General features: G+C 38.4%; 5 protein-coding genes and 2 long non-coding RNA genes across 24 annotated transcripts; 3 read left to right on the top strand and 4 right to left on the bottom strand.

The window, feature by feature from the left end:
* Positions 1 to 69,041: 69,041 nt before the first annotated feature.
* On the bottom strand, positions 69,042 to 88,807 carry DEPDC1B (DEP domain containing 1B). Its single transcript, XM_086867126.1, has 11 exons — positions 88,678 to 88,807; positions 87,960 to 88,225; positions 84,001 to 84,136; positions 80,283 to 80,410; positions 77,412 to 77,542; positions 76,318 to 76,365; positions 75,709 to 75,849; positions 72,558 to 72,724; positions 70,930 to 71,106; positions 70,080 to 70,265; positions 69,042 to 69,777 (listed from the first exon to the last, which is right to left on the bottom strand). The coding sequence occupies exons 1-11, from the start codon at positions 88,723 to 88,725 to the stop codon at positions 69,616 to 69,618; spliced, it is 1,590 nt and encodes a 529-aa protein (XP_086723252.1). The 5' UTR covers positions 88,726 to 88,807; the 3' UTR covers positions 69,042 to 69,615.
* Positions 88,808 to 88,874: 67 nt separating this feature from the next.
* On the top strand, positions 88,875 to 98,666 carry LOC147648509 (uncharacterized). Its single transcript, XR_015280141.1, has 2 exons — positions 88,875 to 89,203; positions 97,106 to 98,666. It is a non-coding gene; the product is annotated as an uncharacterized LOC147648509 (long non-coding RNA).
* Positions 91,819 to 146,419, bottom strand: ELOVL7 (ELOVL fatty acid elongase 7). 7 transcript variants are annotated; one of them, XM_086867118.1, is made up of 9 exons: positions 112,529 to 112,635; positions 107,311 to 107,416; positions 103,869 to 103,957; positions 101,771 to 101,961; positions 99,679 to 99,759; positions 98,910 to 98,966; positions 97,161 to 97,266; positions 94,208 to 94,344; positions 91,819 to 92,953 (listed from the first exon to the last, which is right to left on the bottom strand). In XM_086867118.1, exons 3-9 carry the CDS (start codon positions 103,930 to 103,932, stop codon positions 92,750 to 92,752), a joined length of 840 nt encoding a protein of 279 aa, XP_086723244.1. In that variant the 5' UTR covers positions 103,933 to 103,957; positions 107,311 to 107,416; positions 112,529 to 112,635; the 3' UTR covers positions 91,819 to 92,749. The 7 variants fall into 7 exon arrangements, with proteins under 7 accessions (XP_086723244.1, XP_086723242.1, XP_086723243.1 ...); XM_086867116.1 differs by lacking the exon at positions 107,311 to 107,416 and adding an exon at positions 112,159 to 112,325 and having other exon boundaries at positions 112,529 to 112,634; XM_086867117.1 differs by lacking the exon at positions 107,311 to 107,416 and adding an exon at positions 112,159 to 112,325 and having other exon boundaries at positions 112,421 to 112,576.
* On the top strand, positions 99,145 to 107,316 carry LOC147648508 (uncharacterized). Its single transcript, XR_015280142.1, has 4 exons — positions 99,145 to 100,070; positions 103,245 to 103,316; positions 104,855 to 104,952; positions 105,778 to 107,316. It is a non-coding gene; the product is annotated as an uncharacterized LOC147648508 (long non-coding RNA).
* ERCC8 (ERCC excision repair 8, CSA ubiquitin ligase complex subunit) lies at positions 146,099 to 176,813 on the bottom strand. Of its 5 annotated transcripts, none has more exons than XR_015280138.1 (13): positions 176,590 to 176,813; positions 174,539 to 174,634; positions 174,272 to 174,373; positions 165,997 to 166,120; positions 164,262 to 164,343; positions 163,548 to 163,616; positions 160,826 to 160,892; positions 159,445 to 159,548; positions 158,286 to 158,410; positions 155,953 to 156,150; positions 150,181 to 150,230; positions 148,139 to 148,225; positions 146,099 to 146,452 (listed from the first exon to the last, which is right to left on the bottom strand). XR_015280138.1 is itself a non-coding variant. In XM_086867112.1 (13 exons), exons 4-13 carry the CDS (start codon positions 168,377 to 168,379, stop codon positions 146,384 to 146,386), a joined length of 957 nt encoding a protein of 318 aa, XP_086723238.1. In that variant the 5' UTR covers positions 168,380 to 168,472; positions 174,272 to 174,373; positions 174,539 to 174,634; positions 176,590 to 176,763; the 3' UTR covers positions 146,099 to 146,383. The 5 variants fall into 5 exon arrangements, 4 of the variants coding, with proteins under 4 accessions (XP_086723238.1, XP_086723239.1, XP_086723237.1 ...); XM_086867112.1 differs by lacking the exon at positions 150,181 to 150,230 and adding an exon at positions 168,348 to 168,472 and having other exon boundaries at positions 176,590 to 176,763; XM_086867113.1 differs by lacking the exons at positions 150,181 to 150,230; positions 176,590 to 176,813 and adding exons at positions 168,348 to 168,472; positions 176,243 to 176,578.
* NDUFAF2 (NADH:ubiquinone oxidoreductase complex assembly factor 2) lies at positions 176,789 to 234,082 on the top strand. 4 transcript variants are annotated; one of them, XM_086867121.1, is made up of 5 exons: positions 176,789 to 177,298; positions 182,371 to 182,548; positions 210,657 to 210,746; positions 219,900 to 219,940; positions 233,017 to 234,082. In XM_086867121.1, exons 2-5 carry the CDS (start codon positions 182,500 to 182,502, stop codon positions 233,272 to 233,274), a joined length of 438 nt encoding a protein of 145 aa, XP_086723247.1. In that variant the 5' UTR covers positions 176,789 to 177,298; positions 182,371 to 182,499; the 3' UTR covers positions 233,275 to 234,082. The 4 variants fall into 4 exon arrangements, with proteins under 4 accessions (XP_086723247.1, XP_086723248.1, XP_086723250.1 ...); XM_086867122.1 differs by having other exon boundaries at positions 176,796 to 177,038; XM_086867124.1 differs by lacking the exon at positions 182,371 to 182,548 and having other exon boundaries at positions 176,905 to 177,038.
* Positions 234,083 to 237,281, bottom strand: SMIM15 (small integral membrane protein 15). Of its 5 annotated transcripts, none has more exons than XR_015280140.1 (3): positions 236,801 to 236,931; positions 235,963 to 236,180; positions 234,083 to 235,883 (listed from the first exon to the last, which is right to left on the bottom strand). XR_015280140.1 is itself a non-coding variant. In XM_086867125.1 (3 exons), the coding sequence occupies exons 1-2, from the start codon at positions 237,264 to 237,266 to the stop codon at positions 235,992 to 235,994; spliced, it is 426 nt and encodes a 141-aa protein (XP_086723251.1). In that variant the 5' UTR covers positions 237,267 to 237,281; the 3' UTR covers positions 234,083 to 235,883; positions 235,963 to 235,991. The 5 variants fall into 5 exon arrangements, 3 of the variants coding, with proteins under 3 accessions (XP_086723251.1, XP_023800328.1, XP_023800327.1); XR_015280139.1 differs by lacking the exon at positions 236,801 to 236,931 and adding an exon at positions 236,624 to 236,763; XM_086867125.1 differs by lacking the exon at positions 236,801 to 236,931 and adding an exon at positions 237,030 to 237,281.
* Between the last annotated feature and the right edge of the window lie 51,077 nt (positions 237,282 to 288,358).

Here is a 288,358-nt window from a genome sequence, read left to right as displayed (position 1 = left end):
TCTAATTCTGCATCGTTTTTCACATCGCTTATACTTTTATCAAATAAAAGCTGTTTGGTGGCCTCTGGGAAATGCATGGAATACCTTAATCCAGTTCATCATCATCTGGTTTTATAGTTGACACAAATTAGCTAGCAGGCAAAAAGGCCAGCTTGTTTTCATTCAAGACCACTGAAGGCAAAGGACAGAACAGAATTATAAATCTCTTTAAAATCTGTTCTTTGTCAAAGTCTGGGGATGGAGGGCGGGGGTGAGGGAGACAGGGTGTATTTGAGTGTGTGTGGTGAGACTTAAAAGTGATATAAAAAAATAGAGAACTTGAAAACTAGTCCCTGAAGTTTACATTTCCTCATGAGTTTAGCCATCTGAATTCTTTGAGCTAAAGGTGATCATCAAAATCCCCAAAGCTTAGATATTCCATGCTATTTGTCCAGATAAACCTAGAGGCTACAAAGATAAAGAAGGTTATAAGAAAAATGAGAGCATACACAGGTTCATGCATGGAATTTGAAACCAATTTTTAAGCTAGCTACTAACAAATTCATAAGGGGAAAAAAAAAAAACCAACAACAAACCTGTAGGTATTCACTACAGGGACTTCTGCCCTTAGCAAGAATTTTATTGATTTTCAAATAAATATGCCCACAAAGCTGATATTATAGGAACTATTTTAGGACACATGGAAAACAATTACACAGTTTCACCAATGATATGCTGCAGGCATTCTGCTATGGCAGCACATCTCTGCGATTGCTGTTATCATACCTGTTTGCAACACAGATATTTTCTCCAAGCTGTTAACCCAAGCATTTCTGAGCTGTTTCCTTGCAAGTTTTGGGAAGAAACAGGTACAATAAGTTGCAATACTGTACATGATGAATTGTATTCCAAATTCACATGGAGAAAAAAGTAGCATGAGCATACATATTAGATAATAAGCAACATGAAATTATATATTTAATAAGCATAGTATAACAAATCACGTTACTTTCATCCATCAGAAATAAAGACCCTGTTGTTCATCCTGTATTCAAAATTCTTATTGTATGAAGCATTGGGAAGTTATCCTGTAACCCATAAAGTACTAAAACACATTTTACTCTTAAAAATATATGTATTTGTTGTTCGTTTTATTGGAAAACCCCCTATTCTCCTGAAGATAGTATCTTACTAAAACACATTAGGAGCTGAAAGGATATGCACAGCATGTTAAGGACTGGAATTAATAGTGCCTGCAAAGCAACAGTCCTTTATCCATCAAGACAGCTTTATATTTAGACTTGGAAAAATCTTCTCATTTATGATTTTCCTTGTTTGGGTTTTTCTGGAATGAACCCAAAACAAATCAGTTATTTGGAATACAAACTCCTAGCTTAATTTGCAATGCATATCTTTATATCAGAAGCTGGGAGGCAATGTCAGAGAAAACACTGTTCTGTACATGTCCTCTTGTGCTCCTCTGTAACTATCCGCTTCAGGCCACTGTCAATTATACAATACAGCAGTCAGCAGAGTTTTAGGGTGACTGAAACTTTTACGGTTAACAGCACCACTGAGACAGAAGAAAAGAGGGAAAGGACAAATGAGTAAAAAGTAATATAAGAAGGAAACAGTGGGGAAAAAATATTTTTTATTATTACTATTATTATTATTATTATTGTTGTTGTTGTTGTTGTTGTTGTTGTTGTTGTTGTTATAGTTCTTCATCATTTCCATAAAATTGCCTTTTATAATCAGTTGAACTACTCAAAACTGAACATACATTGCACAACTAAAACTGGACAACATCTAAGAACTCCTCCAGAAGTTGACATTATCATTACCTAGGTGAAACTTCATTAAATACTTCAAGTTTAAAATGGAAGTTTTTCCACTGTGTCACAAATAAATTCTATCATTTCAAACTAAGAGGATAAACAGAGAGTTTCAAAATAAAACTTCACTATCCTTATCTAGATTAGCTTGCCTTCTATTACATTCACTCAACAGCAAGCAGAGTACCTTATCTAGAATTGTATTTCCTTTTTGGCTCACTCTTTTGTAAGCCATGAAATTATGCTATCAAATGTAATTGCGCAAATAACAATTCTTCATCCAAAAGAAAAGTTATGAAAGAGAAGTCCAAAAAAATTCATGTTCAAGTGCAGATATATCTAGGAATAGTTGGATTTGCCTATATTACCCCAGAGTGCTTGTATCCATATATGCATATCTTGTGGCTTTTATATTTAACCCTTTGATCCTAAACAACCTTCCACATTAGAACATAAGTATTTGATGTAACCTTTAATGACTGAGAAGCACCTAATAGAGAATTTTCATGTGTCCTAGGTACTCATGGTCCACTGACCTTCAGGATCATGCCAGGAAGAATGGGAACCACAAGTGTATTGAGACAAGGCAGACGAACAGAAGAAAATCAAACACAGAAGAAAATCAGCAAGTAGTTCAGGAGCCATTCAGTGTTGCACCATGCTTATGTCACATCTGAAGTAATAAGAACACAGGAAGGTAGCCACCCCAACTGAGAAAGTCCTTGAGCTACTTGCTTTGTATTTAACCTAATTTTTGTTTCAACCTGATAGTGTTAATTGCTGGTTGATTAACAATTTTTAGCTTATTTCTTCTTTACTTCTTAAACAGAGTTCCCTGGACCTATTACCATTCTAATGTTACAAAGCAAAACAATATTTCTTAAAGAAGTATAAGTAACAAGAACAAACTGCTCCATGAAAACAGAATTACATGTATGAAAACAGAGTAGTAAAAAAACTACCTCCACAATTTCTTCAGTTGAGCTGAATTTAAAAAAAAAAGTGGTAATTCAGCATCCAAAAAAAGCTTTTCATGCTGATCTAGTAATCTTAAGAGTGATTATTCAAATCAGTTTCACCAAGAGTTTAGCATGAAAAGTAGCAGTCCTGTGCTGACAGGTGCTGGTTAGTAACTTCAGTGTAATATAGGCGTGACATCTGGAAACCCAGTACTAAAGCTAAAGAGTTGTTCTATGAAGAAATTTTATTTATTCATTCAAACTTTTTACTTTAATGACTCTGAATCTGTGTCTGATTCTGTCAAATTGAGCAGCTGAAAATAACTTGTGTGGGACAGACTTGCCCCAGACTATCTTCCGTGTTCTTCTCAAAATCCAATATACACCAGCATCTTAGAAGCTCAAATATTTAATGAAATCTGAGCTGAGACTTAAGGGAAATAAATAAGTTCATTCCTCTGGCAGTTCAATAGCTTTTATCTACTCTTACAGTAAACACATATGCCTTCCTACACACATGATCTAGTTAAGACATCCCTTGTGCCCCTACTTTTCAATGTGAGCTGATACTGACATCCATTTCTATGAAGAATGTAATGAAAGTAGTACAGATTAAAATCACCCACCCAACTGAAATATTTTTAATACAATAATTAGAGATCAATAATCTGTCTTTCCAGCAAAAAAAATCTGCATTTTTTTGCATTAAAAAGACAGCCCAATTTTAGAAGAGTATAAGAAGAGCTTTACTTTGTAAAAAAAATAAAATAATAAATAATCAATTAAATAAATATTTTTTTTAATTCCCAGAAATAGGCAATGGGATGTACTTGGAGTAGGAGTTTCTGTGCTCTGATTCAAAATAGCTGATTTACAGCCTTTATGACATTTTAAGTGATAAAAGTTCTCAGTGAAAGGCAGCATCAAAAGACTAGTCATGAAACACAGTAAAAACCCACCAAGGTACAGTTGACATATTTCATGGAGCATTTTAAACCTCACAGTGATTTAGCCTGGAAATACATGGTGGTCTACTGAATGAAAATAAATACCAGATATAAGGATAAAAGTCCTTACCAAGCTAAATTTAAAAGTAAACAGGATTCTGAACATTTTCTGAATATATATAGATATATATATGTAGAGAGAGAGAGAGAGAGAGAGAGAGAGAGAGAGAGAGAGAGAGATAGATAGATAGATAGATGATAGATAGATAGATAGATAGATAGATAGATAGATAGATAGATAGATGATAGATAGATAGATAGATAGATAGATAGATAGATAGATAGATAGATATCAAAGCTATGGCCATCACCCAGTGGAAATAAGTACAGTTATGCTTGCACTGTTCTATGTTTCAATGTTCTATGATTTCTTCTGTATTTTTAAAACAAATTAATCTGAACATTATTTGACCCTTCTAATTCATCATTCTTAATGGATGAAGTTTTCAGTTTATAAATTAAATTCTTTAAGTTTCAGATCTCTAATGAAGTTGCATTCCAACGTATCTTTCTGGCCTCACATTAAAAAGTTTTACCACAAGAGAGTATTACCTTAGAAAGAAATACCACAAATTTTATCCTTCCTGTACTTGCACTGATCTGAACAGTAATTTCTCCAAAAGCTTGTATTGTCATATCAAACTGCTGGTATTTCATATTCAAGTAATGAGCACAGGATTTTGATATTAAACCCAAATGGTACAGTGGGCAAAGATCTTAATCCTATCCAGTATGAACTGAACTTTAACTTCAGTTCAAGCAGTTGTGTCTAGCACATAGGATTCATGAATAATCTAGCAAATTTTTATTACTTTGTATTCTTGATGTGTTTTACAAATATTCTCTCCTCAGTGCTACAAAGTTGTCACAGTGCTATGTGATGGAGGTAGGAAGAAAAGAGATAGATGCAGGTTTCAAAATAACTTTTTTCTCTATAATTCCTTTGGAAAAACTCTTTTTTTTAAGATATTATTGATTGATTTTTGTCCACTTTCTCTTCCATCATCAGTGACAATTTTTACAATAGTTCCTTCTTTCACAAAGTTTTTAAAAAAAACAAACCAGCAGGTCTCTGTCTTTTCATGTTAATAATGTGAAGACAATAGTCATAAATGACACTGCAGTGAAAAATATAATTAGCTGAAAGCTAGCTAATACATCAATGGAGGTTGTGCAAGGCCATATGTCATGTATTAAGCAGTGGCAATGCTCAATATTCACTGCTGAATGCAAATTAGTGAATTTGAATAAGATGCCCTAGAAGAGATGCAAACAAGTGGAGACTGTGTCGTATTACCATATGTGTAACAATAAACAGTCTTAAATATTCACTGCCTCTGTAGTGCTAAACTCAGCTTCCAGCTTCCAGAGAGTCTCAGCTCACTGAGCCATTCAAAAGTGCCAAACAGCTTATGCATACAGCAGAAACTCTAGGTAAAAGAAACTGTAGGTAAAAAATTCATCTTTTTTGAAAAAATGATGTCCTATTCCAAGTCATGATGGTAATCAAACAAGGAAAGAGTAAAGCTACACCTAGAAGTGGTTGAGAAATGGGACTATTCCCAATGTTTCTAATGTAACAAAGTAATTTTTATTCAAATTAAATGTAACCCATTTTTCTCTTCCCCTGCAAAATAAAAGTGGATAATTATAAGAAAGAGCAAGAGAAGAGGGCCCTGTCATATAAGCATACAATATAAGGGTGTGGGGAGACATCTCATTTAGTATTAATTATACTCTCAACAGCAGGTCCAACTTTTTCCTTTTCAGTAGGCAAGTCTCAGCTCTAACCTTTGCTGCTGCCACTGTTGTACCAGTTTTATAAAGGATGAGAGGGAAGATTGATTGCTGTGCTATCCACAGGCAGGGTACATAGAGGTTAGATCAAAACCAGATTTAAGAAAGCAGCGCGGGTATCCAAGAAAATGGGTGAGGGGCTGAAGTGATAAACAAGTTTCTAACAGTTAAAAAAATAATTAAAAATTGCAGCTCAGATTTGAGAAATTTTTTCAAAGACATCCACAGTAAAGAGCCACAGATTTATGTCCAGGGAATCTCACTTGTAGCACTTCTAGCCCTGCATTATGGAAGATGCCATATTAACTTACTGTTCAACATGACCCCACACAGAGAAAAATACTTAGAAGCAAAAATAAGGAAGCATAAAATATTTAAGAGAAAATGGATATAATCATATATTCTAAGTATGGATATGAAATCCAGGGACTCTTACTTTAGAGTTTTTTGCACCTGCAGAATGATTGTGAAATTTGTCTTATAAAAGTCTATTAATTCTGGTTGATTTAAGGAAGTTATTGCAATACTGAATACCAATGTAAACAAGATGTAAACAATTTTTCTCTCTAGGATTAGCTAGCAAAGACTGCAAAATTTCTATGAGATGGAGACATGGGATACTCATTCCTAATAGTTCCTGTGATGGCCACAATACAGAAAAGCCAAAAACCTGTGAACTGTGAAACCAGGTTTGTTCTGTCTTGCCTGTAAAGACAGAGAGGGACAGAAGGAGGAGTGCAGTAGAATTTTCCTGAAGGGACTGAAGTCTATTCATAAAAAAATAGAAAATGGACCCAGGAAAATAGAGGTGGGGAGAAAAGGAAATTCCAGAGACCGAGGCGGTTGAAGAAGAATGTTGTTTTAGAAAGGTTCCACACACCATGAAAGACCTAAAAATTTGAAAGAATCCTGATTCAAAGTTCAAAGGGCACACAGAAATTTGAAACTAATAGCTGTAAGAAATGGCAGAGATATATGTCGTTGATTTAACCAGACTAAAATGAATCTAAAATATTTCAGATGAATCACTCTACTTCAGTGCGAAGGCTTTATTTCATTTAATAGTCTACTGTTCCTGAAAAACACAAACCAGAGCAATCTCAGTGGGATCACCTATCCTCATAGAGGCACATTTCAGGAACAGCACAATTCTCACTGCCACTGGTCTCACTTCAGGAAGGGATGTTACATACTCCACTTATGGAGGGTAAGTGGTAAGTGGCCACTGTGGATTTCATAGCTATGGGGCTGATCCAAAACCCAAGGTAGTTTAAAACTCCTGGCATGCAGCTTGCAGACCTATGTAAAAATACTTTTGTCACTGGGAGATTTTGAGCACAGCTGCAAGAGAGCACAAACACTGTTTTAATTTGAGCATGGTCTAACTGACAGCATACGGGCCAACCTGCCTCGCTGAAAAAATATCACTCAGCTCAGTCTTTTCTCTGATCAGTAAGGGAGAATGGATGCTCAGTGCATGTGTTACGACCAGCCACTTAGCCATTCCCAAACCTACACATGACTACCTGCTCAGAACCCAAACAGCCCAAAACAGATACAGAGTAGTGGAAGGAGAAAGTCAAAGATTCTCCATATCTCTGTGGCAGGCAGTATGTGGAAACTGGAGAGCAGAAAAACAGTGACTCCATTGTTTTCACTTGTCAGTCCTGCACAAGACACTGGAAGGTGAAATTAATCCTTATAAAATACTTTGGAAATGGGAAGGGACTTTTTTCCTTTGTTTTATATGGATGCTAGCTTTGGAACAGGCTACAGGGAGCTGCAGAAACTGCAGGCCCATGGCCTCTCAGTCCTGCCTGAGAAGCTAGCCTGGGAAATTCATAGGAGGATTTCAAAACAGTCCTCAGAGACAGAAAACAACTGCCAGGTGCTGTTTGTCTGTCCTCTTGTTTTCCTTGCAGGAGAAAGTCAGGGGGGTGGTGAGCCCCACTGACCAATGATGGTGATGTAGCACTTTGCTAACCAATAAGAGTTTCCTTTCTGTACTTTCCACGTATCTGTCTATAAGACAAAGCTAGAGTAATAAACTAGAGAGATTCTCCTGTTGTGACTCCCTTGAGAGTCCGTGTCATTCTTTATCGCCGTTCCCAATCAGAACGACAGTTTTACTTTTTAAATTACTCAGAAACAGAACCAGCACTGCCAAGTGTCACTTAACCATTTTTTGGAAAAAAAATCATTAAGTGGAAAATGAGAACAGATGAAATGCAAGGAAATCATGCTTATTTTGCTTTGACAAATTAGAGATGTGATGGCAAGGGCTTGACAAAATCAGCATTACTTATCAAGCTGATATCAGGTTTGCACTGGAAATTGCAGTATTTCTCCTACTGAAAGAAAACTTGGATGAGAACAGGTTTAATGCTTCCTGAGCTCAAAACAGACTTTTCTACTTCTGAAAGACCCCTGTAATGCCTGGGAAATAGACTCTTATTTGTCATACAGCCTGAGAACAAGCATATGGTAGTGAATAAATCGTGCTAACATTCCCTTTCTGCCCAAAATGCAATAGAAAATGACCTTGAGTCATAAAAAATAGCTATGAAGATCACACACGTAAACCTGTCTGGTTGAATTACCTGGATCTCTGCTAATGCTGTTGCATCTTACTGAGGGCTTATCATGTGCAAAACAGGTTTTGTATTAGATTTGGAACTTTCTGCAAGAAAGCTTCCATATAGAATGAAGTAGGCAAATAGGCATCTGAAAGCTCCCAAACTTGGTGGTGCTATTATCCACCCACCAAGTTAAATTACTAACAAAAGAAAAGAAAATATATAATACTTAGCAACATCTTAGACAGTTTCCATAATTTTACATATCACGGGATGAATCTGGCTTTGTAAATTACTGTTGTCATGGCAGCAGTGTCACAGTCCCAAAGGGAAATAAATCCTCCTAACAAGTTGTGACAAACCAGCATAACAAAGAACAAAATTACTTCAGTCTTGCTCAAGGATTATTGATTTATTATTTGAAACTCAGAATTGGTTACTGAAAAATCACTACTCTCTCTCTTTTTGGGAGTGTCTTCAAAAGAGGGATAGCAGATAACTAAGATTTTCTTTACTGGAGATTTTCTTTTCTATTTCCACAGAGCATCAAATTCAATCTTAAAGAAGAAGAAAAATAAAAAAGGCAAAAAATAGTCATTTATTTATTTAGCTCTGGTTGATTTGAAAAAACACAGCATATTCCAGAAGACCTGGAAAGAGGCAAAAAATTTATTTTAAAACAGTCCAATATTAAATTGAATTTCTCATTCATTGCCAGTGGAAGATCTGCTTACAGAAGGAGGTGGGTAAGACAGAGCTTGTAACAGATGTGTTTTTACATGAAAAAATTATCTGTATGATTCTGACCCAAACAGAAAACATATCTGATTCAGGAAATTCTACATCTATTTCAGCATAGGGACATCTTGCAGTGCATTGGAAGTTAGAAGAACGTTTTGGGGAAGTATTATCTGTGCTTGTTTTAGTTCTGCGTCCTTCTCAGACACTCTTCCACCAAAACTGAGATGGGAAGCTAAGATTCAGGTTTTGGGAATTTTTCTTTTCCTTATTCCAGCAATTACCTATTGTTGGTCCTCCATATGCACAGCCACAAAAATGCAAGACTCCAAAGGTGATCAAAAGAGGCTTCAAGGCACTGGGACAGTTTATAAGGGAATCAGAACTTCAGGTTATTCTTATTTCTGTTCTTCCATGTGCAGATGACAACATAGACAGAAAACAGGTAGCCTCCATCTACTAATAAATTACCTTGTGACCAGTGTAACCACCAAAACTCGATGTTCTTTGATAATGGGATGGCCCACATGGCACCAGATTTGCTGAGTTCAGAAAGAATTCACCTCTCTCAAAAGGGTAAAATTATCTTTGGCCAAGACTTGTTCCTAGGGTTTTAAGTGAGATGTGATGGGAGAGGGGAATATCATCAGGTTTAACAGTGATAAGGCATGGGATGACAGGCCATCCACTCATACCAGTAAGCCAGAGACAGCAAGAGATGCCTCTTGAGAGAGTCTGGAGAGGTTATGCAGGTCCAGAGGAAAACACCTGAAGCACGGCAGCAAGGAATTCCAGACACTCCAGACAGAAAGTAATAATGCACTCAGCTTGGAGAATAACCAGGAGGAACTAGAGATTTGCACATTCCTGCAGAGCTCTGATCTTACTGGTATCACAGAAACTCATGGAGTGTCAAAATGGAAAGATACGAGCTCTTTAGGAGGGACAGGCAGGGGACATGAGAAGGTGGTAATGCCTCTGTGATAACAGAGTGCATGGAACTTCAGCTGGTGATAGATGAGGAGCTGAATGAGAGTTTATGGGTCAGGATTAAAGGGAGAGCAGGGACAAGTGATTCAGTAGTAGGTCTCTGAGGCTGCCTGAAAAGAGAGATCAAGCTGATGAGGTCTTCCACACCTGGAGAGGAGTGGTCTCATATTCACATATCCTGGTTCTCATGGAGAACTTCAACCACCCCATAATCTGCTGGAGGGACAACACAGCACAGACAATCCAGGGGGTTCTTGGAACATGTTGATAACAACTTCCTCTGCCAAGTGATAGAGGAGACAATGAGGTGAGGTGTTAGACTGGACCTTTTTGTAACTGACCAGGAGGGGCTGGTGGGGAATGTGAAGCTCAAGCACAGGTTGGACTGCAAGGACCATGAAATGATGGAGTTTGAGATTTTTAGGGCAGTGAGAAGAGCACACAGTTAGCTCATTACCCTGGAGACTCGAGGAGAGCAGACTTTAGTCTCTTCAAGGGTGGAGTTCCATGGGATAGTATTCTGGAAGGAAGAGGAACCCAAGAGAGCTGGATGACAGTCAAGGATTTTTCTCCTCTAGACTCAGAAACAACATAACCCTACAAAGAAGAAATCAGGAAAGAAGTCCAGAAAGCCTGCATGGATGAAAAAAGAGCTCCTAGAAAACAAGAGGCTGAAAGAGGGAGCTGGTTTCCTGCAAAGAATACAGAAAAATAGCCCAAATATCAAGAAGATTGTTAGGAAAGCTAAAGCACTGGCAGAAGTAAACCTGGCCAAGGATAACAAGAGTAACAAAAAAGGCTTCTTTGGGTATATCTATGATAAAAGAAAGACTGGGGGAAATGTGTTCCTCTCGGGAAGGATACAGGAGACCCAGGTACACAGGGCATGGAGAATGCCAAGGTATTCCATGATTTTTTGCCTCACTGTTTTACTAGCAAGTGTTCCGGCCACACTGCTCAAGTTGCAAAAGTTGAAAGCAGGGACTGGGAGAATGAAGAACATCTAAGGAATCTGAAAGTAAGCAAGTGCAAGGAAATACATCTGTGGATCCTGAGGGAACTGGCCAAAGAAGTGGGTAAGCCAGTCTCTGTCACACTTTAGATGTCATGGCAGCTTGGTGAAGTTCCTCTTGACTGGAAAAGGGGAAACATAACCCCCATTTTTAAAAAGGAAGATAAGCCCAGGGAAATATAGGCCAGTCAGTCTCACCTCAGTGCCTGGCAGGATCTAGGAGTAGATCTTTCTGGAAACTACACTAAGGCATATGGGAAATAATGAGGTGATTGGTGACAACCAACATGGTTTAACTGAAGGCAAATCATGCCTTTCAATTTCACAAAATTGGCTTTCTATGATGGGGTTACAGCAGTAGTATGATGAGGGAAGTGCAACAAATGTCATCTACCTGGACTTGTGAAGGCTGTTTTGCATTACATCATTACCTTTAAACTAGAGAAACACAGATTTGATGGATGGATGGATGAAAAATTGTGTGGATGGAAGCTCGCTGTACAAGTGGAGACCAGACATGTATCATTCCCTGGGGATCAGTATTGGGACCAGCTCTTTTCAAAATCTTTGTCAGCAATTTGGACAGTGGGATTAAGCTCAACCTCAGCAAAAAAAAAGCAGTTCCAAGCACAAATACAGGCTGGGCAGAGAATGGTTTGAAGCTAAGCCTGGCAACACAGACTTGGTGTTTGAGGATGAAAATCTCAGTATGAGTTGACAATGTGCACTTGCATCCCAGGAAGCCAGTTGCATCCTGGGCTGCATCAAAAACAGCGTGGCCAGCAGGGCAAGGAAGGGGATTCTCCCCTCTATTCTGCTCTGGTGAGACCCCACCCAGAGTGCTGTGCCCAGCTCTGGGGTCCCCCACACAAGACAGATATGGACCTGTTGGAATGACTGAAGATGAGAGCCACTAAGTCGTCATAGGGCTGGAGTCTAAGACTGAGAGACTTGAGTTGTTCTGACTGAGGAAGAGAAGGCTTCAGGGAGAAATTTATAGCACCCTCCAATATTTAAACAGGGTTTACAAAAAGGTTGGAGAAGGGCATGTAAGGATAAGACACAGGAGAAGGAGAAGGAGGGTAAGATTGGATTAGATTAGATATCAAGAATAAATTCTTCCTTATAAGGGTGTTGAGGAATTGGAACAGGTTGTCCAGAAAGGCAGGGAACTCCCTGTCCCTGGAGGTGCTTAAAACTGGGCTGAATGGGACTCTAAGTAACCTAGTCTCATGAAAAGTTCCCAGCCCATGGCAGGGGTTTTGGAGCTAGATGGTCTCTTCCAACCCAAAACATTTTATGATCCTATGATAAAACGATGTGCCTTTGACCTTTGCCACATATTTCAACAAGATTTTAGTATCTGAATTGCTTGCTGAAGTTATACTTTATTTCTCTAGATTAGCCCATACGGGGTGAATCGGACTTCTCTTCTAAATGGCCTTCTGTGGTGCAACTTAATCATCTCTGACACTGACATGCTAAATTAAGGAACGGTCATCTCAAGGTAGAGGTCGTGTAAAGATGTAATCTAATAACTGGAAACACAATAACTCAAACATCCAGGAAAACCTGGTTTAATATGGAATTGATTTGACATTAAAGACTTAGATTATTCTGAAGCTGAAACAGAATATCCTCAGATAATAAACATGTTGCATATAGAAATTTTCTGTATGGTGAAAAGCCTTAATTTTCTCAATTGCATTCCAAATTTAATTTACTTTGATGACCTCTCATTCCCCTCAAAAGCCTTACTGACTACCAAAATTTTATTTCTTTTGGCAATCAAGAAAAGTTAATTTCATTATAGCTAAGGTTGAATATAATTATTTTAAATTAATTGCTTATTATTCCAAATTGAAAAAGTAATTAGCAGTGGTAAAATAATAATATTATGGTTGTAAAGATATCAAAACAATTATTTTTTTTCTAATTCATTGATTCACAACTATACAGGAGCCTTTTATTCACTGCCCTTGGCTAGTGCCTAATAATACTTCAGATAATTCTTGTAACATCATGCCACTAGTCTGGCAGGTCTTCTGGTTAAGGTTAAGGGAACTCTATCTACATCAGATAGAGATGTCCTGTGATGATCTCTTCCTGCTCAACCCCAGCTCTGCCACAGCTCCTTCCTCGGGTGATTCATTTGCCCTCAGGCTCTGAGTGCTGCTAGCTCAAAGATGAAATGGAGCCCCAGAAACAGTTCTGTGAGATATACCTGTCCCAGATTAACAGAATAGCTGTTTTGAAAGGCTAAAACAGAGATAAAACCTCAGCTGATGTTTTAGGCTTCTTTTCAATATTGCCAAAAAGGGAGACTCCTCATAGTTTAGCTAGTGGGGTCAGTAAATCATGTGCTCAGCTGACACTGAGTGAGACTCAGCTATGTCCCTTATTTAAAGCCTCCATTTCACTCATTTCCCTGTTCTGACAACACAGGATTGTTAACAGAGGAAGGGACTTCCTTCTTCCTTGCCCAGCCCCCCAGACTGTAACTGAACAGTCTCCCTCTGAGTCCCCCTAGGCTACAGCAGACAGAAATTCCCAATGCCTTTGCTTCCTAACTTCCTCATCGAGTCACTGGACTGCCCAAACCTCCAGAAGTTTACCATGACTTACCACACCCTTCAAGTGACATAGGTGTCACTTGAAAAAAAAGCAGACTTTTAAAAGCAATCATTTTGAGAGACATCTCAGCTTTCCTCCCATTCATCTATGGCAGATTTTTTTATTGATACATGAGTCAGAGAATCAAATGTGCAACAGAGAAAGGAAACAGCTGTTGAGCACATTTGGAGAAGGGAGAGAGCAGGGAGGAGAAAGGATGGCAGAGACAGGAACCATCTTAATTGCAGAATGAGCCAAAAAGCATGAAACCTATGAAATGAAGAAAATTGCCCACAGCAGAGTGATCATCATAGGGAAAAGGGACTGCCTCATGATGATAGCAATGGACTGAGAGATAAGACTGAACCAAAAGAAAAGGGTCTATTGTGTGCAAGAAAAGTTGCAGATGATAATTCTCAGCTAATAATTTATGTAAAATTTTACATTCCTCATTTAGGGATGAGCATGATTTTCGTTAACACAGGAACAAGGAAATTAACCCTGAGGAATTTTGTATGAGCTTCAGCCCTCAGCCAAATCAAAGCTTGCTTGTGCACTCCCACTCTTGTGGTTTTCTAAGTGCTCTAGGAGTTGTCATATATTTAAATGCAATATTTTATCCTGTTTCAGTCCAAAAGCAACAGATCCCAAGTCTCATAGGAAAGATCTGAGGGTGTGATGTGGCACACATTACTAAAAATTCAGGACGTTTGGGTAGAGATTTCCTCCCTGGAGAGCAGGATGGGACAGACTACAACAGAGAAAAAATTTAGAACTTAATGAAGTATAAATGTGTAAAGGAATTCAAGCTAACAAGAAAGAAAGAGCAGGAAGGGGAAGGATATTAAAATAACCAATCTGCACAAGTACAGCTGAAGTGTCAGTACTTTTCATTTGGTTTCCTACCTCTTTGTGACAAAGTTTAACTTTGAGCATCTTAAAATATGATAGTGGTGCCAGCCTAGACAACACATCAACCTGACATCTCTATGTTTGTTTTTATCTATATCATGTTTCGTTAACTCAGTCTCTGGGGTACTATTCCTGATTACCTCCAAATTGTTATAATCTGAAAAGGTTATTGAACCGTTCCCTGCATGTAACAGCAGAAGCTATACTTCACTGAGTATTCTGAGGCTTAATGAGTGTTCTTAATGAGCTTTCAAAGATCAAAACAAAGTAACTACCTCATCAGCAGACAGGAAAAGTGAAATTAAAGTAGGGAATCAGTATGAGTGTGGGTGATTGTTCATATGCATTAATTTCATCTGCAGTTTCTCTACATGTTCCTTACGGTTCTATAATGAAGCAATTTCAAACCAGACATTTAAGGTTACATCTGCAGCTACATTTTAAAACTATCAATTTAAAATTCTAAAGAGCCATGTCCATAATTTTGAATTTCAATTAAATATAAAAAATATTTATAGAGACGGTTATCGCTTCTACCATTACACTATGGCGAATTGAATAATCTGCTAGATATACTCCAGTTGATCAAAAGAATTAGAGCCAATCACTTGGAAATAAGGGAGTGAGAGACTTGTAGGCCTGGCAGTCTAACTTAACAATATTATGCTAATTTTGCATAATTTTCTTCTGGAAAGTAAGAGAGCTAATCTTCTGGAATTTTTTAATGTGACAACTACTATAAAACATCATGTCTAAAGCTTTTCTTTTTCTTTCAGAATCCTGTATTGAAGTAGATCTACTCTCAGTTCCATATTTACTTATTCATTGTTGATTTTTCCCCCTGCATTTCTTGTTGCATACTTCCACCAAGAGACTTCAATATCAAGAATCACGATACTTTTCCAAACTGGATACTGTCATGCCTCAGTTTCCTAGCTTCTTTAGAAGGCACCTCAAATCTTCAGCTGAAGATGGTGAATTTCACTACTAAACCCTCTTACCAACTACAAATTAACTCCACCTTTTCTTTTTTGCATGCAGCTAAGCCTTTTCCTGCTTGGGACCAGGCTTGGGACCAGGTTTAACAGCCATTCTTGACTTTCCTTTGCTCTTTGTCAAAATGCTCTAAGACTGCTGCCAACCTAGTTTCCAAACTTCTGTCTGTGTTTGCTGCTGTACAGGAAATTTCTTGGTTATCTGTGTGGCCGGTGGTTGTGTTTGTCTGACACAGATGCTTGGTTGTTTTGCACAGAGGACATCCCACCTGGGGTCTTTGTAAGTCTTAGTCCAGACTGGGTGAAACTGTTGGCAGCACACCACTCAACTGTATCAAAAAATGAACCTGAAGGAAAAAAATACATCCTCATTCTCATCACTGAAACAACCAGGAGTGCAAACCTGAGGAGAATATAGTTACAGATGAAAATGGCTTCCATCCAGAGGCCTAGGAAGTATGAGCTATTATTGGGACATTTCTCTAGGTACTAACTAAACTAGTTAAAATTTTTTCAAGGAGCTATTTCATCAAGGAAAGGTGACTATGTGGAAATTTATTCATTTCAAAGTAAGTTGCTTCAGAAAGGCATTTTCAGAGCTAAAATACATTTTGATATAGCTGAAAAATTGCTTTGACCTTTTTAGAAAAGGAACATTTTTATCTGCCATTCAACAAAACTCATATTGCTATAGTTTTAGAGAACATAGTATTATCATTAAAACAGAAACAAAACATCTCATGACACCTGAAAGGAGTTTCCAGAGTTTGTTTCACTGAGAACGGTGAAACATATTGTTTTCATTAGATCTGGTGACAGACATGACCTTTTTCTAACTGTGAATTTGCAGATAAAAACCAAGATCCCCTATAGTTCAAGTCCTTACTGTGCCAAAATAGACCGATGAGCTGCAAATATTATGCTCAATACCCGCACTCCAAGCATTAAGGATTCTCCCTTGCTTTCCAGAGGATGCAGAAAGAAACAGGTATCTAATGGTTTACCAAGCCATGGCATATATTAGAAGGAGGATCCCAAGTACTTGCTACTCACCTGCATTCATTGCCACAGAGGGGTGGCCACAGGTCAGTCTGGAGATGGTAAAGTAACTCTGGCTCAGAATTCATTGTATCATCACTCAGAATGATTGTAAAAACTATCATCCACATGAATTAATGAAGCAAAATGCCATACCATTTGCTTACCCATATGCAAGACTATTGTTTTACTTCAGCTTACATTTCTCTTACAAGACATCACTTTCGCGACATTCAAGGTTTCTGGGAAACAATGGTTAACTCGAATGTAACTCCTTCAGTATTAAAACATGCAAAAAGCATGGGAATATGTGAGCTGAGTCTATTAAAAAGTGTGATTTAATATAACAGTTCACAGTAATTTCTAGGTATTTGTTTTCAAGGCTTTGTTTTGCCAGAAACATTCCTGGAATGTAAGAGACAAGGATGCTAGCCTATGCATACCTACTCCAAGTAAGGAAAGTTAGTGACAGAGAGAGAAAGACTTTTAGTGCACAAAGAGCCTTGGTCTAAAATAAAATGTAAGTTAAATCTTGGTGAAATCCATTCTTCCCTATTTTGCTGGTAGGAAGAAAAGAGATAGGTCAAAGGAATGGAAAACTCCTAAACTTAAAATAAAGTAAAATAAAACAAAATAAAGTATCCAGCTAACAAAAATAGCTTTTAAAGGCGAAAACTGTAAGAAAATCAGGAAGGTAGAGATGCACATGATTCTTGGTAAGTAGGAGCTTTAATTCCCATCAAAGCCAAAAGCTTTTGGAAGGTAGTACTCAAGAAGGAGCCAAAGCAATAAGGAAAAACCAGGAAAAACCTTGGTGGAAAAAAGAGAACTTGCAAAAATCCCATGGAGACAATGAATCCCCCAGACTACTTGAACAACTGGAGGCAACTGTGACCAGAAATGGCCAGGAAATGATTCCTTGTATTGCTCACATCCTGTAGTCAAACTGAGCTCGCATACCTTGTTACAAAGCAATACTCCAAACAGACTCAATAATAACAGCAGCACAAAACAGAGCCATACTGGACTTCTTCACCTACACAAACTACTGCCTATTCGCCTTGTACTTTCTGAGGAAAAGAGCATTTGCTTTGCAAATACACCAGAAAATACCACTACTTGCTTCCTTTAATGTGTTCTCAAAAGGATAAAAAGAATACTAACGTAGAGTGGGAGATGGGAAACAAGGCCTATAAGTTTAAATCACTGGAAGGCTGGGGTGACATTCAATATTTACGGCCAAGCAGATTGCAGTATGGCACTACTTATTGCTTATGGACTCTCAAAAACACTTCTGTTTCTGTACACAGCCTTTGTTTCTGAATGCTTTTTCAACTCCTCGGCAGCTAGATGATTGCTTTTCTTCCTACATCAGGCTGGAAAAATGATGGGCATCTGAACACCACGAAGCAGTAAAAGATGCTCAGTGTTAAGTTGCCCTAAGATAGAGCTGTGCCAGCAGCTTTGACAACAGGTAGCTGCTGCACATGCTTGCAGAACAGAGCCTAAGTTAGTAAAATTGACTTAATGCTCACCAGATAGGAACATGTTAATGTGCTCCAGTGTTTCAGAGGCTCTCAAAAGGGTCAACTCCTCTCCTGCTAGGATGGAACACTTTGAGCACATTCCTGCAATGAGGCACATTAAGCATGTGATTAAACTTTGGAGAACTACAGGCTGCTTTCTGTGTCCATCATGGGTTTGCTCTCATCACAAAAAAAGAGAGGAAGCTGCCCTTCTTGTCTGTTCTGTTCAGCTGACATTTTTATCCAGAAAACAAATAAACAGTAAAAAACAATCCTTAGAAGAGAGGACTGCAGGTCAGGATGATACTGACCACTGAAGTGTGGGAATATAGCGATGGGAATTCTGTACTCCCCGAACTGCAGAGTGAAGGGGGAGGAGGAAGTTGAGCAGCTGCTTTGCTTTAAGACATATATTTATCTAGTTTGTCAAACTTCACAGCTCCTTACTACTGTGTAGACCCTGAGGGGGTGGATGGAAGAATGTCATGACCAGCTTCACGAAACTCATAACCTTTCTGAGAGACAGACAATGATGTTCTGAGAAATGGTCTGCATCTCTGCTGAACTCTGACTAATGGGACAAGAGCTAATATCAGCTCATGTAAAGGGGTCAAGCAACACAGATCCAGGCAAAATTTACCCAACAACTGGTAGAACAAAAAGTTCAGAAAGTGACTGTTACAAAATGAAACTATAATTCTGCATTGAGAAGGACAGCAAAAAGCCTTTATTTCAGCCCCTTCAGTTTAGTAAAAATTCAATATCTGCAGCTTTGACTGCAGAACTCTGCACTAGGGCCATTCCAGACCAAAAGAACTCTGGACCTGAAAACCAGAAACCCCTCAAAACCACAACCACATTAAAGCATTTCATTATTACATTCCTATACATCTAGGGAATGCTATTTCACAGATAATGTCCAAATTAAAACAGAATCTTGTTTTTATCCATCAAAATTGGGGGGTGTTATACCAATAACAAATGTGTTCACAGTGATATTTTCAAGTGTTATTACTAAGCATTAGCTTCTGAGAAGACACTGTTTAAGAAAAAAAAAAAAAAATTAAAAAGATGTTTTTGCAAGCTGTTAAATGGGCCATGTGAGAGACCACAATTTAAAATGATGCTTTGATATCTTTATGTACACATGTATATTATCAAGGTTGTGGTTTTTTTAAATGAGCTAATGTGCTTACTTTTACAAATCTTGTTCCAACTCAGCAACATTTTTAGGGCATTTTCTTTTACATACATTTCTAAATAAAGCAATCCTCTGCCCTGCATCTCCCTTGATTCTTATCAGGTGCCTGAAAATGCCATATACAGCCTGCACTGGATTTTCCAGGCAGGAAAGTACAAAATCCTTAATTATGACATGTCTTACATCATAAGAATCCAAACTACTTTTAGAAGAAGCAGAAAAAGTAAATAAGCATCAGATAATATCAGACTGACAAAACATCTAAAATCTGTTTCTGGCCCATTTTACAGTGAATAAAGGACTCTACTGACACAAGCAAAAATGATATGAGAGAATAAACTTCTTAGTATCTAAGATTAGAAATGCAGATTTCTTCTTTTCTGCATTTCTACATTGCACCAAAAGGTCATATTTGTTCTTGTTTCTTTCATTTAAACACTATGGTCCTCCTCTGAGCACCAAGTTTTTGTCAGAAATTTGTCAACATAGACAATCACCTTTTCTCCACCTTAACCATGTGACTCCCTTAGAGCAGTAGGGAACCCTTTGGGTGCAATACCAGTTTCATGCCCTACTATACCTGGGAAAAATTGAGGACCTTCACTCTTGGTGCAGAGTTTAGAGTCTGATCTCTAATGCCATATGGTGTTCTTGCTTATCTTCCCAAGTACTGGCCTCAGATGCCCATACAAAAATACAAAGGAACCCAAATACTTCCACTGGACAACCTCAAAAGGCTTGTAATATACAATCCATTATTATAACATAAATGAAAATTTGTTTTTCTTAATTCAGGCAAATAATTTAACTGTGATGTACCTCAATTTGGGTTGTTAACCTAGGACTATTAAAACATGTATGGGGACAGGACACCTAAAGATGACTAATTGCTTTCAAATCATGAAACAACCTTAAATGGAGCAAACCATATAAGTGAATAATCTCATTTTTGTTGATTATGTCATTTACTGCATAATTCTTAATAAATAGTGGTTTAATTTTTAATTTTCTACTGAAATATAGGATTATGCTTTGTTGGCTGGAAGATATGTTCCATCAATTTGTGAGACTTGTCATACTTGGCCAAAAAAAGCCTGAGCATATTCTCTGAAAATTACCAATTTCAAGTTACTTTGAGGAAAAACAGAAGATTAGGCATAATTTTGCCAGCCTCCTATTATTAAACATTTTTTATTGGTATTTGCACTCCATTTTAGCATATGCTAATAACTGTGAAGGGCAGCACATGAAAGTAAATAAATATTTTCAAATTTTCTCTGCTGAATGCCAAGTTTATTTGAACTATTCTTATTCATGTCTGATATATTAAAAAGTCAGTGAGCAAGGCTAGCTAGGCCAGACACACTTGAAGATGAATTATTAATAAATTTCAGGGATTTTCCTGTGAAAGATGTATAACAAAAACTTTGAACTGTCAGGAAGAGAAATATCTTCAATTTAAGGGCACTTTTCCTATTTAGCTTCTTGCATGTCTTTTCCCAACATATATAATGACTGTCATAATAAAAACACATTTAAAATTTAGCTAGGCACTTGCTTGTGTAAATACACAACTAATAAGTTTTTCAAAGGAAACAGGAGCATAAATTCCTTTTGTCGTTTTAATCTTCAGATACCTTGAAGTATAAAAAAGATGGCCTAAAATGTTCTTCTGTGGGTCCCCATGTTTAGACATTTGAAATCATCCTTCAGTACTTAGCTAAAGCCAAGTTTAGAAAACTTACCCCATTAAGAAAATAAATCAGCATGAAATGTTAGTGTACTTGAGCAGCTTTATATACCAGGCTCTCTTGTTTAACCCTAAATGGCACCATCTTGGCAGGCATGCCCTCTCATAATAAAATTTCCTGGATGAAGCATAACTAAACTAAGAAATGCAAAGTCAGGGAACACAGACTGTAAACAGCACATTGCAAGTTCCCACCACTCAAACATCCTTTTCCTCATTTTTGGTCAATAAAATCCATAGCTATGTTTTAGTGCAAATGTCACCCTTTCTTTGAAAGTGTTGAAACTGGCAACTGAGTCATCTTTACTAGCTTATGAGTCATATTTGATTTCTACCTTGCAATTAATTCGAGACAATTTTTGTTTTCATTCCTTGCTTCCTTTAATTTTCTCATACTGAAAGACAAAAAAAAAAAAAAAAAAAAGGGAAAAAAAAAAGTTTATTTTATTTTAGAGGCATATTTAAAGGAGTTATTGCCTCTCAGCTTCATTACAATTATGCATGCTGCTTGACGTCTCAATTGTTTTTGCAGAGCTCTTTTTGCATCTTGTAAAGACATACTTAGTTTCTTACTTATTGACTCTTTGTTTTCTGAAAGTTTTCTCCATGTAGTCAGCTACTGCTCACAGACTAAAAATCCCTGATTCTTTGTACTACATATTTAATCTTCTCAAATACTCCCACACAATCCAAATGTAGTTTTGGATATTCTCTACTACTACAAGTAGTAGAGAATTACTAAAACTTTTACATTGCTTTTACAAAATTAATTTGGGCCATTACTGATATATCCTCATGGATCTCTCTGCAGCACAACCTTGATATATCACTTTTAGCTATTTACCACAATTGCTTGTATATAGCCTTTAAGAACAGCATCAGAAGAAGCCCTGGACACATATCTATAACATGACTACAATATACATTAAACACGCAGTTCTGTATGTGGGTGTACACACACTATTCCACTCTCTTTTCAGAAAGAGCCTATTGCTCACTTTCCTGGACCTACTGTCATTTTCACTGCATTTTACAGAAGGCCAAAATCCCCATTCAGTTCTCAGCCAACAGAAGAATCACCTCAAAATCCTCATTTCTACCTGAAATATATTTGTTTCATTTTCCACATTGTAGCATTTGCTCTTCACCCACTGGTGCCCTTTGTCTAGCTTTCACCCCTCTCTTCAGGCTGTCATACAGGAGCTGCCCTCAAGGCAAGGTTGCAGGATGAAATAGGAAATTTACCAAGGAAGTATTTCAGACATGCTGTTTCTAAGAACATATTATCAAAGTGTAAGTTTAAATATATAGGCAGTTCTTGTAAAGAAGGAGAAAATAAGAAAGATCCTATCAAAAACATATTTGAGTGTTTTTCCTTCTCAGTGCATTTTAGTAGAAGGCAGTAGTGGAGAAAAAAAATTAATCTTGAGAGCACTTGAGTGACTTCGGAAGCTACTTCATAAGAAGTGAGGTGATCATGCATAGATGAATAAATGTCTAAAATTCCCAGAGTACCACAGTGCATGGCTTTAGCAGATGACCCCAGTCAACCCCAGTCAATGCATTTATCAGAGCCTGCAAGGCTTGGAACCCTCTATTTTCCCAGCAGCAAAATCTACATTTGACAATTTTGAGGACAAACTCTCAAAGGAGTAATCACCATCCCCTCTGTGCCTTAAATTTAGCTCATTTAAGTGCTATAAAATTTTCTTACAAATATTGTCACTTCTGTTGTAGTGATTAGCACCAAGTAATCTGAAAAACAGTAACAGTAATCTTCTCTAAAATGTTTCTCCCAAGCCAACAGTTTCTTCATTTTCCAGAAATATGCCACTAATAGAAAAAGGCAAATATGCTCTTCTTTCTCTCTGGAATATCTGTTTTACCCAAAGCATCAACCATAGGTGATTAGAAGGAATCTTATCTGGACCCTGGAGAGAAAGAGAAAATTCTGACTCACATTCTTTAATCAAAATGACAAGAATGAAATGGCAAAAACCTCCAATAGAGTACAGCCAGGATCAGCACCATTGCTGATTGCAAAATAATATTTAAGATACACTTATATATTTTTTTTAAAATATAATACTGAGAATCAGTTTACAAAAACACTTGGTACATAAAATTAATTTCTGCCTTGATGTAATCTGTCATCCAAAGGCAAACACTTTCTTAATTCTCAGTTCTGCTAGATCCTGGTTTCATTTCGACAGGTGCTTTTGTTGCTGAATAAATACCAGCTAAGATAGTTTCACACTTCAAGAGGAGTCACAGGAAGCTGTTAGAGTTGCGCTGCAGCACAATATTACAAAGCTCTTTATTGCATCCTGTAGGTTGTGACCCTTCAAAGAATTTAATAAATATAGTTTGAGACCTGCTGTTGGCACAGGTGAAAGAAACATACTTTCCCGAGTATTTAAAGCGGAGGGCTGGAAGGGGTTATGACAGAAGAGGAAGAACTAATGATTCAAATTATAATCACAGCCTGAAACATTACTGCTTGTTAATAGTGTTATCCTAGTCATATCGTTCAGCAAATTTACTTCATTACTCCAATCCTATCAAATATCTTATTAGGTCGTGAGGACTAAATTTGATTTCCTTTACTGTTATTTGAAACTTGAAAAAAACTTCAGATATCTTTGAAAAGTCAATTTGAAAACATTTGACAAAAATTATGCAAGGAAATACACAAGAGACTCCCCCAGAGAGTCAATAGATGGACTGGTTGAGCACCAGGGAATGGACTACCCACAAAGGAGGAAAAGCTGAGGGAATGGTCAGCCAGTGTTACCCAGTGACAAGAGAAGGGGCGAAGGATAAAAACTGGTGTACAGATGGCTGCCCCTGAATGTTAGGCAGGTGGCAGAACACAGACACAAATTTCCCAGAGAATCTGTGGAGTTTCACTCCTTGCACATACTGGGAAGGGTTCTGCCCATGTCCTGGGTAATTGGCTCTAGGAGGCCCTGCCTGAGCAGGTGGTTGCACAAAGTGACCTCCACAGAACCCTTTCAGACTTAATAATAATTATTTTGTTCTCTTGTTGTGTTCTATAGGACTTTTCCAGTGGACATTAGGTGAGGTCCTTCTCCCATGATAGCCCTCAAAGAAGCTGAGTCAAGGCTCTTCTTTGCACCAAATCAGAAGGATTCCCCACCTGCATGATCCCACCACCCCAATGACAGCCCCTTGTTTGCAGTCACTGGCCTTTCACTATGAAATCTGACCTGAAGTAAAACCATCCCCACCAGGCCACAAAAAGAAGACAAGGTCCTCTGAAGTAGGATCTTTCTGGCTTTATAGTGTCTTCTGTCCCTGCCTGAACCCTGTGACATCTCTGGTAATTTTCTGCCACAGCCTTCTCTGCTCTTACTGTGACTTCTAGTCCAGAGCCCTGGTGGGCACACAGGAGGCAAGGATGCAGTCCTAATCTAGGAGTGCTGCATTTGGGGAGAACACTGGCTGGGTAGGGCAGAGGTTCCTCACAATGGCTGTACCAAAACTGTGGGCAACAGTGGCACTCTGGCCTGTTTTTCTGCCCTCCCTAATCCCTCATGCAGGTACCCTGTGCTATCCCAAGTCATGCTGACTCTCCAGGGGAATGGAATGATAGAGGCAGTGGAGATAGCCCTCAGGGCTGGATGATGGCTTTTCAACCTTCAAGGATACCCTTGGGAGGCCCTTGCCTCCCATCTCTCCCTTCCTTCATAGGCTTTGCATTTTTGCTTCTGGTGCCAGAAAAGATGGGGCAGGCACTTTGCATCTTTTGGCAGGACATGGCAGGGGTGCCAAGGAGTCTCAGGGACAGAGCAGCTCTGTTGCCACAGCCAGTACCTGTAAGGGGCAGCAGGCAAACTGTAAGGGTGGCTGTTCACCAGCACTGACCGCCCAGAGGGATTGTGAATACTGTTCTACTGAGGGGAGCATCAACCCAAATACATCTAAGCACAGAAGTAATCTTATTATTGTGATAGCAGTACAGCAGGCTCTCTGAGACACTAACAGTAAGAGAAGTGGCCTAATATAATAGAAGAAAATCCTGCAAAACTTTCTGACAAAACACAGCTGGGTCGCAGTGCCAAATATTTATGGATTAACTCATAAACTTTAGAAGAGACTAGCTGATGATATGAGGCATCCTTGAAGGACATTGATTTCCTCCCAACTATTGAGTTCTTTTCGTGACAAAGACATCTGGAAAGATCATGGTGCTCAGTCTTTTCATTTGATTTTCTGTTTTACACTATAGCAGATTCCAAATGCCTGTAACATTTAATGTAAACACATGAAAAAAAATACTCTATTTACATTACCTGCTACTGTACAAGAGGTTTATCCCATGCATTTCTACCTCTGGATCCCCGTTCCATTGCATTGACAAAGAGTTATACAAGGGCACATTGAGATTAACCTGAAAGTTAGAAATGCCTACATCTGTGCAATACACAAACATTCAGTAAAGGAAGAAGAACGCAAGTAAAGAACAAACTAGGATAGGCAATGCTTACACTCCACCATAGGTAAATATCCAAGTATTTACTGCTCCATTCTTCTCAATTTGTCAATGTGTATTTTTACTATAGAAATACATACGAAGACCTGAAGGGTTTTTATCTTTTTGTCAACAAATAACAAGTCTGCACCTTCCACAAGTAAGTGCCTTAATGAAAATAACCTTTAATCTACAAACTCTTTGGGGACAAACTTGGATACAGGTTCTTTTTCTTTCTTGTTTTCTCCAGTTTTTGCTGCCTTAGTCAAGATTCCCTGTTATTTGTTGTAGATCACCTTGATTATTTTGTAGACATAGTTCTGTGCTTGTGATAACCCGGTGAGCCCCGAGGCAATTCTCACATTCCAATTTTTTTTTTTTTTTAAAAGAAAGAATTTTTAAACTTTCTGTTTCCATAGTCTGAGAGCATTTTTGTTCCTGGTGTGAAAGAAAGACATATTTTTTAGAGAAATAATTCTGAAAAAAGTTATTTTCCTACCAAAAGAAAGTCTGGTCTAGGCAAACAGACTATGACAGCCATTTTCACATGCTGAATTTAATTTGGAAAAATACCTTGATAATAAAAAAAAAACCCAAAACAAAAGAAACTAAAGTACTCAGAAATTTTAAAGGAGCTACCTGACTGGACATGGATCTGGCCAACCCAGTCTAGGTAACCAAAGGGATTGGGCAAAATAATCCCCACAGTAGCCATCCAGCCATGACTACTCTGTGATTCTCTCTATTGTAATTAAAATCAAACAGGAGATTGTTAGGCATAAAATACGATAAAAAGAATGTATAATTTTAGGTTTCATATGGAACTTAAAGCGTCAGAATCATTGTCAGTTGTTTAACAAAACATAAATTCTCTTAAGGAGCTGAAAGAACCACATGCATTCTATATCTTTCAGTAACTTTGACATTTATTTCAACAGGAAGATTCATTCCTGACTTTGCTTTGGAAAGGAGAAGTTTGATCTAGGGAACTGTCTTCATAAATCTGTCTTCATTTTGCCAAACTATTTACACAGTATCCTTTCATCATTCACCCAGTATTGAAGCAAGAAAAAGAAAATATTCTATTGTCTTTTTCTCAGTGGATTTTAAACATAACTAATTACAAGTATCATAATAGTGGTACTTAATATTTTCATCATTTATATAATGTAATCATTTACAAATAAAAGAATAACTGTGAGGAATTAAACCCATGAACTTCAATTTAAAACTTTCACTTCCTCTGAAAACTGTGCAAAACTTTAAAAATTATTTTCAATTCACAACCATGTTTTTATTTGAGTTCGTAAAAAAAATCTTTTAGAAAGTCTGCAAACATTTAAATTAAAAATTATCATTTTCTCTTTAAAACATGAAGGTGAACACTTCCTGCTGTACAGGATCTGTCCAGTATGTATCAGCAACATATTTCCCAAGAAACAGTATTAAAACCAGATGAATATGGAGCAGAGGGGAATGCTAATCCTGATTTGGAAAGAATCCTTTAGAGATTCAGGGTCCAGATGGTCAGCTGCATCTCAAGCCAGGCTAATGCTGGTACACAGATATGCTTTGTCAGACAACAACAAACACATGCCTGTCCTGGCTCAGGGGTGAGTGGGTGAAGCACCTCCCAGTACAGAAGGCAGCAAGACAGCAAATACTGCTACAGCCACAGCTGCAGTGGTTCCTCACTGTGAAGCTGCTGCCATCCTCCCCAGCCCCACTGTGGCTTTGGGCTGCACCAGAGGCTTCCCTTCCCCATGCTCTCTGAAGAGACTGATGCCTTGTTGTCCTTTTTGGTACAACCACACAAGGCTCATGTGATAAGGACTGCTAAGCGCCCTCCAGCTACACTTCTTAGATAAAAATTCCTTTACTCTTCTTCTCATACAAACATATTTTCTATTGCTGGTAAATTTTGCCAAGCTTCATTTGTTTGGAGAGAAACTTCCCTTAATAGATGTGTACTTCAAACTGAATTTTTGGGTTATAATTTAGCAGAATAATTCAGTTAATATAGAGAAAGCAATAAGATTTCCCATAAGTGAAGCATGTAGAAATGTGTTTTAACCACCTCTGCAAATATTCCTAAATATTAAAAGGTTCTCCCTGGAGTCTTTTCTAGGCTGAACAATAATACAGCAGAAAATCTGAAAATAAACCCAGAATTCCAGTGTCCATAGATGGGACCATCCCAAGGCAGCAAATGCAGATGAAACTGATTATCATATCTGCTTTCTTTTCCTTTGTGAATCATCTGTACAGGAGTAACTGACAGCAGGGGTCCTAAAATTTTGCTACATGTTTTGTCTCATGTTTTACCTGCATTTTGCTTTCCAAGATTTAAATTGAAATTAGTGTGGACTGGCTGCGCAACTTGTCACAATCAAACATTGGTTTACATTTCCTCAAATCGAGTTCCATGTAAAATCTTGTCATGTAACTGCTTCATTTAAACGTTTATAATTATCAAGTTAATTTCATGAATGGATTAATATTACAAAGTGATTTTAGCATTATGCTACTTTTAAAATAGACCATTTGCAATTTTATGATTTATATGGTTTTATATAAGCTCTTTCACTGAATTTTATTAGTGAAAATGTAATTGAATTTCAAAATTGCTGTTTGACAGTAGATGACTTAGAAATCTGAATGATGAGAAAATGAGTTTAAGTAGCAGCTAGGGAAAAAAAGAAGAAGAAAACCTATAAATTACTATAAATTGTCATTCTATCATAATTACATAGTATGCCTTCCAAATTGGTTGTCCTTCAATTCAGTCACCAGTGAATATCTGATCATCACAGCGTACAACTTACTTTGAAACATTTTCAGTGTGTGTCATCAAGAATTTGCACATAAATTGGTACCTGTAAGATTTTTTTTACTACTTCAATAGTAGGGTTCAAATTTGAGTTCAGACTTCTCTCACCCAGTGATATATTTGTGTGTTGTATGTTTGTGTGTGTGTGTGTGTGTGTGTTTATATTTTTAGAGCCTGTCTCTTTATGGGTTAACTCTCTCAAACAACATAATTTCAGATCTTCTAAGGAATCACCAATCCAAATTCTTAGCTTTTTATTTAATGCACATATCAAACTGAAGCAGAGTGATATTTTTTCCCACATGAGATGAAAACTTTATTCAATCTAAAGTACATATGTAATATTAAATTGTTAGACATATAATCAAATCAATAACAGACTAAGAAAATAAAAAAGCGCTTAAATTAGCATTAGGCATTAAATTGTCATGGGTTATCCCATGATGAACAGGAAAAACTACGGGCTTTAGTATAAATATACTGCAAGGTACAAAAGAAAAAGATGCATTCTTCAAACTTTTCACTGTGAGTATCCATAATGCATTACTTACCCAAAACAGCAAGGAACTACATTAGTACCTAATTCCAAGCAGTCAATTCTACCGAAAGTCATTAGCTTAACTTCTTGATTAAACTTTGGAATATTTTGTGCTGTTTCCTTTTTTACTAACTGTATGTTGTAAATATAAACAACATGTGAGTTCATATACAGCTTCCAATGCAAAGTCTCAATCCAGTGTTTAACTCACATTCTTAAGTCTTTTTACACAGAACTCCCAGAGCAAACTTGCAGCAAGGAAACAGAAGGAGATGGGATTGTTCTGGAGCCACACCTCAGGGGACTCTCAGGTTAGCTGCAGACTGTGCCCAAAGCCCTCACATACAAATTTTGCACGAAGCATGCAGCGGGTTCCCCTGGCAGTGTGCATCCTGCATGCTCCTGCTCTGGAGAGAGGAGCATTTCCTCTTACCTGTGAGGTTTTCTTCTCAGACATGCCCTTCGCTGGACAACTAGAGGGCTGTTGGCTGGGGAGAACCTGCCTTTCCAAGCAAGCAGCTGACCAGGAAGCTGGTCAGCTGGTGTAGCAAGCAGGCTGAGAAGTTACCCAGACAAAAGGCAACACAGCAGCTCGATGAGTAAACACGCTGGGCAGACCTGAACTCCCCAAAGCTAAACAAAGTGTTGCTGGGGCACAAGTCTAACCCTGGACCACTGATCCACCACAGGAACTACAAACATGGTTCCTGGCATTCTACTAGCTCTGACAGCTAGCATAGTCTGGAAGGTAGGACATGGTGGGACCTGTTCCCAGCAGGAAGAACAGACAAATTTTTACTTGGTCTGTGGTCTCCCAGCTCTTACTGTCCTAGGCTGTTTTTTGACCTTTAAGTACCCTCATCACCAGACTCCAGAGCATACTGGATGTATCAGATTTCATACTACTCTAATTCCACATGCAAGAAATTTTCTAATGATGCACAGAAGCATCATTTTAGATACTTTTCAAGAGGGAGGTGGGTATGAGGAGTGGCAAGGGAGATAAACAAAGAAATGAAGCCTGAACTGGTTTAGGACAACAAGACACAGAGCTGCATAACATGGGTTATTGCACTGTCCTAAGTTCATAGGGAAATTCATACTTATATTATTAAGGAGTCTAACCTGGCAGTCCTGCAAACAGATCTCAGTTTTAAAAAGAAAACAAAAAAGTCACAAGAGCAAAATATACTTAGCTTTCTATCAGCAAAGTACAGTTATAACTCTCAGTGCTCTTAGTGGTCCACTTGCAGCAAACCATGACCCTGAAAGAGCAAATTCCAGGGAGAATGAGTATGGTTTTTTTTTCCCAGAACAGGCTGTCCTAACAGTAATACAACTGACATGCTATATTGCTTAGTATCTCTGAAAGCAGAAACTTCAATGAGCCACGAAAACTTACTCAGTTTGAAAAGTATCCTCAATGAAGAGAAAAATTTTTAAAGCAATGTTCAACTTAGTTTAGATAGATCAAGTGAATCTAAACCCAGGGATTATATTAAAAATCTTAGAATTTTAGCCAGGACTGGGAAGTACTTAGAATGATTTTATCACATGTTAATAACAGAATTTGAAGATGATACTTTGCTCTTAGCTGCAATAAGACTGACTAAGAGACAAAAGTTAGAATCAGTACCTGAAGCTAGAGGAAATAATATCCAAAAGTAAGCAATTATTCCTTCATTGTAATGGCACATTCAGAAAGAAGATAATGTAAGAAAAGTCAGGCCTTTCATCCACAAACATCACCTTCAAATTTCTCCATCTAACACATTTCAGAAGTAGAAATTTCCTGGATTCTTTTCTACTTTTTTTTACCTTATTCATTTCCTCCCCTACCAAGTATGCCAATGGATGTTGCTAAACAACCCACAGCAACCTTTTTTTCCTTTCTACTCTTGCTGAATTCCCTATTGCACTCCACACCTGGACATAGGAGGTTATATTCATCCCATTGCAGTGACATAACTCTTTTCTAGTGCTACATTTTAAAAGTTGCCTTTCATTATTTCTCTTATACAGAAAAATTCCTAGACTGCTGATCATTCTGTACTGCATTTTTTGGGAGCACCAGTAATTATGACTACCTCTTCCCATGGGTTATCCTATACATTAGTATTCCCAAAGCTATGCACATGAAAAAGCAGTGCAATCTGTTTGAATAAAGGACCTTAGTGTTTTTCCTGTGAGAAGACTTCAGGAAATTACTGAAATGATCACAATTTATATTTTCAGACCTTGTTTTGTCATTGGGAGTAGTTGTCTTCATTCAAAATAAACTCAAAGAGATTATTCAGAGGAACAGATGCTTTTTCAAAGGACAGATTTATGTTTAAATAAAAATACTCCACAATGTCAATTGACAGGGCATTAGGTTCATGTTCCTATAATTTTTAATTTTCATTAAATTCAAAGCATATTGATAACCGGTGTTTTCAGGTCTCAGCTAATTGTTTCGCTTACTGTATACACACATGCTTTGCTATATCCACTAACTGGGAATCTATTATAAAAAAATGTTAGTGATTAACAACGTTTCTCTTCGTAATTAAATATCTTGATAGGAAGTATCCATATGGAGATAACAGGCAAATAACAGACTGGATATTCCTGAAGATCAAGGGCTGCACACCTCTAGAAATTTCATATACAAAAAGGCTGGAGCAAGGCCAGTCATTTCAGTGGTCAAAAATAGGTGGACGTACAAATATGTTTCTGCTAGACACCACGTTTCACCATGAGTGCCTGGGACATCATAGATCTCACCATCTGTTTACATGGAAGAGCCACAGATGTTCAAACCTCCACATGAGCTGAGTCCACAAGCTGCATACAATATTCAGATTCTGAAAAGTGCAAATATTAAAAAACTCAGTGCTTGATTTAATTTTTAAGACGTTATTCAAGTATAATTTGCATTTTATAGATTTTCCTTGGGTAAATGATGGTTTGTGCACATAAATATCTATTTACCACACAAATTTTATATCAACATATGTGTGTACTGAGTGCAAAGAAAGTAGAAAACAGATTCTCATTCAAATATATCTTCTCTATATCAATTTACTCATGAAGCCAGAAAGAAAAGACAGAAGGATAAGAATCAGTGCAGACTCCTTGGCTATGAGTTAATGAAACCACAAACTTTGACATCAATCCCAGAGCTCTAAGAGTTTAGGGAGAAGATCTCTAGATAATAAGGGATAGACAGACTACATCTGAACATCTGAACTGTAAGATATTAATTTTAAATACAAAAATTAAAATTTTTTGATGCAGATTGAATAAAATTTTATATTCAAGGTTTAAAAAATATCAGCATCAAAAAATTCAGCTCTGATTTGAGGGGTAAATCATCATAAATCATCACATGCAGTACTTTAAATGGAGTAAAAATAAGTATATTGAGGTACTTGGTGTTTAAAAAAGGGCCTATGTGTTCGAATTTCTAAAATAAAATGAACAAAACACTGTTCATAATTGCATTTGCAAAATCTGGTACCTTAGGGGAAATATAGTTATCCTTGAATACAGATTGAGTCACATATTGAAATTCTTCATAGCAAGATCAGCTGTATTGTTTTCCCCTACTGCGTCAGACATTTATGTACTGTAGTTAAATGCAATTTTTCTTAACTAACGAGAAAAGGTTTGGGAGAACTGTTCAGGAAAACTACAACTGCAGACAAACATAGATTCGATTAATCACACTTCACAGCATGCACATCCCTTATGTTCTCAAAATTCTGGTTTACCAGTGAAATGGAGTATAAAACAGCTCTCAAGCTTTGTCAGCTCTATTTATACAGCGGAGTCCCTTTATTCCACCTATATCCTTTTCTGTCACAGGCCATTAAACCACCTTCCACCTTCTTCCACTTCAGTTCCTCTCTTACCCTCAGACCACATCCAAAAACACATCAAATAAATTTTTTGTCTTCCACACTTTAATAAAAATTTTATACACAGCTAATTTCATACATAAAATACATGTAATGCACAAAAAGCTGCTTTTCTCCCTTTTGTTTTTAAAATCCATTACTGAACTAAAATAATGTAATCTTTCAATTTGATTAAACTACAAAATATATACTTGGAGTCCTTACTCAAGAGCCTATGACCATGAAAACTCAAAAAGATTTTGGTCTGCTTTGTCAGAACTGGAGATATAAATGAGATTGTATTTAGAATATGATGCATCAGAAAAGCTAACAGACTGTCTAACAGGCTGAAATTCAGATTCCAGACTACAGTAAGATTGAGCTTTGCTAGCTCTCCCAATCATCACGATAGGTAAAACTTGCTAGCAAATTATTTAATGCAAAAGACACCATCATTTCTCATGCAGAGAACAGCAAGTTCCAGCGAGCCCTGAGTGAACAGCATGTTCTCTGCACACAAGCCAGGAGCTATGCTACTTGGGCAGAATGTTTGTGTTACTGCCTGAAAATGTAAATACATCTGTATTCTACTTTGGGTAACAATACTTTCATTCAAGCAGAGCAAGTAGGGACACAGGAACAGAGAATTACTTTTTCAGATGCACAGAACTCAAATCTTGACACAACAAAACCAAAGCAAATCTGTCCTTGATCCTGAGGATGCAAATACCTGCAAATAATAAGGCTTTTCCACATCTATACAAATGCAAATTCTCACCTACTATGAACATCCACATATTCATCTTTGAGGTATATTTTATTATCAGTAACTTCACTGCATAACTATCATAGAAAAGTGACTAAAAAGACAAAATTACAGAAGCAAGCCAAGAGCTGGTTCATTAATATGACTTAGAGACTTTTTCTTTTCCCCTCTGGGCCAAATTGTATCACATATTTTATTTAATACTATAAATCGACATTCTTAAAATGCTTTTAAGATACTGGTTGGAACAGCTAATTTTCATTTCAGTACTCCCTGTTATTCCCTTTGGTTTTTTCCAAATGTAATAGGAGCTCACTTGTTTTTCCTTCTTGTCCTTTCTTTCCTCTCTCTCTCTCCCCTCCTCATTCCATGTTTTTCAATCTGCTGGATGATCTACCAGAGCATACAGACATCAAAGATGTATGTTTACACTGTGTAAGAGGATACAAGGCATTATTGTACTGACATGATTATACTTTTTTGCTTGTTTCCAAAACCATTCAAATGCTTAATGATCATCCAGGAAGAGGGAAAAATATTTTCTAGTAAAAAAGAAAAGAGATAAAAAAATTTTATTTTTTTTAATCTTATTTTTTTATTTTTCAAATTCTGGAATAATCTTTATAGAGTGCATAGTTAATTTAGAAATTCTTAGAGACCACTGTAAATGAGAGAAGAAAAAGTCCAGTATACAATTCTTTATCTTTTCTTGAGAATGCAAATTTTTTAGTTATAAATTCTGTAATGTTTTGTGTGACAAATTACAACATAGAACCATGACAATACAGTTACATAAATACATTCTTCTTTAAACAAAAAGTATTTTATATCTGTAAAATTGAGCTATGCAGAAATATTTGTTTCAAAGACAAACAGTGCCACACACGAAGTCACTTAATATTTTCAAACAAAACTACATAGCTATAGCAATTGCAACAGAAGGCCCTGTCTGATCCTCTACTAACTTTGACCAGTGCTGAATTCCCCAGGCTGCCATAAATTATTGAATATGGGCTAACTGTTGCTGACATGGGCACCTGCACTCACACTGAAAACACTGGATCTTCAAGGTTAAAGGGGAGTTTATTTTTATGAGTTCTTTCAAATTATGTAAAGCATATCTTCATATCAACCTTAAATTTAAGAAGACTAACACACATGAATTGTAGTTGCTTCAGTCAAACACCAATTCAAACAACAAAGACAAAAGGACACAAGGTAGGTACTATGTAAAAGCTGTAACTTCTGCTATCTTCCTTTTGAAGCTAAGCTCCCTTGCATTTACAAAGAGCCTCTGGCATGTTTTAAACAAGGCTGCAAATCTGAGACTCTCTTCTAAACAACTGAGAAAACCTTTCCAAAGAGTTCTAAAAGTCTAGATATCTAGCCTTCCTAAAGTAGATGTAAAACATTGCAAGAATTATTTAACTTAAGAGAGGACAAAAAGTTTCTTTTTAGTAGCATCAGAGGCCCTGAGCTGAGAATTATGGGAGCCCCTAGACAAGAAGCAGTAAAATGTTCAGTGCAAGCTAGTTCTGGCCTAATTAGCTTTGGCACAATTCATCTATACTGCTTCCTGGATCAAACAGGTGTCCTAATGTGGACCTTCACTGCCTCAGGCTTTTGCTACAGATATATATAAAATACAACATCATATTGCAAATATATTCTAGAATCTCATTCCTTCCTTAGCTGTCGACCTGTTCTGACTTGCCCAAGGTTATGTTTAAGCTGTGCACATACCCATCCTGTGCCTACCACCCTGTTAAGCTTATAATCTCACAAGGGCAAGGACTTCCTTTCACTACTTGTTTGAACAGCATCCAGCACAAAAGGACTTTGATCCAGCCTGAAGGCACTGCTTGTGATATGTTAGATTCCAAATATCACATATAGAATTCTGTCTCAGTGCAGTTTCAGCTGGAAACAAGGTATTAACAGAATTCTTAGCAGTCCATATGCTTGGCTACAGCACATTGCTCACCTTAGGATCACAGCAAACACAGCACCATAAGAAACTCAATTAAACTTGCAAGTTTTTTCCACAGTCTCTCTTTTTTGTTGAGCGCAGAAGTAAAGTAGCAATGTTCAGTTCTACATAACCTGACTATGTGAAAAAAAATACTTCTGCTTCTCTGGAAGCAGAAGTAGCTTCCATTCAGATAAGACATGACAAGTCAACTGGCTGTTCAGACCACAATACCACAGTCTCCAAGTTTAATGTCTCACCAACTTAATTCTTTGTGCTTCACATATGTCAGAGGAACTCTGCTGAAGCCAGGTTACATGGCTAAGAGAACTTTGGATTCTTATTTCTTATTCCATAAATATCATAGGAATTTATAATTTATAATATAGTTCATTATCTCATTTAATACATATCGTTTCAGTCAAACTGATTTCACTGTGCTTTAGGTTTAGTATTACCAAAGGGAATAGCATATCTGCTTGCAGTTTCAGACCTATTATAGTAAAGTTGGCAAAAGTTGCCTCAAATATTATCTGTGCAAGCAAACTTCTTAAAACTTGTTAAACTTCATAAAGCCATTTAGAGGAGCTAAGCTATTCACTTTGCTGATCCCCATCTAACAAAAATATTTGAGACAGAATCACTTTAGTATTCACTTTCAGTTTGTGATGGTTGCTTTAATCTTGCAAGCATCTGGGCATTACAATGCAAGACATGTAAGCAGCAATATTTTTAAAATTATATTTCTGTTTTCTGTTTCAGGGTCAAAAAATAACTCCTTTGCTAGCAAAAGAAGATATCTTGAGAATTTTTACAGGGGCATTTTATATAACCAGGAGCAATAGTATATATTAGAAAGAGCAAGGCAGCTGTCTGAAGAATATTACTATTTAAAATTATTTAGTCATACAACTCCATCTGAAAAGCTAAGATGTCAAAAATGAAAACTAATAAGAAAGAGCATAAGCTTACATCCTGCTAGCAGAATGTCTGTGCTTCTTGGTATAACCCAAGCTATTTACCACCAAACACTAGCTTTATTACACCACTCAGCAAAGTGATATTTCCAGTGGAAAAAAAAGCCACCTAGAAAGTTCATTGCATGGACACTGTGTTTATAGCAATGAATATGATCTTACAGCATTTATGAGAGAAGTGTAGAGTGTTACCTTATTAGCTTTCTAATTTCTGATTTCAATCTGTTGCTCTATTGTTTTAAACCTGAATTGTGCAGTGGTAACATTTGACAATCTCAGGAAACCAACAAGGGAGTCACTGTGATAACTCCATCTGATTAAACCACAGATCCTGTACAACATTTCCCACAGGTTTCTAGTTCACTGTGGGTAGAATTTGCTTTTAAAAGTCTGAACTCCAACATGCTGTCATTATGCTTGCCATTAAAAATATCTCTACAAATTAAGGAAAACATCACAGCACTTAATAATAGTGGGGGGCAGACAGGACAGTGGAGGGTGTTAACCCTTGCAGTTGTTTGACAAACTAGTTGTTAATGCTATCCTGTCTTTTACTGATGTCTATTCTTATTTAGAAGATGCAAGGGAGGCGTATGAAAGGAGTGGGGATTCTTTATCTTATTACAAGCTCAGAATTGTGTGCATTTCTTCATTAGTTCTACCACAGTTGCGAGTGCGCAGTATATTTGAAAATGTGAGACATGCCACATGTCTCAATTAGGCACAAAGAAGGTGTAATGCAACAGCACTATATTTTGTTATAGAAGAACAAAAGCTGTGGGATCAAACAGTCTATTTCAGACATGCATGAACCCCAAATGCACTGACCACATGTAACACCATGAAGCTGTTTTAAACCTAGCAAGAGAAGACCTAAAGTTTACTTACCAGATCTTAAACAGCACAGAATCTCAAATGTTAGCTTCCAGTGAACTACTTCCTAAACACAAGCATTCTTGTTTACAGTATGTAATTAACAGAGTAGAAAAAGTCAAAATTACTCACAGAGTCCTGGCGACGCAATAGCAAACTATCTAAGACAGGAAATTCCAGTGCAATATTATAAAACAAGCAGAAATAAACATGCATAAAGTCAGGAACTGACAGGCCTCTGGATTACTGCAACTGTAGTAATCATGCTCATGCATGCTGGGCTGTAATTTATGAAACGGAGCCCAGGAAACAACCAATCGCTCAGCTTCTCCTAACAAGTCCAACTGGCTATGAAAAGCTGGAAGTGCTGCACAGAACAATGAAGAGGAGCTATCCCACATATTAATCTGCTTTTCTAGGATTGCCTTCTGTGTCGAGAGAGGGAAGCATGTAAAAGGGAGAGGAAAAAAAAAAAAAGAAAAATCAGAGCTTCACTGTTAAAAGAACAGAATAAATTCCACTCAACATGAAAATCCTCCATTGCAGTCTGATGACTACTACTGTAGTCAAGCATTTGCAGCATCTGCTAAAACATTTCAGAAGACCACCATCTTTTCACAATACTGACAGAAAGCTACAAAAACTGGACTTATATTTCTTAGGCTATTGTTTCTCTGTTCTGCTGCTGTTAATTTGATGTTACATCTAAATGTGAATCCTTCCATAAAATCTGATTAGAGTAAGATTATTCTTTTTACAGATGGCAGGTGGCTTCAGTGCATTAACAAGTCATCCTTCCTGGAAAGCCATCTGCATGGTCATAGGATTTAAGATTTAAAATACAATCATTTACAAGAAAGAGGGACAATAGAATGTGTCTTCAACTAATAAGAAAAAAAAAGTTTAAACAATATGAACAGACCAGAAATTGCATATTAGACATATGGAGCCAAAGTAGCTCTTCCTGGGAAATGTCATGGTTTCAAAATCTGGGTTTGACCAATTTGAAACTAACGTTACTTTGATTTTTTTCTGGTAAATAACTTAAATGAACTGCTTTAGAGTAAGAGAAAGTAATTTATTTTTTAAATTAATATTAAATAAGCATTTAAATATTTATTATAGTTTACTTTATAAAAAAGGGTAAAATAAAATGCATACTTTCTAATGAAAAATACAGAGGAATCTGTCAAGATAAAAATTTGAACCTTACTGAATTATCTTTCTATGAACAAATCCACTCAATTTTCTGTGCTGATAAAATTTCTACTACTAAAAAAAGTAGGAAATTATCCTTAATACATAAAAAAGTGCAAGTGCAGTTTCTGAAATGAGCTGTTGGCCTGTTAATACAGAAATCCTAGTGATACTGAATGAAAACACAGATAACCTGGTCTGAGCTAACATGAATCTGACAAGAAAGAAAATCATGTAAGTTTGGTTTGACCATCCTCAAATCCTTTTTAGACAGTTATTCTTCAAATTCCTTTATTTTTCTTCTTCCTCTTGCAATCCACTCCAAAATAATTTCTGAATTCTCCTGGGCAAAATGCTTTTCCTAAAACAGACTTCTCTATTTGCTGTCATGGTACCATATTTGACAGATTCTACAGATATTTTGCAGTTTTAGATTCTTTCCCAGAAGACAGCTGGTAGCTGCAGATGACCATCTGAACCACTTTGTCCTGCTGGGCACCATAACTTTAGTTAAAGAGACAAAAGCCTTTAATCTCATGAATCACATCTATTTGCATACCTAGGCAGGCTTCTCCACCGGTTTGAAGTCTACTGTAGTAATCCTGAAGATTTTCAGCATTGCATCCTTTTAAATATGTCTTGAAAATATGAAAACTTACAATGCAAGGAGAAAAAAATGCCAGTATGCTGAAAGTGAACAACATGTAACAGACACTGAAAGTGCTATTCAGTTGTGATGTTTCTATTAATTAGAAAAAATTCTCAATGTTCCACAGATTCTTGAGCAACATGTAAAAAGAATAACTTTGTTCCAAAATTCTGCAATTCCACCAGCACTAAAGAACAGCCAGCTCCAAAGAGCAGCATTTGCAAACCAAAGGGCAGAGCTGAACTGATATAAAAATAATAACAAATAAAAATATTTTTTTAAGGGATAACGTTATACAATTTAATCTATCCATTTGAAAATATTCTAGCCACACCTATGGGATGCATACAAAATCTTCAGTTATCTATATTCATTGGCTACCTTGCCACCAGCCTATATTCTATTTGACAAACAAAGTGGTTTCACAGATTTAAAACTTGAGTTAGTTACCTTTGCAAGTCATCTCTGATCTGAAAAAGAAAACCCTATAATTTTTAATTTCAGCTTCCTGCTTTCCAAACATAAGGAAAATAAACATCTACCAACTGTTTTCTTTCCATGATGACTGAGGAATAACCTCCTCCAAAGGAAAGCATTTGTTAATGAAAGAGGTAAGTGAATATATATATATATATATATATACACACCTTCTAAAGTGCTTTTTCTCAGATTAATTCAAGTAGTGGTTTACCATTCCCCTCAAGACAGGTTTCAGAATTGTCCCTTCTATCCCACCATATACTGACTTTATGAAAGGCCTTGATTAGGATGGGGAATGCCTCCCCCATGTCCTTTTTGCACCTTTTGCTTCATTTAATAACTTTCCCAAATAAAATGCAAATATGCTAGCTCTAAGTCTTTCAATAAAGAAACCTACCACAACTCTCAGATATATTTTCAAAGAGTGGCAGTCTCTAGTTTTGTTTCTCAAGATCATAGAGTGTTAACAATTATTGCCACCAGCGCAGGACTTTACATGTAACCTGACACTCACATTCAGTGTTTTGAAAACAAAATCCACTGAGTACCACAAGAAATTGGTACCATTCCCTTATTTGCTGTATAACTGTGGACTGTATCACATTGCCAGCTTACTCTAGTTCAATTTAAAATCAAATAGCTTAACTGAAATATCTGCACTTGAGAAAAGTCTTCACTGAATAACAGGATTGTCTGAGGTAAAGTAATACAGTTAATCCTTCAGTACTTAAGATAACATATCCTTTTTTTTCTATCTTGTTAAATAATTCATCTCCATAATAGGAGTTTTCTGCATGTAATTCATTCTTTCTGTACTTGGCTGCCTTTCAGAACTCCCTGATTTATTGTGTTTCTGAGTCTGCCACACTGATATCAACTTCACATCAACCAATAAAGTCAGTACCTTTAAAAGTAATGCATTCCTCTGCCAGTTATAGTTTTTTTTAAATGGTTCATCCACAGATGACTTTTCTTTGCCAATGTTTGAAATTATTTTTTTAGGTGAAAACTTTTTTGTATGCTATAACATAGAGCTTAAAAGGAAAACATCAAGCAGAAACTTCAGCACTTATCTGCCTGAAGGTTAATCTTTCTGGCAAACTGAAGGGGAATCCCATTTTAATACATTGAAGTGTCTGGGCAAAGTAGACTGATCTAGACAGAAGAGGCAAGCACAGCCTACATATGAGTGAGGCAGCCTGGTAGCTACAGCTGTCTTTATGGAAAAATGCTAATGGGAGGCACTTCATTCCTCGTCTCTCCTTAGCTAGCTAGGGACCTGTGAAAAAAGGGCTACTTTTGTCAGTGGACATCAGGCCGTGCAAAAGAAGAACATACAATGAAGTTAACATGCTAGTTTTGACTGGGTTTAATTTTCTCTGTAATATCTGGCATGTGTTTATATGTGGGATTTTTGCTGGAAACAGTGTTGATAACACAGACATACATCAGCTATTGCTGAGCAGGGTCCTCACAGCATCAAAAATATTTCTACTACTCACCCACCTCACCAGCCAAGAGGCTGGGGACACAAGGAGTTACAGGAGACACAGCTGGGAAGGCTGACCTCCACTGACCTATGGGATATCCCATTCCATGTGGCATTGTGCCCAGCATATAAATCTGGGGGAAGAAGGAGGAAAGGGGAGGATGATTGGAGTGATGGTATTTGTTTTCCCAAATCACTGTTACATTTAATGGGGACCCACTCTTCTGGAGGTGTCTGAATGCCTGTCTGCCCTTTGGAATTACACTGCCTTCATATGTCAATTCACAAGTTTTGTCACTTTTGCTCTTCTGATTTTCTTCCCCATCCTAGGTGGGGGGTGAGTGACCAAGATTAGTTGCCAGCTATTGTTAAACCATTACAATTGTATTCCCATATATATGAATTTTCTCAACCTACTTTTGACCCCATTGTGGATTTTCCACTCATCCCTTAGGTTTCACACTCCCTTTTCCTGCAGTTCCAAAAGTGTTTTGTTGATGACAAGCTTAAACATCTGCAGATTTACCTGCTCTTGTAAAATACATTTGTGCTTGGCTTTCCTAGGGTTACCTGCAATCCATGAAGTTTATGCGAAATTGTTACCAGTTTCTCTCTGTGTGGGCTACAAAAGTTTCTCTCTGTATAAGCTACAAAAATCACTCCTTGCAATGCACACATAAAATATATGGACAAATATTGCAGTCACACCCTGCTCTAAAAACAGCAGCAAAATTCTACATACTAGGGCATACTAATAATCGCAGATATGAACAATGGAAGAAGAGATCTACAGGCAGGCTACAAGAGAAATTGTGACTGTCTATTCATCTGATTAATCAGCAGGTATAATCTGCTAGTGAATATTACATTAAAAATAAGGCTGCTCTGACACTCTTTGGGAGCAAGCACTGCATTCTGAATGAGTTCAGGTATAAGCAAGCATACAGTTGTTTCATAAACAAGTTGTTCATGTCTCCAGATGCTGATTTTATTTGATACAGCAGAAATGCCAACAAACACCAGATCATAAAATAATTCTGTATTCTTGATGGTAGTTTTGTGAAGGAAATAATTTGAACTGCACACAAAGAAACATGGAAAATATGCAAGGAATGGAACATATGATCCATGAATACACATCCTACGTCAGAAGCAGAAGGACTTCATCCAACATGTAACTCTACAACAATTTAGTAAGACACTATACAAAAGAATGTGAAACTCCTGCTTACAGTAAACAAGAACGACCTTTAGTTCAGGTTACATTATGTGTCTACAGAAAACAAGCTGAAGAAACACTGCACACATAGCAAATTTTCTGGAAAAATAAATAAAAAATGAAAATATACATAAAATAGGAACCCAGGTATCCATCTGTCCTACTGGTTCACATGCATATGAAAAAGCTCAGCTAAAGTTCAGCTCAGTGCTAAAGTTGCTACTAGATGACGGTTAACTGGCAAATTCAATATGCAAATAATATAAGCAATTTTGAGTTCTGCAAAAAGGGAGAAGAGAGTTGTACAGTTTGGCTGTATTACTAGCACATCTTAATCCTGCATAAAATATGTTGTATTTCATGCATGTGCTAGTGTTTTCTCAGAATGGAGATACTTTAAGACCTGAAAGAACTTCTAAACCAACTTGGTGTTTAGTAAATACTGTTATTTCAGTAGCTCGACCAACAAGTTACTACAGATTTTGTTAATAGAACAGTAGCACTAAGTGAGATTGACTAATTCAGCCGTGTCCCAGATTTGAAAGTAAGCTATATTCTATATATATATTTTATATATATTATATAATATATAATATATAATATATCATATATCATATATCATATATCATATATCATATATCATATATAATATATAATATATATGTATTTTATTTATATCTATTTTATATATTATTTTTATCATATATATATAATATAATTTATATATATATATAAAATATTCCATCTAAGGCTATAAGCCTTAGTGGAAGGCATGGCTGTCATCTCCAAGAAATAGAAGAAAAAGAACAGATACAAAAGAATAAAAATTAAACCAAATCAGTTTTATTATAAACTTTCTTTTTCTTTTAATAAAGCCTAGATATAGAACTCATTCCATGTAGAAAGAATAGAAACACACACACTCTATATCACACCTATTAAAAATATAGAAGCATAGAATTCCTCTCAGTTAAACATAGGTCGAGGGAGACACAATATTAAGCAACTTCCCGTGATCACTGACTCTAGAATTGAATTCCATCTTCTGACTCTTACGCCAGAATTTAAGCCACAAGATACCATCTGCATCCCTACATACTTCAGCAAGTTACAGCTTAAAAACTAGCTATGAGGCCATGAGATTGTATAAACTGCTTCTGTAGGACTGAGCATCCCGCATGTGTAGGATCGGCTTTATGCTTTCAAAGTTGTATTACCTATATCCCAGAGCAGCAATGATGAAAGACTGTTAAATCTCATTAGTCACATTAAGACTAATGAAAGGCTGGAGGCAAGGGAAAGCAGTTCACCCACAAAGGCTGGTACATGAAGGGAGAAAAGTAATAAAATTATTCCAGAAAGAGAAGAAAGTATGGGGACAACATTAGAAGTCTCATTAGCTACAGACATACAGACTTGTACAGATCCACGGGAAGCTTGATCCAAGGGACAGGCTCACAGAAGACAGATATGTGTTAAAAAAAAATGTTTTCACTTATTCTCCCACAAAGGCAAGAAATAAAGATAAAGAGATGGAAGAGAAACACCATAATCTAGAGAACTAATTTTCTCCATCGTAACTAGTAACATCTGGTCAGGAATGAAGAAACTGTCTCCAAGAGACTAAGGGCATGTCTTCAAAAGAATGATAAACCTTATGCTCAGACATATGCCAGATAAGCTAAGAAAGCAGCTCGCTGAAGTTCAGAACATAGTAGACCCAATCTGTTTGTCACCCTGTTGACAAACCTTGTAAATATCCAGCTGGGGAAGCCTACAAAGATTCTATTTTCTTACTGCCAGAAAAATCTGATTGTACTAGAACTTGTTTGCATTGACAACCAACCTAGGCACTAGGAAATTTAAAAATTACAGCTGTACAGTTACGCACAAAATTGATGCATTCAAGTCCCAGAAGGAAGGAAGTTTGGAATCCCTTGAGGAGGGATTGCAATGACAATAGAAATTAGCTATGAAACTATAAAAACTGGCCTTTCCAACTTCTAAGACTAGATTTCAAGTACTGTAGTATTTTGAACAGGATTTTCAGAGGAGGTTTTTCTTGGTAGGGGGAAAGTGTGTGACTTCCTAAGTTTATAACTAGGAAAAACCACTGTGCATTACATCTGCCACTCTAAAACTTCCATTTGGTTAGGGAGATATGATAGTTGCTGGTCTACACAACAGAATAAACACAGAAGCACAGTTACTATTTAAATATATTACTGACAAGACCAGAAGCTTGGTAGCCTGCTGGCATGGATGGATCACTGTGGCCCAGCACCGGCACTCAAGGAGTGAAAATGAATACTGAAGAATGAAAGCTGCCATTATCTACTTTGTTGTATGTTGATCTCCTATAAATAGAACCAGGTATAAAAGACTGGGGAAGATTAAACCAGCATGTTTTCTGCCTAGTGCAATTCCCAGAGGTCGCATGAGTCAGGAGATGCATGCAGAGTGATATTAGCAGCAGAGCAAAAAGAAATGCTTTTTGAGGCCCCCACCAAATCACTAGGAGAGAGAAGGGAGAAGTGCAAGGCTGTTAGGAAGAAAGCAAAGTTACAAGTCAAGGGAGAAGAGGAGGGGAATAAAAAACTTTACCTTTTTTGGGAACCCCACAAAGTCAATGGTAGCGATAAATTTGTAAGGGACTGAACTATTGTCCCAGTCCTTCTTTTCGCCCCCTCTGGCAGTCTCAAATATTCTCAGTGAAGCAGCATCTGTCACTGGCAGCAGCAGTGTGAACCCAGCTCACTGAGTTCATATGTGCAGTTATTTTAGCACATTGCCTTTTTATTTCTTCTCAAAAAAAAATACCCTGGCAATTAAATACTTTGGATAGCTCAGCGAGATCTGGATAAGATTTGAGTAAGTAGAGGAAAAAAGCCTAGACAAAATAGTTCTCTCAGTCCTGGTATTCTTTTTCTCAAACAATGCTGTGAACAAGGATGCAAGAGATTTAAGAGGAAGAGTTTTCTCTCTGGTGAGAAGAAGTTAGGCAATCAAGTTGTAAGCAGAGCAGGTCATATCGTTGGTTGCAAAACACCAACTGAAAGTAATTGTCTTAAGAGCATGAAATAGTTTTTAAGAACTACTACTGTCATCTTTAAACCACAATCAAATTTTATAAGCTTGTGACAGGCAAAATAATGCTGGCTCTTCCTTTCAACCTTTCTTCTCTCTTGCTCTGCTCATAAAAAGCAATAGCCTGCAAGCTGAGTTATGGTTTAAAGCACATTCTGCTCAATTCATCCTTCTTTAAAGTCATTACAGTATATTCCCTGTCTAGACATAGATCATACACAGCCTTTTCTGGAGGTTTTCAACTCGTATAGAGTTGAAAAGTTCGGAGAGAACACTTGAACATCCTGTGTCCTCTTACCCTTACAAAGAGAGGCAATGTCTTTCTGTCTTTTATGAGTAAGTTTTAATAGATTTATAAATATCATCACCTTGATTGCTGTGTGTGGTTCTGGTATCCGCAATTTAAGGATATTAAAGTACTCAAATGCATCCAGAGGAGACCAAGAAGACCAGTGAGAGGGGTACAAAGAATGTCTTACAAGGAGAAGCTGGGGACTTTGGGCATGTCTAGTTTAGATTCAAGGAGATTGAGGGATGACCTCATTGCTGTCTACTCTTCCTGAGAAGAGTAGAACCTAAGACACAGGCACTGATCTCTTTTCCCTGGTGTCCAGGAATACTGTGAAGTCTCCTTCTTTGGGGATACTCAAAAACATCTGAATACACTCCTGAGTAGTGTGCCCTAGGGGATCCTGATTGAGAAGAGAAGGTATGCCAGTTGACCTCCAGTGTTCCCTAATGATTGTTCACAGAATGACAGAATCATTTATATTAAAGAAGACTACTGCAATCATCAAGTCCCACTGAACACCACCACATTGTCAACTAGACCATGGCACTGAGTGCCAAATCCAGTCTTTCCTTAAACACCTCCAGTGACTCCACCACCTACCTGGGCAGCCCATTCCAATGCTTAATCACCCTTTCTGTGAGGAAATTCTTCCTCATGTCCAACCTGAACATCCTCTGGCACAGCTTAAGGCTATGTCCTCTCTTCCTGTAACTGGTGGCATGGGAGAAGAGACCAACCCCCACCTGGCTACAACCTCCTTTCAGGCACTTGTAGAGAGTGATAAGGTCTCCCCTGAGCTCCCTTTTCTCCAGGATAAAAGAACCCCAGCTCACTCAGCCGCTCCTCACAGGACTTGTGCTCCAGACCCTTCCACAGCTCTGTTGCCCTTCTCTGGACTCACTCCAGTATCTCATTGTCCATCCTGAACTGAGGGGCCCAGAACAGGGCTCAAAGTGTGGCTTGACCAGTGTCAAGTACAGCAGGAAAATTTCTTCCCTAGTCCTGCTTGCCACACTATTGCTGATCCAGGCCAGGATGCCATTGGCCTTCTTGGCCATCTGGGCACACCCTGGCTCATGGTCAGTCACTGTCAGCAACAACAGCAATGACCTCCAGGTCATTTTCTGCTGGGCAGCTTTCCTGCCACACTTCCTCCTGCCTATAGTGCTGCCTGACATTGTTGTGGCCAGAATGGACTTTCACTGGGCCTTGTTGAACCTCACACTATATATCTTGCCTTATCTATCTCACTTCTCCAACCACTGTTTGCAGAGCCCTCCTACTCTTCAGCAAATGGGCACTCCTGCCATACTTGGTGCTGTCCATGAAGCTACTAATTCAATCAATCCTTTCACCATCCAGATTATAAATCCTGTTCAAAGACATTGAACAGGACTGAGCACAACACTAAGCCCTAGGGGACAATATTGGACACACTAGAGTTGTAGGTTCCTTCCAGCTGAAACAGTCTACTATATTATACAGAAGATAAAGGCTTTGTAATTGTATTAGATTGAAACTTCATTCGTTTCCAAAGCAGAGGAGAGCTACGTGGTAAGATTAGCCACACATGCCAAACTTAAGTTTCAAAGAATTTTGGATCTTCTCCCACATGGGCAATTAGAAAGTACCAATAAAATAGTGAACAAGTGAAAAAAATCTCCCCAGAATGTATTTGAGCAATTTGTCAATGGCAAGTGGTGGATCAGCAAGGCACCAAGACAAAGCATCATGGATTATAATAATTCCCAATTAATTTTTTTCTTCCATTATTTTATTGCCATAATTTAAATCCACATAAGCCTTCAGCATTTACTGGAACTTGCTAGAAAGAAGTCCACAGCTTAACTGGATCCTATTAAAACTAACATCTTTTAGTTCCAAATGCAATACCTCACCCAAAGGGCAGTTGATGATTCCAATTTTTTCTGTTTGAAGATGTAACTAATAATTGTTCCTTATTCTCTCTCAATTCTATTCCTCCACCATCTATTCTCCTGACAATTGTTGGTCTCTTTATTAATTTCTCATGTGGAAGCCCTCCCAGTATTCTCTATATGGCTGCACTACCAACTTCTATATTGACATGGCAATATTCTTTTGATAGTAAATTTTTATCTTACACTGAAAAAAACATCATATCCATCAAACAATTCTTTACTTGTACTCTTTGTAGAACTGAAAGAGGTTCTCATCCATCCTCACTCTCTTCCCCCTTATATCAGAGCAAAAGGCCAAAACTAGGACATATCTTCTTCTATAATAATAAAACAATAGATAAACCTCTTGCCACACTCATCTGTCAGAATTTTTGATTTACACTAAAGGACCATGAATTTGAATCACAGATAGAAGAACTTTTATTTCTAACTGAAGATCACTTCGAGAAATTCCATGTATTTCTTATTTTAAGGTTGAAATAAGTAATTTACAGGCTACATCATTACTGTTAACATTGCTGAGTCTGATCTTTTTGGTAGATCTTATTCAGCACTTTATTATTTTTCCCTATTACTATAAGTTGCTTTGGCAGGCAAGGCAGTAGTCCTAATAGTTGTCTTCCTTGTGCTGTCAGCTGCTCAACCATCCTTGTGATAATCTTCTTTTGCAGACATTGTTAAATTCATCAAAAGTTGTTAAGTTCCTGGATTCAGTGTTGTTCATTTTTAGTGTACTAGCTCAAGTCCTGAAAAACTTACATTCTCTGAGATTCTCTCCATCACTGTTGGAACTGAAATCTGTTCATCCCACTTGAGAGACAGAATAATGACTAGTTTTGTTTTATTGACACACACAATGAAAATTTGACCTTTGCATTTGAGCACAGGTTGAGTGGGAGAAATTAGTCTTTAGGGCATCTGTGCAATCAGGCCCTAAATGAAATCTAAAGTTTTAGCAGTAAGGAAGACCATTGTTTCAGTCTAGTACTAAACCTTTCACCCTGTTTCACATAGCACGATAAGCTATTTGACAGTAGAAACCGAAAGTGCAGGCACCAGTATAACCTTTATGGAGTTGGGTAAGTGCAAGAATTACTAGTTCAGACTGTTACTTGAAGAGAAAACAAGTTGGGGGATGTGATGAAAACCCTTTCAATTCCACATAACAAAGCATTCAACTCAATTTAAGAACATAAATTCATACATATTAATTAAAAAATTCTAAGCTGCTTTTTAAGAATCAACTACCACTTAAAGTAGTTCTTTGGCCTTTGAGACCATATATCTGGCTGACCTGTATGGACATCTCTCTATTGCAAGTTCTCTTTCCTTGGTAAATATATGTAAATAATTTCTCTTCCTTAAAAAGCTTGTGACACATTTGGAATAGAAACCATTTTCTTTTGTACATCTTTTAACTTCATGTGATAAAAGTGCTTAACAAAAATTCTCGTGACATTGTTGCTCATTATGGTCTGTCAGATCTCTGAGGCAACAACCAAACATCCTAGAAGGTGAAGTGTACATTCCAATTTAATATTTCCCTGCAGTGGTTAGCTGGAGCTGGAGAATAGGAAGAAATCTCAATTTTCATAAGTTATCACAATACCAGTAATATTCTGAACTTTTTTAAATTTTGCATTCTGAAACAATTCCTCTCAACACAAAACTCATCTAAAGACTTGATAACAATGTAACAGATAAATTTATGTTAGCACAGTAAAATCAGTTGACTTCCAGGCTAAAATATATTTCAGGGCCAAATCAAGTGCCCAGAATTTAAAAGCAATTCATCAGTGTCCTACAGCTGCCGTTCACATACAGATATTTAGTCAGTGAACTGGGAAGAACAGATTACAAATTAAACTCTGTGTAAAGCTGCAAACAAGACAAAGATTTAAAGTTGTCCTTTAGGAGATCTGAAGTTTCTGGATGTACTGCTTTGCAGGGACGGGTTGTAGCAAGGAAGGACTACAGGGGTGGCATCCATAATAAAATGCCAGAAACTTCCCCTGTGTCCCAGAAATCAAATGCCCACCAGCTCCAAGACAGAATTGCTGCTGGCCAAGGCTCAGTACATGAGCAATGGTGGTAGTGTCTCTGGGATAACATAATTAAGAAGGGGGAAAGATCTGCACAACAGCACCTGGGAGAGAGGAGCAAATATGAGGGAGAAAGAGCCCTGCAGACATAAAGGTCAGTGGAGAAGGAAGGGGGAAGAGGTGCTCCAGGTGCCAGAGAAGGCAGTCCCCCACAGCCTATGTGGATTCATGGTGGAGCTGAGATCCCCCCTGCAGCCCAGGGAGGGCTCCTACACACCAGAGCAGGTGGATGCCAAAAGGAGGCAGTGACTCCATGGAAAACCCCTTCTGGAACAGGGTCCTGGCAGCACCTGTGACCCTGTGGAGGGAGGAGCCCACACTGCAGCAGGTTTGCTGTCAGGACTTGTGACTCTGCAGGGAAGCCAGTCTGGAGCAGACTGTTAATGATGGACTGCACCTCTCTGGAGGAACACAGGCTGGAACTGTTCATGAAGAACTGCAGCCCTGTAGGAGGGACACACATGGGAGCAGGAGGAGATCAAGGAGCTGCAGAGCTCCTGATCATAATTCCTATTGCCCATTCCTGGTGCATCGCTGCAAGGGAGGAAGTAGAGAATTCTGGAGTGAAGGCAAACCCAGGAAGAAGAGGGGGGTGGTGAAGGTATTTTGAAGTTTGGGGTTTTTTCTCATTACACTACTTTGGTAATAAATTAAATTCATTTACTTGAGCCCAGTCTCTTTTCTCTTGCAGGGCAATTGCTGAGTTATCTTTCCGTGATCTTATCTCAACCCATGAAACTTTAGTTGTATTTCCTCTCCCTCATACAGCTGAGGAGGGGTGTGACAGAGAGGCCTTGATGGGCACCTGGCATCCAACCAGGGTCAACCCACTACACTGGAGAACTATATAAAGCAACAGAAAGTAACTTATTCTGAAGATTATGTACATAAGATGAGCAGAAGCCATATGGTCTTCACTGAATCCTTATCTTTCCTCCTAACAGAGGAAACATTTTACTACTTGCACGCCAACACAGAAAAAATATAAGATACTGTAATTTCTAGTCATTATGAGGAGAAATTTTCATACTAGTCCACGAATGCTAATTATCTTATACTACAAAACACCAATTTCTGTAATCACTGAAAATTTCAACCATCTTTCTGTGGCCTGTTAGTAGCAAGAGAAAAGAGAAGACTGCTGCTAAAGACTCCTTAAAAATAAATTGATACAGTATGCAGAATGCTGCTCAATTACCCTTAGGCTGTGTCTTAAGCACCTCAGTTACAACAGCCAAGGTCAGGAGGAAGGGTCAGAATATTAAAAAAAACCACAAAAACAAAACAACCACACACAAAACCAGAAATCTCTAGAAAAGAAATCTATAGATATCACACAGAAAAACTGTATGACCTTGACTTTTAAACAGATTAATATAGATTTGTCTGACAAGGCAAGAAGCAGCAAGTGGGTAGTCTTATACAGCCACTGTCCATCCTCTTGAGCCAACAGGAAAAAAGTCATCTTTTTAAAAACCAAAACAATATGGTGACTTTTAAAATATACACATATTAAAAAAAAAAAATTGCTGTCCTGTGTTTCTTAGAAAGACATATTTATAGAGAAACTCTGATAAATACTGTTGAACCAGATTAAGTTTTATGACAATTTGAGAGAAGTATACAAGTTTATAACAATGATGAATTTTGTATTAGAGTTCAAAGTGGTTGGTGGTTCACTGGAGATCACATTGCCCATAAAGTATATTGCAAGCCACAAGTAAGGGCTTGAAAAGCATCCACAAAAACCTCTTTGCATATTCACCCAGCAACAAAAGAAAGCAAACCATCTTACTCAAATGGAGTGCAGTATGTTGTGCCACCTGCATTCTATAGGCTCAGCCAGTCATGAGTCAAAACCCATTTGTGGTCACGTCTGTGTATCCTACAAAGCTAGCAATGTGACAACATAATGAAACAATTGGCACAAGATGTGCAAGCTGCCAAATGTCAGAAAGAACGTTAAATTGCTTTTGGGAAGGAGCAGAGTAAGAACTGAGAGTTACAGTGCCACTTTATTTTCTCATCTCTTTAGCTCTGACCACTCAGTAATCAAGAAGCTACATCACAAATGGGAAATAGGAGAGGGTTACCGTAGAATTTAGAGGTGCTGAGAACCTTATATATAAAAAGTGATTTAGGAAAACCACAATATAAGCTATATTTGGATAACAGAAAACATATTTTCCCCAAAAAAAACACCCCAGAACCAGAGGACATGTACTAAAATCAAAAGGCAACAAACTCAAAAACTTGGTTTATGGTTTGTTACTACATGTTCTAAGTGCTGAGAATCACAGAAGCTGGTGAGGACTCATTGGGATTTGGAAGGGGCACAGAATCATCAAGTCCAAATCCTGGTCCTGCATGGGACACCCCAAGAGTTATATCATAGGCCTGAGAGGATTGTCCAAACCTTCTTGAACTCTGTCAGGCTTGGTGCTGTGACCACTTCACTGGGGAGTTGTTTCAGTGTCTAGCAACCCTCTGGGGGAAGAACATTCTCCTGATATCCAACCTAAACCTCCCCTAACACAGCTTCAGGCCATTCCCTCGGATTCTCTCACTGCTCACCACAGAAGAGATTGGTGCCTGGCCTTCTTTGGATGCTCTCTAATGATATAATGTCTTTCCTATACTGTGGCACCCAAAACTGCCCTCAGCACTCAAGGTGAGGCTGCCCCAGAGAAGAGCAGAGCAGAGCAGGACAATCCCCTCCCTTGCCCAGCTGGTGATGCTGTCCCTGATGCCCCCAGGACACACTTGGCCCTCCTGGCTGCCAGGGCTCTGCTGGCTCATTTTCAGACACCGGGTCCCTTTCCACAGTTATTCTTTCTAGCTACTTGTTCCCAAATCTAAACATACTTAAAGATGTATAAATATCAATAATGATATTTTAGGTCCAATGTAAAAGTTTAAATAACTTTCCATTTTTCATATTCAAGAAAATGGCTCTTCAGGAAATATTCCAGGGAGGAAAAGAATTTTTATTTATTTTTTTTACAGATAAATATAATTAATAGGATAGAAATATCTTTCATTTTGTACAGAATACAAGTTTTTTTCATTGTTATTACTTGTTCTGTAAAAAAATGAGGCAAAATTATCAATGATGAAATGTGTCTGGATATTTATATGTAATTTATACTATAACCTTTTTAGGTGTCACAATGGAAGAACACTGTATCTTTTCCTCTTTAAAAAGTATTGTTCAAGTTACTTGGCAATAAAAATGTTAGACAGTGTATCTAGCCAACTGACCTTTAGAGCATATTTACTTGGCTATCAGGCACTTTTCAATATGTATGGATTTGGCACTAGACACATTCTTGCATAATTCCTGTTTCTATAATACATATGATGAAGCCCAGGAGCTACTGAAGACAAAAAGAAAAAAAACAACAACCCACCACAATGCCAAACCACAGCCTTACGAAAGCAGCCTTCGTCAATGGCCGAACCACAGCTTTCCATTTACTGAGTTTCCTGAGTCTCACCTTTATGCCAGCAAACATCAGCACAAAGGAGTTCTTCATTCTCCTAGGCTAACAGTGTACCAACTTTTTTGAATCTACTGCCTTTTTCTTCAAAATAACTTATCAGTCAGAACTTGTCTTGCCCTGATAAGCCTGTAAGCATGAATTTGAGATAGGGTTCTTAGATCAATAAATTATGCATCATTAATATTGTAGGAGGTCTAAATAGATACTTATTAACACTTAATTTTATTTATAAATAAATAAATTGTTCTATGAAAATTTTCTAGAAACTTTAGGGACAAATTCTTAAATGTTTTTAGTGAGTTTATTTGTCAATATCTTAATTGCTGAAGGATTTATCCAATTTGAGAGACATCTGAAACTGAATCTTACTAATGAGCCATGCAATAGGAGGAGAAAGGCTTATGTTTAGTTAAAATAAGGGACCTAGGAAGTCCAGTAGAACACAACACATAACCTAGGTAAAGCAATTCTTGTTTTAATTAAGAGTAATGGCTGGCTGACTCAGGACAGGAAAAAGCTGAGCTTTAGGAAAAAAAAACCTAAAACTTTATAAATTTTCAAGTACTACTTTATACTGATTTTAATATTCTGACAAGGAGTCCACTACAACACTTTTGTAGGCATTTTTCTGACATAAAAAATAATAAAAAATAATTGGATAAAAAAGTATAAAAATAATTGGATCCTAAACTCTAATCCAGATTTTTCTGGGTTGGATTTCTAATTGACTTAGTTTGCTATGCTTCATCTCTTAGACAATGAGATCTTGTTATTAAAATTTCTCTCTTCATAATGATGCAGTTGTCTCTTTAAATACTCTGAATGCTATGCAGATTTTTTGTCAGGAAGACCATTACAAACTACACAACAAATTAAAAAGGCACATCCAGAAGGAAATAATGACATTTAGGCATACTAGATGAAAATTCTCAACTTTTATATAGTACTGGAGACAAGCCTATTTTTTGAAACTTCAGCTCAAAGAACACACACTTAAATCTTTAGGTCAAGCTACCCAGATTGAAGTCAAAGGCTTTGTAACTGTGTAAACATGGCAGCTGTATAATATAATATATATATATTGTTATCCAGGACAGTTTGTTAGGATTTCTAAACCTGCTTGTGAAGAAAGGAGTTAACCAAGACAGCAGTTAGGAAACAGTTATAAAGAAATACAGTCACTAAAGACAGAATGAGGAAGAGTGAAGTATTCAAGAGGTTGTATGTAGTCAGAGAAGCAAAGTCAGTTTGGGTTTTTAAGATGGGGGAGGCAAATAATCCATAGGGCTGCAGGGGAGTAAAAGACTTGTTGCAAGGGGAGAGATGTAACACATCAGGGTTAATGCTGAACAGCTGTACCTGATGTAAGTTTTGATGCTTGGACATAAGCCTCGAAGGGGTAAGAATCTCACTGGTTTGAGGCTGTGGATAAAAGCTTACCTATTAACTGAAATAAATGCAGTTGGAAACAGAACTTGGAAATATGTTCTTCTGCTTTTCAAAGGCGTGGCACAAGCTTGGCACATACTGGAGGGCTGGCAGCCCTGCAAAGGCAGTCGCATGGTGCCAGTTCAGTGAGATTCACAGGCAACTGCTTCAAGCAAAGGAAAACCCATGTCTCAGTAAAAATCCAAGGGATGATTAATGTAAGGCATTTCAAACACTACTAGCAGTGTGTGTAAGATTTAAAAAAAAAAAAAAGAAAGCAATGTTTTGCTTCTTTACCATCTATGGCAATGCCTCAGAGTTTCCTGTAAAATCAAGACAGCCTGCAGCAAAATTATTGTTTTCCCAGAACAATAGTGCCATTGCCAGGCCCCCAAAAGATACAGTGACCCTCCAGAAGAGGCACAGTATCTTCAAAACTCCCCTGAAAAAAGAAGATGAAACAGAACAGAATTCCAAACAACAAAGATGTTTCAGCAACATTGAAAAGACTAGAATTGCACAAAATATCAGAAGCTTTCTAAGACCATTCTGAAGTGCAGGCAGTGACATAGGCTCATTGAAAGAAGCATCAATGAGGTCTGAGAAAGAGAAGGTGGAATAGCATGCATAAAAAGGAAAGGAAAATCCACAATACTAAAAGATTGCATGAGCTACAGTAATAATGCAGTATATTTGAAAGAAAAAAAACATATGAACAAATTCTGTGCAGTTTGCTATTCATATACAGATCATCCTAGTGATACTTCTTTGATAAAAAATGGAACAAAAATTGCTGACATTGTCATATAGTTTGAACTTCTACCTGTAATAAAACATCATTCTCATACATTCTCTGCAAAAGAATGGCAGGTTTTGGACTGATTTTTTGTTTTTTACAAGAATTTGTAATCATTAGTTATAATTATGAGAGATTTTATATATATATATACAGAATCCTTATAGCTGTATCCTGCATATATATATATATACAGAATCCTTATACCTTTTAGGCAAAGACAATGCCCTGATCAGGGCTCCAGGAGCACAAAACCTGCTACGCATCACCTACATGATAGCATACCTATTCTCCACACATTTGTTAGGCAGCTATAGAGTAACAGCAAAATGTTCCCGATAGATACCAATAGGTGACTATAAAATACAAGTGCTGAAAAAGTTCCTAATTTAACCCACCAGTTTGTATCTTCCAAAAAAGATTTCACAACAACAAGATAACAATTAGCACCTGTTAAGCTTTTAAGACAATCTGCTATGAAGAGTTCTAAAATGGTATCCAAGATAGAAAGATATCTCTGCTCATGGAGGCAATGCAGATGCAGACTACCCATAAATCTCTTTCTTGAAACCCACAGCAATCAAACACAATTTAAATTGCAGCACAGTATTGCAGAGCAAGCATTCTTACGGAAAGCATTTTCTGCAATATATAGGAAGGTAAGTACTTAAATGACTAAAAGCACTCATGATGGCATACTATTTCAACTTCCCTCATATTCTTTAGATAGGAAAATGCATGCGATACTGGAAAGGTTGAAACAGTGGAGATACGCCTTTAATCCTAACAGGTAACACAGAACCATTCATAGCTTCAGTTTTGTTCCTGAAAATGCTTGATAGTTTTTCTGTATCTCTCTTCAAGTAAACTTGCAGGGGTAACAGAACACCCACATGGTTCTATTATTGTTTATTGCAAATTAGCAGTCCTTTAAAAAGTTACATGAAAGATGCCTCCTGAGCACATGTTAGCTTTCAGCAGTTCTTCACAAAGAACTGTTGGATACCTTTTTCCTCCCACAGTTTTATATTTCATTTTGGCAAAGACAGAAATATGTTCCCAGTAGAAAACAACCCAGCCAACTGCTGGCCTTCAAAGAGACCTATGAAAAGAAGTAAAAGATAATAGGCTTTCCTCTTCCCTGATAAATCCCTAGCTACCCACGGGTATACATCTCTGCTTTGCAGGTTTTCTCTTAGTTTAATATTCATTAAGAGAATATCAAACTCAGCTAGTCTCATTACTGAATTTTTTGATTACTCTCTTGTGTATTATTTTAATTTCTGTTGTTCATATGTTCATGTATAAAGCTGAATGAAACCATATTAAATACTAACAGTGACAGAGAATTCACACATAACAGACATCTTGACAGCTAGAAAAGGCTCAGCTCCTTCCAATTTGACTCCACTGATTTGGTCCAAATAATACATACTCTCATGCCTCACTTTTCTACAAGCACTTGTTTTCCTCCCATCCTCTCTTTGCATAAATCTCAACAGTTTCACTTATTCTTCCAAACTGCATAGCCACAGAAAAAATAATGATGGAAAAGATCTCCAAAACCATTGAGTGCAACCTCTGGCCAAACACCACACTGTCAGCTACAACACAACCCCAAAACACCACATTCTCAGCTAGAACACAGCACTGAATGCCATGTCCAGTCACTTCTTGAACACTTTCAGCCATGGTGGCTCCATCACCTTCCTAGGCAGCTTATTCCAATGCTTGGCAGTCCTTCCAAGGAAGAAGTTCTTCCTTATGTCCATTCTTAACAACTCCCGACCCAGCTTGAGGCTGTGCCCTCCCATTCTGGCAATTGTTGCCTGGGAAGAGCCTGACCTTCACCTGGCCACAACCCCCTTTCAGGCAGCTATAGAGAGCCATAAGGTCTCCCCAGTTCTCCTTTTCTCTGGGATAAAAGTCCCCAGCTCTCTCAGCTGCTTCTCACAGGACTCACTTTCTAAGCCCTTCTCCAGCTGTTGACCTATGGTCTTGAGCAAAGTTTCAAGTTAACACTCACAAGGTCCTGTTTTGATTGCCTACTCCTGTAGGCAATCAAAATCACAGAATCATATTTACAGGATTTGATTAATGAGAAGCAAGTTAGGAGCTGGAATTGTAGAGGTCATACACAGAGTCTGGTCCTTATTCTGATAACAGAACATATCTAAGTGTCTGATATATTATCATCAGAAAAAAATGTGAATGCCATGCAATTAAATTCTGCAATACTATGGTTAGCATTGTTTGGGTTTGGTGTTTTTTTAACTTTCCCTCAGTTATTTAGTGGCTGGGTGCCCCTCTTATGTTTTCCGTGTCAGGTTGGTTTTTCCCTAAATGGAACAAAATATTTTTCTACACATCTGTCACAGCACTTCTTGAATAAATAAATACTGAGAATCAGAAAGAATTTCAGAATACAAAATTTATTTTCAGATCTTTCATTTTTATTCTAGTTATATTTCTAAGTTTGCAACTCATTGTAATACTCTTTCAGAGATGGCAGAATTTTATTTATAAGTCATGTACAACTATCATTTTCTTTACTTAAATAACTGTCATTTTTGCTAAGCTTTTTGCAAGCTAAATATACAAGTAAGCTCATCTAAATTATACCAAAGGCAATTATCTATAAATTTATATTCTAATTAATGTGTTCAACAAAAATTTCTGGTCAGATACCCTCTGAAATTTCCTTTTTCCTAAACATGTATTTCATATATTTATGATGAGGAGACAGTTCCATGCTTGCATATTGTGATTCCCATCTTCAATAAGAATAATTAGCCTGCCAAGCTTTCTCAGTAATTCCAACTCATACATTTCATTTTAATGGTTTCAGACAATAATTTTCCCATTAACAGGAATCTGAAAAATATTAACAAAGTCAGGTGAAAAGTACAAAAGAGGATTGCAGTATTTTGCCCTGAGAGTGTAAGCTTGACTTCCAATTGAATTTAAGGTAGCAAGGGAAAAAACAATATTTTATGCCAATATTGCAAAACTGATATTATATATAAGAATATTTTAATCCAGCACAGAATCAAGAGTCTAAACAAAGATATTTTCTTAATGGAAGACAGGTAACACCAGTTTTTCAATATTGCAAAGTTGTTTTTTTTTTTAAAAATTGAATAGATTTGAATTTTATTAAATAAAGCTCTATAGAAAGAAAATGTCTTCTGATATTACAAACCAAATCTATTTTTGTCTTTCCTTGCACATTTGACATTGAAATGCACTAAAAGTCTTTTTTTCCTTTGGTTCAATTTCCCGACATGAAAGGAGGTAAAACCTGCCAAAATTTTTATTTATGCTCTTAAATATTTGTAAAATAAGCATACAGGTAATCTACAATGAATCATAAATTGTTTTATATCAGTTAATATTTTGCAAATACTATGACTATAATCAAGCACAAGCAAGTATGCCGAAGAGTTGGAGAAATCAGGCAGTGAAACAGGATGTCTAGCTCAAACCTTAACTCCTTCATTTTCCTTTCCTAAGGAAGTGAAAACACTGTAAGAAAGTGAGCAGCATGATAAGCAGCTGCACATCATCACAAATTAGCTGGCTGCAGAAAAAACACAACCCAATATGAACCTGCAGCTCCTGGAGGACCCCACTCCAGAGCAGGTGGATGCTGAAAGAAGGCTGTGAATGGGAGTAGGATCCTGGCAGGACCTGTGGCATCACAGAGAGAGGAGCCCACTCTGCAACAGGTCTGCTGGCAGGATTTGTGGAGGAGCCATGGTGAAGCAGGCTTTTCCTACAGAACTGGACCTTGTGGCAGGGACACACACCAGAGCAGCTAGTGGAATACTATTTCCCCACAGGAGAAACCCACACTAGAGAAGTTCATGGAGGACTGTTTCCCAAGTGTCGAGCCCCATGAAGAAGCAGGGAAAGAGTGAGGAGAAGAAGGAGTACCACAGGTAACATGATAAACTAAGTGCAACCCCTATTGCCTATCCCCTTGCACCAAAATTCGGATTTTAGGGTAGAAAATTTAGGAGTAAAGTTGAGTATAGAAAAAAGGGAGGGATGGGGGCAAGGTGTTTTCAGATTTGGGTTTTCTTTTTCTCATTCTCCTACTTTTATTTGATTGGTAATAAATTAATTTTTTGGGGTCAAGACTCTTTTGCCCATGGCAGTAATTTGTGCGTTATCTGTCCCTAGCCTTATCTTGATCCATGAGCCTTTTGTTATATGTTCTCTGTCCTGCCCAGTAGGGAAAATAGAGAAACAGAGCAGCTGTGGTGGGCACCTGCCAACCAGGCAGGGTCAATCAACCACACCCTCTTCTTGCCCCAAAGTATGAAAAAAGAAACTGAATTTTGCCAGAAAAATCGCCATTTTGTTTATCTGTCTCACAATCTACCATGCTCTGATGCTAAGAAGAGAAATGGGTTCATGTTTTCTCTGTTTAATTCTATGTGCAGAAATTCAGAAACACATACTGGGTAAAGGCATTAGAATCCTTTGAAGGTTTAGGATATGCTTGGTTGACAGCATCCCAAAAGAACCTAAGAATAACTGTGTATTTCCATTCACACAAATTTCTTGTTTGAAGTAAGTGTATGGATGAGGTAAGTTTGTACAGCCTTTCTGGATGCAGATTGAAGAGGTTGCTAGCTGAGGCTTACACACTGGTGTGACATCTTGAGAAGCAGGCCTCTCACTCCAAAACATACCAGGCATTTCTGCAAAGGTGAGGAGGGCAGCATGGTGCAAATGTCTCAGTGCTTTTCTGCTTAGACAATCCAAGTTTAATTGTGTTAATTTTAGTTCACCTGGACCCAAGCTAAGTCAGTTCTGAGCACCTGCTCCTGTACCTACTTCCATTTCTTTTTGCTAAAGGAAGGCTTATTAAGTTGAAGAATATCTCTATATAACAACAAAAATACTGGGCAACAGTCATTCTGCTAGGGACAAAATACAATATATTAAACTACTAGGAAGCACATAAAATGATAGTTATTCATGCAAAATTATTTCACAATATCCTTTCTTTTGCATGCTCATTAGGGTAGGACTTAATTTCAAAAGCACATACTGTAAAGTGCACAGGCTACTGTGGAATTCAAAATTGAATGCTGTAGTATTCAACACTATTTTCATTTCAATAGAGTGGACAGGCACAAGAACAACATCACTATTGCTGATTAACATTAAACAGGATTCTTTCTCTTAATACTTTGGTTTTCTAACCTCCAGCAAATAGCACATTCAAAAAAGAATGTATTCCAGAATTCTCGTTAGAGCAGACTCATGAAGTCTTTCATTTGAAAATTCTTACTTTCTCTCCTAATTGGAGAAGATTTTTGTAAGATAATACTCTGATTGACAGTTTTTGGGTAGCTTGTAACCAGCTTTTGCAGAAGATAAACATAGTAGCTGCTCTTGCTCCAAGCTGACCTTGACTCCCTCATGGCAAATTAAAAAAAACAAAAAAACAAAAAAACCAAAAAAACCCCCAAAAAAACCCCAGAAGAATAGAAGAGCTTTTTAAAGAAAAGCAACCACTAAAAAGCAGAGTGTTTTTCACGCAACTGATTTTCACATACCAGCTAGCTGCTGCAAAATTCACAGGATATGTTATCAGCCACTCCAATGCCAAGATATTGTTCTCATCGCAGGGTTTTTAATGTCTGAAAACCAACTTCAGAGTAGACAAAGAATGTAGTAACAATAAAGGAGTAAAAAGTCATTGAGCAGTTCAGAAAGTGAACTGGCTAAACAAAAGGCAACATGTTTTCCCAGTTCCCAATGTTGTGCTCAAGTTATTTAATCATCTTCTGTTTCAGAAGACTCAGCTCCAGCCTTGACAATGGTGTTATAGCATGATCACTTCTACTGTCTACCTGGATAAAACTACTTAGGTGTTAGTTTGAGGTACAGAGATTATGCTGAAGCAGAACAAAGAACAATTAAATCAGGCACTCCTGAGATTGCCAATTGAAACTGAATTTACAAGCCAGTAATCCAATTTTAGACAAGACAGCCACTGTACTTGAGGAGGATTATGATCTGAGTCATCAAGTTTATAAAAAATTAGACCCTTATTAGTATTAAGGAAACCATCACTGATCATTGAGATACAAAATGGGAATAGCATTTTACAATGTAAACAAATCATTGGTGTTTTTGAGCTGGAGTAGGGTACGAACACTGTCTTCCCTCAATTCCTTAACTTTCAGTTTTTTAAGCATCACAAAAGAAAAATGCTGTGAATACCAAAAAGACTAACATTTGAAACTATTTGTAACAATTTTATAGAACTATTAACATCCCTACTACCTAAATAGAAGTTTGACTGAGATCCTTAAGTCACACATCTAGCTACAATACAGGAATATCACATGAGCTCTAATTAAAAGGAATGTATTTTATAAAACAAAATCCCAAGGACTTATAGTAAGAACTTTAGCTCTACTTCATTTCTTTGAACGTAAGTTTTGGAAAATGCCACAAGGCTGACCTCTGCTGGGTCATAAATTATCAAGCATCTGAAGTGGCACACGAATATTCAAAACTTATTAAACATAAGAAATAACAGGAATTTTTTAGTATCCCAAAATATTTTTCATAGATCTCAATATAAAAAGGATAAATTATTATTCACAGACTCTCACAGGAAATCAAAATGCTGCAATTCATTATAAAAAACAAACTAATGATCCCACTACTTATTTCCTCACTAGTAATTGAATATAAAATCAGCTAAAGGACTCAGAAGTACTGCTTTTTATGAAATTAACTTTAAAAGTTAGCACTGCAAATATCTTTTGAAATCACTCAACAAGTGTTAGTCACTCACAAGGCCAGATCCTCACATGAATAAGTGCTCAGGTAAAAAAAAGGGGGGAAAAAAAAGGGTTTGCAGACATATAAATACATTACATTGTGCCTTTTATTCACCTTTGGAGTCTGCCTAGAATTATCAAGGTCAGTTCTTCCTCTGTTCAGCAAGAAAGCTCACGAATGATTGCCAGAAGCTTCTCTCTCAGTCACCACTAGTTTCAGAGAACCTTGAAGTGATTTCAAATCAGCTATAAAGTGTAAAAAGTTCACAGAAAGCAGGAGTACACAGCTTTAGACTGCCTTAAATTAGCATCTGTATTACTATAATTCATATAAGCCACCAGATCATGCTTCTATGTGTCCTACTCTCTGCCTCAACCCCAGGCAAAGCAACTAACTGCAGCATACCAGAGATATACCTTACCCTCCTTCACCAGACTACTAGGCAGAACAGAGATGATTTCCATTATCCGCAGAAGTAGTCATGCCATGGCAACTCAAAATGTGACCCCTGTTTGCCATTAACACTGGGATTTGACTGAAGAACAAAAAGTAACTAATGTTGTTTTCTTTAGTTGCCTCAAAAATTAAGAGAGGAATGAAAAAGCAACTGCTTCCCATCACCCCTTAAATATCAAGGCACAGACTGAAGCTAATGAACTTAAATAGATGTGTGACTCAGATATGAAAATCCATAGCATGCAGACTGAGGAGCCGTCAGATTTTGTCCAGTCTTCTACAGATGATGAGTCATTACACTTACCCTTTTCTCACTATGCCTTGAGCTCAGTGACTTGGGTTTCAGTAAATATCTACCAAAAATGTCTTCTGAAGACAAAAGGAAGAGTTCAAACTCACCATATTCCATCATTCAGTAGCCTGAACATAAAAAAATTCCAAAACACATCCAGCTCCATATTCTACCCAAAGCATATTATACTCCCTTCTCAACTCAAATCTGCTGCTTATCAAGTACTGCTCTGTTGTTGTAGTGTACCCCACAAGATAATCAACTGAACTCCTGAACAAGCTTGACAGAGCTCAAGAAATGTTCTGTGATTCTGGTTTTTTTTCTGGTAAATGGGAAAGACTGATGTAAAGTAAATTCTCAGTTGAAGGAATTAATTCCAAATATTCACCCTTCATAATCTACAGTTTCATAAAAGATGCAAAAAATGTAATTCTCTAATGTCAGACAGTACTGAGTGTAGAGGTCACATGAGATGAATCATCCGATTTTATGTAACTATCTCCAATTACTCTGTCAAAAACCACATTAGCCCCTTTGCCTCAGCATTATGTCAGGAAGGCTTGTTGACTATAAAAGAAACTCTGATTTTCCAGAACAAATCTTTCCTTCCTTTTATTTTCTTTCTTAGATGACCTATGTATCTTTTTGTCAGATATTTAAATTAGAAGTCACCATGTCAGAATTTATTTTCAACCTGCTCTGTTCCATATTAATGCCTCTGTTGTTACTGAATAGTCTGAAAACACTAAGATTAGCTAATGATGCCAACAGATTTTTATCTTCACATCCTCAGAGAGAACCAACTGATAGGAAAATATATTAATTTGATGAAAAACCCATAGGGCATCTCTCCAACATGATCCCTTATCTGTACATTTGGTCAGGTCTTAATCATTAAACACTTACTGATACTACGCAGGAATAATTTTATCAGATGCTACTAAATGAAATGCTATAACAAGCTTATTGTATCCACAATATTTGGCCATATCCTTGGCCCCATTATTTCTTCCAAGGAATCCATAAAAAACAGATAAGAGCTAAGTATATTGTTAATTCACCTAAATCTTCTATATAAATAACCTACCTTCATTAAATCTTCAGAAAAAAATAAAAATTATTACATAAAATAAATATGTAAGCTCCCTCACTAAGGAAATTAAGTTTGTCATGCAAGAGTATGTTCTCTATAAAGAACTAAAACAATGCATTTAATAATCTTTAGTTCTACTACTGTGCTTTGGGTTTTCCCACTGAAATTCTGAATCAGTTTTTTCCATTTTTCCCAGCTTTGCCATCAGAGCCATTTACTGTTGGCTATCTGGATCATTCTCAATTACTCTCTTGAAAATGGTGTATTTGACGCTATTCTGCTATTAATCTGCCTTTGTCACAATGTTCAAGAGATTTTTTTCAGCTTTAGATACCAAAAGTTAAAAAAAAGCAATGAAATTGAAAATTGCTGTCTGGAACTAACAAGGTTTAAATATCCTGTCTCTTTTGAGACATCCTACCTCTTTTTTTCCTTTTTTTTTTTTTTTTCTTTTAAAAAGTATTTCACAAATACATACCAGCTTCCTTCTTTTTAAACACATACTGAATCTTCTTTTTGTTATGTAATTAGCTTGGCAATATTAAATGCAAGTTAAACACACAAACAAGAACTTATGAAAATGAAGTTATGTCACATAATTTTATATAATTATCTTTAGTAAATCAGTCAATTCCTTTTAGTCAATTGAATGCAGCTCTCACTTCTAAAACATAATTTATATAGAAAGAGAAGATGTTCTAGATGCACAACTATTCTATAATCTGAGATTCTGCAGAAAAAAAAAATCAAACCCCAAAACCGTCATCTGATACAGGAGGAGATGTTGATTAAAAATATCATATTGCAAATCTTTGGAAATAGATTCGCAGTAAAACCCATTTTTTAGGCTTTCTTTTGCTGAAAAGCTTCTCTCCTCCCACTTGTGCTTCAAGACTAATGAATTTATGAAAATCATAATGTTAATCCATGACAGCTATTATAAAGTACACCAAATGTTCCAAAGTAAACACCTAAAGTGGTATCTGTGTGGTTATGGATTTTAAATCTTAGATATATGAAGTTATCTAGAGCTATTCTAGGCTCTCAGGCAATAGGTAACTTTAAAAATTGTGATCAAGAAATAAAGCTTGTTATTTGAGTTAGCACAGTTGCTGTGAAAGAAAGAGATACTCTTACAATGTAAAACATCTTCTTAGAAAAGAGGGCATAAAAAGCTATGACATATCATCACAATAAATTAAAAAGTGTGTTACATTAACATACTATCTTCATTTTAGTCCCTAGTTCAATTTAGTGGAATACAAAGGCAAGATCACAGAGACTTTGCCTAAGCTTCCTCTGTTATGAAGTAACATCTGAAAATAATTTCAGAAAATAACATAAGTCATCAATCATTCTCTGTAGTCATGAGTGTAAACAGCTGATATCACAATCCTGGCAAATCAATCAGGAGTTAAAGAAACCTCTGACAAAATATGAGCAATTAAATAATCCTTATGTATTAGCAAACAAGAATGGCAGCTATTACTCAATTAAAAGCACAGGACTAGACTAAAGGGTTTTGCAGATAGCTGATTGTTAATTTAGGAGCTGGAACAAGCTGTGTCTGTGTAATGAAAAAGAGCAACATTAAACAAAGGCTCAACACTCCTCTCAAGAAAGGAAGATAATACCATTATTTCCTCTTGGAGGAAGCACTGGATCAAAACTGCCACAGATGTGTCACTAATAACCAGTAGGTCAGGAGAGATATGCTCAAGGTGGAGAAGAGGGTGAGGGAAAATAGATTGCTCTGCAGGGGGCAAAGAACACAGGAAAACAAAAAGAAAAAAAATCAAAACAAAACAAACCAACCAAAAGAAAAACCCAAAACCCAAAACAAAACAAATGATACAAAAAACAGAACAAAACCACACACAAAAAACCCCTCCCACATAATCTTCCTGCTCAAAGATCTTTTTCGAAAAGTCTAATACTACCTTGACAACTAATGGTGTTACACAAGAAATTTCAGCACTACTAATATTATCCAAATTTAACAAGAATTAGCTCCTACTTACATGCAAGATTACACCAGATGTTCCACATAGATGACAAACATAGGTTTAATAACCAGACCAGCAAATCTTCAGCCTTTATTGAGTCTTCCTCCTGATGTGCTTTAAAAGAATGTCAGCTAGTCTTCAATCGAGTGAGGGTCTTTAGAACAGTCACTAGGATAAGCAAAACAAAGTTTGGGTTATGGGCCTCATGGTTCAAGGGAAATAAACCCAGGAGAGGCCATGATGGTCAGTCTTGGCAGTATCAAGACATTGCAGGGCTTTAACACAGAATGTTAAATTAAATGTAAATGTTAAATTCCCAACAAAATTTAAATCAAAAGTCAAGTGTCTATTGCCTACAGTTTAGGGTTAGAGAATCTCTGTTTTTTTCTGAGATATTTTATCAGGTTTACAGTCTTCTCTGAATTAGCTTTCAAGCTTGCCTTTTCTAACCTGCACCCTGAAAGGAAAACCCTAGCTAACCCTACTTTTGTGTGCCTATCCTATTCATCTTGCATATTTGCACTTGGTTCAGCTGTAAGAAGGAGCCCTACTCACATAACTTCTGTTAAATAAGATTTTCTAAAGTGTCTCCCAAGACAGGAGCACAGTTAAAATTCAGTCTGAGATTACAATCTCAAGTAAAATTCCCTTCCTACATTTCCTTCAAATTTTTCAGATATTTTGTATTTTTCACAGCCTTGGGAACTGTGAGAAAATGGACTTTTTTGGTGTTTTTTCAACAGTCATGGACTTAGGTCTCTGAAACAAAAGGACAATCAATTCGTATGGCTTATCTTCAACTTCTCATCATGAAAATGAATCAGTAAACTTTAACTGCTGTTTAAAGTCTACATACATTTTAAAGTAACAATAGGGAAAAATTCAGCAGTACAGCAGAAGGCTTATTGGCAGGCAGTAAGATTATTTCAAAGGGCAGACAGATTGGCTTCAACTTCTAGTCTGCAATTTAGGAAGTGATGCCAGAGATCACATAGGATGGGCTTCCACTTTTATGAAAGAACTTGCTTCCAACTAGACTTAATCATTATTATTCTTCATGGATTAGTGAAGTAACAAAATATATGCTAGTCTAGTTATAATCGAAGTTTAACAGCATGTAAACATACACAGAACACAATGACACATCTAAGATTTTCTCATGCTTGAAGACCTAGCACAAAAGGTTAGAAATGGCCTCAGACCATTTTTAAGAGTAATTTTTATATTTTCTTAGTATTTGACAAGTGTTTCTTTCTGTATCAAATTTTCTTAAGAAAAAATTATTGATATGAAGTCCAAGTATCTCTGTGAGAACAGATCTTGAAAACATGTACTGTTCAGTATCACACTGACAAATAACCCCATCTATTCAAGCAACTACCTTGTAATGTACATAATGAAACTTATTGACTGGTTAGGAAGTTAGCAAGTTACAGTTGCTGTCAATATTGCATTACATTTTCTTCTAAAATGTCAGAAATTTGTTGAGATGTCAGTTGTCTTCTCTCTGGCATAGACTACCTTGACATTCAATATGCTGTGAAATGCTGTTCTTCAAACCTCTAATGGATAGCATGAAATCAGAACTCTAGGTATATACAGGAAGAGGGTAACGTTTTAATAGATAAAAAAGGTGCTCCCAGAATTAGCTATGTAATATGTACAATCAGGGTATAGGTACACTAGATTTCATCATGGAAAACTAATTAAATCTATAAATGCATGTACGCTACAATGTCACTTCAATATTTGAGTTCCATTTTTAGAGGAACCTCAAGGCTTTAAAATTTTCTGATAAAGAATATTCTATTGTCAAGCACCCAGCTAGGTACAACAATATGCAGTAAGAAACTAGGGTGAAAGGGCTGCATTGCCTATCAGAACAGGTCAGCATTACATAAAGTTAATAGAATTTCAAAGAGAGTTCACTCAAGCTGTGAACTCAATGCACCACATGAATCAGAAAATTGAGAATTAGTTTTCAAAAACAAATCTGCCATGTTAGGGTCAGCAATGTTACAACCTGTCCCTGAGGCAGGTTAAGTGAGGTTCTTGTTAATAGATCCATCAGGGCAGACTACAGTGACACAACACTGAATGAATGGTGGGGGTTTTACAAATAAAAATGTAGGTAGGTAGGTAGGTAGGTAGGTAACAGGTTGATCTTGGAATTGGTTAAAATGGAAAGGAAGTATGTAGCAGATTTGGTTATTATCTATAGAAATATAGCAATATGAAAGTATAATGATTACACTTGAGAAAATATACAAGGAAAATAAAAAGAAGGGATAAGAGCAGATAGCGAAGATGAAAGATACCACCACCCTATGAGATGTGATTGTTGCAGTTTACATGTCCAGTGATGGTTGAAATGACGGTAACAGTTTTGATCCATCAGGGGGTACAAGAAATCCCTGAAACTAAAATTCAATGGGTTCAACACATTCAAGTGGGAATGCCCAGGTGCTTCTCCTCAGACAGGAGTAACATTGTGGACCATGTGCAGTCCTCTGATGGCAGGCCCAAGAAATGAGTCTGGAGGCAAAGACAGGACCGCTATTTGTCATGCCAGCAGGGTTGAGCCAGTTCTGCCTTAACAGAAGGGATGAATACTCAGGCATAAGTGATGTCCCTGTGTCTCTCTCAGGATGGGAGAGAATTTTCTACCTGAGCCACTTATGTAAGGCAGGAAATTGGCATGATGAAAACCATTATCCCACATTGCAGGATCTGCTTTCTTGGAGGTGTTTTCCCTTATGTGTCTCAAACCCCAGCTTGCTGCTACACAAAACAAGGGTTTGTTATAGTCATCCTCTGGTGATGGGTGCTCATCCTTTCTGCACCTGTGTTGTTCTTATGCAGGTTACAAATTTCATAACCACAAACCCAAAAATACTCCCCATCCCCTGTGGTTGAGAGGTGCAAACAAAGAACCTACTGCCTTTGCAAACAGCCAATTGGCTGAATCATTGACTTTTAATATTACAGTCTCTCACAAAAAGCAAAGCAAAATCCAGTGTTTTATACTTATTCAAGCATGTACAGTAGGTTCATTCCTCACACTATATGTGCAGAAATACAGCCTGGTTTATGCAAGACACTCATTTTCAGGGAGGAAAAAAGCTGTTGACTAGTTACAAAGAATACATTACATACAAACACATATAGACCTTAAAATGATAGTCAAACCAAACCACAGCAATTGTACAGTATCACCCATATACAGAATAATCCCCTTGAGTTTGTGGTGGGTTTGTTTAGGGTTTTTTTGTTACTGTTTTTTGTTGCATGTTTTAAAGTAACAGACATTTAAAAAAATAATGCTTTACAAAAATACTGATAATGGTTCACATTACTACAACCTCAATACTCTCCTCCTCTTTCAACATTTTCTATGCTGTTAGCAGTATCCCCAGTAGTTTTGCTTTAGTAACCATATGCTGCTCAGGCTCCGTTTGCACAAAATCCATTGACAATATACTGTCTCTGTTTGTTTGCTGATATATTTCAAACCATTTACATCCGAAAGCTTCTGGTTCTGTGAAATGGTTGCAAAGGCTTTTTTAAGGCCCACATCAGTATTGGTGGTTTCTGCTTAGTTTTTTCAGGAAATAGCATCGCTTCGGTTTCAGGGGTAGGAAATCGTACTCTGTACACTTCAGGGTAAGATTTCTGAAACTAGAAAAGTACATTAATTCAAATGAAGAATTTGTTCAAACACATACAATAACCTATTAAAGTGAAGCTTGCATTTCTGGAGCAGAGAAATTATTTCTCTAATGGACTTTCCACACCTCTATATAGAAAATTAGGTAATATATTGATTTGTGTTGATTCATCACAGCATACTTGTTCTAAGTTATTATAAATCTTGAAATCCCCAATTTTCAATTTCAATATTTCTCTAGAAGAATATATGTCTAAGACTTGATAAATCTTTTTGAGTTGAAGTTAGAAACTGCGAAGAAATTTTTATTTACTTGCTTGAGCTTCTTCTTTTTATCTTTCACAGATATTTCCTTATTCATCACAATTTCTTCCAACAAAGCTGCCAATGGTTCTTGAGAGCCAGCTGCCCTTTGGCATTCAAATTCACCTGTACTGATTTGGTGACAAAATGATGGAGGAGGAAGTGCTGCATCACTATCAGCCCCAGCATATTTTATCTGAAGATACAGTAGAAAAAAAAGAGTAGTTATGTTTTCTGCAAAATACTTCCATAAACTGGATTGATTCAATTGAACACACCAAGACATTAAGTAGAGGAAATACTGAATAGAGACTCTAAACTGTAATTTTTATCTCCAGCCCTAACTGAGTGAGTTCCAGTAAGTCAAAAAATATGACAGAAAGGAAGACTGTTCAGCTCTTGAAGTAAGTTTAAAGTTACTTTTCCAGTAGAAAATAGACAAAAGAACTAAAAATCATCTTTGAAAAAAACCCAAAATATGGTATCAGGAAACAGAAATATGAGAAAATTGAGCAAGGATGGTTCTAAAGAAAAAAAATCTAGAACATTACAGGAAACACATTATAATGATTCCATTTTCTTCACTACCACAAACATAGCTTGCCCATTCCATGGGAAAGTAGTGCTGAAAAACAGGTAAACATATTTGAGAGTTCTTGTCTCTAAACAAATTCAAGATTAATTTAGTTTCATTTAAACACATAGTTAGAGTTCAACATCAGTAGTCAAAAATAACTAGCTCTTCAAAAGCTAACAGAGATGGAACAAAGTCTTTTAAGAACTGTTGATCTTCAGAGAACAAAAGATTAATTCAATCTACAAACAGAAAGACATAAGAGGTTTTTTCACTAGATACTTACTTGGACTCTCTGGAGATGTACAACATGATCCTCTATGGAAGACTTTAAAGCAGAAGGAACACTTAAGATCTCTTGATAATTATCCATGAGAAAAGATACTAGTTTAGCAGCAAGAAGTTCATCCAGGTCTATTTCATCCTTTGAGCAGAGAATACAACGGGAAAACACCTGAACCATCTGAGGAAAAAGACCCACATCATTATAATGTATTTTTCTGTTTAGGAGTGAGTAGTAGAGAATCAGGTTGCATTTAAAAAGTGATCTTTTAGAACAAATATTTTACCATCACAATATTTACTGTACTTCAAACATATCAGTAATTTTAAAAAATGTATTATGTTCAGTGACATTATATGAGTGCACTGAAGATTGCTCCTGCCTTATACAGATACCTATCATACAGATAATCCCATCCTGACTTTAGATATAGGGATGAATTCCATTTTATTCTCAAGACTTTGCTGAACATAGACTTCACATGGATATTGAAAGAGGGCATATGTATTTTGAGATTTTTTAAAATAACATGGTAATTTAAAATAAATTAGGCACCACAGGGAAAACTTAATACTGCTATTCTGAAATCATCAAATCAAGTTTCAGGTACAGTTAACTTCATGTAGTCTTGTGCTCAAGCACACAGTAAAAAGACTTTTGTTTGTGCATTTGTGACATTAGAATCACAGAAGTCAATAAAAATTTCTGTCATGTACTGCAACCTGCATTGCTGAATTAAAACTTAGTACAAAATGCTCAGACTGTAAGGATTCACTTCTAAAAACAACATTTAAATTATAACAATTTTAATGAAAGACCACTTACAGTTAATTAAATTATAACCTTGGCAGTAAAAAAATTAATTATTTTAGTCAAATACTATTCAGAGTTCACAAAAAACTTAATTGCTGTGGAGTGCATTTAGATTTGTGCATATATATAGGATTCTGAGAGAATGGCTCTGCAGCTTATTTTTCCATTGCACTTAATTTTCAAAGATTTTTAAATTAACCAAAATAAAACCATGTTGTTAAGTTACATCTAATAACTTTGTAAGATGTGTTGCAAATATCAGCGTAGTGATATCACTACATATGGTCCTACGGAAGAAGCATTAGCAAAAACTGGAGCTTACTTCAAGAGTGGTGAAAAAAAACAGCTACTGAAATAAATGGTTCATATTTGAAGTTTTTTGAATGGATGAAAACAGGTCAATCAGAACATCCAGCTCCATATTTCTAGCTATGACTGAAACAGGAATTCTTTTTCATTAACACTGTCTGCAGTGATTAAGAGCACCAGAGACTTCATCTGCTTTTTTTTGGGTTGATTTGCTTGTTTGTTTTTGGAGGTTGCTTGTGCTTCTTTCCTACTTAGTAGTGAATTCAGTGGTGATTTAACTTTGAAAGGTAAGCAAACCTCTAAATTCTGAGGCAAGTTATTTGTGTGCTCATAAATTAAAATGAAATCCACTTTATTCAAATTCAGATTTGCTTTCCACATAGCTGGGATAGACAAACCTGTTCCTTAAACAAGCTAATGGTACTTTGTTTGTACTTTCCAGTAAGAATCTTTAACCTGTGCTGTTCTAAAAGCCTGTCCAGACCCTTTCCCCTTGCACATATACGTACCAAAGTTCTGGTCCTCACTGATTCAGAAAGAGGTGGCAAATCCTGGTTTAGACTAATTTTTGCCATCATTCTCACCAGCAGCTGTAGTCTTTTTCTATTTTCTGGGGGCAGTAGGAGACAAGATATCTGAAGAGCTTCTACAGCCTTGCTGGGTTTTTGCAGTAGTCCTGGTTTATATGAGATCAGAAGGTTGGGGAACATTTCTCAGTTATATATTTCCACAACATTTAAAATAATATTTTTAAATCTGCACTCACAAAATTCCTTTCTTACTCATTCAAGATTGCCTTAGAACTCCACTCCCCAAGGAGACTAGAAAGATATCCCTGGAATTGGACTACTAGGACTCACTTAAGGTTTTGGAAGATTTTCTTCTGATGGAAGACACTGATAGCCATAACCAACAACTTTAGATATTAGAATACATGAAAAATTACAATGTTTTGTTTCATCCTTCACGCTTTTATTACCTCAGCACTAAACACAACTGAATGGTATGCTATGACAATACCAACATGCACCTCACACCTATAGACATTGCATCTTTGCCTACCTCTGCTTACTGACTCTTGAGAAAACACTTAGTTAACATGGCAGAGATATTTGAAGACTGTACAGGCACAGCAAAAGGTAATAGTAACTTAGACACCTACAGAAAACCACCAAAGTATCATCTTATTTTAGGTTAAGGCTCAGCCAAGGAAGCATCTATTATTATTTTGCCTAAATAGCACTAGTATCAGAACAAAAGTCAGGAAACAAAATCTAGCAGTAATTTCTGTTAGAAAAGGAACAAAGTAGAAAACTAAGCCCTTTTTTTTTTTTTTTCATCTGACTATAGAAGTTGGAAGAGATCTGTGGAGATTATATAGACCTCTCACATGCTCAAATCAGGTTCATCTACAGGAAGGAGCCCAGGACTATGTCCTCTCAGGTTTCGGATAGCTCCAAAGACAGACATTCCACAGTCTCTCTGGTCAACTACTTCCACTGTTTGATCACCTTTCAATTAAAATGTTATTCTTTATAAAAATGAGGTTTCCTGTACTTCTGTTCCCGCCCATTGACTCTTGTCCTGTCATTGGGTATCACCAATAGAAGTCTGGCTCCTTCTTCTTTACTCCTCCTGTATCAATCTTTTATACAGACTACTTAGATTCTCCCTGAGCCTTCTCCTCTCCAGACTAAACAGTCCTGCTATCAGTCTCATCCTTAATGACACACATTTCAAGACTTCAGTAATTTTTGATTTGTTTCACTGGACTTGCTGACTAGTGCTGAGAAAACATCTCTGTCGACCTGCCAGCAATGCGCTTTATGCAGTTATGGATGCTGCTGATATTCTTTGCCTCAAGGACACACTGCTGGCTTATCATCACATTAGTGCCCACAAGGACTTGCAAGTCCTTCTCAGCAAAGCTGCTTTCAAACCAGTTACCCCCCAGCATTTACTGGTGCATGGGATTATTCCTCCCCAGGAGCAGATTTGACATTTCCCCTTTTCTGAACTTTTTAAGATTCCTGTTTACCCATTTCTGTAGCCAGTCAAGGTCACCCTGCATGGTACTACAGCCCTCTGCTGCATAAGCTATACTTTCCCATTTTAGTTATCTGTGTGCTTGTTTAGAGCACAGTGCCCTTGTTTAGGACAGAATGTGCCACCATCTTGGTCAATAGCAAAGTGCTAACCATTACTAGCCACACTACTAGCCCTGGGGTGCTCCTCATTGACTGATATCTAGCCAGACTTTGTGCCATCCCTCTGAGCCCCCCGCAAATGCACTGATTTCTGAGTTTACTTCACTACCCACCCATCCAGCCTGTACTTCCTCAGTTTGCCTTCAAGGATGCAAACAAGGACAGTGCTGAAAGCTTTACTACTCTCAACATAAACAGTATCCACTGCTACCCCCCATCCACTATTTTGGGCAACTCCATGGTGTCAAAGAAGGAAACTGTTTCTTACTGAAAAAGAAGTATGGAGTAGGTTCCATTCCAAGGAGAGGGGTAAAGCTTAATTTCCATAGTAATGTTTTTTCCCAATTTCAAAGGAAGATTTGGCAAGCATATTAATGCATATGTTTAGAAGAGCAAGGAATGATTAGATATCAACACTTAACTTTTTTTTTTTTTAAAGAGACCACAAAATTAATGTTTGACTTCTTGAAAGATTGCACAATTTTCATTGATTTTCACATACACATTGGCATGAAATCCCTCTTCTAATTTTACATTTATGAAACATTGTGAAATAAAATTTGTAAAACCTGAAGGATGTGAAAAACAACGGAAAAACAAACAGAAACAGAGTATGAAAGCAGAGGAATAAGTTTTACAGGTATTAACAAGACTTGTCTAAAAAAAGAAGTCAAAAATTGAACTAAATTCAGTATGGAGCAAGATCTACAACTCATGAAGTATAAAAATACTAAATTCCAGAAAAAAAGTGTTATTCTACATTCCCTTCTCATCTCAATAGTTTACTACAAACAGTATTGTTCACCCACAAAGAAGCTCAAAAAATGAACATGCTACAAAGCGGGCTTACTTGAATCAACTCAATTGTTCTTTCTGATATTTGATTACATAAAATATAATCAAATATTTTCCTATTTACTGCCTTTCAGGATGCCATCTATACAATCAGAATTGTCAATTTTAATATTGTGTGAACCCCTGGAAAGTTCTAGTTAATAACTAAACCACTGCTTCTTTAAAGCACTTCATTAGTTAATGTAATTTCTAAATTCCAGCAACAAAGTATTTGAATTCCCTTTAAAGCCCTAATCCTTTCTAATCTAGACTAGAGTCAAGCAATTTCTAAGAGCTTATGAGAGTTTTTAAGATGTTTAAGCATTTGTAAAAAAAAAGAAAAATCTGTTAAAATCCATCTGTTGGATGCTGAGCAACGAACAGAGGTCTTTAATATTATAAAGACAATCAATGAAAGACTTTTGAACTAATGTGGGCAAAAAGATACAAAAATAAAACCATGTGTAATATGAAATAAATTTAAATATTAAACTGTTCTCTATGTAGAATGGAAAGGACGGGTCCTAAAGAATTCATCCGTGATAATATTTAAGTAAGGGAAAAGTCCAGGAAATTAAGCCTAAAAAACACCTTTTTCATTACATCCCAAACTACTTACCTAGCACACTAACAAAAATATCAAAAAAATGATATGTGAGAAGAGGTTCTTTCATCTGGCCAAAGTAGTCCACTATAGTTTTGAAGACATCTCTTTCAAAGCCTGAGTACGTAGGCTGCTTCAGATCTGAACAGCTGGGCCCTACAAGGTACAAAAAAAACCAAAACAAAATGGATCAAAAAGGAGAGAGAGAGAGAGCATTGACTTTCAGCCACCAAGCAGATCAGTGTTTTCTAATCCAGCCTGTTAAAATGGATCATTAGAGAAAAATAATAATAATAAAAAAGATTCATTCTTCAAAATAAGTGGAATTTTATTAATCTACTGCTGGACTGATCTATTCCCAGCAGGTATAGTGAAGAAACATAGTAGAGGAAAAACATGAACAGAATAGTTAAACCTTCATATATTTCGTTTAAATAAGCTACACTGGAAGGAGAATACATGCTGACAAGTTTTTTTCTACTTTCTTTTATAAAATCATCATAAAAAAGACTAAAAGTAAATATAAACAGGATTTAATAAAGTGGTGAAGACAAAGCCAGTTCGATTTATTTTTTTGGGTCTGGGTTCTTTGTAGGATCTTTTTCCCCTTCTGAACTTACTTACAATTTGCTAAACATTTCATTGCAGATAATATCCAATGAGGTAGTTCCTCTGCATGGGGAAGAAACAGAAATTAAAAGGAGAAAAAAGAAAAAAAAAATTCAACTGTTAGACAGAAGCAAAGCTCAAAACACTTTAATATGTTCCTCCTGTGTATTAAATAAGTGACTCCAGAGGCAAGCTATACCCTAACGTAGGATCTAGCTTGAATTACATCTATACTTCAGTACCTCCACTATTATCAAGCAGTTATACATTCTGCCCTTGCAGCTCAATCAGCAAAATAGGTCATATCAGAAATCTTTAACCTACTCTAAAAAAAAAAGTAAAAATCAGACTAAACTAGTTCTAGATACAGCCTTCCCCAGTGCTATACAGTGAAGTGTTTACTTTGTACAAAAGATGATGAAAAGCATTCATATATTCAGTTTTGCCACTTCTGCAAGGAGGAAGTTAATATTTTGAGATGGTCCAACTGCCTTTGAAATGAACACAGATATGATTTGAAGGCAGTTTTATTCACAAACAAGCCAGGTCTCAATATTGTACTTAGTTTGTCTGCAAATCTTATGAAAAACATGGTGATAATAATATTGTGATATATCAGAGCAGAAAAGATGCTTTTTTTTCCCTGATGTGCAAAACAGTTTTAAACAGGGTACTATCTTCAAAACACATTGAGTGAAAATTCAAAACTCTCTTAATGTACATTTTGGCTCCCTCACAATTTTTAATGTATTTCTTCTTCAGATAGAGACTCCAGGTGGTTGAAGGAGTAGGACCAAGAAAGTTACCTTGAAGTGATTAGTATCCCTATATTTACAAATGGTAAAAAGTAGCTGCTGTTTCATACTTATTTTCAACCCTACTAAAGACAGAATATGTTTAAGAGAGTCAATATGGATTAAACACTAACTCTTGCTGTTGGGATATCAGAGAATAGCCTTTTACTTTGCAAAAAACTCTAGTTTTCACAGATATGGTCACACAAGTATAAAGGTGCAACAGGTTACTGTAGATTAGAACTAGCTATTAGAACTTCAATCACAGTAGATTACAACATAAAAAAATTAAATTAAAATTTCTAGAATACTCACTTGATTTGTCCTCTAAAGTGACAATGCCTTGCTTATTGGCATTATATACATTTTGAACTATATGTTTTGACTTCACAAGTTTTATGTCTAACACTTCATCCAGAGAATCCAAACCCAAGACCTTTTGCAATCTGCAAAAATACATAAACATACAGTTCATATCTGGAACACACATCTAATCTGGAAAAGGCGAACAGGAAGTATTAGGATACAATTTGAAAAAAAAGAGACCTTAATTTCATAGAGAATATCTCTAGCTGGATGACAGCCTTCAGGATCATTTCCTGCAATTCTTGCTCCTCACAGAACTGCCTAGACTTACAGAATATTCTAAGATGCAAGGGATCCACAAAGTTCAACTCCCGGCTCTGCACAAAAAATTACACCACATGCCTGAGAGCATTGTCCAAACACCTGTTGAACTCTATCAGGCTTAGGTGCTGTGACCACTTCCCTGGGGAGCCTGTTCCAGAGCCCAACCACTGTCTGGATGAGGACTCTTTTCCTAAACCAACCTAAAGCTCCCATGACAATTTCAGACCATTCCCTCAGTCCTGTCACTGGCCACCACAGAGAAGACACCAGTGTATTCTTCTTTGGCTCTCATCACAGACTGCACTGCAATATCCCCTCAGCCTCCTCTTTTCTAGGTTAAAGAAGCCAGGAGACCTCAACTACTTCTCATGTCTTCCCCACTAGACCCTTCATGATCTTCATAGCCCTAAAAGAGTTTCATTTTATTACCTAGAAAAGGTTTAGTACTTTTAGTACCTAAAGAACTATACCATATAACTAAAAGTGTTGCCAACATGCTCGTTGAACTCTGTCAGGCTTTGTGCTGTGACCATTCCCCAGGGAGGCAGTTCCAGTGGTCACACTGTCACACGCTGAGTGAAAAGCCTTTTCCTAATGTGGAGTCTGAAGTTCCCCAGACACCACTTGAATCCATCTCCTTGTGCCCTGTCGCTGGTCACCAGAGATCTTCCACATCTCCCCTCACTGCCTCTGTGGAAGTTGTAGGCTGCAGTGAGGTCATCTCTCAGCTTTTTCAAAGCTTTTGCTGACTGTACAGCTCTTCGCTCTATCCAGACCTTACTGGAGGCCCTGTCTACCCTTGAATGAATCCAAAGTTCCTTCTAACCTAGTACCATGGACAAACTTAATGTACATTCAATTCCTGCATCCATATCATTTATAAAAACATGAAAGAGCACTGGTCCTAGAATAGAGCCCTGCAGAACCACACTGTTGACTGCTGACCAGAGACCACCACATTTACTACAATCCTTTGTGCCTGACCCATGAGCCAGCTGCTCACCAAATGATATTAGTTGACTCATCAAGTTGCATGCTGGACACTTTAAGCAGAAGGATACTGTGAAGTATCAAAAGGTTTGCTTAAATGCAAAACAACCGCAAACACAACTGGCTTCCCTTGGTCAACTAAATGGGTGACCTTGTCATAAAATAAATTTTAATTTGTTAAGCAGTATTTTCCCCTTCTGAAACTGTCCTGGCTATGACCAATGACTGTGTGTCTCTCAAATATTTTTTTTATTAACTCCCAGAATAACCTTTTCCATAATTTTACGGACACTGAAGTGATACTGACAGGCCTGTAATTACCGGTGTCTTTGTTCTTTGCTTTCTTAAAATTGAGAAAATATTTGCCAGCTTCCAGACAACAGGGACCTCTCCAGACTCCCAAGCGAAATGAAAAAAAAAATGGAGAGAGATACTGTAATAACATCATACACCTCTTTCAGTACCTTGGGATGAATCCCATTGGGGTTCATAGATTTCAGCACATCCAGCTGAAGCAGAAAGTTTCAAAGTCAGGGGCAGCTGTGAGTCTCCCGATTCCCACAATCATACTCTTCCAACACAGATTTGTGGGAGTCTCAGTGTCAATTATCAAACTTAAAGAGGCCATGACTTTCTGTCAGGTGAATGCTATTGTTCCCTGATCAAGCTGTCACGGTTTCAGCATCCTTCCACACAATCTGCTGTGCCAACCCTGTTTGTCCACCCTGGTCTTTTGGTTGCTAGAGCTCTATAGAGGCCTTTATGTAAAGGAGGGGCTTGGCCACCACTGCCCCTGGTCTCACTTGCTCAGGTCCTGTCAGCTGCTACCATGTGAGCTTCAGGCTTCCTGAGAGCCTCTCCGTTTCCCCAAAGTTTCCTTGGTTCAGGAAACCCAGGAGTACACATGCACTAAAGCCCTCTGCTGCCCATCATGCTTTCACAAATCATGCTGTCACCAGTGATCACCTCACCGCTGAGTGCACTACATGCAGATAATGCGCTAGATTTACACTAAAGTGATCATTAGTAAGACCTCAACTATGTTGCAATATCAGCCAATGCATATTAATATTTCTCCTCTGCAGAAATAGTCCAAAGCAATCACTTTAACTTTGCATAGCATATCCCTTTTGAATATAGTAAAGAATATCTGAATTTCAAAGCTTCAGCACTCAATTAGCTACTCCATTTATCTCATACGAAGTATTGTACTTGCCACTGAAAGGTTTCATAGCACTTCTACATAAGTGCTTTTATTTCCTAGCAACAAGAAAAAGAGACAGAGAAAGTGATTAAACAAGACAAAGCCCACACAACAAAGACTTGTATAACACAACATGCAAAAGGCAGAAGGTAGTAAGCACAGTAAAGTTTTTTTTGCAGATTTTATTTGCTGAATTTGTTGGCCAAATAACAAGTGGTAGAGTTAGTCTAGACACTATGACTTTGAAGGCACTGATGAAAAATGAGTGGGTGAAATTACAAGTGTTACCAGAGAAAACAGACAAGACTATTACCTACTACACTGTTTTACTATAACAGCAAATGACTCATAAGTATACTCACTGTGACAAAGTCATGGATTTCCATATCTCTTCTATATTTGTTTGTGTTAGCTCTCTGCAGAACACAAGTTTGCATGCCGGTACTTCCCCGATAGCTATGCTGTGTCGCTTGTACCACATCTCAGAGTTCTGAAATCAGAAAAAACTCTACTTATTAACTGGCGACTTTTCAAGTGTTAAACAGTATAAAACATTTATAGTATAGAACTACAAGTGTTCCTAAATTCCAGTGAAGTCTTCAGGATGCAGGTTAGTATTTGTGTTTCAGAGAAATGAAACATTTTCTCAATCTTGTACACATACCTTTTCTCAATTCCATAAGTTGTCCAAAGCTGAAAATGTGTGTCAGAACAGCCATTAAAGTTCAGGAGTCAATGGCCTTTAATCCTATGTTCAGGCCCTATCCACAATTAAAATCAGTTAATCTACCATTTTAAGATTAAACATCTGTTTATGGAAAAGTTATTGGAGAATTATAAGATGAGATACCAAAAATATTAGGAAAAAAACAATCCTTGTTCAGCATATACTGAAAATAATCGAACATTTAGTTCAATTACAGGTTCTGTACATAAAGTAAAAGCAAACCACTACATCTGAAGGCACCCATCATATCTCCATCGTTGTAACAGTGTAAAGTAAAGCTGAGAACACAGAAGACCACTATCCTTTATGCAACCTTCACATACAAGCTTGACTCTTGAAGATTGTCAGGGTATCAACAGGTGGACATATATTGCAGCTTCTTGTATCAGCAGCATCCTTTTCAAGGCAAAACTCCTAATCATTCCAGTTCCTTGATTTACACTACAGACCAGTGCTGAAGTACTAGCCCATTAAAAGTATTCCTTGTGATCACAACCAAACCACAAATTGCAGTCTAGGAATGCACTTAAATACTCCAAGCACTAATTATCTGTCATTCCATGACAGACTAGAGTAGAGCTAGTTAGTTAGTAGAGCAAATAGCACCCTCTGAAATTAAGGGTCTAGTCTTCCACATCAGTATTTCATGACACAGACCCACGCTCATCAATCCACACGCACACAGCCGCTAAGTGCTAAGACTGATGCTGAAGCAATTGAAGATACCACCATTTTCAGCGGTCTACCTGAGCATTCCAGTGGAAGCTAGACTTAATTATAAAAGAGGCAACAGAAAGAAGCTTATACTTTTGTCTCACTTGCTTGTATTAATCCAAACTGCCAATGAAGAGACTTTGAGCTATGTCAAACTCATGCATATAGACTCTACAGATGGAGAGGTAGACTTTTGCTAATTCTTATCAGGCCAGGATGCTCAGATGAAATTTAGAGCACAATTGGAGGCTGTAACACCTTCAACAGATACTTGCTCAGTAACCAAAATACTCTATTTTCTTGTCTTTGGCACCGTTTTTCTTCTATCTTAATCTTTGTAGTGGGTTTAGCACTGGCTGAAATCACCAGTGCACTACTAGAATTATTTATTCATTTTCCGCTATGAGATATGAACTAGAAGGAGGTCAAAGCAGGCTCAATACTTACACTTTATTAACAGAACTAAAAGAATAATAAGAATCAGAATAAAACCTTCAGAACACTTCTCCTCCCCTCCCTACAACCTCTTTTCCTTCCCACTGACAACATAGAGACAAAACCTGGGATTTTCAATCTGTTACCACCTCTACAAGAGTCTTTCACGAGTTGTTGTAGGGAGATGAGTTTCTCTCACCATGCCATGGAGACTTCTTCACAAGAAGTTCTCTTGTGGCTTTTTAACTTCCACAGACAGCAGCCACCCAGAAAATCTGCAATTGTGAAATTCCTCCATCTCATGCAGCCTTCCCACAGCTGCCTTTATGGGCCATGTCAACTTGTGGGGTACTATTTAAGGATGAACTGTTCAAAAGCAAAGTTCGTGTCTGAAATTATCTTCATCTCTGGAAAAAGAAGTCTGCTTCTTCTTTCCCTGGGGGCAAAGGGTCTTCATCACTCTCATCTCTCTCTGTTTAAGCTTCTCATGGGATCCCAGCTCCTTCAACATCTGCTTTGCTTCATTACGGATGTCTCTGCTCATGTCTACAATTTGAACACTCCATCCCCCCCCATACTTTCTCATGAATTGAAGGGGATATTCTAGTGCATCACAGTCCATCTCTATGGCCTTATCAAAATAAGGCTTTCAGCCCAATACTACAGCATCGCCTCATTCTCCTCCTGAGACTTGACTCCTTCCTTACTGACCTTGGTGCCCTCATGCTTTTTCTCTAAGTGTCTTTACTCTGTCCTTTTCCCTCACTCGAGCGAGGATCAATGTTTTGCAAGTTTCATCTGTTCAGTGGAAGAGTTAATATCTCACCCAGGCCTGCAGGTAATCACGATCTCTGCCAGGCTGAGGCCAAAGCTGCTTATGCTTAAAGTTCTCTGGGGCCATGCTGTGGGGGAGCTAGGATCTCCCAGCAGTTCCTGGTGAAACTCAGCAGAAGCAGGATTTTCACTGACCCCTAGGTCTGCCTGCCCGTGCTGTGGGGGGACACCCGGCCTCGGCAAGGGCCAGCCTGACCAGTGCCCAGTTACCTCTCCAAGGCTGGAAGCAAGAGAACCATTTCCTGGGCTTGCCTGTCTTTAAATGTGAATCACACAGAGGTGGGTCTAGCTTCTTAATGGTTTAATAGGTTGTCAATTCTCAGAGCTAGCCGGCTATTGGTGTTTGTCAGGCACAGAGGAAGCTCTTAGCAGCTTCTCTCAGAAAAATTATTTCCACGGGTGGCTTCTTCCCTTCTCAGCAAATGTCAATTAATGCAAAATCAGCACAATCTTCTACCTAATACTGAAGTTCTAAGGACCATGTTTTTTCTCTTCAGAAGCTTATTGTACATAAAGGGTGCACTTGATTTGCACACAATTGAATTGTAAATATGGAATAACCATTCATTCACAATATTTAGATGTCCAGCAAAATGGTAGGAGCTATTTTTCCAAATAGACTATGGCTCATCAAGAAATCTAAGGCCAGAGTTCTGCACTGAAGGACAGTAATAAAACGGCAAAAATCGCCAAAGAAATCCTGAGTTCACAAATTATAAGAACACACATATATTAGATATACTGAAGGAAGCGCTTAGAATATACATAACCCCAGAAATCTTTTACTGTGTCTGGGAGAACAGAGTTGATACAATTTTGATTAATTAATGAAAGCAAGTTTTTTCAACAACTTTACAAAGGCTGGGTCAATCCAGATAAGTATGAGGCAGGATGATTTTCCAAGCTTACAAAGGGTAACTGAAAAATCAGGAACACATCACCTTAGCCAAAACATGTTCCTTATGAAAGAGGAAACTGAGTCAGTAACAGCCTTACAGCAGCTAGGAAGGTTGTAATACTGTATATACTCCAACACATGAAGTGTCCAAATAAGAGTTACAGTGTGACTATCTTGTCTTGCAATATAATAAATGCCCTATTGGAATTTGAGCGAATTGGAATGAAATATGGGAAAATACACCCTGCTGAACTCAAATTGCTCAGGACATTGCAATGTGTAGCACAAAGAACACTAAGAACTTACTTCTCCAGCAAATTTAAGAAAAACTTTACTTCACAAAAGTTTAAAATAAAAGTATTTAGCATTTAATTTTATAAGCAAGTATTTTGTGACACAGCATAGAGGTCATCAGTTCAGTTTTGCTTTCCAAATATGCTTTTGTCTGGGGAAACAAATCTGGGTGCCTTACCATTGCGACGGATTTCACTGGGATGTGTTCTTGAGAAGGGCCAGCCTTAGGTTCATTCCAGTCAGGAAATTTAATTACTTCCTTTCCACATGAAGTTTTCTTTGGATATGACTTCAGTGGTGAGGAAGGAGGAAATCTGCAATTAGAGAACATTTTTCAAGTCTCTGAATGCCAACCTAATCCCTATTTACCAATGCAAAACCGTAGTCAGCCTTCACATGCAAAAATACAACAAATGCTTTGGACATTCACAGCCCAACTGAGTTCCCTGTAGACTGGTGTTACATGATACAAAAACATTGTGGAGTGTATTGTTTGCCCTCCAGCTGATGCTCCAGAATAGTTCAGGTCCTTTGTACCTCCCATGATATAGCTGAGCCTTGGGTAAATGTCTGACAAACAGACAATGACATAGGTCTTCACAAAAAGACATTGAAAAAGCTGTGGGTATGTTTTCCCCCTGTCAAGTGCATTGTTAGCATGCATTTCCTAAAGCAAAGCTTTATTGCTAAGTTGCATGACTAACACTTGGATTTAGTTAGAGTGCATGCAAGTGTCCACACAAAGTTTTTCCCACATTACCAGGTTCTTCTGTGTTTACATGCTTTCTGTGCGAAGATCATATCCTGCAGCTCTTTTCTGGAGTCTTTTTCCAGTTGATTTTGCGCGTAACTATTTGACTTCTTAAGGCATTTCAAGAAGTGCCTTGAAGAAATTAGCAGAAATAAGCCCTAAACCAGCCCTTGTAGAAAAGAAGGAAAACAAACTATCCAGCTTGACCAGCATCAAATTATTGCTAAGCTTAGGTCAAAGCATGTACAAGGAAACTAATAACAGCATATCAGAAAGACAAATCAATTAGATGGCAACACCTCTTCAGACTGGTCCAGACTTGATCTTGTCTACTTTCACTCCCAGGTTTTAGATGCTGAGATTCCTGATGTGGTAAGAAACTGCTTAAACCTCACTCACTCCCTCACTCACTCCCTCACTCTTTTAAATCAGAGTGTAAAAGACAGGTATGTCCATGGCTTTACAACAAGAGCTTGTACACTGCTGGATTGCATGCATATGTATCCTACCCAGAAAAAATGCTTGATAAATCCTCAAGTTTGCCCAAAATGTCACCCCATCTTCTAAAGGCACTTGAAACATTTAATAAGTTTTTAATTTAAATTTGTATAGCAGTTTGGTTAGTCCAGTACTGTTACACTGAATGCTTAAACACACTGATTGTTTTGACCACACACACCAAGCACATTCCACAGTGGTGTTCAACACACATCCACGACCCAGAGATATCACTTCCTTCCAACAGTAAGCACCTCACTTTAAGCCTGCAAGACTTACTCTGTTTTTCAGTGGTAAGCCAGACTAGATGGCAGATGTTCAGCTGTTGAGTGTTCTCAACCATTTTTCAGATATTCATTATTTCTTAAGAGTTTAATGTTAAAATAAAACTACCCACATATCTGCAGCCTTTTTCCTTTGCCTAACGCTATTCTTCTCCAGCTCTTCACAATTGCTAACTTTGTGTCATTTGCTGCCCTGATTTGCAACCAATCAGTAAAAGAATAAGTTCTTACAGGCAGAAAAAGGAGGTGCATTTCCCTTCCTAAGGTAGCATTACAGCAAGATCTAGATGGAGAAGGATTGAAGTCTCTCATAGAGAAGGACTGAGGAGCACTCAAGGCTGACACATCAAGATCAGAACTGGTTATAGCCAGCACCACTAGTCTGGGGAGTTTATAAAAAGAGGAACTAGAGATACCTGTTTGTGTCCAGAACAAAGGATACAGACAAGGTCAGCTATCACTGATCTCCATGATCTAATGAGTATTACTGCTGAATTCCCAAAAGATTGCTATCATTGCAAGAGTGCTAACCCTTTTGCCTTTAATAGAATGGCTTAGATTTAAAAAAAAAAAAAGTGTAAAGCCCAACAGCTTCCAAAACAATAACTTCTCATTCATTATTGTAGACTCAGTTGAGCCACTAGGTCAGGACACGCTGGTAAGTCTTTGCTATTTCTAGGAGTCACATTAGATTTCATCTTCACATGTAATATTTGCCAAATATTCTCACACAAACCAACTTTTGGCAATATTTCCCTTGCATACTCTGTGGACGAACAAGAGCTGACAGCTACACTTACATACGAAGTTAATGAATGATACAACTCTGTATCACAGTGTAGATTTACAACATGTTAACACATCAATTTATACAGATGGTATGAAGCATGTGAGTATTTCCAAAGTAAGTACCGTCAGTAGAATTGACTCGTACCACTGCCTTCATCAGAGCGGTGAGGAGTAAAAAAAAAACCCTATTTTACATGTAGCATTAGGGAAGTCCACCAGAGGGAGCTGCCAGGACGCTGAATACATAGCAAAATAGGTTGGAAACCCTAGATTTAGCTACTTAAGTAGGAGAGAAGCATGTTTTAATACTTAAAGCAGAGAGTAATGTATATAGCTTATTTATGCACCAAGTCCAATGAAGAAAAAGCTGGCTCTAGTTCAAGTTGCATGAAAGGTTTGCATGTTTAACTGAAAAAAAGTTCAATTAGTAACTTAATTATTTTTTCAGTGGGAGGGGGAGAAAGCATATCACAACAAAATATATAACAAAAGAGTTGCATTGTCCAATAGCAGATTAGTAGGCAGAGCATGCAGAAAATTAAAAGCACAGAAACACCCAGCCAACTTCCACAGACTGCAGCTCAGTTAAGTCATGACTGAAAATACAAAGAAATAAAAGAACAAAATAATTTCAATATATACTCATGCTAATGAAAAATAAATAAAAAACTCCACAGACATAGAAACATGGCAAATCCAAACCAAAGAAATATATCATAACACCAGCAGTTATCAAACCTCATACTAAATCTTTTGACAAGATTTAATGCCAGAAATAAAAACAAAAGATCAATAGAGCAAAACGAAAAATTGACTTAATGCATATCAAGTGTGAATTCAGTACTATCTATTTCCCCAAAGAGTATTAAGGAATTATTACCTAAAAAATAATACGCAAAATTAGAGTATGTAATAATAGCTCTAATAAGTAGAAGCATCAACTTATTGCTAACCTATTTTTCCTAATGTTTTGCATGATGAGAACTCCCATTTCCTCAAAAGAAGGCTTACCATGATAAAAATTACAAAACCATACTTGAAGTAATAGTCATCTTTATAATACTTCTGCACCAAACAAGACACTACAAGATGGTACAAATTCAGAACCTGAAACTTCTGTCCAACAAAACCGTAACAGAGGTCACAAAAGGTCAAAGAATGCAGTCCAGTAATGCTAAGCTTGTATTACAAAGAAGTTTCTTCTCCTCTGTTAACAAGCCAGAGTTGAGATGCTCAGCATCAGGTATAAGTAAATAAGCATCCTTGAGGATAAGCAAATAAAGCTTTGTCCCTTGTCCATCTACAAACCAAGGAGCATAAAAAAAAGATTACATTATAAATGTTTTAGATTCAGGACGCCTCTCTCTTCTCTCAGAAGAAGCGGAGACAACAACCAAAATAGTCAGGGGGTTGGGGTGAAAGAGGACTATTGGAGCTGGATGAGCAACGGCATTCTTACTTCCTCCTATGTGTCTTAATACGTACAATTCCAGCACCAACAAACCTGATGTCTGCCATCAGGAATCAGAGACCGATACCATGTGAAAACTTTTGTCGATATTCAACGAATGTAAGTGACCAGAACTGACCTTCAAAAATACTTCAAAACAGACAAGAAAACTGAAGTCAAACATTAAATCATTAAATGGCAGTTACCCGTTACTAAGAAAATTAAAGTCTTTAAAAGGAAAAGGGGAAAACATGGCAACACCTTTTCAGAGTCATTCTAAAAAAATACTTGTAAGACATGAACAAGAGTTGTTATACCCTGTTTCCAGAAAACCAACATTTTTCTATCACCGTATACAGGCTCACCGATATAAATGGCCATCGTCTTCAAAGTCCTCTTTGCCCCACCTTCCTTTAATATCTTCGATAACATGATTTTTCAGGAATTTTTTAAGCAGCTTAACCGTTTGATCGCGAGTCACTTCTGGGCCAAAATTTTGGTTAGAGCCAAGGAGCTCATGCAAACAGTTCACTGCCTCCGAGGCTTTGAAGCAACGCTCGTAGCTCTTGAAACGACAGCGATGCTTCCGTAAGGGCATCCCAGCACGGAAGAGCTCGATTATCTCGTTCCACTGGGAAAGAACAAAGCAAGTCGTTACGGGAACTCTTTTCTCAGGTTTTCCTGCAAGCAGAACGCAGCCAGTTCTGCAAGCAGAACTACACACTCTTTTGACTATCTGCGCTCACAAGAAAATCGAAACCTAAGGCCAGGATTTAAACTGTCGAGACCCGAGAACAAAAAACAGGTTTAGGAGTCTGAAGTATTTAGAGCCCCATACTACCCGCGGACCTACGGATACGGCTCTAGCATCCCTTAAGTTTTTACCGGGACAAAAGGCTGAACCTGCCTCTCCGCCCGGCAGGGCTCTGCCCTTTACCAGCTCCGGCGCACCCGCCCAGCAGAGACGCGGCCTTGGGAGCACCGGCCGGCCCCAAGGAGGCCCGAGAGCGAGTGGCCGCCGGGGACAGAGGCGCGGGCGGGCGGCAGGCAGGCAGTGTCCGGGATGGCGGCGGGGGCACTCACCAGGCGGGTGGCGCGGTACGGCCCGGGCCCCACCAGCCGCGGCTCCATGGGCGCGGCCGCGCCGGCTCCGCGCCGCGTTTGAATCCGGCCGGGAGCCGCCGCCTTCGCCCATTGGGTGGCGGGCGCCGCACGTGACGGGCCGGCGCCGTCCTTGATTGGTGGGGCGGGGGTGGGGCGGGGCGGCCGCGCTGGGGCGCGGGCCGGGAGCCGAGCGCGAGGGGGCGCTGTGGGGGGCGCTGCCGCGGGCGGTGCCGCAGGCCGCGGCCTCAGCCTGGGCAAGGGCCGTGGGGTGTGCCGGCCGCATACAGCCAGGGGGCGCCGCGCAGTACGACAAGAGACGGCGGGCAGGAACTGATGAAATGGAAGTTCACCATGAGCACGAGGAGGAATTTCTTTGCTGTGTGGTTACTGTGCGCACTGGAACAGATTTCTCAGAGACGTTCTGGCGCCTCCCTCAGGGAGATATTCCAGAACCATCTGGACTCAGTCCTGTGCTGTGTGCTGTGAGGTGGCCCTGCTTGAGCAGGTAGGTTGGACCAGGTGATCTGCTGTAGTCCCCTCCAACCTGGTCCGTTTGGCGAGTCTTTGTGTGGCAACAAGTTAAACCATGTCAGGGAAGCACTGGCTGGTGATCTGCTGCCCTGATAGAGAACACAGCCTTGGCATTAATTAAACATACAAAACAAAAAATCAAAGTAAAAAAATCCCTCCAAACCCTCAGTTTTCAATGTTTTTAAATTGTTTCAATCAAATCTTTAGTTAAAGAATTTTGTTTGGAATTCAGGCAGTGTGTGGGATGATAATTACTTGCAATTACATTTGATATTATTCCTACAGAAGACAGGAGTTGATGCTGATGCCACAAAACTAATTTGAGTTGTTGTACATTAGCTTTTTTTATGAGCATTTTAAAGAAAGGGTGATTTAGAACGTTAATAGGAAACCTCCATTCTAAGGCAGGAGATTTTGATACCAGGACACCTATCCTGTATAGGTAGGGATGAAGCAAACTCCTGTGATACATATTACAGATGACCTCAATATTTAGGACTCTCACAGGAGAGGAGTGGCTGGTAACACCATTGTTTCTTCTCCACCAGGTCTAAGGAAAACAAAGTTTTAGCCACATTCCCCTCACTGTCAGTCAACATTCACCATAACATGGATGACTTAGCTGACTGTTGCACTCCTTTCTAGCCTAACTCAAAAATATACACTTAAGTAGTGAGATGCACAGTTTTTAAGTTCAGATAAAGATTGTGTGATTCTCATGTTGTGTGTAGGAAGAGAGGATTTGTTTTGAGCTGATGTAATTGGCACAGTTACACTACATGCATCCTCTTACACTGCATCCATACAACTCAGTGTGAAACACTCCATTCTCTTTCTCCAAATGCTATGTAATTCACAGAAGACTAAACCACTGTGCAAGATATTATGCAGCAAGAATCTGACACAGCACTAGCCCACAGAATGATTAGTATCTCCAGTTTCTACTCCTGCTTATTAGTTCTTCATCTCAAACAACTGACTCTGGAAGCCTTTGGCTAGTGTACAACTGCTGGAATTGGAAGTTTTCCTGGCTCCTTTCTGTTCAGCACCTGTCCACATGCAGCACTCCTTAGTTTTGACTGGGCATAGTCTCAGCTCCTATTTAAGCCCAAGTGAGTTTGAAAAATCAGTTGCAGATCTAGCTCCCAAACCAACAAACAAGTACCTGTTCCTTCACACCCAGCTGCAGGATGCATTGCTCCATCCAGATTTATGGGGCAGGGAAGGAGGTATGATTGCAAAATCAGAGACCAGAACTAGGACTTCCTCTACCAGCACATAAATAATCTGCAAGGCTACAGAGTAATTTCTGCTTCCTTGAACAAGAAGAAGCAGGGGGTACTATTATCCAGTTTTCTCTACAGATAAGCTATTACTGCCTTTCCCTCATAAGGTCTGCATTTCCCAAACGCATTTGAATGTGCAGGCTCAAGAAAGCCTAAAAGAACCAAATTGTCCCACTTCCTTCATCAGCACTTACATAATAAATAATTTATATATAAATATAATACACATCAAAAAAAAAAAAAAACCAAAAAAAACCAAACCAACCTTATAAAACTGGCAAATTCTTTCCTGCTATTTGAAAAAACAGCAATAAGAAAAGCCTCCCCTAACACTGGAGGCCAATGATATATATAAAGAGGCCAGAGCTGGCTGGACTTGAGACTTTGAGTCAATGATGGACTGCCTTTCCCACCAAAAAGAGGTGTGGTCCCTGATCAGCATTGCAGCTGTTTAGCGTCTTGTGATAAAACACCTCTCCACATGAACTGCCAGGGAGCTGAGAACTGAACACTGATGATTCTAGGATCAAGCATCTAAAATTCAGGGTTGCAATTTAAATCTCAGGTCATCCCAATACTTTTTGAGATGTACTGTCAAACTGCCATGAGAGCTGACAGCTACAGAAATTAAATAGTGAATAGATAAAACATAAACTATTTTTTATTTGCTTTAAAAAACAATGTAATCTCGAAAGAAAACATTTGCAACTCATGTCCAACCTAATGTACATTCCTTTAGCATTTAAAATGCACCATAAATGTCAGTAAAATAAAAGTCTGCAGGTAACAATGCTTACTGTCTTGGAATTGTGTAACTGGGAGGCTATTAAAATCTGCCTCAAAGTTTTGAGTATTTGAAAATCCCATAGATCAGATCAAGTAAAAAGCAAATACTGCAATTTTCCTTTTTTTTTGGTGTTTTAGAAAACAGTACCTTTGATGGTAACATTAATCTAAACACATTTAATTCCGCATTCAGCATTTAATTGCTGCATGTAGCAATTCCTTAAAAAACTCATGCGGTACAAATGCAACTTAAAAATAGCAAGTTCCTTTGATTTCTATGTCACGCATATGTGACTCCAACAATCTGCCTAATCTTGGAAAACAACATACTGGGTAATTCTACCCAGAGTGGAGCCATACCCAGTCACCACTGCCTGCCTCATTTTCAGAAAATCAGCGAATGTCACAAATTTTTTTGCCTGGTTCCAGACAAGACAGCTGGAGTAACTTTAATCTGGAGCTGATAAAAACAAGCCATTATAAAAACAACAACAAAAAAAACCAAGATGACACAAACTCTTTCTAGACATGTATTTCAATAGATAATGGACATAGAAGAAAGTAGAGCACAGTACAATCATGGTAGGCAACACTTAAGCTTAAATCACTAAATCAAAATTTTTTTACATTTTATTTGAGCACTAAGATTTTGGCTTTGAATTAAAAGATTCCATAATCCTCTTAGCCCCACTTCACAAACAGTACAGGCTACCAATATAAAGTATATCCATAGACACATTGAATAATAAGTGTACTTGGCTACTACAGTGAACAAATCAGTAAGATGTTTTGATCACTATGCTACAAGACAATTCAGATAATCCCCATATTAGTAGCTTTCCAACATTTACGATAATGTTCAACTGAGTACAGCATGAAATGAATTCAGTTCTCCTAGTAAAAGACAGTATATCCAATAATCTGTGATCTTAAAATGAAATATTATGTCTTGACAGATTAACTTACAATCCTTCCTTTAAAGTAATATAAACAGATGTAATAATGTTTATGCATTAACTATATTAATATGCCTTAGATTCTAAAAACAGTACTTACTGATGAATCATTCTTATAATAAAATGCAGCTGACAGTCTTAGCAACTTACAACATTTAAAGTGAAGTAACTTTTATCCCCCTCAAAGTGTGTTCAAAGTACTCAGTACTTGTCATACACATTTTAGTTTTTCCAATTATCTTTATTTTTGTGCATTTTTCAGATAGAGATCATCTATCTTTTTTTTTTTTTTAATCAGAGATCCACAGTTCTTCCCCTCTCCCATGTTAAGAATCCCAAATAACTTACGGTAAAAATACAAATTCTGTTTTGGAAGAAAACATACAAAATATACACCATGTAGTGTGCGCACCTAAACATCTTGATTGTCAAGTAGTGCAAGTTTCCCCTTTGACATATACACTTCTTTGGTTTTAGAGACAAGAATTTGTTTCACTCATCTTTGCTGATGCCATTTCTTGCCATTTTTGGCAGTCTTTGTCCCTTCGTGTAAGCGTGGTACCAGAAGTGGAGAAACAAGACTAAAAACATAGAGCCATAAAGCCAAATAATAAACATGAAAATTGGATACTGGTACGGACAATCATCCATGATGTAGATTTGTCCTATATGGACTGTAATCATAATAAACTGGACCTGGAGGAAAAAGGTGAAGAAAATAAGTACTTTTAAAATAAATTACAACCTTAGTACAGAAGTTGAAAAATTTCAGCATAGCTTGTTTGCTGGAAAGCAGATACTAGGGGTAGAGTGGGGGGAAAGCAAGGAACAAGTGACAACAGTACAACTTCTTAATGTGGCACAGATGCACCTTTATAGCCCATCTCCCCAAAATATTTCTACACTGAAAAACAGGTCTATGTAATAAAGGAAGAGAAGTTCAGGGACAAACTAAGAAGCTCATGGTAGGAGAATAGGATTCTACCCTGGCTAGTTCAGATAAAAAGGATGGAGGCATATAGTGTCCGTCCTGTGAAAAATGGGAGGTTTCTTTAGAAAAATTAGGGAAAAAAAAAAAAAAAGCAAGCAACCATTATAGGGTTAGGGAACAGGAATTCCCACCTTTCCTGCATACTAGCATGTGACAAAAAGACACTCTGCATGAAGTCCAAGTTAATCGTGCACTGGTAATGCCTCCAGGTCGAAAAGACCAAGTTATAAATATTCAGGCTATGTTGTTTGGAGCTGCATGTGGTTACATGAACTATTCTACTAAAACCCTGGTGGAAGCCAGACAGGGAGCTCCTTTACCTCCTCAGCACCTTTGCTCATTCTAAGCCAACTGTTTAGCCAGAAACTGAATTTTGAAAACCCATCTATTAAATGAGGTGGGCATGAAAAAGCACTCGGAAGAGCAACCTTTTGAAAGAGACCTAAAGCTGATAAAAGACTTAATATACTGTAAAAGTGGGTTTTAATGTTCTGGGTTGAAGAGAGGTACAATTTCTAAACACAAACATTTTCTATGAAAGAAGATCAAGTTCTAAATAAATAGTTTTTCCCCTTTCCTTGCTACATTTTACATCTTGTTACATAATTCTGTACATTAGTTAACTATTCTGTACATTAGTTGTATTTTCTTGGTGTACATTTAGATATTAATAATTTTTATTTATATATAAATATAAAATATATTTACCAAGTACTGCATAACTGAAAAGCTTATTTGTCTAAATCTGTGATTACAGTGAATGCTGAAGTCAGCAGATTTAATTATATTACTGTGGAGAGTTCACACCTTTTCTTATCCTCAATTAAAACATTAGTAAAGCTTATACCTACTGTAAGCTCCACACATGAGCATAACCAAAAGAACAAATTTATTGCATTAAATCTGTGTCAGCTACAATCAGGTTTTTGAGAGGTGCATATGTTAAAACAGCTACTCACAAGTTGTATAGTTGTCATGTACTTTTTCCACCACAAATATTTATGATAGGCTGGTCCCAGAGAACAGATTCCATAGTAAGTGTACATGACAACATGCACAATACAGTTCAGCAAAGCATGAAATGTTCCTAAACCACCTGTAGAAAAACAAAACATAGTAGTAGTATTACAGAAGGTATTTAAAAAGCCACTGAGATCCTAGCAGATTGTTTTGAGCCAGGATATCTAAAACATGTACCACAAACCCTAGACTTTAAATAACCCTCAAGATATTTTTCCTGAATTGGGTTGATACCAATTCTGACAGATCACATCAGTTTCTTGTCTCAGAAGAAGTTTATCTAAGCATTCCCAAAACAGCAGTAAAACAGAGCTGATCTAATTACCTGCAAAAACATTTCTTTGGGTTCAATTTTTATTATTTTTTTTATTAAAACATAAATTTGATAGAGACACAGAAAACCTAGTAGAAAGCATTCCCCCTGGTTTTTGCCTTCTTTCTGGACATCATGATGAACTTCAAAAAGTTGTAGAAGATAAGTAATAATTCTCTTCTCAATACAGATTTCCAGATTCCCAGGGAAGGAAATACCATTTCAGACAGTAAGTTTTTGTAATCATGAACAAGGGTCTCATAAATCCATTGTCAATCTCAAAACATACTTACACTGAAAGGGAAACTTAAGTAGGGCCCATTTGGGGATAAATTTATGACTGAAACTGGTAACACATGAGTATTTCACAGAACAAGTAAGGAAACACTTCCTTTTCTGTTGGATTAACCATGGAGCTACATGATCCTTCTCAAAGTAGCTTTATTTTAATGAACAGAAGAAATTAGATGTAAAAGTGATCCAAGAAGCAGCAGAGAGCAAAGTATTTTTAAAAGAAACATGGATATGAAAACAATGATCATCAAAAAGAAAATGAGATGACATAAAAGGAGACATTTAGTGAGAAAAAGAGTGTAATTTTCCCATTTAGAATCATTCCAATCAAAAATAAAATCTATTTTGTGTTTTTAGTAGCTCAAACTAATCTTACAGCTTGAGAAGGCATAACTCATCCAGCTGTGATTGCAAACTTTCTTTGAAACTTAGCTATTGTATTTTTAAAAATAATTTGAATGTTCTTACAGTTCAAATATACATACTTTTTTTGGCTTGTGCAGTGAATATTCAGAAGAAAAAACAAATAGCTAAAGCAGATAAAAAAGGAACCTACACAACGGTACAAAAATATGCTTCAAAAAGCAACACTATAATAAGCATCATTTTATAATTCTCTATTTATATCAGATGAGAGAAAAAACAGCATCTCCATCCTGTTTGGTTGTTGGGTTTTTTACAAACAGTTTGAAAATGTGATGCTGATTTGAAAACAGATGTTGCTGTTTAGAAGGACAAGCACTGATGAAACTGAATACAAGGTAAACATCAGCAGGACTGAAATTCTTGGAAAAAAATTAAACTTATCAAACAGCAGTATTTGGAAAGATAAGTGTGAAGATAAGCAATAGAGTTTTTGGAATAAACATGGCTCTGCATAAATATGAGGGACTATTACTACCACAGGACAGAACAATTCTTGCACACTTTGCTGAAAGCATTTGTCTAATTATCACATGGGAAATTAGAATCTGATGCAAAATCAGAAGCCTGTAGCTGGTAAACTGATCCAACGCCCAGATAAAATGGAGAAAGTTAATCACCTATAAGTGGAAAATTTTCAAGGTTGAAGAGGAGGGACTGCTATTTGCTGCAGGTTTCCCATTGCAGACCTATAAACACACTAGGGTCTATGCTGAGACAACCATTCACAGTTTTATTATGAACGTAACAGCAGTCACTCAGCAAGATTTGAGAAATACATGATCAATCCATCACTTTCCTAATAACAGAAACTCCACAAATACAACAGAAGTAGATCCATTTATGCAAAAGGAAAAGCTGCACACTGGAAAGGTTCAAAAGATCTACAAATTTTCTGGAGTGCTTTCTAGACCAGTCCAGAAAAAAACAGACATAAAATAGACATTTAAGAGATTAGACTGAAAAGCAGTGGAATAACTGCTTCATCAGTTCATCACCAATTTTCCAGGACAAAAAAAGAAAAAACACAAAACATGTTCTCAGGTAAACACGTATGAAACCCCACTATTTCTCAGCAGAAACTCCTAAAAAATCCTAAGTTGTCCCAGAAATTGATTAATAAATGACTATGCATTTTTCCATTTAGTGCTTTTCAGACTATTCTCATGGCTATTAGTGGCACACACTGATAATCTGGCATAGGAAAATGCATGCAAAGACACACCAAGCAGGAAAGGAGAAAGTGAAAGTAAGCGGATAGTGGTCAAAGAATTTAAATTAAAAAAAAAATTCAAATGTTACTGTAATAAAGAAAGGTCCAGGAAAATATTTTTCTAGTTTTGTGAAAGCTGAAGTATCAGGTGTAAATAAATCCCGCACACGCTACCTAAAGCCAGCAAAAGTAACTGCAACAAAGACCAAATAATTTCTCAAACAGGAAAAAAAAAAGGAATGCAGTCCTCTACTCCAGCTTAGTTCTTACATTGTCAGGGGAAAAATGGTTATAAAGTAATTTTAACAGAATTATTTGCTTCATGTATCTCCCCTAGGACTTAAATTTTTTCAATGACTTCTTTTTCATCTAATAATGTTTTTTGCTTGTACCCAACTCTCTTCTCTGAACCTCTTCCCCTCCATAAGAAATCAGCACTGAACAAAATGCCATCAAATAGGAAAAATGAGCAATCCCCACCTATTTAAATAATTATGGTGATCTCAGTTCCATAAAATAACTGCAGAAGTCTAAATTTAAAAACACTGATGTTTCCAAGGTGTTTAATTCTCTTTTTATTTTTATCTACCATAGGTAACTTTCACTACCAGAAGATATGCTCAACTTAAACGCCATTCTCTCTCCATACCTGCAGCAAATTTGACTCCAAACCACCAGGTCCACGGCATGATGGAATGATGAAAGACATGCAGGAATGTAACTTGGTTGTTTTTCTTACGCAACACAAAAAATATCTGAAAGAGATTTTTAATGAACAGAATGTTACAGAAAATAATCAAACCAAACATATTTAAAGAAAAATGTACACATCAGTGCTATTTGCTCACTACTATACATTTTAAAGTTCTTCACAGTTACCATGTTGGGAGAAGAAAAACTAAGTGACTGTCTGGCTATGCAAATTAGTTTTCTAAAAACCTTAAAGCCAATAAGCAAAATCCACCTGTGAAATCTCAAAAGCCAAGGCAAGCTTTGAAACCAAATGTCAAAGGTTAAGCCATCACCTACATGTGCACCAAACCATGTAAGATGGAATTGCTTGGATTGAGAAGTCTCTACAAGGATCAGATTTTAAGTCCCCTGAGCTATTAATGAAAGGTCATTTGAGAACATTAACAGGACTAGCAGTAGAAAATACTATGTTAGAGAAATAACACTTTATTATCAATTTTAACTTAGCTACCATTGGAAAACATCAAAATTATACAGAATATAGGTTGGTACTCTTAATTGATATTGACAGGCCTCATTTTAAAGGGCAGGCATCAAGGGAAATGTTAAGGGAAGACAGCAAAAAATCTGTAAGGAGAAGTCAGGTCATGGAACGGGTAGTATCAGATGGCAAGCAAACAAACGCAGAAGAAAAGAAGCCTGGTGTACCAGAGAAAACATTTTGAATCAGCTGATTTAAATATAGCTAAGAAACTACTTTTGCAATAAAACAAGAGCTATAACTCACTATAACCTGTGAGGAATAAAGGCAGATAGAGCAATATATTCGTCAGGATTTTCCAGTTTTAGCATTCCTGACACTTCCATTACCATTCCATTTGGTTTAGTCAATAAGATCTTCCAGTGTTGAGTCATGAACATTTGCAGATGTAAAGTCAGATGGCCAGCTTTTGCTCTAGAGGATGCAGAACATCCTCACTGCTCATGAGTCAACTCCTGAACCACCACTCTTGTGCCCCAAACAATAGCGCAAATAGAACTGCAACTAATTCCAACATTGAGAAGCTGGTTTGAAAATATCTCAGTCCTATCTGGTACCAGTGTTGGAAAGATGGCTGCTGGTGATGAGCAAGGTCTGCATTCTGCTTCCATGCATTGCTACTCAGACTTTGTTTGAAACAGGCTAGAGAGCCAGACTGACATCAAACATCTCTTTTGTCACGACACTCAAGACCATCTCAGGGATTTAAAGCAAGTAGGTATGGCAATTTTGTCCTGCATTCAGACATCCTGCTGATGATATGTATGGGGAAGATAAAATCTGAAAATTATGTGAAAAAAAAATTCAGCATGATCAACTGTTTTTTATCTGCAGTGTTGAGACAAGTACTGCCATAGCATACGAGATTAGTGTACTCAGTTGTTAAACAGACAAGTTATAAAGACTTCCTAAAAATTTAAAGGTGTGTTCCCTCATTAACATTTTTCCTGATAATGAAGGAAGAACAGTGTAAAAAGACAGTACAAAGTGTGCAAAGTGTAAAAAGACAAAGATATAATAGGGATAAACATTGTGATCATATTCTAATAATTGAAGACTGGAGGACTAAATAAAAAGCCACTTATATCCTGAGCCCTGAACAGCACCAGTTCTGCTCTGAAAAGGAAAAAGAACAACTTCTTTTATTAGGCTACAAATACTTACAGTGTCTAATAATTCAATGAACTTGGAAAAGAAATAAAGCCAACAAGTCCGCACCATCTGCAAGAGTAAAAATCAAACTGTCAAATCATGAAAGTCATAAACAAAACTGAGCAGGACAAATAATAATCTATATGTTGTAGAGTTAGAATATATATTAGTTTTGATAATAAGTTGATGATATAGGGATAAGGGGTGGAATGTCCTGAGGTGATTTTATGATGCTGGTATCCCCTTTGCTCTCAGAGCCACTCTTAAAGGTGCAGAACTTAATATGTAACATAAACCAGGCGACTAGTCACCCCAGGACACTACATAAAGGAAAGTACTGGGCCAAGTGATGTTACAAGGTTGACAGAAATATTTAAATGTATTGTTTCATTGTTTTTTCTTTAAAAACACAAAACGATTTTTAAACTTAAAGAAATTTTAAAACCAACAAAAAGAAGCCAATTAATTCCTTGCCTCTTTCGTCCTCCCAAGCAACCAACCAGCCTGTCCCTCCAGTTAACTCATGTGCTCTACATTATGCAAGAGGGCATTTCCATTTAGTGCATTCCACTCCACAACAGTGCATTCAAAAAGCAGGCTATTCAAAAAGCATTTCTAAAAATTAAGTAAATGTGTAACACACTACTTTGAACAACCTGGTCTAGTGGAAGGTGTCCTTGCTCATATCAGGGGCTTTGGAACTTGGTCACCAAGGTCACTTCCAACTCAAACTATTCTATTGTTTTACAATAACAATTCACCTTTGTCTTCAGCAACTTACTCTTAGAGCTGTCGGTGACCTCGAGTAGTCAACAATGTCACACCGGAATGAGTATCCTGTGGCCCAGCCTGACATAAGAAACTGGAGGAAAGGGCAAAGATTAATTTTACAGCTTTTGAAAAATTCATTAATTTTGGATTACTTTTGCAATCACTAAGCAGGAGGGGAAAAACAATATTAAAAACACCTTAAATCAGCATCTTTGTCAATCATCTACCTGTGTGTGGAATAGCTACCACAAAAATCCTTTGCTGTTGCAGATTAATGAATTTTTAATTCCAGGACCACACCCATAGACAAGAATTTTCTTCCTACACCCATTATTTCAGCATTAGAACTGAAGAGAAGAAAGAGATGCATCTCAAAACCTGTGTTAAATGACAACTTACTGTGTAAGTAAGACCACAAAACTAAATACAATTCTTTTGAAAATTGCTATCACACAAATTATCTTGATACAAAAAAAAATGCAACACAGCATCTTAATACTCCAACAAAACCAGCATAACAGAAAGCTATTGCTGTTTATCATTAAAGACAAGGAACAAAACACTATGCATGATGTATATTTAATATAATCGTTTCTTAAATTCTGCTTAGTTAAACTTCATGGTTCAATTAGTTTTCCACTCAAACAAGTGACAAGAAGCTACAACTGAGAGCACACAAATGACCAAAGGACTATATGTATCAAATATAATACAATATTTTCTCTTGGAATATATTAAGGTTTAGACAAGAACAACAATATTAATATTTCACTTGGCTTATTCCACTGCCAGCAACTATGACATCTGTATTTTATATTTTCATGATACTTCTCATTATCACCATCCACTCATGCATAGTAAGAGCCTCACCTCTCCTAACAGAAGCAGGCTTTTGTCCTTTTAATTTCCTGAAAGATCTGATTGCTTTAAAAAAAAAACATGTTTTTTTGGAACACCAAAAAAACAGCACAACCAAGTGACTTGGTTACAAAAAGGAAAAAAGGGAAAGAATCAGCTTCTTGCTGACCACCAGACAATACAGCAGAAATTCACTCAGTTACAGTCTGTCCATTCACTCTTTCATGAAACTATAACATGGAAATCTTGACAGCAGACTTACTGAATACCATGCCAGTGTCAGACACTAACAGAAGTGTAATCTTTTTTTCTTTTATTCTTTGTGAGTTTTTGTTTGTTTGTTTCTGAGGTTTATAACCAAAACTAAACTTGGAACCAAATTCCAAAAGGAATTTCGGCAATTTAAAAAAAGTCTAAATAGCAAAAACATTCATCTTTCCACTCAACAGTCATGACACAAAGTAGCTGCTGCTGCAGAGCCTTTAGACAGAAGAAATGTCATGTAGTTCACTGTAACTCATTATAAGATTCATGCAAATTAAGCTAACAGGAACCTATCATGCTGATTTGGCACAATAACCTGACAACTTTTTATTAGTAGTTTCCCAAATCTGAAATAGCCACATGGCCGGAGAGTCACACAGAGGGTCAGTACTAGCACAGTGATGCTTCACAAAGCAAACGTGTAAGGCTGTCATTTACACAGTACCATCAACAAATAGCTACACTTATAAAAACCTCACCAAAGCCCAACAAATCCCAGCAAACAAGTAAAGCCCAACAGCAGCAAAATCTCAACATTGCTTTTGGGGAAAAAAAAAAAAAAAAGAAAAAGAAAAAAGAGAGAGAATTTGCTATTTTGGGGTTGTGGGGAAAATAAGTGTTAAATATATAAATAATTTGGGCTTGAGGGGGCAGAGGTTGGAGGTTTTTTGTTTAGAGGGGTTTTATTTGTTCATTTAAAGGATAAAACAGCCTTGAATTAGATTTTGCTATCCTCTGTCATTGATTTCTGTCTTTTAAAAGGCAGATCTAACTGAAGATTATTTCTCTATTCTGTATGTATATCTATACTCTATACAGTGTTTGAAACATCAGTTGTTGTTCCTTCCCCTTAAGGGCAGGTTGTCACATTATCACCTAGTAGGACAGAAACAATTACAAAATACTAAGAAAAGCATATAAAAACTAAAATGTTTTTAAAGACATGAAATATAAAAATGCATTACAAACATAGTACTTACTTCGTAAGTCATATATAAAGAGAGGGCTACCACACTAAAATTATAAAATGTCATGATCTGCCTGAGTTCAAAAGGTTTTTTATTTTCCATGAGTTTGGGTCCCAAGGAAGTGACAAAATAAACGTAGGTTCCAATGATGAAAGTCGTTGGAAAAGGTGAAGACATGAGTGGCCAGCCTTCCAGTCTTGGATCTAGAGGGGATGGGGGAGGAAAGAAAAAGTCAGATGTTGACAGTACTTACTAAAACAGCTACAGAAAAGTATTTAATTCTTGATGATCTAGATTTTTCTGTCACAAATCATGTTTCAGATTCCATTCACTTCAAATCCATACTGCCTGGATAACATGATTTAACCCATGTAGGATTCATTGCTTCTTTCTTCACATATAATGAAAAGGTGACATAGAATCTTGAGTGACATGACTTTGTCTTTACAGCATGACAAAGCACACACTTTCATAAGGACAAGAAAGTTATAATACAACAGGAAAATGTTGCAAATTACCCCACAGTTATACCAGAGAGATGTATTGCAGAGGCACCTCCTCCTAAGCACACCCCACTCCCTCTCTCTACCAATGAGGCTGGCAGGTATTTCATTTGAGCATCACCATGATTCCACTGCACCCTTCTGTGGTTCATCAGAGTCCCGGGTCACCAAAGACTGCCGCATTTCTCCATAAGTAGGTGAAGTGATACAAACCTGATGCAATTTTTATTTTCATTAATTATTTTTTTTATACTGACTTTTGCAAGATTTGGTTCAGAATGATCCCAAACTTAACTACTGACTCAGAAAACTGTTTCTTTCATGGTTTGCTGCTGTATTTTAAGGGTAAAATTACACTACTGGTTTTTTGTCAACTGTTTAATTCGTAGCCAAATGTTTCAGGTCAGCAAATTTTCAGCCCACAGCATTCAAGCAATCTTTAACCCATGAGACCCTCTGATGTGGTTAACAGCCACTGAAAGTGCAAAAACAAATTGAGGAGGAGAGCACATTATAATGCTTCTCACAGCTTGCAATGTGCCAGAGCTGCTGCCCACAGACGAAGAAGGATTGTGTCCCACAGCATGAGGAATCTGCTCGTATGTACTGCAAAAGAACCACCATCTCTTCACAACTGATTGTTTTTGTTGTAATCACCCTTGTCCTGGCTCCTACCAAACTTTTCTCACTGTTCTTCCCAGTCTGATCCAGAGAAAACCAAGTTCCACCCCTAACGCTGTAATCCAAATACAAGCACTGTTGGGCAGGGAGACAACTCGGCTTCTGAAGTCATGGACATTGCAGCAGAAATGCTCACTCCATCCCAATCCACTTCACACCATGAGTCATACTGATATTAAATTCCCTGCTCACTTGCAGGCTGTACTTCAACTGAACAAGAAAAGTGGTGCTCAGCTAAGCTGGAAAAGATAAATCAGTAATTTTATCTATCAAACCCTCACCACTTCACAATTTTTTTCCAGGAATTAGCTAATCCCTTTCTGAGACTGATGGGTCTCAACCCCAAAACTGAAGTCTTCTCTATCCAGCTTTTGGTAAGCATACAAAATAACAAAGTGGAATAGAAGCAAAGTGTGATTAACATCCCTTACTTACTGCAACAAGAGATTAACATCCTTTTTCAAAGTACCACTGTGACAGAATTAATTACTCTGAGGATTAATTTCAAAATACTGAAATTTACCAGAGCTTGAGTTTCTTTTTTTCATTTTGCAAAAGCAAAATGCAGTAATGCCATATGCCTGCATTAATTAACTGATAAAATGCAACTGTTTGGTAATGAAAAAAGAGTTAAGACTACATTCAGCACTCAAACTATATATTCAGGCAACCAAAGACACTGACAGGAGAATCACTGTCTGTATTTTATTTAGAGTTTATATCCATAAACTACCTGAGTTTTGTTTACTTCCTATTTTAAAATGCAGAAACTAGACTGTCATATAAATAGGTAACCTAGCAAGTCTTACAAATATTCACAAGATGACAAAGCTACTTCTAAGCTGATAAACAGCACACCTAGCATAGCTACACATTGCTATTCAAAATTATTGGGAGTTAGTAAGTTCTAGATTTAAATGACTCACCGGCATCTTTAATCCATTCATCATACAGTAGTATAGCCTTTGATGTCAGATTGCTAAAGGCCATTTTCACTTGACTTTTATGATGCTGCCTGCAGAAAACAAGCCAAAACAGAAATACGGATTTTTGTCAATAAAGAAAGATTAATAAAGTTTTTAGAAAAAAATTTCAGGAAACAGAAAACAAGAGAAAAGGCTGACAGAACACCATATGTGAAATAGAGATCAGGAAGTATTAGCTGGCCACATCCCACTATCCTTGGGTCTAATTTATAACAGCGCTGTTATGCACAACAATATGATTTTGCAATCTCTATGTACAAACCAGGTGCTTCCATGTCATAAAGTATTATCTCAAGAAACTGTGCTGTGGTTAACCATTACAGTTAAGAGGTAAATATGAGTAAACAACAAATGCTTAAATTATTTTTTATCACCATCTCCACTTAAAGTCCAACCTACTGATAAATGAGGAAGTTCAGCTTTGCAACATTTATTATTGAAAAAAAGCTTTGTAAATAAGAAGTATTTCTGAGTTATGTGGGAAGGAGAAAAGGTACCAATATGTCAGCATACTCCTTTTAACTACAATAATTAGCCATGTTATAATTAGTATGCAAATCCCACTCTGATGAATCAACTGTTTCCACACCAGAATCATGGAATGTCATAGTACCAACAGCAGTACCATTAACCCACAAAAATTATCCAGCACATCCACTTTGCATGCAGTACATCCTACTTATGTAAAACTTTTCAGAAAAGTATGCTTATATTAATACTGATTTTTGCTCCACAATCAAGCACTCATCAGCCCTTCCCTTGCCTTGTTCCTCCTAGGAAATACCTTTTAAAAACCCCAGCACATTTGATGGTGTTTTTCCCCTCCCCATTTCGTGTCTCACTTTGCCACATGAATTCTCTTAACACCCCTGTACAACTTTCACATTGTAATCACCTTTATAAGTAGTATTTATTTAATTTTTCAGGCTGTAGCACATCTTGATAACCAGGCTAGCAGCCCTTCTGCATCTCCTCCAGGCTAAGCCAGCTGCAGCTTGAGAGAGCCAGTTCTTCCCTCATGATGGTAATGCATCTCTCTCCTGAGATCTCCCCACTATCATCTTCTCATTTATCTTCACCTTAACAGCCCAGACTTATTTCCACTGCTACAAGTACATCCTGTTCACTGCCATTTTGCAGGAATTTTTAGCCACTACACTTACCCTTCACTGCAACATGCAACACAGACAAGCCTGCCTCCATTAGAGTTCATATGATCTACCTCATCTCCATTCTCATTTTGCTGCCCACTTGTTTGCCTGGTTGCACTTCTGTCCTGTATCTCTAAATATCTGAAACCACCATCAATTTCATGTTTGGAAAATATTCCCTCTGCAAGTCTCTTTTAAGTTCACATTTTCTAGAAATATCATCCTCCAGCATCAGCATTTCCCTATGCAATGTCATTGCCTTCACGCTGACCATTTTCATGCACCCTGCATTCATACTACAATACTTGCTTCCACACACTGTGCTGATAAAGGTGCTGACAAAACAAGAAATAGGGGGCATCCTCTTTCTTTACTAATGGAAACATGAGGAGCACTATTGCGTTTTACACTTGCAATCACATGAGAGAAAGGATTTTATGGTTAGATGCAAACTATAAATATTATTGTCACCTTGCTCCATAAGCCAACTATGGATGATATCAAACGTAAGTAAATCCAACCCTGTCCTGAACACCAGGTACTTCAGAGTGCTCAACTGTGACAGCCAAGCAATTCAGCCATAACTGGTACTGGGAAGGAACCATTAAAAGTGTTTACTTTATAAGTAATTATTGTATTAAATTGTTAGACCGATTACAGTAAATTATTCTTTTAATCCAGTATTCTTTTGGTTTCAGACACATGAGAAGAGCCTGTCAAGAGAAAAGGCATAGAAAACTGAAAGTACTTCATGCAGTGGTTATAACAGAACTCTACCAAAGCCCACAGAAACCTTGTGCAGAGTATGGCTCAATTTTTCAACAAATATATTCACTGAGTACAAATAATCATATTACATTTAACTAGCTCTTTGGTAAGAAAAGTAGCTTACTTGATTTCACTGCCACTCAGTTTTCCCACCCTCACATTACTGGAACTCAGACTGGCTAGCTCAATATCCTGACCAAGACTAAAGTTAAACAAGAAATCTGCTTCAAAGCATGCTCTTAAAAATACAGAAAACTTAGTGTAGATTCTGGCACTAAATCAGTTTCCATTTAATATCCGTGTATTTTGTTTGCATAGCCAAGCTTTGGTAGTGGGAGAGCTGCAGGGTGGCTTATGCAAGAGGCTATGAGAAGCTTCCTCAGTGTCCAGCAGAGCCAGTCTCTGGTGGCTACAAAGATGGATGTGCCGCTGGCTAAGGCTGGGCCAATTAGAAATGGTTGTAATGCCTCTGTGACAGCAGATGGAAGAAGAAGAAGAAAAGATACCCAACATTTGTGCAGTTGTAATTGCCATCAGAGAAGAGCAGGGTGACAGCATGTGAGAGGAGCAGCCCTGCTGACACCCAAGACAGTGCAGAAGGGGGAGCAGGATGTGCCCCAGGCACCAGAACTGAGGTTCCACTGCAGCCCGTGGTGCAGACCATGGTGAGGCAGCTGTGGCCCTGCAGGGACCCTGGAGGTCCCTGGGTATGCAGAGATCCACCTGCAGCCCCTGGAGGTCCCTGGGGATGCAGAGATCCACCTGCAGCCCCTGGAGGTCCCTGGGTATGCAGAGATCCACCTGCAGCCCCTGGAGGTCCCTGGGTATGCAGAGATCCACCTGCAGCCCCTGGAGGTCCCAGGGGATGCAGAGATCCACCTGCAGACCCTGGAGGTCCCAGGGGATGCAGAGATCCACCTGCAGCCCCTGGAGGTCCCAGGGGATGCAGAGATCCATCTGCAACCCCTGGAGGTCCCTGGGGATGCAGAGATCCACCTACAGCCCCTGGAGGAGACCCAGGCCACAGCAGGTGGATGCCTGAGAGGGGGCTGTGAACCCAAGGGAGGCCTGTGCTGGAGCAGGGTCCTGGCAGGACTTGTGGCCCTGTGGGGGACTCCCACTGGAGCAGGCTGTGGCTGAAGGATGCACCCCATGGAAGAGTGACCCACACTGCAGCAGTTCATGCAGATCTGTTGCTTATGGGGTGGACTCACATTGGAGAAGTTTGGAGAGCTGTCTCCCATGGGGGAGACCCCACGCTGCAGCAGGGGAAGGACTCCTCTACCTGAGCAGCAGGAACATGTGATGAACTGACCATAACCCCCATTCCCCATCTCTCCACACTGCTCTGAGGGGAGGAGGCAGAGCTGAGGAGGGAAGGGTGGAGGGGAAGGTGTTTTAAGGTCTCATTTTATTTCTCATTATCATGCTGTGATTTAGTTAGTAATAAATTCAAATATTACCTCTAATTCAAGTCTGTTTTGCCTGTGATGGTATTTGGCGAGTGATCTTTCCCAATCCTTATCTTAACCCATGAATCCTTAGTTGTATTTTCTCTCCCCTGTTCAGCTGTGAAGGGGAGAGAGAAGATTTGGTAGGCATCTGGCACCCAGACAGGGTCAACGCACTCCCATGGGCTTGGGGTGTTGACTGTTACACCCTCTTACAGTTCTCATTCAACTGCGAACTCACAAACAGACAGTTCTTAACATCTACCCACTTGACTTCTCAACTTCACTTCAATTTTTGTGTCAGAAGTCAGACAAACATGCTGTCAGCATTTAAACAGCAACTCTTATAGCCACTAGGCATTGAGGCCAAATGCAAGACTTTTACCTGGAATCGGACTATTTCTAATCAATTTCTTCTAGTTGCAGTAGAAATGCAGATGGTGAAAATAGGGAAAGTGGCCCTTGCCACACTGATGGTGAGAGATTTGTCCTGCCTCTCCTGACACCAGCACTCACAGCTCCTCTTCGTTTAAAACAGTCCTCAAAAGTTAAGACAGCAGAGGCTCTCAGCCTCCAAGATTTCTTTTCTGTTCATAATCAAGCAAAATAAAACTCCACCACAGTGACGAAGCTTCTGAAAGTTTCTGGAATTCAAGAAGTCTGGTGTTCAGTAACTTGAGAGAAGGATTTACTCAGAAAGCAGCCACAGCCTCACCACTCAATAGTGACCAATCAATTAATCTGAATCTATAGGTAAGCAAAATACATTTACTCCATTTACTTTAAGAAATAATGTCTGCAAGAAAGACAGTGCTGTTCAGAACTTTCCTACAGTTAAAAGGTTTCTTTAAAGCCAACTTTTATGTATGACATTACTGTTTCACTTTCAATGTGCTTTACAATTCTACCTGTTTTCTTAACTAGCTACCCAGTTTTCCTTCATAAATCCACTTCTGTTAACAATAATTTACATTAATGTTAGGATAACTTTTTTGTTAACCATCTACAAAAGGAGAGTTAATGGCAGCATGGAAAATATTTTGCCTTACCTTGTTAGACTTAGTTCACACACATTCATATACACTGGAAAATAATATGATCAAGGCCTGCTTTTATTTTAATAGAAGAGTAAAAAAACAAAAGGAAACCACATGCCTACACACAAGATAAACAACTAGCTTGTGCTTCATCAAAGAAAACCAAACCATTTTTGAAAGACTGGTTTTTTATAGTACAACTGTGTTGGTAAGAAGTAAATTGATAATGCTTTGACCATAATGCAATCTTCCAAAATGTCTGGCAGTTCTGTAGGCTACAGAAATTATCCTCTAAATGTGAGACTGGAAAGAGTTCACCTGAAGGATCAAAGACTTGGGGCCAGAGAAGGCCATTTGTTAAATACATGGTTATAGTTCTTCATACTATAAACTCATCTGCCCATTATGCATTTGTGTAGGCATAGTCCAGTCAGGAAAACATACATTGGTTTGCCCACCTGCTAGTGTACTTACAGAATCAGTACATCAGCACTTTTATTTCCAATCTTCCCCTTTCTGCTCATATCAAAATTTAAAAATTCCATTAAAATGCACAATAGATTGTCCAGTTTGTAGCAAACTCTATCAAATTAGGTAATACTAGCAGACTCATTTTCAAAATTGGGTTATTTTAAATGATACATTGTAAACACTTTACATAAAGTCAAAAACGCAGTCATACAAGTGATCTGCCCAGCTTGAAATATTCTAAATAAGAAGCAGTCCTCTCAAACACATGCAATTGTAAAGCAAGTGTCAAAACCACCTCAAAAATGTATGCAGATATTCAGCTCTTCAAAAGAAATAAGCACTACTTTTCTTTTTGTCAATGGAAATAATGGAAATGTCCGCCCAGGTCCAAGTCAGTGTAGTGGCATAATTTCTGAAGACATCTTTAAACAAATGTGCCTCGACCACTATAAAAAAAGGAGATGTAAGTGAGGTAAAGGAAAAAAGGGTTTGTTTTAAAGAGCAAAGTAATCTGCTGTTCTCTGGTTGCCTGCAGCTCAGCAGACACCTGGAAGAGCCCAGAAAACTGCAGCTCAGCTAAGGCATACAGCTTGGCAGAACCAGTTCCAAGTTGGACCATTACCTTTACTGGAGAGGCAAGGGCAGATAAGATTGTTTACACCAACAAAAATGCCACAAATATTACAGCACACCATATGAGAATGTCTGATGATGAGAAGTGGTAAGGAAACAAGCTGTTGGAAGTGCTCAATTTCACTTAGCTCACAAAACTACTAGTGATTTTTGTAATGGGAATTACTGGTATGCCTCAAATATTCCTAATTTTTAAATGAGGACAAGAAGTTTCTCACATTCCTTTGTTTAACCCACATGAAAGATATTTGCCATTCTTTATGCTCATTTATTCCTACATAGTTTTTAAATAATAAAACAGATATCAAGATTCGCTTTTAAATAGTAATTTTACAACAATTAATTTTATGTTAATGGCTACTAAACAAAATAAGCACACAAAAGAACTTCACCAAAAAAAAAAAAAAAACCAAACCAAAAAAACCAGAATTAAATAATCTAATGTATGCTCTGTCACTGAGAAACAATTTTCAATTCACTGTGAACTCAAAACACTTAACACTGAACATTTACATGAGAGAAAAAAGCTTATTATTAAAAAGACTAACAAGATAATTTTATAGTGATCCTTTAGAAAATGTCTGGAGATTATGACAACCTAGTGCAGAATTCAGTGCTCAAATTTCCACCCAGGATTGGTCCCAAAAGCAAAGCTTCTGGTATCACACCTAGCCCGGTAAGACGGTGATGACTGGAGGATCATCCACTCTGCAGACACCACGGGAAGAGGGGGAGAGCCTACAGAAAGCATTGACCCATGCAGGTCTGATTTCAAAATTATAGCTTAAGAAATGGCAGTAATACTGGCTTACATATTCAGGCACAATTATGAAACTTTCATGTTTCAGAATCACTTTGTATACTGTTGTTAATTCTGCTCTTGAAGTTCAGAAGGTAATTAAATTAGGACGTTTCACAGATGGTATCTTAAGATTTACCTGGGAAATACCAGCTCTGCCCTTCCTATTTCCCAAGGCTGTGTGTTACATAATTGCAGTTATTTTAACTACATTACTCCCTTATGTCACATGGCAAGCATCTACAAACTGCCTATTATATTACACAGATTACTCACCCATATTCTGCAACAAAGTTTTAAACTTTAGCTGGGTGTCACCTGTTGTTATGGATTGTGCTGAGAGAAGTTTGTCACCTTTTCCATTTTTATGCCTTCTCTCAACCATCCAGCCCAGGTTTTGAGAGATTCATCTTACATGCAAGTTTGCTACATCCTACTTAAAATTAGATGGCTTTTTCCTTTTTGATAATATTGCTTATAAACACTGCCCCTGCTAGATGACAGTGGACATCTTAGAAACAGATTAATGAGGCTTGGAAACTTTATTAGAACATCTACTTATAAAATTCCTCACTGGAACTATTCAATAAGATATCTAATGCTTATCTTGTGTAGTTGCCCTTACTGAATTTTTAACATAGTACCTCTTTATTTAATCCTTTGCTTTTTAAACTAGCATTAAATCTGTTTTTCACCTATGTGACTAAAGTACTCTAAGCAGCAGAACTAGTGAAAACGTGGTTTAATTTCAAACACACTTCACACTAGTTTTCTGCCTGTCTAATGGATTTCCCACTCTGCTGTTGTGCAAAATAAAGACCAGTTTGTATTTGCTTCCACACCTCTTTATAAATTGTTAAAAGAACAGATACCAAAGACTTCACAGCAAAGTTGAACAATAACAACAGGCACGGAAAATCCCCTTCTTATGAGAACAGTTGCAGGAGTACAGCCCTGCTTTGTACTCAACTCCCAGACAGAATTACATGGGCACTCTCCTGGATCACATACACTGAACAAATCACCAGTGTCTGAATGAGGAAGGCTCCCTGTGCGGTCCAGTGCCACAGCATCACTGCCAGTGGGTCTGCTCCAGGCAGCTGCAGGATAAGCCACAGCAGTTCACCGATCCAAATGAAAGCTTAGGCTTTGAGAAAAAAATAATTTCTTTTCTTTCTCAGTTAACTCAGACTTGAAAGGCTGAACTGGCTTGTGCAAAGGAAACATTAAAACTCACAAACTGAAAATGCCACAGGAAAGGAGAAAAGTGGGAATAACAGGCCTGTCATGGATCCCTTTAAACTGATAATGAAGTCATGTAGGGGGGGCCACATTGTTCATCCAGTTCCACCTACTCATAGACAATCCTGTCCTAGATCCCTAGTCAGGAATACTCCACCTCAAAAAGTCATCACTTTGTCCACCATATACACTCTACAAGATGAGATATGAAGCCACAAAAATTACTCTGTGCTATAGTAAGGCAGGAAAAGACCTGTCATCACCAGTATCTTAAATATCTTAAATATATCACCGGAGGTTGCAGGAATGCGTGTGCTAGGACTAATCTGCATCACATAGAAAGACTTATCAAGTCTAAATAGTTCTTGCAAGTATAGCCTGGAAGGAAGTTTCTTTACAAGTCTGAATCCAATTATCAGTATAAATCAAGTATGAGAATCTGGGTGCATCCCTGTAAAAGTTCTCAGTCTCACTTAGGAATTGAGCACCACAGACATCGGTGTATCTTCACCAATTTTCTCTTCCCACACTTCCAGTGTTTTAAAGAAAACTAAAAGCATTAGCAGAGGAAAAGTTCCCAAGATTTCAACTTGTTTTCAGTGCTCCCCTGCCTTTAACAAATGCTCTTTATTGAGCATTTAAATGTCAGCCACCCATCAGCCAACTAGTCCCACCTACCTACTCTGCTGCAGTGAGTGGCTCTTCACACTTAGAACAGCTGCTTATAACAGCAGCTCTTTTCCTTGGTGCCCCAGTGCACAACTCACACTTGGCTCTTTTGAGTTTGATCCCAGCTCAGTGACACCAGCTCACAGTGTCACCTAGACCTGCGTACACAGTGACTCCTGTGGTGCACACACAGCACGACAACTTTCACTTAGAAGTCAAAATAAGGTTGTTAATGCAACCTCACTTCCATTAGATAATGGTATATCATTACCCTTATCAAAGGCCCTTGGTAATGCATTGATTTAGTAACTACACCATATCCGGCCCAGGTTAATATCCTCCTTCCCCAAAGGATTTAGACTCTACTTTTTTTCCTTGCCTTATTGTGCAGCTAGGAAAGCAGCATTTCAGGTTTTCTTTAAAGAGCAGATCAACAAAGCTTTAGGTCACTTTAAGCAGACTTTCACAAAACAGGAACCAAGGGCTAGAAAGCAGTAACACAATCTAGTATTTTCAGCTGTGCTGCACAATCATGCTAACTCATACCCCCTGTGCTCCCTGCTCCTTCATCTAAAAGGCAACATCTTCGTAACACACAGAGCTTTTACCCATTCTGTTTGCTTTACCTCTACAAACAGCTATGGTAGGCACAGTTCTGATAAGGATATGTATGAATTATTTACAGCTGTACTGTTTCTAAAGTGTATACACATCTTCAGTAACCAAACAAAACAAAATATAGAGCTCTGTACTGAACTAGAGGGGTACAGACTGATATTTACCTGCACTGCAAAAGATAACACAGACTGGGTTTTTAAGCTGCCTAGGAAGCATATTTTTAATATTCAGTTTATAGGTAAGCTCTAAAGAGAGGGAGTGCAAGTGCCAGCTAAATACTTTGAATGAAACAGATCAAAAACACCTCCTGTCTGAGGCTGTCCCCTTCCTTTAGCAGCAAGCTGAGTCACTGCATTAACTCCACCACATCGTCTATCCGAATTTACAGTTAAGAGTTAGTGCATATGTGTTAACTGAATATAAGGCTCTCATACATTGAATTAATCACAATAGCAGCAGTTTGCTACCAAGGTCTTGGTTTGTGTTTACCTACCTCTCAGTAAAACAAAACAGAAACTGTCATTAAATAGTCACAGTGGGGGTGACTCCATGGAAGCTAAACAGAAAACAGAAAAGCAGAGCTAGACTTCAGCTTCCAGAAAAGACTCCTTAAAATGTAAGGGAACAGGACTTGTTGCACAGCATAGGACTTGCTAACCTAGCCAATGTCAATGGAAAAAAAGCAGACAAGCCTTTTTATTTCCAAAGACATGTCATAACCAAGTAATCAATGGCAATGTTGCTATTCAGTACTAGGAAAAAAAAACGAGACCATAATTTTCACCTGTGATGGACAAGGACAGGTACGTGGGGCTGTCTTTGCAACACAAAAATACATCAGGAAGGAGTTTTATAGGAAGAGGAGATGGGAAAAAATGTAAATAATTACCTTAAGAACACAATATTCACCTTAAGAAACAGGTAAGCAACTGAAGTGAAAAATACTCATAATTATTAAAGGAGGAGGTGTTTTTCCACAGTTACATCTTGTGTACAGCATACACTCAGCTCTTGTCACTGTAGTTGCCATGGCAAAACAACATTGCAAAATCAATGCCATTTTATGGAATTTTTATTGCACCAGCTCTAACCTTGCTGGGTTCAGGATATTAGTAAGTAGTAACACTGATAACACCCGTGCAGAGTTGCAACATACTATTTTGTTCACCCTCTAACAGCAATTTACAATAGTTCAACTGCTCCCACACCACTCTCCCATGCTGACATGAGCTAATTTGCTTTACCATTGTTTCCCACTGCCTTGCACTTGCTCAATCTACCCACCCTCTGGGTCCTGGGCCGATATCCTAGGCAGCAAAATAATGCATTCCTTCTGCTCCTGTTTTGCTTGCATTGCAGTAGGCAGGCATAAATTTTAAAGGCAGCTGACCTAGAACTGACACCCTCCCTCCCCTCCCCCCTCTTTTTAAGCTACCATGCAGCATAGTGGACATGCTGCTGAGCACTGTAAACATCAGCAACTGCACCCTCCCTGGGAGGCTCTTCCAAGAGAGCAGGAACCAGCTGTGCCGGCACCTTTGGCAGTGACCCGCAGAGCGCAACGTGAACTTTGGGAAGTGTGACACGGGCAGCAGCAGCAATAGCACCGTGTGACAGGTGATGGCAGAACTTTAGGGTGACAAAAGCCACTTTAAAGGAAACATGCTAAGTACTTTTTAAACTAAAGTTTCAGAACACTCCTACCCAAGAAAGCATGCTAACAGGATCATTAAAAAAGCTGCTGCTCCCAAGTTCAGTCTTGGCGCATGTACTTTTTTGAACACTCCAGGAAGCAACTGCACTGCCACATCCTAAATCTTTCCAGTCCAGAGCTAGCAATTTATACAGCTGCAGCTGGAAGTTTCTAATCACTGAGGGATATGCAGGGAGGTATACAGAACTTAAGTTGTTGTTGTTTAAATTAACATTCTTCAGCATGATGAAAGGTTTGGTTAATCACTATGAAACACACTCATGAGTATTAGCATCGGGCAACCCACAAAGGCACATTATACCATTGCTTAGAGACTCAGGCCTCTCAGTCAGCACAACTAAGTACAGCAGTAAAGCAAATTTGTCCTGGCACTCCATTTAAAAAAAAAAAAAAAAAAAAAAAAGATAAGTAATTAGCTTGCACCTGATCAAAGTTACTGCAGAAGGGAAAAAGTCAAATACAGTTTCAGAAACGGAAAGGCCAGGTGTTTCTATTATACTCCATACTCAGTTGAGGAATCCTTCAATAGGAATCCCAATAGGTTGAGAATGGAAATATGGAAATGAACGCCAAAGAGGCATCTTAAATTTAGGGATAACTGGAGAAAATGACCCCACAGGCTCATCCTGAAGTCAAAGCCACTTACATTGTGCTTATGTGTTGAATCCAGAGATGAATGCATGGAATTTAGTACATTATAAACCCCCATTAAATTCTGCTCAAAATTTGAGTAAGTTTTTGGGTACCACTCAAGCCATCCTGAATGTTGCTTACACTACTTGCCTGATAACTTTCCCCGGTACCTTTTCCTTTTGAGATGACTCACCCATTGGAGGCAGATCCAGTTTGACAGCTTGGGCACATGGGGTGAACACAAGAATGGGAGCACCTTTGCTTTCATGCAGTGCTAGTGGCAGTTCCAAAAATACTCTTTTCCACTTGCTATGCAGATACCCTTCTAAGGACTATGGAAGTGCCGAACTTTCAAATGGTTCTTGCGACAGACTTGGAGGTCAGAACTCAACAAACAGAAGGATGGAATATTCATGGTTGCCTATAAGCATTAGAGTGAGGAAACACCCAGACACAGTCACCCAGAACAGTCAAAGGCCTATAGAGACTAAAGGAAAATGTTGGGCGGGAAACACAATGTTGCATGAACAGTATACAGAAGACAGCCTAACAGCAACAGCTTGCAGGAAAGCAAAACTACCCACCACCTAAGAACATTAACTGGCTTGATCAGCAAAAGTATCTAACAAGATCTTTTTAAACCAGTTCTTGTTACAGAAATCCAACTTTAAAAATTTATCAATTTTTTGTTCAAATTTCAAGAAACCAATATGCAGGAGTTTGCAGAACAAAATGTAAAACAGAGGTTGATATTATGGGCAAAGATACATTAATGAAAATATACAGCTGTAAAGGCATATTTCTGTTCCACATCTAGTTATCTAGACCTTAGTTCCTTTGCTAATAGGGATTTCTAAAAGTCTTCATTATTTTGCACTTTCTGGAAGCTCAAGAACAGCACAAAAATCAGCACTATGCAGCATGAGTTTGAAACAGCAGAGTATTTTAAAATCAGCCTAGAACACCAAACAGGAACTTCACAGAGAAACAGAATCAAACAACACATTGTGTGCAAGTTTAATCACAGGTATGTCACAAGGATTTTTCATCCTCTATCAATATTTTCCACTACCACAATAGTACACAAAAGTACAAAATGTACTTTTGACCATCTTTCCAAGCATCTGGGGACCACACAGGACATCTCTGCAGTTTAAAATACAACAGTTCATCCAGACAGCATGTAGAGATGAACCAGCTATGTCTGGCCAAGGCAACTGCACTTTTTTTTCCTCTTTTCGATCCTGAAAGATTGCCAAATATAAATAGCTTTAAAAAAAAAAAAACAACAGAATTAAAAAAAAAAAAGAGATACCATCAACAAAGTGCATTAGGCAATAGATGTGCAACATCAGAATAACACAGGAGACAATAATATTTCCAATAAAGAAGCTTGGCAAGCAGCAGAGTACTCAGCCTAATACTAATGTTCCTTTAAAACACCAGTATACTAGAAACAGACAAGTGTCTAACAGTCTACTCAGCATGCCACAGCAGTAAAACAGAAGAAAACTGGGCTGTCTCCAATACAAAAGAAAATTAGACTTATGTATAGCTATGCACTTAAGTTATTCCAAAAAAGCCTTAGTATTTTTGACATACAGGTTTCAGTGCCTTGCAGAAGAGGTCAGTAGGTTTGGTTCACTCTCTATATGGAGTTATCAGTCCCCAAAGAAAAAGGGGCTTGTCTTCTACCAATTAACTCATCAAAGCTGTAAGCAGAACCAAAGTGTTGTGTGCTGGTTCAATATTCCAGTTAATACACAAAACTAGCAGGCCACACCCCCTTTTCTGAACCTAAAGCAACATTATGAAAGCAAATGTGGTTTTCTTCTACTGTTCTGCCTCACTTCAATGTGACTCTACTGCTCACATTTAAACCAAACCATTTGCTTTCACACACACTCCTTGTTTTATATATACATTATTCAGGTGCAGGTTCATCCAGCTGACCATATCCAAAAAGTGTGATGCTATCCCACTGACTGGAAAGGGAGACTGGATCTCTTCCCACTACAGTCATCTCAAATAATGAACCAAGGTCATATAATTTCACGGTCTGTAAAAGTGACTCCCTCATTTATCACAAAAGTCTTTCTAGATTCAATCAAGTGTTGTCTGATGCTTCAGCACCTTGGATGAAAGCAGCTGGTGAAATATCACGCTTTACAACAATATGCATAAAGTCTCTACAGGATAAAAGCAAGAACACCAGACTGTGTAATTTCCACACCTCCAGAGGCAATTTTCCATTCCATACATTTAAATGTAGTTCAAATGTGGTATACAAGATGCTCAGTTTTACAATAAAGTAGCAACCTTATTTCAAAACTGGGAAAAATTCCAGAGCAAACCAGAACACAGCACAGTCCAGTCCATGTTCAGGAATAATTTCTCCACAACTTTCTGAGTTGTGGAGAAAACAACTCAGAAAGTTGTTTTCAAGCTTTCAGCAACAAGCTTCCCTAACTGAGCAAGTGGATCACTTCAGCTTATGAAAAGCAATTTCAGGATAATCTGAAACTCAGGTGGAGAATATTTCATCCCATATCATTTCAAGCAGAATCTAAAGACTAGTTGGACAGAAGCACAGAGTATTCTAATGGCACCTGCATTTTACATTCCTTCCTCTCTTTCTAAAATCTGGCATGTTCCTAGTTAAAAGTTAACTGAGTGAACTTCCTGAACATCAGAGCTATGGCATGAGGCTATTTACAGCCTTGTCCTATCGTTTTTTCCTTTTTCTTGTCAAAACAAACTTAAGCAAACTCCTTAATAACCTGACTTGTTACAGAACAACAGATACTACAGAAACTATGTTGTCAGCACTGCAGAAATAATGAAAGTGATTGTAACAAGGCTTTTGAGAAGTGCACCTTACAAATAGTTTTATGGAAGATTTCATTTCAACGGTGACAGTGAACATTTGAGTTTACTTCATTATCCTCTTGGCTTTGGTCAACTGTACATCCTACAATTCTCATTCACAAGAGACAAAGGGAGACAGGGCACTTCCAAAGTAATAAAAATAGTAGTAATTAGTAATAATAATTTCATTAAACTTGTCACATCCCTTCTCTACAGTTAAAGACTAAAAAGTGAATTTTTTCTTCAGCACTGAAAAAACAAGCTAGAACTGACTACAAATTATAAAGAAGAAATTTAATCCAGATTTTTTCAACTAAACAAGCACAAAAGGGATTGTTGTGGATGTTAAGAATGCAAGTACTGTAAAACATACTATTCTCTTGCAATATACCTGAATCCAAGTAATTTTCACCTGTACAAAAGGAAACGTTGCCAGCTGCTACTTCTCCAAACTGACCACCGACATTTCCACATGCCCATCCCCATCTATTCATAATGCCACACAGTAAACAAACACTGCAATATTCACTTAACAGAATAAATGAGCACATCTGAACAACAATCTTAATCTTAAGGCTTCAGCCACTATCTTTTCATGAAAAACAATAGAAAAAATTTTGCATTTCACTTCCTAACAGATCAGGTGAAAACAAAACAAAAAAAAAAATCTGTGTGCCATCTCAACTAACTTTCTGAAAGGAAGAACACAGTACCAATGTGAGCCATTCCCATAATCTAAAAGCATACAGAGAACCACTGAATCAGGTTTTTGTGACTTTGCTTTAAGTCATTTCAGGACTGATGATACAATGCAAATTATTTCCATATCAACAAACTGATCTTTGTGAGTCAGACTCCAGCAAGAGTCGTCCCTTCTTTTGTTAGAAAACAAAGAATAAAAGGAATAGAGTAAGCTATATTTTTATCTCAGTCATAGCCATAAACCCTGAATGCCATCACTGGGATAGGAGCATTCTCTTGAATTCCAGCCCATGAGATGCCTATTGAAACTTAGCAGCTTTTTGAATGGTACATCCTATATCTTTGCACGGGGTTTTGCAGTGCACTAGACAAAGTTACGCTCACATTCACATGCATTCAGTGAGGCATTGCTTTAAAAAAAAAGTCTTTGAATAGAGGCTCCAGGCACAGAGCCCAATATGCAAGGCCCATACCAATATAAAACATACTCCAAACTGAAAAGAATTCACAATACAATCAAACACAAGCAGGCAGCATGTAGGAATTCATAAAGCTGCTACAAGCAGTTTCTCTTGAGCACAGCCTGCTCAAGCAGAGCAAGTCTGGCTGTTTACAAGGTAAGTTTGCAATTATAAGAGCACTTTTAATAGTAGCAATGTAATTTTAATCAACCTCTCTCTCCATTACTCATACCTGTTCCTATGTCACCCTTGACTTCTGCTGGAACAACCATTTTTCTGGCTGCATAATAAAATATATTGGGAAATAGACCCAGTGCAGGAGAGCAAGCCTCACAGAAAAAGAAAGGGTATTTTTTAACCCAGACTGTTTCCTCAGTGATTCTTAGTACCAGCTTTCACCAAAAAATACTCCAGCACAAAAAAAAAAGTGACTCAATAAGCACATGCAAAGAAAAGCATGTGGAATAATAGAAATGTTGGTGAAACTGCAACATCAGCCTATGTATCACAAGGGGATTAGAGATAAGGGTTGCTTTTACCCTGGCACAGTTAAAAGGGGCAATCTGAGTACCATTGCTCCTAGCAAATAAGATGATTCAAAGAGTTTCCTGACACCTGTATTTGTCCTCCTTGCGACATCTGTGCCTCTGCAGGTGAAAGCCAGAGTTTGCTTTGGGCCAGATAGGCTTTACAAGTAGTTTTTAAAAGATCTGTGTGCTACCTCAGAATTTTGAAATTAAATTCCTCAGACTCTCATCAAGAGCCAAGATAACATTTAAAGACACTTAAATCTGTGGTTCTCTAAGCTGTGTAGTCATCTCACATTACTCCAGTCACGAACCACTTACAGGTGTTTTCTAGTCAACAACTTCAGTGATAAATTGCTGTGTGTAGACATCATAAGCAGACAGAACAAAAATAACAAAACACATGCAGAAGAAGACTATTGACAGTCACACTGAAAGCATTTTACTTTGTGAATTCATCAAAAATAGGAAAAACAAACTGACCAAAAAATCAAAAACAACCAACTATTCAATATTTCCACGTCAATGGTCAGCATAAAACACTGAAACAAAAGACAAGTAAAGATAAGAGACATCTGAGTTATTCTGGTGTCTCTCATCAGTGTAAACTCATGTACTTAACTTTTTACTTTTTGGATTCCAACTGAATGTCATACACATAGGAATAAGTTCTTAACTGCTACATCGCTGGCAACTTTGCCAAACTTTTTGCAAATTGGAAATGTGACAACAGGCACTAAAATTACTGCATGACCCTCTAGACCTCTTTAGAGGTACCCTTTAAAAGGAATTGTTTAAAAAAAAGTACAATCAGGTTTATAAAACCAACTACTTGTTTTGTTAATTCTTTTGTTCTAATCATCTCCTATTTTTGAGGAGTAAAAGGTTTTGTTTCCACCATTTAGGCTGCATTTGCCCTTTACATGCAGCACTGAGCCTCGGTACCAGGTGAGGTTCCTGGGCAAGCACCCTGAGCTGCGGTGAGGGGCAGAGGAATAGTGAGGGAAACAAGTATTTCTTCTTTTCCAGCTACCCAGGCTTTGAGAAGCAGCTTAAAGTTTCAGACATTCATTAGCCTGAAGTGAATATGAGTGTTGGGCTACAACATTATTTGTATAAAATCTGCTGTGCCACTGAAGATGTCAACATCCCATTTATTCATATTTGTCCCTATACTATAGCTCCACTATCCATATTTTACAAGTTGTCCTTGATCCACTCCAGACAAAACAAGTTAGACACAGTTGGTCTAAACCTGTAACTGACAGCTAAACTGTCTTATTTTAGCTGGGGCAGATGAGGGAGCTCACACCAGCCTTCACCAGGGAAATTATGGGACAGCAGCCTCTGGCAGCCATGCTGAGGCAGTCATCTGGCAGGGAGAGATGCCCCATGAAGTCTGCCAAGTTAAGTCCAGAGTACAACAAACATAATTTCATAAGCAGCTAATGAAGATCCAGAAAGGGATCCTGGCTCCCCTCCACCTCCTGCCCTTGAACATGGCATAGAGGTGACATCCTCCCACTTCCCTCACCCCACACATGCCTTCCATGCCCATCCCATGCACTGCTTGTGCCTCTGCCTCGCTCTGCATCTGCCCACACCTCCAGGAATCTGTATGTTAGGCAACCAGATATGGACAGACCAGAGGAAGAGATAAGACAAGCACTAACCCAGACACACTGGGCAGTAGAAGCTTCAAGAGGAAGAGCAGAAGTCCACAGTAGGGGAAAAAAAAATATTTCCACTTTATTGCAGCAGAGAGAAACAAAGCCAGGAAGGGCACAGGGAGGCAAGGGGTACACACTTGGCAAAAGCCATCAAGTCATGTCAGAATACAGAAATGTCTCTGGTTAGTTCTTTTACTGATACACAATTAGTTGATAGGTATTTCATGGTATTTGGTGAGCTTCATAACAAGTTAAATCCTATTTGGCTTGTGTTACTTGACTAATGCTGTGGCATCTTTCCCAACACATTCCATGAATATTGCTTCCTGTACCAGAACCTGTCTTGCTCTACTAATAAATACTTAATAGAAAGATCACATGTTATACACATTATTCTCCATCTTTTCAACAGAGCTGCTGCCTAGGAAGAATTTCAAAGAATCATAGAATGGCCTGGGTTGGAAAGATCACCTCGTTCCAAACTCCTGCCATGGCCAGGGACACCTTTCACTAGACCAGGTTGTTTAGAGCTTCATCCAGCCCCTGAGATGGAGCATCCACAGCTTCTCTGGGAAACCTCTTCCAGAGCCTCACTTTAAGCCTATGTTTCTCTAGGTTTTTAAATCCTAGGTCTTTGTACATTTTCTTCAGGCTCACATGTGAGTACAAGTGCTCCCACTCCTCGTGGAGGTGTTCTCAGGATATGTCGACACTGCCATGTCAATGCACTGTGATCCTACCTCTACTTGAGGCAGCCCCAAGGCAGCCTGAGTGCATCCCAGGCAGCACCCCAAGCGCTGAGCAGCAGAATAAATCGGGCAGCATGCTGTTCCCAGGCTGCTCCCAACAACCAGAAAAACTTGTTGAAACTTCTCCCACATGGTAGTGTTCAGTACAGACCTACACACGGGTCTGGGAAGAACTGAATTACAATGAAGTAAGGAAGAGAGTATCCATACATGACTGTAAGTTTTCTGGTTTGTCTGAACAGCTTTAATTAACATACCTTGATTTCCTATGCAAGCAGGGGGAAAAAAAAAAATCAGTAAGAGCTGGTTTGCAGCCTCACTATGACTTTTCAAGCATCATACTCTTCCGTCTTGGTGACAACAACACCCAAGACCCAACCAAAATTTCAGTCAAATTTTCAATCAAAACATATTTACAAATTAAGTATCCACGAACTTACAAATTTATAACAATATCTGTGACATCTACAGTTGCAAAGGACAAGTCTAAGAGGCTGCTCCAATGTAGCCTCATCGACCCCCACTGACAGAGCTGGCACTGACCTGTCTCCTTGGCTCTTGGCCTCACTGCCGATGCGGCCAGTCCTTAAGGATGGACCTGCCCCACATGGCAGCAAAGCTGACCCATCTCCAAAGAGGAGGAAGGCAGCAAGCCAGACAGCCACCCTTCCAGCTTGCCAGACAACCCCTGGCTAGACATCACCCCTCCAGCCCTACAATTTAATATCACCATCTTAAGCACATGGGCCACACCTCTTCCCTGACTATCTCCAACCTTCACCCTTGAAGAGAAAGAAAACTCAGTTTCTTGATGGCTGGAACCACTCTTTGGGAGCAAAAGGTGTGAGAAGAAAAAAGCGTTTTTCAACAATAAGGTCCCTGATGCAGTGGGGCCCTGCACATGCCACGATGTGACTTGTTCTTCAAGTCAGGAAGGTGAGCTCTGTTCATGTGAGGCATAGCCAGAGGACCTTGAGAGACAGGAACCAGGAGGTGTGGGGCACAGCCAGAGGGTGTGGAGGAACAAGTACTGTGCCAGACACAGTCAAAGGGTTTAGGGGCACAGACACGGTGCGGTGTGGGGCACAGACAGAAAGCTTGCAGGCCAGGCACTGCGGGGTGAAGTACACTCAGGGGGAGTTGGAGGAGAAAGCACCACAGGGCACTGCCCGAGTCTAGAAGTATGGCACAGGAGGGTGCAGACAGGGAGAGGGACAAGGGATGCAGGTGCAGCCGGAGGACGAAGGTGGGAGGAAAAAAATCTCAGCGCAGCACAACCAGGGGTTTGCGGAAGAGACAAGGAGTACGCGGGAGCAACCAGGGAGTTTGAAAGGAAGGTGGGCAGGAGGCAACCCGAGACCCATCCCGTCCCGCCCAGCCCTGCACGCCCCAGCGCGGGACAGACCCTGCGGAAGAACGCTGTCGGCTCCTCTTCCCGAGATCACCGCGCTGCCCCGCGCTCCGGTTTCTCGCTCCCGCCGGATCCACTCACGTGGCAGCAGCGCGCCCCACCTGTCCCCGCACCGCCGGGCGGCAACTGCGCGGCTGCACGGCACAGCACGGCACGGCACGGCACGGCACGGCACGGCCGGCGGCGGGAGGGCGCGGAGGGGGCGGCAGGGGGCGGACCGCCCGCCCCGCTCCGCCCCGGCACCGCTCCGGCCCGCCCCGCACGGCCCCCGGCACCGCCCCAGCACCGCTCCGGCACCGCTCCGACACCGCCCCAGCACCGCCCCAGCACCGCCCCAGCACCGCCCCAGCACCGCCCCAGCACCGCCCCAGCACCGCTCCGACACCGCTCCGACACAGCTCCGCATTGCCCCGCTCCGACCCCGTCAGCGCCCCTCAAGTCTCTCTGGGACGGAGGTCGGGGTTAAGGGTTAGGAACCTTGGTGAGCGGGTCCAGAGAAGACCTCAAGGGCGATCAGAGGGTTGGAGCATCTCCCCTGTAAGCAAAAGCAGAGGGAGCTAAGGCTGTTCAGCCCGAAGGGAAGTCTTCAGGGAGGTCTTTATAGTACCTTTTAAGTGTCTAAAGGGGGCTATAGAAAAGATGGGGAGGGACTTTTAACAAGGGCATGAAGTGATACGATGAGGGGCAATGGCTTTAAACTGAAAGAAGATAGGTTAAAATCGGATATTAGGAATAAGTTCAACATTGTGAGGGTGATAAGACACTGGCACAGGTTGCCCAGAAAAGTTGTGGATGTCCCATCCCTGGCAGTGTTCAAGGCCAGACTGGAGAGGGCTCCTGAACAACCTGGTCTAGCGAAAGGTGTATTTGCCCATGGCAAGGTGGTTGGAAGTAGGTGCTCGTCCATTCCAAGCTAAACTGTGGTGGTTCTGTGACAACTATGACAACTGGTTTTCTGACTGTTATGATACCCACTGCTGTGGTGTTGAGGGGTTCTCCAGATGCCCCTAGATGTCAATCTCACTAGCACTTTTTGTCAGCATGGAGGAGGGAAAACTGCAACATGGCTTCTTGGTGCTGCTTTGGGATCTGTGGCAACTAAATACCACCCAAGGCAACACCAGGAAAATGTAAAAATTCCTTTTTTAAAAAACAAAACACAACTGGTCAGCTTTGGCTCACTGCTTTAGGGAACACTCCCACCCCAAAAAATGCAGAACTCCTCTCTTAGAGGATGTTCAGGATGACAGTTCCCCAGAGACTCCCATCTAGAGAAGTATGGGGCACAAATAAAGGTAACCAGGAATTTATAGTGTGTAAACAGGTGCTCCATTTTAGTTAAACATAGTTCAGTTTAAAGTCCATCACTTTAGTCCTCAAAAGGCTTGAAATTAGAGATTTTGAGATGGTTAGCATGGAGATGATTGTTTGAGTCAAAAGACTGCAAAAACAAAGAATAGGGAGAAGATGTGAAGGCAAATTGAGGCAAAGAGGCAAACGCAATGATAAACAGAAATGCACAAGATGAAGGGTCTGTGAGTTAATGCTAAAATTAATACATGATCAATGTCAATGCAGAGATGCATAAGGAATATCTGTGTCGGAGGACAGCAAGAAGCTCAAAGTTCAAACCAGAAGTTTGTGATAACAGGAGGCAGAACAAACACAGAAAGCTTGTTAAAAGTGTAGAAATATTATGGGAGGCTGACAAATAGATGGTGAGATGTGGAAAACATAGCTTGTAACAGAGGTCCTGCAGAAGCTCCATAACACTGAGTGATTGATTAGGGTGGGGATTAGGAGAAGGATCTTGTCCTTTAGGATTCACTTCATGCTTCTATAGCAATTGTTAGGATTATGACAGATGATGAAATCCCTGGGCTTTTGAAAGAGTGTCTTAATAAGATCATTGGGTTTGGCCAAAAGGGATATGTCAAAATATGATAAACCATTGAGAAATACTGCATGTCTCACCTAGGAGGGGAAAATCACATAACAAAATTAAATCATCCCCTTTTCCCTTCAGCATTCAGAAGTTAGAACCTTTTGTTTTATTTATTGGTTCAAATATTATTTTTTTTTTAATTTTTTTTTTTTTTTTTTTTTTTGGCCTAAAATACTGGGCAAGAAAAACCACAAACAAACTTTAGGAACCCCCACATCCCTGCTCAGACAGAGTCCTTGGGAGCCTCAAGAGTATTAAAGTCTTGACTTTTCCAGAGGGATGTGGCTTAGCCAGCAATATTCTTCCTGTGTTGCAAAATCTGTTTTGCCATGCCTGATAGGGCTGCCTTGGCTAAGACAAAATGTGACACTGGGGTGCATAGCAATAAAAAGTAGGTTACCTGTAGGCTTCAAAAATACACAGCTGTTGTCACTCATGCAAAAAAGTAAAACAAGCCAAAAACAATAACCAGATGCAAATGAACAGTTCTAACACTTTTGATGCCAACAGTGTTAGCTTCAACAGCTTTTCTTCCTTTGGAGCCCATGAAGACAGTAAGAGTCCTAGCTTTCCATGCACTTCAGGAGCAAAGGTAATTTGAACCACCAAGCAAGCCTGTGAGGGTTGGGAGAGGACAGAAATAATGGTTGACCCATTCAGGGCAGGTAAATCATTAACATGCATCAGGAAAACGGCAGCATAAAGGAGACAGCTGTGCCCTACACACACAAAGAAAACCAAGACACACAACAGGCCAGAGACATTTACATTGTAAAAGAGGGAGCTAGCAGCAGACGGGTTTTCTCAGTACTTAGCATGTGAGAGCTGCACATGATATTTATTGTAAATTTAAGTAATCTTTTAAGTTCCCTACCCCATCCTATGCCCCATCCAAGAACAGGACAAGCGATAAACTTAAACTCTGGAGACAGCCCAATGGACTTCACAAGGTGCTAGAGACGACTACTAGTGTATGATGAATGAAGAACTGTGCTTGCCATGAATAATGATACCCAGTGCTTTACCTTTTTTTTTACCTTACTAGAATCCAAGTAGCTCATCTGCTTCAAGAGTCTTTTAGAGATAAGTGCTCTCTAGGACTGTATTTGAAGCCTTTTATAGCTAATCAGCCAGAGGACCACAGGAACCACTTCCCAGTCTAGCAACAGTGTTAGGTGCTTTTGCTGACACACTACAAGGTAGTTATCCCAACAACACCAACAGATATCTGCACAGCAATCTTGAAGAGATGCAAGAGTAACCCAAATTTTGTTTGCAAGCTTTGCTTTTCTGGAGAACACTTGGTTTGCCTGTGCACTTGTACTGCTATTCTGAGTCACAACTGCCAAACCTGTCTGAGGCAGGTTCTGCTGCAGGTAGCCGGTCTCCCACTGCCATCACAGCACTGTGTTGGGCAGCTGGATTGGCAAAAAAAGGGCCCTCTGTGCCCCTTCTCATTTTCCAGCTGGAATTACTTTTAGACTTTTTTTTTACTGCTTTTTGCAGAAAATACTGCTGCTTCTCCTAATCCTCTGAGCTAGAACAGTGCCTTTCATTTAGCTGAGGCTTTCTGATAATTTTTCTGCCTAGGTCTCTTCCAGAACACCGTGGATGGCCCCTTGTGTAATGCTGGCAGTGACTTTCCAGGAGCAGTTTCCACACCACAAAGGAATTCTTCCTCAGACATGTATCATCAGTTGCGCTGTGGGACAAGGTGAGAAGATGACTCAGTCTTGCTCATATTTCTCTGGATGAGCTGAGTTTTGTAGGGAGGTTTCCCCCTCTATCTGGGGACATCCACTGCAGATGACTGTACAGAAGTGACTAGTCACTGCTGGGTTTGCATGGCTTCTTGGCACCACAAATACACCACAGGTTAATCCACTATTGTCAAGTGAGCCTGCTCCAATAGTTGGAACATGTTGACCTACATGTTGGGTTTTGACATTTGAACAATAGTGGATTTGATCAACTCTTGCAAATATGACAAACCTATTCAGATAGAGAACTTTTCATGTAAACCCACCTATCTCAAGTAACAGCATTAAAACCATTAGGTCCATAGAAAATTGTTTTGCATCTGAGATTGATGCTAGGCAGGAGTAAAGGAAGAAGGTGCCGCAAAAGTAGGGTGAAAAATGACTATTGCAAAAGTATAAGAAATAATCTTAAGTCTATGAAAAATGTTATTGAAAGGGATGTGAAGCAGTGTCACACATATATAATCTACATATGTGATATATATATTCTACTATGTATGTATATATTTTAAACTTTCTGCATAATGTATATGGTATAACACATGTGGAATACACTGTATATACAAATATATACAGAATGCACACACACATATTATATAATGCACTTTATTATATACACACTGGGCTTCTCAAATGTAAACTGGTAGTGACTCACCTCCTCAGACTGTATTGCTTGAATGGAGGCTGATTGCAACTCAATCTATACCAGGAAGGAAAATTAAATCACCCACAAAAAGTGCATTGCAGTCACCCAAGAAAGGCTGACTGAACATAATGAGAAAACCAAAAGCACACCTGGCCAGCCTTTTCCCAAAAATCATAACTTTGTATAAGCAGATTTTTCATTTTAGTCTACTCCATGTCTGAAAACTGTATATGGAAAAAAGAGCCAGACAGTGGCTGTTCTGGAGACTATGTCTTAGAGCTTCTCACAGCTCAGAATTCTAATTCAGATGGTATCTACCAACTGTTTTAAATCTTTCAAAAGTCAAATTTTACCTGTATGTGTTACTGACACTGATGGGAGCAAAAGTTTTATCCTGTAGGAACTCATGTAGACAAAGCTAAAGGAAGTAGTAATCTTTTTAGGATGCTGGAGGGCTCTGGGACCTCTTTGTTGTTTCTGGGCCAGAAAAACATGCTACAATCACAGCCTTATCCACGAACTAGGTGCATAAACATGTCTGGAAACGTAAGTTCCTTTTAGAGAATACAAACTCCATGACTCCAAAAGGATTCTAACATATATCATTAAAAAAAAAAAAACAACACCAAAACCAAAGGTCAACAAAGAAGTGAATGCTAACTTTGCAGAACACCTGCACTGTGCTGGTTAGGCTATAGTTGGCCAAGCTGACAGGTGCAGGCTGTGGTACTATCCACCAGAAGGGCTTGGAGCTGTAGGAAGATCAGTAAGAATAAGCTATTAGTACATGTTACGCTATTGCTGAATCTGAATAATGAACAAGGATTTTACCTAATGAAAAGTTTGTTTGGGGCTTTTAGAAACAAGTGAGTTAATGAGGCAAGGAAAGATAAACCAATATAGCCTATGGAAACCCTTTGGTGCTAATGAAGATGTAGATGTCTGTGTCATTCCTACGTTCCATGTGCTACACAACATCTGCAAGGGTAAGGAAAAGTAAGATCTTTGGTGTAGGTTTGAGTAGCTAGCTTCTGGTTTGCACTTTGAACATGAAAGAGACAGATTATTTATCCAAGCAGCATGTGGTGACACAGAGATATGTAAATAGCTCTCTCATACAATTTTCTTATTTCTTCACTAGTGAATCAGCACTCTCTAGGACTTCATGGGCTGCCATGTTGCTTGAACTGGAGGGACAGGGATGCTGTCAAAGGGTTCTCTCTCTGCTATGTTCAGTGTCCATGCAAAAGCTTCAACTAATTTTTCCAGATTGCAGACATTTTGCTATGAGAATGCATTACAAAGATGGTACACCTGTGTGAAGGAATGAGAACTGACCTTCAAATCAAAGGCCTTGAGTTATTTTGTTTGTTTCATGCTCAGACCAACATGGTCAGGAGATAACTAGTAAGGCAACTGAGTGTCACAGTGAGAGAAAGAAATCTAGAAAATTTCTGAGGAAGCCACTGAAAGTTAACCTCTACCTATTCAAAAATCACCTGTCTACTTTTTTCTCCTGTCCCTTCTCGTATTTCTTATGTCAGTCCACAAGAACTCCCATAAAAGCCACTAAATTCCATAACCTTGCTAACAGTGAAGCAGTTTCTCTTCCCTTTCTCTGCCATTCTCTAAGATGTGAAGAAAAAATGCAAGACTGGAGAAGGGAGCTTTATGATTAATTATAACAAATCCACAGTCTGTTCTGCCTTAACAGATATGACATTACTCAAGGAATGCAAAACTACAGTAAAATCATACCAAGAAGTTACTTTTGAAAATTGATTCTTGATCATATTACATGCATATAACAATACATTGTGGAAACCTAATCCTTTAATGGATTTTATTTATTTATTTATTTTTATAAAAACATTCTGCAGATGGGATTGGGAAGAAAAGCAGGAAGATAAAAGCAAAGAAATGGATAATCAAGGGAAAGAGGTATTCAACACATTTCTGGGAATATGTTACAGTTAAGCCTGGTTGGAGTCTTCATCTGATTTTAGACAAATAAAGTTGTATTTGTTCCCATTCTTCCCATGACAATTATGTCACCTGTGCTTGGTAAACAGGCCAGAGATTAGGAAGTTAGTTTGAAACTGAAGATATAGCTACTAATGCTCAAGGAAAGGTAAATGATTGGAAAATAGTTGTGAGACTGACGTCCTGTTTAAGACACTCAGAAAAGGAGCCATAGGCGAGATATATTTCAAATGGATTAAAATAAGTGTTGCCTCTTTCTAAATTATGGTTCCAATAAATTTAGAAGTGACAATTTTATTAAGTATAAGAATTTGATAATTTAGATTAATTTTTGAAGAAGATACTAAAAATAGGATTGGGAATTTCAACAAATTTTTAAGTGTGTGGCATATAGATTTTGCTGTCTTGTCATAGCTGGGTTCCTCATACAAACAGGTTGCTATTGAAACTGAGCAACTTCATTGGCAATATGCCTGTGAGACAATTCCAGAAAATGAAACTGCATAAGCTAATTTCTAATCAATCAAACAGAAATCTTTGTTATATTTCATAGCTAATGACATTTCTGTGGTCTCCCATGTGTATAAGACTACCACAGATCAGGCATTTTAAATTAGGCTTTTAAAATTAAACAGAAAGAATAAATAACAAAATAAAACCAACAAACAAACAAAAGTTCCAACAAAACAAAACAGAAAATGTGCCCAAACAAACAAGAACAAAATTCTCTACTCATGTATTTGTTTTTCTAGCAATGTTGCAAACGGCATAATGGATATCTTTTCTTATGATGTAGAAATGTGGATATCCAATGGCTTTCCTTTAGGAAAGGATGCACTGTGCAAGCCTGCAGTTATATCCACAACCTATTAGAGCCACAAACACTCAAAAAGTCACAAAAACTCACCATCTTCCAGTGCATGTTCAGATGGCAGGTGTGCTGCAAAGTAGCAGTGGCAGCCATGAAGAAAATGCTGGAGGAATCATAGGTCTATTTTAATCTTGGGACTCTCAGTGGGAAGGGCATTCATACTTTACTTCAGAGTGAGGAAGACATGAAAAATGTGTACAACAAAATGCTGAATGGAGGAGATGACAAGATTTCACCTCACAGTGTTGTTACCCAAATAAAAACTCTTTCATTCTCAGTTCTGCCCATGGTCTTGTCCTTCCTCTTTGGAAACATACTCATGCCATGGAAACAGGCATCAAGAATATTGTCCTTTCTAGCATCTTCTCTCTTTGGTGCCTTTTGAACATTCTCCAAAGGGTAGCAGAGAGTTTTAAGACCTCAACAAAACAAAGGGAAAATAAAACCACATGCGCAAATAGCTGAGATGTACTCAACATTCATTTACATAAAACTATCTCTAGCCTTCTCCAAACAAAAGGTTCTGATCTGATTCTGTCTACACATCCCTGGCAGCTAACACATCCATGCATACACTTTGCTATCTTTTCCTCCATGGGGTAAAAGACAGACAGCGTTACAGAAGCTTTTATTTCTGCTCTTCTTGTTGTATCCCTCTTTTCTTTAACCTTTACAATCAAATATGACATTTTCACAGAAAACAACTGGTCCACCACAATGCACCCAGCAAAACAACACATGCCTGTCATGACTAAAGTTCTCCTTCTAAAGAATATGCATTTACATAAGCATGGCATAAGAGTTCACAAAAACATACCTGAACTCCTTCTACTCTTCCCAGCTCAAGTATCTGTAACCACAGCAATAATAAACCCAGAGCAAGGAACTAACCCCTTTCTCAAGGACTGAGTAAACTCTCTTCAGTCTGCCTAGCCTGACAAAGCTGAGCTGTACTTAATAAGCACCATGCCAGGAGGAGAGGTGACAGGAGAGTAGCTGACCCCATGAAGTTATCAAACAGTTGCCCAGGCTGTTATCCATTAAAGTGCATCAATCTACTTTGGAGATTTTACTGGTCTGACTTTATTATCAATTCAAGAAAAGAGCCCTGCATACCCCTTTGCAGTCCAACACAGAATCATATGCATTGCCATTATTATCCTTGATCTTCCAGACAGCCATGAGAATATCTTTTAAGCAGACACTACTAGCAGGCAGCGCTACTGCTAATAGAGAAGTGACATGCTTGCAGAGATGGGCTAAGTAGTCTGTTTTTTTCACCAAGTGCTTGAAATTCCTTTATTCCATTCCACTCACCATAAATGGCACTTGGAACCTTTCAGAACAATGAATTTTACAGATAAAGATGCTATTTATTCTGTTTAAAAGAGGGAAACAGTGTTACCAAACAGTGAGGCTCCAGGCTTAAATATATGAATAGTTACATGACTAGAAAAAGGCATTTTGCCTTGGAGAATCTGGAGCCTAAATCCAGTTTGAAGAAAGAAAATCCACCAAACAAACTAGTGAAACATATAATCTCAGAAACCAAATGGTTTCTTCCAAAACACACCCCACAACCAAAAACACCAAAACAAAAACACAAAACAAAACAAAACCAAAAAACTACTATCTCTTCATTCTAGCTGAGCTTGACTTGTCAGCAAGAGACCTGAAATGCATCAGGGCATATTTTTGTTACAGGATATATCCCAGGCCTATAATGATGCTAAGAACCTTTTCCCAGGCAGACTTCTGACATTTTTCACAGCTGCATCTGGATACATGTTAAGCACCTGCTTGAGGCACCATTATGTCTTACAGTGTGCTTCATAGTAGAGCTGTATTTATTTTTCTCCTCCTTCTCCTTCTTTACTATTGTTAAATAGATCTAGAGTAAAATGTGAAAGTGGGAATGTGGCTTCATATAAAATGGCAGAGAATTATTCCACTTTTAGGTGTAGATGGGAACTAAAAAAAAATAATTGTTGAGTGTTTTGGGTTGGAAGAGACCATAAAAGTCATCTAGCTCCAACCCCCCTGCCATGTGCAAGACCTCCCACTAGGCCAGGCTTCTCAGACCTTCATCCAATATATCCTTGACACTACCAGGGATGGGGCATTCACAACTTCTCTGGGCAACCTGTTCCAGTGCCTCAGCAGCCTCACAGCAAATAATTTCTTGTGGAGAAGTCCTTTTAAGGATGCTTATTTTCATACGTCCCCCCAATCTGACATGCCTTTACACTCACTCTAGAGTAACCACATGCAAAGCAATGGGCTATAAGAACACTTCAAACAGAGATTTGCTGAGATTAATGCAACTGTTTGCAATTGAATCTTATTTTAAAATCCCAACATTTCCAAAAAAAGCTGCATGTCCTTGATTGTTACCTCTGCATCAGTCTGTGGACTGTTACGGAATAATGCATAGTCTGATTTTTTTTCATACGGAGACATTTTGGGGCCTAAATCTTCAGGGAAGTTTGCAAGTCTTACATTCACAGATGAGTTCTGCACCTGAGGTATTGTTTTCTGTGCATGTGACACCCACAAATTCAAAAACTATGATTTCTAGACAGAGCATAGAAAAAAAAAAATCAGTAATTCTAGAAGTTAAAAATTTCTCTTAAACTGGATAGCAGAAAACTAATAACTCATGCTACTCATCATTTCTCTGATTCTGACATAGCTTCTCAAGTATTTCTAAAGAATATTCTGAAGCTTTCTCTTTAATCTTTTCCCTTCCTGACAACTATTGTTTTACAGAGAGACCAGAACTGAGGTTCCCCTGCAGCCCCTGGTGCAGACCATGGTGAGGCAGCTGTGGCCCTGCAGCCCCTGGACATCCCTGGGGATGCAGAGATCCACCTGCAGCCCATGGAGGTCCCTGGGGATGCAGAGATCCACCTGCAGTCCATGAAGGAAACCCACACTGGAGCAGGAGGATGTCTGAGATGAGGCTGTGACCGTGTGGGAGGCCTGTGCTGGAGCAGGTACTGGCAAGGACCTGCCCACCCATGGAGAAAGGAACCCATGCTGGAGCAGGTTTCCTGGTAGGACTTGTGACCCTGTGGGGGGACCCACACTGCAGCAGGCTCTCCTTGAAGGACTTGACTTCCATAGGGAGTTTTCCCTATGGAAAGGGACCCACACTGGAGCAGTTTGTGAAGAATTGTAGCCTGCGTGAAGAACTAGTGATGGAGAACTGTCTCCCATGGCAGACACCCCATTGTGGAGCAGGGGAAGAACTTTCCCTGAGCAATGAACATTAAGCAAGGAACAGTGTGTGATAAACTGACCATAACCCCCATTCCCTGTCTCCCTGCACTGTTATGGGGAAGGAGACAGAAATGGGAAGAAGGGAGAAGTAGGGGAAGGTGGTTTTAATTTTCTCATTATGCAGCTCTGATGTTTTTACTAACACATTCAATTAATTTCCCCAAGTTCAGTCTATTTTGTCATCCATGAGTGATCCCTTCCCCATCCTTATCTCAACCAATGAGACTTTAATTTTCTCTCCCCTGTCCAGTTATGGAGGGTAGTGATGGAGCAGCTTTGGTGGGAGCCTGACATCCAGCAGGGTTAACCAAGTACCAACTACTAAAACGCCCTTTTTACGTCCCTTACCTGGGCCTGGTTTGCTGTATTCATCCCTTTATCTCTGTGCATGGTCACGCATGCAACCCTCCTCTGTTCCACTCTCAAAGTGCACAAGCCACTCTCAGAAGACTCTCGAAAACTTCATTGCAATCAGAATCACCAATAAATTGTGCCACTGAAAGACAGGTCCTACACCCGTTCATGCCCCTCCCCCGTTAGGGGCATTTGCGGCTCCTGACATTATGTGGCAGGACATTAGCCTGCTTTTGTGCCTTGTGTCAATCTGGTAAGTGTGAACAAGCTTTTGAAGCATTACAATAGTGGAGTTTCTCAATGTGGCAGGATGGAGTCAAACGTCAGGGAAGTGTGTGCTTTTTCACAGATATTTTACTGGTTAATCTTTAACAGTTCAAAGATTTTTACATTGAAGTTCATACAAAAACACCTTATTTTTTCAAACAGGCTACAAAGAAAGGTGGGGAGGATGACAGTCTAAGTAAGACAGAAAGGGAAATAGATAAAGCAGAAAAAAAGGGAAAGAAGTAACTAGAGCAGATGTAGTGAAAGACTTTACCTACAAACTCCTTTCATTATCCTGCATTTTATTTTTAAGAATCTACCAAGACATAAGAGGATTTTCATTCATGGAGAGCAAAGAAGCAATCCAATTTGGCACCAGAGCTTGCTTTCTTGCCACTTGAGGAGAGGTGACACAAAGTAAATTTTAATCATTTAGAGTTCTATCACCCAGTTGCCAAGGACATCTCTGTACCTGACTGCAATGTCTTTAACAGCCATGAGAGGTTCAAAAACTGTAAACACTGTGGTTCAAAAACTGCAGCCAGACACATGTGGCAGAGTGGTAAACAGGGCTGAGTCCCTGATTTTGTCATCTCTTGTACTACCTTTTCTTCTTGAATAGGTGACAGCTCTGTCTGGAATAACCTTTGGTGGATTTGGAATAATACAGAACATCTAATTACTGGCAAATGTCTGCAGAGTCTAATCAAGGAAATTTCTGTTTTGTGTAGCATGAGCTCAGATTTTATAAGATTTGGGAGAACTCTTACTTTCCTCAAGACATTTTTGACAATAGCTTTTAACAAAGCCAGATGTCTCTGTCAAGGCACTGTAAAGCAATGCTACTTAGCCGCTTTATTTCTTGGCTAATTATCCCATAACAATTTGTAATAATTTATAATACAATTTATAATATTTATAATCTGTTTATGCAATAAAATACATTTTTGCTTTTCTGGTAATATTAGGTTAAGGCTTTCACCCTTCATGAAAGTGTTCATATTTTTAATGTACCTCTGCTAATAGAATTCAGTGGCATAGAACTGAAGGGGTTAAAGCTTTAGCTTTTCTGGATAGCAGAAAGGAAGAGGAGTGGATGATATGATCATGCAAAAGAAGCAAGGTCTAATGTTTGTCAGCTATGGTCAGTTTTCTGGGTTAACACCAGCGTGAGACACCCACAACAATGGGATGGCATGGGATGCTGCTGAAAGCTCAATGCAGAATCATCTTAGAAAGTGGTAGAATTCTCAATTCTACATGAAGCAAAGCTTGCGGGTCGGTACCATGGAATCTTCTGTCTTGGACATAGTGACAAGAGACAAGGCAATGAGAACATTTTAAGAGAAATTAATTCAGTTTGGGCTAGTGAAACTGGATTTGAATTTAACAAATTGGATTTGCATTTAACAAATCCTGATGTGAAAGGCAGCAATATTAATTTGGGTAAAGAAAGATCATCTACAAATGAGCATAAACAACAAGCTGAGCATTGGTTTACATTGCAAAAATTACTATAAAACTGAGAAATACTTTAATATAGCAATTAGTACTAGTAGCAGTGATGGTAATTTACAGATTTCCATAATACCTCAGCTATACTTTTATTTAACTCTCTCAGATAAACCAGACCTTAATTTATATAATCACTTTTGTACATGACTGCAAGATTTTAAGAAGCTGCAGGTGACTGAGGAAAATGAATACATATCAATTACAAAATGAAAAAAAATATTTAAATGCCAAGTGTTCAAGACAATGTTTTTGACTGACTTTAATGAATAAATGCTGCAAGTGTGAAAAGCAATTGCTGACAGTTCATAGAAAAAATATTGTACTGGGTCTGAGCAAGTTAACAAGCAGACAGTGTGATTACAGAAACTGCATGTTTATGTTAATACCAGGTTATAAAACAGCTAATTAAATCTCCCTCCCATTTTCCTTACTCTGTGGTACATTTCTGCTCTAACACAGTCAAATGTCTTTCAGATCAAAGTTTTCATGTTCTTCTGCTCAAAACACTATTTGAATTAGCAAACCTCGGTATGCACTTAAGCACGTAACCAAACGGAAATAGAGAAGAAAGGGGAGGACACGCCTAAGGACTGCCCAGGGAGGTTTGGTGATACTTCAGAAGCAAACAGAACTATGACTTTTAAGACGAGCTTGATGAATTACGTTGAATATATAAAGGATTGAGGAGCTTGGTGTACAGACAGGCCAGGATAATGTCCTGGTTTGGAGAGCTGTGTAGGCATGGCTGTGTGCAGCAGAGAAAGGAGATACAAATTAGTAGAAAAAATTATGAACATATAGTAATTATAAACACACAAAAGCCTGCTGGGGAGAGAGGAGAAAGGAGATGGGAACCATGAAGGACCTGTATTTAATTTACCCTCAATAAAGCAATGGAGATAGATGGAGCAGTGTGAAAAGCATTGCTTTCACAGCTCCCATGACCTGGCCCACATGGAGCAGGACTTTCACCTCCAGGTTTGGAAGATCAGGGCAACAGAAGTGAGCACTAGCCCTGGTATATGCACCACTGTAGCATGGAGGATTGTTCAACTTGCACACCCTGTGTATCTTGTGGCAAAAGTAGGGTTCTGCCTTTTCATCTGTAAACCAGAATGGCTCATTTGTTTCTTCTATGTGCTCATTTTGCCTGGGCTAGAGTTAATTTTCCCCACAGTATCTATCATAGAGCTATGTTTTGGATTTGCACTGGAAACAGTGTTGATAGCACAAAGATGTTTTAGCTGTTGCTGAGCAGCACTTACACAGTACAAGGCCTTTCCTGCTCCTCACCCCAATGCACCAGCAAGGAGGCTGGGGGGACACCCATAAACCAGGACAGCTGCCCAAAACTGACCAAAGGGATATTCCATCTCATATGGCATCATGCTCAGCACATACAGTTGAGGGAAAGTGAATAGTGTGGAGCGACATTGGTCAGAGGTGAGCAATTGTTTTTATTTGCATCGATCATCTTTCTTTGAATTTTATTTCTATCTCTTTGGTGTTTTCTTTGTTTGGTTGTTCTTTTGTTGTTGTGGGTTTTTTTTTTTGGTATGTGTGTGTGTGTGTTGTTTCTTTAATTTTCCTTTTATTTACAATTTATAATTGTAATTATATTTTATTTCAATTATTAAACTATTCTTATCTCAATCCTTGAGTTTTCTCACTTTTACCCTCCCTATATCTGCCTGCCTCCATCCTTCTGAGGTGGGGGGGAGTAAGCAACCAATGGTGTGGTGCTTAGTTGCTCTCTGAGTTTAAGCCATGACACTCTTACTTTTCTTGTGCCTGTCACACTTAGTGCTTGAGCAATCTTGTGAACTACTACTTTTTGACTGGCATAATTTTTCCTCTTTCTGGCAGGGAAAAAACTTTGGTGGCACAGTTTTCAAGGCCACTAGAATATATAATCAACCTTCTTACTGGTATGAGAGGTACCAGTAAGACTTTTTACATGTTTAGTGCACACAAAGCAAGCCTCCTTAAGTAGTGAAACCTACAGTCCACCTACAGAAACACAGAGGGATTCTACTAAGCAGCAGTATAATTCTTACACTACAAGATTCAGCAATTATCACAGGTATCTACATTTAATATAGCAGCTCATTGCTAAGTGTTATTTAAATTACTTTGATACACTTCATTAGTCAACCTAAACTTCAATAGTTAACCAGAGTGGCAGAACAGGATGAAGCAGCTATTTCAAACATTCATTTAGGCCCTCAGGTATATTAGCTGTCTACAACACAATTAAGTGTTCTGGAAACTTACTTTATAAATAATGATGAATAGTATTCAGATGTCAAAGTTCCATGCAACTCTAGACTAGACTACTTTTTTCTTGGGAAATAATTTGTGCACTACCCTGAGAATATGCAATACATTCCAAGCACATGCCAAATGTGACCATTTCCCACAGAAGTATAGGAGAACTGCTCTGTCTAAGGCTCCTATTGCAGTAGTGACAGTTCAAAACCACTGAATAGCATCAGATTATTTAAATACTTAGCTTAACTTCAACTCTCATAGTCCACAACACACAATTCAGGTACAAAAATATATTCTCTGGGCCATATACTCCACCTGGAAGAACTAGTGATGGGGAAAATCTATTATTTTATAAAGTCCCAAAACATTTTTTTTCACCTTTGCTAGCATGAGAATAATCCTCAGCTGATTTCCTGTGGTGTTACAGAACAGTGTGGGAGGTGATAGCAACAGTAATTAACTGTTGAGCAACACAAGACACTCCCTTCTAACTGCCACAAAACATGAGAACTTGATATTCTTAACATACACCTACTCTCTGATGTATCTTTTATCACAGCAAACATGGGCTCCCCAAACAGCTACATTCATTGTGTCCTTTGACACAGTGTACCTACAGAAAATAGAGAAGACGTATATCAACAAAGCTCCATCCATCCAGGTGAACCAGTGCAGCACCCCCAGGCAGGCAGATCAGTGTGTGGTGGGCTGCTCATATCCGCTGAACTTAACAGCTTTGTGTCATGCTGCTGCCTGCAGAACAGACGTGCCCTAAGTCTGACAAAAGGATTATCTTTTTTTCTTTTGTCTCTCTGTTTTCTTCCCAGGCTCTCCCCTTTCTTTAAATGGCAAGGACATGTTAAAGATCCATCATACAGATCAAGATACATTTGTGTGGATGAAATGAAAATACTGCAGGCAGGCATTAATAGCTATACTTCTTGCAGAGGACATCCTGCACTACTAACAGAGAGGATTAAGAATCAGCATTAAATTTTATATACAAATAGAACTGGTTGGCTACCAAATTTAATTCCTGACAGTGATCTCCAGCAAAATCATAATAAAATTATTCATTTATAATGAACACGTATTTTGAGATAACTTTTCTAAAAATATGATTCAAAATTTTCTTAGAAGGTTTTAATAATTCTGTTGGCAGCTAAGACCTTAGTTAATGAAAAGTAGTCTATTCAATAAATGCATTGCAATTAGACACAAAAGAAAGGGACAATGCTCAGTATTTTCCAAATGTGAGGACAACAGCAAAAAAATCTTCTAATAAGCCCCTCTTCTCTGCCTCCCACGTTAATCCTTTTTGTATTAAACACAGGCATATACGTATCATTTTTGTTGCTGAATACATTACCTGGTTCTTGTTTAAACATGTTACTTTAGATTACAAACATATGGCTGTAAAAATAACTGGTTGGACAGATTTAAACTGCTGATTATAATCTCCATTTTGGCATGAGGAAATTTATTACAAAATCTGTTTAGGACTGCAGATGTATCTCTGCCTCACAGCTGTAGGAAAAGGGTGGATTTGCAATCTTCCCAGTGTACAGATCTCAGTGACTGTTGGAAAGACACCTCAGCACAAAACTAAAATGTGTCACTGAAAATACACTGTTTTTTTCTAACTTAATTTGAAGGCCAATGGTGATAAAATGAAAATTAGGAACAATGTTGTATGCCTATACAATTACATTATTCTTTCATATTTAAATAAAATGCTTCCTTAATAGCCCCAAATATTTTTTTTTCCACTCTTTTGGGCTCAATGTAATTTGGCAGGACTGGGCATGGTTAAGGGTTGCCAGCATGTTGGATGACATTGGTTAGTTGTCATCTGGGCAGAGCCTGTGGGCTGGTGGGTAAGGCTGACTACACACACAAACATGATTAGAAGGGATGAAGATGTGGGGAGTAGTTATGCACCTGCCTGAATTCCTGGCCACTCAGTCATCCCTTTTTATCCTCCATTCCCATTATTTTTATAAAATAGACTAAAGGAATACAAAAATGGAGGAGGATGGAAGAAGGCATGTCTATTTCATAATTCAGCCTAGCCACACAAAAGGACTTTATTGATATGATTTCTATGCTTTTGTTTAGTTGGGTATTATAACCACTAACTGCTGACCACTGAAACTAATATACTGCTTTCAAGAACATCTCTCAGGTGCCAAAACCTCAGCACACATCTTGGTGGCTAAGTATGCAGCCAATACTCAAACTCTTTGTTTAAGGACTACTTTAACTATGCTAAAAAAACCCAACTATTTGCACAGATGTTGTTGTTAACTGAGATGCCCATGATGTAATTAGGTATTGCAAACTTTATGTGTACTAAGCTAGCAGTAAGCTTACCCATTCACTATGGCAGGTGCTAGGCCAGGTGCACTAACAAGTTTACAATTCTCAACTACATGAACCAGACCCTTGCCTCCATGTAAAAAAGAGGTAGGAATAAAATGAAGAACTATCCTCCAGTGGTGCCAAAGCAGTGGTATTTCAATTACTTTTATATCTTGTGTGTGTAGATATATGTCTATGTATACATTCAAGGTAGGATAAGAACTGTAATACAAGAATTTAAAATAAGGGAAGAGAAACATAACAACCAATCCTATTGATGTTGGCAAATATGAGATTTTTTTCATGTTTACTATGATGGGGTTTCTGGTGGTTTGACATTGATTGATATTTGGGGAAAGAAGCAAGAAACACTCACAGAAGTGATTTCTCTGGGAGAAGCTGCTGTGAACTTCCTCTGTGTCTGAGACAGGCCAATGACTGGCCAATTCTGAGAACTAGCTGTCCACTTCTCTGAATATCGCCTTTTAAAAACCACAGGCTTGGGAACTTTTTCTTATTTTATTTCTGGCCTCAGAAGGGAATAGAGCTCGGGTGAAGCCGGCCATGCTCCCCTGTGGCCTGTGTGGCCTTCCAGGAGGGGCTGGGCCAGACCCCAGCAGTTCCCGGGGCAGGGATGGAGACTGTGGGGTCTGGCCTCAGGCTGGGCTGGGCTCTTCTGCAGTGCTGGCTTCACCCAGGATGCCCTCTGGGTTCCGTTCTGGCAGAGTGGCCAAAGCCCCTTCCCAGGGGAGCCCACCAAGCCCTTCCCAAGGATCCCGCTGAGCTCCTTCCAGCAGCACTGCTGGATCAGGCCAGCCCCTGGCTTGGCTGGAATTCTGCCACTGCTGAGTTTTACCAGAAATTGCTGGGCAGTGGGGAGGGGAAGCCATCAGCTCATGGCGTGCTGCCTCTGAGTGCTGGCCTGGCTGCTGAGATCCCAGTGCAGCCACTGAAAAAATCATCCAGCAAAAAAGCTCTGGCCGCTGCCCTGGCAGAGATCACATAGCCATCCACAGACCTGGGCAAGATTTAACCCTTTCAATACACACATGAGACCTGCATGCTTTGATCCTCCCTCCAGGGAGAGAAAAGAGTGATTGACGAAGAAAGACAACATGAAAACACCAAGGTCAGTAAAAGAAAAAGTCAAGCCTTATGGAAGAGGAAGATGGAAGAGGGATGAGGAGATGCCAAATGGGGCTGAAATATTATTTTGGTAGGGCCATGGAGATGGACAATAATACACTGAAATATCTCCTTTAATTCATGAGAGAGTAACGGGGGATGAAGTGTTCAAGCTGTAGATCTGAGCAGAGGCATCCACTGATAAAGCCATGCAGATGTTGGAGTAGCTGTGATCCCATGAGATGCTTGAACAGAGGGAGAGAGAGAAGTAAGAGTGGATGAAGACCCTTTTCCCCCAGGAAGAGAAGAAGAAAACCTCTGTTCCCAGAGATGATCAAAGAGAGAGATGAAGAGAGCCTTTGCCTTTGAACAACTCATCCTTAAAATAATACCCCCTGAGTTCATGGACCATGGACACACCTCTAGGAGGGCTATGAAAATGGGAAGAAATGTCTCAATGGCAGAACTTTTGCCCAGGTGGCTGCTATTCATAGAAATTAAAAGCTGTGAGAAAACTGTTTCTTGTGGAGAAGTCTCCATGGCATGACAAGAGAAAATTCCTCTCCCCACAAGAACTGATGAAAGAATATTGTATAGTTGATTCTGCTTTACCATCCCAGGTTTTGCCTCTATGTAGTCAGTTTGGAAAGGAAAAAGTTGGGCAGGGGGAGGAAAGGTTTCTGAAGGTTTTATTCTGATGTTTCTTAATCTTGTAGTCCTGTTAATAAACTTTCTTTATTCCTTATAAGTTTTAAGCCCATTTTGCCCTTTTCCTCATCCATATCTCACAGTGAGAAACAAGTAAGTGCCTTGGTGATTTTAGCCAGTGCTAAAACCCACCAGAAGGTTCTTAAATTTTGGGTCCCAAGTTGACTGAGGAAATAATTCTTGATTAAAAAAATCTCAAGATGTCTTGTGAGAAGTCTAGCCTGACTACAAATCCAAACAATGCAAAAAAAGTTGGCAAACAAATCCTTGAGTTTTAAGATTTGTCAGTCTCTATGCAAGAGCTAGTACACCAGGCACAGAAAAAAGGGTAAAGGGAGGTAAGGATATGGTAGTATTAATCCCACTGCCTGGGAGATAGCTATATAGAAATTCTCATGTGCTAATGCTTTCTTCCAGATCTGTGTACAGAAAGAAAAAAAGAACAAAGTTTTTCTTGGCTGTATTAATATCAGATACTTTCTGAGCATCATAAACTAGGCATAAGTAATCAGTTCTATCCTACGGCATCCACAGAACTCAACTTCCACTTAAGCTGAAGGAAACTTGTCTTAAGCTTTTTGTATTTCGTCAGTTGGACTAGCTCAGTCTGACTCCACCTGCATTGTTTCCTAAGGCTAGAAGGGAAAGAAAACTCTTTGATCTCTTGTAAGAACAAACACATTCTTCTCCATCTTTTAATACTTACTGTATCAAGCTCAAATAAAAATCTCTGCCTTGGCAGACAAAGAAAGTCTTCTAAGCAATATTCAATTCCCAGAACAGCCTGAAAAGATTAAATTCTCTAGAATCTAAGATTAGATTCTCTATGTTCTCTGATACAGTAGGACTACTAAATCCCAGTACCACTAGTGAGACAAAAATACAGTTCATTGCAGCCTAAGCTCTCTCCTTAAATTCTTAACTTTTACTGTTCTTAACAGCAAGAATCCAGCTAGGAGCTAGTTGACTGTCAAGTAAATAATTTTATTTCGATATAAACCAAACACCCATTTTGACATCTTACTGCACTTTTACGTGTGGATTTTTCTGACTGATGGGTTAGGATGGGAAGATTGATTAAGTGTATACCACTCTACTTGCTCCATTTCAGGTTCTGAAAGAGTTTTGATACCATAAAAATATATGCCGTAAGTACATAAGCAGAAAGGCATAAACAAAGGAGAAAACTCAGATTTAATTATAACATTTAACTTACACACAAGAAAGAGATTACAGTCGCAACTGAGTGTTGGCTTAGTACCTAGTTCTTGGCAGTGAGAAATATACAGTATACCTTCACTGCACTTTAAAACTTTCCATTTCAAAGACACCAACACTTAGTAATTAAGTACAGCTGCCATAAGAACGTGGAAGGTATATTTTTTTTTCCCTAGAGAAAGCTTAAATAAAAAAATTAACACAACTACAAAAAGAAGTAGTGAAGTAAATAATAGCGAAAAATGCCATTCTTCAAAGTAGAATTTTCACAGAAATTGGTGTTTGAGTGCTGGCTAGTATCTCTGGCCAAGAGATTTTTAAACCTTGCAAACTAAACACCACACATCAGTAACTACCATTATGTGGAAGGCTTTGCAGGTGCTGGGTTGTAGAACTTGTCTGGATTCTTGCCCACATGAGAGACAGGTGTTTCTTATTTCCCTCATCAAAAACAACTCTCCTTCCAGCAGAGGAAAACAGTCAAGAGGGAGAATAATACCACCAACAACTGATATCAGAAGAGGACTTGGAAATACTCCTATGAAGAAGATATTAGCTGCCACAAAGTGCAAGAAGCCCCCAAGGCAAGCAATTTCTATTTTCTACTGTTTGAGGCATTAAACCCAAAGGCAACTGGGTAAGAAGATACTTGGACAAATAATTCACAGCCTAACTTTTCTTGAGCTGAATCCCACATTGCATTCATTCATGGTGCAACTTAGGCAAAAACTGATGTGTAAAAGGTTATTAAGCAATAGTGTATCAAATCCCTCTCCTGATATGATCTGAGAAATGCTCCTTAGGAGCAGCACCCAGACTGAGCCTCTCTTGACTTACCAGTAAAAATACTGTCTGCTCCCAGGAACCTGTGATGTCTAATGAGCTCCTGTGATTTAATGAACAGCCTTGGACACGTTTGTTTCCTGAATAAGAACCCAAGTGGGATACTATGTTTTCTCCTTACACTTTCGAAGACAGTTTCCAGCCCGAAGTGTGGCCAGGATGGAACACAGTTGTGATCAAAGCCCTCTCTCTTGCAGCCCTACAAACAGTGATCCAAAGTGAGACCCTCTGAGTGCTGCTGGAGCAGTGGCTGTGACCTGAAAAGCCCCTCTGAGTGGGGCGTCTCGGAGCCAGGGAAGTCACAAGATTGCTGTACTTGGAGGATCCCAGAGCAGTGATACCCCCCACTCCTTGAGGCTCCACTCTTCACAAAGGCATCTGAAGTGGGTATTTCACTACCTTTGAGGGGAATTTTTCACCTTGTACAGGCTTTTTGTGTCTGAGCACCAAGTGTGCATATTCTGTACCAAGTGCACAAGAAATGCTGCTCTCCTAGATTCTCTAAGTACTCTAGATTTGTAAGTTATGTCTGTAAGTAAGACACTGTTGAGATATAGTAAATCCTATATGAGTCCTTTGCTGAATCATTTAACTTCAGTTGTAAGTTACTTGGTATAGTTTTTGGTTTATTTTGGATTGGATTGATTGACTCTGGATTTTTGTTTGCTTTTCTTCAGTGTGCCCTTAAGAGTGAACCTTTACAATGAAACTTGTCACACTGTCATTTTTACGCTGGACCTGTTTTTACTGATATCTTTGCTGGTGATGCTTTAAGAAATCTGAAAATATTCTTTAGTGACAGAGACTACATAATGTCTGAAGCACAAACTAGTCACTGAGATAAGACAATAGCCCCACAAAACTCCTCCCCCCTTTCAAAACAGAACAGGCATTAGGACCATAAAATGTTTTAGATAAAAACAGTTTAGAAGGACTACATTCAATAGTTTTAACTTGGAATGTGATCTACTCTCTGCTTTGTAACTGTACCTCAGCCCTGTTTCTGTCCGGGAATCCTTCATGTTTGCTAAGGATGTGTGATTCATACATAGAAGATTGATCTTAAAAACCTGCTAACAGAAGCAACAAAAACTCTGAAGTAGTTTCTATTTGTAGCTTTCTGGGACAGATTCAGATTTTAGATGATAGAGTCACCATATAAATACTTAGATCCCAGAGGATCCCAGCTATACCTTTTTCTGAAGCGAATATTGCATTGGTGGAAAAACATGCAAAGCTGAAAATGCAAAAAGAACAGGCACAAAAATCTGTTGACTCCCACTGTATATAAGCACTTGAAAATGGATACAATCTGCTTCACCAACACATTGATGAAAGAAAGCTGGAAGTATTTTTGAGCCAGCCCTCTTTCATGGAAAACTGTCTTTATCATGTGTCTTGGAAATGAATATCTCCTCATGTACTAATGATTACAGAAACAATGTCATTTTGACTGGTCCCAAGGGCTTTTATTTTTTCTTTATCAGCTGAATGAAGTATACCAACGTGTAAGTACAAAAGTCAGAAAGTATGAAAAAAGTAATCCTTTGGATTTAACTTTACAGTGATAAAGAAACACAGAGAACAGTGGAAACTTATTTTTGAAAGACCTTGCTCTAACAGAGCTGTACCTAAAATCCTGTTGTGATAAATCCAACGAAGTCCAATTCTGTAGATAAAGTCTGTGAATGCAGTGCCCGAATGTCAATTTATATCAGCTCATAATTTAAATTTAGCCTTCATCATCACTGCTGCTCCATGCGTCTTCATATGCTGGATTTAAATGTTGTTGAGGCAGAGACTAGAGAAAATAAAAATTCTCAGTGTTTTGCTTAATTAAAAATGTTATAATCAAAGGCAAAGCTAAATGCACTTTTTAAATGACTGCATGCAGACAAACTATCTCTCATGACTACTGGATTATTTTTAACTACTTTTTTAGACATTTTGCTGATTAGAGACACGAAAAATTATGAAAAGAAATAGTACTGTATTGTAATTACAGTTTTAGCAGAAAATATCTGAAGGACTGACTGGAAGTATTATAAAATGTTTGGTACAAAATGTAACTAATGTTATAATTGTGTTTACTGCATGCCACCATTTTTATTTAGGTCATAATATTCTCAGCCCATCATAACTTAACACTACAGTTTCAGGAAGCAGTCTATCCACATCCAAAAAATATTTCTCACCTCTGCCCCACTAAGGTCCAACTAAAGGTTTTGTGTAGCTATGCAATGCACTGAATCACAGTAATTTAGGGTAAATTTTTTTTCTTGTTTACATCTATTCTGGGTTCAGATTCTAGTCATACAAGCACTCAAATGCCTATTCTAACACTTGAGAGGGAGCAGGAATTAGTGGCCTGTGAACAGCAGAACAGCTTACAGAGGCAAGGCTCATCTACAGCATTTGCAAACAGCAGCTGTAGCTTAATAGCTTTCAAAAGAATGGTATATATTACATACCCCCACTGTGTCAAATTTAAAGCAGCAGTCCTAAACAGAGCTAAGTAAATAATCTTGTTGCTGTTTATTTTTGTTTTTCTGACTAATAAAAATTCAACTTATTCACATCAAAATTTTCACAGCAAAAATGTTAATTTCAGGTCAACACATTTTGGGTTTAGGGTATCAAACCTTTGGAACTATGTTTTTCTTCTCTGCTTAAGTGTAGGATAGTTTTGAAATACAAAAACTTAAAAAAGGCAAATGTTACAACAATTTTATGCTTCTTACAATTTTCCCATCTAAATTGGAACAATGCCAGAATTCTAAAAAGTGGAATTTTCATATGCTGTGGGCCAAAACATTAATGCACCCTCGTTTTTCAACAGTAGTACAGCTCGCCAGCCTCTCATTCTGTTAACAGTTTCAGTTCCTTAAAATACAGGCTTTTTCCCACTCAGGCTGCTCATTCAAATATTTCTTCCCCAAGAGAAAGTACTCTACTGGAAAACAGTCTTACATGTGATCTTCCCTGCATTTCCCCTGCAATGTCTTGCCTTGGACACAAAGATGAACTTATTTAGAAACTCCTTTATTATATTTTCACATAAAAAATATTTGTGTATGAAGGGTGGTGTCCCTAATCTTACTGCTGAATATACAGTATATTCCTAAATAATTGAAAATACAATCTAGCACCTCTACAATTCCAAAACAGGATAAACTGAAGAAAGTAGTTTAGAAATTAAAGAAGCAGGATTTGAAAAACCCATTATCAAATGACATGAACTATTCTTAACCAAGTAGGAAGCTAGCAGCCTGCAAACAATTTGATTAGGCTACAAGAGAAAAAGTCTTCTCAAACCCCTACAAGAATCCAAAGATTGCACAGAAATAATGGGCAATTCTCCTTTTAATGATGAACTGTTAAAAAAGTTGATGATGAATCACACACTTAATATTGAATTTCCACACAACCTGCCCAAGTATAACAACCATAAAAAAAAAAATACAGTTCAAACTCAAAAATTCACTACCTTTTCAGAAATATCATCAGGAACTGGCTCTCGTGGAGCAGGTATCCAAGCAAGGATATTGCAGTCTTTGCTACCACTATAAAGTTCCTGTAAAAAAACAAGCAAAACTTACTTTCACACAAATTTATTGAATAGTGACATAGATACCATACTGGGCAGGAAAAGAGATAGAGAATATTACTTAAAAATAAAGGCAAATAACAAATTTCTAATTTATATTATAATCTGGATAATTTGTATTTTAAATAATATGCCAAAACAAAAAAAAAAATAGGTTTTAATATTTTTTCCCAGATGGCTCATCAAAATAGCAAAACCCACATTGAAATGAATTTTATGGCTTAAATCCATTTTTCTTCTTCCCTCTCTCTTGTCCCCTGAAAAGACACCTATTTTAACAGTTAGGAACCTTAAGAGATTGTATATGGAGAAATAAAGAAAAAAAAAAAACAAACCAAAAACCCCACAAAACAAAAAAAGGCAAGTATTTTATTATAATTAAAAAACAGGAATGAACTCAGAAGAATCAACAATCTAGTAATACACATCAGAAACAAGTGTATGTATGGAACAAAGAACTATTAAGTAAATGTAGTTTCAGTATGCCTAGGGAAGGAAACTAACAAATAGAGTACAGTATGAGGCTTGTACCCTGTTGGGAAGGCACAGAGCAGAAAGACCAATTTATTACTTTTAATATCCATAACTCTCTTCAATATGATAATGACTATGGACTAAGATCCCATTGCAAAAGGAACCCCACAACTCATGGTAACAGTCTTTACTCCACATAGCTGTAAGTCAAATATATCTTAATTTTCTTAATTCTGTACTACAGGAAATACAGACTTCTCTGTCACTTTAAGATGAGGAAATTTTGCTGGTGAGAAATATTAACACCATCTTTGCAGTAAATTTTGTACCTATAACACATGCATTTTCTGAAGTGCTATTTAAATGAACAGGTATGAAGATATTCTCATATATCTTCAATATTGAATTACATTCCTGCCTATTATATGTGACGTCTGACAACACTTGAGTATTGTCATATATTTAAACTGCCTGAGTGACACATATAAAGCTATTTTTTGAGGTATTCAGGCTGACTATGAAAGCCTTGCTTCCAGTATGCTGGCTTTTACACTTTAACTAGCAACTCTCTGCATATGTGCACACTATGAGTACGTTGATTCCATGTAAGGTCAATACATTAACATAGGTCTGTCTTTGCAGGAAGTTTCCTATATAATTTATATATAGTTTAAACTACAAGAATTATGTTGACATTTGGTGCAGAAACACAATGCTCAGTTCCTATAAACATTTATGTGGGTAATCTTATTCAAACAAGCTATCCTACTTTTCAAAAACTGGAAATGAAGTTGTTCATGCGTATAAAACATTCAAGATTAGAGTTTACAATTTTAAGAGGGATAACCATCCTACCTTGCTTAAAAGATATATTACACCAGAGTATAAGTCAAATTCCACTTTATTCTGTCAGCAGTACTCTACTTGGGCCTCCTGTCTTTGATAGAATATAGAATATCACTAAGAACTTTAAAAGATCTTTACATGCCGAAGTATCTCCTTCCAGCATTATGAGAAATGTCACAGTGACATCAGCATACTTCCATTTAATCCTTCTTACCACTTGTCTCACTTTCTGATCCTGGTATGGCAAGATCTTCAGTTAATACCCACTGGATTAAGCAATACTTACAATTAATTATTACTACCTAAACTGGTGACTCACACCGTAAGTCAGTCAAAAGAAGAGTTAGTGGCCTCTACATAGAATTATGGTACAATACAAGACAGACACATATATTGCACTACAAACATGCTCTATGCATATTTATAGTACAATATATGGAAAGACTGCAAATAAAACCTGATATAACTTTCAGTTAGCTTTATGTAATAGCCTGCTACTGGATTTGCCAAATACCTTTGCAGATATCACTAGCATTTCTTGAACAGTACCAGCAGCTATAATTTAAATCAAAATTGCTTCCTGTTCCATACCTACTACCTACCTATTTTATGACATGTTATTCATGCATGATGATTTGCACGATTTCTTTTTCTGAAAGGGAAACGTAGGTCTTGTTTGTTTACTTAAATCATTCTAAGCAGGTAGCATGGCATACTGGTGTGTTAGATCCAGCTGTAAACATCATCTAAGATATTGCACAATGAAGATTTTCTCTTCCACACCACCCTTGAAATTACTGACCTCCTATTAAATTAATGCTTATTAAAGGGCACTTTAGATTCTGCAGTTCTTATTACTCAAGAGGTCTAACATCTTATTAACTTTACAGAGATATTTACGTAAGAACAGTGTAGTCGAACAACAACATAGTGGATTTTATGGCTGTGTTCCTAGGATCAGAAAAGGCATACATACACACATTAACTAGAGCTCACACCATTCTCTGGAGAGAGCTCAAACATAAAAGGTATTCCACACAAACATGCTAATTAATTTAGATAAGAACAGATAGAGACTAGTATAATTGAATTTCAAATAACTAGCTGCTTGGTTATCAGTGATCACATTTGATTATATGGTTCCAAGCAAACAGAAGACACTTGACACCTCAAATACATAATTGGTGCAAAGTTTAAGATTCTTCTTAGAGCCTATTCTAGTTACGAGGTGAAACAAAGATAGCAATTAAAATATAGTTAAGGAACAGAAAGAACATGAGAACATCAATATCAATAAGAAATTCTGAATTCTGAAAAGATAGTGAGAAAAATCTAAGGACCAAATTAGAGGATGGGTAGGACACAAACCAGGGTTAAAGACAGCAGAAAAAGTTTAGAAGGCTGTTAATATGAAGTAGACTCTTAACAGTGACAGAGAATACTAGATAGAAATGGCCCGAACTACAAAAAATATGTAGACCTTGTTTCTCATGAACACAGTTCATGAGAAAAGCCCAGTTATGTGCTAACAAGTACCAAAAAAGTTACAAAGCCATCTGCTACACATTTCACCACTGTATACATAGCTTACATCAGAGAGCCTTAGAAGAACCATCAAGAAAAGCTTCAGGCTTGCTTAAGTTAATTATGATTTGATATTTGGTATTTAAAAATTCCAAAACTGAAAGTGAGCTAATATGCCATTCAGAAAGAAAAAAAAAAAAAAGCAGAATAATATAGACAAGAATGAACTGTATTTTTCTAATCCTAAACATGGCAATGGAAAAGATTATTAAATGATTCAGTTACTGTAGAGCTAAAAGATAGGTATATAAATACCACTCAACAAAGTTTGTAATAGAGCAGGTTTTGTTAAGCAAAATTGATTTTACTTACAACTTGTAATGAAATTACAAATGTACAGCTGTGAATAACTTTGCAGTAATAACTTTGCAAAATAGAAGAGGTGACTATAAATTTTACGAACAACATTACATTCTCAGGAGAGGAATTTTACTGACAAAATCATAATTGCTATTAGAATTACATGAAGTCTGATGAATGCATTTAATGGTCTCAAGATAGGATAAGATACTTGGAAGTACATGTATGAATCCAGTGAAAATAACAGTACCACTACCTGTGGTGTTGACATTCTGATTTAGGTGTGTTGATTTGGGAAGGCCTGGCTTTTCAGTAGCAGGGGAGGGCCACAGGGATAGCTTCTGTGAGAAGCTGCTAGAAGCTTTAACCATGCCCAACAGAGCCAATCTCGGATGGCTCTGAACATGGACATGCTGCTAGCCCATTTATAAAGGTTGGTAACCTATCTGTGATGACACATTTAAGAAAAAATCAAAATACCACACACACAGGCTTTTTCCCAGAGTCGTGAGGTACCATGGATGTCACCATCTTGCTGTGGCCCACAACTCATCCTTGCCTGCCTGGCCATCCCTAGCCAGCCATGCTGTGGGCAAAGAGGGCAGGGGCAGCAGTAGCTTCCCCTTCCTGGCATCCCACATGAGGAGAGGTGTTAAACAGCACCACAGCAGCCACCACTGCCTGTGCGATGGCAGTGGGGCCACATGGCCGGCAGTGAAAACACGGCAAACGACTCCCCAGTGTGGAACCCAGACAAGATCAACTTCCTGGCACTGCAACATCCTGCAGGAATCTTTGAGTTAGTGGAACTTGTTGGCAGTGGTACCTATGAGCAACAGTCCTCTCATCAGAGAAGAGGAGAAAGTGATGACATATGAGGGAAAGCAACACGGCAGCACCAAGGTCAGTGGAAAAAGACAGGGAGAAGGTGCTGCAAGTGTCTGAGCCAAGACTCCTCTGCTGTCCATGGTGAGGAGCATGGTGAAACAGCCTGTCCCCCTGTAAGGCACCAAGTCCATAGGGGATGCAGGGATCCACTTGCAGCCTGTGGGAAAAGTGCTCATGCTGGAGTGGGTGGATTCTGGAGAGAGGACCCTTGCTTCTGAAGTAGAGCAGCCTGTCCTTAGAGGACTGCACCCTGTGGATGAGTAACCCACACCATACCAGTCTTTGGGAAGACTGTTTGCCCATGGAAGGGACCCCACGACATGGCAGAAGAAAGACTCCTCTCCCTGAGTGAACAGATCTTGGGTGATGAACTGACCAAGAGCCCCATGCCCTGTCTCCCTGCTCTGTCAGTGGGAAGGAGAGAGGGGCTGTGGGGAAAAAAGATGTTTTCAAGTCTTATTTTACTTACCATTATCCTCCTCTGACTTTAATAATAGATTTACTTTATACCTTTAAATTTGAACCTGTTTTTCCCTTAGAATGTTTTTCTCCCAATCCTTATCTCAACTCATGAACCTTCCATTAAATCTTTTTTTCCCTCTCCTCTGTAGCAAGAGCCCAACTGTAGCAGGAGAGGATAAGCAAATTACTTCCGTGGGTGCCTGGTGTTTGGCCAGTGTCAAAGCATGACATATAGCAGTATTATTTCTCAAACTATTTAATACAACTGAAAGCAAAGCCTTTACAAAAACAGAAAATCAAGTCATACTTCTCATGTATAGAACTGAACTCTGGAAAAGGGTGCTTCTGAAAAGGAACAGGATTCACATCAGATAAGCATATGAAGTTGTTGACATCACAAACTTTTGGATACAGGGACTGATGTAGTTCTTGTGTGCATATGCACACACAAGTGATCCTTTACCATGGATCTTAAACACCAAGGTAAAGACACCACATGTAAAACAAGTAAAGCATGTTTCACAGAAAGATCTAATTAGCTTCACCACTTCAGTTTATCAAAAAGGACACCAAAGATAACTTTATATAAACACACAAGAAGTTTTGTTGGGAAACTATCCTTGAAAAGACAAAAAGCTTTTCAAGATCATTTTGGAAAAGATGTGCTTTAGCCACAACATGAATATTGCAGTTGATATAATTCACTAACTACTCATGCCAGAACTGCCTTCCAGGTCTAGCAAGGTGTGGTGGTTTTAGCCCTAGCTAGAATCACAAGGAACTTACTCATCTCTTGCTGTGAGATAAGGATTAGGAGAAGGGCAAAACAGGCTTAAAACTTAAAAGGAATAAAGGAAGTTTATTAACAGAACTACAAGAATAAGAAACCAGAATAAAACCTAAAAAAACACCCCCTTTTCTTCCCCCCCCCGCCCTTTTTCCTTTTGCAACTGACAACATAGAGACAAAATCTGGGATGTTAAAGCAGTAGCAGCTATAAAACAGTCTTTTCATCAGTCTCTATGGGAGAGGAATTTTTTCTTGTCACTCCATGCAGACTTCTCCACAAGAAAACAGTTTTCTTGTGGCTTTTCATCTCCATACCTGGCAGCCACCCAGAAAAAACTGCCATCATGTTTCCCTCCCATTTTCACACCACTCAGAGGTGTGTTCATGGTCCATGAACTCAAGGGGTATTATTTTAAGGATGAGTTATTCAAAGGCAAAGATTCTCTTCACCTGTTTCTGTGATCATCTCTGGGAACAGAGGTTTTCTTCTTCTCTCCCTTGGGGCAAAGGGTCTTCATCAACTCTTACTTCTCTCACTCTCTCTCTCTCTCGTTCAAGCATCTCATGGGATCACAGCTACTCCACCATCTGCATAGCTTCATCAAGGATACCTTTGCTCAGATTTACAGTTCATTCCCCCCAGTACTCTTCCATAAATTTTTGAGTTTTTCAGAACATTACTGTCCATCTCCATGGCTCTACTAAAGGAAAATTTCAGCTTATTAAAGTTCATTCTCCTTCCATCTGAGGCTCGACTCCTCTCCTACTGATCTTGATGTTTTATGTTGTCTCTTTACACGTTGATCACTCTCACTTCCCTCTCTATGGAGAGGGGATTAAGTCTGTAGGTTTCAGCTGGGTAGTGAAAGGGATAAAATCCAGCCCAAGCCGTGGCAGGTAGTCATGGTGTGGGAATTTCAGCTCAGCAGCCACTGGAAGGCAGCGGACAGAAGGTTTTCTGCTGCTTTTTGGCCTGGAGCCATCTTTGCGGGCCATGGGAGGGGGGTGTTGGCAAGTATCAGCAGCCGTGGCCCAGCCCAGCCTAGGGAAGCCCCTCTGTCTCCATCCCTGACCTGGGAGCTGCTGGAGTCCGGCCCACACCCCCACAGGCTGCATAGACCCAACCACACCAGAGCTCTGATACCTTTCAAGGCTGGAAACGAAGAGACAAACAGTTCCTGGGTTTGGGTTTAAAAGGTGATATTCACAAAGGTGATCTTACTTTTCAGTGGTCCAAAATGCTGTCAATTCTTAAAACTGGCTAGCTATTGGCCGGATCTCCAGCAGAGAAGAAACTCCCAGCAGCCTCTCTCAAGGGAGTCACTTCCATGGATATTTCCCACTTTTTTCTTAAATGCCAAACTACCACACAAAGCTTATTAGCTTGGGGTCTACTGCGTGTCCATAATACGTCCATAATTTTCAGTGATGTCTGTCTCAGTGATTCAGTCAAAGCTACTGGACTCAAAGCAGAAGCTACAAGAGTCACTTCTATGATGCACTGTATGAGAGGTCATGAAAAGATATCTACATGCCCCTTCTGCCTTAAATATTTCTACCTGACACTCAGAAATAACAGGCAAGGAAGGAGAACTGGAACATGAAGTACAATCCTTAACACATGAGGGCAACTATATAATGGTCTGAAAACACATACTATCATTCATTCTGCTCTTGGCACAATACATGCCATATGCACAATGTGTTCTATACTATCTCACAACAAATTAACCTTTGTTATCTTTAAGTCTTTTATTACAAGAGAAAAATACACCAGCGGGAGATAGCAAAAGAAATAAGAAAAAAAATCTGTCAGTACCATGAGTCCCTGTAATGCTATGGTATTTCTCAGTTGAAATGTTCTCTGATTAATTTAAGAATCTGGTGATGTTGTCAACATTTTATCCAGTGTAACTACAGGCATTTGAGCAAGATCACCGTAGCAAAGGACTTGAGAGCCTTCTCAGTACTCACAGCAGTACTACTACACTTCACATTCTTTCTTAATGTGATTAGTCTCAGATATCTCTCAGAAAGACAACTCCTCTTCAGTTTTGCAGAAAAAAGCCTTCACACATATGCTTTACTAATGACTACACAAGCCAAATTACTAAAGGTATATTGAGAAGTTACACATGAGAGACAAAACATGCAGTGGAAGGAACTTAATCCAGAAAATGTCATGCCAAAAACTTGACTTAACCTTTCCTGGATGTCATGTAAACCACAGTACTCCCTCTTACCTTTGATTAAGCATACCCCTGGAAAGTGAATGCTTTTATAGTGCAAATAGTATGTCAATCTGCACAAATATTCCTGTTTCTCTGGAATACTGTTTGTATTTTACTTACCTGAAAATGAGGTTGAAATACACAGCAGTTGACAGTACTATAATGCCCTCTAAGCATAGTTATCAGTTCTCCTGTGAAAACTGTATAAACAGCAATGGTACTTCCATACGGAACAAAGGCAAACTCTGGATTACAGCCACAAGAGATGGCAAATTTGAGTCCTTTCCTACTTTCATTACAGACTTTCCCATAGTTCACCTGCAAAATGAAAGATCACATGGATTGCATAGTCAGCTATTAAAGCCACTGGAAAGTATATGAAAAGGTCAATTTTACTTCATGTTTAATACTCAGTAAAATTAATTTTGGGTAAATATATATATATCTCAATATTTCAAACTACATTCGCCTATCAAGAGAATTATTTTTATGCTAAGTAAAATTTACTATTCTTAACATCGATTTTATAGATATTAAAGAAAAGGAAAGAAAGAAATCCCTAAAAATTAGCAATTCCACACTAAGAATAGGCTTTGCACAGGTTGTTGCATGCCAAATCTGCATCAAGCACGTAAATCCTTACTGAAATTAGACGTTGTTCAGGAATTACCACATGTGGTTTAGGAATGGTATTTTCCAATTCAGTAATCCAGCTAAAACCACTTGCTCTCCTGCCTCTGATTCAAAGCACAAAAGGCAGAGATCATAGGTTGAGAAGAACAATTAAGTACTGGAAATAGCAATAAAAAACCAAACAGTAACAGCAACAATATTAATAACAAAAGGTATGACACAAGGAAAATTTACAAGTTCAACAAAATAATACTGGACTGTTTTCTCCCAGGGTAGCTTTGATAGGAAAAATTTCTAAGACATTACTGGTGAGGTGTAAGGGAAGCCTTCAAATTAAAATAGTTTAAAAGTACCTAAACTGGTGTCTCAAGCTACAGTTTCATTGAGTTTCATGTTCTTGACAATTTTTACACAGATAAAAATCTCACAAAAGAGTTAAAGTTTCCAAACATGTTTGGAAATATTCTAGTCAGTTATATTAGTCTAATGAAGTCCTATCAAACATCAAAAGTGTATTAATGAGGGGATAGAGAAATATATTCAGGAAAACAGTATAGTTTTCCTCTAAACAAATTTAACTAAAACAAATCATTAAAATTTTGACTATTTTTTTCATGAAGAAAATGTGTTGTGTTGAAATATTTACCTGATAAATTTCACAATTTTCTTAGCTTGAAATTATTTTAAGCAATACCTCTGGGCAGTGTGTGAAAATACACAACTTTGGACAATATAACTCTGGACTTGAAAAAGCAAAACAAAGTCAAGCTATCCCATACTAGATTGGAAAACTGTAAAACAGCCTATGAAACAAGTCAATGAACTAACAGGCACAGAAACAAGAAACAAAACAGCAATCTAGCTGGTAATAGGAGAGTACAATAATACAGAATGAACTGTATTATCTACTTCAGTGGTGGTGATTTGAAGACAAAGTTTGTGTATGAGGTGCTGAGAACAAGCTGGCAAATATGGCTATCATGGAGAGTAGTCTTTTTATTTAAATATCTGTAAGGAATTAATTTTGCTCTGTTCTGAAACTATGCAGCAGAATTAAAAGACTTCTGAGGTATAGCAAAATTTCTTTCCTGATAGCAATGACAGACCATAATTACAGCTGACTAAAATTCCACAGACACTGACTTAACTAGCATGTTCTTCTTTCAAAATAAACAAAGAAAACTATTTTCTTTACTGAACAGAAAATGCAAATAAGAAGCTTTGTCACAAATAAAAAAAAAATCCACAAGCCATTGAAAGGACTGGAATAGCAGTAGAAGTTTAACACAGTTCCCACCCCTCAATCCTGCTGCTGTGTTACTACACAAATTTGGAAGGGTGGATGAATAGATATTTTTAACACTGCCATGCAACTCCACACGAGATATTCCAAAGAAACAGAGATGCAAGAAAGCCAGGCAGCCAGTGAAACTCTCAGATATGGCCAACTGCTCTATGCATAGTACCTTGGCAACTAATAGTTTAAACACTCCAAAATTTTCTACCAACAGTCAACACTTATTAAAGTTTTTATTAATATAAGAAATGTTTATAGCTACACTCTCAAATTCATGAACTTAAGAGTTGCTATATTCAATCTTTAAGTAAATCCAGGCTTCTTCATATTTTTTTTTTTTGTAAAAAGTAGAAGAAAAGAAATATGGAAGAAAAAAATTTTCACCGAATCTTCTAGTGATGAAATTGAACAGCTATATCCTTTATAAAAATGAATTTCAAATTCTATTGACAACTGCAGAAATTATAAATCTCTTAAAATTAAGTGAAAGTAAAAATGCTACTGAAGTTCCTTGAAAACTTACTAAGGTGTTTTCTCCAGTGGAGCTGTTCCAGAGACGCATCCGATCATCTGTACCAAGGGTTAGCAGGTGAAGTCCATCATTTGTATAGCATAAACCATTAACTCTCCCATTGTGAGCAGTGTTTGCTGCCAAGAAAAAGAGCTGCCTCAGGTTTCTAGAGAAAAATTACTACTTTATATACATTTTTACTTCCATGTGGAGTACTGCAAGTGCTATTTAAATGGTAACATTCAGTTAAAAATAATTTAGTTTTTTGTTTATAAAAACATCTGGCCAGCTGACAGCCACCAGCAGTGCTCCTCAGGGTGCTGTTCAAGGGCCAGTTCTGTTCAATCTATCACCGAGTTGTTGATGTCTGCAGCCTGTCAGCGGTCATTTGGAAAATGCGCTTAACAACGTACTGTAGCATTTGGTCAGCTCTAAAGCCATCAGGATAAGGTCTCTCTGTATTATACTGCAGTACCTAATTCAGACATACCTTTTATGTAAAAGTGTGAACTGCTTTTTTTAGGTTTTATTAGAAAACAATTTTTACCTGCTATTTGTTTAGTTCATATACGTTTCAATAAATTAAATATCCTAGCATATATGATTGATATTAGATAATAAAAAAACAATCTTGAACCTTTCAGACAAAAATAAAGTCAAAAAGATAGATGTTGTGATTGAATAAGTCAATATGGTATTCAAAGGAATATATAAAATGGAACTAGTTATCTTTGGAGTTACATCAAATTTTTCTTTTCATCAAACAATATTTATCTTTTTTAGACCAAATACAAGCTTTTTATAGAACATTTTCTTCTCAATTTATTGAAATTCAATAAATATTATATTTATAAAAAGGCTAATTCACAGCATAAATTAATTCTTCCACTCACAAAAAAGGTAACAGAATTTTCCTTTTTAGAAGAAAGCCATTAAGAACAAATACACTACTGTTGTCAAGGCAATCCCTCTAAAAAAAGTCCCAAACAACAAAACCTAACTCTGTAACAAAAGTAACTGAACAAAGCTGAATGGCCTCTGTTATGTACTAAGTAACAACTGGATCATCACTATTGTCCTTGCTGCTCTTAGTATTCAAAACTTAGTATTAATGAAATAGAAGAATTATTCGAGTTACATATGAATTACCACCAGTTATACTTTGTATTACCTGCCTCAGAAGATGCTTTGGACTTTTCCCCATTGTGCTGATCAAGTGTACTCAGACATCCAGAAGCTCTCCTCACATCCCATAATTTCACTCTACCATCAGCACTAAGAAAAACAGATTTGCATAAATTAGGGAAATTGATTGCACCACAATTCAGGAACTGTCTTTGGTCAACCCACCTGGCACTTCTCTTGATCCAGCAGCTATTCTGAACCACTCATCATGTGGGCACACTCAAGTCAACAGAATTCCATTAAAAATATTTTAAGACAAACTTCCGACTTTCATTTACATGTATTAATAACTTTAGCTGGTACACTATCAGAACCTAAGAGTGAATCTTCATCCGTAACACAATACACTTGTCTCTTTGATTATAACATAACACCCTTGCACACATACAGAGCCTGGGAATAAACTTGCTGATTCTTCCGTTGATTAAACTATAGCTACAGATTCCAGTATTGACTGTAATGGTGGTCTGAGAATTTGGGCTTTTGTTATCACCGATCTATTGTATGACTGCTACAAAAGTTGTCTACAAGCACATAATTTTTCATCTTCTGTAACAAGACAAACACAACATTGTCATCTGCTGTAACAAATAAAACCCACAAACAAACAAACCCCTAAACAACACACTGTTAAAACATTTTCCAACTTTGATGAGCCTTTCAGAAGCTTGACTTCAAAAACTAAAGGTTTTCAAATCTGGTATCTTCACTAAACTTATAAAACAGCCATTACACTAAACTTATGAAATAGCTGTTCTTCTATGCAAAACTAAAAAACCATGGTATCTAATAAGTGAGAAGAGGAATGCCAATATAATCAAAAGCTAACATAAACAGAAGTTATAGAAAAGCCAAGAGGATTTTTTTACATTAAAAATGTCCATACAGAAAACAAAAAAGGCCCAAGAATATCAACATACAATCCATACTGAATTCATACTGAATTACTGTAGCTTGGAAAGTTACATCAGCTAAGCTACTCAAGTTATTCTCTTTGACATAAATAAATGTGATTACCAGAATGGTAATTTGCGCTAGACATTTTTTACTTTTTTACAACATGGATTAGCAATGCACACACTAATAAACAGTAGGAGGTAATAAACTTAATATTCTACCATTTTCCTATATCAGTAGTTACAACTAGAGTTTCAAAGCTCTGTACAAAGCTGCTATAAAACAAGCATGATTTGTACAGCTCTTTAGGTTTAATTTTTCTAGGGAAAAGCTTTAAAACTGTGAACAGATAAACAAAGAAAATTAACTCCAGAAGTGCATTTGAATTGAAATAAGTCTGCATAAAGAATATATAAAATTTTTACTGACCAATATTCCAGTGCATTTAATAGTTCAGTAACATCCCCTACCTTCCTGTTGCCAAAATATATTCATGACGTGGGGACCAAGACACTGCCAATACTTCTTGCCTGTGACCTAAGAATTAAATGAAAAAGCTTATTATACACACCATTTTACGTAAGTACCTGAAAGTAAAAACAAGTATTTAGTTTGTAGGATTCACCAAGCCAGACTAATAACTGAATTGTAACATAAATTTAAATTTTGTGAAACTATACTATTTTGGGGCAGAAGTTTTTTTCTCTTTCTTCTTCCTTCAGTGGGATTGCTGTGAGCAGAAAATAATACACACAGCATTACCAGTGTATAATTTTTGATAATAAAGATGGCTTTACCTCAGTCACAGCTTTTTGTGCAGCACTGGTATTCTCATACAGAAGGAACTTTCCATTTATTTTTCTTCAAATTCTTTAATAATATTCAATATAAACTATATCTACCTTACATACTTACAACTAAAACTTTACTCATTTTATCCACTAAGAATTTTGCCCTGAATATGCAGTATTTTTTCCTTTAACTATTAAGGTATCAGTGAAGCTAGTGAAGGGTGTTGAGCACAAGTCCTGTGAGGAGTGGTTGAGGGAGCTGGGGATCTGTTTAGTCTGGAGAAAAGGAGATTTGAGGGGACGTCGCTGCTCTCTAAAACCACCTGAAAAAAGCTGAAGCCAGGTGGGGGTCAGTCTCCCAAGTAACATACAACAGGAAAGGAAGTGGCCTCAAGTTGCGCCATGGAGGTTTTGATTGGCTATTAGGCATAATTCCCATACTTTCCAAACAAAATTCTCACAGGAACAGGCTGCCCAGGGCAGTGGTTGTGTCATATACCCGTGGGGATATACATGCAAAAGATGTATAGATGTGGCACTTAGACACATAATTCAGTGGTGGATTTGGCAGTGTGTGGTTAACAGCTGGACTCAATGATCTGAAAGGTCCTCTTATTTTTATATATATGTATGTGTGTGTGTATACAGATATAGTATGTACATACATATATACACATATAACACACACATATAAAAAATGTCTATACATATATGGGGAGGGGGTTTGTTTGTCTGTCATTGGGTTTTTCTATACACACACACATAAAACTTGGAAAGCTATGTTAAATAAATACAGATAATAGGAAGAATAAGATGTCCTAGATGGAAATGTCATAACAGAAACCTATTGTTGAAAAATAAACTAAATCATACAATACACTTCTGCTAACACAGTTTAGAGGTGGTGTGAACCACTTTGTTCCTGCTGCATCTTCCAGTAGGTGCTTTCCCATTACCTGAATTAATCAAAGCACTGTAATGACCAGGATAATGGGAAAAAACTGCAAGATACAGGTTCTACCGGATGCACTTAGAAGGCTCAGAGCAGACAGATTTATTTGGATCCATTAATAAAACTACAGCCATGCATATAATTCCACTTTAGGTGCTAGAGTTAACCTATGTGAAAATATTCATACACATGGTCAAGACACTACTGATTGCTTCAGTTCTCCAAAGAATTGCTAGCATATGCTAAATAATTAACATATTCTCCTCCCACTTATTCCTCCAATACTGCACATCAGGTAACAGGGTATTACAGGCTATGTACAAAGACACAACAGAGCTTGTGCCTGGAAAGCATTAACTCTTCTGTCAAAGTTAAGAAGTGCTGAAGAAACCAAGCAGGATATTTAGAAAACTGTTTTTGTCACTGCCGTCTCTGGATCTTTTGGTTCTAGAAACCAAGAGAACCAGGAACAACCAAGAAGATGAGATGCCTGTTGCAGCCAATTCAGTTCACAGAAGTTTAATGGTTTAAGCTCTGTATTACGAAAAATAACCTGGGCTCCTTTTAGTCTTAGCTGGCCAGTAAAGAAATGAAACTGCATTTGCACATTACTCTGACTTAATGTTTCTCTACAGTTTGAAGCATGAAGATTTGCCTCATCATTGCCTTCTCTTGAGCATGTGTATACATACTGACACTCCAAAAAGTATACATTAGAAAAGTGCCACCAAAGGCAAATTCTCAGTGAAAGCCAAAAGTAAAGGATTATAGAACAATAAAACTTTACAGTTAGCTGAATTAGGAAAATATAAAGGATTTGATAACATCCTTTTATAGAAAACTTGTTCTACAGTGTCGCACTATACTAGGAATGGTGAAGCAGTACGACATGACTCTCTTGAACAATGCAGCTAAGACAGTGATGTTGTACTGCTTCACCATTCCTAATATAGTGCAACACTACAGAAGTCAGAAATTTCTAAACAAATCCACTCAAACACCTCCATGGGATATTTTGTTAAAAACAGTGAAATTTTTGTTTTGGTAGGGGTTTCCTTTCTTGGGGGATGGTGAGGAGTTTCTGTTGTTTTACTTGGTTTTGTTTTTTTTAAGACCAAGTAAAACACCACTTGTTGATCACTCCATAACCCTCCAAACCAATGACTACATTTAACCACGTAATAAACAGTAATCAGTATTGATTAGACCATAAAAATGCCCAAACATCTATAGTAACAGCTCATTAATTAGTGCTTGTATTCTACAATTCATTAGCTCTAGAAAAATACCCAGAAGAACCTTTTGCCACTGTGTAACTTTCACTACTAGCTACAAATAAATTAGTCATGTTACTGACAAAGAATACATTGTATACAGTGTTTCTTTACAGGACTTGTTTTTACTCAAAGTAGTTATTGTTTAACATTTATGTTTCAGACTAAAAAGTACCCTGCAGAATGTGAGAACTGGATCCAGACTTCAAGTCACAGAGCTGTACTTTGGGGCTTTTGGTACCAACTGCAACAAGAGAAACAAAGACAGCTAAAAAAACACCAGTATTTGAGAGAACAACAACAACAAATTCTTAGCAATGACAAGAAAATAGAAGAAAAATGATAGCTGCAAAACTGCTCATTCAGTCAGAGCAATGCTTCTATTTATAGCTTTACATTTTTAGTTCAAACAAAATCACCACTTAACAAAATTTAGAAACTGGAGGTAAACAGGACCATAATTGGGAAACTTAAAAATACCTCCTCAAATATTTTTTTGCTAAATAGTTAAATTGTGTACATGTAAGCAATACACAGATCTATTTACAAAATTTACTATATTTGGATCTAATAATCTTTAAATGGTACCTCACATAATGAAAGAACCTAATTATAGCAAAGAATTTTATCAGTAAGGAGAACTGACTGATGCATTATTTCAGAAGAACAAATATGATAGTCTTATTGACATCATCCAACTAATGGAGAGTATTAGACAGTACTGGTTAGTAATGCATAGTATTTTATTGTAAACTTAGATCTTATGAAGACTTGATTTATGTAAAAGAAGGAGTAGGGGGAAAAAGCCCAACTGAAATATTACTTGCTTATTATTATAAACCTTATCTATCTATATCGACATGTCTCTTTTTTAAAAACAGATACACACCTGCTATTAAACAATGCTTTGTAGCAACTGGAGACATATGATGACTATAGACTGTTCCCTCAAAGTGAAATATATCTGCAGGCTGATAATAAAAACATTAAATTAATTAAAATGCAAGTATATTAGCAGAACGTAAATTCTTACCATTATTTTTCAAGTAACAGCTACAGGTAAGACTAATATAAATATTACTATGTACATAGTAATGATAACTCCCCTGGTTAGAAGCCAGATTACACAAACATCAGATGGTAAGCCTGTTTCCAACAGCAGGACAACACCAGAGCTCAAAGATGACCCAAAAGAAAGACCAAGAAAAACTGACAAATGAGAAGCATGAATGGAAATGATTACAGTTATCAAAAATTATTAAAGCTAGTAAGTAAACAAAAGGGTTATAAAATGGAAATAGAGTCAACAGGAACAAGGCGTTTAAGGCTAAGTTTAGCTCCTTTTCATTCATGAATACCACATACTATTTTCCTAAATTCCTAAAAAAATAAACCACTTCCATATAAAACTATTACCTGGCTCACGAGTGTTTAAAAATAATGGAACATACTTACTTTAATAAATTTTAATATTTAATTTAATAAGTATAATTTATTCCAGGTAAACTACTTTTCTTGTCTCATTCTAAAATACATATAAAAATATATATATAAAAAAATCTCTTAAAATTGAGTTGTCTGTTCTTTCATAAACACCATTTAGTGGCAGAGCAGGTCACTCAATAACCTTTACGTGTACACTGTGTCTTTCAAGAGATGCTAGCAGAACTACCTAACTATCTGGAAACTTAACTGTTTATTAGAAGATTTAGCAACTGCAAACATAGTCTTCTATCTTAAAAAAAAAAAAAAAAAGCCCAGAAAAACCAACAAACCAACCCCCAAAAACAACAACAACAAAAAAATAAACAACACCCCAAAAAACCAACAAAATTTGCTCCCAATTATATCCCTAGGATGACAGAATTCTTTTGAAAAAAAATTCTTTTGCTATGTGTGAAGCAGCAGTCAAATAGTATCAATGTAAATTCCTTTTCCCTATGAACATTTACATATGAATGATGGTATGAATCAATGTAAATGTTCATAGGGAGCAGGACAAACCCTCATGAATTTACAGTTCAACACAAGATGTGAGTCAAAGCAATATAAATTCCTAAATAAACTGCTTACTTTTTCAATGTCAGTTACACTGGTTAGCATATTTTTAATGGTTTCTCTCATTCTCTACTGATTTTTAAAAATAGTGTCTGTAGTGTTTAAAACAGCAGAATTCTGGACCCGTATCATGCATGCCAAGACCACCAGTCCTTCAACAGTGCTTGTTATTAGACTCTGGTTACTAAAAATAAGTCACCCTGCCATACTCCCATTTGATTCAACAATCCCTAAGAATGAACTGCAGACTAGACCCAGCTGGATAAGTTCACCAAGAAAAAATTCAAGTAGCTGTATTCCTGGTCACAGCAAAATCAGAAAAGAACTGTCCCAAGTGTTCCAAGTTCTCCTACAGTTTAGACATTCAAGTCTTCAGAAATGGGGAGATACACACCAAGGTGGACAGGAATGTCAGGACCACATCGTCCTGCTGCTACCCACAGTTATAACAGGTAGCTGGTTTTTGTCTTCAGGATGTGTAATCCTGTTCACCTCTGCAAGAACTTCAGATATGCAATAAATAACATGTACACAAAGAAAGTTGCAATCTGTAGAAACTCTCTTACTTGTAAAGTATTTGTATCCCATATTTTCAAGGTTTTGTCAAATGAGCTCGATGTAAACATGCCAGTGTCATGAGGATACCACTGGACTGTCTCCACACTGAATTTATGTACATCAGGATGACTCCTAAAATCAAGGAAAATATTCCAACTGGTTAGAGTTAGATAATCATCTTGTAGTTGTCTTGGTATTCATGACAGGTTGAAAACATAACCATTTTTCTTAATTTGTCCTGACGTTTTCAAGAGGAAATATATTTTTGTTGGCTTGATTTTGATTCAACTAATACTCATTATTTTGAAGAGTCTTCATTTCAAGAAACTCCGGGTCATTACCTTTTCAATATATGGTAACTGTAGCATATCTCAAGACACTCATAAATCATAAAAAATGTCTTTTGAAATGTTTAAGTTGCAACGTTTACAGATCTTAATGTTAAATGTGATGGCCTAACACTACAAACCATTTATGTGTCTTAGAAATGGATCCACTAAAAAATACAATCACACATACAGTTCAAAAGTTCATTAGTGTTAGTGATTACAGCTACATAGTTACTGGCGATCCCTGTCTAACAGTCACCAGAGAGCAGTAGGCTAAGTTACTGAGAGACACTTATATTTGCATTCAGAAATGAAAGAGGAAGAGCAATAGGAAACTTTCAACTGAACTGTGAATATTTAGAAACTGCAATATAATTAATAATTAACTGTGGCAGAAAGAACAGACAGCAGAGTCAATCTTGACAGCTTCAGGATACAGGTGGAACTGAACCCACAACTGTATCGACCAGGTTCTGAATAATATATGTCATTCAAATACCTGGTAGATGACTCATATCTGAGTTGGATTCACATGGATCCAGTCTCAGGGGCCCAAAACCAGCTGTTTGCTCTCTCTCTACCCTCTGCAAGGGGATGAAGGAGAGCATTCAAATAGTGAAGGTGTGAAAAGTTGTGGATTGAGATAAACACATTTTAGTAAGTGAAAGGGAATCAATCAAAACAAACCCTACACCTCCAGGAAAAAACAAACAAACCAACCAAATCCCCAGCCAGTGAACTGATGCAAATGTAACCGCTCACCATAGGCTTAGACTGCTGCACATGACATTTTACAGTATGGAATATCAGTATGATCAGGTGTTCCAGGTATCTCCTCACAGCCTACTGTCTACCCCCTGAAGGGGCAGTGAGGAATGGTGAATGCCTTGACTCTACCAAGCACTGTTCAGCACTCACTAAAACATCAGTGTATTATCAAGACTGGTTACAAATCCAAAACAAATGGCTTTACAAACTACCATGAAGAAAATTAACTCCATCCCAGCTAAATGCAGTACTTATAACAAAACTGATCAACTGGCTACAACTTCAGCTAGAAAAGGGCTCACAAGATTTTTTTTTTTGCTTCAGCTCTTATCTTTGCATTGCTCTATCACATGTTCTGGCCTCCACAACCACTAAGTATTGCAGGGGTATCATTATGCAGAGATGTAGATTTTCAGTACTGCCATCAATTGAAGAGTATTGTACTTCTGGGTTTACCTATCCCTGGCCTAAATTTGTCTACAGCAAATTTAAGCCTAATTTGTCTAAGCAGCACTGCATAACACTACCTTTTAAAGGCAAGAGTGGATCATCACAAAGGAGAATGAAAATCAACACCTTTCACCTCTGAAGGGAATTAAAGGAGACCTCATCTCAATAGGATGCTGAATTCAAAGTAATTAAATGCCTGACAGCAGTCCTACACACTGTTGCAAGCTCCATCAGAGTGCAGTGAATTATGCTGAAGGGAAAAGAACATATATACTGTTCTTCTAAACGTAAGTGTTGGCATACCTTTAACATATCCAATCCAACACTTGTGATTTGTCTTTGAACAGACCCAAACTCTCTACTGAATGAGGGCTTTCAACTCAAAATTGCTGAAGTGCCATTTTCAAGAACTCAGCCTTCTATTGAACTGTCTCCTCACACCTGTAACACTGGTTCCTCCTCAGTCGAGAATACAGGTCAACAGTAAATGTTTTTTAATGCAACATAGTTTCTCAAGTAAGTTGAACTGTTGATGCAGAATAATGTTTCCACTATCCAATCAGCTCACTCACTGCTCCTGAAAACCTCTTACGCAGGATGAACAGCATGGCTACATAAACAAACCCTCCAGGTAAACCAAGAAGGATGTGACTGGCATCCTGGGAACAGGATGGGGAGTTCTAAATGACATAGATTCTGACTTAAGGAACAAAACTAGTCACAATAAAGTAACTTAAATAAACTGAAACACCTTTTATGATCTTCCCTTTTGGCATTGGGAACTAATCAATGGTTTCAAATAGATATATTACCTCAGTGGGAGGGAATTAATGAAAAAGACCATCAATTGATCACAGATGCACTTAGTATAGACCAAATGAATGTTTCTTTAGCTCTTACTTCTATCCAAGCTCAACTGTGGATGCACTGATGACAGCTACAATCACAAGGGAAGGCAAATAAACCATTACTCATTGAAATTCAAAAGGTAATTTGGGATAATAAAATTGAATTTCAAAGAAATTCCAGTTCTGCTGGAATTTACTTAATAAATTTACTTAGTAAATTTTACCTATGATCCCATCAGCAGCACAGCCACAGCTTTTGTGTTAACAATACACATATGTATCATATGCTTTACTACACGATATATACCCAGTCATTGCATTAGGATTAAACCACAACAGAACTATACGCATCCTCCGGAGCTTATATGTGTATAAAGATGGAAATAAATGGGAAACTATTGATGCCGACATGTGCATTGCATAAGGGCAACAAGGATGCATTTGTGAACGTAACACCATCAAAACCCAAGGCATTTGTCATGACACTGAGCAAAATATTTCTCATTTTGAGATTCTTTCTAAGGAAAACCTGGAAACTGTGCATATTGGTAAAGGATATGCTCTTATGAGACCCTCTTATGATTTTATATTTATGTATAACATTACTGTAGAAACAAGTAATCACTCTCATATTTATGCTAATACTTTGCCAACATTATGGAATGTAATTTTAGCTATTCAGCTCCTATTGTATCCTATTAAAACATTAGAACCTAATTATACTCCGATTCAAGACTGCAGCCTACTCCCATTGGTATGAATCTCATGCAGGTAAATAAATGGTTACAGCACAAAGACCTGAGCTGCTTGTTCAAAATAATCCCCCCAAAAATGGAAAACAGACTTTGTTTATTGTCCATCATGATGCAGAAGAAATAAATCACATGATGGAGTAGGTGAAGAAAGTGGTGGGACACCCTTTTTTGAATGGTCACTAGAAGTTACCACAATTCTCAACAGAGTGCTCCACCCTGTTGTCATTTTGTTGATGGTAACTCTCTTGCTTTTTGTTCTAATAATTATATTGTATGTTCAGGTTTGGATAATTATGAAACAATTAGCCTATTGGCTACCCTCACTAATACCAGATAACCACACACTAGAAATAAATTAGATGATCCGCACTGTATGAAAATGTGAAACATTCTCAAATTTTGTTTGGATATTGTGAAGCATGAGTGACTAGTCACGGGTAGATTATGTGGAAAGATGGCTAAGGGTAAAATTAGAGGAAATGGAGAAGTTATATTCACATCCGAACAGAAGTATATAATGATATGGGAATTATAGGGTGAAGTGCAGTTGTCTCTTCTGGATGGAATGTGGTGAGCATGACTGAAAGCTATTCCACAATGACTCCCCATACAAACAGCCTGCAACCTCAAGCACCTGTTAAGGGGGATGAAATGAGGGCTGCAGCCAAGACACCATGGCCAGGCACTGTTGAAATCCATGCAGGGAGGGGTACTTTCTAACTGATAAACCACATAGCACCTGTCCACCAAAGGAGATAGAAGATGTCTTTCTGTTGAACCAGAAACTGCGTTGAAATTGCTCTTCCTGGATGAACGTGGTTCATTAGCATCTATTTGTAATACCAACACAGACCTCCATCCCAAAGTTTCAAGGCACAGAAAATTCTCAGTTGGAAGGCAGACACAAGGATCATCAAGTCCAACTCTTAAGTGAATGGCCCATATGGGAATCAAACCCACAACCCGGCCATTATTAGCACCATGCTCTAACCAACTGAGCTAACCTCAAGGTTAAGATCACTCCTCACTGAGCATGGGCTCTTCATTTTATTGACTGTATCTTTAAGAGGAAAGGGAGAGAATTTTGCACTATTTAGTAACAAAGGTATAGTACCTCAAACTCCAACTAAACACAATGGAATAGTATTAAAGTCAGTCAAGGATGGTGAAGTTAGGGATGATTCCACTGTAACTCCTGGGATCAGCCAACACGGTGATCTGTCTTCTTCCCCGGAGGAATGCATATTAGCAAGAACCTTACTCTATGTGCACTTTACTATTAGGGATTAAATCTTGTCTGTGTATTGGTCTGAACATGTTTTTCCAGTCAGAAACAATCACTGGCAGGCCTTGAACCTTAATGTGTCACAATTTTCTCTTATTAATAATAAAGAATGCTATTCCACAGTTAAGAGTCCTTCATGGACACTGGCACGTACTGGCAGTGGGTAATATAATTGAATAAAGTGGGAAACCCCACTGAGGGTGTTTCCCTTATGCTGTTGGTGTGTGTCCCTGAACTGGTCAGTTAAACCACCCTCTGATCCACCAGGACTATTCAATTAAGGATCCCTGTAACAGGGTGCTGAGGGGCTGGTTGGATAAAAGGTCTCAGCTTTCCCTCGGCACTGACAGACTAATCTAACACTAGGGGCTGAGTGATGAAATATCCCTTTTCACATGCAGATCTGATTTTATCTGAGCTTATAAACCTTTCTGCTCACTTAGGTTGCTAAAAAGCAAAAAAGTTATCCTTAAGAAGAGTTAGCCTGAAGCCAGCACTGACAATACTAAGAGATATTGAGTAACTTTTGAGCTTAGTTTTTAAATGACTTCTGCATTGCTCCTCCCCCTCTGAGGCATATCCTAGAATGGCCTGTTCCTCTGGCACAGTGCTAAAAGTCTACAAACTTCATGCATATATCCTTCAGGGAGGTGTGCTGGTTTTGGACAGAGTAGAATCAATTTTCTTCCCAGTGCCTACATGGGTTACTAGTTTCAGATTTGTGCTGAACAGAGCTGGTAACAGAGATGCTTTTGTTATTGCTGAGCAAGGCTTACACAGAGACAAGGCCTTTTCTGCTTTTCATACTGACATGCTGGTGAGGGGACTGGGAGTGCCTGGGAGGTTGGGAGGAGACATAGCCAGGACAAGTGACCCCAGCTGACCAAATTCCAGACCATGTAACATCAAGCTCAGTATATAGAGCTGGGGCAAGAAGGAAAAAGAAAGAGACTTGTTTGGAATTATGGCAGTTGTCTATCCAAGTAACCATTATGCGTGATGAGGCCCTGCTTTCCTGGAGATGGCTGAAGCAGTGAATTAATTCCTTGTCTGCTTGTGTTTGCAGCTTTTGCTTTCCTTATTAAACTACCTCAAGCTTTTACCTTTCCAATTCTCTCCCTGATCCCACTGGTAAGGAAGTGGACAAGCACCTGTGTGGAACCTGGTTGCTAGCTAGAGTTAAACCATGATAAGCTAAAAATCTTTAGTACCTGCAGAGCCAGGATCAAGCTTGACTCAGAGTGATCTCACTCCTGGAGAGGCGTTTCTATGCACTGCAGAAAAATCTAAACCCATGGAACTTACTATACAGGTACAGTAACTGTAAGTGCATAACACTGACTGGACTGTAATCAACTCTGCACAAGAACAATCAATTCTCCCATAATCCCCAGGGCTGAGGAATGAACAATCAATTCTCCTATAATCCACAGGGCTGAGGAATGAACTAACAAACTCCTGAGCAGCTCTGCAGGAATCACCTTTGATCTGGCTTAGTAGTGACTACATGCCTTTCAGCCTAGTTTCACATGTCAGGATGTATATTATTCCCTGTTCATTCCGTATGAAGTATTTTCATCCATTACTCAAAATATCCCAGTCTTTTCTACCATACACAAATACAGAATTAATTCTATGGATAATAGGTCACTGTCATTCATTCTTCCTAGATATGTTTTGAGTAGTAGAGACTACCTTAAAGATAAGCATTATCTGCATATTATCTAGAAACTGGTACTGTTTGGTTACTCACAAACGCCAGTTTTTGCCAAAGGACAGCATGAAACCAGGTAAAGCTCTCTGTGCTGACTCCCAGAAAAACAGGGAAAATTTTATTTTTGTATTTGCAATAGTGGCCCTAGATTCTAGATGAGAAACACGGGGTAAATCACAGCCTACCACCAGGAATTCTCTCTTTTGTTGTTCTATACTACTGGATCATCAGCAAGCCCAGTTCAGGGTCTATTCAGAAACAGCTTCAAAGGGCCTCTAGCAGGAGCTTATTCTTCAAGCAACTTTGAGACCAGACCTGTGCTCTGCCCTGCAAACCTGGAAGACAGGCAAACTTCACAACATGTCAGCACTATATCCTTCAAAGATAGGACACAGACACTCAGAGGGAAAGTGTTTCTGAAGTATAAATTCATGTATTAAGTCAGGAACTCTGAATAATATTCCAAATATCTGAAGACGTATATAAACTGTAGCTAATTAGTTACAGTAAGTATTTAAAGCATACTAGGAAACTTCATGAATACTACAAATAAATAACTGATGCAAGAAACCTGCTAAGTTTATTTAAGCAATAATTATCATAAAGCTGTCATTTAGAGCAGTGCCACACAAAATCCAATTCTACTAACAAAATTTATGCCTTGAGTAGAAAGAAATAAAAGATGCATCTATGCAAATTAACAGCAACTCAAGAAACAGACAACCAACTAACCATCCTCCTAAACAGAATCTTTGAAGATGGAATATTTCTACTGACACAACTGAAGTTAATGATGGATTGATTTTAGCACAGAGTTGACAGCTTTTACATTGTGTCTTCTTAGGATGAATTTCTTCAGTTTGCTGCATCTGTTTCAGAATTCATTTCAGTTTTGAGATTTGGGGATGTATGGTCATTGTATGTTCTTAACTACAATTTAAAAAAATTTTGTGCCCAGCAACCAACACTTCTCATATTAGCTATGTCCTACTTGCCTTTTTCTTTCTTATGACCCAAGATATTGTCAAGGCCTTTTATTTACTGTTCTGTTCTTGTATACCTGACTCATGAAGACTCTGACCTTTAGACCTCAAATAATTTGTAGACTGGGAAAAAATAAGGGGAAAATGCAGCTAAAAATCTTTTATGAAGTAGAATATCTCTTACTGTGAGTCTTAGGAGAAGTTCTAACCTATTAGATAAGCCTATTATCCAAATTAAAAAAAAAACAGCTTTTGCTAGAAGACTTAATGTCTATAATGGAAAAATTTATATTGCCTGCAGGGACAGCCTGACAAATCAATAACAGCTTTGACTCTTTTTAAAGATTACACACAGCACAGTAGTACCCTGTTCTTTAGAAAAATACATTCCATTTTTTCAGTAACACATCTGTCTTCATTTGAACATGTTCGTAAGAAGTTTTGTATAAATCACTTCTATACCTGCTGAACACCTGCTGAACTAAAAAGAGCTCCTAATAAATCTGGAATGAGAGAAATGTTTTATTTCCCATGGGGAAATAAAACAATAGGTATAAGATTTTTTTCAAACAGATGAAAAGGATTACGCAAATAATTGCATATAATCCTTCTTAAAAATATATTTATTCAAATATATGTATTAGATATATTTGGTGAATACAGGGAATATTTCCGCATCAGTACCAAAACTTCTTTTTCAGTTACTGGCACGGAGGCACCAAATTGCAACATGAAACAATAAGAAAACTCACAGGTGAGAAATCATGACTTAGAGGAAGGTTTGGAGTTTTTTTAACCCTGTCTTCTTTTTCTAGTGTTAAAATATGAGGTTAGAGTACTAGGTCTGACTTCCTTTTGTGGTATCTACAGCAACATAAGACTGTCTAATTTGAGTTTGCATATGAGTACAACTGATATCCTTCATTTTAACTTTTGAAACTGCTATAGATTTACTCAAACGATACCAGAGTCATTGTACATATACTCTGTATATATATGCATATGTCTGAGCAGACAAATTAGGAAGAAACAGTTTCTGCTACTAGCCTTCAAAGATTTCTGGCAGTATTTTCTGCAGTCTTTTTATCCTTTTCATTCTACCCACACAAGAGCTATACCATGTACTTTTAAAAGACTTTTGGAGTACTTACCTTCCAACAGAAAAAAGTGCTTTACATGTGTAACTTGGTTTCCTGCTCAAGTTTTCAAGGTCATAAAGTACAATAACACCATCCGATCCACCAGATAACATGCTGAAAGTGTCAATAAAGCACAAAAGTTAAAACACTCATAATCTCAATATGCTCATTATAATAGAGGGTTCAACAAGACAGAAAATCCATAGTAACAAAACTTATGTTTTTACATGTTTTAAGAATTCATTATGTATGCTTTTAGCAACCAAAGAATATACTTACTATCTTCCCTCAACAGGCTCGATATCAAGGGTGTTGATACCACTTCCATGTATTCTTTCCACATCTCTATCTTTATTTAATTCCAAACTTAGAACCCTACTCGCAAAAAAAAGGAAGAAAGAGAGAGGAACAACAAGAACAGAATTATATGTTATTATGTATCTCTGAAGACCTGAAACCTAGTTTCATGCTTCTTCAATGCATTTAAGCCATCTTTGTAATTTTTTTGCAAAACTACAAAATACAGAGATAGAAATAAGTCTTGTGAAGTTGGGAGAAAAAAATACTTTGTTGTTTCGAAGGTAAGAGAGCAATACATATGTAAAATGGGATCAAAGAAAAAGCAAAACCTCATTTGGGGTAAGCATTAAACAAAACCTGGAATGTAATTTGAAAACATTAAGGAAAAGAAACATTAAGAAGCTTGTAATCACCACAAATATTGACTACTTTGAAGCTTCACCATGTAGTAGCCTTTCAGGCTTCATTCTGCTTAGAACTAGGGACACCTAGCGGAAAAAGTAATTTAGTTTATCAAGTTTACAGTATTTCCTTTAATGAAACGAAGTATCTACGCTACATTTTCTGCAACACTAAATAAAAACTAGGTTACCCGAAATAATGACGCTCCTAAGAGACAACCTTTCCTGACCTGCAATTCTTAGCTTGTACTTTAAAATATGTTACCATTGCATTGACCAAAATGAGATACTCTGCTTCATTAAATCACACTACCCGATATAAAATTTAGCCTTGCAATATAATCAGAGCTTCCTATGGCACCATTTTGTACAAACCATGACACTACCACAACAAAAACGTAACTAAGTAGGTAACTGAAAAGCTGTGACGCAGATTGCCCCTACTCAGCTTCAGCTCAAGTGGCTAAAAATTCTGATGTGACAACCTTAGGCTTCTACAGGCAGGTCCCCAACATTATGTCTCATAGACATGCTATAAAAGCAGCAAATAATTTAAACTCTCTTAAACAATGTGAAATATAATTATGCAAGAATTCACCTAGAGTAAGAATTCTGACAAACAGAAGATACCAAATTTAAAACATTTGAGCTCCAGATGGAATTTTAGGAAGCAAGAAATCCCCCTGTGGAAATGTATTAAAACACGTGACTTCAAAATGCAGCTATAAATAAAATATAATTAAGACTTCAGATTTGAGGTTTTTTTCAGTCAAAATTGAAAAGTTTTGGAAGGGAAATATTAAACAGACAATTGTCCAAGTAAGGTTAAATCCACCCAGTATATTACTGTTCTTAACACTGAATGCTACATGAGTGCTGAGGGCACAAAGGGACAAAACTGTGTTGTCTAGATGCACCCAGAAAGAAGCTTCCTGAACTACTAAAATTAATTTCAACTTTAAATATTTGTTTTACAATGGTACAGAGTCATAAAGCCATAAGTCACCAACACAGACCCAGAAGCTGTGTGAGTAACTGAGCTAAGGTAGGATTTATCGGACTTATCTTGAAGATCTACATCTGCAAAGTAGACTCTCTGATAGTGAACAAATATCACATTATATAACCTTTAGCAGGAATATTAACAAATCCCTCTATACTGCCAGCACTTCCCACAAAAACGGCTAAGAAACCTCCTGCATCTAACGCTTTTTCAAACTGCCGAGAGGCCGGGTTTGGGAAAAAGGACGAGCAGCTGCGGGCACACGGGCATTGCAAACACCTGTTTCCTCACAAGCGGAGCGCAGCCTCACGCAGATTGAACCCCCTGGAGGAACCGCGCCGACAGCAAGGGCAGTAACTCCGAGGCGCAGGGAGTGAGGCACAGCTTCTCGCGCTGTGCACACTCCGCCCAGTACAGAGCTGCTGACCCACCCACGCCACCCCAGCCCCGCGGGGCACTCCGAGACGAGGCGGGTGGGCGAGCAGCTCCCCCGCGCACAGAGGGCCTGAGGCTGTGTAGCCCCTCACCCCGCCCCGGGCCGGGCCGCCCCAGTGCGGGCCGGGCGGAGCCAGGGGCTGCCGCTCCGAGGCCTCCCCGCGCAGGGACACCCGCCCCGGCACCGGTACCTCCGGGTGCTCTCCGCTCGGCGCAGCCGCGCGGGGTCGTCCAGCCCGGCCTGGCGAGCAGCCATGAGCCCCAACATGGCGGGAGAGCCCGGCCCGCTCTGCTCCGCGCCGCCATCTTGTAGCGGCCGCGGCCGGGATTGGCTCGGGGCGGGCCGGCCCGCGCCAATGGCCAGCGGCGTTGCTGGCGCGCCCGGCGCCCATAGGCGGGGCGGGGCGGGGCCGGGCGGCGCTGCGCACCGGCAGGCGCGAGGACCGTGTCGCTGTGTCTGTGTCCCGGTGCCCAGGGGCGGAGGCGGCGCGGCCTTGCCATCGGGATCCCGGCATGAGCCGCGCCTGGCAGGCTCTCCGCGCTCTGCGGCTGCGGCTCGTGGGGCCTGCCAAGGAGCTGGTGGGCACCGACCAGTTTGGCAACAAGTACTACCGGGTGCCCAAGCACGAGAGCCGCGCAGGTACGCACCGGGGCCCCGCCGGCGGCTGCGGGCGCGGGGGGAGCCGTGCCTTGCGCCCCTGCTTGGCCCGTCACCCGCCCGCCGCTGTCCGCAGCCAGCGGGGCGGCTGGACGGCGGCTGATTAAAAAAAATAGTGTCTGAACAGTAACGGGAATGAAAGTGCCGCGCATCGGGAAACACGCGCCTTTCTGGTGCCCCAATGCCAGGAAAACCGTAAAGCCGCTCACTGGAGGGTTTCAGAGTTCAGCAGCATTTTCTAGGTAGGTAGGCAGCAATTATTTAGTCTTCTTGGTGATTCAGATGTCTTCTGCATAAGCTTTTAAAAGCTAGAGTCCAGAGAAGGGCAGTGGAGCTGGGAAGGGTCTGGAGCACAAGTGCTGTGAGGAGCAGCTGAGAATGTGTATCCTGGAGAAAAAGAGGCTCAGGGGTCACCTTATCACTTCACAACTGCCTGACAGAAGGGTGCAGTCAGGGGTCGCCCTCCTGTGTCGGGCAACCAGTGACACAGCTGGAGGAAATGGCCTCAAGCTGCTCCAGGGGAGGTTCAGGTTGGACATCAGGAATAATTTTTTTCGTGGCTGTTAAACATTGGAACAGCCTGCCCAGGGAGGTGGTGGTGTCACCATCCCTAAAATTCTTCACAAAACAATTGGACGTGTCAGTGCTATGGTTTAGTTGACCTGGTGGTGTTTGGGCATAGGTTGGTTGCTCTTGATGATCTCAGAGGTCTTCTCCAACCTAACTGGTTATGTCATTCTCTGAAATTAATTCTAACAAAGAAGAAATTGATGTGATTTTTTTTTATGGAAGTGTTTTTATGAAAGTGTATCTAGTGTTTTTGTCATGAAAGTGTTTTATGAAGTGCTTTTTATTTTGATTTATCCTATGTTGCAGTAGTTGATGGTACTCACTGTTAAACATACTTGACCATGAGGTGTGGGCTTTAACATTAGTCTTTAGGGAAAGGGAAATAAGTAGAATGAAAGCAGCATCAGGCTTCAAAAACTCTGAAGATAGATAGGAAATACCCTGTGAATGTCTTATGAAGAATCAGTGAAAACTCACATAGGACACATCATAGCTGTACCTCTTCCAGTGTTTAAAAGAACAAGTACAAATTGTGTGGATGAAGACCAGGAAGTATAGTAATAAATTAACTGGGCTAAATATTAAGTTTTTAGTGACAAAAAAAGGAAAAACAGACCCTCCATGAGTCATTTTAACTGGTATGAGTGCTGGGAAAATAGAGGAACAAGTAATATCTCCTAAGTATATTCACAAGGTAATGAGTGAAGACGGATGTGAGATTGTTAGTTTGAAAAGATAGGTTTGTATCAATTTTATTTTTTTTCTGCTTACACAATATGTCAGTGTTTTTTAGACTTTTATGTGTGCTGAATTTAAGAATATGGGTTATGAATTTGCTATGCAGGTGCATAGCAGGCTAGCAGCTGTTCTTGGAATAGTCTGAAATGCTACCCTGTCAGATGCAGAGAATCTACCAGCTGCCTGTCAAAAGTTTTGTTATGAGACATTTGGATGAAGAACAATAAAGTATTTTTATTACATTTGGAGGTGAAACTGTGCAGGACAAAATGGGAAGTAGCTGTGAGCATCTCATGGCAAGTCACTGGGTTTCTGGGTTACTTGGATGTAGGAGATTCTATTTCCCCACTCACTGGTGACTCATTTCCACTGTAACTCATGCCTTTACTTCTGTGAATGGCCATCCTTGCGGTGTCAGTATAGAAAAGATACGAGGTTTCATCTATTCCAGAGCAGGAAATCATGCCAGTTCTCCCTCAGGTTTATGGCTGAGAGGAAAAATAATTCTGACCCTAGTGATTACAGGTGGTTGCACCCACTGCTGTGGTAACTACTGTTAGCAACAGCCACTGCTGTTGCCTCTCAACATTTTTGGACAACATCTTGTGCTGTACAAACTGGTCACACTTGGCATTTGTGGGCTTTAATAACTTTGTGAAGAAGTTTAAGGATATGGATGGTGAAGGTAATAGAAATTGAGGAAGGTCTATAGAAGTTAAAATTACACAGAAAATTTCTGACAGTTAGTTTTTAAAAGAAACTAGGAATTTAAAAGTGCTGGGAAAGCAATGCCCTCTTTTCAAGTGTTGGAGACCATTATTTGTTACATTGGGAAGATCGGCTGCGTATGTAATTGATAAACCACCCAGTGTCCTAACCTAATGTTAGGTTAGGTATATAGAGACCAGTTCAGGATTGAAACAACACTAGAAAGAAAATGAGTTGTAGAGAAAACCAGTGAAATGTTGTGTGCAGTTTTCACTGCAAGGTTACTGCAGTGTGTCTGCACTATGCTTTTTTGTCTGCCCTATGGGTTAGGGAGTACTGAGTAGCTCTACCACAGTGCCAGGCCTGATGTGCTTAATCTCTGTACTGCAACGGATTAAATATTGCAGAAGAGTGCAAAACACACAGATGTTGCTTTCTCTCTCCACTTAGGGTATGTATATCAGGAAGGGCTGATCTTTGTTTCAGGCCAACGTCCCACCTTAAGCTGTAGGTGAAAGTAAATAGTGTAGGACGTGTCTATACCACCTTCTGCTTCAATCAAAAGCTGTCTGAAACCTTTCTTTTGGCCTGCACTGGTCTTTGGCAGGCGTTTGGAACAGAAACAGTGGAGTGTGTGATGCAAATAATTAATATTTTCTTTCTGTCAGGTGAATTTTGTTCTTCTACACTGAGTTCAGGGTCCAAAACACTTTTGGAGCCTGAAGCCTTGTCTGTAGTAGGGAGTAGTAGGAGCAGGTCGACAAGTGGTTGATGCTGAGTTTCCTAAATGGTTAATACTAAGTTTCCTTATACCTCCATCATCTGTGATTCAGAGAGTCTGCTTCTTAAATTAAGTCTGTTATCCAGGACTGAGTATCTGCAATATAGACTTTGAAGATCTCAAAGGGGTACAAAACATTTAGGTATATGCTGCAGGTATAGCTTTCACATTCACATGCTGGTTTTTTTGAAATGTTTTATAAATGAGGATTTCTTCTTTAAAAAACAAGTTATGCACTCAAAAATTACTTTGAGATCCAAATCAGCATGTGCTAAATAAAGGCAACACGCGATTAACTACAAAACCACACTTATTTTAAGTCACTACATCAGATGTAGTCTCACTAACATCCTAAGGTCTTGGATATCCAGATCTAACTCAAGATGTAGCAATTTTACCCTGAGACCACCTTTACCTCTGTCATCATAGGAAAGTTACCTTGTGTTTCTGATTTTGCCTGTTTCTGAGTAATTAGGTTCTTAGGAGAAGAGCCAGCAACTTGAATAGGTTTTGCTGGGATGAAGGGAATAATTGTGGACATTAAAGAAGTGTCAGTGATGATTTTAACATGTGTGTAGCCTTCATCAAAATGCTATAATGAGTAATAGCGAAAAGATATGAGTTTGCATGAGTACTGTAACTCTGTGGGGTGAATATATAAAAGATTGGCCTTTTAAAGTGCAGGGGAAGACAGATGTAAAATAATGCTGTTTCAGCCTGGTTGTCTTATTTTTCTTGAAAGAGAGAAAGTGAATGTTAAAAGATTGTAAGAATGAGAAGCCATTAGATTCAGTAAAGAAAGCAATGGCTAGAAATAGAAAAAGAGCTAAGAAAAATCTGAGTGCCAATACAGAGGGAAAAGACCCTATAAAAGTAACTGTACTGTCAACAGGAATATGTGAGAATTCAAAATTAAAGTAGTTAATTTCCTGAAAGCATGAAACCTGAGACAAGGTACGCTGTTTAATTTTTATCAAAAAAATACTTTTTTATAAAAAAAGTTATTTATCAAAAAAGAACTTCATCAGTTCTTTATCAAAAAATAAATTTTATTTTCAAGTGGGGAAAAAACTATCATCCTGAAAGTCAGGTCACACCTTCAACAACATAGTTAGATGGGCTTATTTGATTGTAAAAATGATTCTGTATTTAATGACAATCTCTAAGTGGTGGGTTTTTACAAGATTGCCCTAAAGTGATGGCAGTGATAAAAATACAACTACACCAAGCTTGTCATTAGAGGAACATCCAGCATAAGTCATTATCTCTGAGATGCCTCTTCAGTTAGTTGTGATAGCAAATCAGAATAGATGACTGAGTAGTAGTGATTGATGCCTCATTTCAGTATCTTGGACAAGTATTTCACTGAACATTATATTATTTTCACTGAAATTTATCAATGTAATTTATTTTTCTTATTATATACCATGCTGTCAAGGGCATTGCCATAGCTTTGGTACATGATTAATTGTTCCTGCAGTAGAACATGGACTGAAACTTAGAGTGTTCATATATTTTTAATTGAAAAACAAATTCCTCATACAGTTTATGCATTTATAACTAAAAAATATATCTTGCTGGAAATAGCTGATTCCATTTTCCATTGAAAAGAATTGATACAGGCTCTTAATAACTATTTTAGTTTAAAAATGCAAAAAGATAAGGGGCCCTAAATACTTAAGATCTGGTATATAATTTTTTCATCAAAAGGCTGATTAATGAGGAGGTTATATTTAAACTTTTTCAATATCTTCATTTGCAGTCCTATGTATTGTAATGATTAAGAGTTAAAATGAGCACTGTAAAGTAGCACCATATGCAAATTTTTATAAGAACAGTAGGTCATCATCGAGGTCATTTTATTTCAAAGATTATGTAGGAGTGTTAAAAGCATGGTTTGAGTTTTAAAGTTCTCTTTATGGGAGCAGCAAGCTCAGATTTTATTTGATTTGGACCTTCAGCAATTACCAGGAATTTCTGGAAAAAGCATGAAGCATTCTGTATTCCATAGGTTTTTGTATGTTGTACAAGCTCTGCATTAGGGGCCATATGTGGCCTACACTTCTGATACTATGAGCTTTAAGAAGGAAAGTGATAAGCTAAAATTTCTCAGTACTCTTATTAAATACCATTGAGAAATACATGTGGCATTACCAAGTTTCAGTGGTAAATTTTGTTGCTAATAATTGAATGCAAGCACTGACTTCTGTGGGAAATATTTTCTTCACCTGAAATTCCCACTCACATTTGCATAAGCCTGTATCTCATGCACTAAATTCTCAACAAACCAGAAATGCATAAATAAAGAAGAATCTGTATAAGGAAAAGTACTCAGCATTCAGTTGCATTATACATATAAATATAGGACATATGAATTGTCCTATATGTGATTGAATCCAGTCTTCAGTAAAAGTATGTGCATTTTTTAATGAAAGTTTTTTAGAAAGATTTAAGGTTCTGTTGAGACTAAAGGAATTCTCCATGATAATTTTAGTTGCTCCTTGTTTCCTATTTTAGGTACTGGCCTGTCACCTTCCTGTGCATCAGAAGTTTAGAGTAGAATTTCTACTTTTCTTCAAAATCTTTTATAAAACACAGCTTTTTATTGAAACTGAACTGAAACATTCCTGTAATGCTTTATGATAAATGACAGAGGGTGGAAGAAGCAACAAATCTCCAAAGCATATCTTCAGAGGTAAAAGCTATGATTTTCTTCTGAGTCTGAATGTTAGCTTCCTCGCCAGCAGGAATGAAGTGTGAGGAAGAGACAGAAACTGGTTTTGATGGAATGAAGCATTTGTAAGCTGACTGTTGAGGATTGCGGATAACTGTGCATCATATCTGAACATAAAAGTTAGTTTTTCAAATGTTGGTGGAAAGCTAATAAATTTTAGTTTTACATGTCTAATGTTAAGATACTAATGAGACACAGAAGTTTAATATTGATACATGAATGTAAAACTAAATTTTCAGATTTCATTATCTTGATTATGGAAATAATTCTATGGAGAAAATGTGAGGTTTTTTTCCCGGATACGGACTCTCACACCACAGCAATACCTGGCAGTTAGAGGTTTCTCCAGGTGGTGGCAACGTTGTTTCAAAAACAGGAGCAGCAAGTACTGACAGCTGAGTATTCCTCTACGGAGAGATTATAGAATACGGAAACATAGTTCTAAAATAATTGTGTGTATGTATGTTTTTACAAAAATAAAACTTGCACTGCAGACTGCTAGATTCTAGGACAGTAATTCTGGAATGACAAAGTAACTTTTCAATCTGGGTGATACTTTATGTAGCAAAGCAATTACACTTTGAAGAGCTCATTGCAGATTGTAAAAGTGTTAATATTTGAAAAACCCATGTGTTTCTGCAGTGATATAGAATCATAAAGGTATGAAAAAGACTTCTGAGTTAATTCAGTAAAACCTTTGACCAAGCACCACCATGTCAACTAAACCATGGCACTAAGTGGCACGTCCAAATCTTTTGTGAACGGTTCCAGAGATGGTGACACCACCATCTCCCTGGGCAGTCTGTTCCAATGTTTAAGCCCTTTCTGTGAAGAATTCTTCCTGATGTCCGACCTGAACCTCCCCTGGAGCAACTTTATGCCATTTCCTCCAGCTGTATCACTGGTTGCCTGGCTACACTCTTCTGTCAGGCACTTGTGGAGAGTGATAAGGTCACCCCTGAGCCTCTTTTTCTCCAGATTAAACACCCCCAGCTCCCTCAGCTGCTCCTCACAGGACTTGTGCTCCAGAGCCTGCCCCAGCTCCCCTGCCCTTCTCTGGACTCACTCCAGCCCCTCAGTGTCTTTCCTGCAGTCAGGGCCCAGAACTGGACACAGCACTCCAGGTGTGGCCTCACCAGTGCCCAGGACAGGGGGACAATCCCTGCCCTGCTCCTGCTGGCCACACCATTGCTGAGCCAGGCCAGGATGCCATTGGCCTTCTTGGCCACCTGGGCACAGCCTGGCTCATGTTCAGCTGCTGTTACCAGCACCCCCAGATCTTTTTCCTCTGGGCAGCTTTCCAGCCACTCTGCTCCAGCCCATGGAGCAGAGTGGGGTTATTGTGACCCAAGGGCATGAGCCTTGTTGAACCTCACACCATTGGCCTCTGCCCATGATCCAGCCTGCCCAGATCCCTCCAAGAAATAATGCTCCCACCCAACTTGGTGCCATCTTGGTGTCATCAGTGTATTCAATCCCCTCATTGAAATCATCAGTAATGAAACTGAGCAGGGCTGGCCCCAGTACTGAGCCCTGGGGAACTCCACTCGTGATCAGCTACCACCACTCCCTGGGCTTAGCTATCCAGACAGAGAGATAAGTGGATCTGTCCAAGTGACAGTGCCAGCATTTCTGGGAGATTGCCATGGGACGCAGTGTTGAAGGCTTTACTGAAGTCAGAGTAGGATAACATCCACAGCCTTTCGCTCATCTACTAAGCAGCTCACCTGGTCATAAAAGGAGATTGGGTTGGTCAAGCAGGACCTGTCTTTCCTAAACTCATGCTAGCTGCATCTGATCCCCTTGTTCTTGGGGATGTGCTGCATGAGAGCACTCATGATAATGTGTTCCATATGTTTTTCTTTTAGCTGCCAGAAGCAAACTGGCAAGAGGCATGGTATGTTAATCTCTCTGACTTGAAAAACCAGGAATAGCAATAAGTAGTCATGCAGACAGGTAGTAACTTGTGTATTATTTGGCTGTTGCTACAGCCAGGTTTGATCTTCAGTGTGTACACTGGTATTAAACTGAGATGCTGATCTTGTTGAATTCTGCCTGCTACTATTAACATTCATATGCTATACATTCATAAGTTAGTTATTGTACATTTGGCTTGAAAAACTGTTTTGATTCTTTCAGTAGAGGTCTGTGAAGAGGTAATGTTTTGAGTGGATATCTTTTTTTAGGTTTCTTCAATTGTGAAAAAAACAGATAGGAAAAAAAAATAAAATATTTCTTTGTGTTAGTAACTCTTGTCTGCAGTGTATAGAGGGGAAAAAGGTGTAGTGTTAGAAATCTCTTTTTAATAGGTGGAAAAATCTTAGCAGTGTTTTAGTCATAATGATTTGAACAGCTGACACCTGTAGGACTGAGTGTGTTACAAACATGATCATTATATCAATCAGGATTGCTGACATATCATCATGCCTGCTTTGTGACTAAATTCCATGCCTTTTAGTTTCGTTGTTCTGAAATAATGGAGAATTTCACTTACTTTTCTGGTTCTAAAGGGGAAAAAAATCCATCATTAATATGCATAAAAAGAACAAATCACCTTCTATGTGTGAAGTTTTAGGGTTTGAAATCATGTTGGGAAATAACAGATTTTACAGAAGAGTGTGCAAATATGCCAGTATCAGGTACAGGGAACTTTTTTTCCAGTATGTGTGTGTAAGCGATTTCAGTGCATAATACATATGAATTTGAGTAAACAAGATTATAAATACTGTGTACATTCTTTGTTGTGATTCCGATGTAAAAACTTGCAGTGTCCATTTTTGCCAGTATCTAATTTGCAGTATCTTTCTTTAGGAATTGTTTGCTACTGTAAAATAAGAGTGCATATAAAATTAAACATTTAAATAAAAGCGGTGGGGCTACCCACCAGTGGTGTAATTCTAAAAAAAGAAGAAAAAATTACAAAGAGCTCAACAAAAGAGTGTAGTTGAGAAACCATGAGATTAAAAATAGCTGAGTAATGTTGGCATGCTGCCCTATGGGCCACTGTAACCTTTTAAGGTTCTCCTGAAGAATAGAGAAGGTGGTAAAGAATTAGGTCTGGCTTCTGCTTTGTACAATACATTTATTGTGTTATTTATAATTCTTTAAAAGACAGAAAAAAAGTTTCTGTCGCCAGAGGCTTTATAGTTTTAAGGTCAGGTTTGCCAATACAAGATACAATACAAATGCTGCGCTTTGAGAAGAGGGAAGAATTAGTTACGCACTCAAGCTCGGGGCACAGGGGCTGCACAGAAAGGAAGAACATTGAGAAATTAATCTGATAGGTTGAGGGAGTAGAAATGATGAAATAGGGAGGTGAGATCTTAAATTTTAAATGTCCCTTGTTTGTGGTGTGTGTATGAAAAGCAGTATGTTGTTTCATCCTTCTTGAAGTGAACTAGTGATTTGACTAGCTTCTTTCAACTAGAGATCTGGAGACACTACCAGCAGGAATTGCAATCAGAATGAAATTTAGAAGAGATCAAAGGTGGATTCTGTCTGACTTCTGCAGGCAGTGCTCAGTGCTGTAGGAACTGAAAATGTCACTAGCTTTAGAATTATTAAGCACATGTAGTGATTGATATTATGTGTCTGTATGAGGGAGATCAAATTCCAGGTTGAATTAAAAACAGCTACAAACAGGAAGAGGGAATGGAAGATACATTGCAATATGCAGCAGGATGTCCACTGAACATAGCATCCACTACAGATGAAGTAGTGATGTTTCTTCAAGTAGAAGTCTATGCAGCAGTGGGGGAAGATGTTGGAATGATCCCTGTATTCGTGGTTAGTGCTTAGTTTTGTACCACACAGTGCTTAGTACAAATACTAGAGGTTAGTATGGCCTTGTATTAACTCTTTGTTGTGACTAATAAATCTTGTGACACCTAATGCTTCATTGTTAATTTATATTGGTGACTAATATGTACTAGTTGATGTCTTAGTTTTGATAACAGAGTGCTGGAGTAAAGAGTAATAAGAGAAGTGCGTCATAACATGACCACGTATTTGAGATACTCTCAAGGAAAGAAGATTCATCAGAAGATCCGGGACCATAAAAGGGAATTTTGAGGAATGGGATGTTCCCAAATGTGAACAGTGGTTGTCCATTTGTGAGTGCATTGCTTCTATCAGATATGGGGGAGCTTCTCACAGCTTTTCAGGGGAGGGAAGGTCCCTGTAGCCGTCCCCTCCACTAACAGAACATGACCACACAAGCCCAATACATGTATATAGCAGTGATTCATTACTATGGTCAAGAATACCCCAATTTAGCAGTTGTAACAGGAAGATACACAGTGTAACGAAAAAATTCAGATAAGTAAATTGACCTCTTTCATATCACGTTTTGCTCTCAGTATTATAATGTGCTGCCTAAAGACTGATAGCAGTCAAGGTGAAGGTTCTGCCTGAATCAGGGAGGAATTCATGTTTATATATCCATGTTATACTCAAGGGAGTATAATTCATGTTTGATTCATGTAAAGCTTAGTCATGGAGGTTGATAAATAAACTTACTGCTCCATTGTTAAACTTAAGTCAGCTGAATATTGATATTGTTTCTCTGAATGTACAGTGCATAAGAGAGGAATTAGAAGTCTTGTCTCGAATTCAGCATCTTCAGTACAATAAACTGATACTCAGAGGAGACTGCTGGCTGCTTCTGCTCTTTCTTCTGTAATGCATTTGTACTGATTAGGAATTGAGGAAGGGGGAAATGAAGTTCCCAGGCACTCAGAATGTCAAGATCTGTGTTTTCCAGTAGGACTGCTGGCAGTTATCTGGAGCAGATGCATCCAGTAACAGGGTACTCAAGAAACACTTGTTCCCCTGACCAGACATCACAAACAATTTAATTTGTTAAGAAAAACGGTTGCTAACAGTAGCAGTTATCGGGGGGGGAGGGGGACAAAACCCACAAAAACATAGGCAATTTTAAAAGACCTTGCAATTAAGGATAATGGGTGTTGTCTACTTCATGGTCCTGCACTCTTACTCCAAGTAAGAGTATTACTAACTTTTCAGGCTAGCACAGGGCCAGCCAGGCACAGCAAGTTCAGTGTTAGCCTATTTTGTTTGTATCTAGCAGCCTTCCTTGTTCCCCTATCAACAAACCTTCATTTTGTGATGTAACAAACTAAAAACCAGATAAGCCTACTTCATGCAAAAAGAGCTTCTTTGCTGTATGAGAGTTGTGAAAGTTTCAGGCTGAGCAAGAGAGAAGCATCAGAGCTGGTTATTACCAGGAGACTGCAAAGCAGAGTGTTTAAATATGCCTGAAAAGTGCTAGAGTTAATATTTAGCCATCAGGCTTCATTTACTTGTACTTTAGAAGTGGTGGCTTTCCCTTGTATGTTAGCTATGGTGCTGGTTAGTGTCATCATCACAAAATTGAAACAACTAAAGCTTCAGATGGAAAAACTGTCAGTCAACTGCTGATTTTTTTTACTACTGCAATAGTGTAATACTTTATATCTCTGTAACAGTTTCTTGAGATCAAAATGGAGACATTTTTCCATGCTATTAAAATGCACTTGATATTTCTATATGGATATTTTCTAATTTCAGGGAAAAAATTTTGCTTAGTCTATTCCTGATTTGAGAACCAAGAATCAGTATCCGTAAGCATTGACATTGGTTCAGCGTAAAGTACCAAAACTTTCTAGGTTGTTCTTGAAATAATTAAGTCGGAGATTACAGGTAGTTTATGAAATCAGATGGTTTTGTGACATTCTCATCATCTCAAATTGAAAAGACATGCCATGTAAGCAATTTGTGAGCCAGAGCTGGAAAATGGGCAGCTCTGGATTTGTGTCTGACCCAGATATGTAATAGCATGGGAAAAATTCCAAAAACTGGAGCCAGAGTCTGTTGTGAACCTGAAGGTGAAATGGGGTTGACTCTCGTGATTAGCATGAGTTTGTCATTGATGAAAGGGAGAGATCTTATTCATCCTTTACCTTCTCTTCTGTATGCTGACAGTAGCATTCATGAGAGCTGTTGCTGAGCTAGTTTATTTCAGTTGAAAAAGTTGAACATGTGGTTCCATGAGTTAAGAAGGTGGGACAAAGAAAGTGGGTGGAATCTTTTGATCTAAAAGTGGGGTGGGAGGCTGGTGACTCTGGGTGGGGGAACCTAGAAGACTGCCGGGGGAATACATGCCTCCTTATGTAGCTTACTCTTTAGTGTTTCTATAGGACTACTGATGAGATTCTGATTTTTGTTTTGTCTTAGATTAAAACAGATCTCTTGTATGAGAAAGAGGTGGTAATATTTGCTGTACAGTACAAAGTTATATTACCTCTGTTAATCAAGACAAAGGAACTGGGGATTAAAATACATCAACTTGCAGCCTCTGTCCTCTTTTGAGCTGAAAGTGATTGTGTTCTTTCTCATGTGTTCTTGAATCCCTGTAGCTGTATTATCCTGGTGTAGAGCACATGAGGGAAACCTTTCTCTAGTAGCAAGGTATTTTATAACATGACACAGGACTACAACTACCTAAATGTAAATGGGCAATGAAGTGGAAATAAACTGCATGAGCTAGAGGAGAAGAAATTAATAATCTGTGATAGTAACACAGTAGAAACCAAAGAACAGCTGTGTCCTTTTCAAATGTGTGCATTGTAAATGTGAGTCTTCTTTATAGATGGATGAGTGAAGGAAATGAATTTTACTTGCTGTTCTCTAAAATTTGTTTTGCTTTTTTTTTTCTTCTGTTGGCAAGCATATCCTGAGATCATGTCTGACTTTAGTGTCTAGCTTCTTGGCTCTTTAGGTGTAATAGATATATTAGCTAAAATAGTTGGGCATTACTTAATGATAAAATTACTGCTGCCAGATCATGTGTTCTGCATGTTACCTAGTGTGAAATTATAGAGGCTTGTGGTTTAATTCAAGCTAGCTACCAAGTCCCATGCAGCCACTTGCTTCCTGCCCCACAGGCAGGATCAGGGTAAGAACTGAAAGGGTAAAACCTGGAAAACTTGAGGGGTGAGATAAAGATAGTTCAATAGCAAAAGTGAAAGCCATGTATGGAGGAAAATCAGCTATCTCAGGATAGCAGCATGGTTACTGAGTTTTATGACTGGTTAAAGATAAATGCCATCATTCCAAATGTCCTCTCCTCACTCCTTTTTGCCCCCACTTTGTATAATGAGTATGATGTCACATGGTCTGAAATCTCCCTCTGCTCAGTTGAGGTCACCTGTCCTGGCTGTGTCTGCTCCCAACCTCCCAGGCACCCCCAGCCCCCTCAGCACCATGGCAATACGAGAAGCAGAAAAGGCTTTGGGTCTGTGTGAGCTCTGCTCAGCAATAACAAAAACATCTCTGTATTGTCAACCCTGTGTTCAGCTTAAATCCAAAACACAGCCCCATACCAGTCACTGTGAAGAAAATTACCTCTACTCCAGCCAAAACCAGCACAAGGCTACTAAGCAGATTATAGGCATCATGACTCACACACTGACATTGCTCAATGTACTGCGATAACAGTGATGATTCCTTGTCATTTTTCTGTCTGCCTCCCTTAGTATAGCTTTCTCCCTTTGGGTGCTAAAAATATCAAACAAAAAAGTAAGTTAGGAAATCTAAAATATTTGACTTCCTCCTTCCTGCAAATTCATTGTCTGTAAATGCCTGTTTTCTGTCTCCCATATTCTACCAAACAAACAAACAAACAAACCCCAAAAACAAACAAACAAAAAAAAAAAACCTTGAAAAGAAGCAGCTTCTTCTGAAACTAGAATGAAAATAATGAAGTTGGAAGAATAGTGATGTTCGGTTGCTGCTGATTAAATGTATTTCTTTATATGCAGTTATTTCAAATTTTCTGATCTTACAGTAGGAAAACACCTGCTGTAGAAGTACTTCAAAAGTTTCTGTACTGCTGAGGAAAAAACAAGAGCCATGTCTACTCTTGTTTTATCTTCTTGGATACTGCAACATGATTTTTCCCATCTGTGTTTAAATTTATTTTCAGGTTTTTATTATGCCTATGAGCCACAGCATTGTTTTGCATCTCTAGTATCTGCTTGGTCATTGAGATGGAAGGATAGCCTTTATCCAAGGTGTTTAAAGTTGATGTCTAAGAACTGTACTGTAGATAAATAGGGATAGTAATGGCCATCCTAATTAGCAAAAACACATTAGCAAAAAATCCACTCCTGGTAGAAATTTTATGCTTCACATCAAATAGAAGGTGAAAGAAAATTCTGAAATTATTTTGTGGATATTCATGGAGTTATTCCATTTGGAGAGAGAGACAGAAAATAAATTATATATAAATAAATAGTGGTCCACCTGTTTCAGGCTATAGAAAGACGAGAAGGGTACAGAGGAGGCTCCTTCTTGCATAGGAGTTTGAAGACAAAGTACCCTGTAGTCCAAGTGAAAAACAGAAACCTTGTAGAGGGTCTAAGAATACAATTGAGTTCCCACAGTTCCTGACTAGATAACCTGTCTTTGCAGCAGTGTTATAAATTCATGAATAGGGTGATACATATGCCATGTCAAGGGAAAATTACGTTATTGTAGTTATGCCTGAATGGAAGATTTAGCAGGGCAGAAAATCAGGAAAGTCTTACTGAAAATATCTTATGCAGAAAGAACCTACACATTGGAGAGAAATCCTGAGTAACAGAAGGAAAGAAGAATGATGGCAATCATCATGAGTATATGGAAAGGGAGGATAATAAGACATGCTCCAGACATGCTAATTCTTATGTGAAAATTATACATGGATTTGGAGGAGCCAGAGACAGATAAGACAGAAGGAGGCAGGACTAAACTCTAATGGAGAAGAATTTGTTTCTATGTATAGGATGGGTGAACACTGATGGGAAACTCAGCAGAACTGTGGAGCATGCTTAGCAGTAATTTAAATCAGAAAGAAATAGTAAGAGTGATTTATGTTGTGGTATCTGTACTACAGATACTTGTCTGAGGGGTGTTTGTGTTGCAAAGATTGCAGTATTTTCAGAGGCTGAAACATGGGAAGACAAGCAGGGGTGAGGGACAGACAGTGCCGTGAGGCACTTGCCTTGTAAATACTGAAAGATAATTATTAGTTACATATTTCTGAGAGTAGCTGTTAGAACAGTTGCTGTAAATGCAGCAGCGCACTGGAGCTTTTGTAGCTCATCTTGCTCATGCAACAGAAAAAGCTGGAAACCAACGAAATAGCACAGAGAGAAAATGTAACTATAGTGAGAAAGTGTGTGGTGGTGGTTTTTTTTTTTTTGAAAGCAGTATTGTTGACAAACTGCATAGAGGAAATATCATGAAAGGCCAAATAAGTAAACATTGGCAATAAGGTGAGAGGGAGAAAAGGGTTGGATCGAATCAGAAATTTTCCTCATCAAGAATATAGTTTAAAAACAAATGGAATTAGAAGGACTGAAAAGTTTTAAAAAGCACTCTTAGGTGGAAGTTTTAATGTTGGATGGTGATTGGTATTTGTGATTCAGTCTATTTATAACTGGTTTTGGAACCAGTAAAACAGTTCACAGAGGGAAAGTGAGCAGAAATGTATGGGCTTTTGAGATTTAGAGGAGTCTCGTGCTGCGGTGTTTTCTTTTTTTTTTTTCCCCCTCTGCTGTCTTGGTTTGACCCTAAAGGTGAGCACTTCAGAATGAGATGCCTACCCTTACAGGTTCAACCTCTCCCTGCCTTTTTAAGTTCAAGGAATTGCACTAATAAGGAATGACTATGAGTAGATACAAATGAAAAGAGTAACAGTTTACTAACAAGCAGAGGAGCAGCAAGAAATAACAGCAAATAACCACCAGATACAAAATTGCTAAATCTGGCAGACTCCTCTTAATTAGAGACACAAAATACCATGTGCCAGTGACAACCACCAATATGAAATACAGGTGCTTCCCCCCAAATTAAACCACTGTGTATTAATCTTTAACATTTAGTTCAAGTATTGCATAAATGTATAATGTGGCATAATGATGTTAGCTCAATCTCTGCAGCACTCATTATTTTTGGGATGGTGCACATCTTCTTAGAGGGCAGTATCTTTCAGTTTAATTTGAGCTATATTTTAAGTATTGGTTCAGTTAACAAACAATAAGAAATTTCATCTGTTCAATTGTGTAGAAGAACATTTAATCTCTGAAGCACGTTATAATTTCTAAAACTGACAGAATAATCTGTTGGTTTTTGGGTTGAGTTATATTAAGTTTTATTTAAGGTGACTCTTGGTATAGTTCTGATTCAAAAAGAAGTGCTTTTATATTTAAAACTGACCAATCTCAAATTACAAGTTTTTTTCTGTCACTTCTATTTCCCTGCAGGCCACACAAATTATGATATGTGTGCAGTATTCACTAGACTTTTTTACCTACCTCCTCCTCGTACTCTCAAGCTGTGAAAAGAATAGCAAACACTGTGTGTAATTTTACTAACAATTCACATGTAGCAATAACATTTTACCCCTTTTGACTACCCAGCTTGTCTGTAGCCAGCATATCTCTGAATAGCTGCACACACCTCTTTTTCTCAGGGTTGTTTCCCAAGGCATGTTCTGTAGCTAGCCTTCTGTCATGCTGAAAGAGCTTGCAGACAATGAAGGCAATATTTCTGTGTATTTAGAAAATTTTGTGTTCTTAGATGGCAGTTTGTCATTTACTCATTGCTTTGAGTCTCTTCAAAAGGCATTCAGATTTATTTTTGAAGAGTTATTGGCAGACTGCAACTATTTTGTTACAGTAAAGTTTACACAGTTGGTTAAATCATGCCTATTTAATCCTTTAAAGTGTTAGTATTTTAAAATAATGATGTCATCATGAAATCACATAAATAGAAGACCTCATAACTGCTAGTGAAATTGAAACAGTTTAAAGGAGGTCATTTCTAGGCAGGAGTGGTAGTTGCATGAATAAGATGGCAAACTCTTGGACTGACATTGACATAATGGGGTTCTGATGTGTTTTGTAAGTGAACAAGTACAGATGTAGAGACTCTGAGGTGTTAAAAAATGTAAAATGTAAAATGCTGAGCCATTTCTGTGCAATGAGGTTCAAGAATGCGTTGGCACTGGATTTGAATCTGTCAGTATATACGTCTACCTGTTTAATATACTTGGACTAAATGACGTTAATTCAATTAGATCAGCTAAACTGTGGAGAAAAGAAAGGACTAGGAGGAAGATTGAGCTGACTAAAAAAAATTGTGACATTGTTAATTAGGAAAAGACACAGGATAAAGAAGTTGACCAAAAGTATAAAAAGGGATTTAGAGTTGACTCAAAAGAAAAGATACAACTGGATGCATCTGAAGATTTGTGTAAATGTGATGAGTAAAAAATGGCTGAAGATGAATGAGGATTGAAATACAGTCTTTAATTCTCTGTAGAGAAAAAAGAACCTGCAATTTGTTGTAAAATGAAAGACAATGCTAAATACATTTAATGTGTCTTTCATTTTACAACAAAATGTTGTTTGCCTGGTTATACTACTAAAGAACTGTTATTCCTATCCCCAGATCTCTGCCTAAAGGCGCCTTGATTTCAAAATTGTAATAATTCGGAGGGAGGGGGTCTACATTCTTTCATCCCAAGTGAAGCTCCTGCCCTCCCTAGCAAATACCTGTCTTCTGGAACCAAGACACAGGTATAGAATGGTATGATGTATAGGATATGATGTTGGCTTATTCTGATAGCTACTGTCAGACTACCCTATATCATAGAAAGGCCTTCCACTGTTGCCTTCAGAAAAAAAAGGTGGATCTCCTATGCTTGCCTCTTTTTTAATCCAAAGGTGTAGAAAGCCTTGGATGGGAGAGTCCATAGAAGGAAGTCCACAGCCCTGTTTTCACTTTTGGTGCTCTCCTTTTGATACTTTATAGGGCAGTACTCTGAACCTGCTATTTGTAATGCAGACTACTAAAATTTAACTTAGAGAGTCTAACATCTCTGTCTGCGTAGTTGACTACTAAATTCTGTAAGACTCATGCCCTTCAGGGAGGGAAGTTTATGTAGAGGAGATGCAATGTCATAGGAAACAACCGTGAAACAGTTTTTTGATGGTACAGAGTTAGTTGGATTTATTTGCCCTTTGTCAAGAGAAAATAGGCAAATAACAAAGCAGTTTGAGCTAATTTTGAGTAAGTGAAAGAAAGACATTGAAACTTGTGTTAGTTTTAGTGGGGATACTATTGTAAATATTAATGAACATGGAAGACTGTGATTTGATGGCAAATACCTAGAAATTGTTTAGTTAATATATTTTTTCTTTAACATCAAGCTTTAGAGAACTTTTATATTGTGCACACAGCCTTTTTAGGATCTTTTCATGATTCTAAATTACTTTTGTTGATCCTCTCATTGATGGAACATATTTGGAAATTACACTTAATGTGCAGAATAACAGAAAAAGGAAAATGTTTGCTTTATTATGCATTAATTAGCATGGCATCACTCCAGATGAGGCTTTTGAGGCTGTCATAAATAGGGATACTGGAGATTACTGAGTAACATGATTATTCTTACAGTTTTGCTAATGGTTCATAGGTCTGGAACACAAGTATTTCTGGAAACCTGCACACAGATTTCTGTTACACTGAGAATTATTTTTTGGGAGGCTGGCTATTAACCATGTTTCCTTTTAAAGGATGAACCCTGTGTATATTAGGGGTGATGAAGTGTTATTATAGATACCATTATCTAAGCAATGCTTATAGAATTCTAGAAATCAATCAGGTCTTGCCTGAGGGATAAACTGACATTTCCATTCACTTTTTAATTTTCCTGGGACTTTACTAGGTTAATATGACAATTTTTCTCTAGGGATCCATCAGCTGATGGAAGTACTGTTATTCTGTTTCCTTCTCCCTCAATGATAACAGCTGTAATGTTTCTTTTTTCTCTTCTTGCTGACATCCAAATGCTTTTCCACAGGCTTTTCCTGAGAGAATTTAGGTACAAGGTTGTGGCACTGGGCAACTGGCCACTGTTGCAGTATTCTTTGTGTATCACATCCTCGCTTCCTTGTCAAAGTGCCATAAACTGTGAAGGCCACATGGAACATATGAGGGTTCATGTTCTCAGAGAGGGTGTGTATTTCATGCCAATGATAAATCAACTGTCTGTCTTGCAAATAAGACAGTTTTAACTGTATGTGCCTGCTTTGGAAACTATTTTATTGTTTGTTTTATAAGACTTGGTTAAACTTCATATCAATTTTTGACAAGTTGTTTTTCAAGTTTTTTGAATGGAGTGATTAGATTACATAGGGACTGCCTTGAAACAGAATACTTTGAATGAGAAAGATGTGGATATTTTGTTTTTTCATTATTATTTACTTCATTTTTGCCTGCTGCCAGTATTAGTAATGATTATGCTGTATTTTAAAATACAAAAAGCTTCTTAAGGTAGTAGTGCTCCCAACCTTTTTAAGTAGTCTTGTTGTTTACAAACTTTTCTAGTTGTCTTAGGAAGGAGGTGAGAAAAACGAAGTCTTCATGAACTTCTGTGCATGTATGTGTAGGAAGTGTTATTAAATTAAGAGCAAAGCTTTTAATATGGGAGGAAAGTAATGCAATCTGTAGGTGATGTACCTTAATGCCATAAAAGTTACAAATTTTGTTAATTTGTGGTACTTCTGATACCTTGTCAAAATGTAAGTTTAGTGTCATCCTAGGTTATATTGGAAAGATGCTTCTTCAGTGGCTTACAGTGCAGAAGATGGCATTGGGGAAATAGATCATACTAGGTTTTAAAGGATCACAGTTGGGTTTGTGCTGCTACGGGTTTTCTTTTATTCTTATTTTGTGTGGTTTATTAACACAGTTTTCAGTTTTCATGTACTTCCTAAAGATTTGAATTATTTTGGTGTTTTCAGTTTTGGTAGGATGCTTAGAGGTTAGCAAGCTGGACTCCACACATAAATTGGAAAATTCTGCAATTGAATGTATTTGATGGAAGTTTGATCAGCTTCCGTTGGAAGTATTTCAACCCCCTGCAGTTTAATAAAGTGTCATGGCCTAGAACTTGGAAGATACAGATAAAATAGAAGTAATTGTTTTTGGGAAATGGTGAGGTTTTGAAATAATGCAAAATAAAGTTAAATCATAAAGAGGCCAGTTATTATACAATGTTTAATACAATTAAGAAGCATTTTTTGTTCCTGTACTTTGCAGTTATTACTAACTCTTATCAATAGTATTCTCAATATTTTGAGAAATAGAGCTAGATTGTCTTGTTAGGCCTACCTTCCTTTCTGGTAGGCTCCACAGATAAAAATAACCAAATAATACTCAAGAGTCTGTTCTAATGAAAGCTATTATAATGCATTTAGTAATTAACATTCTTACTACCTACCCAAGCTGAATTTATAGCTAAAACTTGAGACTGGAAACAATGTGTGACAGAACATCTGCTTCACTATAGAAAATTACTTGTATTAGAGGAAAGATTGGTGGGTGTCTTTGTTTTGCTGTTAAAGCTAATAAGTATATGGCAGTGTAAAAGTGAAAGTATCAAGACTACTAGATCTGGATGTTGTAACTCAATGAAACTAAATCAGAGTTCTGTTGAAATAACATTTTCAGCAAAGTTGAGGAGTGTTTTTGTCATGCTGAGCAGGGAACAGTCTAAGAATAGCAAGTTTATAAAGGCCAGTCTAATAAGTGTAGGAAGCCCAGTAATTTTCCTCTGAATGACATGCCTCTCCGACCTGTCTGTTTGCCAGAGCATAAGATTTCACCTAACTAGTGCAAGTCCTTCTCCAGCTGCATACCAGCATTCTTTCCTTGGGTGTTTTTTGGGGACTAACTGTATTTTTGACATAGACTAGTCCTCTTGCACATTTTTTGGTTTTCAAATCAGGGAATTATACTTAAGTTTAAGAAACCAGTCAGGAAAAGTGTATAGATCAGTTTTGAGGGTTTGGAATTGTGAACAACTCTCAGGTGATTCCAGTTCACATAAACCAGAGTGCAGGGCAGGTAACTGAAGAAGGGGCAAGGAATGGGGAATGACTCAGCTGAAGAAATGATGTAGTGATAAAATAAATAGAAATGATAAAGTGACAAAACCTTAGTACATTGAAAGTCTTTTGCAACAGAATTACTCTGTAGCTCACCTTTAGGTTTCTTTCCTCTTTTTGATAATGAACTGAAAGTTTGGTGTATACAAAAAGATGCCCATTTGAATTTTCTCTAAACTGAAAGACAGTCATGTGTTTTAGAATCTGGTATTTGAACTGAAACATGCAATACAGAGTCATTCTTTTAGTGATGGTGAAATGCAGTTCAGTAAACCCTTCGCTCATCCCACCACAATATTTATCCCCAGTGAGGAGAAAGCAAACAGAAATTCAGTTAGTTCTCAGCTACATGAATAGATAAATCATCATTAATAGTGAATTTCTCAATGTAAATTTTTCTTGCTTGATTTCTATATAATAAACAGACTAATTAGATTGCATGTAAATTGGTAAAGTGGTATTGTTTTATATATTTCATGTCAGTGCCTACAGAAGAGAGAAACAAATGTTTCTCTAAAGCAAAATATTTGAACTGCTATAATAAACTTAGTAAGCTATGTGTGCCTCCTAAGCTACTACAAGAAATAGTAATTGAATGAAAAGCGTGGTTTCATTGTATTCAGAAAACAGTAAACAGTTTAAAACTCTAATAAAGTTTTGATTTTTGTAATTTATGCATCTATTTTCTGTTTTCCATCAACATTTAATGTAAGTTGGGACTTAGAAGAAACTAACTACCTCTATAAACTATTTTGGCACTGTAGGAAATTAAATATTTAAGTTCCAGTGGAACTACTTCCTGGGAGTTTATCACTGCAAAATACTGTAAAAAAATAGCAGGTTCAAGTAACTGATTTGAGAGTATTTGGAGCGTTTTGAAGGCCTATTTTTCTTCTAAAAACAACAAATGGGATTAAATTTTTTAATGTAAGATAAAAAAGAAACCGTTTTTGTGGTTATTTTTAACCCTTTCAATGTCACAGTTGAGATAATGAGGGGGAAAATTACTTATCTCAATCTGGCAGGCACTATATCTGGGCTGGCTCTGTTTTAGTGAGGCTCAAACTCTAACATGAGAAAATTGCAGAAATTTACAATTCAAAGTGTGTTTCATCAGGGAGAAATCCACAGATTGTTTTGACACTCAGTTAGAAATTCAGCATGAAGATGGACATCTCATGAAATTTGCAGCTCATGATTGAATTTATATTTCCATAAAGGCCATCAACAATAGCAGCCTGCAGGGGAAGTGGGGGGAAAAATGACAAAACTTGTGAGGCTAGCATTTTTCCCTCAGCCCTGTAGTAACAAATTACTTGTAATATTGTCCTATACTGACCATGATTAAAGAGAAATATAGGCAGCCATAAAGGAAAGATTTTTCAGTTTAAGTGATTTGAACTAAAAATGTCTGAATACAACTGTAACTCAGAAATGTCCTTAAACTGAAAAATAAGACTCTTACTGATAATTGCAGAAGGTTTATCATACATGTAATTTGATTGTATAATAAATTCCCAGGATAGAAAATGTATTTAGGTATTTAAATATACTAAAATAGGTTATCTTTATTAGGGGTGAAAATCTCATCTCAACTGTGGCATGCTTGCTCTCATTCATGCACATACAAAGATAGGAAAGAATGTGTAAGATTTTAATTGATTTCTCTGGGTAGCAAGTCTCATTATACTGGTCATTAAAAAAAACAAATGCACTGACATAAAACAAATTTGTTATCAAAACAATTATTAAATGCCATTGAGACAAATGCTGTAATAGAATGTAATACATCTTTTTTTGGTTACAATATTTTGTAATAATTCTGTCTCTTTCTGGTTTTTTATGGAAGAAAGAGGGCAGGAGAAGGAAAATGTAAAATATTTCTAAAGTATCTTCTTTTTTGAGAGAAGCAGTAAAGCAGTGCCATTGTAAATCCACTGACAACTTTATTTCAGAATATCTGTGCATCTTAAGAGTGTGGAGAAGTTCTTGGTGTTAGAAATTTCTGCCTGCAACTCTCAAGACAGCTACACACACCAAGATGTGTCCAGAAGGCTTTACCTCATAGTTTGTAGTCTGCATTGCTGACTACATGTAGTCTGCATTGGTGCCATGCTTTGCTGCATTTAACGAAGGTCAACAAATATGAGTTTTAGGGTCAGTAAGCACTCAAGAATTATATAAAATAAAAAGGGAGTTCTCCACAGCTGGACAATGCAGAGTTGTGGTTTAGTGTGATGAGACACAAGTCATGTGGTCTTGATATTTAAGAATTAAAGTGATTGTGTGACATCTTTATATGTCACACATGGGGACATGGGTATCACATGTCATAGCTGCTCACACCAAAGAAGAATGAGTTGGAATGCTAATTCAGTTAATTGAGCAACTTTGCAATAATGAAAATCTCTATGAGTATCTTTATTTCTGAGAGTTTGCATTCTAGAGATTAAATTGATAAAGCATAATAGAGTAACTGGTTTTAATTTTACTACTGGTAGGTTTAGGAACCTACTAGTCTTTGATGTATAAAGAAATGAAACTGGTTATAGAGTTTGTAATTATCACAGCTTATGTTTTGGTGGCTGTAAATTCTGTATCAAACACACATGTTACAGTTATTACAAGCTATACAGTTTTAAAGGTCGCCATCCAAAAGCAGTCTTTCTTCTTTTCTTTCTCTGGCATCAGGGTAAATGCTTTCACATAGAAATTTTTGTATAAACTTATTGACAACTATTGCAATAGTTGCACCTGGTGCAATACTCTTAAATCAGTGAGGTCAAATAGGGATTTAAGTACTTAATTATTAGGATCTTATTTACTGTGAAAGCACATAGACCTCAATTTTTTTCTGTTTAGTCTACCATTTAGTTTAGCCAGGACTGTTGAACTAGAACAGGGAAAAATGTCAAGTGTGGACTTAGTGTTTGCTTTTTGTGTATGCATTTGCTCTTTCTAACTTGAAAAGAGACCACAGGAAGTCTGAGAATTGAGTAGAAAAATAAAATAAAATAATGGGTTGACTCAGATATAAAAAGCTTTGACTTAATGGTTATTAAATCCTTGTTCTCAGCTGTTGCACTTTAAGCTTTTTTTGCTCAAATTAGCTTTGAAAGCAGATCAGGTGTTGCTGCAATTCCTTGGGTATGTGAAGGCTTTTTTTTTTATTTCTTCACCACCTACACCAGTCTGAGCATACCAAAATCATCTAAATTATGAGTTGTTTTTTTCCTCCAGACCAGTGTTACTATGAAGTACCTTAACTAATGGGTTTGTGCACACAGGCAAACTTTAAGGAGAGCTTTGTAACTTAGCAATGAAAAGGTAGAAAGTAATCACAAAAAAAACCCCAAAAATCTGTTGAGTGGTAAATGATTTTACATTATTTAATTAACTATATTAATCAACTAAATTATTGCTTACTAGTATGTGTTAACATTGTTTCAGAAATTACCTTTGAAATACTTGTTTATCTTAGAACTCAAACCAAATAAACTATAAACATTCTTTATTTCTGTATAAATGAAAGATGCCATTTTGTAGAAAAGAAGAATAACGTTTAAGGCTCTTTAAATGTTTGTAGGATATGCATATACACGAAGTGGATAATACTTCTCAAGGACTTTAGGTAACTTCTATTCAGAAGTTGCTCTATTGGGTTGGCTGTGGCTGAAACAGATGGGTGTTCTTCCCTAACCTCCACAATGAAAAGCAAACACAGTTAAATAATAGTACCAGTGTTCTTTAATCCTTCAAGTGCAGTACAGTATTAGCCATAATTGTGTTCAGACCTTGTATAAGACTGAATTTTCTTTGCAAATCTTACACCTGCAATCCTTTTCTAAAATTCATTAAAATATATGTGCCGGACATGCTGGAGCTCCAGTACGAGCTGGAGTCCAAGGCAGTGAAGTGGTACACCACTATTGACATTGCCAATGCATTTTTCTCCATTCCCCTGTCAGCAGAATGCAGGCCTCAGTTTGCCTTCACCTGGAGGGGAGTGCAGTACACCTGGAACCGACTGCCCCAGGGGTGGAAGCACAGCCCCACCATCTGCCATGGACTGATCCAGGCTGCCCTGGAAAAGGGTGAGGCTCCAGAACATCTGCAGTACGTTGATGACATCATTGTGTGGGGGAACACGGCAGTGGAAGTATTTGAGAAAGGAGAAACGATCATCCAGATTCTGCTAGAAGCCGACATTGCCATCAAGAAGAACAAAGTCAAAGGACCTGCTCGAGAGATCCAGTTCCTGGGAGTAAAGTGGCAAGATGAACGGTGTCAGATTCCCACTGAGGTCATCAATAAGATCATTGCAATGTCTCCACCAGCCAACAAGAAGGAAACACAAGCTTTCCTAGGTGCCATAGGTTTTTGGAGGATGCAGATTCCTGAGTACAGCCAGATCGTGAGCCCTCTCTACCTGGTTACCCGAAAAAAAAATTATTTCCACTGGGGCCCTGAACAGCAACAAGCCTTTGCCTAGATCAAACAGGAGATCGCTCATGCAGTAGCCCTTGGCCCAGTCAGAACAGGACCAGATGTGAAGAACGTGCTGTACTCTGCAGCCGAGAACAATGGCTTGTCCTGGAGCCTTTGGCAGAAAGTGCCTGGGGAGACTCGAGGCCGACCACTGGGATTCTGGAGCCGAAGCTACAGAGGGTCCGAAGCCAACTACACTCCCACAGAGAAGGAAATCTTAGCTGCCTATGAAAGAGTTCAAGCCGCCTCAGAAGTGATTGGCACAGAAGCACAACTCCTCCTGGCACCCTGACTACCAGTACTGGGGTGGATGTTTAAAGGAAAGGTTCCTGCTACCCACCACGCCACTGACGCTACATGGAGCACGTGGATCGCCCTCATCACGCAGCGCGCCCGTATTAGAAACCCGAATCGCCCTGGGATTTTGAAGATAATTACAAACTGGCCAGAAGGTGAAAACTTTGGTCTCACTGATGAAGAGGAGCAGGAACAAGTGACAAGGGCTGAAGAAGCTCCACCATATAACCAGCTGCCAGCAGAAGAAACACGCTACGCTCTGTTTACTGATGGTTCCTGTCGGGTCATAGGGATGAACCGGAAGTGGAAAGCAGCCGTATGGAGCCCCACACGACAGGTCGCAGAGGCCACTGAAGGAGAAGGTGGATCAAGCCAACTTGCAGAACTCAAAGCTGTTCAACTGGCCCTGGACATTGCTGAAAGAGAGAAGTGGCCAAAGCTCTACCTCTACACGGATTCATGGATGGTAGCCAATGCTCTGTGGGGATGTCTGGAAAAGGTGGAAAAGGGACAATTGGCAGCGTAGGGGAAAACCAGTCTGGGCTGCTGATGAATGGAAAGATATTGCTACCAGGGTAGAGAAACTGTCTGTGAGGGTCTGTCATGTAGATGCCCATGTCCCCAAGAGTAGGGCTAATGAAGAGCACCGAAACAATGAACAGGTGGATCAGGCTGCAAAGATAGAGGTGTCAAAGACAGATTGGCAACACAAGGGAGAGTTGTTCCTAGCTCGATGGGCCCATGATGTCTCAGGTCATCAGGGGAGAGATGCCACCTATAAGTGGGCACAAGACCAAGGGGTGGATCTAACCATGGACAGTATTTCCCAGGTCATCCATGACTGTGAGACGTGTGCCACGATCAAGCAGGCCAAGCGGTTGAAGCCGCTATGGTACGGTGGGCGTTGGTCCAAATATAGGTATGGAGAAGCCTGGCAGATTGACTACATCACACTGCCCCAAACCCGCCAAGGCAAGCGCTACGTGCTCACAGTGGTAGAAGCCACCACAGGATGGTTGGAAACCTACCCTGTGTCTCATGCTACAGCCTGGAACACCAAACTGGGACTTGAAAAGCAGGTCCTTTGGAGGCATGGCACCCCTGCGAGGATTGAGTCAGACAATGGGACTCATTTCCAGAACAGCCTTATAAACAGCTGGGCTAGGGAACACGGCATTGAGTGGGTGTACCATATCCCCTACCATGCACCCACTGCTGGAAAAGTTGAATGGTACAATGGCCTGCTTAAAATCAGCTTGAAGGCACTGGGTGGGGGAACTTTCAAGAACTGAGAGATTAACCTAGCAAAAGCCACATGGTTAGCGAACACCCGAGGTTCCACTAACCGAGCAGGCCCTGCCCAATCTGAGCCCTTTAGAATGACAGATGGAGATAAGGTTCCAGTGGTACATATGAGAGGTATGCTGGGAAAAACTGTTTGGGTTAATTCTGCCTCCAGCAAAGACAGTCCAATCCGTGGGGTTGTCTTTGCTCAGGGACCGGGTTGCACTTGGTGGGTGATGCAAAAGGATGGAGAGACCCGGTGCATACCTCAAGGGGACCTGGTTTTAGGGTGAACTACCCATGACACTGTGCTTGTATCTGTATCTGCATGTACATATGTATATAGTTAAAGTAGTGTGTGTTTGTGTATAATTTAAAGGTTTAATATTTGATGTAACATTTTGGTATGGGAAAAAATTCGAGGTGGATAATGTTGGGAGTTAGGTGTCCTTTTTTTTAGTTCTGGCTTGCCCATGAAATTTTTACCCATGAGTTGCTGGGACAACCTAACTGTGGGTACTTGGTGGGTGCTTGACAAAAGACAAAGAGTGGCCGGGCCCAGCAAGGGGGGGGAAAGGGGGCAGGAAAAAAGGAGGGTGGGGGCAGTTTGGCTGGCTTTGTTCAGCTTCGGAGAAGGACACGTTGGGTGCAGAGCTGTTGCGGTGGGGAGAAGGGAATTTCGCCATCACCCAGCCGGAGCTGCTGCTGCTTCTCCTTCCCTCTTCGTTGGTGGCCTCACACCCCCTGTCCTGCCGGGACGTGTGGCAGTGCCAGCCACCGCTGCGGAGCTGCTGATCCACCTCATCCCCCAGCCCAGGATCTCAGCTCATCCCTCTGCTGATCCACCTCAGCCACCAGCCCAGGATCTCAGCTCATCCCTGCTGTCCCAGCCGAGTGTTCCTCAGAGCCCTGCAGGAGCACCGGCACTGCCCACCCGAGGGGGTTGTGAAACAAAGCCTCTCCTCCATCCCATCTCAGCCGAGAAAGCTGTCACGGGGCCCCTGGTTCTGTTTTCTTGTTAATGCTGTAGTTACTGTTGTTTGTTTGCCTGGTTATTCTAGTAAAGAACTGTTATTCCTATCCCCAGATCTCTGCCTAAAGGCACCTTGATTTCAAAATTATAATAATTCGGAGGGAGGGGGTCTACATTCTTTCATCCCAAGGGAGGCTCCTGCCCTCCCTAGCAGACACCTTTCTTCTAAAACCGAGACAATATACTAACCCCCAAAAGTAGCATTAGTACCCTGAGAATGTATGTGCAGCTATTTGTAATAATTCTATTTATTGTGGGAAAAGTGGAGGTGGTAAATGAGTGTTTGCAGAAGATTTCTAATTGAAAAGTAATGAATCACCCAAACCAGTCTGTAACACTGCTGTGTTGGGTCACATTGCAGAATGGATGTTCTTCAGAGCTGTGTCTTTCTTTTCATTTTATTTACAATTCATACCCTTGGTTTAATTTACCTGTTTCTCTTCCCACTTTTTTTTCCCACTGCCTTTTTGTTTATCTCCCTGCAATATGTTTTTATTTATAAGAGTACAAGCTATTGTACACTTTCTATCTGCTTGCTAAATTCCCTTTGTAAATGCTAAGTTCCCATTTTAAGCCATTTTCCATACATTTACGGAATAAATTCAGCATCTCATTCTTGGATATATTCACGTTTTGACAGTAATTGGTAGAAAAGCCTTTCTTGAATATGATAGACCAAAAGAAACCAAAAGAACAGTTGGGAGAAAGCTTTTCTGTGACAGACCACAAAGCTTCCATCAACTCTCCAAGGAACTGTCATTTTACTGGTATCATTTGCACTTGTGTTCACAAAAGAGTGTAATGTTGCATAATTCTAGTAGGCTTATTGTAGACTCATTTACAAAACTGCTTCTTTTTAAAGACATGGTATGTATTTGGCTCCACAGATGAGGAGGAAGATGTAAGGCTTTCCAGTGAGCAGGGAGTGGGAACTGGTGGTGCTGCGTCCTGCTGCCAGATTAAGAGAGCTCAGGGGCTACAATGGCAGTGGATATTTAGCAGAGGGATTTGTCCCTTGAAGGGAATTGTTTCTCCAACAAATGTTGCTTAATTTAACTGCCACAGCCCAAGACACAGCAGGTTTTCAAAACATAAGATTTGTGTGAACATACATAAACTCCATGGGCACTGATCCCAGAGGAAGTTACTGACTGTCAACTGGTAATTGTTTTGGGAAATGAAAGGGACTGTGATGTTTGTAGGGTATGTAAGTCTTTTTCTTTGGCAGTACATATTCCCAGAAATGGAAACAATTTCCCTGGCTTCAAACTTTCAGTAAAAATGAAGAAACATGTCTTCCTTTGGGAAGAAATTAGTACTTGCAGACAACTCTGGAAAGCCAAATTATTGCTGTTAAAATGTAAATATGAATTGCAAAATTGAAACACAATTTTTGACCATGAATACCTGGTTCTTTTATCTTTTTTTGACTTGTTGAGTTAGCACTTAATAAGTGTAATATTGCTTGATCTTGCATTGCTGTAGAACTGGAAATCACTGATCTGGTTCATTTCAGGTTAATGGAAATCAGAACCGTCTGTGGCCTTGCTGCTCTTAAAAACTGAAATGTGTTTCTGTTATGATTTTATAAAGCATAAAGCATTTTAGATTATTTCAAGTGTGTTAATTATTGGAGAAAATATAGTCACATCTGTGAGTGATAGATGTTAGGTGCAAATACTTCTTTGGTATTTCATATTCATTTCAATTTTAACTGGTATTTCAGAACACTATTTATTTTGTGACTGAATATAATGAACTGTTGGAAGTTATTAATTTGTCACTAAGCAAAAGTTAATTAACCTCCTAGAAATCTAAATTTGGAAAAAAACCCATAATTATTTGGGTAAAATATGGTATTTTAAAATATTTACATCTTTCCTAAGGTGAAAATAGTTATTGCAGAAACACTGGAGTTAGGACCATGAGATAACATGAATACAGTCATCACTGAACAGACTCCCTCAGCTAAAAATCTATGCAAAGGAATAGTGGCTTTCACAAATTAATACTCACCTTTAAAAGGGTTGTCTTTTACAACAAACTTTTTTCCCTTCTTCAGTGGAGATGAAAACTCTTAATCTTGTTCTGACAGTCATGGGCTGCTCCTGCAGCCTATAGATATGTAAAGCTATGTTTGTTACTTCTAGAGAAGTAGCTTTTCCTCTGCTTTGTATGAAGAACTGCTCAGTTGTTTTGCTTTGGTAATTTAAGTACTGCTTTACATTTAGCAAATACTACAGTTTATTTGGTGGTTTCCAAACAGGAAAAAATGGGTGACCTGTTCTTTGAGTGTTGTAAGATACTGCTGAAAAAAAATTTTAGTAACCTTTGTTTTGAGTTTATTTTGGGTTACTGAAAAGGAAATGATAGGCTGTTAGTGAGTGAAGTGCAATTTAATCTCTTCAAAGTACATAGTACTTCAGTAAAAATGTATGCTTTAAAAATGCTTCTTTCATCATGAATTTAGACTGCTGCTGTGCAAACTGAAATTTAGGCCATTTGCCTTAAATTCACAAAGGCTACATGTTCAGACTGTGCATTAAAAAAAAAATAAAAATCTTAGTGGTGTGTTTCTTCCATGGACTCTTAGCATGCAGATGTTGCCAATCAGCAAGCCAGAAGAGCCCTGGTTCTGAATTCTCATGAACATCTGATATTCATTCAGTTTGAATGTGAGCATGTGAGAGGGAGATCCCATTTCCATCTGCTGACTGCAAAACATGCTGATGTTTTATACCTGGCAGGAGCTCGTGTTCAGGTGGCTCAGTTCGGGTACTAGAAAAATCCAGCTCCCTATTGCTGGTCCTATTTCTGCTCTCACTGATTATGTGTGCCATAATTTGTTTAGCTGTACATACACATTGTCCAGACTTGTTTGAGGGTTAACAGGAGATCTTTTCTTAATAATGGTTCTGTAAACAGTGAAAATCAATCTAGGGTTGCTGAAGATCTTTAGAACAGTGTGTATACTTACTGTTTTTTAGAAATTGGTATCAGAATAGTAATAATTTGGTTATAGAGCACCACAAGTTTTGAATTAATTATTATTTTTATCTGGAAGGTTCTTCAATAGTTTTTTCTAAATGTAAATACATATATATGTATGTATATATATATGTAATATTTAGTGACTCCAGTGGATTAACTAGGATATTTTGCCCATTGAAAGACTTCCCTAGAAGTTACTGAAAAATTAAAATATTAATTTTATAACATCTGTGCATATCTATTCTTAACCATGGGTTTTGTTGTGAAGGTGCAACCTGGTTTCTAGGCTCCCTAGTCTATGGATAAGGCTGTAGAAAGTTAGAAACTGATTCATTATGCCATTGGCTACCCCTTTATGTTTCACAGAGTATTTCCTTTGCTGGCTTTGACTATCCCCTTTTTATGCCAGCAGGCCACAAAACTTGTGGTAAACACTTCTCTTTTGGGACTTTTATACAAATTCAATTCAGTCATGATGCACTGGTTTTCAGGAAGACTGGAATGGAAAGGTTTAGCGAAAATATGTAAGAAGTATATAAATGTACCATGTGTAAATACTGTATCATTTGCTGAAAGATATTTCAGTTACTTAGGCTTCTTGACCCTTTTGCTGTCTGGAAAACTGCAAAACTGCAAATCTTGGCTACTTTGGTGTTTAGTGTAAATGATGTTGTATCTGATATCCTCTGCATATATATGGTGAATTCTGTTCATTTATAAGGTGGTCTGCTTTTTAAGACAAAATTGGATATATTGTGTTATGTATATAATCCCAACTTGAAGTATTAATGGTTCTTCTGTGTTTCCAACATCCAATGGTCGCATGAAAATGAGGTTAAATTTAAAGTTAAAACTGTTCTTCTGGTGCTATTTTTAATTGTTTCATATGTATGCTTTTACAAGTCTCTTGCATTGCTGTAGCAAAGACCTAAGTATTTCTTTAAAAATATGGGAATGAACTAATAGGAAGCAAAACAGTCAATAAAGTCAATCTTTAGTATGAAAAAACACTTCCCTAAACTGTAATATGTTTTAATTACACCTAAAGAGGCCTCAGTGCGATCTGCCCTACAAAACCTATGTAAATTATTTGTCAGTGGTGGTCGGCCAAAAAACACTTAGGGGACAAGGCAAATCAGACAGTTGAAGTTAATTAGTGTCATGTGTGCATCACAAATGCAGAATGGCTTAAAAGCCAACATCAGTACTCCCAAATAACACATTTGGGAAATAATTTCTGAGTTTGGCTCTACAGTGTGATTTGACTGTGGGATCTGGAAGATTAATTTTTAGGTGAGTTTTATGAAAGCTTGCAGAATAAGAAGTGGTATATTTTGTTAAATAATACCAGGCACAAATTGTGGCGGCAGTGAGAAGAAAACAGTTCTTCACTACGCTTTCTAATGGCGATTTATTCAGATGGCGTAATACTCAGATTATGGACAGATTTTTGAAAGATGTTGTTCTAACTGTAAAGTCTAGTAGCTTTACAAGATTGGAGGAGTGTTTTTTTCTGTGACCGGTATAGGATCAGCCCTGATTAGATACCTCTTCAGCTTTTTTGGAAGTCTTCTGTATGGGAAGAAAATAATTCTGTAGTTTTGTTTTGCTTTATAGATTGAACAGCATAAGAAATTAAATCATCCGTGGTATTGTTGAAAAAAGTTATGTTACAGCGAGGCACAGACTATAATTTCATCAGCATATAGGAATTGTATACTTATAAAAGAAATAAGCATCAATTGTATAACTTCCAACACTGATTAAAATATTTAATGTTGACGATGAAGTCATTCTACACAGTATTCTTTTCCTGATGGAATATCTTGAAAGAATAACAATGTTGCATTGCTTAAAAATAAAATATAAAGCTCAAGAAGAATCTTAAAAAAGGATTTTCAGATTATATACATGTTCTTATTTTACTGTATTAAATACTTAGTAATGAATAATACTGTGGAGTTTAGCTGCTAATGGTTCCAAGTCTCAACTGGTATCAGTTTTGAAACAACTTCAGTTGAAATACTTGTTGAAAGCATACTGAATGAATGAATGAATGAATGAATGAATGAATGAATGAATGAATGAATGAAGCATCAATTGCTTCATTATGAAATAAAATGTTTTATGCAGATATACTTCATATTTCCTTAAAATGTCAAGTTTCTCCATATCAGCACCCCAGGAAGAGAAAAATCTGGTAGAAAAAGCCTAGGAAATATTGTTAGGTTTTTCCCTATGAGGGATGGGAACCTTGCATATATTTCTAGCACCTGCTCTTTTAAAAAGCAAATTAAAATACTCTTTCTCCATACAGTAGCATAATATCTGACAGTCAATCTGCTGTGTTGTTCCAACTGTTTAATTCTTCTTTGGCAGTAATAGAAGCAGAATGTGAGATGTAGATTCAGGTTCCCCATACTGTCTCCCCCTTCAGTATACTGAATGTTCCATATTAGATTCCTACCTAATGATTTTTAGTTTTTAACAAAGAAAATATTTCATTTATAGACAGTTGTGAAAAATCTCAAAGGCACAAGGCAGTTGCCAGTGATTGGAGGTGATGTGGCCTAACTATTTTGCCAACCTAACCAGTGAGCTTTGAGTGCTGTTTTTCATCATCTGTAATACAAGTCAACCTGGAAATAGAACACGTAAACTTTCATTGAAGCTACTGAAATATAAAGTTTCAAATTAACTTCTAGATGGTAATAATTTTCTCAGTATTTTAATCTAATTTTTATCCTGTATGTCATTGCACTCACACGAATAAGTACAGTTCTTTCAAACTGATTGGGTGATCAGCAATTATAAATTTATATGGAAATACATAATATATACACATATTATATATACATGTAAGTACAATTAAATATTTGATATATGCTTATATATATAGTTAAATAAAAATTATATATATTAAATATATAATATAAATATATGTGGTTTTCTTTCTTTTTTTTTTTTCCTGCTATAGGGCAGACTATACCAGAAAGAAGATTTGTAGAAACAGTAAATCATGAAGCATATCATTATCAAATTGGTGACTTTCCAGCAGAATGGGAAGGTAAATATTTTGGTTTTATTTCAGGATAATTTTGCCATTGAATGTAGACTGTATTTTTAATGGGAAGCCTGGCTATGTAAACAAGTAATTTGTTAACTTTGCTTTTGGATAAGGCGGACTTTTATTTAACTGGATAACAATTATGAATTCTTAAAATAAGTTCTTTAAAAATGGGATAAATTTTGTTTGAGAAGTCAATACTTAATAAAAGCCTGTGTGGAAATGTCGTATTCCTATTACATATGAGAATATTTGTGCCCGTGGAGAATCTGACTGAATGACCTGCATGAAATGCATTAAATAACACAAAACTTCCTTATTATTCCTTTAGTGCAGTGTTAATATATAGGTTGACCTACATATTGGTGGCACAGTGATAGGGCTGTTTTTTTCATTGTGTATTCAGTTTCCTATACTCTCCCTTGTGCAATCTAGTAGAGTGTTGGAGAACCTGTTAATTAACCATTTTGTCCAACTGCTACTAGTTATTAAATTCTTGTCTGAAAATCTGGGATATAATAAAAATTTCAGGGAAATTAGCTCGTTTCCTTAGGATTAGCTGATCAGCTCTTGGAGAAAGAGAGAAACAAGAGAAGGACTATATGTTGGTCTTCGAGGTTGGTAGGTGCTTGAGCCAAGTGTGGGATTAAATGTGACTTAAAATCCAGAACTCTGCAGCATAAGCAAGGAATCCCTGAAAACTATTGTTTTATAGTATGTACTAACAAGGAGGCTACCCAGCACTCAATATGCTTTTTGGAGAGGAAAAATACCTAGGCATCTCCCAGAAACTGGTAGGTTCAAAGCCAGCAGATTTTAAGCAGTATGTATTTAAGCTCTGCAATTCCTCATCATTGAATATTCTGCTTGCTGGAAGTTTGCATGAGTTCAGTAAGAGATTAAAAGTATTGGTGGAAGAAAAATTGCTCTTGCACACAGATACTACTGTGGTTTAATTTGTCAGTGCGCTGCAAATGAATTGAGTCTACAATATGTTTTGAGGAAATGTCTTAGTATACTTGCTTTATACTTGCTTTATCTTATTCTCTTTCCTTTATGCTTGATGCTTTTCTCTGAGGGAGATGATACTGAGCAAAGAGAAAACTTCAGGCCCATTACATCCCTTCATGGAATCAATAGAAAAATAGAAAACATTACCTTATATTTTATCATTGTCATTACACTAATTCCTAGGAATTTTGCTGCAATCATCTGAGGCTAGTATTAAGAGCTGAAGGCATCTAGTTTGGCAGTGTTTGCCAGCTAGTGAAACCACAGTATCAACAGCGTCTGTCTTCTACTGCTGCAGTACCCACAGTGGGTTGGCAAGTCTTGCTCTGTTGTTTCTCCTTCTTTTTCAGTCCAAGATACCCATCTTCTGAAGGAGAGCTTGATAGGCTTGTCTTAACCAAGTCTTCCAGTGCTTGAATGGATGAATGCTGTTTATCCAGCTATCTGAAGGTCTTTTTCCTCATCCAAAAGTGCTCAAGTCATCAGTGCTTATCTTAGTTCTCTGTGACTGTCATGCAAGCACTGCACCACAGACACCGAGAAGCATATATGAAGCTTCAGGCAACTGCTCTCCTGTGTATGAATTCTCATCCAGGACAATTCACTAGTCTCTGTCTGCACTTGGCTGGAATTAACAGGAGCACAACGCATACAGTCAGACTGTCTCAGATGGGTGTAGGCTAATCATCCTTTCACAAATGGTCTTAGACTGCAGTGTTCAACCAAATTGCAGTACAAACACATTGCTTCGTGGTATTGGGACCTGTGAAGCACTAAAAAGCCACTGCTATATCTCTCTTCAGAAATTTAGCACAAATCCATGTGGTCTGACAGTGTGTTGCCTGGAAGGTTGCAGCTTTTTAGGAGGTTGTGTGTGACAAGACTTTGAAGTCAAATATCACATACCTTCATGGGCATACGGACTTGCCTACAAAGCTGCAGCTGCCACACCTGAAACACACTGTTCAAGTCCAGGCATCCTGTTCAGGTTTGTTTTAGAGAAGAAACAATTAACTGGCCAGTCCTGTTTTTATGAGCTATGTTTATAGGTTTATTGCTTAACTTCCTCATCTTTGTAACTGTGAAGTTTTGTGTTTGTGATACTGTCTGCAAATTTCCTCTTAAGTACTTGTCCTGATTTTGGCCAAGGACAGTTAATTTTTTGCAGTCGCCAGGAGGGGGTGTGGCCAAAATCCAGGTGTTACACAATACCACCTCAGGTTATTGCCTGGAGTAGGGGAAGGGGATGCTGGCTTCAGAGAAACAGGGTGTGGCCTCTGGTTGGGAAAATGGCTGTGATCATTTCAAATCATCCTTGGTGAGCATTTTGCATGTAAATTGCCCTCTCTTTTGTATGCTTTTATTTTTATTACTAATATTAATATATGTTTTCTTATCTCATTGCTGTTTCCAGTAAATTGTTATTTCACCCTATGATCTTTCCTTTTTGTGCCTCCCATCCTCCTCCCTGGCCACCCTCAGTGGGGAAGGGTGGAAGAGGAGGGCAGAGGGAGCAAGCAGGCAGCAGCTTGGTTTGGGGAGCTTTTGTGGGAGAACTAAATGGGGACTGCTGTTGCTCAACCACAACAGCACTGAATTTCTCTAGAAAGAAGAGATATGTGCATGCTTTTTTCCCTGGTGCATTTGTTAAGCAGAATGGGTGTGTAGTGTATGCTTCTGAGAGATAAAGATGGGAATTCCGGTAAAAAGGCTAACCTGTACTTTTTTGTTTTGTGGATGTAGAATTTTAAAAAGCCAAAACTAGTACTTCTGCTATGGGTATAGAAGCTATTCAAAGAACAATTATGTCTTTGCTACATGTTGTGGGGTGTGAGGGATGTAGGATGCTCTGAATTTCAATTCATCACTACTTCTATTTTACCTTCTGTAAAAACAAAAAAAATCTGTATTAGTTAAAAATGTAAAGGAATGGAAAGTGGGTAGTTCAAATACTAGTATAGAAACAAGTTATCTGAGTAAGAACAGTTTAATTCAAGATTTTTAGACACTCTTTGCTAAAATGTTCATTCCATTTCTCTCCCACTTTTTTCCTCTTTAAGACTGGTTTAGAAGTTTCCCAGGCCCACAGGACCTGTGCTGAACTTTCACTGTGTGTCTTCTGTCCAGATGCCTGAAAATTTCCCAGTACATTCTTTCTGTGGGTGTTTGCATTATGATTTGTGCTATTATGGATGCTGATCATTCCAGCAAATAACTTTAGACTTTCCTCAAGACTCCTTCTTTTGAAGGAGTTCTAAAATACTTGCCATTTCCTCTGAACAGTAAAAGATGAATATAAGGTTAGAATCTTACTTCATATTTCTTTGTTTTCTCTTTGCTCTTGGACTCTGCTGGGCACACACATCTCCAGGGGCTCCTCTCCAAATCCTGTGTATGTTCCTTTGACTTCCATGGCCTCTGCTTAAGTTTTGGCTGGCTCTCCTTCCTCTCCCTTTCAGGCTTTTCACTTTTAGGACTGTGCTGTAGAGTTTATTGCCTTATCTCCTCCTTTTCTTGGGACCTTTAGAGAGCTGCTTTTTGTTCTTGTTTGAGCTGTCTTTGTTCTGCCAGGACTCAGGTTTTTATACTTGTGGACAATTCTTAATTTCCACCTCATTTAAAAGCAGTCATCCCAGCATCATTTCCCTTTCTTTGTTACCCTGCAACTGTAGGACCAGAAAAAGAAACCTTTTGACTCCAAAATTAATAAAAGTTCCATTCCTGGAAACACAGGCATCACTTGTCTGCAGAGAACTTTCACAAAACCAGGGACAAAGGATAGGGTAAGGAGTGAGAAGAGGCTGTAGAGAAATTGGAAGGGGGCAGAGTTAAATCTCATTCTGTACCTAAGACATTCAACTGTTTGGTACAGCTGGTAACCTAAGGAACCGATTCTGGTGCTTTGTTCAAGTTTTAAACATATAATAAAGGTAAAGGAGACCGGGTGGAAAGCTATAAAGTGTCACCCAGATCACAGGCTCAATCTGTATAAGCTGTTTCTTTGACTTTGGAGAAGGTGGTGTACTGGGTCCTGGGAGCTTACTTGAATACAAGGCCAAGGGTTTACTCCTGAAGGACTTAAGGGGAAATTTTAGCCTAAATATGTTAGTGTTAAATGCTCTGCAAGATTGAATTATCTATGTTCTCAGACCTGTGAAATTTATTAAAAGTTCTGAAATGTCCATTAAGCCTTTTGTAAAACTAAAACAGAATTCCTTGTGTTATCCTTAGTGTTAGCTCTTTGTACACATAAAATTCAATTAATATTAATTTCAAAAATCCAAAACTGTATTTCCTCTGGTACTATAGTTTTAAATTTAGAATGCAATCCATATGTATAAAAGAAATATTGCCTGGTTTTGTTTAGGTGAAGTCTGTTATATTTTACTTCAAAGTGTGAGTACCTATTTTTCCTCAGGAAGTATGGATGCACACAACAGATAATGTTTCTTTATTTTAGTTCTGAATGTTCACCCATTGAGGAATGTGCAATTTACCTCCTCAAGATATATCAATAGTGCTCATGAGGGGAGAGCTGTAATTTTACATAGCACAGAGATGGCATGCTTCATGCAGCATTTTGTTTGTCATCTACACCTAATCTCTCTTTTTCTTGGTAACATTTAGTGGTTCATGAGAGTCATAATTTGTATGCTTACTTTTATGGTCATTGCAGAGTGTTATCTGCCAGTAGGAGTCTTAAAATTCAATGAAAATTTCATGCATACTAATAAGGATACAAATGAGTGCTGATGAAAGAATGCGAATGTCCCAAGGTAGAAAATGTCCAGCTAAAAGGAATGCAAGATTTCTTTTAGACAAAGGTGGAATTAAAATGAGTGCATCCAGACAAAATTAGAAGCAGCAGTTTTAAATGGAGGCAATGATTCATTTTGCCAAAGCCTTTGGGTGCAGGGAAGATGTTTTGGTTACACTCAGTACATACATGTTACCTTCTCTGCCAGGTTTAAAACATCTTGGCTGACAATGGTGAAGACGTTTTGTTTTGTTAGCCTGGGAAATGGGAATGTCATGTAAAAAAAATTTCCCAGCTATAACAGTCAACTTTTAATTACCTATATGCATGTGTGCATATGTTATTCAAATAAAATGTAATAAAACACCTACCTACATTGTTTCCATCAACAAATATTTGAGTATGGTATAAAGCTGTTCAGTAATTTAAAAGTGCATTCACCAAAGGTATAATGCAGATCATAAAGAAAGGTGCAAGAGCTTTTCCTTTACTCAACTGCCTACACAGATATGTTTTCCAAAGAGAATGCGAAATATATAAACTTCAACATATTATTTACTTGAATTTTGTTAAGCCTAGTGCTAACTCAGTAGGAAAATGGTTATATTTTTGTACACCTTCATTCTCCCTTTTCCCTACCGTTAATTTCTCCTATACCTGAGTTATGAGGTGTTGGTGATTTTTTTTGTGTGTTGGGTGCTCAAAATTTTATTGATAACTTAAAAATCAAAGCTTTGAAAGGCTTTTAAAAATCTTTCTGTCTCAAAGAAAACTACATAAAAACTGGTGAGAATTATATATATTAGTGTCCTCCCATTCTTATCCCGAGAGATTAATGAGTGGTCAGGTGAATTATTAGTAAATGTATTTCTTTTGAAAGACTGATAAAATTATTAGATGCTAAACTGCAGTGTGCTAAAATATATTGAAATCAGATGATGCTTTCTTTGCTTTTAAACTTGTATTGCATCTTGAGCTTTATGAAGAATATTTGAGAAGTGGATTTGCACAAAGGAATATGATAATGTTAAATATAACTAACTTCATCTTATGGATATAAAAAAATTTTAGTAAATTTTCATACCATATTGCTCCCTCAGCTACATGGCAATGAAGACATCTTCCATTAAATAATGACTTTTTTATGCAGTTCATGAGAGATATTACAATTAAATTACTTGCAGTAGTTCAGAAAATAATATCAATATTTCTGCCAACAAGTTTTATGTAGCGTTAAGCTGAAAAATATTTATACTCCTGACATTTATTAGAAAAAAGATAGGTTAATAGCTCCAATAAAACCATCTTTCAAGTGTTGTTATAACTGGAAAAAAAGAGCACAGTGTTAGAGCTGTGTGCATTATTTATGTATTTAAATAGATAGAGTTCTATTATGGAATGTTTGATATGAAAAGTCTTCCTAACTAAGGTTTGTTTCTTTGCTTTTGAGTTTTGATAGTGAGTTCAGTTAATGAATGAAAATGTATTGTGTAGTGGTCCTTATTTCACAGCCTCTGGTCAGAGCACATATGTGATTGTGTTACCCTTCACCGTCTTGTTTGCAGCTTTTTAAACGAGGTACGTAATTAAATGATCAAATAATTTACTAGGATTATTCCATTCATCTGAAAATCATTTGTTTCATCAAAACAGGAAAGCCAGTTGCACTAGCATTTTACAGTGCTAATCCTACAGGGAGTTGCAGCTATGTCTTTTTCCATAAGAGAAAGCAGAGAGATATTCCACAGTGTCTTTCATGCTGATGAGTTTGTAAAGTGTTTAGAAGCAAGTTTGACTGCTGATCTGTGTATGCAGATGCATGCACACACATACATGACTTGTCTAGCAGTCAAATAACTGTTAAAAGTCATAGGTGATCTTGAAGGAAAATCTATTGTAATGTCTATATGTGAGCAGTACTTTCTAACTGCAACTTAATTTTTGGAGTATTTAAATGTTTTTCTTTAGGGATCAGTTATTATAATCTGAAATTAAAATGCAGCTGGTGTTTTAAGAAAATACTGCAATTTGAAAAAAAGTAAGTCGGATTTTACATGCTGAGAGTTGTGGAATTGAAAACAGTGGTACTATCCTTCTATAGGTCAGAAGCAAGTTATGGTAAGGTAGAAGTTTATATTTTGTTGAAAGTAATCTGTTAAATTTTGATGATTTAAAGCTTTACTTTTTATGAGACATTTTGAACAAGTATTTTTCCTTTCTTCTGTTTCTCCAGCTGTATCCTTTATTGATCAGTGTCTAGTATAGGTGCTTTGCTATATCTGAAATCTCTACTACATTTGCTTTTCTTGATGATGTTGCTAAGTATTTCAGTATTCTGAAACTCTTGCAAAGTATGGACAAAGGTAACTCCTGTCAGGAGGAAAGGCTTTGTTAAGATTTTCTTCAATAGCATGGTTGGTTTTTTGCATAGTGTATGCAAGGCTGCCAGCTGAGAAGTGTCAGTCTCTGTATAGTCTCTCATCTTCCCAGAATTTGCAGTTTGAAATCCTTGTAAAATTTAAGTGTTTGTAAGTGCTACAGCTACATGCAAAAAGTTCTGTAGTTCTATAGATTTAATAAAAAAGTCAGTTAGTTGTATTTTGAATTACCTTACTGGGCTGTTTTTCTTTCCACTGACATAAAACTTGGAGAAAGGGTGATGTTGACTATTCATAGCTCTGTCACTTCTCCACAATGACAGATTTGGATCTATTTTTTGTTAGGAGCGCTGAGAAGAGATGACAGGGAATGGTTTTAAGAAAAGTAGTTTGAGAAAGACGTTTAAAAGTACATATCTTCAGGAAGTGGCATCTGATAGACAAGAACCAAAAGGATTACCTTTCTTCATATCTTTACAGGTATTTTACCATTAAACATCCTGGCTAAATTCCAATCTGTTCTACCATTTCATGTAGCATTGTACCTTTTCCCTTTGTTCATATGTTAATTGGAAGCTAGTCTCCCTAAAACCCGTTGCATACTGCTGCTGAAGCCATGGTGTTTCATCTTCTATGTAACTGTGTTTTCAGAAGCGAGATGATGTTATGACTCTGTTTAGGTTTTAGTGTCTTAGGCTTGCCTAAAACATCATTCCCTGGTTTCCGTCAAAATACAGCACAGATGGTATTAGAAAATTAAAATATGGAATAGTTATTTCTTAGAGCATTTCTGAAACTTTATAGATGACAACAGGTGAAGCCAGGAATTTGAGTGGGTTATAGGAAAATGTTATTTTTGCTCTAATTTTCAAGCATAGTAACAAAAATCTTAATTATCAAAACAAACGTATGAAATAACATTTTGCTGCATCTCAGCACTTGGAAGTGGCTTTCCTTATGTTTGTCATTCTGTTCATTACTGGCTACTTGAATTCTGCTACTAATTAATTTGAAAAATATGGGAAGATGAATGTCTTTGAAGTATCCAACCAAGAACCTACCAATTGTGTGGATTAAAATGGTGGGAAAAAATGTTACAGTAGTGATATTTCTAAAAAGTGGTGTCAGATCATTCCTCTAAATAATGTCTGTAATAGTTGGAGCTTTCTCTCTTAATTCATTGACTGCACAAAGTGAGACCTGTCAGTGTCTGCAATGGAGTGTCTGGATTGTTGCCTCCTGACAGTCCCAGCTAAGAGCGGTGTTAGTGATGGGAGTGGGCAAATGTCTGTGGATCTTGTTCAGAAAACAGGAGCTATAGGACAATTGTCACTGCCACTGCTTTTATTCGTCCATTCCTCCACTGTACTTTTCCAGCATAATTTAACTGAGATGGAGGGATCCTTCCCCCAGTCATGGTACCTGCCCCTCCTGGAAGTGGATAATCCCACAGAACCACACAATATGTTTCAGTCCAGGCTCCGCAGTCTCTCAGTCAGGTCTGGGTCTGTACATTTCGTACCCATAAAGGAATTCTACCTGGTAGTAACATAAAAAAAGTTTTCAGCTTCAAGAATGTCTGAAGCATGTACAGGAATCCTTTTTCTTCAGAGTGGTCTAAGGCTGTTCTTACTTTCCATCAGTCAGCTTGTCATTTTCTTAGGGTGTACTCTGTTACTCTGTTTTTCAAGCTCAACAATAAGCCTGTGCCATAAGCCCTGCTTTTTAAGCTCTGTTTTGACAGCCAAAGTAATATGTAAACCATGCCCAAGATGTTTGCACAGAGGTGACACCATCCCCCGACCCCTTCCTTCTCTGAAGACTGAGTACTGAAACAGAAGATAACATCTTGTGCCTACAGTTTGGGAAATGACAGGTTTGCCAGGTTGTGGTGAATTCTATTGTAATTTTGTCATAAATACTTACTTTCTGGTACAAATTCATAATAATTTTGAGTTTTAATACTGCTTGTGATCTTTTAAATAATCCATTTGATTTTTTTTTCAGCATGGATAAGGAAAAAAAGAGAAGATCCACCCACCATTGAGGTGAGATGAAATGTCTTTAAATTTTCAATTGTTGTAATGAAACTACCATAATTAATTTATAGTGGACTCATCTGTGCAGTAGTCTGTCACTTGTGGGGGAGAATTTAGTATATTCCTTGCCTAATCGGTGAAAACACGCACTGACTAGGTATAGAACACTTAGAAAAATGTAAAGTAAGTGGAAATATAAACTCCATTATTCTTCAGTCATTCTTTGTGTGAATTCTTTTAAGATGGTATACACAGGTTCTTTAAGATGATCATAATCATTGAAGAGTATCTTCAATTAAACTAGTTCTTAAATTACTGTTACAGCTTTTTTTAATTAATGTAAGGTTTTTTTCATGTATTTGATATTAAAATGTGGGTTTCAATCCCAGCTGCCAGTGGTTTTATCAGAACAGGAAAACCAGTTGCACTAGCATTTTACAGTGCTAATCCTACAGGGAGTTGCAGCTATGTCTTTTTCCGTAAGAGAAAGCAGAGAGATGTCCCACAGTGTCTTTCATGCTGATGAATTCATAAAGAGTTTAGGAGCAAGTTTGACTGCTGATCTGTGTATGCAGATGCATGCACACACATACAGGACTTGTCCAGCATTTCTATTGCAAATTTCTAAGGAATGTGAGACATTGTTTACTGCAGAAGATTCCAAGTTGCACCCATGGAGGCAGATACTTGACTTGCATCTGGAGTAACTGTGACACATTGAGAAAGATGATACGTTGGCATCTCCAGCCATTTGGGTCACTGAGATCTTCTGGAACGTCCTGGCCTGTGAAAAGTTGTCCTGACTGTCTGTGTGTTGAGATGACCTGGGGAAGATTGTCACCTGATACTGACAAACTGTAGCTCATTGAAACAAGCTCCTGCACAATATACTAATTATTTTTTAACTAATTATCTCTGCCCCTCTTTCACACTGAGACTATAGAGACAGTAAGGGCTATAATGCACCCAAAATGAAAGCAGTTTAAGTTAAATTTAAGTTTTAAAGTTAAATGTATTTAATGGTATTTATCTATTATTATTTTATTATTAATTAATAATAAAATTTCTTATTATTTAATATTTAATTACTATTATTTATTATAATATTTATTATTATTGTATTATTTATATTTATTTACTTATTATTAAATTTAAATTTATTTAAGTTAAATTTATTCTTAAACCTATTCTGGGAAGTAGTAAATGTGGGTTTGTTTTTCTAATTTCTAATTTTTTAAAATTTTTTAAAATTTTTTTCCCTTCTCTCCCCAATCTAGTTACTTATGTAGAGCCATGGAACTGATACTACAACAGTTTTTCCATCTAAGTTTGAACTGACCTCATTTTAATTGCTTCTCTCTTATACAACTTGTAAACAACTTTTATTGTTGAAATTACCACTTAATGTGATACTTGAAGATGGGGGGTGTTGTGTCTTTTGTTCTATGATTTCTGTAAACCGGGCTGCTGTGATAGTTGCTCTGAGGTAAACCTGCTTGAAGGCAGGCAGCCTTGGCTCTGGAATTGGTGCAGTAAAACTCCTTCTGGTGCTAGAAATGCTGGTTCATTTTTGAATTAGGGAGCAAGGAGTCTCCACAGGTGAGAGAACTGTAGCACAATAGTGTTCTAAATATTTTACCTTCAAGAAAAAGCAGTTTATGGAGAGTGAAAGATTGCTGTGACTAATGGTGCATTCAGAGTTACAGGACTTCTTATATTTTTAGTTGCATGAGGTAATAGATCTGAGAAATAATTTAGCAGCTAGGTACTTTACCTGCAGGGCTGTGCATTGACCGTATCACAGAGGAGAAATGATAAACTAGGAATTTGAAAATTGTTACCTTCTCAAGTAATCTCTAAATAGTTTTTTTTTTTCTTTTGTAAGAAAAAGTAGTTCAAATATAAGTATGTTAAAAATTCTTGCTAATTTTTGAAAATTTTGAATTTTAAAAAAAAATTTGAATTTTTTGAAAAGAGTGTTCCCATTATACTCTTAGAATGTGACAGTAAAGCCTAATTTTTTTTCTTTGTATTACAGAGAATAATATGGGGCACTATATGATCCTCTTTTCTCCTAATTTGAAACTGGCACAAACCCTTCCATCACAATATCATTATAAATATAATTATAGTATTGAAATACATATAGCATATTGCTTGGTCCCTATTTGTAGGGCTGATTTGCTTTGGTTTTTAGCGATATAAACTTTACTGGCTGCTATTCCATGTTATATTCCCCTTTTGACAGTAAAGATGGTATGGTAAACTGCTGTTTGGCTGCTATGAAACAAGGGAATGTCTGTGGCATATTCCATGTTGAAACCCTGTATTACAAATCTTCTTCTTTTGTGTATTTGTCATGAGACCAGACTGTTTCTGAAGATAAATGTAAAGCCCACAAATTTTGCATTTTTGCTTTAATGACATTTTGCTGTCAACATCTTATTGTTACAACCCTAAGTTCCCAAAGCATAGGTTTCTGGAGCTGTGCCTATGTTCCTATCTTTGCTATCTGTAACAATACTTTTTTGGATGGTTTTCCTCTCTTTTCTACCCTAATCCTTTCTAATATCAAATGACATATATTAAACTTTATTACAATTTCTGTTTCACTTTGGTTAGCCTACCATCCCCCTTTTGAATCTTATTTATGGGGTTTTTTATATTTGTCTATCTTATCTTTTATTAGCTCTTGACTATTGATGGTAGAGGTTGCCCAGCTGCTCAGGTTTCATGATGAGGTCTATTACTAATTTTTAATTGAAAATATTGCAGAGATACAGCTTCATAAAGCAGTTCAGTCTTATGGATCACACTGCTGACCACATGTTGGGAACCAGTGATTTGTTAAATACTGTAGGCTAACCAAGTGTCATTCATAATCATCAGGACATGTCAGTCATTTAAGTGAGGACAAATGTGAGTTGTTCCTCCCTGGCAGTGGTAGAGTAGTTGGATCATGACATCAAACTAAGTCTGTTGATTGTTTTCTTGAGACTGGATCATGTTTTGTATTCAGTCCATTCTTTCTTCTACAAATACTTAACTAATATTTTTTTTTGTTTGTTTGCTTGCTTGTTTCCATTATAAAGCTTTCACTTTGCCCAGAATAAGTGGCTTTACCTCTCTCTTTCTTCATTTTCTCCCCCCTTTTTTTTTTTTTTTGTAATGGAAGAATATTTGTGCAGTGTTAAATATACCACATCCCTAATGGTTTCTTTCCTCTTTGTGCACCCATCCCTTTTCCCCCATTTTTGAAGGAAGCCACTTGGCCTTCTGTGTCTGGCTAGACATAACTCATGAATACTGCTCATTCCTTATATTCCTTAATAACAGTGAGAATCTGAGCTTGAATATGTATATTTTTGCAGTACTGTAGCATCCCGTCATCTGTACTTTTATATGTATATTGGAAATGATTATATATGGTTGGCTGAGGAAAATCATTACCTTTATTCCTGTGCATCTCTAAATTAAATTTTAACCAGTTTAACTAGGGATTAATAACTAAGTTGACTAATAAATTTCTTTATTATGTGTGTAGGAAACTAGATGTATGTAGCAAGTGTTTTGGCAGATAGGAAATATGTCACTGTCCAGGGACATTACAGTTTTAAATTAATGAAAATGCTTTAAAGGCTACTAATATTGAAATAATTTTAGTCAAATGCTATTTTGTGGGAGAAGATTTAATAATTTATCACTTTAGATGCATATTAGTTCACCTGCTAAGCTTTGATGTTGTCAGAATTTATTAACAAAAGTTGTCCTGAGATACAGCAGTTGTTTTATAGAAAACATGTTCCATACATGCAAGTTGTTTCTTTAAGAGGCTATTATCTTCCATTCTTTAAGCTGTAGTATACTTTCTATATAGCTCATCCAAAAATTTCTGAGGTAAATGTAAATATGTTGTCTTGCATATGCTCCTACCTCCCAGTTTTCCTTCTGGCTACAGATTTCTCTGCTGACTTTAAACACGGCACCTTTGTATTTTGGATTTTCACATCTTGTTTGGAAAAGAAAGAAAAGATGCTTATGAAGGCAGGGAGGAAACCTCTCTTCAAGCCTTTCTGTGCCTAACTTCTGTTTGACTTTTTTTCTTATTTCAGAGGGCATCAGATTTGTAGAGGCTTTTAAAGAATCCTGCCATCTATAACACAAGATACCCAAATATATTTAGAAATCTAACCCTTATTTTCTCCCATAACAGATCTTATAGCTACAGACTACTAATGACTATGTCCTGAGGCTCAAGGGTATCTGAGAAACCTGGCCTTGTATAAGGCCATGTCTGTAGAATGGAGATAGAAATAAAGTTTCTTGGGGTGTCAGAACACTAATGAGGAAACTTGCAATTATGGCAATACTGAGAGAAACTGGTATGGAGAGAAATGTGGTTTATCTCTGAACCCACCAGCGTGGTATCCTGCAAGTGGTAGATGTGAACCCATAGTAACACATCTGTGTGTACAGAGATCTTTGTACTAGATAGTGCTTCCCTGTTGATAATAGATGCTGCTTCTTCTGGAGCACAACACAGAGTTGCACAGCCACAAGTCTCAGTTTGAACTGAAACCTTTCTGTTGGTCTGTATGCAAGTGTGTGCTATATTAATATTTCATGGGAAGTAAAGTAGAATTGCATGTTCCTTTAATTAGCATCAAGATCCTGAAAATAGTTTGAAATTGAAAAATGTACTAAATGACTGCCTTTCCCCTGTACTATCTACTTGTTACACAGTTATGAAATTCAGTGAGTTCTGAGTAAGTTGGATAGAAGGTGAAAGAAGCTAAAAAGAGCTAAAAAAAACACCTCTGTGATGATGCCTCTGTTCTTTCAAACTGTTTCTAGGGTATCCATAATTATCTGTTTTGGCAAACTCCTTGTCAAGTGAGGAAAAAACATACTTCAGTGAGTTGTAATAAGCATAAGGTTTCTTTCTCTCAACCCCTGAACAATTGCATTGAAATTAAATTCTGTTTAGTTTCCACAATGTATATACACTCTTCCCATTTGTTTGATCATAAGTATTACTTATTTGAGAGATGGTGTGATCAAAAGTAGGTTCATTCATGTAGGTAAGTTGACACAGAATTTACATTCCTTTAAGGAGAATGGAATGCAGTTTAGAAAAATGCTTTGTTGGACACTGTTGGGATTGCATGGTACAGTTTTGCCTCTGCTTTCGGAAGCTTCAGCTGAGAAGTTGTAAAATGGAAGCACTGGCATGGAGATTGGACATTCTTACATAGAGACTAGGGCTTAGCACATGAGTAATTTACTCCTGAAGCCACCAAAAGCTGCACAATATGATTGACAGTTCAATATTTTAAAAGAACAGGGATAAACATTTCTCTGAACAAAATATTTTCCACCACTGATATCTAGAACCACAACTAGGATTTGGGCCATATTTAATAACTTAGCGTGCACTAAATAGCATTTTGCATAGTAAATTATGTGTGATTCCAGAGAGCATTATTATTCCATGCAAAAGGGCAGTGAACTGAGCTACAAAGACTTTAAATAGAAGGGAGTAGTCATAGAAGTCAATAAGAAATAATAAATTAAGCATTTGCAGAAGCCATAATTTTTTAGATTTTTCCTGTTGTTCATTTTACCTTTCTCTTCAAGTTTAACATATAACTGCTTGTCAACCTCCACAGAGTAGTATTGGGGCACCAGTTTGTCCCATTGCTTCCAAAATTGCCCATGCTGCAGATTCTAAGATTGCAGAGGAAAGAGCTGCTGCTGCTCTTCTGCTCCTATCCATGTGGAAGGAGTGCATGGAGCACTGGCTCTGTGTCCTGATTCACTGACAGCACAGCTGAGCGGGGGAGGAGGGCAAAGTGAAGCGTACCAGGAAAAGGGCTGGTACAGATTACATCATATATAGATTAAGGGAAGCAAGGCCCAAACTGCGACTGAGTCACAGCTACAGTTCCTTGTTTGCTCTGTGGGGATCAGTGCTATGCATTGCCCTTTATTCAGGGCAGAGTGCAGTGGTGCCAGGCTCATTTGCAGTTTTTGTTGCTTCTACACAGTTTCATCTGTAATCTTGAATATATGTGTAGTTCTGGACAAATATCTTTGCAGAACTGTAAAAATAATTCAGGCACAAACCTCTACTGTCTCCATGTATTGGTAATATGCTTTACAGCCCCGTGTCTCTTCCTTTGGCCACTTGCTACAAATTTCTTGCCAAACAAATGTGTGCTGTTGCACTGTGGTGCCCTAGAAACTATGTCAGCTCATGCCAGAGATTCTGTAGTTCATAACTAGCGCTGTAGTACGTCAGTAATATAAAGCACTGCTTGTCTGCAGATTTAATTTAAACAAAAATTGCTGTGAGTTATGATTAATATTTAACTGATTTAGCTTGGTAGTAAATATGCTATTAGCACTGCATTTAAAACTAAATATTGTAACTGATCAGAGATCAAAAAACTGAACCTGCATAAAGCAAATCTTACCTTGATTTGATTAACATTGTTGACAGACCAAGTATATTAAGTTTATGTTCTTTGCAAAATTAGCAGTCAATGTTTGATTTAAATAACTAATTTGGCTAATCCAGATAAGCTTTTCTATTTCAAACTGCCCCTCTGTTTTTGCCATGCAGTGACAGCTTTTAATTTACGACATTATTTCTCATTCCCAAACTGGTACTGCTGGTCTCATATTCAGTTGCTGAGTTATCAAGACCTGCCCTGGATCAGAACATACAGTGCTTCCCAAAGATGAGGTCCTCTCTCTGCCTCCTACTCTTGAAATATGATGTAATAGCAAATTACTTCATCTTGCCTATTTAACTTGTCAAACTGGAAAATGGAGTTTAGTGTAATTGTTTGATGATATTATAAAAAATGGTGATTCAGCTTAACTTCTAGCATTTCGCCTGAGTTTTAGTTAATTTGATAATGAAGAAAAATTCTGACAAGTTAAATTGTCTTACATCAGTATTTTTAATACTCTGCCAAAACAATTTTTTCATTCCATTTGTTATTTTAAAAATTTTTGTCAAGCTACAGGTATGAATTTTTAACCGGCAGAGTTCTAAGTTCAAATTAATTCATGATTAAACATAAAATATTCAGACTAGACACGAAATGTAAGTACTCTATGAGTTGCACTGTCTACAGTTGAAAAACAATTAATCTGTATAGCGGTTTCTCAGTTCTGGCATCAAACAGTCACTAGCTAACAAGATTCAAATTAAGAGAAATCATGAGTATTTCAATTTACGGTAACTTGGGAAGTTGAAATAGTTTCTAATACAACATAAAGAAGCTATTTATTTCTAATTTAATCAAAATACAAAGCAATCTGAAAAGAAATGTGACATTTTTCTCAAAACTAATAATAGATAAACCCCTTGTAATTAAAGTGTTAAGTCTAGTGTCTTTAGAAAACCTTCTGGAAGGTGCCAATCTGTTAAAATAACATTGAAGCCCTGCCCCTTAGACACTGTACTGTGTATCTGCATGTACGTGCATTGATGCTCTGTTCACAACTTTGCACTCAGAAGGTTGAAAATGTTTTGTGGGAGGCAGGTGCTGGTGTGGCTGTGGCTGGCTTGAGGGCTGAGGGGGATACAGTGAGGGGAGGACTGGTTCCTCAGGATGTGAGGTTGAGCAGATGCTGCAGGATAGAAAGGTTTCAGTAGTGCTGCTTGCATGTGGAGAAGAATAGCAAGAAGTGTTCAGCCAAGACTGGTCACTACTGAGCCAGACTCTACTTGGACGAATGATTGTGTATATAGAACCCTCTTTTGTATTCATGACATCTTCCTTCCAAGAGGAGCTAATTTTATTCGTTCTATAAGGCTACTAGTTTATTCAGGAAGGGGAAAGGAGACAATAGGAGAGTCTTTAAGAGCAAAAGAACATTGCATTCCAAATATTGACCCTAGAAAGCAGGTCTTCCAGTGCAGTCAGGTAGGCATCTAAAATCCTTTGTCTGGATTTTTCTGTTTGTGCAGAATGGAGGTGAATACAGTTTCCACACCACAGAGGATACTTTGTGATACAACTCAGCCTCTGGAGTTACATGAGAGCTTTGAAAAATACACAGTTTGCAGCAAAAGTTAAAATTTCATGCTGGTGGCCGGAAATACAGCCCCATGGCTTTTGCAGAAACACCCTTGCAACATGTCTTGAGCTGTGTTGCTCCTAGAAGCAGGCCATCTTTCATTCTTTGATCATGCAGCTGTTACCAATACTAAGATGTCAGATTATGCAGAAGCTAGCAGTTTTGTGGATGAAAAACAGCTGCCTCAAACTCCACAAAGGGCTACTTTGGTATTTCCTTAATAATAATGTTCTTCAAGAAAACCTTACACATCACTTTTTTAAACTCTGCCTTCCTAAGGAGGGAAGACATGCAGCTCCAAACATTAGAAGTGTTAAAAACACCATACAACTTAAAATAATTACCGAAGCTGGACAACCTGCAGTGACAAAATGTCTTGTTTAACTTTCCACCTAAAAATAAACTGCAGAACATGTAGTTGAACCTAGCTCTTGGCATATCATCCTATTCCGTATGCTGGGAGCTGATGCATTTCAAAGTGAACATCTGCATGTATGGATTTCAACTATGTTAAAATATGGCTGGATATCTTAAGGCATTTTTTGTTTTTTAGTTTTGTAGCATAGCCCCAGTTCTTAGAGTTTTCTTGTGATAAAAATTTTGGAGGACATTTTTGATACTCTTTAGATGCCATGTACTTCCTGAGAATTGCTGGTTCAAAGAGCTTATATAATTTATTTGTACAAAAAGAAAGTGTTGGAAGAACAAGCTAATCCTTAAAAAGCTGCAGCTATCTGAAATAGAATATGTTCTCTGGGTTGGATAGAAAGATTTTGTACTTCCCTTAATGGTCGGAGCGTGTTGCATGTTCATGTACTTATATTTTAGTAGAAACTTTATTGGGGGCAGTTTATAGTAAAGATAGCCATCTTATAAAGTACTGTGGTTCATCTTGGAGGAGGAGAGGATATAAGTGTTCTGAATCTGACAATGTAACTTAAACAAAGGAAAAAACTCACAAACAAACTAGCTTTTAGCCCTAAGTTACTTTTTATAGTAAACCAGACAGTAAAGGATTGGGTAGCAGTGGAGTCTCAAAGTGAGAATATATTTGACCCATTTTTTCTAATATGCCAATTGACCCAGTGTATCCAATTCATATTTCAGTGTACATGTTAGCAGCATGAGTTTAATGCCAAAAATGAATGTGTATATTTTGTAGTAGAAAAATTTTTGTCCTGGTAGATTGTATAGAAAATTCTGAATAAGTCACTTCAGTTTGAGGTGGGTTTTTTGCATTTGCTAATAAGAATAATTTCTCATGTTGTTTTGGCTTTTTTTAAGATCCACTTTTTAATTTTACTATATCACAATTATACTTTGTCCACAGAAAGCTGATTGAAAGAGCCTTATTTGAGTTTGAAAGAGAACAGATTATGTATCAACATTTAAAATGGACTTGGAGCATTTGGCATTTAGTTACAGCTGCTCTTACCTGACTAAGATAACTTTATGTTGAAGTAATCACTTGAAGAGATTTTAAATTAATAATAGCTGTTCTCAGTAAGTAGGTTATGTTTATATTTTAATATATCACTTCCTATTGTTTTAGAGAAAAAGATTCAGTCTACAGTTATCACAAAGGTGTTTGCTTTACTTGTTCCTTAGTAGTAGTTTAATACAATTGGCATAGGAGTAATCCCCTTGAAATCAATAAGGTTGTGGTGGTTTTAAATAGGCATGTGGTAAATTGATAGAATTGAGAGATGCCACAGAGAAGTTTTGCTAATACAGACTACTGAAAATTTGGTCTTGTTATGCTTGGCAATATTTCTATTTGAGCATGTGAGAATTTTTACCCCTCTTCAGTCTGCAAAGTCATTTGTATATTGTGTATTTCCATTCAATTTCTATTTGTATGCAAAGGGTTCTGCCTATGTTCTGTGCATCTCTGAATTTAAGTACAGAGGCAACTGAGAACTAAGAAAAGGGGTTACTTTCTGTGGTACCTCTAATATAAGGAGCACTGGGTTTGTATGGCCAGGTTTTGGTAGTGGGACAGCTCCAGGGGTGGCTTCTATGAAAACCTACCAGAAATTTTCTCCATGTCTGGCAGAGATATTCCCAGCCAGTTCCAGGATGGACATGCCTCTAGTCAAGGCTGGGCACATCAGAAATGGTGGTAGTGCCTCTCTGATGACATATTTAAGGAGACTTGAAAAAGTTTTGCAGAGTTGCAGTTGTGCTGAGAGAAGAGCAGGGTGACAGCATGTGAGAGGAGCAGCCCTGCTGACACCCAGGGCAGTGCAGAAGGAGGGACAGGAGGTGCCCCAGGCACCGGAGCTGAGGTTCCCCTGCAGCCCCTGGTGCAGACCATGGGGAGGCAGCTGTGGCCCTGCAGCCCCTGGAGGTCCCAGGGGATGCAGAGATCCACCTACAGCCCATGGAGGTCCCAGGGGATGCAGAGATCCACCTGCAGCCCCTGGAGGTCCCTGGGGATGCAGAGATCCACCTGCAGTCCCTGGAGGAGACCCAGGCCACAGCAGGTGGATGCCATGGGAGGCCCGTGCTGGAGCAGGGTCCTGGCAGGACCTGGGGGGGACCCACACTGGAGCAGGCTGTGCCTAAAGTACTGCACTGCATGGAAGGGACCTGTATTGCAACAGTTTGGGGATGACTGTTGCATATGAGATGGATTCATATTGGAGAAGTTCATGGAGAACTGTCTCCCATGGGCAGGATCCCATGATGGTACTGGGGAAGGACTCCTCTCCCTAAGCAACAGCAGGAATGTATGATGAACTGACCATAACTTCCATTGCCTGCCTCCCTGCACTTGCTAGGGGGAGGAGACAGAGCTGGGAAGGAAGGGTGTTGCGAGGGGAAAGGTGATTTTAAGATCTTGTTTTACTTCTCATCATCCTGCAATAGGATTGAGTCTGTTTTGTTTGTGTATTTGGTGTGTGATCTCTCATAGTCCTTAACTTGTGAACTCTTCATTATATTTTCTCTCCTCTGTCCTCTTGTCACTGGGAGTGACAAGCTCTGGTGGGCATCTGGCATCCAGCTATGGTCAATTCCCAGCATAGGGTTTACTTTAATTACTGTTATTTAAATCATTCTTAGGTGTTCATAGTTGATATTTCAACACTTGTATCACATGTATTTTAACACCTAAATTACTAAAATCATGTCATAGTCTCTTGCTCACAGAGGAGTGTACTGGTAAATGTTCTTAACTCTCCCATATACTTGTAATCTGGATAAAATAATTCAGCCTTTCTCTTAATTCTGGAGGCCATCTCTATCCACATGGATGACTGGAAGGTGACCAGGAATAGTCAGTATGGATTCACTGCAGATAAATCATGCTTAACCAACCTGATTGACTTTGGTGATGGCAGAACTACCTGGACAGAGGAGGGGAGAGCAGTAGAACCTCGACGTCAGCAAGGCTTTTGACACTGTCGCTCACAACATCCTTGTCGGAAAACTGAAGAGGTGTGGGTTGGAGGAGAGGACAGTGAGGTGGATTGAGAACTGGCTGAATGGCAGAACCCAGAGGGCTGTAATCACTGGCACAGGTCTAGTTGGAGGCCTGTCACCGGTGGTGCTCCCCAGGGTTCAGTACTGGGCCCAGTATTGCTTAACTCACTCACCAGTCACCTGGGTGAAGGGACAGATGCCTCCTCAGCGAGTTTGCTGAGCACGCAGAGCTGGGAGGAACGGCCAAGACCCCAGAGTGCCGTGCAGCCCTTCAGAAGGACCTCAGCAGGATGGAGAGATGGGCAGAGAGGAATCATCTGATAATTCAACAAGGGTGAATGCAAGGTCCTGCACCTGGGGAGGAACAACCCCAGGCACCAGCACAGGCTGGGACTGACCTGCTGGGGAGCAGCTCTGTGAGTCCTGGTGCACAACAAGCTGTCCATGAGCCAGCAGTGTGTCCTGGTGGCCAGCAAGGCCAATGGGATCCTGGGGGGCATTAGGAAAAGCTTTGCCAGCAGGTGGAGGGAGGTGATCCTGCCCTTGTACTCATCCCTAGTGATGCCTCACATGGAATGCTGTGTCCAGTTTTGGGCTCCTCAGGACATGGAGCTCCTGGAGCAGATCTAGCAGAGGGCAGTGAATTTGATTAGGGGACTGGAGCATCCCTCCTACAAGAAAAAGCTGAAGAGAGATGACTGAATGGGGACATGATCAATGTCTACCAGTATCTGATGGGAGAGTGTCAAGAGGCTGGAGCCAGGCTCTGCTCGGTGGTGCCAAGCAATAGGACAAGAAGCAATGAGCAGCAACTGATGCACAGGGAGTTCCACCTAAATGTGAGGAGGAACTTCCTCACTGTGGGATTGACTGAGCACTGTAACAGACTGACCAGAGAGGCTGAGGAGTCTCCCTCACCGGAAATAATCAAGCACCATCTGGACACAATCCTGTGCCGTCTGCTCTGGCATGACCCCGCTGGAGCATGGAGGTTGAATGAAGTTGGACCAAATGACCCACTGTGCTATCTTCCAACCTGACCAATCTGTGATTTTGTGATTTTAGTTATTTATTTTGTAGTCTTACACTAGGTGAGACCCCAAAGGTTGCACTCTGTCCCAAAACTGCCCTGAGGCACAGGTACCTAGCGCCACAGGCATAGTGAATTACAGGAAGAGATGCAATTGATAAATAGCTGTAAGGATCAACTCCTACATAGGAAACAAGGAAAAAAGTAGCCTTACTTTTAATGTACTTTCACATTTGTTGATAACTGTATTTAATTTCTTGATTTATTCTTTTTGCTCCAATAGAATAGTGAAGCAGATTGTGGTGACAATGCAGTTTTTCTTCAACAAAATGATTCACACATAACCTTCTAAAATAAAGTTGAATTTGCAGTTGTGGAAAACCAACTAATTTTGCCACATTTTATTTTACTTTAATACCTGAAAATGGGGATTATAAAAATAAGAAAACAAATGACTGTTTAAAATGTTTTATTACAACACTGTGTATTGCACTTGCTTCTTACTTATCTAGTTATCTTTCTACTGTGTTCTTAGGAGATTCTAAGGAATGAAAATTACAGAGAAGAAATGAAGCAGAAAGTCAAGGAAGTATCTGAAAAGGATAAGCTGCTTCAGGCCAAGGAGTATGAGGAAGGACTTGTTGCTGAACCAAGTCATACTCAGGTTAAAGGCCATGCATCTGCCCCTTATTATGGAAAGAAGGAGCCCTCACAAGACCCCACAAGCACTGCAAATACCTTCCAGCCAGGTGCCTGGATGCCACCAGGCAGTGGGAGTAGTCAAAATAAATAAGCAATTTAACGGACAGATGTTGTTAATGGATAAATATGGTAACAGATGACATACACAGTTGTTATATACAATAGTAAAATAAAGTAGTATTATAAAGCAGTTTCAGTTACTTTTGCAGAACTATTGAAATAGGCTTAATCACAACAAAGTATTTGGTTTAGTGAAAAACAGGATGTGTTTCTCAGCCTGGTTATGACAGTTGCTGTTCATCAGTTACTCTTGAATTCAGAGTTAAAAGACTATCTAAATTTTCTTAAATTCTAAATTGTTTTTTTCCTTAAAGACTAATTTAGTTTTAAAACTGATCTTGAGGTGAGAATTGTACTCAGTACATTTTCCCAAACCTTGGCCAAGATCTCTCTTCAGAATAAATCCCTTGGCAGTGCCAGCGTGCTTTCTGCTGGCAAGCAGACGGAAAAGTTGATTTCATTAACAGGAATCACTGTGACCCTACACTGATTACACACTGTACTCATAGTAGAGATGTTCTTGTAACTTACAACAGTCAACATATTTGAATGTTTGATTTGCAGACAGCAATTTTCACAGGGTAAAATCAAGTTAAACTACATATAACTGCTATCATGGAAGCTAGAAGTAATTGGTAAAGCTGCTGGAAAATAGCACTAGGTCTGGGACAAGGGACTGTCATGAATATTTAACTAAATAAATTGGTTTTTATTCCTGGTATATCCATGGACTTCCCTAGATGTTTAGATAATTTTGGCCATAGTTTAGAGACATAAAATGTGCAGATGATTTGCTTAGAGACGTTTGAGAACTTCAAATAAAAACAGAGACCACACAATTTTTTTTCAAAAAGTATCAAATTTATTTACGGTGCGTATCCCTCATCCGTTTTCTTCCCTGTGTTTCAAGCTATGTAGGTATCAAAGGTCAAACACATTTTTTGACATATTTGACAACACCATACAAAACATGGAGACTTAATCTCACATATTTATAAAATGCCCAAATGTCATATTCTAATAATGCTTGCTTTCACCAACAAAATTGAAAGGGGTCAACTTCACACTTACTTAAAGTAATTTCAGTTAGACTCCCCAATTCTGATCCCCCTTGGTGTCAGCCAGCTCTTTAAGTCTCTTCAGTTGAACAATGGTATTATTTTAAGGTTTTATTTTTAAACCTGATCAAAGAGTAGCTGCAAGAATGCACAACTCTACGCTGCTGTTTAGAAATATGTGAAAAGTAAAATCTCAATGACTGCTACAAGTTCTTTTGAACTAGACTATGTAGAGGCCAACACAGACTATTATTAAAAAATTATTTGAAAAATTATTCAGTTCTGTTAAGAAGAGATTAATTGGAAATAAGGTTAAATAATTTTGATGTATTTACAACACAAACCTGACTTTTTTTTTATTATGTCAGCATCTTGCAACCTGTAAGGCAGCAGAGTTTCAAGGGCCATGAGAACAAAAGTCCTACCTAAATTCAATCCTTAGATCAAAGGTAGCCAGGTTAGCAAGCAGAACTGCTGTCACCTGCTTGTGCATCATCCTTGCACAGCCATCTGCTATAGGTCTCTGGGACTCAGAACAGTAGGCTACCAGGGTCTTTGGTCTCACCCCATTTATGGCTATTCTTTGAGACATAAGGAGTTCATGAAGGCAAAAACAAATTAGTTGTAGGTGGAGCATTCAGGTGATTGTTAGGGAAGACCAAACAACAGTACTGTATTTTACGGAACATGAGTGCCTTATGAGAAGTGACGCTAACAAGAAGCTAATACTAACACGCAGTTTCCTAGAACTTGAGCTAAAGGCTGTTGATGGCTTGTAGTTCAGGAAACAGGAAAAGCTAAGGTAGGTTATTTGTGCAGACAAGCACCACCATCAAAGACACTGCAGCAGCCACTGTGGGCACACACAGCCATAGGCAGTGACCTTAAAGGAAATCAGTCATGTCTGCTATCTAATGCTACAGCTAGCTTGTCTCTACAGCCCTGCTCAAGGTATGCCAAAACTTGCATTCGTGTAATCCAGTTTATTATTCACATTTTCCCCTAAACTTGACAATTTTAAGACACTTGTTAAGTCATAGCTCAGCTAAGAGAAAAAAAAAAATCTACCTTCAGAGCCACCCAAGAGGTTAATTTTTTAATTTAACATGCAAATTTAGAAAAGCAACCTGCACTGGAATACAAGTTGTAAATTAAATTACCCTAACAAGTGTCACTTGGGCAAATTTTAACACAAATCAGCAGGAAAAAAATACACTGGAAGTATTAAATTTCATACTTCAAGAAATAATAGGATCAAGTATTAAAGGACAGTTACAACACAAAATGTACAAGTATTTCATTTTAAAAGTGGATTCTTTGCACAAGGAAGGCCGTTTTGCCTGTTTAATCCTTCTTTGTTCGTTTGGCTTTTGCAATGTTCTCCTGGCGTTTCTGTTTCTTCTTCTGCTCTCGTTCCCGGGCCTCGATCATTTTCGCAAGCTTCCATGACAGTGCCGCACTAATTACAAACAGCGGCGTGAGAGCCAAGATCACGGTCGTGAGAAAGCCGTAGGGGTCCTTGGCAGCCCACTCCACGATGTACTCGGCCCAAGCCTTAATATCGAACATCTTTTCTGTTTTCCTATTGAGAAATATTGTGGGATATTTGAAAGAACAGTACTCAGCAAAATGAGTACTCAGCAAAATGAAAGCACACGTACACAAGAACAAAACGCAAGAAGTTCCACCTTCACATGGGGAAGAACAACTTTACACTGAGGGTGGCTGAGAACTGGAACAGGCTGCCCAGGGAGGTCATGGAGTTTCCCTCTGGAGATAGGCAAAGCTCACGTCGACAGGTTCCTGTGTCACCTGCTCTAGGCGACCCTGCCTTGGCAGTGGGGTTGGACTGGCCGATCCCCAGCGGTCCCTTCCAACCCTAGGATACCAAGTGACATTTTAATATAAGTTGTCATTATTGATAGTTGTTCGATATCAAAGTGAAGGGCTATTTTTGCTAGAAGTTAAAAGCAGTGCATAGCACGTGAAAGTGTAATACAAAGCATTGATCCGACATTAAAGTTCAGTGATTATAGAATAATTAGGCATTTAATCCAACAGAGTTGCAAATGCTACCAAGAATATACTGCTAAGTGGAAAAAGAGGCGGTCTGTGTCTCTCTGGAAGTGAAGGAAAGCCAGCCCGGTTGGTTTGTCTGTGTAGGTTTCAGCAGGGAGGCGCGGAGTGTTTTTGGGTGCTGTACTGCCGGCAGCGGGGCAGCCAAACCCACCGCAGCGCCTCCCTGGCGAACAGCTCCACCGCCTCCCTGGAGCCTCCCTCCCTCCCTCCCTCCTTCCCCCGCCGCGGCCGGCACCGCCTCACCTGCGGCCCGGGCACCCTCCGGGCCTGCCGAGCGGCGGAAGGGCGAGCCGAGCTCCCCGCGGAGAGAACGCGCGGGCCGTGAGGGGACCGGAACGCGGCCCCGCCGCCGGCGCCCCCGCCCGAGCCGCGCTCCCGGGGCCGCCCCCCGCCCGCCCGCCCGGCGCTGCCCCGCGGTACCGCGGCCCTGCAGGGCTCCGGGACTGCGGGCGGAAACAGGAAGGAGGCGCCTGCCCCGCCCAGCCCGGCCGGGCGGCAGCGGCAGCGGCAGCGGCGGCAGGGCCCGCCCGCCGCGGGGCTGGAGCGGCCCCGTCCGCGCTGCCTTCCCCCGCCCCGCCCGGCGCCAGCCGCGCTGCCAGCCCATTGAGAAAAAAAGCTGTAAGCCGGGAAGAGGGCGTTTCCGAGGTACCCGGATGGGTAGTTCACGGTGTGGAGTAGCCTCTGGAAGCGGGAATGCCGCTGGCAGCGGAGCCGGGAGCCCCGCGGTGTCTCCGTGCGCTCGGCCCGGCTGGCGCCGCTCGCTGCGAGAGAGCAGGACGCGGGTGCCCTGCCAGGACCTCGGCGAGATGCCACCTCTCTGTCCTGGTCCTTTTGGGACTGCTGACCCGCTCGGGTGGGCGCACCGTGGCTCCTCTCGGGGCCACATGGCCGCTGGCTATTGCACTGCTCCCCACTGCACTGACCTCAGCAAAAATACTCAGCCGACCTCCGTTTATTCTGAGCCTTTAATATGCTCGTACTGAAAAATCAATTAAAAAAAAAATCCTGTTTTGCCTTTGTATGTTACACCAAGCCTGCTCCCTTTGCACAGGCACACAGATATGAATAACAGCTTCGTTATGTTTCCAAGGCAAGGAAAAGTGTAGATTTTGCATTAGGTTAATGCATGAGAGGATGTTGCATTTCCTCAAAAATCCTGAACAGGATCAGTTCTCTGTACTATACCGGCAAATGCCACCACTGCAATCTGCTTTCATATATCTTTTTTCTGTGTTAATATTTATATTATTTCAAGGGCAGAAAACAGGCAAATAAAAATCTATTTTCCTAAAGAGTTATTGACAGGACACCCGACTAATAATCTAGATGGCTTTAGTTTCAGTCTGTGGAATGAATTTTTTGCAATGTGGAAAAATCCTTTACTTCTGTGTTGTTATTAAAAGCCTGACGGAGGGGAGGGGAGGGGCCCTACAAGTATCATCTGGTACAACTGCCTGGCCACTTCAGGGCTGACCAAAATCTTCACCGTGTTGTTAAGAGCTGCACCCTGAGGAACACTGCTGGTGGCTGGTCACCAGCCAGATGCAGCCCCAGTCACTGCACCCCGCTGAGCTCTGCCCTTCAGCCAGGTCTTCACCCAGCACACTGTGAACCCACTGTTGGACATCATGTTCAGAAGGATGATGTGAGGGGCAATATCAGAAACTTTAATCCAAGTTTAATCCATTAAAAATCCTTAATCCTTCCTAAATCCAGGAAAACTACATCTACATCCTTCCCTTCACCCACTAGGCAAGTGACCTTGTTGTAGAAGGATATCAAATCAGCCATATAGGACCTTCTTTTTGTGAAACTTTGTTGACTCTGCCTGATGATTGCATTATTCTTCAAGTGCCGTTCAACAGCCAGTGTGATCTTCTCCATCATTTTTCCAGGTACTAACATTGTACCAACAGGTCTTCCTGGATCTTCCCTCATGCCCTTTTGTAAATTGGCTAGCTTCCAGTCCAGGGCACCCAGAGACTCCAAAATCTTTGGGAGCTATCTCTGTACCCCTGTTACTCAGCTGTTTATGTAAGCATTAAAAATCTCACAGAAGTTATGGGTCCATTTCTGGTCTATGGCTTGTAAATCTTGTCAAAATATAACAATATCAGTTTACTGGATCTTGGATACTGTTTCTGAGATGTTGTATCTAATGGTATCACAATACATTTTTGGGTGGCTGTGTAGCTAAGTTAAAAGTAGGTGGGCTATTACGTAAGTATATCCTATTTCTGGTAAAATTGCATATTCAGCTAGAGGGGACACAGTTACATTTCTGATGCTTGAATGTCAGATTCATCTGACAGATACAGATACATCTTCCAAAATAAGCACTGACTTAGTCACCAGCTATATACAAGCTTTTTAATATAACCACTGCAAAATTAATTTCCAGTTCCAGTCTTTCACATAATAGAAATTGTCTCATCTGTCTGTCTTTCAATGTTTTCTCTGCCTTATTGTTTTAAAGTGGAAAAGTACCTGATTCATTGTGGTAGGGAAGAAAAAAAAGGCAGGGATTTTAAATTCGCTTTTCCTCGAAAACAGATCTTACATAATTGCTTTTCCTGCTGTCCTTCTCTCCCTAACAGCTTGTGAAGCTATTCACTGATTTTATTGGAAAAGTCTTGTACATGAAAGTTTTAGTCCTTTTAAGATCTGTGAAAACACATGGCTAGGTAGAGAGAACAGGCCCAGACTACCACCTCCACTGAAAGCTGCACTGCATCTTTAATAAGAATGAAAAGATGTTATGGGAATACTACCAGATGGGGAGGCTTCATTTGTGGCTTGCACTTTACAAAATTCAGAATATTTCAACCACAAGGTTGATCGGGATACTTGTTTTGGTTTTCTGAATTTATCAGCTGTTGTTTAGGTAATCAAAGAGAGAACAGAAATTTCAGAATTAACTACAACTTCAACAAAACATCACAACCCTTAGTACACCATTGGAATACTTAAAGACCACATTAAGCATGTGTTTATGTTAGCCATCATTTTGTCACTGAATTGCTACTTTGCAAATCTGCTCTTTCTTTTACATCTAATCTAGAATTCCTTTAAGTGACCCTGTTTTGTTATTTATAGTCATGTATGTGCCTATGCATACATGTATGTGTGTATTTTAAGACAGTCATTAATTTTGTATCTGTCAGGGAAGGATCCACTGATCAAAGATCACAACGAGGGAGTGGGCAGGGAAATGGAAACAGCACTCCAAAAATCCAGAAATAATAAAATAGGAGACAATGCTGGGAATGCAATACAGGCATGAAAAAAAGGGAGAGTTACTTGCATGACAGCAAAGCCTTTCTCACACCAGCAGTGACTGAAAGGTCTGTGAAGTGTTTGGTTGTGAGTGGTGAAGACAAGCTCTGAGTAAATGAATTCATTTCACTCAGATGTGTTGGCACGTATCAGTAGTCCAGAATCTTTCTGTAAAAGGAAGCTGCTAAGTAGTTCCCTCAGTGTAATCTCTAGCTACCCTTCTCTCATTTGTACAGTCTGAGGATAAACTAGTTCTGTGAAACTAGGGGTTTTTCTACATACAAGATGAATTCTCCAGTAATCCTTAGGTATACTTATTAATGTCCTGGGCATGGTGTAGTCCACTTGCTGAATATCTCTGTTTTTAGAAGAGCTATGTAGAATTCTGTTGCAGACAGGTAGAGAAATTATGAAAGGTCTCATAAAATCAAGCCTTGCTCTGCTAAATTAATAGCTGGCCTATTGTTTTGAAGTGCAAGTAAGTACTTTGCAGGTTCCCATGCAAAAACAATCTTGGTATGAGAGGTCTGTTAATTCAACAAACTATTCTTGGGTGAAAAACAACTAGCTCCTGCATAAACAGCAAGATCTGTCTCATGAGAATCAGTAAAAAAAATATGTAAACTCACTAAAAATACAGAAGTTTGATAGGTATGCAAGATACCATGTATCACAGAATCACTAGGTTGGAAGAGACCTTCAAGATCATCGAGTCCATCCCATGCCCTAACGCCTCATCTAAACCTACCAATGAACTAAGTGTGAATGTATTGTCCACCAATAAGACCTGACACAGTACCTTCTGGTAGTCCTGTAAAATATAAAATATGAACTATACAATAAATAAATACTCGGCTTCATGAAGAAAATGTAGTCCTGGATTATTTATTACAACAGAATTCTTGTGCCACAGCACAATGATAGGGTTTTTTAGACATTTTAAAGATGTGGTTGAACAGTAAAAAGACTTAATTTTTTTCTCCAGCCTGTTGAATAGCTTATCTATGAAAGATTTATTGACAGTTTTTTTACCATGTATGATACATTCACAACATGTGCCAGCCAATAAACATTCTGTTTTTCACAATTGTACTTAAGCCTACAAAACTCTTTTGCAGCGCTGTGAATTAAGGATTTTTTTCTGCTACAAATCTTTAAGAACGTTGGTGTTTCATGTTGAAATGGATTTTCAGTCTGTCTTTATTCTGTAAATTGCACAATCAACCCCAAATATTTGTAGTTTGGTTATCATTCCCAACAGTTAGGTATGAGTATTCAAGATGAAAGTGGTGAAAATCATGATTAATACTGCTGTACTAAATTCACTTCAAACAACCCTTATGAATTGTTCTACTCCTATATATATTCAAGGATAGGACATGTTGGGAGTGTGCATGACCCAAAGGTTAACATGCTGCATGCTTTTCTGTACAAGATACAAAACCAGAACATAGAAGTACATTTGTCTAAAATTTGATTAAGAATGATCAAATGCTTCTGTGCACTAGGTGAACTCATTTATGTAATAGCATTGCTTTTACTACTGTTGTAATGAATATTATAACTGAAGAACTAAAGTGAATGACGCCTTACTCTAGCCTTCATTTGTTCCTATTATAGGTCTTACTGCAGTTCAAAAAGGAAAAAGGATTATTCAAGATAGAAAAAGAGGCTATTCAAATGGTAGGGATCTTTTAATCTTCTGAATCATTACTGCATTCTGTTATGTTCATGATTGATGCAGGTATTAATTGACTTCTAGAATTGTGCATTATATTAAAGGGAAGGAGAGAAAAAAAATCATTCTCTATAAAGCCTTGTAAATCCTCAGACCTTTTTCCAGAGGGAGCTCATTGTAGCAGGTCAGGTAAGAAACAGGAATCAGACATACCAGCAGTGACATTAGGCTTGGGCTGGTTTGGAAAATGTTAGGCATGCCCACAAAAGTCTCATATACATTTCAAAAAAGTTGAAAAGCAATGGAAAAAGATTAGTACCTCTGAACAGTAATTCAGGCCCTCCACAATGCAAATCAAACCCTGAAGTTGCCTGCTAATGCTCACAGACCATGGATGGTCCTAAGGACTGAGCTTTAAATACCTCAGTGAAATGCCAAATTGAAGTACAGGGAATACAAACCAAACAGCATATCTTCCAGTGAATCAACTCCATGTATAGTAGGTGCTAATATTTATTCACTTTCTTAAAATACTTTGAGGTTTGTGAATAAAAGAAACAGTGTTAGCATGACTATTAGTTAAACTTCTACAATTCAGGTTTTCCTTGATTTTGTAGAAGCTTGAGTTTAACGAGCAATTTATGTCTGTTATAAAGCTATGTGAAAGTAAAGGTTTTAAATACAACTTTTTCAAGTTCAGGAAGTCAGGTTTCATTTCTAAAACTTCTATTAATGTTTTTACCCTATTCCTTTTTGTAGATGTTGGTATCTCTAATGTGCAGCTAGACATTGCAAAACTGTGTACAACTGAGTTAATTTTTGTGGCTTCTTCAGCTGACAAAACAAAATTGAGAGGAGTAATTGACATTTAAGTCTTAAATGACATCCTTTTTGAACTGGACTGATGTAGACTCTAAGGTAAGACAACTAGAGTGTACACAAGTCCTTTATATGTTCTGAGAACTAGAGAACAAGAAGCCACACTTCTATCCAACCACCACATTTCATCATGGGAAAGCTGAGCACAATTATTGTTTTCATAGTTTCTTTCCAAGAGCAGTAAGAAGTAACCATATTGTTTCATTGAGTGTTACAGCTGCTTTCTGCAGGTCACACTGTCCCTAACTGGAGCTGAAAAAATGTCCCAGGGTAGTGTCTGCAGCAACCTCTTTTGTTGAATCATCATGATCCGCATATTTTGCAATAATGAGTTCCTGATACTTCAGTAACAATAATAATTGTACTGTTTATTGTTTCAGTACTCTGAAGTGTTCATTACATCGTCAGGGTACATCTCACAGCAGATATAATCACCTCCTGTGACTTCCTTTTTTTTCAGGGCACCAGGAAATCCAGGGTAGAAGTGAAGTTTGAGACTCTCATAATAAGATATACTTTAATGAATCAGGACTGCTGTAATAGCAAGGCACCCTAATTCTAATTCCTTATTCCTTTTTGGGCAACTAGACATCATGGTACATTTTTCCTGTGTGTTTTATATCTGTCATTTTCCATATGAACGTGGCAGAACCTTTTCATGTTTATGTGTGCTTATAAAGTTTACATTTTTTACAAAGTATAGTGATCTCTCTGCTGTTGAAAGACACTGTATAAATCTTCAGTACTGATAATGAGGGCCAATTCCAGAATTAAGTTAATTTAGAAAAGTAATATATGCATGAGTCACTGAGATCTGAAAGACAGCCAGCATTGTTGGCTGCTTCCTGCTCTGTCTTATATGGCAAGAAACTGTTTCAGTGGTGGCCTGTACCTTATACAAATTCTTAGCTCTATGAAATTGAATGCTTTAGCAATCTGTAGCATTATGTGTACATCCCTCTTGCTTTCTGCTTGTTAGCAAAGAAGTCCTTTGCAAAACAAAAAGAAAATTCTAATAAGTTCCCTTACTTAGTTTTCATGCTAGAATTAAACACCAAAAGCTTTTCAGCTCATTCTTAGCAAAGAAGAATGATTAAACATAAATTAACCTCATCACAGTTAGAATATCTAAACATCAGCTAGCCTTGATGCTGATTTTGTTGTCTGAAGTACCTCAGCTTCAGGAACACATGTTTAAATTTGACTGCATGATAATCAGAAAAGAAAAGGAATTCCACTACTATGGAATTTGTACTCATTTATCTCTTCTTCAGATTATAGGAAATAGTGTTCTTAAAAGAGCCTTCACAGCTGAGAAATCTCACAGACATAAATGTACCTTCACCATAACAATGGGGGTCAGTTTTGCCAACGTGAAAATGTATGTTATTGAAATTGAATTGCTTATGATACACTTATCAGTTTGGGTAGGTGTCAGCTTGTCTGTCCTTGCCTAGCTTTGCCTGTGCCAAACATATGGAGTATACTTTTAGAATAACATCACTAAGAAAAAACAACCAAATAAATATGTATAGCATAGATTGTCACCAAATGCAGTAGCAGACATCTGATTTGTTTAGAACCAGCTTGACAGTGTAGCTTACAAAGCTCTGAGAGTGGAAAGTTACTGTCAGGATGTTTCATGCTGCAAAAAAAATCAAGTGCTTTTCCCTCAACTCTTTCTCCATTCTAAGGCATAGAAGAGCAGTAGATTCCAATGCTCATCTGACTCCCTTGGTAGCCGAAATTCTATGTAAGAGGTGAGGTATGCTTTTAAAGGTAGAGGTATTCCTCTCTTATGCTTTTTAAGAGCTCTGCCCACAGAACGAGGATGAGGATTTATTCTGTTCCCTGCCATACTGAGCAGGGAAGGCCACTTAGAGAGCAGACAAGCCAGGGCTGAAGGCAGGCAGGACACTGGCAAGGGTGCAGTCCCACAGTACCTGAGCATGAAGAGCAGGGCGGGTCTAGTGATGGCATCAAGGCTCAGATCACTGACCAGACCACCAGGCAAGCCCATAGGGATGAGGCAGTCCAAGATCAAGACAGAGTATCCAGTGATCAGGTCAGTATCCAGGATCAGAGCCAAGGGGCTGGAAGGCGGAAGACAAAGCACAAGCAGAGACTGAGAGCATGAGCCTGAGCTTTGAAGCAGCTCTACAGCAAAAGTGGACAGAAGCCCACCACCTTTTTCTCACACCTTTGTTTCTGGGCACATTCTGACTCAAGGTCACAGAGCTGCATGAAGCCAGTGGTGAGCTTGAGCCTTAGGCAGCTAAATCATAGAATCAGAGAAACACCAAGTATCTCCAGCTAGAAGGGAGCTTGCAGGATCATCAAGCCCAACTCTCTGCTTCTTGCAGGACTGTTTAAAACTAAATCTAATAATGACTAAAAGCATCCTCCATGTGCTCCTTGACCTCTGGTAGGCTTTCTGTCATGATCATTGCACTGGGGAGTCTGTTTGAATGACTGGCCACCCTCTCAATGAAGAACCATTTCCTAATGTACAATCTGAATTTTTCCTTAATGCAGCTTGGTTCCAATTCCTTGTGTCCTATCACTGGGACCAGAGAGAAGATCAGGACTACCACCTCCACTGCTCTCCTGGAGGTTGTTCTGCCAGGAGTTTCCCCCCTCACCTTTATCTTCTCCAAGCCAAAGAAGCCAAGTGAACTTAGCTGCTGCTCCTAAGTTTAACCCTCAGGATCCTTCCCTATCATGGCCACTCTCCTCTGGACATACTCTAGTGGTTTGATGTTCTTCATATATTGAGTTGTGCAAAACTTTGAACACTCTTTGAGGTGAGACCATGGTTCCTGGAGAAGAGATGCACTTGGGGCCCTAATAAAGCTTGGTATTCCATCTGCATCTCTATTTAATCTCAGTTGCCCTCCTTTGATGTCTAGAGAAAGAAATTAAGATCCATACCTGTAGTTTTGGCCGTGATAAGGTGAACCCATAGCTGAAACAAGTTAATAAGCTGGTCCCCAGCATTACTCACCAAAGCTTTCATGTGAGGGACCACTACTCATATGGATTTATTTGCTCTCTGACAGTTCTGTTGAAATTACCTGGTTTAAAAACCTGCTTGAGATAACCTGCTTAGGGACTTCTTAAGATTAAATGTATAATTTAACAGAACTGGGTGAGGGAGCAATTACATATACACCAATGCTGATAGGTCTTGGGAGGCAAACAGTGCAAACTGACTGTATCTAGATCAGGATGAATGAAATATCTGTACATTCTTCATGCTCTAAAAGTCCTAGTTTTGAAAATTAAGACTAGAAACTATCTTCTGAATGGATTAGTCTTATTGCAAGCAATTGTGTGAAACTGCCTTCTAACACTTTTGATAACACATCAAATTCAACCTCTAAACCAAGAGGAAAATTCTGTTACTGCAGAATTTCTCTATTTTGAAGGTTTTTAACATTTAAATTTCTGATCTGTGTTTATGGCTAGTTTATAAAGGTTGGTTAGTTGGTTGGGTGATTGGTTGGTTGGTTGGTTAGTTGGTTAGTTGGTTGGTTGGTTGGTTGGTTGGTTGGTTGGTTGGTTAGTAGGTTAGTTGGTTGGTTGGTTGGTTGGTTGGTTGGTTAGTTGGTTAGTTGGTTGGTTGGTTGGTTGGTTGGTTGGTTGGTTGGTTAGTTGGTTAGTTGGTTGGTTGGTTGGTTGGTTGGTTGGTTGGTTAGTAGGTTAGTTGGTTGGTTGGTTGGTTGGTTGGTTGGTTGGTTGGTTGGTAGGTTGGTAGGTTGGTTGGTTGGTAGGTTGGTTGGTTGGTTGGTTGGTTGGTTGGTTGGTTGGTAGGTTGGTTGGTAGGTTGGTAGGTTGGTTGGTTGGTTGGTTGGTTGGTTGGTTGGTAGGTTGGTAGGTTGGTTGGTTGGTTGGTTGGTTGGTTGGTTGGTTAGTTGGTTGGTAGGTTGGTTGGTTGGTTGGTTGGTTGGTTGGTTGTTTTTGATGCCAACATCATCCTCTAGGTTCACAGAATCACAGAATGGTTGAGGTTGTAAATGATCTCAAGATCATCTAGTCCAACTTGAGCTAGAGTCATCTGAAGCAAGATGTTCAAGACCATATCTAGCAGAGTTTTGAGCATCTTTTGGGGGTGGATACTCCACAACCTCCCTGGGTAATCTGTTCCAGTGGTCAGCTGCCCTCGCAGTAAGAAAGTGTTTTCTTACATTAGGAAAGGAATTTCCTGATTCATGTTCATTGCTGCTGGTCCTTCCTTTGGGCACCAGTGGGAAGAGTCTGGCTACATCTTCTCTGCCCCCCTTCTGTTCCTCCCTGGTCAGGTATCTGTACAGGCTGGTAATATCTCTCTGAGCTTTCTCCTCTCCAGGCTGATCTGTGCTGGCTCATGCATCCTTGCTTCACATGATAAATACTCCAATCCCTGAATTATCTTTGTATACATTCTCTGGCCTTGCTTTGATCTCCTTGTCTCACTTGAACAAGAGAATGTAGAACTGAGCACAACACTCCAGATACCAAGTTTTGTCAAAAGACTTTACTTTTTATGCCAGACTTATTAATAAAGAAAATTTTAAAACCCAGTTTTTCAAGGTTAATCCATTCAACTAGGGAAATTTTAACTTTATTTTTCATTAGTAAATGTTGCCACCTACCATTTCTTTACCTGCAGTGAGCCCCTATTTTTATTCAATTTATTTTGCTTACAGAGTTTCTTCTGTTAAAAAAAAAATGTGTTGGGTAATATGTATCTTTCTTAAATTGTGTTTAATATCTTCTTCCTTCATTAAAAAATATTGTAACTAATTAAAAGATAAATAAATTATTGAAAGGAACAGAGAAAGTATGAATGATTTTAGAAATTTTTAAAGAAGTTTTACTAGATGGCCCAAAATCAAAAATTAGATAATGCAATCTAAAAAAAAAAACCCACATAGAAAGGAAACTAAACTCACTGCTTCAGAAATAATATATATCAAGAACAGGAAAACTAAGCATTAATTCTTATTCTATAGCAGAAGGTAAGAATTACGGAAAGGTGGTAAAACATGCAAGGCAGATGAGCTTATAGCCAGCAGAGTTAAGGGTAGCTAGGAGGCTTGATTATATTTTCTTCTAATGAAAGAATTTGTCTGGGATGGGTTGAAATATTTAGTAAATATTTATTATCTACATCTGGTGAAGAGCCTTGTTTATGGCCTAATATATGTGAACACTTATTTATTAAAGGATAGGACAGGTATACATATCTCAAAAGGACCCTTTTATGGGGAAAGAATGATTCTACAAAAAGCTGGTTCAAGGAAATCTCATAGCTGGAATCAAACAGCATCTCGACAGGGTGGCCACAGGGGACTTCATCTATGACACATTTAGTGAATATTCTGTTAAATTGAAACTGGTGCTCCTAGTGGCAACAATGCCTGTTGGTGGTGGCAGCTAAAGAAAATTTCTGTCTCCTATATGTAGTTTTTATTTCCAATTAAAAACCATAATTTTATCACTACTGCTTCTGAAACAGTCTTAGTCAATAGTATGCTACACTGTGTAATAATCCTCCAGATTAAGAGACAGGACTTTTTTGTGAGTCTGTTTCACTTTATTTCCCAACAATGATATCTTTCATCTAGCTTGGATGATGAGGTTCATGCTCTGTGTCACACCTCTCCAAGCTGTTTGTTCTGTTATTGTACACATTATATAATGTTTGCTGGAGAAAGCCAAGTGCTATGACATCCTTTTTGTATGGAAGTGTTTCATAATGTGTTTGAAGACTATGATTCAGCCCAGCCCTTAATGACATGTGGATACTGAATTACCTGCTCTCACATTTCAAGACTCTCTCAGCCTAATGTGGCACGATGCCTTTAATTCTCATTCCTGCCAGTAAACTGTGATTAACAAAGAAACACCTGCATGACTAGGACTATTTGTGCATTCAAAGTTTTGCTTAATTTCTGTTCTTAAATTTTATGCTTTTTCCTCCAATTTTCTTCTGAAAAGGAACCCTATTCTTCCCTGCTGCCATCAGACATGCACTATAGGAGGCCATGTGTTTTCTCCAAGGAGAGCTTACCAAGGAAATATTCCAAAAACCAGAAGGCACAATTTTCCCTGCTCTGACTTAAAAGCATTTATCACATAATTCAAAATCCTTTTCAGGATAGGGAAAGGCATGGCCCCTAGTTTTGATTCTTGAAATATTTTGAACCAATCAAGTATATTTATACCCAGTCCTGAAGTTTAACTTCTCTGTGCTTGTTGTGTTTATTTAATTGCTCAAACATTTCTATAGGAAATTTTGCTCTCCCTGTTTTGGAATAGAGAACAGAAAGATATGTGACTTCTTCTGGCTCCCACAAACTGCTCCAAGCAGTGGAAAGATCAGCCCTCAGACTCCTTGGTCAGATGAAGGATATTCATAACTCCTAGTCCAATTCTGCCTTGCCCATGCTGGTATTGAATTTTCCATTGACTTTGACTGGAATGAGAATCAAACTCACAAAAATGACATTGAAGCCTTTCATTATTCATCAAAATTCATTGTTTCCATCAGTTTGGAGAGGCAGGTGTTGAATTGTTGGGCTTTTGTGGAAGCTGCATCTTCATGTCACACCACTGGTGAACCTGCAGAAAAATGAAGTTGAAGGCAGAGGAGAGGAGTGTGTGAATTGCTTAGAGATGATTGCTGAATTTCATATTGGGCAAGTGCTTTACAAAAATACCTGTGCCACAGGGAGACAATAAATTAAAACAGATGCACATAATCAAGACTGGTAAAACATGTAGAAGGACATCTTCTTGCACTGCCTTTTCCTCAAAAAGTACAAAATTGTTGTGTCCCAATATCTTGTAGCAGGGATTCAGATAAGATCCCCAGCAGTGGCTGACTAGTGAGGAGATATTCTCAGATAAATTTTTCTTTCTTTAACATTCTGGTTGTGCCAGAGAAGTATAAAACATTTTGGAACTGAGGATTGGTGAGTTTGTTGATTCCTTCATAGGAACAATGGTGAGTTTGTTGATTTCTTCATAGGAAATGCCTATATTAATAGTCCCATAAATCACAGGTAGAAAAAATTGTTATTTTTTAATATTATTTTAACTGTTAATATATCTACATTTACATTGTTTAATAGAATATAGATTTTATATACTTATAAAATTAATTATTTTTATTAATGTAAGTGATATAAAATTAAATTTACATTTCAAATTAGTTATGTAAAATAAATTTATAATTTAAATTAGTAGTTAATACTTATATTTATATTACATAAATAATATAGATTTAATAATATATTTTTTATATTATTTTAACTTTTAAAAAAAGTTAAATACCACCACTTTGCTACCATGTGGCAGAACTTGGGGCCTTACTCGATATTGACCTCTTGGAAAGAAATCAGCAATCCTTCCTAAGAGGTGCTGATAGGCCACACACAATCAGTTCTGATTTTTTTTCAGAAATCTTCAGTCCTGATTCCAGTATGTTCACTGGAAACAACTTTTAAAAGGCTGACTTTCAATCAACTATAGGCTGTGCAAAAGTCTACTGAAAAAAAATCTATTGGAAACAAAAGAGATATTGAATGCAACATAGTAAATGCAAATGTAACAAGATCATGATTTCATGAAATGGTATGAGTTTAGTCTTCACTTAAAACTAATTTTTCATTATCTGCCCTTTCATGTTTTGAAAAGTTGGCAAGTTCAGCACTGTGGTCCGTGAATATGGAAAAGCACATGAGTTTTTCACATTTACCTTCTGCATCAGAGTGCATCACTTCATTCACCATCTCTGAGACCTTTTCTTGAAGGCAGGTTGCACTTTGATCTTGGTTCTTCTCATACAGTATATAATTCTCATATAGTATAGTTCTCATATAATTGGTGTTCAATACAAAACTTTCTTTGACCGCATCTTAGGATTTCTCCCACAGCCCCACTTCTTTTCTAGCTGGGGAAGTCTACAGTGAGAATGCTATAGAATGGTATGTACTGGTGTGTTATTAAAGCACTAATTCTAGTAATGTTCAAGGTAGGAAATGTCAAACTTATTTTCAGACGTGTGTCTTCTCTAATTTCTCACTTTTACACCCTAATGGGGTATTAAATTGCCTAATCCCAAAACGTCAGATACCAAGATGTAGCGTAACACATTCAAAACTGAACTGCACTGTTGTCCGTAATGAGCCATGCAAATATATATTTATATGCATATATGTTCATATATAATATGCACATAAATATATCTAAACATGTATATAAACAGAATAGTGTTCTATCATACTGTGTTTGGGGATGAGTATTGTATGGTCATGCAATATAAAAGAACAATTGATAGGAATATCTGCCACTGCTATTTTAAAGGCACTTAGAATTATCCTATGTGAGCACCAGAGGGAATTAATTTAATGTCTATGCAGAAAGTGGTAAAATAGGAGGAAATTTAATTTTAAAATCTATAAGCAAAATTCTCAGACCAAAGCTTATTTAAGAGGACCTAGTTCTGTCTGCTTTTATATCTTCTTTTATGTCCTGGTATTAAGTTTGTATTATGTAAAGGAGCCAAAATATGGATACAAATCTGTCTTTGTAGCTAGTATTACTGCACTTGTATTAAAGGTTTTTACTGTTTTGATTTTGGTTTAGAGTGGGGAACTGTATATAATTGTCTATTACTTGTTTGGTTAACATTTAGAATATAAACACAATGCACTAACTTACCTCATAGGCTGCTGAAACTAGATACAGTTCAAACTACTTCAGCTTCCAGACCACTTCAGTATTACTTTAGCATTATTGTCTGAATCTTCCTCAGCTATGATTTGTGATACTTGAGAATGTTATTCTGATTGACCACAATTCCCTCAAACATTGCATGTGACTTTTTCTCACCAAAAAAAAAAAAAGGACAACATAGTGGACTGTTTTGTTTTTCAGTCTACATTCCTTTTTATTTATTGATTTGATTTCTGCAGCACCAATTTTCTTGTAGTGTATAAGGATATACCAGTGTCTCTCTAAATCCCTTGCGCACCTTTTATTTACTCAGTTTAGTGCTTATAGTGCTAATAGTTTAGAGAAGCTGCCAGAAGCCAGCCAGAGCAGCAGCATGCCTCTAGCTATATCTTGAATGTTTGTGTATTATTTAGCAAGTGCATTTATTTGGTTTATTTGATTCACTTATACTGCGTGGTTTCTCCATGCTGTCTTCATTGTGGACCAAGAAAAAGACCTACAGTGACCCACAGCTTTAAGCATCTGTCAGCATCTAGCCTGGTGAAAGCTTTCAAAGTTTCAGTGCAGACTTCAGTTCATCAGAATCTCCCATTCTTGATGTTACTATTTACATATTTATAGATATAGATACGTATTGTAGAATATTTACCTATTCTTCCACAAAAAACAAAGGCACTCTGGGGACCAGTGTTATAAAACCCCACTTATGTTTTTCTTCATCGTTTCCAGCCCTTCCATCTCTCAGGCCTCATTCTCTTTGAGGGTCAAGACAAGAGGAACTATGCAGCATGCCTGGAATGTTTCTAAATCCAGGGACTAACAGACCAAAGAAGGAATCAGATCCCAGAGCTTAGGGCCTCACTTGAGGAGTACTCTTTTATTTCTGAACTCCCAAGTAGTTTGGGAAGTGTCAGGTTTGGGCCACATCTATCTAACACATATCTAGTGATAACATACAAGAAATATAAAGAATAAACATAAACATACAGAAGGAAATAAGGGATATTTATTTTTCTCAGTACTGCTTAGCATTTCAAATTCTGAAGGCCAGAAGATTTTACTGATAGAACCACATCTTCACAGACAATGTATATATAATTGTTTTCTGCTTATTAAATACAGCTCTCATTGCTTAGATATTGAAAGAGGAGAATTCTAAATGAAACAGGAGTAAGAATATGAAGGGCCCATATGGAAAAACCATGATTTTTCTATGATTTGACTGAGATTTTTTCTTCCTAGAATACACGATGCAGTGATAAGGGCCAAGTGCTTGCCCTGTACTTTGGTCCAACATTGAAGATCTGTGCATAGACTGTGGAAGACACAGTCTACGTGGACTTGACTGAAATATCTAATTTCTTATACCTTGCAGCCTTTCCTAAGAGTCATAATCAGAATCTGGAATTTCCATTTTTTTCAGAAACTTTTTCTGAAACAAACAACTACATAATTTCAAGGCAGTTACACTGTGCCTAAAGCAGGAATTGAGACGAGTATATTTTTGGACAGTTTTTATTTAGATTAATTTTAAGGAAGCACATGAAATTTTATTTTTTATGTTTTTTAGATTTATATTCCTTCATATGAAAGACCCCATATAACTACTAACAGAGAATCAAAGTATTTTTATTGTAAAATCCTTGGTGCAAACAAAAAGATATCCTTTCCTATGTCAGATTGCTACCAGATTTTTACCAACAAAATATCTGTACACTTGGAAGTCATCTATTTGTGACTGTTAGTATAAAATAAAGTGGGATAAGCGTTATAGAATTAGTCTGTTTGCAGACACTCATATCGTGTAAATTTCTCTTTATAGTTTCTGCTTCCAAAGTGAATTAAAGGAAGCAAAGCTCAGTTTTGTGTTGGATGCTAAGAAATTTGAAACCACCATGGCTCTTCAGTCCTCTGATAAATGTTCAAATAAACTTATTTTTTATGACAAGCTAGCATTCTAACCCATTTTGCTGCTATGTTGACAAGTGCTGTGCCAAGTGAGGGGCAGGACCTATGTGCTGGCATTTCCCCATGCATACACCACTGCTTCTCTTTCTTTGAGTCAGAGAGGTTTTGCCAACACGCTTTTCCACATGCCAAGGCATGGAGAGCAGGTGTGGGGGGGAAGAATTTGTGGTGTTGGTAGCAGCTGGCTGTTAAATTTGTTTGGCAGTAGTGTCAAATGACATTATTAGCAACCTAGTCATGGAATTAATCTGTCATACAACAGAAGCACATCAGGTCCTCTGTATCCAGGTCCTTCAGGGGATGAGATAGGATATGAGTCTCTTAAATTGCAAGAATAATAAGGAGAAATTTTACTGTAAAGCAAGATTTTCAGATGGTGGCCTATGAGACATCTCTAGACTTTAGGGCACATCAGCAAAATCTGACTTCAATGGTTTCCTATCCTTAAAGCAGGTTGTAATGTCACCCAGTGATTTGTGTGACCCAGACTGAAAAGCTTCTAGAGGCTCCCATTTGAATTGGCTCTGCTAGGCATTGTAGTATCTACCACCTGCATTCTCATCTTGTCTGAGCAGATGGGTGATGCTGCCAATGATGTTGAGGAGGTCAGAGAAGGCTGCTGAAGTGGAAGTTCACAACACTCCTGTGCAGAATTATAGGCTGAAGTAAGAGTCACTTGTATTTTGGCTTTTGTCTGTATGGATTCCTCTCTCCAGCTGCTGGTTCTGTATCCCTTCAGCAACAAGTAGGCCTTCCAGAGACAGACAGATTCTGCCCCTCATGCTGTCCCATCTGTTCCCTTCCTGAGTCACATCCCATTCACACAGACAACTTTTCCCCAACTTCATGCACTGGACTTTTATTCTGTGCTTCTAATTCAGCTGTGTCTCTAACAAGTATTGTTGTAGGAATTCACCTGGACTACCTGCTACAATTGACCTCTAATTCCTCATTAGTGCTGCTAGAAAGAAATGATGGTTTAAGGATGAAATTTATTTGACTAAACTAAAACATTCAGTATGGGAAAGAATTAACTGTAACTCTGGAAATACCTTCTTGTTTGTGTAGTGCTAAAGGGATGTCATATGAGTAGATCATCCATAAACAACTTACTATGAATTTACGAGTCAGATAATCCCAAATGTATGTACTGCTCCTCTCCTCCTCCTTCTCAAGATGTAACGTAACAGTCCTCCCACACAAAATGATGTAACTTCCCCTCATTACTCCAGAAGCACATGTAGGTGCTTCAGGGGGGTGCTTCACACTCTTCAATCGGACACCTTAAAAATCTTAAAAATCTAGCATAGCAGTCCTCACAACCAAGAGAATGGCATTCAGTAGACATTTTTCCTCCGATGTAAAATGAATTTGCAGTATATAATTTTTATTACAAGAGCAGAATTGCTTCTCACACAGCATAAACATTTAGTAAAAAGCTTCTCTCCTTGTCTCCAGAAATAAACAAAACTTTATGTTTCTATGCTTTGTGTTGCAGTATAGATTTTTACGTTTTCTTTGCCTGCCTCTTTCCAGAGTGATACTCTGCTTATCTCTGTTCATTTTATCATAAAATATTTGGTATTGACTGCACTGCTATGAAAGAAACCTGAAAACCAGAAAGAAACATGCAGGAGAGCCTTTATAAATACACACAATGCATACTTAGTGAACTTGTTTGTACTTAGGGAAAAAAATAGCAATAAGGAAATAAAAATCTATCATATTAAACCCCCTCCCCAAACTTAGTTATAATAAAACCAGTTTTATTAATACCAACATTGTGTGTATAAATCTCTGTATAAATATGAGTTATTGCACATCATATAAAGGAGATTAGTCTGGTCTCTCAAGTGGGTGCCATCCCAAATAACAATAAAAGTTGGGAAAAAATGCACTGTACCACCCAAAAGTACCTTTGTGTGTAAACTGGCAAAGTTTTTGAGAATCTCTCTAGAATCTTGTACCCTGTACCTTCTCAGCCTCTTGCCTAATACCATGGAAACACATAGGTCCAGAACCTGGCCATGCAAGCTGCTATGCCACGCATGAAGGAAGTATTTCTATAAATAATGTTATACTTTTTAAGTATTCCTGTAGGTGCCTAAGACTTCTTCTTCTGGAAGTCAGCAGCTTGCCTCAGAATATCCTCGAGGTAGCCCAGGGAGATGTTGTTATAAGCTATTCTTGTTCCTTGTGCATAAAATGCTTGCATAAGAAAAGCACCTATTTTCATTCAGCTTTAGAAGGAATTATTTTCTTTTTCACTTTATTTGTTATTTGCATGGATAAATACTTAAAATGCAGTAGATGTTGCCTTGGAAGGGATATCCTTGGATTACATGGACAGCTCTCCCTTTTGTTAGTAAAACATGATCAATTTTTGTTTTGTTGTCCAACATACTTAACTATTCATAAGAAAATAAAAAAGAGATTGTTTTCCTTCTATTCTTCTATACCAGAATAAAACCAGCATTTTAGCCATTAAACTTCACTGCAGTCCTCTTTCCTAACATTGAAGTAGAAAGATAGGAAATAAGTGTATGACAATACTTTTAAACCTCTTTCTTTATGCATACAAAACCTTTTCTGATCTAGCCATTTTTGGACATGCAAAATGTTTCCTTTAAAAGGATAAATCCCTATTTTCTGTTGAGCATAAGGAAAAATTTGTAAAAGGACTCCACAATAGTACAAAAATATGAACATTTCTATTTATAAGAAGAAATTACCCATCTATAGGTAGATTTAAACTCATGCAATGGTGACTAACTGCATGATTCAGTGCACTTAGAAGTCAGTGGAAGAACTTCTGTTAATTTCTGCCTAGATTAATTGGCACTGTGGCCCTCCTTTTGGGGATCTGATCTGGTCTAAACTTTGGTATATTAATGGATATAGATGTCTTCCTATGTTCACAAGTGTAATATTTCATCATTTTAAAGAAAATAAAGCAAGGAAAATAGACATTCTCTCCTACATTAAATGAGGTTCTGTCAATATTTGCTTTGAATGGCTGTTTGCTTAGTGCAGCTAACATGGAGCACAGTCTCCTTTCTCCACAGAATGACATTTCCAAGTGTTGAGTAAGTGGCCAAGGAATTACAAAATTAGTTGTTTGAAATTTAACCAAAGGGATGATGCCAATTTCTACAGACTGTGTGTGTCTTACAGGTGGTAAGTAGTTTTTATTTCATTGTTGAAGTGTAACAAACCAGCTGCAAACAGATGAGTTGCAGGATTTTTTTCCCCTGCTTTTAAGAGAAATACTGATTACACTCTTTTTCTATGGCTTTTAAATCATACTGAACAAGAAGTATAAAAAAAAAATCTCAACGAGATTGTTTGTACTTTTTATATGGTATTTTCTATGCACAAAAAAATATAATTGTGAATTCAACAGTGAGTACAGAAGAAAACTGCCTGCTAGAGCTTTTTTTCTTTTTGACCCCCCATATTTATTTTATTGAATACTGCACTTCTGTTTGCAGGATAATGTTTCACAGCTCAAGCTGACCTGTTTCTGTGCCTATAAACAGCTTAGTCTGTTCCCACAGTCCTAGTAATATATCAATTTAATTTTCCAGCTTTTTGTTTTGGTTTGGTTTCTGGGTTTTTTTGTTGTTGGGGAATAATTCTAGATGTGTGTTACTGATGTAGGCCACTTGCAAGCAATGAGGTTATTCTTACTGAATGTACTGTACTCAGCAGACAAATAATTGCTGTGATTTCAGCTAGATGGTCCTAAGGAAGCCCTAATTTGGTTGTACCTAACAAACTTAAGGAAAATATTTATATATTAATCTTTATTAATAGCCATGTATCATCAATTATAAATAAAGCATAATTTTGTGGATAATGGTGTACTTTTTGGAGTAGGCACCATATTTTTTTCCATATTAACAGGTTATAGGGACGTTATGAGAACAAAAACACATATCACAGACTTTTAATTATTGGCCATACATTGTGCTTCAGTCAATAAATCAGCTTACAAAATAGCTGCAACAGGAATCAAAATGAATATAACTTAACTGGTGACTGCTATTGCTGTTATCACTGAGCTGTGTAATGAGACTACCTGCTAACGTGGAAAGTAAAAGCTAAGTTCATGTGGATTTTTTTATGATTAGTTGCTGACAAATGTGGCTTGGTGCTTCCTGTGCTCTTCTTCAGGTACTTTTTCACTCTGAAATTTATGGAAAACCTCCCCCCATCATATATTTCAACACCTGTTAGCTCTAAGTAAAATTTCATGTTCAACATCTACCCTCCTTTTTCTCATAGCCATGCTGACATATCTGTCTCTTTGGGGGATGTCATAATGAAATAATGGGTGGTCCATGACTGCAAAAACTCCTGAGTTAACTTAGAGGGAATAACCTTTTATGGGTGAGCCTCAAAGTCCTGAGCCTCAGTGTACTGCAACTGCATATAGGGTGGATGAAATCCTCGTTTCACTACATGCAAGTGGCATAAATCCCACTGCCTCCTTCAGAAGAGCCAAGGTCTCGCTAATTGAATATTTGAAGTAGTAACACCTCTCAAAGGTTGGCTTGTGGAGAGGCACTAGCAGAGCAGTGGTGATCCTTCTGCAAGCCCTCTCCTCCCAGCTGATGAACTGGAAGCAGCACCTCCCGTCAGGCTCTGATAACAGCCACTGATTGAAGAGTTTCAGGGTACAAGAAACAGCAGCACAGATGAAGTGAGACTAAAAGTGATAGAATTACTTTCAAGATACAGGCTGATTGAAACTACTATACAGCCAGCATATTTTGATTAGATTTGATTCTGAACAAATATATGTGCTGAAGAGCATTAGTAAGGAGAGAGGTGAGACCTGGTGATCTTAGAGGTCTTTCCCAACTTAAGTGATTCTACAAAGGGAATACAGCAAACACAGCTTTGAAGAAACATGAGAGTAAGAACATTGCACTTAAGATTTGTATCCATATGGAGTTGTGCTTAGTCTTTGTACTTCCTCATTCTTACTCCCATTAGTGGGGTCTTACAATAACCTGTATTCATCTCAATTTTAAATGGAGAGATTGAAACTAATGAATGGTGAAGATAAGACATACATGTTCAAACTGGCCTTGAAATGTGACTTCCTCAGAGGGAATCCTTACTTCATACTGCCTCTGTGCTTCCCTGCACCCCTCTAATGCTTGTGAGGCCACATAGGAGGGTGACTCAAGGAGCTAATCCAGAAGATATGTAAACCCCCACAAATGAGTATTTCTGCCAACTTAGCCTCTGGCTCTCTGAGGTCAGACCTATCCCATGAAAAGCAGGTGGAAGAATCAGGTGGGAGCAGGGCAGTTCTTATACCAGTAGTTTGCTGGCCAATCATTTTTTGATTTGATTTCATAAGATGAAACCTCACTCTTAGCTGTTCAGAACTTGGCTTGAGATATTCATGACTTCATCCAGAGAATATCCCATCTGATTATAGGGAAAACTGCAGGTGTCCAGAACTTTTGAAAAGAGACTCAGTGTCTAAAGCGAAGCATCTGGAATTAGAAGCTGCTCTTGAGTATTTGAATGTTTGTGATTCACTCAGAAACAAGCCAGTGGCACAGTCTGAAATAGATCTGCTGCCTCCTGCCTCTCAGCCACGTTCCCTGTGCAGTAGTGCTCATGCCAGACCCTGCCATCTCCCACATACTTTGTGACTCATTCTGTCCCTAAAACTACTTGCACCTGGTTTTTTTTTGTTAACAGTGTAATGGTTAAAAATATGGACTTCAGAAGAGTTTATGAAACCACAATAATTTTCTTATCGTGAATCTCCGAGCTTTATTCAAGTCATGTTCATTCAAGCTGACACATTTTGTATGTTCCCCCAGTACCTGCAGCCTTCCAGGATAGCTTCCCCTTGACTTGGGTTAGCAGCAGCTGCACTCAGATGAACACATATTGCAGGGGGTGGGGGAATGTAACTTTCATCTTTCTTACCTCTTTTTCCTACTTGGTAGGAGTATTCTCAGAGTGTCCTTTACTACAATTAAATCCATCTTTTAAATTTTATCCTCCCATGAAGCTCTCATATTGTGCTCCTCACCAAAGATGCTCTCAGTTTTTTAATTTCTGTTCTGCGTTGCTAAATCAAAGTAAATATCTTTAGAGATGGCACAGTGCCTATATGCTTCCCTAGAATAAACAACAAAGGCATCTGCAGCCCTTATTTTTATTGCTGCCATGAGTCTTCTTTAACTCCCACCCCCTTTTACAACATAATTGATTCCTTGTGTATGGATTTTGTATATCTTCTGACATTAAATTAGGCAGAGCTGTGTTTATGAATGTGACACACCTATCCCAGAAACTGAAAGGAGAAGTAAGCTAGCCAGCTAGCTAGAAATTCCCTGGTACAGGAGGCATTTAGGATGCTCTGGTGATAAAGGCATAATATTTACAAATAAGCATAGTGAGAATATTGCAAGTATTATGGGCCTTCAATTTAACACAGGGTGCATTCTGGTTTCATTCCTTCTTCTCCAAATGTGTTTGGAGTTTGCATCTGGAGCTGAAGCACAAGGTAGAGTCTGCTTCTTTTCCCAGGAGAAGACCTGTGACCCACTGCAGAATCATGCCCTTGACTTGCTACACTGCTATCCAGTAAAACCTGTTTTTTGCATCATAACATCTGTCCTGGGCATTTATACTGCCTTCTGTGAAGGAAGATTTGTGGACTCACTGTGGCTAAAGAAGTACCTGAACTCGTTTTTTTTTCCATTTCAGGTAAGTGCTCTAGGCCTGTTCAGTTCACACTTACTCCATGGTTTCTAGGTCTCATGGTGACACTGTAGGCTGTTCTGATGGGATTTAGGTAGTGCTTATGGGATTCTAGAGACTAAAGGCTGTGAGAGTAACATAAAATTAATACTGTGTGGATGAAGGGTGGCATCACAGGAAGAGTCTTTAAACACCCCAGTCATTCCTATATCTCATTCTGATTGCTCAAATTCAGCTAAGTAAGGCTGCAAGAGATAGCAAGCAGAAAAGATGAGAGCAGAATTCAGGGTATTTTCTAGATCAAACTCTTCTATTTGAAGCTGTGCATCATCAGGTCTTGTGTATGTAGATGTCAGTGTTAAAATTTTCCCAGATACTTCAATAGCCTGTTTGGCAATATATGGATTTAATGCATTATATCAGTCTCTAATTATTTCTTTCAGGACATTTACTCTTTCTGATTTTGGTTCCCAAGGACATCAAAGAAAAATAAAAGCATCAGTAGGTCCAGGCAGTCCACTGAGCCGGTCAAGTGAGGGAGACGCTGGGTATCAACCAAACAGAACACAACTTATCCCTAGCATTTCAACATTTCACAATTTAAAAGGGAGAGGAAAGAAGTTTTAAGAAGGAAGTATTTGCCTTTCCTGAAAAATTTTAGTTGCAAAGTATGGCATGTTAGTTCATTAAGAATAATCAATTCATTGTCAAGTGGAGTACATGAATAACCAGCCTCAGATGGAAAGTTTTTGCAGTGACATTTCACATACTAGAGTGTTGTACTTTTACTAAAATGCTAAGATGTTTTTGTTTGGTGATCTAAAAATAGCATTGGGGAAAAGGATTGGGTTTTAAATGAGGCTTCAAAGCATGCACATATGTATGACTAAATTATACTTTGTAGGACAACAATTTTTTAAGGTGAAGTCTAATTCAGTGCTTTTCTACCTGCAACCAGTAAATTCAGATCTTTCCTGTCAACCATAAGTGATGAGGGATTTCATTCTGTTCACAATTTTGTGGGCCACAGTTAGTGTGTACACAGCTCTGCAGGGCCCTGAATCTTACCACCAAAGAAATAGTTCCTTTCTGTAAAAATGAAAGGAACCTGATGTTACCTTCAGGATGCCTGACCTAAAGCCTGAAGGTTCATATGGAAATGCAGATGAAATCTTTGCTGAGCACAGCTGGACTGAAAGCTCATGTTTTTTTCTGAGTTATTGTAATCTCCTAATTTTTTACTGGTTTTGTGGGTTTTAAATTTTTTTTTTGAAAATAAACACCACGCTGTAATGGAGAGCGAAGAATAACAAGTGCAGTTTTGGATTCCTAAACAATTACACCAGTCCTGGTAATGGCAAACACATTAATGACCAAGGAGGGCCAAGAGAGGAGAACTACCATGTTCTTTCCCTTGCACTTCTTGGGTTACTAGCTGTGTGTCCATTTCACTAAGAAAAAGACATTCTGTATTTTACATGTTTAAAATTAATCATTATAATGTGGGATTTTACTGGTCTTGGGGCAAGGATAAATGATATGCTCCTCTATGAGCAAAAACATTTAGTTGTTAACAAGTTGTAAAGAATGTGCTTGTAGAGTTTACAGTGAGATATTGGATGTCTGCCATGAAGTGTTTAAGAATGACTGAGCAAAATCCTGGCAATTCAAGCCAGTGTAGCTTTGCCACTTTACTGCAGCAGGCTGGGTTTTCATGCACTGGGAAGGGCTGCTGGAAAGAATTGTGAGCAAAATTTTCAGCCTGGTTTTCTCCATTCAGCATCTTAACCTGAAAGGCTTAGTAGTGACTTTGTGATTCATGTTTACAAATCTTGTGAACACAGTAAAATGGAGGTATTTAAACCCTAATGAAAAATCTTCATTTAAAAATGTAGGAAGGTAAGAAAATATTATTGCTCATGATCTTCTCTCTGGGGGACAAGACTGCCCACCACCTTGCATTCCACTCCAGTTACTTATTTTGGAGAATCTAATGTTTTTGAATTTTCCCTCCTATGTGGAAAGTATTTAACAAAAAAATTAAAAAAAAAAAAACAAAAACAAAATGAAACAAAAATCCCAAGCAAGACAAAGAAAGGCCAAAAAAGAACCCTCTTCAGTAGAAAATTTCTAAGATATTTCATGTTTTCAGTAGCCAACCAGATGTGTCCATCTGGTGTGCTATGGAGTGTGTGGGACACAGGTGTCAAACAGCAGAACTGACTATTTTGCTTCAACTTCCTTAGTTTTTGGCTGTCAGAATTATTTTCTATTTTCACTTCAGTCTTTGTGATTTTGTATTTTTGAATCCCTTTGTACATTTAAATCCATTTGGATCAGAACCTTCTCTTTAACACCAGTTTTCTCTAACAATAGAGAACAGGCTGAAAAATTCTCTCCTCTACCCAGCCTCTGCCCATGAAATGAAAGAGTGCACTTGTACTTCTGTGCCAGAAGCCAATGCCACTTCTTGACCAGCTATACAGAATGGCTGCTGAGAATGACTGGATTTGAGACAAGCCAACCTTCTCATCTTCACATACAGCTAATGGCAGACCCCTGTGCTTTGAAAATGCTTTTAAATTTGAGAAACACATTCTGAAAACGACATACTTGAAGGGAGTTGTCAAGTCTCTCCCCTCTGAGTCATAAAATCTGGGACAGTGCTGGTAGAAGAGTGCACCCCTAAGGAAAACTGTATTTCTTTAATCTCAGGGCAGGCAGTAGCTAGAAATCATGCAGTACTTTTCTACTGGGGATGATCCTGGATGTTCTTCATAGCTCAATATGTCCCTGTGCACAGGGGGGATCAGGGTGTATCTCAACAATGTGCCTAAATACCTGATGGGAGGGAATGGAGAAGGAGATTATTCTTGGGAGCCCAGTGAGGGCACAAGAGGCAACGGGCACAAACTGAAACACGTGAAAATTTATCTGAACACAAGAAAACCTTTTCTAACTGTCAAACACTGGAACAGATTTCCCAGAAGTGTTGTGAAGTTTCCATCTGTGGAGATACTCAAAATCCAGTTGGACATGGTCCTGGGCAAGCTGCTGCAGCTGACCCTAACCTGGATCTTCTTTCACTTTGCAAGTGGCTGTTAGTGGAAAAAAATTAATTTATACTAAATTATAAAAGGGACAGGTACGTATTACTGAAATTTTCACGTTAGAAGCAAGAAACATTCCATACAAGCTGACACCATGTAATTTACAGAGAGACTTAAGGACAAAACTATAAGATTGTGTTTTTTTCCTAATTGTTCCCATATCCCTAGTGGTTTTAGATATTTGTGGAGTCTAGATAGAAATGTTAGCCTTTAACACTCATGTTGACTTTTACTCCATCTGTCATATATCTAATAGATAAAATTTATTTAAAGGGGCATTCCATTATTTCAGTGAAAAATCACATTCTGTCTGAATAATCTGAATAGTCAATGTGAAAAACAAATGCAAGTTAATTTCAATTTTTCTGGTCTTATTGTCAGCAATGAATTAAAAAATAAATCTCTAATAGTAAGAATCACTTTATAAGAATAATAAAAGCAGTAATAGACCTAGGACTGGCAAATGCCAAGTGCTACTTTATCATTCTTGTCAAAGATCTGCTTGCTACATTTACTTTATGAAATTCAAATTTATTTAGCTAATTGGACAATATGTAGCTCAGATTCTGGCTCTATTACAGCTTTTTCCCTTTACAATACCAGCAGCCAGTATAACAGCAATTCTGGAATATTGCCAGGACAGAGCCACTGTAGGCTAAGCAAAACATTTTCTGCTTCAGGAAGCAGTGGATACTCAAGTGGAGAAGTCAAAGCAGTCTCAGGACACTGGGCCATGAGCAGTCTGTGGGCAGTTGTGCAAGGTGATCCCTTGCTGATCCCTCATATAAACTACCAAGCTGTGGGAAGAATCTCAGCAATATCACCTATATATCTGCCTCAACTCACATGGTGTGACAATGTGCATATTGGCCTTTCTTCAGGATGAGATGAACTCCTGTTGTAACTCCTCCACGTTATAACTAACTTTCCAGGCATTGCATCTCTCTCCTCACATGCAGTGGACATGCAATATTATTAATTGATAGTTTAATACATAATTTGTCCGTGATTAAAGTTCTTGGATGCAATGGAAAGAGTGTCTCCATGGGACCAATCCAGTGTGTCCTATAGTGGATCACAGACAGAGGCAACACTTGCCTCTTCAATTCCTTTTCTCAAGAAACTTCAGAGGAATCAAGGCACACCCCAGTTCCTTCCCTACAAAGTAGAGAAGCCCAAAGCCCTCAGCAGTTCCTCACAGGACATGCCTTCCAGTCCTCTCATCAGCTTTGTTGCCCTCCTCTGAATGCACTCAAGGACTTCACAACCTTCTTGAATTGTGGGGTACAGAAGTGCACTGAGCACTCCAGGTGAGCCTGCACAGCCCTGACTACAGGGGATAATCCCCTCCCTTGTGGCTGGCAGTGCCACGCTCGAGGCTCCCGGGATGCCGTTTGCCCTCCAGGCTGCCAGGGCACATTGTGGCCTCACCCTGAGCTGCTGCCAGCCAGCATCCTCAGATCCCTTCCTGCAGGGCTGCCCAACAGCCACCCCTTTCCGGCTCTTTTTCTTGTTATTAAATGTCACACCACTGAGGATTGACCAATGTTCTAAGATAGCTTGATCCCTCTGCAAGGCCTCTGGTCCCTCCAGTGTCAACAGCACTGTCCAGTTTGTAGTCATCAGCCACCTTGCTCAAGGTGCATTCCAACCCTTCATCCAGATCACTGATAAACATGTGGAACAGAGCTGGCCCTAGAGCTGCACCCTGAGGAACACTGCTGGTGGCTGGTCACCAGCCAGATGCAGCCCCAGTCACTGCACCCCGCTGAGCTCTGCCCTTCAGCCAGGTCTTCACCCAGCACATTGTGAACCTGCTTGTCCCACAGCTGCACAGATGTCCAGAAGGATGCTGTGAGGGACATTATTGGAAGCCTTAATCCAAGTTTAATCCATTAAAAATCTTTAATCCTTCCTAAATCCAGGAAAATTACACCCACCTCTTTCCTCCACCCACATAGGCAGGTGACCTTATTATAGAAGGATATCAGATCAGTTAAATAAGACTTTCCTTTTGTGAAACTTTGTTGACTCCTCCTGAAGATTCCATTATTCTTCAACTGTCTTTAAGTCTTTCAATCACAGCCAGTGTAATGTTTTCAGTAATGTTTCCAGATGCTGACCTTAGACTAACAAAATTGTAGTTTCCTGGGTCTTCCCTAGCATGGGTCTTATGAAATGAACAACATTGGATAGCCTCCAGTCAGCTGGAACCTCCAAAGTCTCTGAAGGTCTTCAGCAGATGATCAAGAGGAGTTCTGACATATCATCCTGTATCTCCACCAGTGCTGTGTGGCCAGTGCCCTCAGGTGCCATGGACTGTGAACATGCAGCTGGTCCAGCTGGTATCAATCAAATTTACAGTATCAATCTCCAGAAACAGAAAATCACTGTCCCCACACTCTTGGTCTTCTGACTCAGGACACCATGTCACCCAATTAGTATTATTAAGGACTAATAATAGTCCTTATTATTATTATTAATAATAATTTTTATTAATATAATAATGTAATATATTATTATAATAATTTTTGCCTTTTGAGGCAAAAAATGAGCTGAATATCTCTGCTGGTTTTTTCATCCTGTTAGTCAGATGACTACCTTCAAAAAAAGTATCAGTCTAATGTTTTCTTTAGACCTGCTTTTGCTGTTAACATAAATAAAAGAACCCTTTTTGTTGCCTGACATAAAAAGGCCAATTTCAGCTCTGAGCTTTTATGTCTTCTGCCTGTGCATACACAGGCCTGTAAACCTTCCTGTGAGGCCTGACCTTGCTTCCAGAGATAATAGAGTTTCCTTTCTCTCTTGAGTGCCAGGAGAGCTTCCCTCTCCAACCAAGTTGGTCTTCTGCCACACTTGCTGGAGTTATCACACAGTGAATTTCTTGCTCCTGTGTCTAAAAGGTGCTTCTTAAAAGACTGAGCAGCACTGATGAACTCCTAAGCCCTCAAAAGCAGGTTTGCAGGGTACTCTGCTAAGTAGCTCCCTGAACAGCTTGAAATCTGCTTTCCTAAATTCCAGGGTAGAAGCTGTGCTGTCATTTTTTCTGTACTTTGAAAATTTTAAAACTCAGCCATTTAATGATCACTGTGGCCAAAGAGCCTGCTACCATCACATCTCCCATGACTCCTTCTCTGTTCACAAATACCAAAATACCAGAATAACTGAAGCAGGTGCATGTTGAAATGCGTAGGAACAAAGTAGTGTCCTGGTAGATTAACAAAAGGTCCTGAGTTAGGTGGGATGATTTTAGTATTTGTTCTCTTTCCAAAGTGATTACAAAATTTCATGGTATTCTGCTGTACAGACAGTTTAACCGAGAATAATGGCAGCAAATAAAATGGAAAAGGTGTATGTGATGAAGGGAAGAGCAAGAAACATCTTGATCTAAGAACATCTTCCTGTGTTTTATGGAAGAATATCACACACATCTACAAAATACAGACAAACCTTAGAAAAACCATAACAAGGAGAGAGGGTGATGTGAGCACAGAGGAACATGGTGGCAGTAGGAGCACAGGCTGTGAACACAGGCTGTGAAAACATCTGTTGCTTTGCTTTGAAAAGAAGATCAACTGGATCTTCTGTGAAAGGTCACAGCCTACCTCCTGTGCTATCTGCTTTCTGCAGTAAGGCTCATATTCAGGTTCACCAGAAAGGCCACTTGTGTCTTTGCACCAGTAGAACTTTTTCACCTGAGCTGGCATGAAGAAGACCCCTGACACGGGCTCAGGTTAGTGACTGAGCCCCCTCAAGCCCATATCAAGTCATAGTGTAGAGATTTGCTCTGTATTTAGGCAATAATTCTGCTTTTGACTGTTGTGGATGTCTTGGACAAGCTGAGGCTAAACATTTCATATTTTTGTGGGTTCTTCTCCCACTCTGTTGAAGCAGGGTGGAATGGAACACAAAGGCTAAGTCCAGTGTTAAAAAAATACTGGCTTAAGTCTGAAGTCCTGAAATTATTATTATTATTTAAGGTTTTATTATTAATTTTACTCCTACTCAGCAAAATCGTTGAATTCTGTCATGAATACTTATTGCAGTCCGCAACCTCAGGATCTCGTCCAGGGAAGCTGCAGGGTTCTGGGGACCAGCATGGAGCACCAACGAGACGGGCTCCCAGTTCATGAAACCATTTATTCAGCATGGGAACAAAGTCAGGTCCAGAACAGAGAGCCCTGAACAGAGGCACAGCAGGGGTTTTTGAGGGACAGAACTCCCAAGGGTCTCCACCTTTGAGGGTGGAGTTCAGGGTCAGGGACCAGTAGAAACACAACAAGGAAGAAACCCCCAGGGACTCAAACCCAATCAGAGCACCTGGGCTGCCCTTCACAAGGGGTTTGGGGTGGGACAATGTAACTCTTTGTCTCCCCTGAGGCCGCTGCCACAAATATTGACCAAGAATTGAGTGCGCAGACATTTCATACAGCTATATCTTCATAAATACCTAAAAGTTGAATTTTGCAATCACATTAAAAGAAAACTTGAGACTTTTAAAATTAATGTTTCTTAGGAACACTCATAGTAAACGATTCCAAAATATGTCAGTGTCTACACTGAGTTTGTTCATAAAAAGAGTGTATGAGTATATTTTCAATACGCACACATTTTCAATGTTCAATTCCTAGTTCTAATCATTGCATTTGAAAAAGGTTATTTTCTGTTTTAGTGCAATGTGTTCTTTTCTTTCCTTTAAATTAAACTTTTAAATTAACTTTTTAAGCAATATTAGTAAATGGTACACAAAAAATCACAAAAAATAACTGTAGATAGGCTTCTAATGTATATAAACAGCAATGGGATGTGTAGCATTCCCACCAGAAACCATACCTAGTCCTCTAGGTTGTTTATTATTATTTTTGGGGGCTTTTCTTGGTTGGTTGGTTGGCTGGCTGATTGGTTGTTTTGTTGTTGTTGTCGTTAAAGAAAACAATGCCTTTGTTTTGAAGCTCTACAGCAAATCTGTCATTGACTACTTTTTCCACGTGCTTCTTTGAAGTGAATATATATATATAAAATATATGTATATGGTAGGCTAGAAGTGACTCCCAAACATGTCACCTGCTTCAAAGTTATTTTTGCCTTGAAATAGAATGGATAGTGAGGAATTCCCCTGAAGCATTCCAAAAGTAAATCTGATTTTTTCAGCTTGAGAGAAACAGCTGCTAATTCTAAGGTACCATTTTCATTTTTCTGTATCAGGAATGCACATTTTACCCAACCACAACATTTTTTCATAATAGAAATGAGCCATTCCCCAAGGGCGTGGTTATCAAAAGATAATCTCACCCAATCTGATTAGAAGCATAAGGCTCATGCCTCCAAATGCTCCAGGGTATGATTATCTTATGATAACCATACCCTGTATCATGTCTTATTGATTAACTAATAAAGCTTCAGCACTATTATTTGTGTGAGGAATTAAGATATCAGCAAGAGGTCTGATTCTGGAATGGGAAAGATTCTTTGAAGCTCTCCAAATAACCTCTCATTCTGATTTATAGCATCACTGAAATGATGAGGCCACCAGATGCCAGTTTTTCCTTATTTGTGATTCTATCAACAGAAAGTTTAAACTCAACCATACCCAGATATATACTTATGTAAAGACACGATTGCACTCAACTGCTTGCTTTGCATTTATATTGCAGGTTTAGGCTACACAGCAGAACAGAATTCCTCTCTCTGGAGAGGATTCTGTAGTCCAGACGCTGACTGTGCTCTTCATTCAGGGTGACTCTGAGTTTTGTGAGCAGTTACATTGTAGGAGGATCTCTGTTCTCGCGGGGAATTGCTCCCTCCTTGCCTACACACATCATAAGAAAAAGGACAATAAAGCCAGCCCTTGGACTCCTGATTCTTCCAGTCCAAGTCATCCAGTGCCACAAGCTTAGTATAAGTGTTTATCCCTTAAATCTCCTTGGCAATATTACAAAGAGGCCTTAAACCAGTTCTGGGGTTTTAACTGAATAGCCATCTCCACCCTCTTCATACTGCAGTTGGTTCTGTACAAAAAAACCTACTAAATGTTGTGGGACTTGCTTGAACAGGTGATCTGAAGGCTAATGTTGCAGCCAGCACATGCTGGACTCCTCTGCATCAGTAAAAAGCTGGAATTATTTCACTGACTTCAGTGGAGCAAACCTAGGTTAGTAGACACATCTAAGAAGAAAATAAGACTGGTGTATGGAACAAGGACCTCACTGGATATTCCCTTGCAATGCAACTTCTACATACTGAGATCAGAGGAGACAATATGCCCCTTCTGTTAAGAGTTAGATGAGTTTTTGGAAACAGGAGGGAATATTTACATCTGCATACAATTTTATTCTTAGATGGAAATTTAAAACAATTTGATCACACCTCTCATATAGGGGTGTGCAGCTTAAACCTAACAAAGTGATCTATATGACAGTGCAATCCACAGTAATCCACTATAATGAATTCTTTGGCAAATCTGCTGTGTCTGTTGTATTGTCATCCACTCTGTCAATGGGCAATGTTAATTTCTGTAACCAGCTAGACAAATGTCATCCCACCCTTTCATACTGCATGGCAAAAATGGCTTGCAGTTCCTACATGCCAGCCCTGCTCCCTTTTGCCTAGTCACAGAGGGAATGTGGGTATAGATCAGGCTCTGAAAAATTCTGGCATTTCCACTATCACGAGTCAACAGTGCCCTGACAGCCAGGAGGGCCACCTGTGTCCTGGGGACATCAGGGACAGCATCGCCAGCCGGGCAAGGGAGGGGATTGTCCTGCTCTGCTCTGCTCTGCTCTGCGGCAGCTGGGGGCAGTTCTGGGTGCCACAGTGTTATAAGGATATGAAGATATTCAAGAGCATCCAAAGGAGGGCCATGGAGATGGCAAAAGATCTGGAGGGGAAGCTGTGTGAGGAGTGGCTGAGATCACTTGGTTGGTTCAGCCTGGAGGAGGCTGAGAGGAGACCTCACAGCAGTTACAACTTCCTCATGAGGTAAAGCAGAAGATACAGATGTCTTCACTCTTGTGACCAGATACAGTATTTGAGGGAAGGTTTAGGCTGGAAATGGTCACAGCACCAAGCTGACCAGAGTTCAAGAAGTGTTTGGACAGTACTCTTGGGTACATAATATTATTTTTGTGTTGCTTCTGTGTAGGGCCGGAAGTTGGACTTGATGATCGTCATGCGTTCCTTCCAACTCACCTTGTACTATGAGTCTGTGATTCTATTATTATTACATTATCTACGAGTCTATTATATTCCATCACCTATAGCATCATGAAGTAGATTCACAGGTTCAGCAGCCAAAAAAGTTGTTTTCCTTCAGCATTTTCACAGATGCTTCCACCATTGTGACAATGCAGCCAATTTTTGATTGTGAGCTGCTAAAATCTCTGAAAGAGGAAAGGTGTTAAGACTGTAACCTGTCTCAATTCAAGATTTCTTTCAGACTGAGTGATGTTATCCTAAGGCATGTACCTATAAGAGGAAGGATAAACTACTTTTCAGAGTGCCTGTTTCTCACTATTGATAACAGGGAAAGAATCAAGATGACTAGGTTGGATGGGAGGTCTAGTTTTTACAGAGCCAGGGGAGACAAAGGGATTTCTGCCTGTATTATAGCAGAGTTTCAGCTGAAACTTGGGTTATTAGTATACAGCCTCTGCTTTTGCCATCCTTTCCTGATCTGCATAGCAAGTACTTCTCTGCCAGGCTGTACACTATGGAGCTCTGTGCAGCAGATCTTCCCGTCTTCTTCACTGAAGATTTAGTCCCAGATGCCAACCTTGCTCTCAAGTCTTATTTTTCTCTGCACAAAAGTTCTCCTGAAAAGAAATTTACTGTTCCTACTAGAGACAAATTGCTAAGGAACTCTCTTCCTCCAATGGTACTTTTCTGATTAATTGTTGATTTGTAGGAATGGAGTTCCCCCTGAGTCATGATACATATTTTTCTTGTCTTGAATTGGTTACAGTCCAGGTGGCAGAAAAAGAGGAGGCAGGGCAGATGCAAAATCTAGAAAGCAAAAAGTGTGCATAAAGTGGTCTCTTTTAAAATGTCAAGATATTTGATCATTGTCTTTCTGCTGCCTATGACAATTACAGATTTGTTTTTCTATGATGTGTCTGAAGTACTTTTGCAAAAGTGTTTCTGGTTTTTTATGTCCTTTTGTAGTGAAATACGTCATGTTCTCTACTTATGTACAACAACCTCAATCTAGTTCCAAGGCAGAAAAAAACCCCCACGTAGCCATCCCGAATATCAAAAATAGAGTAAGTATCTTTCCTTTCCCTGAAACATCTTTGAATGGAGAGCACACCGTCACAACAGGGAAAACGGTTGACTACTAAAACAAAGGAGTCCCATGATCCCCATTGTACAACACACTTTCTACTCATCTTCAGCAAGACCCCACTGCCTGAAATATAGGATGTACTTAGCAGCTCTGCTCCCTTCAATTAAGATGGACTGCACTTGAAGAAGAGCTTTTGAATAGCATCAGAGCCCCTTTGAAATTTAAGAACAGGTCATATGTTTTCTACAGAATTACTTTATATGCAGAAAAGATTTAGTGGAATATAAAATCTCTACTTCTTCAAAACCTGAGACATATGATTATGAATGAAAAAAAGTCTTGTGATGCTCCCTGTCAATTTCAAGCACATATTCAAAGAGTGGACTGTTTTCCATACTACTCACAGATGTACAATCCAACAATAGATGCTGTGAGAATATCTATTTGCCTTCCTTTCTTTCTGTATGACTTCTCTCCCTTGGCCAGTGTTACTTAGCTTTTCTGGCCCACACTCTTTGTTCCTGTGTGGAATCAGCCACAGTGAGACCCTCAAAGGAGTGAGCAGCAAGGAGTTAAGAGTCCTGCACAGCTTGCAGAGTTTTTCTGGAACTACATGAGATTACTGATCTTCCAGTCTCCAGGTCATCAGCAACAAAACTGTTATTTCAACAAAACACAGATAATACATCTTTACCATGGTGATGGCCTAGAACAAGATATGCTGCATTATCATGTGTCTAAATATTTGTGTGAATGTCTATACAAAGTGATGCCCTAGAACAAGATATTCTACATTATCATGAGTCTAAATGTTTGTGTGTGTGTGTGTGTACACAGTGATGGCTTAGAACAAGACATACTACATTATTGTGAGTCTAAATGTGTGTGTGTGTGTGTGTGTAACCTTCAGAAACTGGCAGTACCACAGCTTAAACTTCACATTTCCCTGACTTCTTGACCCATTTCCCTTAAACACAACAATATTTTAAGCATTTTGGAAAGCCAGAGCATATCAACAGGCTTCCATTTCTGCATAATATTTTAAATTAAGTATTTAATTAAATATTTATACAGAATAAAGATAAATTAGATGCTATATCTGGAAAATACTATCCAATAATTCCTATGTAGTTTGTTGCCCATTTAAATGTAAGATCATGCAGGTAACTCATGAGGGAGGATTTGCTGCTTGTTTGCTAATTAGTTTCATTTTTTTTTGTAGTCACAATCCTAGGCAATGTATTTAGTTTGGTACATGGCAGCAGTTCCAGAGACACTGCTGTAATGAAGGGTTAATATCAGGATCTTCACTATTCACAGATGATGTCTTACTCCACAGATAATTTCACTGATTCAATAGAAATAGTTTTGTCCACTAGAAGTTAGCATTTTTTAAAAAAATGTGTGTGTTACTTTCATCCCCGCAATAGGAAATACAACTACTTTAGACAAAACATAAAAAGTCCTATGGAATTGAACATAATGCCTAAATGTAGTAATGCAAGAAAAATGACACTTAAAATGCTCCAAAGGGCTATTTTTAGCAGAGGATTTTGAAAGTTATTAATTCTTTGTAAGAACCATTAAAGTGTTGTTTCTACTTGAGAAAAATAAAAACTGCAAGGGAGGCTGAATTTATTTTGGAGATAACAAAGAACAAAAGAAAGACTTTGCAGCAGGATTCATGTCATCTTTAGCAGCTAAATTGTGCTTTCAGCTCAGTGGGCAGGATTGCCACTGAAATCATCGTGGGAGCATGTTAGACTATGCCCAAAGGGAGAATTTGGCCCAAATGGATGACCAAATGCAGGCCCAGAAGCCAGTGAATTAATTGTTCTTTCATTGAAACCCTCCAGAAAGTGAAAAGACTCATCCCTAAATCTGTGTGCTGTGACAAAAGTGGGAGCAAGAGGGATTTAAGCCATGTCAGTCCTCTGCCCTGGCTGACAGTGCAGCCCAGAAAACTCCAGTGCAGCACAAATGAGGAAGGACTACACAGCAGCTGAGTAGGTACACTTCAGAAGAAATGGAACACAGCTGAATGCCATATTTGGAGTGCTCAGATCAGTTTTACTACTGCTCAGAAAATGAGTAATATTCTTTATAGAAATCTTTTGTTTTCAGGTCTAGGACCAAACAAAAGGCAATTCAGTCCCTAGATCCCTAAGCCAGAAATGGGCCTTTGTGTATGATGTGTATCAGTCTGGAAGGTTTATTCTGTGCAAACCAAAGAACAGGATAGAGCAGAATTTGTTGATTCCTTAGTAAGTTAGTACATGTGCCCTGATGATGTTTTTATCTTGCAGTCTTTGGTCTAAGAGCTCTTTAGTCAATGACTTCAGATAATTATGTTTTTCTAAATCTCTAACAGAATTTTTTAACAGCTGGGCTAGTTCTGAACATTTTGGCACTGCAATGTGGAATGAAAGATATGAATGCTCTAAGAAGGTATTTTTTTTTTAATTATTAGAATACATGTTTCATTTCACTGCAAAAACAAAAGACAGAGGGGACTAGCAATGTAGATTTCCCTCAACGGCTGAAGTTAAGAAGCCTCATATTCTGTCCTTGAATGGTGGCCCTGGGTCATGCTGTTGTGGAGGCTGTGGAAGATCAAGCACCACCTTTATGGGGTGGTAGGATGAAGGATGAAACTCCCATCAGGCATAGTCAGTGTCAGCAGTCACTCAGAGGTCACCAAAGCCTATGCCAAATTATTTGGGTGACTTAAAAGTTGTTTTCAGCACAGCCTTGCCTTTTCCTGGCTTTTGCCCTCATGTGAGCAACATGGGTCCCTGTGAGATGTAAATCTTAGCATGTAAATAATTAAATCAATCCAGCACAGATAAATGTTACTGCTAAGAAATACACATCTAAAGATAGAGCAAAGGGAATGAGTAAATGTACAAATATTTGTTTATTGTTCACAGCCTTTTTGTTTGCTTCTAACAAATATTCCCATGCTCTCTGTTTACTGCAAAGATTTAATACTAAGCAAGATATGAAGCAAATAAGCCCTTGCACTGAGTCTGTAAAAAAAGCCAATGAGCCCTTTATGAGCCACTAGCATCTTCCTCCCACTCCTCCAGTGTGAGCCACCATGGAGAAGGCCATGAAGCACAGGAGGTGAACAGGTAGGGCTAATGAGGGGTAATGAGCTAAAGTTTCTTCCCAACATGCAAGTATAGGACAATGAAAAACAGCCAGGATATTTCCAGTGCCTTTCCTCTACAAAGGTAAGCCTCCCTGTTTGGCAGTGGTCTCCTGATCAAAGGAGCCCTCCAGGGTCTTTTGCATCTAGCAGTTTGGCTGGTTTGAATTCTGTGTGCCTTTGGCCCTTAATCTTAGTGTAGTGTATGTCCTATGGGTATTGTTGTAAAACTATGTATTTTTTATTTCTTTAGGAAGAGCTGCAAGCTTACTGCAGATTGAAAACTGACAACCTAGAAAGAGATATGCTATTGCCAGCTAAAACATACGTGAACAGCCCCTCTGTTTCTCTTTCTATGAGGCCTTTCAGCACCTTTGGTCTGTAGCCAGAGACACTTGGACATTATACTACTGAAAGTCATAGCTCCTGAGCTGTAGACACCCAGTGGTATTTCTAACATCCAAATCTGATCCATGGGCATGCTGGAAATCTGGCATCTTGGAGTGGGATATGTGGAAGGCAGCTGAGTGAGGAGCTGCCAAAGCTGAGCAATAGTGCTGCCAAAGGGATAAGGTTGTATTTTAAATTGCATCCTTTGCTGAGAATTGACATGTTTAGCCTGGGAAAAAGATGCCATTTTCTAATCACTCTACTGAGCATTATCTTTTCTGGGAAGGAGTAGACAACCTCATGCTTGGGTTTGAGAAATGCCATGTTGCCTTGGTTCTCTGGAGCTCATTACAAATCTCTGTAGAATGCCAGCTTGTCTCCATCAAGCTGTTTGCTTCCATGTTTGAGATGCCTGAATTAGCCAGGCTGCTGAAGTCCAACATGCTCTGACTGATAACTCTTCTGTTACTAACATTATTCTAACATTATTCCCATACTCCTCTGTGACTGCTGATTTTATCTGTTTTTTTTTTTTCTTTTTTTAAGTATTAGTACTATAGGTCATTTAGGGGTGGATATATAATTTTGTTCTTGGTTTGTCTTTTTTGTCTTGTATGACATTATTTCACTGTGGTTCTAAACCAGGAAAGAAATGCAGATCTTGCTCTGTGTGTGTTCTTGTGTGTATTCAGGAAATAGATGCAGTGTCACCTGATGTGTAACCAGGAGAGAAGAAACTAGGACTGATGGTAGTGAGCTTTTTACAGTTTCTTGGCAATGCAACACTTGTTGACCACTATCAAGTAATTTGGAAATCTGGAGTGGCATATAAGTTCAAAGAGTCCATATACTACATAATCCATATTTATAGTACTACATACTCTATATTTATATGTGGCTAGCCACCTTAATGTCTGAGCAATTCTTTGTTGTCTGCTTAAACAGCAGGGAGTGGAAGAGAAAAATCTTTGTGTCTTTCTCTGGGATGTCATGGGCTATGATACCTGGAATAGACTTCATTAGAAGGCTATCGTGGCACAGGATGGAAATGATGCATTAGTTGTCTTACATGTTAACAAAAACTGCTGCTAATCAAGACAGAGATCTGTAATAGCTGGTTTGACCCATCTCACAACTAAATAAATGTTTGGCTCCAGATAACAGTAAACATTAAAAAAGAAAAAAAATTAACATTAGAACACTTGGAGGATGGTATTACCATTTTTTTTTTACCATATTTTTATCTATATTGAATGTATCAACCTAATTTTTGCTACCTGAAGGTTTAGCCTCCCTCTCTAGTCTGTGGAGAAAGTGCTAGAAGGAAAGAATCACCTGCCAGGGCTGGCCTCTTTAGATATATGTCTCAGATGGCATGAATGTGTCTCAAGAAAGTGCCTTTTTCTCTCCTGTGTGCTTCTCCACTCTGTAGTGGAGGCTTCTGACTACCCCAGCTAAAAGTCCAACTTTTAAGTACACACAGCTGAGTAAGAGTAACCCCACCCTACCATATGGGCACTCCTCATTTTTCCATCTTTTTTCTTTCACAGGAAACAGAAAAGCTTGTTAGGTCTCCTGTGCTGAACTGGTAGGGTAGCATTATACTGTCTCTCACTTGTCAGCTTATTGTAATCATGAAGTCTGTGCAGGGAAGAGAAGTCCTGGGCCAGTGAGACACCTCACATCCCATGAGAATTCATGAGATGTGCCAGGGGTCCTAGATGTGCTGGGTGAACCCAGCATCTGCCAGCCTCACAAGCTTATGGTGGGACCACCAGGGGTTTTCCAGGTTACCTGTAGCTATTGTGCCAGGTATATATACATGTACCACAAGTGCTAAATGAGCTAGGGGAGAACAAGCCAGATTTGCCTGGGGAGCAGGAAACAGATTTTCATGTGTGAACAGTGAAACAGAAATGGAAGAGCATGTTTTTTTCAGGGGAAAGATCGACTGGCAGAACTGCAGCTACATTTCCTCCCGGAGAGCTCCTTCTTTACACTTATTTCACCTGCACTGGACTCCTAACTTTAGTCCCCTTTAGGAAGTGTGGACGGGCTGTGACTGCCTCTCACTTCTGCCAGTAAAGCAAGAGTCATTCAAGAACTTAGTTGCTCTGTTCAAAGAAGTAACAATTAGTTCTGGACAACTGTGACGATTGCCAAATTTCAATTTTCTTAGAAAATAATTTAATAGACAGCATTGTGAAGCTCACATAGAGCTAGCCAGCTTAGCCAAAGTTGTCAAACCTAGCTAGAGAAAGAAAGCAGATTAAATCCAAACACATTATCACTCCACTTTTGCTAGCCTGTACCGCAAACTTCTTTCTCTCCACTTACCTGCCACTCAGACATTTAGACAGGCTGTCATTATAAGCCATCCACTGCCCCAGCTTCGCCCCAATTTTTTTAAGCCCTACAGCACTGTCATTTGATGTGTCTGGTGAGAGAATTAAAGTAGATGAAGACTGAGGGTACCACTCCCTTAGGTAATGATATATTCTGATTCCCTGCAGCTATCTTCATGACAACCCAGTCCTCCTCATCCTGGCCTTACTTTCCACTTCCACAGACTGAAGAATAATTAAAACTCCTCTATATAAAGCATGTCTTCATTCAACATTCAGCTTAGACTCTGTTAAAAAATGCTTCTGACACATGGGGTATATTCTGTGCCATAGAAATAAGTTACTTGGCATGCAATAGCCAGCAGGGAAAGAAGACAAAAATACCTGGCATGGAAAAGCCAAGAAGGAAGGGAGACAAAAACACTGAAATGAGTTCTTGAAATGAGGCCTCATCAGTTTAAACAATAAAGTGCTAGACCTTGAAATTATTATGAAGGTACTATCCTGAATGCATTCAGCAGAGATAAAACCACTAAAAAATATCTCATGATCCATCAGGTATTCAAGAGATTTTAGAATGAGACAGGAATATACAGTTATTTAGGAGATCCATCAGTACTACAAGTCATGAGAGTTGCAGCTTGGGGATCATCACAAGTAGGTCAAATTTCCTTGCTCCAAATTGTTCTGGAAAGGAAACAGTAGATCTTTACTCAAAGGAAGCACAATCACTAATGAGGAGCCTTGTAAAGAAAGTTTCTAAAGTAAGTAGTTTTAAACACCATCAGACCACCAAAAGGTACATGCTGGGCTGATCCTGGAAATTATTGTTCTCATAACTGTTCTTCCTACCAGCACTAGCACTGGCTGTCTCTGGTGTAATTAGTCACCTTTAGAAGCAGCATTTACCTCTAGGAAGCATCCTTCCAATCTTAAAAATACAGTCAAAGAAATCAAAAGTGTACCCAAAAAACCCTATGGAACTAATTGTTAACTCAAAGGCATCCACACCCAGTCATTCTGGCAAGATGATACTCTCAAAAAGCAAAGCTCTCATAACTTGAGATGTTATCACAGCCTTGGAATGTGTGCACAGTCTTACTTACTTGCAGTGTTACTGGATTTTTTTTTTAATTGCAATGAATGGTTGATATATCACATGCTATTATAACAAGAAAAACGGGTTTGAGAAAACAAAACAAATATGCCAGTGTAGTTATAATTGTATTTAAAAGACAAAATAGGCAAACATGAGATGTAGAACCAGAATAAGACTGAATGTGCAATGTTTCCCTAATTATGTGGACATAGCTTCGTGTTTCTCAAAGGTGATTGATACAGAGGATACACACTGACTGCCAGATGATTGTTCTCCAAGCAGTTTCTCTTTGCTGCATGTTGGGCAAGGCCACACACAGGGCTCTAACCCAGGCTGTAAAGGGAGCCAGGGCTGTGGGGAGCCTGGGAACCCTGCAGTGTGCATTCACTCCACTCTACAAACTCCCAGTCATTTTCAGTGCCACCTGAATTGTCCACTTAATGTCAGCAAACTGAGACCAAGAAATGGAGATATTCCTGTGAGAGTAATAAGTGGTGAAGCTGGCTTGTCTGGGTAATGACAGCTGAAAGCTACTAATAAATATAGGTGAGCAAGTTAAAAGAGGAAGGAGAACAGCAACATCCAGTAAAGGGAAAGATGTTCTCCACCACATCATGGAAGAGTGAGCACAGATAGAGAGGAAGCAGCCCAGAGGTACCAAGGATCACAGAGTGCCCCAACTTTTTGCTCAGGTCTGAGCTCTCTTAGGTTTTGTTGTTGTTGTTTTTGGTTTTTTATAGTTTATTTGGTTTTTCTTGCTGACTGCTTAATAAAAAGTTTGTTTGGGAGGGCTATAAATGCTCTACCCATCATGTAGTTCCCAGAAAATGATTCTGGGAGCTGGAACAGTCATGTTATAGACTGTGTAATTCCCAGAGAGTGTACCTGCTTTCTTAGTGAGGTCCATGAAGATAACGAAGGCTTAGACACTTTGTTGGTGCAGCTCTAACTAAGGTGTCTTGAAAAAAGTTCAATCCAAAAGGCAGATCCAGTACATCAGTCCTGTGACTACTCACAGAGGGGAGCTCAACTCGGACTGTGACAAGAATTCCTGTAGGTAGGAGACTATGGCTGAAGGTGTCAGAGGTTCCCAAAGGTAAGGCAGTGCACTCTCTGCGGTTTTTCTTTCTTGTTTCATTAACCTTAATAGATTAAATTTTTTTGGAGATGTAGTCACAGTATCAGAGGCAATTATACACTTGATTAAAGTTTATTTGCCTATAAAATATTTTTTTTTCACTACATAATTTAATGAGCTATCAGATATTGGTTTTTCCCCTCCTTGGTTATTGGTGGTAATTACAGCTTTGGGCTGCATGGTGCAGGAACTGGAAGGATCCATATCACCGTGCATGAGGTATTCCTTCTCCACAGAGTTGTATCTGTAACCAGCCAGTTACAGAAGAAAACAGATTATTCCTGGCTATCTGGTCTTGCTTTAGTGGCTAATCAGAGAGATTTTCTGCTAAACTCATGAAAAGAAGAGTATATTTCCCCTCTTAACTGGGAAGATATGCAGTAAGTGGCTTCCAAGAATGGGATCTGTTCAGGATTGCTAGGGAGGGTGGTCAGAGCTTGTGGTTATGCCTCCTATAGACAGTTGTGCAGAGCTGGCTGGATTGGGAAACTGAGTTCCTCTCACGTGTAGATTTTGTCTTCGTATTTTCTGATTCATAGCTGACCTTCTTGCCTGAGACTGGGAGGAAGTTTCGTGGGAATGGCTCTGTTTAAAGTATAGGGTTTGATATGGAAGACTCTAGGTTCCCTTGCTTGCATGCGCAACTATAGAGGAAGAGAAGTCACTTTGCACCATATGAACTTTATACTCTGTTGCCCATTATTCATGGAGAAACATGGGATAACAAAAGACACTGTGAGCAGAGGGAGAGACTGACTGCTTGGAAAAATAGTGACAGCAGGAAAAGCAGGGGGAGTGGAGGCGACCATGGAATGGAAGAGCAACCTCATTCCTCAAAACGGCTTTTGTAGAAAACCCTTCTAGATATAGGTGGCCTTGATGGCTTTGTTTATGCCTAAGGAAAATAAGCTGTTGCAGGGCACACTGCCTATTAATGATTGCTAACTATGCCAGTTGAAACAAATTCAACAGAATATGACTTAAAAAAATTAAAAACATATCATATTTTGTATTTTCATACACATCAATCAGGGCTTTGTTCTTTAAAAGAAATACCATATCTAATCAAGTTTTAATGCATTTTTAACACATTTCTAGTTTTCTGAGCAAGTTGAATATTTAGCATGGCACTCTGACGATAACCTGAGAATATTACTTTTCAATAGGTTGTAGTGGTTTCGCTTAACTTTCCTTACTTGTGTTTTAACATACAGTATATGAATTAAAATTAATACTGGGATTAAGAGACCAAATATGAAAGGTCATAAGATTCTACAAATTCAGGGTTCAGAATTAATTTGTTGGTGTACGTCTCATATGTTTTGTGCAGTCAAGCTAGTAAGAAACTGCCCTAGACTTTTATTAGGACTGTATGTACCATATGGTGAGAAAACCTTGGTTGTTCCTAGGCATTGTCACTCACCTGAACATTTTGCTTATCTTAGCAAGAGTGTCAGAGCACATTTGAGACCAAATGGTTTCTAGATCTGCCGTCCTGATGCTACACCTCCTTCTTCACTTCATTACTTCCCACCCATCTTCCTGGCTATGGTTTCCCTGCTGGGGTTTTTTTCATTGCTCCTTCTGGAGATGATCCACTACCTCCCACAGCTCTCCAGCCTCCCTCACCTGTCTATCTGCTCTAGTCACTTTGTCTGGTTCCTCTGACCACCTCACAACTCCTGTGGGCCACACATTTCCACCTTTAAGTTTCATTGCTGGATACAGCAAAAAAAGTGAGAACTGAGAAAAACTTCGGGCAGAGTTGTGAATGCTTTGATCCTGTTTGTGCAAAAAGTGTGAGCCCGGCTGCACAAGCTGCTTTCTGCAGTGTGACTGTGAGTGTGTGAATCTGCTAATCCTAACTCTGCCTGCATCAAAGGCTGGGTTTATTTTCATTACAGATCTATTTTTCCTCCCCCTAGTCTCCTTTCCATCTATCCTTGCACAGTAGTAGCAGGCACACTTTAAGCCTCCTAACAGAACAGTGTCAATAGTAACAGAGATGCATGCTGGCTGGAATGGCAGTGGACTAGTGACACAAGGACATAAGAAGTTCACTATTTGTGGGGATTTTTTTGTTTTTTTATATCTGAAAGAAATTTAGAGATGTAGAACTTTATGTCTTCTTTGATACAGTTCTAAAGAGATGTAAAACTGCAATGAAACAGGTAAAATATTGCTGTAAATAATTTTGATAACATTGTAAAAGGAAGTATTAAATCGTCATTTAAGGCCTCTTTTATGAGATATGAACATCACTGCCATTGTTGGTGGCACTAAGTTTGGATTGGACAAGATGGCTTAGAGTGGCATGAATTTTAGGGCTAAAATTAGTGGGAAGTATTTTTAGAGACGTCACACTGACAGTAGTTTTCCTCTGGGATTGTTACACACATGCACCTGTTACCTGTTGCTACCACTACAAAACTCAGCAATGACCAAGTAGCAATGAAATGAGGCATTCTGCCTAGCTCTAATCTTTCTTCCCTACTCTTCTGTTTTTTGCCCCATAAAAGAGGTGATTGGAAGACCATCTAATTTGCATGTAGGACACCTTCCAAATTCTGCTTAAAAAGTTGCAATCACGGTGGTTCCTTTACCTCTGTGCTCTCTGTTATGAAAGCTGTGAATTCACCCTGCACAGAGTGAGATGAATGCAGAGGGTGAAAACAGAAGGAGCTGGTGCTTCTAGTCATAGAGGTAGTCAGCTACTTTTTGACTTCCACATAGCCAGTGATGTGGCTTCCATGTAGCCAGTGATGTGGGCGCCTCAGCAAAATGATTGCACCAAATAATGTAGTGTCGTGCTCTTGGATCAGCAAGATCCATTCTAAGGCAAACACAGGGATAAAAATGTGTTAGGCAGGTAATAGAAAACTTAAATCCTCAAAAAGAAAACTGTAACTCCTCAATCCCAGTGAGGAATTGTCTTTCCCCTTCTGCTTACTCAGGCACTGTAATCAGCTTAGGCAATTACTGTACAAATATAAATCAGTGATGCAACATGTATGGCACCTGATATTTATTTATGCAGAGGAACATGTCACTGAGAAAAAACTACAACTACTTAGTCTAATTGCATATTATGCAGATTGCAGAAGCCTAAAAAGTACAACAATTGGGTTTGAATTCCCTGCAAAATACAGAAGGCTGCCCTATCTCGTTGTCCCCTACTGATCCCAGTGTTTGCTGGGACGTAACCTGACACACCCAGCTGACCCTTCACAGCCTGGCTGAGCTCGGTCCCATGGTTTGCCACCAGAGAGAGGTGCTTTCTGCTTCTCCAAAATGAACTGCTGGCCTTTTTGAATGTTAGGAGAAATTGATGGTCCATGGAATCCCCACCAAGGTTTTGGCAAAGCAGGACTATGGAAAGGTAACACCAAGTGACACAGCAGGGGATGTAGTATTAAAATACTTCCATTTGGGGCAATAGAATATGCACTTGTTTCTCATCTACACTAAAAAGAGCAATCTCACTTGTTAATTTAGTGATTGCATAGGTTAGTGGATGCCAGTGATCTTCAAATTTGAAAGAAAGAGCAAATAACTGCTCTTGAAATGCTTTTATCTAGGAAAGAAAGACAAAAGACACAGAGACATTCTAACACTGTAAGGTATTGAACAATCTACATGGCTTGATATCCACATTGTTTCAATATTCCAAAGGTGAAGGGGGCTTGGATTCTAGCACAAACCAGCCACCATCTGTTTATTAAATAGGAAACCTTTTTAATGACAATGGGTGGTAGCAAGGATGCTGAAAGCTTTTCCAAGACTACCAGCTCATGCATCAGTTCAGCTAGGTTTTTATGCAAAATCATCTCATGGATCTTCTTTATTTATTTTACTTAATTTTATTTATAGAATTCTGGTTTCCCTACCAACAAATCTGGAGTTGAGAAAGGAAGAAAATGGGAATTGTTCTGATTCCTCTTCTTTGTTCCTGTCAGGAGAAAAAGGAGATGACAAAAACCAAACCTTAGTATAATATAGATAATAGGTATAGAATAGATGATTCTATCTATTGTGTGCTGGATTTTTTCTCCAGGCTTACTATATCCTACCAAATCAAGAATTCTTTCTCTGGGGTAAAAAATAAAAAAAAATAAAAAATGTTAAAAAATGTTATATCTCTCTTTAAGAAGGTTTTCCAAACATTAAGTATCACAAAATTGGTTGATGATTCACAAATGGAAATTATTTTTCAGTTTAGACCAAAATTTGCTGCCGCAGTGTTGGTAAGATGATGCACTAAAACTAAATCCCTCTATATGAAAGTGATCAGACCAGAACACCTATATTTAAACATTTATTTAAGGAGTATCTAGACTGGGTCTCATATGTTAGTGATGCAGATATAAGCAAACAATCTTTTCCACTTGAAACACAGTATATTAGCTTTTCTAATTAATTTGTAATGTTGCTAGAAGATGGTCCTTATGACATGTGAACAAAGCATACCTGATCCTAAATAAATACTTCTGCTTTGTAAAAGCAGAGGGTACTGAAATTGCAAAGAATGTAAGTTCTGGGATTTTTGTTTTTGTTGTTATTGTTATATTTAACTATTAAAGAAACACTTTTCTCATTTACAGCTCAGTTTTACACTACATGTAATTCCATGTTTTTTTTTTGTGAGAAGTGTTGTTCCTAAAACCTCTAACCAAAAGGAGAAGAAACATACTTACATCACCTCAGGATGATTATCTTGCACCAGTTTGCAGATAATCTTGTACCTAGAGACCATAGCAAAGGTAAGAAGGCCAGGCTCGAACACCAGCTACATCCTGCAGCCCCTAGACAAGCCAAACTCCTATCCATCATGCCACTACTGTGTTTTGTACTATAACAGCACCCATGAGTCAAAATCAGAATTGAATGCCACTGACGGTACAAAATAAAAAGTAAAATGCTGGCTCCTACCCTATTCTGCAGATGGTCTAGATTTATGATGTGTTTCCATCTCAGGCAACCAGGCTGTGGTATCCAGACTGTCTTTGCCTTCACTGGATGGCTTGTGCAAAGTGACACTTTTCTGGGCGTTCCTTTTCATGCTTTTCTCTTCCAGCATGCTTGTTTCTCCTCAGTGCCCACCCGACTGCAGGAACAGGGACAGGTTATGCTGCAGTTGACACTTTTAACTCTAAACTATGTTTAGCCTATTTATACTTGGGACATTGGCAAGTGCTGGGCTTTCTTCCAGCTAAACCTGAACAGCCTCTAGATATTAACACTGTGCTTTGGGTTTTCCCTGTTCTAAAAGCAATACTAAAATGTTGTTGAACTTGCTGTGCTGCTGTTCCTAAGTGCATGGCTCTGTCCCATCTTTGTCTGTCTGACTGGAGTAGCAAGAGCGGACTGGTTTCACTTGCAGGTTCTCATTGGTAAGTACATCATTATTATTAATACCAGAGCAGCAGTATTTTTTTCATCATTATAACTGTTAGATTCACATCATCATCTTTTCACCCTTTCTACATTGAAAATAACAACAAACCTGAAATGCGTCTGTCAAGAATAGTAGGCTCCTCCACTGTTACCACAAGGGAGAACTGGGATACTATGTAGTCCAAAAGTAAGGAAATACAGTAATTTATTTGATGCTTTTAATGATCTCCTCCTGGTAGTTTTAAAAATTTATTTCTCTGTTTTTCATGTGAAAGTCACAGGATTTTTAGCATCACTTGCCACACTTTATGTATTTTCTGGATCTAAAGATTATTGTTTTATTAATGGGACAACTCTTACTACGAAATGTGAAACTTGTGCATGGTGTAGACAGTAGGATGCTAAACTGGCATAGAGATAGTGTATATTTATATAATAAATTTTTGTTTTGATTCTAAGGACAGCTTGTAAAAATGCAGTTTTTATAAAATTTTCCACAAATTATCTTGAGGCAAGTATGGAGTAATCATGTGTTGAAAAAATGAAATGTAGAAACAGCTCTGGACAAGTACAGTCTGTATTACTCTGGAAGTTGTAACACATAAATCCTTAAAGTGCATCTTTGAAATATAATGATACATAAATTCTTAATCTAGGTCTCATCAGTACAAAGATGCTTGTTGGCATGGGAATGAACATTTTGGAGATAGGGAACTTCTTTCTTTTCCTCTTTGCCTGGTTGAAGTGAAACACAGCACTAAAAATGCTGTGGGGATCTGAGCTCAACTTTGAGAATTCCAGAAGGCCTTTGGTCACCACAACAGCCTGTCACCTTTTTGTCATGTCAGAGTCCGGCTAGAAAACAATAATTTTGTCTATGAAAACATTCACAATGTCTTTTATTTCTATATTCACCAGATAGTTTATTTCACAATTAAGTGTAAAATTGCAGTTTCCAATAAAAGCAGGAAAGAGTAGTGAGATGATCCCACAACAACCAGATCTGCAGAAGCACTGGTATTTCCAGGCATGGGAAAAAGCTGTATCAGCTTCCCCATGTGGCTTCAGCTCCAGCATCTGCCTGCAAGCCCATCCAAGCCACAGCTTCTCTCCTGCAGCCCAGCCCAGACAACTTGTGATTATTCTCTAAAATGGAGTATCTCCAGCAGAAAAGTGAGGACAAAGAATGGCTCCACGGTGAGACACCATCCAGGGTAGTGGGAAAACTCTTTTGCTCTCAAAGAATCTGACTGGTATGACTTTCCTTCTCCTCCCACAAAATTGCCCTGGCCCAGGTTCTTCACATCCGTGTTCTTGTTGCTATTGTCAAAACCATGCCATTCCTGGAAAATATTCAGTTTAACCAACTGCCATTTTTAGATGGAAGAAACCTTTCCTCAGAAATGCATCTGAACACATACTCACTCCTGTACACAACCTTGTTGCTTCAGAAGGATTTTTCATAGCAGCTGGTTTTCGTGAAACCCTCATCCTGGCCTGATACCCCATGATTTTAATTGGGGAAAATAGTAACACAAAAATGAGGGGGGCTGTTATGAATTCTTTGAGACATTTAAGCTGCCACTCAGATATCAGACCCTACAAACACAAAGCTACTGCAAACATCAAGGTGGCCAACTAACAAAAAAAAGCAGTTAAAAAAATAAATTGGCATTTTTTCTTCAGTTTTCTCAGAATTAGTAGTGCTGATGACATGTCTGCCAGCTTTACAGAAACAGGAAACTTCTAACACTTGCACATGGAAATTTTTATAGAATTCTTTTTATTTAAATAGAAGCATATGACAAATGACTATCACAATTTAAAATATTGCTGTCTTTATGCAAACACAGAGCAAAGCTTGCTGATGCCTTGACTGATTTGACAGAAGCATATCCAGCTAGGAGAGGACTTCAAATGAAAAAAGAGGATAGGAGAGGTGTCCATTTCCATTAGACACTGTGTTGTCAGGAATCCTTTCTCCCTTTGGAGCAGTACTAGAGCTGAGTGGAGCACAGATGCCTGCAAACCAGCCCCAAATGGGGAGCTCTGCAGATGCAGGCTGATCTCCTGCCTCCCTGCCAAGCACACCACTGTTTCAGAAAGGTGCCCCTGGGAGGGCAGGAAGGGCTGGCAGGGTAAGAGAGGCAATTTAGCCTACTTTAACAGTCTTTTCACAGAATCGCTTGGTAATTACAGAAAATGTGTTCTGATTGAGTATTTATATTTTAATTGGATTTATCCAGGAAAATAATTTTGGATTTGGTTTGACAAGGTTTGAATTGCAAAACAAGCTTTGTGACTGTAGTAATCAAGTCAGCCTGTTATGAGAATGACAGTCTAATTTGCCGCAGTAGGACTTTTTTGTTGGTAGACTGAAGTGCCAAAATAAGCAGAAATTATTTGCTTATTCTCTAGGGGAAAGTACAGAGCAGTGTGTCTTCAATCCACCCTTTGAAGGCCTCACAAAATCATATAGGAGTAAGCTTTGTCAGAAGCTCCTTGCAGCTGAGAGGTCAGCATGGGAACTCTCCATGCTTGGGTCCATGGAGCAGGCAGTCATTCTCTCCAGCTGCAGCTCATCTGTGTGGGAGCTTAAGCACAGCATCTTCCTCCACTACGTGCTTGGGAATTCACCTATCCATGCCCATGATGACCTGTGGGAAGAGGGTGTGTAATACTCTCACTTCTGAACTTCTGAAGTTGGGGCAGAGTGGCTGGAAAAGTGCTCAGTGGAAAAAGATCTGAGGCTGCTGTCTGACAGTGACTGAACATGAGCCAGGGTGTGCCCAGGAAGGCCAATGGCATCCTGGCCTGGCTCAGCAATAGTGTGGCCAGCAGGAGCAGGGATGGATTGTCCCCCTGTCCAGGGCACTGGTGAGGCCACACCATGAATCTGGTGTCCAGCTATGGGCCCCTTGCTACAAGGACACTGACGTGTTAGAGTGAGTCCAGAGACGGGCAGGGGAGCTGGGGCAGGCTCTGGAGCACCAGTCCTGTGAGGAGCAGCTGAGAGAGCCGAGGGTGTTTAGCCTGGGAAAAAGGAGGTGTAGGGAGGGTCTTATGGCTCCCTACACCTGCCTGAAAGAGAGTGTGGCCAAGTGGAGTCGGGCTCTTCTCCCAGGTAGCCAGTGTCAGGACAAGGGCACAGAGTCTCAAGCTGCACCAGGGGACATTTAATTGGACATCAGGAAAAATCTCTTTATGGAAGAGTTTGTTAACCACTGTCATGAGCTGCTCAGGGAAGTGGTGGTCGCCACACCCAGCAGTGTTCAAGAAATGACTCAACATGCCACTTAGTGTTCTGGTTTACTTGAAAGGGTGGTGTTTGGTCAAAGGTTGGACTCAATTATCTTAGAAGTCTTTTCCAACACTAATGGATCTATGAAAGCTGTAGAGCAAGAGTCTGTGAGTGCCCCAACAGGAAATAATGCTGCCCATGACACTAAAGGTTAAATAACATAACTGCTGCTCTACCATATTTAGGCCTTATGTAAGCACTTATAGTGGGAATGTTCGCAGATTAAAAAAAGTCTTTGCCAAGGTCCCAACCTTAACTAGGAAGGAGTAGTCCTGTTAACTTCACAAGTTTACTTGCTAAATACATACCACTCTTGTGAAGCAAGTGGTAAATTATTTAACCCTAAACAAATTAGAAAATACTAAGGAGATTGATAGGTGAAGAGACCATTAAAAGATGAAAAGGGATCACAGAGTTTGTTTTGTTTTGAAAATTTGTTTGATTATTCTTTACAAGGTCACAGAATGGAAGATATTCTCTTCTTTTTTTTTTTCTTTTTTTTTTTT

This window comes from Cyanistes caeruleus, chromosome Z, assembly GCF_971803275.1.
Source record: "Cyanistes caeruleus chromosome Z, bCyaCae1.hap1.1, whole genome shotgun sequence".
NCBI lineage: Eukaryota > Metazoa > Chordata > Aves > Passeriformes > Paridae > Cyanistes > Cyanistes caeruleus.
Note: the sequence above shows the minus strand (reverse complement) of the source record. Positions and strands in the feature narration are given on the sequence as shown.

What these genes read in the sequence shown, in the direction of transcription:
- DEPDC1B (XM_086867126.1), bottom strand. Translation starts at nt 88,725, where the DNA reads ATGGAGCCGCGGCTGGTGGGGCCCGGGCCGTACCGCGCCACCCGCCTG. An exon ending in CAGTGAAATCCGTCGCAATG is followed by an intron (nt 80,411 to 84,000) that starts GTAAGGCACCCA and finishes TTCTGATTTCAG; the next exon opens with AACTCTGAGATGTGGTACAA. An exon ending in CACTTTAGAGGACAAATCAA is followed by an intron (nt 76,366 to 77,411) that starts GTGAGTATTCTA and finishes TTCCCCATGCAG; the next exon opens with AGGAACTACCTCATTGGATA.
- ELOVL7 (XM_086867120.1), bottom strand. Translation starts at nt 103,932, where the DNA reads ATGGCCTTTAGCAATCTGACATCAAAGGCTATACTACTGTATGATGAA. An exon ending in CTTTATATATGACTTACGAA is followed by an intron (nt 99,760 to 101,770) that starts GTAAGTACTATG and finishes CCTTTCCTCCAG; the next exon opens with TTTCTTATGTCAGGCTGGGC. An exon ending in TGGAGTCAAATTTGCTGCAG is followed by an intron (nt 94,345 to 97,160) that starts GTATGGAGAGAG and finishes GTTTTTCTACAG; the next exon opens with GTGGTTTAGGAACATTTCAT.
- ERCC8 (XM_086867111.1), bottom strand. Translation starts at nt 176,666, where the DNA reads ATGTTGGGGCTCATGGCTGCTCGCCAGGCCGGGCTGGACGACCCCGCG. An exon ending in GCACTTTTTTCTGTTGGAAG is followed by an intron (nt 166,121 to 174,271) that starts GTAAGTACTCCA and finishes CCTTGATTTTAG; the next exon opens with GAGTCATCCTGATGTACATA. An exon ending in CCACTGGAGAAAACACCTTA is followed by an intron (nt 156,151 to 158,285) that starts GTAAGTTTTCAA and finishes TTCATTTTGCAG; the next exon opens with GTGAACTATGGGAAAGTCTG.
- NDUFAF2 (XM_086867124.1), top strand. Translation starts at nt 176,912, where the DNA reads ATGAGCCGCGCCTGGCAGGCTCTCCGCGCTCTGCGGCTGCGGCTCGTG. An exon ending in CAAGCACGAGAGCCGCGCAG is followed by an intron (nt 177,039 to 210,656) that starts GTACGCACCGGG and finishes TTCCTGCTATAG; the next exon opens with GGCAGACTATACCAGAAAGA. An exon ending in CTTTCCAGCAGAATGGGAAG is followed by an intron (nt 210,747 to 219,899) that starts GTAAATATTTTG and finishes TTTTTTTTTCAG; the next exon opens with CATGGATAAGGAAAAAAAGA.
- SMIM15 (XM_086867125.1), bottom strand. Translation starts at nt 237,266, where the DNA reads ATGTGGCCCCGAGAGGAGCCACGGTGCGCCCACCCGAGCGGGTCAGCA. An exon ending in ACCGTGAACTACCCATCCGG is followed by an intron (nt 236,181 to 237,029) that starts GTACCTCGGAAA and finishes TTGGTATCCTAG; the next exon opens with GGTTGGAAGGGACCGCTGGG.